This window comes from Myotis nattereri (genome assembly GCF_964212035.1).
Source record: "Myotis nattereri genome assembly, chromosome: 8".
NCBI lineage: Eukaryota > Metazoa > Chordata > Mammalia > Chiroptera > Vespertilionidae > Myotis > Myotis nattereri.
In genome coordinates, this window is record NC_138083.1 from 45620788 (window position 1) to 45909145 (window position 288358).

Genomic DNA, 288358 nt, shown 5'->3' on the forward strand with positions numbered 1-288358 from the left:
ATGAATTGTAATGTAAATATCTGATATGCAGGATGTATTTAGGCAACCCCTGGGAAAGGGTTGTTCAACCCCCAAAAGGGTCGCGACCCACAGGTTGAGAACTGCTGCTCTAGAAGCTGACACTGGTGTTAGCCCAGTGGGACTTATAAAAATTCAACAATAATGATACCCACCTGATAGGGCTTCTGTGATAGGTTAAATAAGACAAGTATACAGCACATAACACAGTGTCAGCCAGGTAAGTGGTAGATGGTTTTATCATGTTTTTTAAAAAATTGCATTATTAGAACCTGGGTTGGATCCCAATTCTGACTTAAAACCCACCCATTACGCTGCACTAAAGCCAACTTGGGGTGGTTGGAAATGGATGCAGCTCTTCCAAAGACACTCTGGTGAAGTATTTTAGAATTATCAGAACCCAAGAAGGTGCTCCAGAGGCCTTTATCTCAGAAAGCTTTGGGGGACCCAAGAAGTCCCGCATTCCAGCTCCTCACAGCTGTATTCTTGGCGGTGTTCACAGGATTGCAGGTGCGCTTAAGGCACGGTCAGATAATGCAGCAGTGAAGGCTGAAAAATGTCAGCAAGCTCTGTGGCTGTGAAGTGGGTGAGAAGGACACAGAGGATGTCATTAACAAATGGCTGGCGGCTGCCAGGCTGTTGCATAACTCTGGTGACTTCACTTGGTAACTTCCTGATCACTCATGTGGATCCCTTCTAGGTTCCTGCCATCCTCACTGGCTCTATTTTGCACCTGAGAAACTGACTATACAAATGGACAAGGGCCAGACCATACCTAAAAATTGAACTCTGAGCTGTAATCCACAGCAACCAGCTCAGGAAACCAACCCATTATCCACAATAACTAGCCCAGGAAATCAGCCTGCTCTCTATAAATCAGACTGTAGGAAGTCAGACCTCTATCTCTAGTAACAATTTAGGAAACCAAACAAGAACCGCTGAAACCAAATCAGCCCAGGATGGCCAGGGTTCGATTAATAACTGACAGCTTCCCTGATCTTTGTCCCCACTTTCAACTTAGGATCAACCAGAAAAATATGCTCCCCAACCCATCACCTAGGATGTTTCATTTCTAGTTGGCCCTCCTATGGCTTCCCCAGTCCAACAGCCCCAAATCGGGGCACACCCAAAGCCTTCCTTTTTTTCTCTGCAAAGCTTTTCCTCTCTTCTGCCTGCCTTTGAGTCTCAGCCAAACATAAGTGATGGTGCTGACTCCTTGCTATAAAAAGCAAGCTCTGAATAAATAGCCTTTGTTTGTTCTCATTTGGTTGGTATTCATTTATTTCCACACACCACACGTGGCCAGAGTGGATTTTAGTGTTAGAACGTGCTCTCTGCACCTGGCCAAGGACAGATTTAGTCATGTGATCAGATCAGAGTGATGATGACTGTGGCCACACGAAGCCCAAGACCTCTCTTGGGTTCTGTCTTTGTGGCATGTACATGGCTTCCCCAGGAGTAGGGGATGAGTGTGATGAAATAGTGACTGAGTTCTGTTCGAACTTGAATTAGTTCTGATACCACTGGGTAGAACATAAAGAAAGTAATTAGTGAAGGCAAATGGGAAAAGCCTCAAATTGGAATTTCGTTTTTAACTAACACTTGGGAGAGGACAATTTAGAAATGAAGACAACATATTTCCCTAATCCCCTGCACATAGATCTCATTTTACAGAAAACAATGAGAAGGTAAGTTTTAAGTGGTGTCACAGGGAATGTTAGAAGCTAACGTAGCTAATCGAAAAGCTATCAGGGCAAGGAAATATCCAGGTGGTTATGGGGTAGAGATATTGCAGGAACTCTCTGTAGGCATCTCAAATTGTTGGTCTTTGAAAATAAGGTCTATGTGCAATGCTCTCTGCAGTGTCATTGTCAAGCTTGCTACTAAGTTTATGACAGGTATTATCAAGATAGATTCTCATGGTATGTACCTGGCTCCAAGGACCACAGTTGATTATTATTCTGGGGGATCATTTCCCTCTCTCTCTCTCTCTCTGTATACAAAAATAAAAAGTCAAGGTTTGGTAATGGTTAAGAAAATTGTTGACATTGTGGTTAATTATAGGAATTTGCTTCTTTAATTCAGTTTTTTAATTTAAATCCTTACTCTGTGTTTGTAGATATTGTGGGTTATTATTTTCCGTGGCTGCACAGCTTTTAATGGTTTGTAACAATAAATAATGTGATTTTGCCCTAGCCGGTTTGGCTCAGTGGATAGAGCATTGGCCTTTGGACTGAAGGGTCCTGGATTTGATTCGGGTCAAAAGCACATACCTCAGTTGCAGGCTCCTCCCCAACCTGGGCCCTGGTTGGGGTGTGTGCAGGAGGCAACCAATCGATGAGTCTCTCTCACATCGATATTTCTCTCTGTCTTTCCCTCTCTCTTCCACTCTCTCTAAAAATCAATGGGAAAATATCCTCAGGTGAGGATTAAAAACAAAAACAAAAAACCCATACACACAAAAATAAATAAATAAATAAATACATACATACATACATACATAAATAAATAAATAAATAAATAAATAAATAAATAAATAAATATTGTGATTCCCCATTTTATATGGCGCTATACCAGCTTGACGCTCACCATTTTGATATCCTCACACCCCTATCCCAGGAGGCTGGTGGGACAGACAGTGTACCCATTTAGCTGGTGAGACACCTAAGCTCATACTTTTAGCAAGCTGGGATTTGAATCCCAATCTTTTCTTAAAATTGAGAAGGAGGGAGGGTAGGAGGAAGGGGGGGAGAGAGGGAGGGAGGAAGGGAGGGAGACATGAATTTGTTGTTCCATTTATTTATAAATTCATTGGTTGCTTCTTGTATGTGCCCGGAGCAGGGATTGAACCAGAAACTTTGGCGTATGGGGACGACACTCTAACCAACTGAGCTACTCAGTCAGGACATGAACCCAGATCTTTTGATATCAAGTATTCAACACCCATCAACAGGGTTCCCAATACTTTCATTGAACACAATACAATTTTGTTGCTCCTTTCAACTGACAGCCAATGTTTCAAAAGTAAGAACTCTTTAGGGAAAGTCTGAAAAAGATGAGTTGAGGGAGAAGGAGGGAAAGATGCTTTGCAGCTGTAGCATGTTAATTAGTGTGTGTGTGGCGGGGAGGGTTGGGGGGGGCATGAAGGCAGGCAGAGGAAGTCATTTATTTTACAGACATATTGTTTGTGTGTGAGCTGTAAAATATCGAGATACAGAGTCTAGAGCTGTGCAACCAACATGGTAGCCACCAGCCACTAGCCACACGTGGCCATTGGGCATTTGAAGTGTGGTTCATTTGAACTGAAATATGCTCCAACTATCAATTCTGCACCAATTTAAAAGACTTCCTATAAAAAAAAGAATGGAAACTACCTCAATAATTTTATATAAATTAAATAAAACATATTATTAAAATGAATTTCATGTATTATTTTTAATTTTTAATAGGTGACTCACATTTGGTGCTCACATTTTATTTCTATTGGACAGGGCTGGTCCAGAGGTTTCCCCTTTGGATGAAACAGTCACTGGGGAGGTGAAGGAAAGTGAGGCCGGGAGGCTATCACTGCCTCAAACAGGACAGAGACTGCTCTCAGAAGGCTGGTCCACCCTGCCCTGGGGAATGGGGCCCTTATTTGCAAGACATTCAAGAAGCAGCAAGAGTCCCATGTGGCCATTTCAATGGAAATATTTTTAAGTTCTGAAGCCTAGTTTCTTTCCTAAACTCCCCCCAGGCAAAGTGGATTATTGCTTCCTGGAAATCGAAGCAGGGGACTTGAAAGTGTTTCATATTAAAAACAGAAAAGCTCAAGGAGGAGGAAAATAATTATGTTTCTAAAAGCTTTTTAGAACAAATGCTTGCTTGTGAGAAATAATTTTCCTATAAATATTTTATTCCTCCTTCTCTTTCTTCTGTCCCCCAGCTGAGGATTTCCACATGGACACAGGAGATGATGTCCCCCTTGGGAGAGAAGATCAAAGCCCCCCGGCCCACTTGCTGCTGAGTTTGACTCACAGCCTTTGCAGTGTCTGCTTCCACCCGCCTGCAGGGCTATGAGATGAAGTGGGCTCAGAACCTTGGAAAAACAGACAAAGAACACAGAGAAAAATTCGGAGCTACGTCGCATCTGAGTCGGTTGTTTCAAACAAAAAGGTTCAAGGGTTGGCTAGAGAGAGAAGTGCTTATGGTTTGTCTGTGGGAACCTGCCCATTCTGGAAAACGTTTAGTAGTGTAAGTGGTCAATTACTCCTGATTGATGCTAAAGATAACTAAGGAAAACAAACAGCCCATTAAATGGTGTTTCCCAACCAAAGTCCGTGTGCCCAATGCTTTGAAAGGCCAAAACTCAAAACGTCAGGGTTTGGAGTAAGGAAAGGTTTACTGATGGAGGAGGCGCCAACAAAGAGGATGAGAGACCTGGTGATGCTTCAGATCCATCTTGCTTGCTGGAACAGGCCAAGGGATTTTAAGGGGCTGGGGGAACAGGTATGCAGAAATGGGGTGAGTTTTAATCGGAGGATCTTGAAACTTGGTCATTTATGTAACGGGGCATCAACACCAGATCTTCCTGGACAAAGAACCTTTGGTTTCTGAAAGGGTTCTGTTGTTGCGGTTCCGGTTATGTCCCGGTTTGGTTCCACATGTGTGTGGAGTGAGGGAGAAAGAGGGTTTGTTTTCGGGTGCAGCTGGAGGTCAAAGTCCTCTCTTCTGCGCATGCGGCGGCTGCATGACTTGCAGTATTGGTTTGTTGTCTCTGAAGAGCAACTCAGTATCTCATTAAACAAGATAGGACCATTTTGAGCTGGTTCTGCAGGTGCAATGGGACTTGAAAAATATTTAAAGAACAGAAAACACGGAAGGCACTAGAACAGTGGTTCTCAACCTTCCTAATGCCACGACCCTTTAATACAGTTCCTCATGTTGTGGTGACCCCCAATCATAAAATTATTTTCGTTGCTACTTCATAACTGTAATTTTGCTACTGTTATGAATCATAATGTAAATATCTGATATGCAGGATGTATTTTCATTGTTACAAATTGAACATAATTAAAGCATAGTGATTAATCACAAAAACAATATGCAATTATATAGATGTTTTCCGATGGTTTTAGGCAACCCCTGTGAAGGGGTCGTTCGACCCCCAAAGGGGTCGCAACCCACAGGTTGGGAACCGCTGCACTAGAATAAGAGTTCCAGAGGCTAAAGACTGGGCCTTGATAATTCCTAACACCTAGAGCCCAGCTCCACACCTGTCCTCAGAGTGAAGCTCTGCAAATGATCAACCTATAAAGAGCTTTGAGTGGGAATGATGTGCCCAAGGTGTTTAACTTGGAAAACTCAGGAAATGGTGGTACGACTGATAGAAAAGGGGAAGCTAGGGAAAGACCTAATGTTGGGAGTAGATCATAACTTCGATTTGGTTGATGTGTTGAAATGTAAATATCCCATTGCCCATGGACAGCAGGTAGCTGAAAAGAGGACTCAAGATTATCTTTGATGATCAGCAGCATCAAGTTAGCTCTTAGCTAAGAAACCGTAATCACATTTGATATAATCCCTTTTTAAGGATGTTGATACATAGGGTGTATACAAATGGAGGAACTAGGATGGTGTAGGGCTGAGAATTGTGGCCAGGACATTCCGCTTCAAGGAGCAAAGCTTACAGGAATATGTTTTTGCTGTCTTTGCATGCAAGGGCCTGACCTGTAGCAGGGGTAGACTTGCTCTGTGCTGGGAGACCATCTTCATGGGTCACTCATGTTTCTGGTCATGTCCTTGGTTCCAGTCTGTCTTTCCAGGCATGATATATAGTGAACAGCTTTGGGAGGCAGAGGTAAGGTCTCCCTCCAGAGTGAAACACAGATTTGCTTACAGCCTTGGAAGGCACACATGGTATCTTCTTTCACGGAAAATGGCAGACGTGCTTACTGCTCATTATCAAAGATTCTAGTGTTCTAAACTCTTGAGCTCAGTCCCTCTCCTATATCACAACCCACTTTGTGGGCAGATGTCAGCAGATACTCTTCACATGGGAACTGGGGCTTGGGGATCTGGCTCCAAAAATGCTGCAATTGCCGTGAGTTGTTGTCTCTGATCCAGGAATCTCATGTTTTCAACCAGCATCCATAAAAATAGTGGCAGACTGACTTGTCTCAGGCCCTTCAAAGGTTTTGAAAGTCACCCTCAGGGATCCTTATTCTGGATCTAAGGAACTGTAGGAGACCCTGAAGGGAGTCTATAATTAAAGCCAAGTCAGGGAGAGTTCTTCTCCAGGGGATGAGAAAAGAGAGAAGAAAAAAACGGGCCTCATTGCTTTTGGGCATGCCTTTCATATGAACGTGGGCTCACATATTTCAGCAGCATATATTAAGGATGATATAGGAGCATGCAACCCAAAACACATAGACAGACAAATGACAAGTAGGATAAGGTGGACAATGGGCTGCAGGGTTTTTTTAATAATACAAAACCAAAAGAAAAAAAAAAGGAATTTTAACATAAATTTTGCAACAAAAATAATACATTTAAAATTTAATAGTCTCTTTTTTATTATTATTTTAATGTTTTATTAAATCCTCACTGTAGGATATTCTCTCCATTGATTTTTTAAAGAGAGTGGAACGGTGGGGAAGAGAGACACATCAATGTGAGAGAGCCATATCAATTGGTTGCCTCCCACATGCACCCCAATGAGGCAGGAACCTGCAACCCAGGTATGTGCCCTTGATCAGAATCAAACCCACTACCTCTTAGTTCGCCGGCCCACATTCTAACCACTGAGCCATGCCAGTCAGTACAATCTCTTGTGTTTTTTTATAACAAAATAAGCTTACGCATTTAAATGAATTTGTGTGGCCCCACGGCTTTACTTATTTACTCTTTTGGTCCTGTAATGAGTAATTATTACAATTATTGTTACCCAATTACCTGCTTTCTTGATGCTGACAGAAAGATTTAGTGCAATACAAAAGTCCTGCTAGGTCCTTGGGGAGACAGTGTATCTTCTGCTCCTCCCATTGCCCCTCACCTCTCCAGCCTTCACCCCCATCCACCTTGGACCTTCCAGTGAAGTCCAGAGGCATGCTGAGAGGGGCATAATGGGGCAGGAGTCTTCTGAAAAGTTGCCCCTAAAGAAAGATTACGTTGACATTTGATGTTTAAAATTTAAATGTAAATAGTTGCAAAGGATTTAATTTCCAATGCACTGTTAGTAGTATGAAAGAAAAAATTGTCCCAAAACTGTCAGTGGCAGGAATTTATTTTTATGATGCAATTTATAGTTCCTTCTATGAAGTAATTATGATTCTTGATAAAATGCCTGAGTAATTTCCGGATACACTTTCAGGGGATTAAGAAATCCTAAGAAGTTAGGGTTTCTCACTCAGCTATCTTAAAACTCATCCATCAATCAAACTTTGGCTATTCTTTGGTTGTGGCACCATTTCTTTTTTTCTAGAGATCTGTTCCAAGAGAGAATTCCTGAATCGCCAGTTTGAAACAGAATTTTTTTTCTTACTAATAGCAACTTTATCTGAGAAAGTACTGTAACAATTGACACTTTAACATAAATTTGTGACATCACTTTTAATTATAGATGATTACCATAATGATTTTATATTCAGCATCACCTATATGAACACTATAGGAATAAAAGTTATTTTTTTGACACTTAAAAGTTTAAATTTTCCTTTTTGCCCATCAAATTCATATTTCTACCCTCCATTTTATCCTAATATAATATTTCTTACAACTGAAAGCTTAAAACTAAACTCTGATAATTTTCTAAAACAAAAGTAAGTCAATAAATTTTTGTGACCATAGGCTTTACTTTTTTTTTCTGGGTTGAGTTGTTACAACTTTTATTATTACTTAATTGATAAAAATGTACAAATATATTATACATTTTGATAAATAATTATTAAATATAAATTTTAAATTTTATTGGAAATCCACCCCTTAATTAAATAAATGGGGCTGGTTTATTCCAACTCTCCAAGAACATGTGTCCATAAATAGAAATGACTAGGGAGAGCTAGGGTTCACCATCAAGTCTATTCTTGTTTTTGGTTTTTAAAATGTAAGCTCTGAGGAGCGTTGTTCACATAAGTCCATGGGAGTGGAAGGAGTTTGTTATAGTAATATTACTCAACTCTTTGGACCTCTGAGTTATATTCTGAAATCACATTTAAAATAACAGATCTGCCAGCTGTCATGACTAGCTACTCTTTCAACTTTGTTGAAAGCAAGGAATGGGAAAAATGGTTTGCAACAGCATTAGTTCCTCCTCCTACGGATTCAAATCAGAACTTTGGGTAACTTGAGGGTTTTAATACTCAAGGGCAATGCCCAGGAATGTGAAGGTAAATTGACTCAGTGGGAGAAAAAAAGGGGAAGGTGGGGGACTTAAAAAAAAAAATCTCTGCCTTACAGGTTTTGTTCATATTCTTAGTGTAAATACTTCTATAACCACAGAACCAGTTTAAACTGGCCTCCTCTTATCTATCTATATCTATAAAAGCCTAATATGCAAATTGTCCCCTCGGGAGTTTGACCAGGAGACCGGGAGTTTGATCGCTCTCTATGACATGCGCTGACTACCAGGGGATGGTGCAAACGAAGGAAGGCCCTGGCCAGCAGCCAACAGCTGGTGAAGGGAGGCCCTGGCTGGCAGCTGGAAGGCCCCAATCGGCCCTGATCACCAGCCAGGCCTAAGGACCCTACCCGTGCACGAATTTCATGCACCGGGCCTCTAGTTTCTAATAAGATACTAAGTTGTTTTTCAGAGATAACAACAGAACAAGGCCAAAAATCTTGAAGTTGGACAGTAGACATGTGCAATAAAGAAAATTCACCCTAGAATAATTTTTCATCATCAAGGGCTCAGAATCCACCAGGGATGCATACTAACCACCCCCAAACTCAAACATATGAAGTATGAAAAGCCATGAAAAGCCTAGTACCTGCTCATTAGGCCCCCAAGCTTGCAATGCATGTGCACTAGGCTCTTGTTGATAGCTCCTTTACACACCTGATTATCCCTTGGAAAGGCTGTGCCTCAAGGCTCCCTGTGCAGCCTTTTGAAGACCACTGATTGCTCTGTGAGCTTCGTTCGCCAGACCTTGGCTCGGATCCTGCCTCCTGTAACTTGTAATGTTTGAGACTGTGGGCATATTGTTTCACTTCTCTACATCTCAGTTTTCTCCTACAAAGTAGGAGAAGCCTATGCCTACCATCCAAGGAAGTAAGTGTGTATACTGTGTTGGCATCCAGCAGATGTTCCACACATGGGTGGTACTGTCAGAGTCCTCTTTTATTTTTCTGTTAATCCTCACCTGAGGATATTTTTTCTTTTTCTTTTTCAAATATATTTTTATTGATTTCAGAGAGGAAGGGAGAGGGAGGGAGAGATAGAAACATCAATGAGAGAGAATCATTGATCGGCTGCCTCCTGCAAGCCCCCGAGTGGGGATCAAGCCCGCAACCTGGGCATGTGCCCTTGACCAGAATCAAACCCAGGACCCTTCAGTCTGCACTCTATCCACTGACAGAGCTGAGGATGTTTTGTTCCATTGATTTTTATAGAAAGTGGAAGGGAGGGAGAGTGGGAGGGGAGAAAAGAGAAAGAAAGAAACATTTATGTGAGAGAAACTCATTAATTGGTTGCCTCTCTCATGAGTTCTGACCAGGGCAAAGATAATCAGCAGCCCAGGTATATGTCCTTGATGGGGAATGGAACCTGAAATCCTTTGGTGTGTGGCCAATGTTCCAACCACTGAGCCACACTGTCCAGGGCCAGAGTTTTAATAGAGTTGAAAGGAAGATACTTGAGGGTTGATGCTTGGGGTATACATTCCAGGGGGAAACACAGGGTTAGTTTTTGTTTTGTTTTTTCTCTCCAAAGCAAATGACTGCTTTGGTTATCTTAAAATGCTCTTTTCAAAACAGAACTTTGAGCTTGTTTCTCTCCCTTTTATACAATCTTTTATTTTATGCACTAGTGGCCTGGTGCATGAAATTTATGCATGGGGGAGGGGGTGTTCCTCAGCCCGGCCTGCACCCACTCCAATCTGGGACCCCTTGAAGGATGTCCTACTGCTGGTTTACAGGGATAGGGCCTTAACCGGCAGTTGGGCATCCCTCTCACAATCTGGGACTGCTGGCTTCTAACTGCTCACCTGCCTGCCTGCCTGCCTGATTGCCCCTAACCACTCTGCCTGCCGGGCTGCTCACCCCCAACTGCCCCCCGCTGCCGGCCTGCTTGTCCTCAAATGCCCCCCCCCACCAGCCTGATCACCCCCAACTGCCCCCCCTGCTGGCCTGCTCACCCCCACCTTACCTCCCAACTGGCCTGCTCACCCCCAACTACCCCCCTGCTGGCCTGCTCACTCCAAACTGCCCCCCCCACTGTCCTTATCACCTCCAACTGACCCCCACTGATGGCCTGCTTACCCCCAACGGCCCTGCCCCCCACAAGCCTGATCACCCACAACTGCCCTCCTCTCTTGGCCTCTAACCGCCTATACCTTGGCCCCACCACCATGGCTTTGTCCAGAAGAACATCCAGAAGGTCTCCTGGAAGGTCTCCCAGTCTAATTAGCATATTACCCTTTTATTAGTATAGATAGAGGCCTGGTGCACAGGTGAGGGCCAACTGGTTTGCCCTGAAGGGTGTCCCTGATCAGGGTGGGGCTTCCCTTGGGGCATAGGGCAGCCTGGGCAAGGGGCCTGTGGTGGTTTGCAGGCTGGCCACACCCCCTTCAAGGTGGGGGTCCCCGTTGGGGGGGCATAGCCAGCCTGGGTGAGGGGTCGATGGCTGTTTGCAGGCTGGCCACACCCTCTTCAGGTGGGAGTCCCCGCTGGGGTGCCTGGCCAGCCTGGGTGAGGGGCTGATGGCTGCTTGCAGGCTGGCCAAGCCCCCTAGCGGGGACCCTCACCCCATGGGGGTGTGGCCATCCTGGGTGAGGGGCTGAGGGCTGTTGGCATGCTGGCCACACCCCCTTCAGTGTGGGGGTCCCTGCTGGGGTGTCTGGCCAGCCTGGGTGAGGGGCTGATGGCTGTTTTCCAGCTGGCCATGGCCCCAGGAAACCCAGACTCCCAGACCCTCCTTGAGCGGAGGCCACAGCGGCTGGAAGCAGGTATCTGGGATTTATTTATCTTCTATAATTGAAGCTTTGTAGCCTTGAGCGGAGCCCACAGCCAGCCAGGGCTGCTTGGCTTCCTCCATCGCCAGGGGCAACCCAAGCCTCCTGTTTGCTCCAGCTCCATGGCTGCTGCCATCTTGGTTGGGTTTATTTGCATACTTGCTCCTGATTGGCTGGTGGGCGTGGCTTGTGGGTGTAGCAAAGGTATGGTCAATTTGCATGTTTCTCTTTTATTATATAAGATTGCAGGTAAAGGCTGGGATCACCACTTGGTGTGGACAAGCACACACAATAACAGCAATGGCTCTCTTTGGGAGTAGAACCCAAGCCTAGTCCATCTTGGATCTAACTAACCTGGAGGTTTAATAACCAGGAAACAGAAGGGCTGCCTTCTTACTGGTTTCACCTGTAAGGCAATCCATAGCCAGGTCCCCTGGGGCTTCGTTAGCATGAGGTTTCTGGTGGTTCTACTGGCTTGTTAAGGGGCTTTTTAAAGTCTTAATGACGATGAATGGCAGAGCAAAGTCTTGTCACCACATTATAAACAATTCTAGGGCACAACCAATATCTCACACTGTACTTTATTTTTCTTCACAATAGTAACTGAAAAGACAAGGAAAGTTTAATAGTAAGGTGGATTTTTCTGATAACACAAAAAAGGCCCTTTCATTAATGCTGATCAACTAGAGACTTTATCTTAACCATCTAAAATATGCTTACCATGTTTGTGTGTGTGCGTGCGTGTGTGTGAAGTGTTACAGGATAGCAGCCACCCCTAAAAAGTATTCATCTTAAAAGCAGTCATGGAAGGTCAAAGTGGAATTTTGATAACAAAAGCTTTCAATACAAAAACACTTTTTATACACTTATTTTATTTCAGACAAAAATAATCTCAAAACAAAAGCAAAGCTTGGTTGAAAACTTAAGAAGACAGTATATTAAACACAACCACTAACACTTCCCCAAGAGAAATTTGATTGGCTATCACTCCTTCAAATGGTGCCCCAGAGGGAAAAACTTAATAAAATGAGCTAGCTTGGAAGGCCCACTGCAGAGTCGCCAAAAGGTTTAGGTATATGGCATTACCAAGTATCTACATCACAGTCACATTTGGTAACAGTCCCAGGATCTTTTGATGAAGGCTTTCTGTCTTGTACAGGTGTTTTTGTTTGCTAGGCTTACATTGGTACCCAAAACAAACTATCATCAACAGGAAATTGGCTTTAAATTATTTTTCTGGGGTAGCATGATGAATTGGTGCAATACCATTCATACTCCATCTGGGTTTCTTTGTGTCCAGTGGGATGCATATTTTGTGGTTGTCCAAGGTCTGTCCTATGAGCACAGACATGGAACAGAATGATTTTTTGGGTTAAAGACAATGGACCTATATTACCACTTGCTCAATTGAGTTTTACATTTTTTTGTTTTTATTTTCTTTCTGTATTGTGCATAATAAATACTTAGAAACAGATGTTCCTACCAACCAGAAGGTTTTTATTAAATATCCTATTGTTTAAAACTGCAAATTTATTGTTTAAGTAGCCATTAGACATACCCAGGCTTGAAATATATGCCATTGCGGGCAAATATTTAAAAGTTTTGGTCCTTATGCACTGCTGTACAGAGCTGGATTTTGAGTTGTTCTGATGTCTCTAGAATCTAACCATTATCACAGAACTTTAAAATGTTTCTTGCTTGTTTTGTAAGTTCCTTCATGGAGATATGACATTGACCTCTAGCAAAAGGTCACACTCATTTCCATTTCATACCCCACAGTCCTGGTTCTTCTTAAACCTCCACGCTCTAATCCAATCTTGGGAATGTTTTGCTCTTTTGAAAATTCCTCCCTCCCACCCCTGCAACAAATGTCCTTTGTCCCATAATAATTAAAAAAAAAATCTCTGGAAGATCCAAATTGAATAACAATAAAGTTCTGGTTGGAACCTTCATAAGCCTGACAATGTAGAATTGTATTTTTTAAAAAGTGTGCAACCGCATTTGTCTGGGAAGCAAAAGACACCACAGAATAAGATCAGAATAGAATTTCAACTGACTCCCTAATTTCCTTAGCATGGCTTGTATTTCAAGCCCTTCCTGTTTCTTTCTGATAGAGCAGGTGTACATTACTAACTATTAGTGATAAGAAAGGATAAAAACAACCACTGCCTTAGAAGTACAATTGAAATGAGAATTTAAGTTCGCATTTGTAGTCATTTTAGCATAAGTTTAATTACATGTTAGATGACTTGCAATTCTGTTCAATTAGTAGAACCTTAATATGAAAGCCAGACATGTGTGGGGACTGCCTTATTTATGTTTCATCCTGATTATTATAACTCCTCTTGATTTATAATCGCTTCCTAATTTCCCACACTGCGCCAGGACTAGATCTTTCAATGATAAGCAACAAATACTTACTAAAGAAATAAAAGTCATATCTGAATATGCAGAGATAAGTGGGCTGGGGCAGAATATGTTTTTGTTTGTTTGTTGGAATATTGAAAGGTGCTTCCTAAATTCGAAATGTGACTTTAACCCAAATCTTAAAACATACAAGATTTTTCAGCCACTGTACAAACTCAGATGAACTGTCTGCTATAGTACATGTTGACTGTTTTGATCTCTCTTTCGGAGTGCTTGTGCACTGGGGCTTGGGAGGACCGCAGAGGTTCTTCAGTGATTTTCTCCTGTGGTTCTGTTTAGAGCCCTTGACCCCCATTGGGAAAGTGCATGTGTTCTAGTTAACCTTGACCCTGGCCAACATATGCACCATGTATTCGAGTGTGAATCTCTTCTCAACAAGAAATAAGTAGGAATGGTCCTCTGGTTGTCTGATCACAAAATAATTGAGACAATAAAAAAAGGAGAAGAAAAAAATGACTAGTTGAAGCTTTTATATACATTCGTTGCTTCTAACATGTTTTTAACAACAAGAAAAATGCAACATAACTACTTTTAGAGTGAGTGCAGCCACAATACTGTACAGTTCTGGGGGCAGGCAGCTGGGCACGTTCACCATCAAAACCAGATAACAAAACCCCACAGCAAAGGAAACCAGCCAGAAGCCAACCCATGGGAGTTTTTTTTTTTTTTAATATATATATACATTTTTTTGAATATTCTGCAAATCCCAGTTTGAACAATAACAAAAACAACAATAAAACACAAACAGACTCTATATTAAAAACGTCCATGTTCTTCATTGTTACTCTAAAGCAGCTTGGAGGCTGTCGCCACTTGGAGTGTACTGCAAACTGACTCCATTAAGATGATCTTGGCAGGATAGCAGCACAGGATTTGATATTCCATATTTATCACTTTTGACAATGTAAACCTTTCATAAAATAATATTTCTCTTAACAATTAGAATCATTCAAAGGTCTGACCGTCCCGTTCCCTGAGGCCCGCCAGGGAGGTCTGGCTTCATACCATGGGGTTTCCTGCTTTCTCGGTGTGGGGCATGGGGCGTAAGTGCCACCGCATGTCAGGAAAAACCTGAAGGACAGCCAGGGAAAGGGCCCTGTGGAAGGAGGGAGCTGGATGAGTCTGTGTGGAAACAGGCCATGGAAAGCAACTCTCGAAAGGTCAAACCATTGGAGCCAGAATTTAATCCCCTGGTCACTTCCCATCTCGATTTTCAACTGAATGAACCTCATGGGTTTAACCAAACATGTATGCAAGCCTAAATAATGTGAGTTGAATTTTGATTTGTCCAGGGACAAATAAACCCTTAAGGAACAAGGGCAAAGGGACAACAGGTATGTCCCTTGCAATAAACAATTATGTGGTCATGGAAATGCACATAACTCCGTGGCCGGCGTGCTCCAGGGTTTCTCCAGTAGCTGAGACCTGGGACTTAGCTCATCTTCTCAGAAATGCTTTTAAACAATTAAGAGACAAGACTCTCAAATGGAAAAATGATCATTTTTGCTAACAAAGAATGTAGAGGCCATAACTAAATACAATTTTTAAAAATGCTGAGATGCATGTATTTTTTTTTAAAAGCAGCTTTCGAAATATTAACCACAGCATTAAACATTGAACATAGTACATTCCAAAGTTAATACAGATAAATGGTATATAATGCAATAATGCCACAGTTATTCCACGTGTGTCTCAGGCTCTCTAAACTTGACATATTTCCTAGTTTATCAGCTGAAGATCACTTCTTTCACTACTTCTCTAGAGCTGTCCACCACTATTTTTTTTTTTCCTTTTAATGCCCAGGAGGTACAGATAAACTCCACATTCCACACCTGGAACTTTCTTTCCCCCTCTGTCAGGTTTTCAAATAAAACCAAACTACAATGACAAGATAATGTTTTACATCGCAACTCCACAGACCTGGGTCAATTAATCCATGACACCTCATGCTTCCTTCAGGATTTATGACCCTCCCCTAAGTCAGGTAAAGCCTCGCTCTAAACTGCTCAGACGGGTGGGTGGCCGCGCAGCCAACTCGCATGCATGCGCAGCGGCCACACTGCACGCGCAGGTGCCTCCTTTCTTTGCTGTTCCATTTCCGTGGGGGCGCTCCAGCCTTCGCCACCTCCCTCTGCTAGGAAGGGCAGAGTGCCTCTGTTTCCTTCCCTGCACAGTGACAAACATCTTAGGAGCGTTGGTTCCCAGGCTCCAGGCTCCACACTCGACATGGAAAAGGGCCTCCCTGGAGGGCCGCGGTGTACCAGGCCCCAGCCTGCTCTTCGTTCCTGACAGTGGGATTCTGACTCCTCAGCTTCCAGATGCCGGGAGACCACAGGCCTCTGTTTGAAATCCATGGAGCAGGCCAGCGAGTGCCCAGGCTCGGTTCCAGGATGAGGCCTCCCAACCAGGATGAAGCGGGACTTCCAACCGCGGCCTCTTGCGGAAAGGCAGGCACTTGTGGCGGCCTGATGCTTCTGTAACTGCAGCCTTCCTGATGCCGAAGGAGTCGCCGAGACGTCCACTTCCTCGCATTCCCAAGGATTCTGTTTCACGCACAGAGCCAGTTTTTGGAGAGGGAGCGTATCCAAAATATAAGAATATACACATCAGGGCTTAAGGTACTGGATGATTTTGTAGAAATTGCTAAAATGCTTCTCGGCACAATTGGTAGCTTAAAAAAATACTTTCCTAAGGTTTAAGGGCATTTTTCCTACCACTGTCCTTCGGTGTGGAAATCTTGGCGGATACCAAGTCCATCTGAAGTTCCCATTTTTTTTTTTTTTTTCTGCCAACCAGGCATGTACCATGTGAGCCATATGCAAAGTGTAGGTTCTTCTGGCGGGAAAAGAATGCACTTCCCTCCAAGCACCTCCCTCTATGAATATCACAGCCCCCGGGGGCAAATCAATGCAAGGAAAATGAACACCTTCTTCCAAACCTCCAGCAGCCAGCAGGCCGGCTTCTGGAACAGTCATGTTCTCCATCAGTTTGCCCTTCAGATGGTGAGTCAGCCCGGCCACTAACATGGAAAGCGAATCCGTTTATAGGCACAGGAGATCCAGGTGGAGCCACACCGGTGGAGCTTGGCAATAACTGGTAGTAGGCTTTCCAAGGACAGGGTGCTCCATGGGACTGTCCTAAATAAATAAATCTTTTTCTCCATAATGTAAAAAATAAATGGTATTTCCCTTTGGCAGTAAATAGCTGATTCGACGTGGAGCCTGAAAGCTGTTTTTGTTGTTTGTTGTTTGCTTGTTTTTAAGAGACCATAGCTCCGTTTCATGGTACATCCCAACAATGCATATATTTCTACTGCTTTCATGAACCTTTTGCATATTTGTTTGGGGCAGGCCTGTTGCCTTCACTTGTGACCCAGATAGGCACCCAGGGTGATGCAAGCTCCCACCAGGGCCAGGCTGAGCAGTGCCTTCAGAGAGAGCCAGGAGAAATCGAACAGAGGCCGCATGTTGGGGCCATACAGTTCCACAAAGGCGTCCTGCAGGGGAGAGAGGAGGGAAGAAAAAGAGAGGGTATTAGAGACGGAGAGCGGACCCATTCTTTTCATTTTCATTCAAGAATTATTTATTGAGATCCTAGAGAAACAGCAGTGAATGACATAGGTTGAAAGTTCCTGCCTCACAAAGCTTTTATCTAGTCGAGTGGGATGGACAATAAACAAAATAAATGTATGATATAAGTATGTTAGAGACTGGTAAGTTCAAAGGGGGAAAATAAAACAGAAAAGGCGGTTACAAATCTGGGAGGCTTTGCAATTTTCATGAGCATGGCCATTCATAGGTATAATAAAACCCCATGACTATGACAACACTCCTTTATTGAATGCTTGCTATATGCCAGGCACTTGTAATGAATGCCTAACATGCATTACTTTATTTATTCTTCATGCCGAAGTTATGGAGTCATTTTGTTTATTTCTGTTCTGTAGGTGGAAAACCCTGAGAATCACAGAGGGTAAAGGATTTGTCTAGTCAACAGTAGGGCCAGTATTTGAACCAGTGCCCTTTATTCTGCTGATGCCCTAACAACAGTTCGGTGAGTTCTTGGTCTGCCCGGGAGGCTGATGTGGTGGACACAGCAGGGCGGCCTCCGCTGGTTGCAGGCCTAGCTTCTGAGGTCAAGGACAGGGTGCTCTCTGGGAAAGAAAGCCATCCTTGAGTTTCTCCCGGGGGAGGGGGGGGAGAGGGTGAGGGAGGGATGGCCAGACTGGATGACCACAACTTTGCATTTAACTCAAGTTGTGAACTTTACAAGTATGTGGTTATTTATGGTCAGATTGTGTCAATGGACACACAGGTCCCTGGGCAAAGATGGCTCCTGGCTTCCCTTCGTACCGCTGCTTAGAAGCCAGGCCTGCAGTGTTTGTAGCAAAGATCTCTGGGTTGTCTTAGCTTGTTCCTTGGATTTGTTGGGGAAGATTAGGTTCCACATTTGGACCCAATTATTATTTGGACAACTCTGTAAATCTATCTAAATATATAACTCAGTAAATGAAATGCTTTTTCACATGGTGTGATTTATTTAGGCATTTCAACAACCTGGAATGGGAGCGCATGATTTCATTATGGGAGACAGTAACACGTGGAAACTTCTGACATTGCTGTGCAGAGGACATTCTGACAACCTTCACAGTGTTTTTGTCTGTTTGGGGCAAATACTGCAGTAAAGGGACCAGGTATCATTGTCTCCCAGTGCTGTGCATGGTCTTGTACATGTAGGTGCTTAATAAATGTTCAATGAATGATTCAAGTTTTCTGAATCCATTCACTGGTTTGAATTCTCTTTAACCTAGTACAAGTATGTCAAACTCAAGGGCTAACATGCACCCAATAAACAAGGCACACGGCCCGCGGGCGGCGAGTTTGACATGCTTGACCTAATACGTTATCCAGATGCTTACTCTGCCTGTTTGAAAGTGTTCCTTCTAAATACAACCACCGCTGGGAATCTTGGAGTAGTCTTGGAGGTGAGACTTTAAGACATTAGGGGAACTTCTCACATTACTAAATAAAGATTTACCCAATTATTTTTCATGACTGCATAGTATTCCATATATTATGCTGTGCTTTCTTGAACCAATTCTTTATTTGGGTTGTTTTAAACGTTTACTAAACAATATTATGCTACATCTCTTACATAAATTTTTATGTACTTGTTCAGATGTGGGGGTTGTGTGTGTATGTGTGTAGTGTGTGTGTATTTAGACAAATTCCTAGCAGGTGAACACACTTGACCAGCCATCAAAATTGCTTACTGAACCGCGCCAGCAGGGAGATCATGAGTCAATTCCTGGTCAGGGCACATGCCAGGTTTTGTGCTCAATCCCTAGGAGGCAGTGGATCAATGATTCTCTCTTATCGTTGATGTTTCTCTATATCCCTTCCCCTTTCTCTCTCTCTAAAACCAATAAAAATATATTTTTTAATTTTCTTATTAAAGTCACAAAAGGTTTCTGTGGAGTCATCCCCACCCTCTCACTGGTTGCCCTGGGACCAGTAACACCTTTTACAAAAGGCAGACAAGGGGTTAGGGCAGCAGTTCTCACTGGTCTTGAGGGTGGTCTTGCCCCACAGGTGACGTTGGGCAATATCTGGAAACATTTTTGGTAGTCATGGTTTGGGGTGAGGTCATCTGTGGGCAGAGGCCAGCGATACTGCTCAACATCCCATGATGCACAGGGTGGCCTGTGAAGAAAGGTTTTAAAGAACCTTTGTGATCATGGACCACAGAAGACCCAACGGTCGATCTAGTGTGTCAACAGCACAAGATCAGTTGGTGAGCCAGCAAGTGGAAGATGGGGACCTCAGATGTACTAGATTAATTTGTACCAGGAGAGGGCGCAAGGGTTTTCTTCTTTTTAAATCTATTGTTAAAATGTTCCAAAATTGAGCCTTCACAGAGCCAGGCTCTAACACAGTGGTGAGGAATGTCCGGCCCGAGGGCCTTATAAGGCCCCAGAAATCATTTGGTCTGGCCCTGCCAAGGCATTAGGTGGGGAGTTCAATAGAAGTTTGACCAAATATAGCAGGCTAATTTTTAAGTTGATAATTTTGTAAGGCCCACGAATGATGTTATAAATATCTAAATGGCCCTTGGCAGAAAAAAAGTTCCCCACCCCTGCTCTAACAGATAATGAAATACAGTGGGGCCTTGACTTACGAGTTTAATTCGTTCCGAGACCGAGCTCATTAAGGAGCTCGTTAACTCAAATTACTCTATCAACTCAATGCAAAAAATCGGCCAAGAGACAGCTGGTATCTCAAAAAACTCGTTAGTCAGGACACTTGTAAGTCAAGGCCCAATGTATGTGCTTAGTGCTCTTGGCACAAAGCTGAGGTAAAAATCATGATTGCTTGTCAAGACACATACCTTCCCTATATATAATCAGGGATAAATGGGGCAGAGAGGGGTCGGGACATATTTACAGGCAGGAGAAACTGCCCCTTGCAAAGTGCAGCTCAGGTCCCACAGACACAGCCGGGAACATCTTGGAGCCCTCCCTGAGGGGTGGGCAAGCTGGAACCCCCAACAGCCCAGCCAAAGGACGCCCTCGGAGCACTGGCAGTAGGAAAGAAGGTCCATGCTGGACTCCACACTTCTTTGGTACCAGTTGGAGTTGTCTGTGGCTGACTATGAAACGGACTAAGACGCTGGCCGTCTGACCTTTCTGGACAAGAAGCCATCCTGGGAAAGTGGAGAAAGCAGGGACACAGGGGCTGGCATTCCCTCCTCATCTGCCTGGTGCACCGTCCCAGGGGCAGAAGAAATGCATGTCTAAATACCCCTTCCTCTCCTGACACTGTGCTCCTAATGGGCCATTGCTGATGTGCATTACAAAGAAAATGCACATCTGGGGGGGATGAGCTAACACAGCATCTCTTGACCCAAAGACCGAGAGCAGAGGCGCTGATGCAGCCCCCAGGGGCCTGGGAACAGCTCTGGACTTGGAGAGAAGGTCTGGGTGAAATCCCAGCCTTGACATTTTATTGCTCATGACCTTGAACAAATTACCCAATCCTGAGCCTCATTTACTTCACCCATAAAATTGGTTATTGTGAAGATTAACGTAGGTGATTCAAAGCCATTTGTCAACGTGGCCCAGAACGTGAACTAGTGGCAACATTAACTTGTTCTCTAGTCTGCTCCCTTGCAAACCTGCTGCAGGCGTCCTGAACCTGCCCCTCCCTCCAGAGGATCCACCGAGGGGAAGGAGGGAAGGGCAGGTTTTCACAGTGCACGTCATAAGCTCCCTCTAAAGATGCCTGGTGATGTCTACAGAAATTGTGAATTAAAATGCACACGTGATGTGTTCCGGTGGAAGACAGGAAGTGAAATTACAATGCCCATCTGTACTTCCTCATCTATTGGTAAATCAGGTTGTGGGCTGAGGCATCATTAACCCCCCCGAGGTTGAATCAGGCCTCTGAGCTTTGCCCATCTGTGTTCCAAAGTGCCAAGCGGACCCTCTGGGCTCAGGACTGAAGGTCCTCAAAGCTCCTTTCCTACAGTCTTCTTGCTTTTCCAAACATCCTGATTAGGGCGATTTCCGAAGTCTGTTTGAACAGTCTGTCATTATTTGTTTAAGTCTGAAAGCTGTATTAAATAAACACATGCTCATTTTATGTATTAGAAGCAACAAAGTGGGAAAAAGAAAACCTGGGCTGTTGTCATGTGACTCAGACCAAACCCCAGTCTATGTATTTGGAGGCACTGCCAGCCTGGCTCATGCCAGGACTGGCAAGGGCTCTGCCCAATTTCAGGAGTGCGAAGAGCAGGTCCCAAGGGGGGTCCTTTCTCCTTTTGCTGACCCTCACATCACAGAGGAGACAGGCAGTGCCCCAGCTCTAGTCACTCTTTTGCAGGCAGCTTCTCCACAAACCTCAAACTCGGAGGTTGCAGATGGTCTGAGTCTGAATTCCATCCTAGGCCGGCATCATCAGGACAGGAAGGCCCCACTCCCACCCCCAAACCCGTGCTGCAGGGCGGAAAGTGAGCCAGGGGGTGTGTGGATAAGAACAGACCAGGCTCAGACTCCTAAGCTGGGGGGTGGGAGTCAACAGCAAAAGTGTCCTTGTCTCTCCTGCAATGGGACCAGGCCTGGGACCACTGTCACCCCCTTCTCTCCCTCTCTAACCCCCTGTCCTCGCCACCCCTACACGCATACCTCCCTGGAGCCAGCCCACCCTCCAATATCTTCCTTTTCCTCTTCAAAAAAGTTTCACTTAAACCTGATTCCAAATAAAATGAGATTTAAAGACAAACGAATCAGATGAGCAACGCTGATTTCTGCTGAAACCAGCAGGGTCGGGGTGAGGGTGGGGGCCAGGTGCTCTTACACAACTTCTCCTCCCTGAGGAAAGATCAACGGAGAGACCTTTACGTATTTGGCAATGAGTATCAAAAACTTTAAAAATACTGTCATTTTGTTAGTAATTCCCCTTCTGGTTATTTATCTTGAAAAAAGTAATTAATAAAAGGCTCTGATTGTTTATAATAGTTAAAACCTGAAAACGACTTAAATGTGTGAAAACATGACTGGGTAAAGAACTTACGGCACATCCATAGGATGGAATACGGTTCAGCCATTGGAAGGTGTGCCCTAGATTCACTGGCAAGGAAAGATGCTCCCAACTTAAGACTGAGTGACACAGGTAACAGCTAAACCAGCGTCTGCAAGTTCAGGGCCCTCGCTCAGTGTGGGTTCACGGCTCTCCTTAGACGGTGGGGAAATTTAATATGGCTCAGTTGGCCATAAACACCTGAGACACTCGGCTTCATCCCACAGCCTCTGAGCTGACTGTGGATACAGGCATTATATGACCATGGAGAGCCCCAGGGGGAGAGAGCCATCTTGACCTAAAGAGCGTACGATGCAGAGAGATGCTGCCTCTATGTGCACCTCTGAACTGACCAAAACGCAGGTGTGCTGCCATTTTGTATCCTGCCCAGAGCACACCTGTCGGTGGTAAGAGGGAAGTAAAAAGAAAATCAGATGGCGCCAACAGGAAATCAAACACTGCTATCAAGTGCCCTGGGCATTTTCCATTTCTCATGGCTTTATCATTTTGTCTCCATGGGAATCACCTCTCTCATAACAATCTGAGAATTAGGGAAAGAAAAAGAAAAGGCAAGGATGTGCCATAGTCACACAAAACTTTGGCTGCAAGGACCCTCCAAGCAAGTTCAGATCTCCCAGATTGGTATAATAATGCCCAAGAAAGATATTAGCTCTTTTTCAACAGGTGAGGCAAATGAAATCTAGACAGGTCAAGTGAGTTACTTACAGTGGGTACTGATAGGCTGATGTGAGGTGGAAGGGAGAGGAGAGGCCTCCTGTGCTTACTAGGTTAGAACATCTACAAGCCGTGGGTTCTTCTCTCTCCCTGGTGCCTCCTCCTTGCTTCCCTCAACGTGCTTCCTCCCATCCTGACCTTCCTTTGTGCTCCAGCCTGGACCCCATCCCATAGCAGCCTCCTCTGGCCTTCAAGTGTTGCTGAAGGAAGTCACCCAACCATGCAGACCAATGTGACTCTGAATTTAGGGCCTCCAAACTCAGTGAGTTCTTGAAACCACTTAACATACCCTTACCCTTGCTCAGATGCTTTCTCTGTTCCTTTTCATGATTATTCCAAACAACCACCACTTTTCTCACATATTCTCCTCACTGTTTAGCAACTGCTGTCACCTCTTTCTTCTCTGAGAAACTCAGGGCCATTGGGTGGGAATTATCGCAGCTTCCTATCCGGGAGCACCCATCAGCTTACATCACTGTCTGCCCTTCCCCGACCCTTTGTACCCTGCACCTACAGCCCATAGTCTCCCATTGCTTCTGGAACCTTCCTCCATCAATTGTTCCTGCTTTCAACAGCAATTTCAACCTCACCCTTCCTTTGGTCTCTTTTTTCCTTGGCATACAAACATTCAGATTTCCTCACTAGAGAACACACGCTTCTGAGTTAATCCTTGAAGGACAAGGGAGTTGGGGGTATTTATCCACTGACGAAAAAAAAGTAAATTCAGATTTCCTCAGAGTGACTGCTGATGCTGTGTTCCATCCTGACGGTTATCTTCTCTCTCTTTGCCGTCTTGGACAAGTTGCTAACCCACCTTCTTGGCTGTCTTCCCACCTTCATTTTAATCCACCCAGTCTGGCTTCTTCCTCAGTTGTGCCTCTGAAACCACCACCCAGAGACCAGACATATCCTCCGCATGGTTATATTCACTGGATGCTCTTCGCGCATATCTCACTGGGTGCTTTACACACTGGATGGACTCCCAGCGCTCTTGGAGAGTTTCCCCTCCATGGGCACCTCCTCCTCTGCCTGCCCTGATAGGTGCTCCATCTCCTGGGCTTGTCTGGACAGCCTTCTCTTCCTTTGGCCAATCTCCTTCACTCTCATGGTCATAGATACCATCCCATGATGGTGTCTCTGACATCTTCATATGCAACCCCACTTGATCCTCTAACTACCAGATTCCAATCCCAGTCACTTTCTAAGAGGTCCCACCGGAATTACCATGCAGCCAGTCCAAAACTGGAGTTACCATCGCCTCCTCCAGTAAGTTGTCTCCCTTCCTATCTTCAAAGTGTCCATGCTGTTAAGTAAACCTATACCCTGAGAGACTTTTAGACATTTTCCTCTTTCTCATCCCTCTCCCACCATTCATTCAATGGGAAATCCCATCATCTTGGGTGAGACTCCTCCCGAAGCAGACCCTTAGACAAAGACTTGAGTGTAATCAGGTTATTTGGGAGATGATCTCAGGAACCACTAGTAGGGAGTCTGGAAGGAACGCAGCCATGAATTACCTTATCTAGCAAGTTGCTGCTGCTGGTAACTGGAACTTAATCCCGCTGAGAAACCTGGGGGCCAGTGCAGAAAATGCACCGTTTGTTATTCCACTAAGGGGCCAGGGAGCTGGGGTATTTACACACCAATCTCTTGCACTCATTGGCTGAGGTTTGCTCCTATGGAGGCATCAATACCCCAGTAGTTATGGCCCGTCATGTGCATAGGCAAAGTGGGCTCTAGAGGCTAGAGAAAGCCATTGGGAAAGAGATGCAGAGGCTGTACCTCCTGTATCTAGAGGTCAGCTAGATAGCACTGAAGTGAAGGGCAAGGGGACTGGACAGTGTATGCACCACTGATTTCTCCATCCCCATTACCTTCTCTCCCCAGCACTTCTGCTATGATTCCCCATCTGATCTCTCTGCCTTCAGTCTGTGGCCTGCCGTTCAATACCCTCTCCATAGAGCAACCAGGGTTATCCAGTCGGAATCAAAGCTGTCACTTCCGTGTGTCAGTCCAAATCCTTTACCATGCCATCCACATCTCCCAGTGCTCTGGCCTAAGCCTAGCTCGCCTGCTCGACTTCTGTCACCTGTAAATTGACTTCTGTTCACTCAGGGATTCAGTGCAATCATTTTACGCAGGCAACTTTCTCCAAGCCCCCAGGTTGAATTAAATAATCCTGGGCTGCTCCCTGCTCACTGTATTATCTGAAGAGCATCTGTTCACAAGTCTGTCCTTTCCCGGTTAGCACCTGGAGGTGCAGGAGCCACATTTTGTTTATCGTCAGATCCCTGGAGCACGTGTCTGTCACATATTAGGCACTCAGCAAATGTCTGTGGACATGAAATAAACTGATATCTTTTACTATAGAACAGGTTTTCCAAACATATCTTACTAGATAATAATTTTTAAAGGGAGGTGTTCAAAGGACAAATAAGTGGTAACAGGCTTAAACAAAATCCAGGGCTTTTTTTGCAGCAGACTCTAGTCTCCCTATGAGGGGCTGATGTTCAGCTAATGCTAATGGTCAGCATCAAACTTGATTAGTCAGTGTCTGTGCCTCATTGGTTGCTACATATGTTGACTAACACCCTAGTTGAATGCCTGTGAGTCGCCAAAGGCATTTTCTAAACTCATTGGGCCATCTCTCCCTCTGTCAGGGAGATTCCTGCTGGGTTTTGAGGACACCCTTGGAAAATGCTGCCTGGAGGTAAAATGCTCATAGGACAGGGAGGTGATGGCGGTCCCGAGCTGCTTCTGGATGTCCTTGGGAACACAGAGACCCCATGTAACTAGTCCTGCATGCTACTCAGGGGTGTGAGGTTCATTCCCAATGCTGTCTGTGCCGGCTCCAGTCCCCAGAGCCTAAGGACAGGCACCTGCCAGGTGAGAGGGGAGAAAGAGAAAGAAGGAAGTGAGGGAAGGAGGGAAGCGAGGCACACACACTTCAGAGGAGAGGAGAGTTCCCCTTGAATCCCAGGAAGCTGCAATTCCCCAGACACTAACATGCCTGGGATTAAAAGGGGAAGCCAGCAGCCCTGCTGCTATGAGTGGTGGCCAGAAGAGCACACGCGAGGAAGTGAGGACTCTTTCTGCCTGAATAAAGCAGCTGGTGAGGAAGTGACTCCATTTCCCGCTTATCACTGGCTGGGCAGGATTTCCTCTGCAGCCGCTTTGTGCTGAATGAGTCCTGAGGAATCCTGCAGATCAGAGCCACTGTGGCAGTGGCAAGCTTCTGTCCCCTGCTCTTCCTCTCACCCCGCCCCCCTGACTCCCAAAATATTGACTCCAGGTTTGGGGGAAAAGGAAAGGAGGAAACAACAACCCTCAAGCATACAACTGAAGGACACCCAGCTGCCCGCCTGCAGCAGTGCGGTGACTGGGCCACCAGGCTCGCAAGGCCACCCGGAAGAAGCCATCTCCAGCGAATGGGGCTGGGTCCTGGACGGTCTTGGCCCAGGCAGTTGGGCTAGTTGAATCACCGGCTAACGACATGAAATGAAACCTAATCTATGTGTCATCTGGATGTAACCAGAAACCTGCTAGAGAAATGGCAGGAGATGAAAAACCCAAACAAAACAAAAAACAAAACTTGCCCGCCTACCGCAGTTAAGTCCAGGGACATTTGGGTGCATTTTGTGATGCAAATTGAGCTGAGGATGCAAATTAGGCAGGGGCCCTCAGGAACTAGGGAGGGCCCCAAATAAGAAGCCTAGTTGGTTCCTTCTTTTCCTGAGCAGGGCACAATCTGAAAATAATTTGCAAAGGAGTCTGATGCTCTGGGGACTCTGAAGCCAAGGAGCTGGGTCAAAGGCTGCTTGCCTTGTCCACCTGCTGGAAGAGAGTTGAGCCCGCTCCCAGGTAGGATCACGGAGAGTCTGTGAGTCTAACTGCCTTCCAGGCCAGGGTAGGAGGTGCTCTCTGGAGGGAAGACCAGAGTCAAATTCCCTTCTCTGCTAGCCACGCACATACTGCAGGGAGAAGGTACTCAGCCACCTGTGGGCTTAGTTCCCTCTTGCCAGGAGGTGCCAACAACCCAGTACTTCAAAGACCATAGGTGGAGCCCTGGCTCAGTTAGTTGGAGTCATGGGTTTGATTCCAGGTCAGGACACATACTCAGGTGGTGGGTTCGATCCCCAGTTGGGGTGGATACAAGAGGCAAACGATCAATGTTTCTCTCCCTCTCCCTTCCTCTCTCTCTAAAATCAATACATCCTATGGTGAGGATTTTAAAAAATAGACCAAAGGTAAAAATGGGTGACACAATGCATCTATAGCAAAAATGTGCTAAAAATATGTTAACACTTGTGCTATTTGATTCATCGTGTTCATATAATAGACCATATCTACACTAAACCTTGAAATCTCATCTTCCAGTCGCTTCTTCATTCAGGAACCAAATACGTTTATAAGGAGCTGAGGAGACCCAGGCCCTGCCCTCTAAGAACTGCTGGGCAATATTCTCCTGCATTCACAGCAGCTTTCTCAATACATTCAAAACACTGTGTGTGGGGAGGGGGCGGGAAGGGGGGGCAAGGGGATGCATTTATCTTGCAGGACTCTGTGGAGGAGAGAAAAGACCCAGGCACTTGACCTCATTTTAAGGGTGCCTTCTGCTGGATCTCACAGGCACAGAGGCCTCAGTAACCTGCCTTGAGCGTTTGGCTTTAAAAGAAAGTTTCTCCATTTTCCTTCCTCCCCTTCTTCATTCCACTACCTTCTTTGGGCTAGAAGCCTCTGAGTGTCCTGCAGTTGCTGGCACTTGGCCTTTCCTTGCTCCGGGCTTACGCTGTTTTCACTGTTTTTGGGAAAATACCACTTTATGATATTGTGTTGGCATGAAAGTATGTGGAGTAAAGAAAGTGTAATTATTACATCTCAATAATAAAATGACCAGTAGCCCAATTAAAATACAGGCAAAGATTTGAATGGACATTTAACCCCCCAAATAAGATACACAAATGGCCAATAAGCTCAAGAAAAGACACTCAACATCATTAGTCATTAGGAAGACACACACCAAAACCACGATGAGATATTACTTCACACCCACTAGCATGGCTGTCATGTAAAAAAGAACAAAAACAAGTGTTGGTGAGGAGCAAGAGAAACCGGAGGCCCCACACTCATCTGGAGGAAACAGAAAATGGTGCAGCCATTGTGGAAGACAGTGGTGGTTTCTCAAAAATTTGAAGTTACCATACAATCCAGCAATTCCACTTCTAGATATACAACCAAGGTAACTGAAATATGTTCACACAAAAACTTGTACACAAGCAAAGTGGAAACTATGTCAGTGTCATCAACTAATGAAGAGATAAACAAAATGTGGTGTATCCATACAATGGAATGTTATTCAGCCATAAAAAGGAATGGGAAAAAAAAGGAATGAAGAACTCATATCACATGGATGAACCTTGAAAACATTATGCTCAGTGAGAGAAGCCATTGTATGATGCCATTATATATAATCTCCAAAATAAGCGAATCCATAAGAACAGAAGTGATTTACTGATTGCCAGGGGTTAGGGAGAGAGGAAAATGAGAGTGATTTTTAAAAAGTTCTGGAAATAGATAATAATGATAATTGCAAAACCTTGTGAAATACTAAAAACTAATCACTTTAAATGGAATTTTATGGTATGTCAGTTATTAAAAAAAAACAATTATATTTCCCACACTACACAAAGAAGGGAGCTAACCTATTTTGACAGCACATGGCATTCTACAGAAGGACTCAGAGGTTCTGTAATTCTTGCTCACCTGTGTGGAGATGGGGCTCCTTTGGTTAGAAAGTTTGTACAATTCTTATCCTCCTTTTAATGGATTTTTTAAAATGTAGGAGGTGGCATGGTGGGTGAACACTGTTCTGGATGAGAAGTTAGGAAGGCTGGGTGCCAATCTGGGCAACCAACTCACTCTATCTCCCAGGCCTTCAAGTTCCTTCATTTGAACGCTTTATGGGTAGCTCAGTCCAAGGATCCTCTCTCCAATCTGCCATCCTGAGCTCCCACAGATAACGACCTATTCTCCATCTTTTCTCCTGCATCTCCTAGGATGTGATTTATGAACTGCAGATGCATGCCAGAGACTGTCACCCCAACTACTGCAAATGACTGACTGGTCTCTGTGGGGTCTGCCTCTGCCTCCTCTGGCCTCTAAGATCCTCCTGTCCCTCAAATCCACACATGGTCTGTGCCTCTTGCTGTGCACTTCATCCGCTAGGTCTCAGAGAGGCTGTCCTCCCTGCAGCAAGGTGGCCATGCCCCCGTGCCTCTGACACACCTGTGTGCTTCCCATCTCTTTGTTTTTAGGACCACAATCCAGGCATTTGTCCCACAGAGTCCTCTTCCCCTCACGCCAGTGATAATCAGAGCTGGTGACGTCAGTGTGGCTCGCACAGCTTCGGGAGCAGGTGGGACGCTCTGCTTCTCCTCAGAATCAGGCAGGACTCTCCACATCTGGAGTGGGCACCGGATTCCATGGGCAGATGCGGGTTTGGATTTTATCCACCGACTGTTCTTTCTTGGTTCTGGAGCCACAGGTGTAGCTTCCCTCCCTGCCCCCTCCCCGCCAGTGTCCGCACCTGCCTTAGTGTACGTGAGTATGACCTTCATCCCTGCGCGCCTCCCTACAGGTCACAGCTGGGGCCAAGCATGCATGCAGCGCTCCACTGTGCCTGCCACGTGGGCTGTGGTGGCACGGCCAAGGTGCTTACCCCTCTCCCTGCCGCTGCAAGAGTTAATTCATGAAGATACGCCAAAAATGGGAAATGAAAGCAGATGCTTGCTAAGTTCTGCGGCTTGGCCTAATCACTGTCATCAGGAGGGGCAGAGGGTCTTTCATTTATTAAACGCGGAGGGCCGGAGTTGGGGGCCAAATGTCTGATTCTCACTTGTTTAAATCAGCAAGTGTTGACTGAGGTGGGTAGTGGTGGTGGGGGGAATACAAAGAACCCACATTTCCTAATATGAACCTGCTGAAAGTGGCCTCAGACCTGGAGTGGGGGACGTCAGAGTGACAAGAGCCAAGCAGAGGGAGTTTGGGATGGCAATACCTCGCGGGCACCACCAGCCTCCAGCCATGCCTGCTCTGACACTTGTGTTAGGACGGGCTGAGAAATCAGCACGGATGTCTTTTCTGGAATCTTGGAATAGCGCTGGCCTCAGGGCCCTTGCCTTGATGACATGCCCAGACATCTGCCACCACCAGATTTGCCCCCTGATGGTGCCGGTCGGGGCATTCTCAGTGTTCAGTAAATAAGCCACAAACACTGTTTAAAACTCCCAGGCTGCTAACACCATGCTCAAAAGCATCCCAAGATATAACGAGTTTTACCCTGTTCCCAGCTCCCCAATTCTGCAGCCCAAAAATCGCTGTGTGCCCGTCAACATGACCGAGGTGATCCCCCAGGCTGCCCCAAACATGGACCGACCCGCCCAAAGAGAAGCGCAAGTGTGCGGGCTGCGCTGCAGGGACCAGGGCTGAGTACTCTGGGGAGCTCGCTCAGTGGGCTCCAGATGGGCGTCCTAAGAAAAATCTGCTTTCACTTTGTAGTTTATGATTTAGCTCAGTTCACCTGGAAAGACTCAACATGAACAGAAACAGATGCATGTCAAGGCGCACCGCTTGGCTCTGTGACAACCCTCTTCCTTCCACAGGAGATGGTCTTCCTGTGTCCAGGAGGAGAGCAGACCTCTCCAGCACAAGGGACATGCAGTCTCTGTCAAGGGCAGCAGCTGTGGGGGCCCAGCAAGGTCAGCACCGTGGCTCTGGATTCAGACTCGTGAACACATGGATGCAGGTGTGAGGTGTGGCCTCTCGTCTGAATGGAGATGTGCTGTGAAGGACTTGTGGCAGTGTGTGCGCTCTGCTGCCAGAACAATGCAGGGCTATGCACACAAACACACACACAGAGATCCTGAAAGCATTCACGGATGAGCCTCAGGGAATGAGGAGACAGACAGTGAGACAGAGAGACATGGAGAGAGACTCATAGAGACACAGAGAAAGGGAGAAAAGGAGAAAGACAGAGAGAGGAAGACAGACAGGGAGACATGGAGAGACTCACAGAGACAGAGAGATACAGAAAGAGCTAGAGAAACAGACACACAGAGAGACAGATGCTGAAAGCATTCATGGATGAGCCTCAAGTGAACGAAGGGCTGAAACATCTTCCAGCAGCACAGCCTCCAGGAGGACAATTGACAGCCGGCTGACCGGGTACAAGGACACTCCCTTACAGTGAAGCGAGCCTGCTCGGGACATCGACCATCAACAAGGTTAGAGAAAGACATGTGTGCTCTGAACAAGGCCTGCCAGAGTTGCCGGCCGTGGGCACTTACAAGGAGAGAAGCTGTGCCCCGGGAGCTCGACTTCCAAGGCGACTGCTCAGACACATTTGCGGAGCCTGTGAGCTCTGCCTGCAGAAAGTCCTCAATTATTTGCCGGCTGGTCCCCAATGGGACCTGAACCACCCTCTGGGGCCTTACTACACTGACTACCCTCATGCAAGGAGCAGGGCCCAAACTTCATAGGTGGACCCAGCAGGTCCACGTCAGTGCCCTCACCTATAGGATTGGTCTTACAGCTCCTGCTATCACTGACACCTTAGAGAGGGTCAGCTCACATTGAATTCATGATGCAAACATGTACTGCACCTGTTCTGTGCACAGCGCTGCACTCAGCACTCAGGGGAAACGCAGGCGACCACGGCATCTGTATGACAGCAAGGTCCTTGGACCCAACCACAGTGCCTCACCCAAATCAAAGACTCAACAAACACTCCTCCAGTGGGACAACTCAGAGATGCACTGTCTCGTGGAAATATCGTTCGCCCCCTAAGGTCATAAGAAGAAACTCCAGTTTGGGCTCGTGAAGCCTTCAGGATGGACTTTGGGTCTAGCAAATTGTTGTTTCCACTGTGGGAACTCCTTGGCCACCTACATGAATCATGGTTCCATGTGCAACATGCTTTTCATAATAAAACTGGTGCAAACTTTGGATGACTGTTGCTAGCACCGCCTTTTATGAGTGTGTCCATGGTTGCTCTTGCTTTGATCCCTCCTTTGGACATGTCTGAATCAAGTCATCCAACCAGTTAAATCACTTGTCAAAGTATTTATTTAGTATCTACTTCTGGTATGAGGAGAGAGAACTAACTGTTGTGTCAGAACCCACATTACACAGAAGAGATGGGGGTCAGAGAGGTTCCATAGCTTGCCCAACATCACACAGCTCATAGGGGCAAAGCCGAGATCTGACTCTAGAGACTGTGAGCTCCTAGGCATGCACTTTTCCAATTATACTTCACTTCTCCCGTTGGAGACAGGTCTAGGTCTTGGAGAGACAAGCGATAAATGAGAGGTTAAAGAGGAAGTCCTGAGAGTGACAGGGAAGGCCCAGTAAATGCATGGAGAGTCTTGAAGATGGACTGGAGGGGACAGAAGGTTAGAAGTGGCTGAGCCTGAGGGCTTTGCATGAGGACAGAAAAGTGGGGATGGCATTTTAGAGCGTGGAATCAAGTGGGGGTTGGGGCCCTTTTGTGATGGGTCCTTATGTACACAGGCAGAGCGAGCAGGATCACAGAGAAAGCACCAGTCACAAGGACCCCCCAGCCTCCCCTCCCACCGCCCCTCCACACACAGACACAGGGCACCTGGGATCCTCAGCCTGTGGTTTGGCCCTGCTGAGCGACACTACACTCGCCACCTCAAGAGTATTTAAAAATGCCACGTAGATAGAGACATGAACAATTCCTTGCACGGGATTCAGGAAAAGCCCTCCTATTTATGGGCTGCTTCCCAGGGAATTCTGGGATGTCAAGAAGAACAAAATTTCCTTTTGTTCACAAAAACAAGCTAACCTGAGATCTCTTCAGAATATTAAAACAGGTGAACAAGAACCTCTCCAGGGGCAATTGGATTTTGATCCCTCCAATGGCTCCACTCAATGGTTCCTGTTGACTCAAAAGCAACTGTGGCCCTGGCTGGAACAGAAGCAGCTTCCCCACCGCGGGGAGAGCCATCCACACTCCCCACCCTGCTCAACAGCCTGCTGCCTGGCCAGCATCCCATGGTCCTCCTCCCGCAGGCACCAGTGGCTCCGTCTCAGGACTAGCGACAGTTTTCTCTGCTGACTTAACTTTGGAAAAATTTCATCACTTAACAAAGCTGGGGGTCTTTCAATTCCTAGGAACCTGCCCACAGAACATTTTACAATAAGCCATCTGCTCGCTGGGTATTTAATCCTTTAATGTTTCATGTTCCTGGAAGGCTGCAAGTGTGTGCGGGCAAGTTCTTACTGCATTATAGGCCAAACAAGTCAGGAACACTCTCCTTAAACAGTTCAGAAATTGCAGCTGAGAGAGAATGGGTTCAGGGCAGTGCCTCCAAAATGCGGCATCAAAGACAAGGGAAGGCAGTCACCCCTTCCATCCTGCCCAGTTGGTTTACAGGGCAGGGGTGCAGGGGGCTGATAGAGAAGGCTGGACCTGAGCCAGTCCTCAGGGACCTCCCTGGTGTCCCGACCCCACTGTAACGCACACAGGATGCCTCTCTTATATCCCAAATCCCTTTCCCCCTGAAATTCTTTTTCTGTCTTTCTCTTTTGTCTTTTTCTTTGCTTTCCTGTTCTCTCCTTGTCTTGCATTTATCAGCTGAAGTTTATTCTCCAGATCTGGTTTTGTTCTTGGTCTCCCTCTGTTTGCCCTGCTCCAGGAGAGTTTTCTGGAAGACGGTGATGCCCGCCCTCTGAGATGGCTCAGTGAACAACTGAGGCCTCCGCAGTCACAGCAAGGCCTTGGCCACAGCTGCATGGGGACCTTCCAGGAAACTCGTCCTGGTGATAGGACCCTGGTCGTGGATGCTGATAGGAGAATCTGGGCTGGTGCTAAAACCTGCAGGAGCGGGTGCGAGGTCAGGAAGCTTGCTATCTGCTTGAGGTCTGCCACGGGCTTGCTCTACAAGCCCTTGCAGGTGAATCACCTCTGACGCAGTGATGGGACAAGTGGACAGCGGTGTGTGTTGGACAAATGAGCAGCTGAAAACGTCTAAACTTCATGTTCCTGAGGTGAGTTTTCACCTCTGCCACGTCCTTGAAATTCTTAAGTCTTACAACTTTATGTACCTTTCATTTCCGCCTAAGCCTGAAACATCATTTACATGTCTTCAGAGGCAATCCTGAACCTCTAAAACAACTCGAAAAACTGCAAAAACAATATTAGGGTTATTCCACATGCACCTGGAGGTTTTTTGAGAGCTATCTGACCCTGGGCATAAGTTCATGGTTGATGGATTACAGATTTGAATAGGTAAGTTTTACTAAATTGGTCCATCAGTCGAAAAGGGTAATTTTATAAAGGATAATTTTAAATTTTAAAATATTATAATGTCATTGCCATCATATCTAAAAGAGCTTTCAATAAGGAAGTAAGAGTTCCGAGTTTTAATGTTTGACGATGGAACAGACCCTCTCCAAGCAGGAGTTGGAGCAGAGCTGTGCCTGGGCTCAGAGCTCATCATGCCATCCCCGACTGACACCTGTGTTCGTCTGTCTGTTCTGCTGCCCTTGTCACATCAGTGGCCAGACTGTGGCATCTAGGTGCCAACTACTCCTGTCTCAAGGGAGTCACCTCTCCAGGTTCCAAGAGCCTCATTTGTAACAAGAGGAGAAGGCCCACATGTCCTCTGAAAGCTCTTTCCGGATCTAAGGTTACCTAACTTGTAGATCCTGGGACTTTGTTTTGTGTTTGTGCATTAGAAGCAGGAAGGATGAAGAGGGTTAAGAAATTGGGAGCCTGGAAGAAACCGGCCACCAGGGCATTTGGGTTTTCACTGAAAGCCCCAGAGTTGTCATTCCTGCTATTCTGGGTGCAAACAGAGATTTGAACACTAGAGCTGGTTTTATAAGAGGGAACCTGGAAGTAACTGCCCTAGTAGGGAAGCCAGGAATGTGGTTGATAGTCTAGACATCAAAAGAAAAGCACCCAAACCTTCAAGGCACTGGAGACGAGAACCCCAGGCAGGCTTCCAAAAGTCCCAACTACCGAATCCACGCAACAGCCAGTTTGGATGGCGGTTCAAAAAGAATAAAAGCATATTTCAATGATTTTATGAAAAATTAAGATGATTTTATGAAAAATTAAGAGGTACCTTCCTTGGATGTGTCCTACTTACCACTCATAATCATCATTAGTGGTAAGTTTCAATGATAAGTTAATACACCAATCAAAGGAATGTTATGGCTTTTAGATAATAGAATCACATGTTACTCAGAATCACCGTGTTATTCCTTTTTGGAGCCTCCAGCACTTCTTGGACCCCCTCAAACTCAAACTTTCCATCCTTAAGTCTTTTCCCAGAGTATTTTCTTATCCCCACCCCCACCCTCTCTGGAAATTACAGAGAAAATCCGTTCAGTCATTTTCAGGTTATCAGACTGTGAAAAATTTGTTTTTCAAGCTTCAGAAGATTGTTGAACTGCCTTTTTCTTTTTCTTTTCTTTTTTTTTTCCATTTCAGATAACTCAAAACTGGTCTGGATCCATGACATCAACCTTGGCATGTACAAAGAATCAGGAATGAGGACTTTGCCTTGTTTGGAACCAAAAGAGAGGAATATCCACTTTATATCTCTCTCTCTCTCTTTCTCTCTTACATTTTTATTAAGACAGTATTTTTTCCTTTTAGCTGGATGATGTATACTTTTAACATTCCAGGAAAAAAGTGTCAGTGATATGCAAGTCATAATAAAAGAAAATCAAAAGAAATGCAATTACAAGGAACAAGGAACTTCATCATTTTTAGTATGAAATGCCCAGAGGAAAATCTAATTTTAAAAATTACCAGCACCATATAAATGAGAGAAGAATATATGAAAAGATTTGTTATTCTAAAAAAAATTAACTTAATCTTTCATCTTTCTGGCTCTTGGGCTTTTATCCTTATTTTTAAAAGCCAAAAAAAGATCATTTGATGCTGGGTAAGGAGTAAACCTCACACTAATGCAGAATAATACTAGGAAGTGGCAATGGACCCTCCTGGTCTCTGGTCTGCTGCCTGGAAAGCGGTAGGACACCAAAAGCGATGCTAAATAAATAGCAAGTTATATTGAGGATGAAACCAGAGTCTTCTCTTTCCCCTGATTATAAAGGTACCTTTGTCAATGAAAGCAAATATTCCCATGGCATACTATAGTTGATACAGAGCTTCCATTTTTATCAACTGGTTTGACCCTCACAACACCAGGTAAGTAATGGCTGCTGTCACCCCCACTTTACAGGTGACCAACAATAGGTAACTATTCCAAGCACAGGTGGTTAATGGATGGCAGAACCAGGATTTAAACCCAGAATTCTGACATCAAATATCTTGCCTTTCCTTACTATCACACGGTTCCCAGCTAAAAGGGATTCACAGAGCCAGGGTGCCCTAAGCTTGAAGATAGCGGTGACTTGCCTATTTCTAACAGCTCTGTCTCTTAGAAGAAGTTTAAACTATGAGGGGGGAAAAAAATAAGCTCATTTATATCATAAATGTTAGGCTGACATTAGGGGGTTTTGACTTGTTTCTGACTGAGTCACTGTTCTAGCCCAGAGAGATTTAACTCCACCACCCTCAGCCCATTTTAAAAGAAACCAGAATCATTCATATGTTTAGAGTCAGAGTCCAAATAATAATGCAATAACACAGCCTCCCTGTAAAAGCCTTTTCTTGATGGAATCTCCTATTTTCCTTTCAAGCGTGAAAAACAACACTGTTATTATTATAGTGGCCTGGCAGTGGGTGAGAGTGAGGAAGAGACGCAATGCCACTAATAATACTGATTTCTAACAGTTTATCTAGTTTTTGTTTGGAATCAGACACAATGCTAAACTATATCCTGCGCTCCACAGAAAAGGTTCTCCTGACCTAAAGCTGACAGATTTGGGGAGAGAGCCTTCCTTTGTCCAGATGTTATTTCCCCCTTCCTTCCCCTACCCCACCCCCGCCACACACACTTTGCTAGTGTCAGCCTGAAAATGAAAGACATGGCGATCTGGTAGAAAGATTGCGGAGATTTCTCTCTTCTTCCTTCAGCATCACCTTTGCAGGAGTGGATTCTGCAGAAGCATTCTGCCCTCACCTTCAGCAACAGTGGTGAGCCCAGTGGGGCCCAAAGAAAACCAGGAAAACCACTTTTCTGTCTATTGGGCATTGAAAAACTTTTTCTTCTTTTATTGCTATGTATACTACTCTCTTTTTTTTCCTTCTCTTACCCCTGTTAATTTGCCATCCCCACTTTGTCTTGGCATTGGTTTTTGTTTCCATAACGCTTCTCTGTACCTCACAGCTGGACACAAACTCTAGAACAAGACTCTGTGCAGCCTTCTATGAGCTGTTTTAGTCTGATACTCCAGGAGTCAGAGGAGGGCAAAGACGAAGATTTAGATGGGGATTCCTCAAAATGCTGATGCTTAGCAAACATACTTTGGAGAACTGGCAGTAGAAGTTCTGGGAATGTTGATTGCAACATAAAACCTGATGCTAAGGAAGGGGTTATCTGGGTTTGGAGTGTAGGGACGGACTTTCCTCCTCCCTAGGCGACTCCTGCCCTATTTCTCTGGTTTGATAGGAACGCTCCTCAGAGGATGAAGCTGAATCTCCACTGACGAGCCAACTGGGGCCTCTTTTCATCCTGGCTCCACAGAGCATCCTTTTAAGCTTCAACAAATGACTTGGTAAGTCATCTTGGTTTCCTCTCCTGTAATGCAATTAGGGGCACTCCCAGCTTCTCTTTCATCTCTCTAATTGCTCAGAGGGAGTTTTCCCCTTCTTGTGCTTTTTCTATAAATTAGCCTTATAGGCTGGTCAGATTAATCTGTGCAGATTTCCCCCCAAAATTCCCTTCCCAGAACTTTCCCCTGTAGCCCATCTCCCTCCCACCATACCATTCTGCCCCCTAACTGAGGTACCCTCCATCTGCATTATTTACTGGGCATCATTTATGTGACGAGCATGACCTCACCTCCAGGGTGGACTCCAGAAAATTGCAATCATTCCTCTGCCTCTAGTTGGTGGCAAGTCTGTGGGAAGCCAGGAGGGGCCAACACAAGAGGGAACAGCCTAAGTGGCAGACTGTGTGACACCGACACATGGGCCACAAGAGTTCTGAGATGGACAAGACAGAACAGGTCAGTTTGTGCAGGAGAGGAGGCCGTAGTGGGTGTGGGTGTGGTGGGGTCGAGGGTGACAGCGCAGGCTGAGGGGTGGAGGAGGAGATGTGTGCATGGGGCATGCCTGTCCGAGTGGGTTTCAAAATAAAAATCTCATGGAAAAGATAATTGAAATGAAAGTCAGAGCTTATTAAATTTCTGTAGACCCAACCCAACTTCTCATCGTTCCCAGTCATGTGGATACATGCTAATTTCCTTGGCAACCTTAGATAAAGCTCTTAATGTGATTTGAGTCCCTTAGAGATTAGCACTATTATAAATATAAATGTTCAAACATAAGCAAGTTGAAACCAAATGCCCCTCAAACACTGGCTTTCTATTATGTGAAAGTTTTCAGTGGTGCATTGAACCCTTGAATAAACGAGCTAGAAAACAGAGTTAAATGGGCCCGTAGGCTAATTCTCAAGGCCAGGCTCCTCCTGGGGAAGTAACAAGCTTAGTAGCTGCTCTCTATGTATATAATCTGCAGCAGCTGGCAGGACAGCTTTGGATGACAATCTGAGAAATACTAAATCAGAACTTCAAGTAGGGGCTTGGGTAGGATGTACTGGGACCCTGATCCAAAGAGACAGCCTTTGCTCAACAGCCAACCTGCAAAACATTCCCCTCATGTTCTAGCTGCTCCATATCGCTCAAGGGAGTCACTAACAAATAGTTATAAATAGACATCAAGGAGTTTGTTTATATAACTAAGAGAAAACAGTGTTCAGAAACATGCATTTGACACCAAACCGATGTAAATGCTTTGGGAACAGAAATGGGGCGCTTGTACTGAGCCTGGGGTTTTGATGTGGTCATTATTCACTAAGCAGAACCACCACTTGGCAACACCTTGTGTACCCAATGCTAGGTACTTGAAATTTTAAAAACATATCTCTTCCAAGAAAATTCTCAAGTAGAAGATTCTTTTCATTAGTTTGTAAACACTTTCCCCCAAAGTTGGTCCAAATGCCTGGGATGTTACCGTCAAGTGAAGGCAGAGGGATTGTGATGACCGAATCTATTCTTCAACCTTCTAACATTCATACACAGGGCTTTTGCAAACTAACCAAGCAAACAATTACAGAGTGCTACTCCTAAATGTTCTCACTACTAAAGAGTAAAGTGCAAAGTATTCCCAGGAGGCTAAGCAACAACAAAAACACCACCATCAACAAAAAAACAAAGAGGATAACTCATGTGCCTATCGTAGGGACCTACTAGAGGTTCCATTCTTACTGACAGATGTAATTACTTGGGTTTGGTGAAATTTGCAGACTATCCACAGGATGGTGGGCTGGTCAGGTGATAATGACTCACATGTCTTCAATCTTAGATGTCCTACCTATTTGACATTGTCTCCTTCAGCAGAGAATACAAGAGCTATCACACCCATGTAACTTCAGCTCAGATTTCAGATGGTATCCAATTCACTTGCAGGAAAATCCATGGCCTGTCTTCTCTCTCTCACCTGAGAAAACACTTCACTCAGCCTCTGACTGTGCACATCCACTTCCCATCCTCCAGGAGCAAGGGCACAGACTTAGGATGAGGCAGAACTGGACTTGAACCTTGATTCTGCAATTTACTAGCTGTGTCAATGAGTTGGGTGAGTTAGTTACCTGTTTTCTTTCTTTACCTGGAATGCTTAAATCCAACTCATGGTAGATGATTTTTTAAACTCAGCCAATTTCTTGATTCATAAAACATGGAAAATAAGACTATTCTTGAGTTGTCATCAGAATAAATGACTTCTGTGTGTAGCACAGGGACTGACATTTAGTAATTGTGGTTCCCTTTCATTCGTCTCTCAACTTTCCATTTAACTGTCAGAGATCTCAATTTCCCTTTCCTGGGACCTTTTTATTACAAGGAGTGATAGGAAATGCACATATGAAAACAGTAGTGTGAAAACTTTTAAGCTGGCGAAGCTCTTTTTGCAGGGTTTGCAGGTTTTAATTTTAGAATCTGATTTCTTAACACCATTAGTCAAGGTAAGTTCTAAAAAAAATAATTCAAACTAGACTTGATACCTTTAAGCTATCAGCTACAAGCCTAGAAGAAGAGTTCTGGAATTAGTAGAAGCCATTTCTTCCAGACCTCAGTGTAGAAAGGCCAGCCTGATCCTCATAACGAAGGGATTTCCAATCCAACAGGAAGAATATCTGAGCCTGTACTAAACCATCAGATCCCCACCTGGAATGCCCTGTGCAGAGATGGCTATTTCAAAAGCCAATGGCAGGTCCAAAGAAAGACAGACAGCTGATAGAGAGGGGAGAGTACCTTCTGTAAGACAATGATATTTAAAACTCAGGTGTAACCCTGGAAAGAAGAAGCCTGAAGGTGGATCCTGGGGATATTCATAAACTCTCAAAGGTACAGAAAGGATAACAATCACGTATTCATCACCTACTTAAACCTTCCAACTCTGAGCCATTCCTATCAACCCCAGGTAGGTAGTTTAGGGTCAAAGATAATACAATACTATTCCACCAAGAGAGACAGATTTCTGGAAATGGCTGTTCCCCAAGCTGTAGAGATCTCACACCCTTCCTTGAGTGCAGCTACAGTCTTGCTAAGGTCCTTTAGGGTGATGCTTCTCAAATATGCCTTCAACCCCAGTTTGGAACCAAGTATACCCATATGTACATCAGGTACCTCAAAGTCCAATATACACCAAAGGGAACTCATTAAACTTTCCTCGCGCCTGCCTCTAAGAGCCCAGTCTCAGGCAGAAACACAGAAAAGTGATCCTCCATGTCTCCCTCCTCCCTCCCCACTGACACACCATCATTGTCATCTCTATCATATGGATGGCTCCTCTTTCCAGACACTAATGCCAGCTTCATAGCCCCACTGCATGGCTCCTGACCTTCCTTCATGGTGCTCCCTCCACATTGCTGCTAGGGGTTCCTCTTCAAACAGAAAGCCATTCTGTCCTTCTATCTGTTCCAATGCCCTGATTGGCTCCCCATCATCCACAGCGGGAACTGACTCCAACTTCACCTCTCTCCATGCCCACCTCATACCTTCAACTCCATGTATCTACTGGCAGCATCAGCCCCAAATCTTATACTTCTAGCTGACCCCTACTTGCCTCTCAAGACTCTGCTCACACATCACTCCTCCCTGAAGCTTTTCTTAACCAATCCCCATCACTTCCCCAGCACGCCCACTTCTTATCCTGCCCCATCCCTGCTCACTACTGAACTCTCTGCTACATGTCTGTCTCCTCCTGGAGGGCAGCACCTGAGTGTTACTCATTTCTGTCTTCCCAGGGTCTCACATTGCCTGGCACCTGGTAAAAGCTGTGTGTTTGCAGAATGAATAAATAAGTGAATAAAATTAAAAGTATTCAAACAGCATAATCCTTAAATATGGTGCTATGCTCAAGGAAGATGGGCTCATTACACATTGGTTGAAGAGTCCCGGGACTGTCGGGACTGGGGCAGCAATAGGGTGTGTAGAAGAGTCTAGAAAGGAGTTAGAGTTTCAAGTTTACTGCTTCATAGCTTTAAGACTTTGGCAGAGACATCTAATGCCTCTGAGTCTTAGTTTACTCGTCTATAAAGATGAGAGAATGATAGCATTGGCTGCAAAGGCTGGGATGAGAATGCCAAGATGGTGCCCCTCGGAGAGGGTGCAGGGGGCAGGCAGCAGATGGTCATGTCCTCTCCATCAATCAGCAGACCTGAGCTAGGCACAGACTCTGAAAGGCACTGCACTGGGCGTGGGGGAAACAGCAGGCCAGAGTATAGCTCGTGCCTCAAGGGATGGACAATATCCTCACTTGAAAGGTTGAGAAACATCCAGCACGTCAATAATATTAGATGAGTCGGGAGGCCAAACTCGACCCATAACCAGGTCAACGTGGAACGTGGGGTGCACTGAGTGGGGAAGGCTCTTTCGGGGGCTGTGAGTGTGGGGAGAGAGACTGGTAGAAGAGGAGGGTCTCTGAGAGTCAGCCTGCTGGGAGGAGAGACAGGGCGCTAGGTGAGGGGGTGGTTCAGAGCTTGGCTGCATTGCTTTTAGACTCGTCTGCTGCTCTCTGCTGCCCCCTGTTGGTGCAGAGAGGGAAGAGCAGATGGTGGCTGGAATAGAAGAGGGAAGGGCCACAGGTGAGGAAGGGACAGAGAAATGAAGCAATGGGGGTAGGTGGCAGAGGTGGGGAACACGGCTTGCCACATTGTCCCCTGAGCATCCATTTCTCTTTGCAGGTCTGAGGTTCATCCTCTGTCTCCTAGGACTCAAGTGTGGACCACTGGTGTGACCAAGGTGAGATGTAAGGCCAGAAATCATTTTAGCTCTGACTAATGCACGGTAATAGTCATAAGGTTTGTTGAGAAGAGAAAAAGGGAGGGGCAAAGAGTGAAGACGTGCAAGAGTTAACACAAAGCTTCGCTCAGCAACAAGTGGCAGTGGATTGCCCCTTGGAAGTGGGGGTGGAGAGATAGCAAATAACTTTTCCCATTCACATCAGCCCAGTGCTTTTCATTTACAAAATGTGACTAGGCTGTAGGACTTTAATCAGTTGATATTTTGGGCCTGATAATTCTTTGTTGGGGGAGGGCATAGAAGGATGTTTAGCAGCATCCCTGGCCTCTATCCACTAGCAGATGTCTCCAGACCTTGCCAGCTGTCCCCTGAGAGGCAAACTCGCCCCTCTCTGAGAAGCCCTGCCTGGGAATATTGGGAGGCCCCACCCAAATGCCCACAGGTGTACTTCCCCATCTCGTCCTTACCTGAGCACTGCAAGAATGCTGCGTCTACCTGCCCGTCCACTTGACATTCACAGGAACGCAAACAGAGGCTTCCTTTGGAGGCCCGGGAATTGCAGGCCCCTCTCAGCTCAGTAACTGAAAACCAGTGTGGGCTCTGTGACCCCCAAGGGGCCTCTACGCCCAGAGTCCCTATTTCCAAAGGGCAGCTCTGAGGTTGGAGGTGTACACCTAGGCGACTCTCTTCTCCCTCTCCTCTCCTCAGTTTCTCCTCCATCCCCCCACCCCCAGCCCCCTGCTGGTGCTCAGCAAGAAAACACCACCGCTACTCATGTGAACAGGAATCTGGGGTCACCCCCCTTTCAAATTTAGACAGCAAGTCCTAGAGCTAAGTAAGAAAGCCTTTGCACAAATAAACAATTAAGGTAATTGTGGGTCTGACAATTTTATTTTTTCCTGAGGAATTAAGTACCCAGATGGGGTTAGGTTCCCAAGCTGAGCGTCTGTTCAGAAAAACCAGAATGCACGAAACTGAAGGAATCCAGGACCAGGCACTCCATGATGCCTTGTTCCAAGCAAAGTTCCCACGGCTACCTTCCACCGAGACAGACTTTAGGAACACGCCCCCGGGAGGGCAGCCCTGGAGGGCATCCATAGAGAGTCACCACGCATGCCTGCACCTCAAGTGATAGCTTATTTCACAGAAACCCTTCGCTTGGAACTGTTTCCTAAAAACCATCCAAGAGGGAACAGGACATAGTCCTCTAAAGGGGCACCTAGCCTGGCTCTGTGGCATTGTTTTCAGTGAAAATGAGTATCAGCTGTTTTCAGCATTAACCTTAAACTCCAGCTGGCTTTACCTTCTCTCACGTATTACAACTGTAATGCTGTACACACTGTAAAGGTCACACCTGTGTTTATGCACCGTGTGCTATCACAATACCGTGAAGAGGACACTATGTGGTCTCTATCAGAAGGTCAAAGAACGATGGGGAGAGGCAGGCTTGACTCCTAGCGGGCCAGGCTGGCGGCAAGGCGACGATCGTGCTTTGCTTCCAGGCCACAGGCACTGTTTATTGACAGAGAAGCAAACAGGCACCTGTCCGGTTTCAGGATGACTAGGGAGTTTCCAACGTGGACATGAAAAAACTTTTACACTGTACCCACTCATTCTTTTTTTTTTTTTTTAAGCCAAAATTAGAAAGAAAACAAACATATTCAGGGCACAATGTGGCAAGAAAAGAAACTCAAAAGTCAAGACATTTCATAAGAAAGGCTCTGACTGGGTCTGAACCCACCTGGCCTAGAATCTGGGGTCCCTTTGTCTGAGGTGGGAAACGGGCCGCACAGCCCAGAGGCCTGGGAGAAAGGCTGTCCCAGGTAGGAGGTCCCTGATGTTTCCCATGCTGCAGGGTGCAGGGGGAGGATGTGGGGGAGTATTTTTCTAGACTAACCGAGTGGTGCCTTGAGGTGCAATTAATAAGTAACAGCCAAGAGCAGCTTGCAGTGAAGGCATTTAGCCACTGCCTCCCTCCGCCATCCACAAAATAACCTGATACCTTTACCTGGCCTCGGAGTGACCTGACCCTAGGAGGGACTTCCCTAATTAGCATAGTCCCCCATCACCCAGCCACTGGACTGGCTGTCACACCCTCTCCCACATTCCAACCACCAGTCTACGCTGGGCCCTCAGAGTCCCCCAGGCAGCCAGCAGCCAGTCCCAAGATCAGCAAAGATCTACCTTCCCCCAGGCAGCCCTTCTGCCTGCTGGAGCCGCACTGCCCTGTCCACCTGGGGCACATCGGACACAATCCTGTCCCAACACCAGCATCCAAGGCCTACGTCCATCTCTCATGAGGCATTCCTGAAGCTGTGTGGGGGAAAAAGCTTTTTGCTTTAAAATAATCCTGCAGTACATCGACTTAAAACAGGTTGGTCGGCTTCAATCTAGCCAGGCTGTAACTGGAACTGATCATGGACTTTAACACGCAAAATGCCAATAAGACATTTATAGAGCTGTCTGTCTACTCACCATTCAGGCAGAGGTGAGTCACTAGGTCATGAGAGAGTCGCCAGTTTATCTTTTATAACTTAATTATTTAAAATCACGTGGATATAGATTTAGGATCCGGTTATCTACTTTTTACAAAAATTGCTATATTGAGCTCTTTTAACCCAGACAGTGTGAATCAAGTCATCCTCCATCCCATCCTCTCTAACCCCACACCCGAAAGAGAGGGGGGCACATGCTTAAGGCCACCAGAGGTGTGTCTGGGCAGAGAGATTTTCACCAAAATCACAAAAACACAACTGAAAAGAACTATTCTTAAGAAGACTCATGTACCATAAAAGGGGAATTTCCAGAAGCCTCTGCTATTAGCAATTCACCCTTCCATTCCCTTCCTCTCTAGTTTCAAGATGAGATGATGAAATAAAAGAGTAACTTGTCACCAAAAAACACGAAACTCTATACAAACATGGAAACTGACACAGTATAATTTGTGGGAATTTCCACACCTGTTCTTCTGATTTGCCACGAGGAGGAGGGGAGGCAGAGAGAGAACAAGCAATGGTACCTTTGCCCGCGTCCACCCACATTCAGACACAATCATGAATTCAGTTTTCTTCCTTTAAAATAATTATCACTACTTATGAAGCACATGTTTTATTTTTCTCCTTGGGCAAAAATCATTTTTTCCAAAGTAAAATTTCTGAAATGAGCTTTTTAGAAGCAAAGCTAGCTGGGAATTTTCTCAGTACTAGTGTAAGTATGGATGTTTCTCTTTTCACTTTCCATTTTTACATATGCCTTGAGGGCCAACATGCACTGGCTAATTTCAATAGAATGTTCCAGACTGAGGGGCAGCACTCCATCTCAGGGGATGAGTGGACATATATTGGGCATTCACTTTTTACAGGCCTAGATATTAGGTTCTGTGGGGGGAGTTGTGTTCAGGAAATAGAAGACAAAATCCAATTGAATAGGGAAATGAGCCACACAAAAATGGACATAAAGATGAAAAGAAAAAAAACACCTACAAAAACACAGACGCGTGCATATAACCAGCTGTCGTTTCTATAAACGGGGCTGAATCTGCCCACCTTGCAAAGATTTCCCCGTGCGGTGGGGACTGCCCACATGTATTTCTTAGTTTCTGCTGGCCAACTCAAAAGTTTCTAAATCCTTTTTAATGGGACCATTTACAGCATGTCTACTCTTTATTTTTGCCAAACTCCAGCCACTTTATTGTTTTAAAAAATTCTCATGAAGGTAACATTTACATACTGCAAAATGAACATGTTTCCTGGGTATAGTTGGATGGATATTCACCAAAGCATATACCCCTGGAGCTCACACCCCCATCAAAATAGGGGGCATTTTCACCCTCCCAGAAAGATCGCTCGAAGCCACTTTGTTTTTAAATTATTGGCATCTGAACGTCTTTGCGTGGAGATTATCAAAGCCAAATGTGTGGGCAAAGAGCCTAATCATCAATCATCCACTACAAACACAGGTAGTGAAGGCTGTGGAGACGGGGCCCGCGCCTGCACAGACGTGTCTGCAGGGATGGGCGCTTTAATTACATGCCAAGGGCCTTTTCAGGGACAGGCACATGGGCCCCTCTCGGCAGCCCTGCTGGCACTTGACTATGGAGCTGAGACCGATAGGTTTCTTTTCTGGTTTTGTGCTTTAGGCATCAGGCAGGGTTTAGAAAGAGGGAAGTTGGTCTGGATAGTCAAATCTACCATATTCTCAAAGGAGCAAATGTTCTCCCATGAGGAGGGTACAACCACAGCTCAGAGCACCGCTTTCCAAATTCTGTTGCAACATCGAAAGAGGAGTTCACATGACCAGGCAAATTAGAAATTTTCTTAACATTTCCTGTTTCCCAAATTTCAGAGGAGACCTTCAGGGAATGTCTGGCCCACAGTCGCACATTACGGTTGAGGGACAATGTCTCCACTTTGGCAAAATGTTGCCCCAGAGGCCTGTCAAAGGCGGGAGGGGCAGAGCTGGGAGGAAGGCCAAGGCCAAATGCACTTCCTTTGGGGCTAGGGGTGGGGACACCCCTGGTCCAGTGAACAGTAATTCTGGCAAAAGGATCAAGACTGGAAGACCAGATGGATCAGGAGCCGGCACCTCTACGCTTTTGGGCGTGAGTTTCTTATGAAAGATTAAGCTACTTCATGGACGTTTGAATTGTGTGTCTTCAAAGCAAAAACAGAATAAAAAGCTAAAGTCCCAAAATATTGTGCAGGAAGTAGTATTTTTTAAAAAAAACATCACTTTTCCAAAATGGTACCCTGAGGTAATCCTTTCTTAAGTCTCCCAGCAATCAAAACAATGTGGTTGCAAAAGTTTACAACTTTAAAACCTTTCAAAGGTCACTTCCCTGCCTCACACCCTCTCAAATTAAGAGCATAACGGATATTTTGAGTCACATGTATTGTTCTTTGTTCATTTGCATTTGGTAAAATCCCTCCTTTGGACCAATTTGGTAAGCAGTGCCTTGGGCTTCCTTGTGATTGTCCTCTTGTCTGTTATATATATGTTTCTTCTGTCAAAATAATTTAGACTCCCAGTGGATAAAATAAAGGTGCAGACTTTGCCATTTATACTTTCTTCTTGTTCAGGTGGTTTCTCCATCTTGCTTGGGATGAAATTCCTTTTCCTTCATGACGAACTATGCCCTTCAAGGCTCAGCTGAAGTTCAGGCTCCATGAGACTCTTAGACCTCTCTCCTTGGTTCCCCCCTACCTGACCTTTGGTTGAACTGGCATACTTCTCCATATTTCAGGCTCATATGGGTTGGTCTGCACCACTACTGTGCCATTGGAGGCCTTAATCAAGAGTTCTAGTGCCGCCCTGACCGGTTTGGCTCAGTGGATAGAGCGACGGCCTGCAGACTGAAGGGTCCCGGGTTCGATTCCAGTCAAGGGCATGCACCTTGGTTGCGGGCACATCCCCAGTGGGGGGTGTGCAGGAGGCAGATGGTTGATGTTTCTCTCTCATCGATGTTTCTAACTCTCTATCCCTCTCCCTTCCTCTCTGTAAAGAATCAATAAAATATATTAAAAAAAAAAAAAAGAGTTCTAGTGCCAAACTGAGACTGTAAGAGAAATTGGTTAGATGGAAAATTTATCCCGAGCACCCAGTGCCCTGGGGCAGGGGTTCCCATTGACAGAGAGTCTCACCTCCAAACACAAAGCACAGCCAAGAACTCGCAGGTCCGGGACCCCTTCTTCCCACCACACACACCCTGCTCGCCAGCTGTCACGGGAGGCCCGGGTGCTTTATGAGGCTGCTGCTCACTCCCCCGGCTCCATGTGTAAGCCAATGGTGCTGGCTTTTAGAGCATATTTCTTTCGCTATGAGTAATTTAAAAGTGACTCATGCTCAGCTTCCCCAGCCGGTACATGTGACCCGCAGTGCTGGCTGAGTGTATCTATAGATGTGTAAACCAAAGCAGTTCTTAGAACACAGATTTCCCCCCTCCCACATGCTGTTTACCCCCTTCACTTCACAGGGACTGAACCATGATACGGATGAGCTGCTGGGGACTGCCTGCTCCTTACTCAACCTGGAGTGGGCTCACTAGAGGCAACAAACATCATCCGACAAGAGAAAATAAGAGAGACCTGAGGAGGAATGAGACAGGCAAATGACCTAATACATTTATTTTGTATTAGTAGATTATCAAGAAGCTCTAAGAAAAAGCCTTAAAAATATAATACAATGAGTATCCATATAAACAAAAATGATTCCAAGTTCTCTTTCTGTCTCAGTAGATATTTAGACCCAAAAAGTAAAGAACACATTCACACATATCACGCAAACCACTATTTCTTCATTTCTAAGACAGAAGAACATTCCTGGGATCTGCTGTGTTTTGACTTGCTAATTGCCATATATGAACATGTGTTTTATTTCTCCAACCGTCTTTATTTCTCCATCACTGGACAATGGACACAGCCAGCAAGGACACCATCAGTGCAGGAAGGACACAGTTGGGTGACAGCTGCCGAGCCTTCTAGATACCGTTTCCTACCTCCTTCTCACTTCCTTTTTTCTATTCAACCAAATCTAAAAACTCGCTTGCCTTTTTAGTGAAGACCTCCATACTCTCACCTGTCTCACTTTATTTCCTAGTATTGTCTATGGTAACTGCGCAATTTATCCTTGGCTACGGCTGGTGTCTTCACTGCCCCTCCAATAAGCTGAGTCATTCCCACCCCGGAGTTTCACCCATTTCTTCCGAATCCCCTCCCCGCTCCACTCTCATCACTCTCCATCTCTTCAACCTCATGGCATCTTCTTGCCTCACCACCTGAGTCTTATCGCAGTTCTCCAACTCAGCTCATGCCACCTGAAGACCTACCATGAGGCCTTCTCTGACCATTCAAGTGGTCTTAACAACCATGTCTCCTAAACTTCTCTTACACTTCATTATGTCTGTTCTCCAGTTTGATTTTGTTATTTGGCATGTGATAGTCAGATTTTGTCAGTTTACTCCTGTATATCCTCACAGTACCTAGCCCCACAGTAATGGGTGAATCGAGCTTGCAAAATGAAAAAAAAAAAATGTTTTTGCCAAAAAGTGTAATATGCAAGGTCTTTCTAACTTTTAGCCCTCTGTTAAATCAGATTGCATGTCAGCTGAAAGATAAATTTTACTATTCATCCTAGTTGGAGGCTATGTGGAGAGGAATAAATGCATTGAATATTCAACAAAATGACAAATGCAGGAATAAATGTATTGAACATTCAACAAAATGACAAACAAAGGCAAGAGCAGGCATTTACATAGCACTGTGTACAAGCATTGATGTAAGCATTTAACAAACATCAATTTATTTGAACTTCATACTGACCCAACGGAGGAGATACTATTATTACCCCCACTTCACACAGGGGGAGACAGCAGAGCAGGTAACTAGTCCAAAGTCACATAGCAAGAGAATGGCCAAGCTGCACTCAAACTCAAGCCAGTGTGGCTCCAGTCTGTGCTCTTAGGTGCTATATTCCTGTCAACAGGTGTGGTTTTAACTATCTTCATTCTACACGGATACCTTGTCAGTTATGTAGAGTTAGAACCATCATCACTCAAGTGCAATGTAAAGAGAACTGATAGATATCATCTTCCAGGGAAATTTTTAAAAGGAGCATGGCTGTGTGGAAGCAAAATAAATAGCGTCTTTTTTGAAGTGTAGGGGATAAAAGCTGCCAGTTCATCCTTAAGAACCTACAAAATGACACTACCCATGCTCCACAGAAATACCAGGTTTGAACCTTGGCGCAACCTTGAGGTTGGATTCCCTTTAGCCCAATGTTACTACACACCCAAATCTTTAATTTCTCAATTTAAAGAAACCAAATAGATCCCAAATCATAGCTGCACTTAGATTTGTTGACTATCTTTTAGATAGGATCTTGCAGGCCCACACACAGCATGCCAGAGAATTCCAGATTAAGTACAAGAAGAAAAACCTCATCCTGGTGGTCAAATCATGGCCGGAAATGATGCCACCAGCAATTATTCATCTATTAGCAGTCACTTAAGTACCATAAGGCTTTTAAGGGAAAAGACTGGGAGGCAGTGGTTGGAAATGAAGTCCCATTATTAATGTAGTCAAGCTATTCAGCTGGATTCAATAAAATAAAAAGCCCTGCCCAGACCAGTGTCTGTAGTAGAAGATGCTAAGAGCTGTTTTTAAAAATCTGGTTTTATTGAATCCAGGCTTTATACGCAGCATTCCTTCTTCCTGAATGGCTGAAAAACCATCCCAAGCCTTTTAAACCAGTGGAGAGGAAATGGACTTAAGCTGTGTCAAGAAAGCACAGTTATATTTAAGGGAGACAACTTCATAATGTTCAAAGTCATCAAAACCTATGTAGCCCTTGAATATATTGTCAAGAAAAGCTTGACAATATATTGGGAAATTATCAATTCAGTTCAGACTCAAGACCATTACTGAGAGCCGAGGCCAGGCCCTGTGCAGGCTCCGCAAGCCCCTGAGCAAACCCAGATGAACAAATTGCAACCCCCACTGGTGAGGAATTTACACCCCTGGGAGGAAGCAGGAGCACGGGGCTGGTGAGCAATGAGAGAAATGTTGTGGTTTGGATGAACAGCATTTGGTTTAACTGTCTGTCTGTGAGTCTGTCCCTCTCTGTTCATGTCTCTGGCTCTATCTGCATTGTTCTGGGACTATTTTGTCCCCAGGCCCCAAGCCTCAAACCTCCCTGACTAGAGAGCCCCAGGCAACTTCTGTGTTTATCCCTCCAGCTACATCCTAAGCAAACTGCTGCTCCTGTCCCACCACCCTGCCCAGCAGCTCAATTCAACTGGTGCAGGAAGCTGGGGGACCGCTCTGCCCCTAATCTCCCTCATACTGCTTGGTTGCACAACCTGAAAAGAAGCCACTGAGGAACTGACACCTTGGGTGACAGCATCAGGCTGAGACCACACGGTAGAATAAGATAGGATTCCTGCCTTATGGAGCTCACTTCAGCCAGGGAGACCAACAGCTAACAAGTTCTAATGCAACATGGTAAGGTGCTATGGTGGAAGTATGTGGAAAATGCTATGGTCATGCAATAAAAGGTGGCATCTGTTTGCAATAGGTTTTAGAGGACTCCTCTGGCAAATGATTCCATAATAAATGTTCCTCATATGTCTCATTGCTAGGGGTTTCGCTGTCTCTCAGTCACCTATTCATATTCTCTCTAACATCTATTTATCTATATCATCTATCTATCATCATCTCATCTGTCTATCTAGAACATTTTAAACCACATAACTTTCTAAGGCAGGTTCCTCTTCTTGCTGCAGGGACAGCCTAGCCACCAAAGATCATTCTGCCAAAGTGAAAGCTGACAAAGGGGGTGTGAGTAACTTCTTTGGAAGTCTTTAAAAACAGTATTATTCTCATTGGCTGGGATGGCTGGGTGTTCCTGCCCGAAAGCAGTGAGGCCGACTAGAGGACTTTTCAAGGGCTCCCATACATCCTTGTTTCACTAATCGCCAAGAATCCATAAGTCCCCTTGGACCATGAGCAACTGCTACCTTTTGAATACTGGGACCGGCTGCCCAGACCAAAAGCTGGAGTGAGGAATGGCAGCCTTGGAGGGCGCATTTCCATAAGCTTAGAGGTCACCGTTGCAGCTGGCTGCAGTTCTAATAGAGACTGCCAACTCTGCACGGAGAGTCACAGCAGGGTTATAATCATCCATAGCTGACATCAAGAGCCAGAAATCCATGCGATGCTTGAAGTTAGCATTTGTTATGTAGCTTGCATTTTCTAATGCTCTAAAGCTTCTGATCTGTTTCCAGATGGAGGGAAGGGCAGACTGCTCTGTTCATTGGTAAATCTGGCCTCTAGCACAAAATTCCAAAGGTCCCCTCATCTTCTATTAGGTATAACGTCCTCCCAAATGTCAGGGCTTTTTAGGTGATCTGTGTGTCCATGAGAAAAGGAAAGGTAAGCTGAGGGTGGTATATAGAAACACTGTTAACTGATGGTTAGTGCCCTTGCTCTACTGGAATCCAAACCAAAGTGCCAGCTATGCTCAACAGCTAAACATCAACACCACTACATCCTACAGACAGAGCCCATGGTCATGAGTCTTTATCTTGGGTCTTAACTGTCTTTGAAAAGAGCTGCTGATTGGTCTAATCACATTGAATCCAGAGCTGATTCTCACTTTCTTGGAGAAGCTCCCGTCCCTGATGCTGCAAGTCTGACAAGGGCTCCACAGGTCTACAGGAGGCCCCCAATATGATCTGCTGCCATTCATTCCATAACTGTTTCCACAGAGGACTTCTTTGGGGCTGTCAGAAGCAACCAGGCTTTGTTTTCTAAATGCATTCTGAGAGGTAGCTACAGTGACCATCAACAAGGCAATTTCAATCCTATTTGGGGATCAGAGGTGATCTGTTCATAATCTTGTACATTTTTCAATGTTTTCTTTGCAATTATAACAACCAAACTAATAAAATCAATAGGCGTATTATGGTTATAATCAGTGATCAGTACTGAAGAGGAAGCCTGACATGATGACTAAAAGCATCCTGGCTCAGCCAATTACCACTGCCTAATCTTGAGCAAGGTGCTAATTGTCTCTGTGCCTCAGTTTCTTCATCTGCAAAGTGGGGGTAATGACAGTACCTATCTCATTAGGTTTAAATGAGTTAGTGTATGGAACATGCTTAAAGCAGTGCCAGACATGCTCTGTTAGCTACTATCATTATTATTAGGAATGAATAAATTGTGGAGCTAATTAACACCAAGCAGAAGAGGCAGCATCTAGGAAGATGGGTTTTCAACAGGATACAATAACACAGCAAAGAGTGTGGTGCATACTATCTACACATAGCACCAGCAATGAATACCTTGGGCACCTGGGCCCCATTTTTATTTGTAACAAATTATATTTGAATTATTTATTTAGATGACCTTAACTTATCCTTGCAGAATTCCACTTTACATTTTGCTTCCTCTCGGCTATCTTTGGTGTTTGGAGATGCAGAGTTGTGCACCCATATATTACCAGTAAGTTGGGCCCCATTGTGGAGTTCTTTCCTCTCCTTCACTGTCCTGAAATCTTCAGATCTTGGAGCCCTCTGTACCTTTTGAAACCTTCATTTCCAATACTTCTATTTTACACATCAGGAAACATAGGTACAATGATAACGAGCTAATCACAGAAGGTCACTGTGCTCCCACGGATGCCTGTCTCACATGTTGCTGTTGGAAGAGAAATATAGCATTCTAGTGCCTTCTTCCAAAAACTTACCATCAGAGAGGACAACCCTTTCATGAGGAATTCTTGGTAGATAGACTTTTGTTGAGAACCTCAGAAAAGGATTAATTTAACCTTGAGATAATGTTGATAAAATTATAATATTATAAACTGAATTTCTGTGAAATTTTCTCACTGTTAAAATTAATGTCTTCTGTTTTGAATTCAAAGTGAACTTTTTTGTATAAATTTTAAAACCATGTTTTGCCTAGGTATTCAGAGCCACATGAGATGTGTGTTGACCACTCTGCCCATGGCTAGAGTTTACTGTATACTTTCTAAGTTTCAGTCCCGTGCCAGCTTAATGGGTTAATAAAAGAGACCACCTTAATTTCAAAGCTCTGGCCTTTTAACCTTTTAGGAAATGAAAGGATTTAAAGAGCCTGCTGATAGATTGCACAGTGTCTACTATGCATTTCTACAAGCAGGGTGTGAATGAGCCTGATTCACTACCAGGGTTAGGAAGGTCAAGAGATCCTGATAAATTCAGATCAAGTGTAATGAAAATGCTTAGCAACTGGGGGCCCAGCAGGGTTCAGAAGGCTTGCAAGAGAAAAGCACTTATAATCATGAGATGAGAAGGGATGTTAATGACAACAACCAACAGACTGATAACGTCATTTATTCTTGTACCAGTCTAGTTAAGTGCATTCAGAAAAGAGCTAGGCATCGCAATGGGTAAGATGAGACTGGAAAACCTTTTGAAAGAAAGTGAGTCCAATATACATGCTTCAACTTATAGGAGATCAACAAAATAAATACAATGAATAGAATAGAGATTTTAACTGTAACCTATAGTTGAGATAACACATATAGGCACTGACCCCCATAAGGCAGAGCACTGGGCCCATTCATGTCTATGTAGTTACAGCTCAATGAATGAATGAACAATTTCTAAAGATAGATGAGGCACCTCCCTAAGTAATTACTTTATTCGTCCTTTCATTCATTTACTCACACAGTGAATTCTGTTTATCACTCATGAATATTAACCCACGTTCATCTGGTAGTTGAATAGGAGCAATGCAGACATTAAAGATGGTGAGATGAATCTTGCATTTTTTTACAAAATTATTGAGTTATTTTTAGAGAGAGTGAGGAAAAAAGAGAGAGAGAGAGAAATTTGTTGCTCTACTTATTTATGCATTCATTGGTTGTTTCTTGTATGTGCCCTAAGCGAGGATTAAACCAGCAACCTTGGTGTATAAGTATGATGCTCTAACCTACTGAGCTAACTGGCCATGGCTTGCCTTTTAATAAAAAATATAATTATTTTCTCACGCTGGATGTTTGAGGTGTCAAGGATCATGCTCTAAGAGTAGGATCAAATGGGAAGCGATGAGTTTTAAACCATCAATTGCATCTAAAAATTAAAAAACCCTCCTATGAGGTTATGAAGGCAGAAAGGTCTAGTTTTATAGTACATGAATGACTTTTTTTTTTGAGAGTCACCTCTTTATGGTGACTTGAGATAATGGAAACGAAGCATTCATTCCTCTTCTAGCTCATCTTTTTCTTCATTTGCACTATTACCTGCATTTCTACTGGCTCTGCATAGGATGTCTATAAGTAGTAATTAAAAACTGGGGGGGTGGGGGTGGTTCAAACTGCTCCTCAAAAGAAAAGTTTAATTCCAATATAAAAGTTGTGATCAGTTGTTCTCTGTTTTATTACTGAAAGAAATTGGCACATGAAGAAAAAATTCTGTTTCAGTGTATATCTTCCTGGCTCACTGTTAAAATACGCAAACACAAAAAATATCGACTCTACCTCAACAGTTTGGGTGTTATTTGTTTAAACATGTTTGTTTTCTTAGTTAAGTTAAAAATATTTTCCTCTGGTGTTTCGAAAGGGACATATAAAAATAAAAATAAATGACATGTTCAAAAAGTTATATTCATCAGACCTGGACCAGAGCACAGAAAACGAATAGAGGAAGTGGATTTCAGGACCTGTGTAGTACTTTTCCTATTTCAGTTGCTCTAAATAAATGTGGAAAAACAAATTGAAATAATAAAGTACATCACCACCCAGTACAAGTGAGAAATGAAAAAGTAGTCTTTGTATCAAGTTAAGCTTAGAAATGAATTAATATATGCCCATGTAATAATTTTTCCTGTTATTATACAGCAAACCCTGTTACTATGAACTATAATAACCCCTTCTAAAGATGTTTATGGTCTGCCATTTCACCTGAGACGTCATGCTGAGCCACAAATCAAAGTTAAGGGGGATCTTGACATTCGATATAAGTCTACCATACTTTGTCAAAAGGCAACTTCCTCAAATTATAATCTTCATTTCAAAGGTCGACATGAGTCACCTTGTAAGGTTCAGATACAGTTCATTCCCTGGATCCTGGGGGAGCCAAACTAATACCACTCATGAAAAAGTACTGGATAGAAATGTTTGAACCTAAATGTTGCAGTAACTCTCCTGTCTTGAGCCTCAAAAGATATAGGCTCCATGTGGGAGGCAACCAATCAGTGTGTCTCTCTCACACCGATGTTTCTCTCTGTCTCTCCCCCTCCCTTTCACTTTTTCTAAAACTCAATGGAAAAATATCCTCAGGTGAGGATTACCAAAAACACACACAAAACGAACAAAAAAGATTTAGGCTCCAATTTGAAGATTGTTAATGTGTTAACTAATAAGAAAAATGTATGTAAGGAATATATTGTTAGCTAGACGTGGAAGTGGCAACCTATAGTCGAACTGCATAAGGGTATTTTGTACTGTCTAAAAACTCTTTTAAATAAATTATCTCCAGGAGCCATACTCAAAATATTGAACAAGCAGCCTGGTGTGTACAAGCAGCCTTGTGTGTACAATCAGAACAGACTGCAGCCAGCTCTAAACACTGGCAGAGCTGCGCGGGGCATCCAGGTGAACTCCAGCCCTGGTTAGTTCATCTGAGGTCCCTGTTGGTGCTAAACCTGTTTTACCAATGGGTTTAAGAAGAAACTTAAAGATGAAGAAACCCAAGTTCAGAGAAGTTAAGAAGTGGCTGGTCCATGGTAGAGATGAGATTCAAATTCAGGTCTGAGCCCTGCTCCAGCCTCCTGCCACTACACAAGTGACCAAAAATGTTCTCCGGGAGCCTACGATGCCTGGAGCCCCATGCCACATGGTACAGTGAAGCCACTGGGACCACTCAGGAGGCAATCTGTTCAGACACATTTTTAGAGCCTGCGGGACAGGTGACCTCCACTCTCGAGCTTTCTGTGGGACTTGCACCTCTCAGATGGATGTTCAGTCAGAAGCACCAGCTCCACTGGAATCCCCGAAGCTTGAGACAGGGAGGTACTCCCACCAGAGATCTGACTTGGGATAACTCGGAGGAAGTTGACTTGGGGAGACGGGCAAGTGGGTGAAAGTTGTGGATGGCATTTTCAAACAAAGGTAAACCTAAAAGTGATCTCAGCTCCACCTACTGCCTCCGTCACTCGGTTCTGTCCTTTCCCACATGAGTGTTTCAGTTTGCTCTGGTCAGCAGTCTGCATGGCCTACGGACAGGATAGTACTTTATCATGCCAGAGGTGGGACTGGAAATGAGTATTTTTAAGAACTTGTGACAAAATCACCTGCAGACTAATCAGTATTCTTCATAATGTTGAAACCCGGCCTGAAAACCATCTGTGTCTCGTCCTCTCTCCACATGTTTCTGACACTGGAGACCCAGTGGGCATGAAGAGGGAGGCCCAGGAGGCCAGTGTGGGTGGTAGGGCACGGACAGGACCAGGGTTCTAAAACCTTCCTGCTGTTGGCTCATGATAGGATGTTTGTCTGTCTAGTGGCACCCAGAGCAAAAGTCCTTGCTTGGGAAATGTTTGTTGACCAAATGAGTGAGTGAATGAGGGGAATAATGAATGAATGAGTTAGAGAATGACTGAGTGAGAATGTGGGCACTCAGATTTTAGTCCATTCGGAACCCCTCGGGAAGAATGTACCAAGCACGCCTTTCCTAAGGGCAGGGCCAAACATCCAGCCAGACCTTGGTATCTCTCATCCAATTCACTGGACTGAGATGCTTCTCCACAAAATGAAGACCTGGGCAGAGAACACTTACAAACAAAATCTGACCCAGGGCCTCTGATTGCAGGTACAGTCCCCTCCATGATAATATGTCAGAGGGTCCCCCTGCATTTCTCTGAATGCCCACCCTCGGCCTCCCATCCTCATGCTGTCGGCTCAGCCTGAGGGCCCTTTCTCCCCTGTCACTGCTTTCTAGAAAGCCCATCCCAGGAGGCTGGAAAACTTCGCATCGCCCAAGAGGCCCTCCTCCCCACACTCATCCTCCTCCACCTCTCCTGGAGTCAGTTGGCTGCCTTGGACTGGACTCTCTGCTCATGCTTTAAATTGGATCACCACTCCTCCAGTCGGATATTTGATGATAAATAATTAAGACGTTACAAAAAGTTAGATTTTTCCCTTCAAGTATTTCAGCTTTTACATTTTCAGGGACCTGCAGGAAACAGAGCCCGGAACCCTTGGGTAAGAAGTGAGAGTGGGCTCTCAGAGAGGCCGAAGGAGCAAGGTCACAGGACGGGTCTGGGAAGTCGAGCTTCCACACCGACCTGCCTGCAGACTGATGATTCACCAGGAAAGGGCTGGGTGTGGGTTCCCCCAGTACAGTCTCTACCTCCAGTACATTCAATCCTCCAAAGAAAGCGCCACGAAGCCAGCCTGCACAGGTGCGTAGCATCTGCACACCTCTCAGTAATTTTGGCCTCCAGTCACTTCCCTAAGCTTACAGTCCTGATGTGCTGTAGGTGCAAGGATAGAATTGGGGCCTCTGTAGAGCTTCTGGGGGGTCTCTGAGGTTCTATTCTGAGCAAAGGGTCTCATGATAAACCAACACAAGATGAGGGCCACGAGAGAGCTTGGTGGCATTAACTCCCACAGGTCACAGTCTATGCTACTTGGCTTAAAAATGGCACTGAGTAGCGGACTCAGCCAATGCTCATTCTCAGGAGAACACCCACCACCTGGACATGGCCAGCCGCTCAGTAGGAAAAAACGTTCCAAGAGACGAAAAGGCTGAGACTGTTGTTTAGAAATGTAAATGGGCCCGAAACTATAAGCCGAGGTGGAAATGCATGGGGAGGGAGGGAGGGAAGGACACTCTGTAATCGGGCCTCTGGGTTGTTGGCCTCTCCGACACATGAGGCGAATACGAACGGTTTATAGATGTGGGCGAAGGTTCTCAGAGCGAGAATGTCCATTCCATCAGAGATTAACATGCAATTTGGGAACACAATTACCTGCCTGGGACCCTGGGAAAGTAAAACTTCCTGGTGTGTCTGCCAGGAAGAGTGACTGTAAAACAAGGGCTGAGAATCTCACAAACAAGATTTTAGAATTTTATCCAAACAGCTGCAGTTCACCTTCAAGGAGCCCGGACTCACTTGGGTCGGATGGATGTTGCAACACCAAGTTAGAGGTCTCCCCAAGCTGGTGCCAAGAGCTGGCCCCACGGGACAAAGAGAGAACAGTTGCTCTCTTAATGGGAGCAGAAAACAAAACTCCCTCCCCCCAACCAACCTCCCTGCTTTATTGTGAAATTGTCACTGTGCCTTTGAGGAGAGATTAAAATCCGAGCCATGTCCAATTTAAAGGGCAGGTTCCCAGGCACAGAAGGGAGAGGGGTTCGAGGAGGGGGAAAAGTCAGAGGCAGCACATTTATGGTGGATTTGAGGATCACAAAAAGTCATGGGACTTGACTCAATTAAAAGTAATGGAAATCACAAGCCCACAATTTTAAAAATCATAGTAAAATAAAGCGGCGAGGACAGTCTTGCTTGCTCTCTGCTCCCATGCTCAAGCCTGCCTGGGAACCTGGGAACAGTTTCCTGAGCACAGCATGGGTGCCGAGCGAGCAGCTGTTTTTACGCACTTTCCTGCCCTGATACACAAAGATTCTGCAGTGGAGAGCGAGAATGAATAGTCCACCCGCCGCTGAACACTTCCTGAGAGCTGGAGGTGCTCAGCAAAGTGGCTGGAATGGGGGGACAGAAAAAGTATAGCATTCTCAAGGTATGGGCAGAAAAGGCGAGAGAGCCGGGAGGAGGCTGTAAGAAAGCTGCCTGATTGGCAGCTTTGCCCGATTCTCAGACATAGAAGACCCCCCCCCCCCTCCATCCCCTGGCTTTCCAGAAGGATCTCCAAGGCCTCCAGGTCTCTCATCTGGTTCCAAATCTTTGGAGGTGACCACGCCTGCTCTACACAGGAACCCTTCACGTGTTCTCTCCCGGGGTCACTTGTAAAGATAAGGGAAGATGGGTGATACCAAAGCAGTTCTAATCCCGTGGGTTTGTGTCCCAGAGAGCCACATGCGGGGAGGGCCCAACTTGACTTTAGAGGGGGAGCACATCCTAGCAAGGGGAATGATCGTTACCCGGTCTGGATAGTACCATTCTCTGGATGACACTGACATTGAAGGAATACTCCTTACTTGCTCAAGTCAAGAGATTTTTCAAGTCGGCTCATCCTCCTAAGACAAACAGAATACCTGTAACTCACAGGTTAGGGTCCCTGTGAAGATGAAACAAGTAGACATACACAGTGCTTCAAGCAGAACCTGGCACCTAGTAGATGCTCAATAGCCTCTGAGGCCAGTGTTTTCTGTTCATTCATTTGGCTTTCTGTTTCCTCAGTGAAATTTCTGTATTTTGACACACGTCAACAAGGTACTTTGATAGATGTTGCATAACCCCCTTCATTCCTGAAGGAACTCCAGGGTCCCTAGCTAAATGAGCCTGTGGCAATCTATGCTAGTCATTTATCAGTTAAGCACAATTTTTCGCATGATTGAAAAAAAAACTTGTATTTCTGCAACATTCCTTCCTTCCTTTCCCCTTTGCCCTTCTTCTCCTTTCCAAATCTTCTAAAGACTCCTGGCAGATATTTCATTAACCACTGACAGGTTATGGAAAATGAGTTTCAGTAAAATGAAGTTAGATGTCATGTATAAAGTTGCTTTTCTGAATCAAACACCAGCACCCTGGCCAAACTGTGCAGAGCAAAGGAGAAGAAAAGAAAGAAAGAAAGAAAGAAAGAAAGAAAGAAAGAAAGAAAGAAAGAAAGAAAGAAAGAAAGAGAGAGAGAGAGAGGGGGGGGGAGGGAGGGAGGAAGGAAGGAAGGAAGGAAGGAAGGAAGGAAGGAAGGAAGGAAGGAAGGAAGAAAGAAAGAAAGAGAAAGAGGGGGGAGGGAGGGAGAGAGGGAGGGAGGGAGGAACGGAGGGAGGAAGGAAGGAAGGAAGGAAGGAAGGAAGGAAGGAAGGAAGGAAGGAAGGAAGGAAAAAAGAAAAGCCTGCCATAAAACAGAGCCCTTGGTGTTGCTAGGAATTCTTATCCTTCAGCAAAGCCTGCAGCAGGAATGCCCTCTCCCCTTGGTAATGAGCCACTTGTCGGGTCCCTTGCACTTGGGGCTCCTGAGCAGCATTTACTCCCCTGGAAAGAGAGGGGCGGAGGCGGGCTGTCTGCCCTCCCCGGAGTCCAGGCCGTCTCCATGGTGTTTTCCACTTTCCCAGACCACCCGGACAACGTGAAGGATTTGCTGCCAGCCATTTGAGTGGCTAGGCTAGGGTGAGAACTCTCCCTCCCAAATGCTACATGGGAGAGTAGGTAGGTCACCCACCTATACCTCATAGACCCCCACCCCCACTTCTAGCAACGGGGCTGCAGCACCTCTGAGCTCCTGGGACCTTGGAGTAAGGCCCCTACAGTAGCTGCTCCTGTGGGCAGACACATCCTTTTTCCTATTATAGTTACAACAAAAACAATAAGCAGTAAATCCACCAAGGGTCCCTGTAGGCTCCCACAGACCGACGTTCTCACACTACCCATGGAAACTTGTCAATTCACAGACCCCGTGATACACTGTAGGCCAAGGGGCTTCTCACACTTTACAAATAAATATTAACACTGAGAGGGTGCTTTGTTTCACTTTGACTCCCAGAGCTGATGATCGAAATGAGATGCTCTCAGGGAGATCACGGATAAAAAGGGTGTGAAATAACTCATTTCTGCCACTCCAGTCAGAACCGAAAAAAGTTTTCGCCTTGTTGGCTGGTGGTTACTAATTTGGAGGATGCCAGTTTTAGAGTTGAGCTCAGTTTGACTTGTAAATGAAAGGTGTAACCTCACCAAAATTACCCCTCTGTGAGCCTGCCTACCCCAACACGCCTCACACACCCCTCTCTTCTATGTTGGGGTGGGGTAGAAGTTCAATGAAATCATTAGAAAGCTCAGGAAACCAGGAGGTGAAAGGCAAGCAACTAATCTTGGTGAAAATACAGATGCTGGGCCCTTCTAGGAGCCCGGGCCTCAGTCCTTTTTATTTGCCTTCCTAAGCCAACATTTCAGAACCACTGCCTTTCAGGTGAGCTGAGAGAAAAAGTGGATGGGAAATGTTGGTCAGGTTTGCAGAATGCCTGGCCCAGGTCTAACTTCACCATCATTCCATCAAATCTATATCTCCACCTGCAGATGGGATTGAACCTTCCTTTATCGTGGATGAGGACCCAGCAGCTCAGAGAGGTTCAAGGGAACTCTAGGTGTGGGGGTGCACAGCTGCTAAGCAGTCTGTGTGAGGTAAAGACTAGATGCAAAATACCACAAGTGGATTCAGCTCCCCTGCGATTCCTCACGCTCACATCCCAGGGCTACATGCATGTGCTGGGGGTACCACCATTCTCCACCACACCTGGGCAGCTTGTCCTTTCTTCTCTTCTTCCAATCATTCTCTCTTCCTATCTTGCTTTGCCCTGACCCTCTCTCCTTTCCCATAGACCAGTTACTCTCAGTCTTACCAACATGGTGACTCCCTCAGGGAGTCCTGGGGCCCACCCATAGAGAATCTGATGGAACTTGTTCAGTATGGAACCTGGGCATCTGGATTTTTAAATATTCCTGGGGGGTTCTAACATGTAACTCAGACTGAACCAGCCAGACACACCTGCAGAACCCGGAAACCCACCTGGACCTGCCCTGGTTGAAGAGAAGGCTGACCACTGGGACAGCCTCCGGTGATGCTCCAGCCACATTGGCCGAGAAGAAACCCGAGCACATGGTGTGGAGAATCCAGCATTCAAAAGGGCAAAGGGTGCCTTGGCTGGTCTCCAAAGAGGGACTCTGGGAAAACACATGTTGGTCCCTTGGGACAAGGGGACGTCCAAGGACAGGTAACACAAGAGACTCCCTGCAGAGAAATAGCCTGAAACAAGTAGCTGAGCAAACTCGTCTCCCCATGAGATCAACCCCATAAGGTAAACCATAAACCAGGCTTCGTCAGCCCCTTCCGCAAACCAGCTCCCAGTCTAGCCCTCACACAAACACCCTGTGTAGGACAGAACGTTACACAGCCCTGCTCTGCACAGTCTCCTTAAGGAAGGCAGCAGCACGCCTCACGTTTCAGCCTGTAACACACCTCCTGTTCCGTCCGTGGGCGCTAGCCTGAGGACAAGAACAAGGCATGGCCAAGGATTCCATGTATAAGACAGACTGCAGCCCACGCAGGATGAGCAGACTGGACACAGAAGTCGTGGTACCCCTGCAGAAAGCATGCGTTGTATACGCAGCACGTGGCACAAAGCTGGAGCACACAGGTCAACAATGAATGAGCAAAAGCATGTAATATTGAAAGTGGGGCTTCAACCCACTGCTTGCCACAAGCAGGAAATGCTGGGGAAGGATAACAAACACGACTTTCCTCAAGGAGTCAGATCTGCTAGCAGAGCGAGATACCGCACCTCCCGCGTGCAGGCCCCCAGGGAGGCTGGAAACAGCCCCTCTGGACAGCCCTCTCCTGGGCTGTGGGCCAGGATTGAGGAAGAGAAGAAGAGCAGAGGTGGGGTGTCGGCTCCTTCAGCTCCCAGGTGAGCTGAATGGGGCTGCTATAGAGGCTGGTGTTGTGGGGCACGCCCTATGTCCCAAGAGGCTGCACGTTAGCTGAGCCATAGCCACAAGGGGTGTGGGGCTCAGAGATGGTCAGGGACAGAGGCTTCCCTCGCTTGGCTGGGACAGCTGCTCCTCATGAGAGACAGCTGCAGAGGGGGGCCCCACACTTGGCTGCCAGCTCAGCTGTCTGTGGGGACCTGGGAGAGCTGAAGCAGCTTCTAAATGAGAGGAGTCTCAAAGACATCAAGAATTAAAGCTACCCTGAGAAAGGTGACTGAAGACCAGGGGTGGCATTACAATGGTTACAGGTGTGGCAGGAGTTTAGGAAGGGGACGTCATGACATCGCCCTCTACATGGCTGTGGAGGCCTGAAAAATGTGTCTGAGAACTCTGTATGGACATCCATAATCAGGCAGTTGGAGCAGTAAACATGTGCTTGGAAAGAATCCCTTTGCTCTCTTCTTCCTATCTCTGTGTACATTCAGCCATGTAATTTATTTTAGCAAAAATAACTGCACTCTTTGCCTGTTGCCGGACTTCGAGCTTCTTCTGAAGGCGGCTGCCCTGGAGCCCCAACACTCCACTCCACATTGTACACAGCCTGCAATGTGCCCCTGCCCCACCAGCACGCACTGTCTCCAGGTCCACACACGTGCAGACATGTGGTGGCCAGAGCAGAAAAGAAAGAGGCATCTTAAAGCAACAATGGATCCAATCCTGCAATGTTTAACCACAATCTGAACAGAGACTTGTCAACTGTGGTCAGTGAGCTGGGGAGGTCAACACTGGCATTGCCCACACCAACCGGGCCAACTAACCGAAACAATCGTAGGAGTGAGTGTGTGGCACCATTGTGGTGCCATTACTCGACATCAACCCAGTCTCCTAACTTCCTTTGTTCAGATTCTGTGCTCACCAACCTTCATCTGAAGCCCACCTGGTTTCCCAGAAAAAAATCAGCCCACAGAAAAAGCAAAGGCTAGGGCAGGAAAGCACACATGTCTAGTTGCAAATGAATACCCTGGCATTCTGGTTTGAACACCTGTCTAGTGGACTGTCAATGAGAGTCAGCCCCTACGAAATGGATCTGTCCTTGGGGGTGGACAAAGCAGGTCTATAAGGTTCAGTGATGAGGTCAAGAACCTGGATCGGGGTGAAGTCAGAAAGTCCCTTGGGGGTCATGCTTAGTCCTTCCCTAGTGGCAGCCCAACTGAAAAGTCTTCCAGGGCCACTTACTGCATATCTACACTTCTTGAGTGAACTCTATAGGTTCAGAAATGGGCTGAGTTTGACAGGGCCTGGGGGCTGTGCATGACTGTCATGGTGTTAGGAACAGGGGGCACCTCGTTCACTTCTTAGCTACAGGGCGAGCTTCACTGTTGATATGAAATTTTGTTTTGGGGGGTGTTTTTTGTTGTTTTTGTAGCTGTTATTGTTAATCCCTCACTGGAGGATATTTTTTCTATTGATTTTAGAGAGCATGTAAGGTAGGAGGGGAAGAGAGATAAAGAAGCAGTCATGTGAGAGAGACATATCAATTGGTTGTCTACTATATGCTCCCCAATCAGGGCGGGAAACCTGCAACTCAGGAACATGTTCTTCAGTTCATGGGCTGACACTCTAATAACTGAGCCACGCCAGCCAGGGTGGGTTGTTGACATCAATTTAGATCTACTGAATCCTTCAGCCATGCCTGATTCTGATGTAATCAGACTGAAAGCCAGTCAAAGGTTGACCAGAAGTTGTAAGACACCTGCTCTCAAAGGACAAAGGACTTGAAATAATCGGATATATTCAACATCACAAATAAAAATATATCCCAGATTCATAAAGGAATGAGCCAGAATTGGGTGGAGTACATCTGGAAAGGCCTTCTGAAAGATTTTCTCAGGAAAAGCAGCTTAGTGTCATGATAAAAGGATGGGTCTTGAAGTCAAAGAGACTTGGGTTCCAAGGCTTGACTGAAACCTCACAAGGTGCAGGCAAGACTAGGCAGGGTGGGAACAAAGTACCTACCTAAGGAAGGGTCACAAGGAAGTATTCACGCAGAAGGGAAAAGGATGAGCTAAGGTGTGAAGAGACTTTATACTCTCTGCATCAGGCACTACCTAAAAGCTTTATTAACTCATTTTGCTTTCACAACAACTCTGTGAAGTAGGTATTATTACTTTCCCCACTGACTGGTAAGTAAAACAAGGCACAGGGAGGTTAAGTAACTTGCCCAAGGACAACACAGAGCTGGGACTTGAATCCAGGCAACCTGCACCCTGAGTTTGGAATGTTAAGCAATTTACTGCCTTTTCCCATTATGTACGCCACACCGTCTTATCTTTGAACCATATTTATGACCAGACAATATTGTCAAAGCAGCCTGGGTTTTTAGGATGAGTATGTAAAATATTATAAATCTTTCGCATGTTGGGGAGCGGTCATTTGGTACAGTTTCTGCTGATCACTCAGTCATCTAGTCAAGACAGTGATGTGTACTGACTATTTTTGTCTCAGTTAACTTACTGCACCATGTAAACAGGGACTCAACTGGAGTGCCCAAACAATAAATTATCACCAGCCAAGTGCAAAATAGCTCTTGATTTCTCTCTGCCCGAGCATGCTATCTATTTATACTTTGCTTACTTCTGTGGAGTTCAAAGTGCTTTACACACATTTCATCATTGCTCTACTTCTGTTGATTTATTGCCTTTATTATACCCATGTGACCAGTGCACCCTACCACCACGCTTGATATTTACTACAGGATCCTCGGTTCTCAACTACCATTTTTTATCTAAGTGATTTACTGACTGCCCTTAATTTATAATTAGTGGAAATTCATTGACATTTAAAGGATAGCATTTTACTGCTTCTTTTAGATAAATTCATTTTGCATCTGATATGACCATTTTTGTCCCTGAATATTAACCATACATAAATTTTTATCCTTTCTTTCCAATGCCATTAATGACTGCCCTTGAGCCAAAATAGATGTCATTTTACTTTATTTTTTCCTTAGCCAATGACCAGTCCAACTTCTTTTTTTTTTTATGTATCTTTATTGTTGAAAGGATTACAGATGTACCCTTTTTTTCCCCATTGACCCCCTCCACTCTGCTCCTGCCGCCTTCCCAGGCCTTCACCTCACTATTGTCTGTGTTTTAAAACTGTAAGTACAATTGTCTTGTTTTACTCAGTTGACTTTCTGAAGTTCATCGTACATATTCTTATTTTTTTCAGGTTGATTCGTGCACTGGTACACATGAATGTCCAAATTTGGTTTTTGCCTTTTCATATTCATCGGCAAAAAACAAACTTAGATGATGAAATAGAGTAAGGAAAGGAACTCCATGGCAAGGCTTCCTTGACTGCCTGGAGGATAGACGACAGTCCAAACTAAGGCACGCACAAGCTGGAGACTAAATTATGCACGTTCAGGAGTTGATAGGGCATACTATTTAGAAGCAAGCCTTCGTGATGCATGCATACAGAGAAAGAAGAAAGAGTTGTTATTTGATATTTCGTCAGTGACAAATAAAAATAGCCCAATGCCTAGCCTCAGGCTGGGTGTTCTGTTTTCTTTTGTCCTCCCCTCACTTGAATATCCATCTTCGTTATTGAAAACAGAAACCTCATCCTTCCCCAGCCTTAAGCACTTCCCTGTTTTTGCAAAAAAAGATACTAGACCAACAGTCCCTTTACAGAAACCAGCAGTTATCATGTCATTCTACGAGTCCTTAAAGTTTCCCCTTGCCCAGGTGTGTCATTGGCCAGTGTGAATGCAGGAAGATGGGACAGGTATGGCCAGATACGGGAGATTAGAGAGTCATAAATACCCACCGTATCAGTCATGGTGTTGGAGGAGTGTCTAAAACAAAGTCACTTATTCAAGGAATGTTTTTGTGCCCTAGTCATGCTGATGTGATGAAGGTCAAGGACTAATCTGTAGTAAAATATCCTCATTCAAGAGAGAGGGTCAGAGACGAGGAGTCTCAGAGCTGTGCAGATGCCCGGAGTTTTCTTTTACCCCTGGGCTTCTGCATATTCGATTCTCTCTTCCTAAGTAACTGGGCGCCTCTATTACTTGCCTTCAGGACTCAGTTTACTAGTAGTTACCATTTCCTCCAAAAAGCCTTTCCTCGTGCTGGGTGGGATGCCTATTTTGTGGCCATTGCTCCATAGGCCCACCCTACGCATCTTACTGGGCTGAAAATACAGGATCGCCTTCAGATAAAGACCGGGTCGCAGGAAAGAATTGAATGAAGACTGGGTGAAGGATGGCAGGAGAGCCAGATGGGATCTGGGCGTGGAAGGGCCTTCCTATGACTGTCACTGTTACTTCTCCCTGGCCACCCAGGGTGCCTCCTCCGGAACTGTGGTAACCTCTTAAATCGAAACTAGGCCAAGCCTAAAATGAGTTCAATTAATAAAAATTCAAAAGCAGATTTTGCCCTTTTACTTTTCTTTGTTCTTTATTTCAAGAACATAAACAATGCTATAGCGTTCTCATCTGAAATCAGGCCCAACCCTGAAGGCTGGAGCAGTTTTTGGGTGGCATACGCCACTTGGCCCTGCTAACACAGGGCTGGTGTTCACACTGTAGAAATATCAGCAGAACCAAATGGGCTTGGGAAGTTTCCATTCGCTGCATAAATCTATGTTCAAAGTTCAGACAGATGTGAAGCACAGGACAAAAAATAACATTGGTGAGTGGAATGTGCTAGAAAGCAGGAATAATAGCAAACAATTAAAGCATGTTTTCTGTTATAACTCTTTTCAAAATTCTCTGTTGCAACAGCAGAACAGACTCTGAGAATTCATTCCACCAGCACCGTATCTTAGGCAAGGACATATGGAAACAGCACGATCTTTGGAGTTAGACCAGTTTGGGTGCTGGCTCCCAAACCTCCTGGCTCTATGACTTTGGCAAGTTACTTAGGTTGGAAGAGCCTCCATTTCCTCATCATCTTTTTAGGATTTGTGAGGTTTAGAGAAAATACAAGTGCTTAGCACATAGTGGGGGTTCAATAAGTCATGGCTAGTGTGGTCACCATCATCTTCAACACTGTTGGAGAAATGGTAAAAGCATCAATTTGGAAACTATGAATACCCCTAAGTTGGACAGAAGTGTAATTGCATATGTCAGCGTTGGGGATCATCTGGCCCAAGGGCCATATAAGGTCCTCAAAATCATTTAGGCTGGCCCTGCCAAGGCAATGCAGGCCGGACTCGAAATTCAATAAATATAGGAGCGCTTTTTTTTTCATAGCAACATAAATTTATATTAAGTGAATTATATTAAGTGAATGATGTTATAAATATCCAAATGACCCTTGGCAGAAAAAAGGTTCTTCACCCCTGGTACAGGTGATGTGCATACAGGTCTGAATAAGCAAATTAGATTGCAACTAGAAAATACTTAACAAACATAAAAAGAGAAGACTTTTAAGTAATTTTTATAATACCCATTTTACTATAAAAATATGTTTATGTCAACTAATCTTATTTTGTCACAATTATTAATTTTAATTTATAGTACTTATAATTATGAAATTATATTAACAAAACAGTATATTGTATATCCTTCCAGAAAATGCTATGCGTATACATGCATACATATGTGTGTGTATCTAATTTTTTTTTTTCATCTATGAGACTTCAACTATTTGACTATAGTAATCTCAGGTGTCTTCCTAAGTGAGTCCATATATATGTCGTGTTCTTTATCAAATGCGTTTTATTTCATAATGTCAATTTACCATTATTTAGCCTGACCCCTACACAGCTATTTCTCCCTCCCCCAGGTTGTTTGTTGTGTGGTTTGTTTGTTTTTTTGCTTTTACTGCAAAAATAAAATAAATAATGCTACAATGGATGTCCTTACATATATGTAGGGAACCACCCCTCTCCCCCCCCCAAAAAAAAAGAAACTGCCATGTCAAAGGGTATGTAATTTTCAAAATTAAGGTCAAATTATCTTCCAAAATGTTTATTAGAATATATCCTCCTTTTTTACACACTTGCTTCTCCTAATTCTCTTTCTAGACTTGTCCCAGAGAAGAAGGTATAATAGTAACTGATTTAAATATTTATCCTTAATTCATGATCATTTCTCATAGTTCTCATCTGCAGATGCTTCTCATAAAAATATAAACAATGTTGGGGGTAAGAAAGTTCCTTCCTGTCCTCACATCGGTATACAGAGTTCCTCCAGTCAAAAAGGAGACGAAGGAAGAGCTCCCCGACACCCCCCACCACCACCACCACCAAAGGAAAAAGCAACAATAAGCCACACCAATCAGAGATAAACTCATTGAACTGACTTTGCATGTACTCAAGATTTCTCTCTGTTAGGCTCAGCACTAGATACTTTACAGACCTTATCTCACTTCAGGGTCTGTGTATTTGTGAGTATTTATAAGCCCAATAAAAGCCTCACAGATTGCTTGATGAGACCTGGGAAAATAAGAACTGGCCTTCACCTTTGATGAACAGTGGAGATGATATCAACCCCTCCCCCTCCCCCATCTTCTCTGCCCGTCCTCCCCCCTCCCCTGCAACCCCCCCCCCCCCCCGCCCAGGAAATCAAGTGCAGCTTTCAACCAGCAGTTACAGGCCAGCCTTCTATCCGCCCCCAATCCCTACTAACGGCCACTTCCGAGATAACTGATGTTCTTCTTTTTTTTTTTTTAATATATTTTTATTGATTTTTTTACAGAGAGAAAGGGAGAGGAATAGAGAATTAGAAACATCAATGAGAGAGAAACACCGATCAGCTGCCTTCTGCACATCTCCTACTGGGGATGTGCCTGCAACCCAGGTACATGCCCTTGACCGGAATCGAACCTGGGACCTTTCAGTCCGCAGGCCGACGCTCTATCCACTGAGCCAAACCGGTTTCGGCGTGATGTTCTTCTTAATGACACTGAGGCTTGGTAAGGTTCTTGAATATCTTTTGAGTCATTAAAAGAGACATACACGTGTCTGGTATAGATTTGGTGTTCGGTATGTTTTGTTGTACTTGAATTCTATGGAAATAGGTACGAGAGAGCAGTCTGTTGGTACTCTAGACCTCTAGGTTAAACAGAATGTTGAATTAACGGGAACCCCTCCCTTTTCTTCTAGCTAACTGAAGAATTTACTATACTTAAGATAAAGTGGCATTTACCATATTACTCACCACTGATTTCACCATCAGAAGTTCTTACTCTGTACTTCCCTCCTGTGAAACTGAGCAAAAGAACAGATGCCCCCTCCCCAAAAAGCACACACACAGAAAAAACAACCAAAAAACCCCAAACAGCTATTTCCCATCATCCCCCCCTTGTCAGAATTCAACGTAACTGTTAAACCCACCCTTAGTAAAGATGCCCAGTTAACAGCTACATCACTGAATTAGAAGTAACTGGCCTGGACTACAAACCTTGGCCAATGGCTTTATGCCACAGTATAGTCCCTGTGATTTGCTGATATAGAGGTAGCCCCTAATTTATATTTTACATTTTTTCTAAAACTTTTTCAACTTGATCTACATTTCCTCCCCACATTAATAAGGTTACACCCCCAAGTACAAAGCCATGTTTCCTAAAGTATCAGAAGCCAGACACCAACAGTGCTGTGGGGCTTAAGCCTCCACCCACCGGAGTCCATGCCTCACCTGGAGACGGCAGAGCCACAACCATCGCCTGGCCCCTGCAAGGGAGGAAGGCCCCCTCGCAGCTCTCTCTCCCCCCATCACCTCTAAAGGCCGAGCACTGGAAGCCAGGGGCTGCCCCAGCAAATGAAGCCACTTCTAGAATCTTTACTTTAGTCTCTACACGGTAAATCCCCTTGCTCTGTCTATGGCAGGCCTATCTTGACTGAATTCCACTTCTTAGCCAGAAAAATTTTCGTGAAGTTCCAGTGTATTCAGGAACAGGTCATCTCTGTTCTATAGTGTCAATAACCTACTCAAATGAAAAAGTGCATTTTGTGTGTGTGTGAAACACATCAGAACTTGAAATGCCAGAGGCGGGGTTCTGTGGAATTACTCACTGTGAGTCTCTGTGCAGACGAGCTGCTCAGTGAAGAAGTGAAACTGACCTTGCAGTTCAGGATACGCCCTGATGGTTTCTGAGGCACCAAGAGGGGATTCCGAAGTCGATGTCAGAGAGTAGGAAGGCTTTAGCACACTGATACTCTCTGGAATATGGCTTTGTACTACGGGGTGGAACCTTATTAATTTGGGTAGAAAATATACACTGAGTTTCAAAAAGTATGAATCTTTTGCAAAACTTTTAGAAAACATTTTAAAGTATAAATTGGACTCAAGTCTAAATTAGAGAATCACAGAGAACATACTGTGGCATGAAACCATTTAGTGAAGCTTTACATTTGTGTTTGCAAAGCTTAAAAGAGCAGTGCATTTGGGTCCCCTTAGGACAGGCTGTGGTATGTGATGAATTAATCACTGACCAATCAGAGACTTAAAAGGCAAAAAGGAGTGGCCCTGGGATAATTAGGAGGAGTACAATCCAAGCGGAGGTCACAGGTAGCACAAGGCCCCAGGAGGGGACAAGCTTGCTTTGTTGGAGGGTCAGGAATTCAGCCCACGTGGCCTGTGAGCAATGGGCAAGTGGTACGAGAGGAGGCTTGAACTGTGAGAGGATCAGGCGGTGGAAGACTACATCAGACGGAGGGGTTTGGACATTATCTGAAGAGCGACAGGAAGTATTGGGGGTGATGAGGCAAACTGAACACAAACCCTCTGCAAAGAGCCCAAACTAGAGAGATGACCAAAGTGAGGGGGGAGAAGAGACAGCTGAAGTGTACTCATCTCCCGATGCCCTTCACTGTATCAGTGGGGCTCTGGGAAGTGCAGATGGCATGGGTTCCTGGAATAACATCAGGTGTGACACCACTGCATCACACATGTCATTACATCAGCAAGACCAAAGTCAGTAAAAGACCTTCTCCCTTGACCCTGCCCCAGCCCCCAGACTTAATCCAGCATCTTGCTCTTCCCCAGAAATACTGCCCCAGTCTACTCTCTGTGCTTAGATGTGGGCTTGGGCCCCCAAGCCCTGGCAGATTCCATACTTCTCCTGTCAACCACTTTTGGGGACAAGAATACAAGGAACTATCTCTGAATTCTTAATGCATTTCCTCAAGGAAACAGGGTTAGTCAATTCTGCAGCCATATGTGGGCATGTTTCATGATATGAAGAGGAAAACTCTTGAATATCAGCACCCGAGGCAAATTTGATACTCAACCATTAAAGACCTATTTTTAGAAAGTCAACTACTAAGGGCCGAGCCCCCACATGAAAGGTCATGTGTTATCTGAGAAGCACGTGTTATTGTGGTCATCAAACAGCTAATCTGAGTGAAAGTTCCATGGAAGATGCTTGTTATGAAAGTAGAGCGTCCTATAGTGATTACTTCTTTTCAGAAAGTTAAATAAATTGGCATAAATAGCAGAGGGACCATGGACTGAATAGCTACATTTTAAATGGCATTTCAAAGAGTCCAATGAAATGACATTACCTGATATTTATTATTAACATTGGCAAAAATGTGCCCTAAGGTTTCTCAGCTTATTTTTCCATGGTGGTGATGACCACACATCAAATACATGGTACATCAAGTACACGGCTCAACAGGAACTGATAGCATCTAGCGCGGTATTGAAAAAAACCTACGTAGACTTCTTTCCTTACTAGCATGACCTTGAGCAAGATACATTCTTTTTTTAAAAATGAATCTATTGGAGTGACATTGGCTAATAAAATTAGACAGGTTTCAGGTGTACAATTCTAAAATATATCATTTGATTATTGTATTGTGTGTTTACTACCCCAAGTCAAGTCTCCTTCTATCACCATTTATCCCCCCTTATATCATCTTCTACCTTCTCCCATCCCCCTTTCCCTCCGATAACCATCATGCTGTTGTCTGTGTCTATGAATTTGCTTGTTTTTTGCTTTAATACCTTCATCTTTTTCACCCAGCCCACAAACCACCTCCCTTCGGGCAGCTGTCAGTCTGCTCTCTATCCATAAGTCTGTTTCTATTTTACTTGTTAGTTTATTTTGTTCATTAGATTATACATACGAGTGATATCATATGGTACTTGTCTTTCTCTGACTGACTTATTTCACTTAACATAATGCTCTCCAGGTCCATCCATGCTGTCTCAAAGGATAAGATTTCCTCTTTTTTTTTTTTTCCAGCTGAGTAGTACTCCATTGTGTAAGAACAAGATACATTCCTAAACCTTGTTTCCTCGTCTGTAAAAGATAAAGATCATCATATTCATCTTTCATAGGGTTGTTGTGATAATTAAATAAGATAATACACTCAACACAGCACATGGCAAAGTTGCATCAATAAACATCAATTCACTTTCCTTTAGCTTTCTATTTCTTACAGTATCCAATATTTTTAGCAAACTAAGAGTTTTCATTTTTTTTGGTACATTTATTAACACCATCCAATGACATATAAGCAAAACAGCTGGAATTTTTATCTGTTCACAACTGTATCTTCAGCACCTAGAAAAGTAGCTGATTATAGCAGGTGCTCAATAAATAGTCACTGAATGGATGAATGGGACGTTATAGTGACATAAGGGTGAATCTGAAGGTGAATTATCTCAAGAGCTGAACTGTCTGATATGTTTTTGATGGAAGAGGTATATTCTGAGAGTGCATTCAGATAATCAACTTGCAACTGCAGCCAACTTACAAAATAAATTATCAAAATCATAAGTACAATGGTTCAACTATATATATGATACTTCCACCTCAAATAAAGCATTAATGAGAAAATTCTGGTCCCAAAGGTTCTAGGACCAGCAGGAAATCAATGATCCCCATGATAGTAGGAACCAGCATATATAAGACATGCCTTTAACTCAACTTCAGGCTAGCTGAGGGTCAGCCTAAACGGGCACCTCTCCAGTCCTCACCTCTCCAGGGCTAGGGCTGCCTCAATATCTGAGCAGTTGGGAATTAATCAGAGAGACCCCAGCACAGAAGAAAATATGCTAGGACAAAAAAACCCATCTCAGTCAGAAAACAGGATCAGGAAATGGCTCTGCCACCAATAAGCTGTATAGTTTTGGGCAAGTCATTTAATGTATGGTCAAGTAGGCCTTGGTTTCATCGTGCTCAAATGTCGAACAAGAGCCTAGTTTATCTCTACAAGTTGAAAAATCCTATGCGTGGACCATGGTGGCCCCATGGCCTTGCTGCTGTGACATGACATGTATAGAAACCGCAGATGATAACAGGGGGAGTAAATAAGGAAAAAAAAGTCACTCCATCCTTTTTTTTTTTTTTCAAGAACTACTGCTCATGATAGTTCACATCTGGCATGCCCCAATGGTAATCATTTGCAAGGTTCAAAAACCTTGAACCTTGGAAGTGGAATAAGGAGCTTTATCTTCAAAAGGAAAATTAAAGGCCTGGAGCAGACCACTTGGGACCTTTTTATTACACCTGGATAATGGCAGGTATTATTACTCTATCCAGCAGTATGTTTTTATGAATAAGCTAACACATACCCTCAGGCTATAAAATCATGCGTTAGGATATAACATGTTGATTCAGAAACAAAATAAAATACTGTTTGCATGGTAGGTTTTTAATGAAAAGTCTAAAAATGCATCTATTTAACAAACCTCTTATTTTTATAGAGCCGGCCTTAAAAAAAAAAAAAATCCTGCTTTTAAAAAGAAAAAGAAAATCTAACTATGGGTGGTCTCATACCTAGAAGTGGTACAAGAATCCTTTGTCAGCCCATGTGTCTTAATTTTGGGTATGGAAAATGTGGTCACTGTAATTATAAGCCAGAGAAAGTTAGAAGTTTTAAAAATTCTGTGCAGGAGGGGAGTAATAATTCGTTAGCATTCAATAAAACTGTAATTTAACCAGCTTTTAGGTATGTAATAATCAACATTAAAATTATAGCACTTGACAATTTTCTGTTTTACCTTATGGCTATTTTTTGAAGTATCTTAGTTTCTCAATAAGACGTAGGCTCCTTGAGAACAAACACAGTGTTTCCCATGTCCCCATACCTTCTACTCAACCCGGTATATAGTTTGTTTTTTGTATTCAATGAACCACAAAGAATGTTTCAGGAAAATTAGGCGAGAAATAATTCAGGGTAAGAGGAAATCAATGTGTAACTTGTTTCAAAGCTATTCTCTGAGGCTTAAAGGTATTTCAAATACATACTTTCAAAGGTTCAGTTATGGAAAAAGTTCATTGGTGAGGGTTCTGAAATGGGATTGAGCCCCAAAAAGAGTCAATACTAATTAACTATTGATAAAGGAAGTGGGGGGATGTATCATTGGAACTTCGTCATTTAGTTTCGAAAACCGGTCTCCTGATGGAAAGGCATAGGGAGGGTCTACACCGTGATCCGGCTCTCTCTATAGGGTTTTGGGGGCCTTGAAATGAAAAGATCAAAGCCCAATGTGGAAAATTAATGAGAGCTGAGCACTGCTTGCAGTTAATATGCTTAGTTAACTCGGGCAGCAAGAAAGAACTAAGGGGCCTTATCACACAGGATAAGATACCAACGCAGTTCCAGAAGCATTATAGCAATGGATTCCTCTGGGCTAGCATTTACTCCGTTTCTTGGATTTCTTGAATTGCACATTGCAACCTTCTTTTCCTCTTAACCATTAACATTATACATGTAATTATTCATATAAATCCCAATATTTTAGATATAAACTCCATCTCTCAGCCTGCACCTCACAATCAGAAGTGGCAAAAAAAAAAAACCCCAAAAAAACACAATTATTTTATCTTTCGATTTCTTGGAACAGAAAATAGGATGATTATAAATACAGATGAGAAAAAGTTTCCTGAAATGGGTCAGGTAATTATGGCTTAGTGGCACGTGGCTGCCAACGCCTTTGGTTGAAATTGATTTTACAGTGTCTTGGGTTCGAAGAGCTGGGCTTCTTCTAGGGAGGCTGCAGTGGCCAAGGGCATGGCAGGTGACTCCAACCTGGGCTCAAGCCCCGCCCCCTGTCCCTTCAGCGCTGTGCCACTGTTAACCTATCATTCACTCTCTCTGAGCTTCGGCTTCCTGCCCTGGGGATGAGGAAAGGGTTCCTACCTGCCAGTGGTTTCCAGGACCGAGACAGTGAGTGCAAGGCAAGCACTTAGCCTGTTGTCTGCCATGTGGTGAGGGCTCTCTACCTAGTGGCTATTTCTGTCACCATGGTCTGCTGCTGTCTGTCCTGCTGGGCCGGTACAGGATGCAATGGCCTGCCCACCTGTGCCTGCATTTTCTGTGACATTTCTGGGGGAGGGGGCTGCCTGAGAGGAACAGTGACTGGGAGGTGAGGGGCAGCTGCCGGGAGAAGGGAGAAGGAAAGGGGAGAAGGGAGGAGAGCTTTCATAAGATAATGTCATATTCAACCTCTCATTCCCATCCTCCTCCAATCATCACCAAATACTTTAATTTCAAATAAAAACCGTAATCAGCAGATACGGAGAGGTGAAATGTGTAGTTGGAGAGAGGCATTCTCCTGTTGGCCAGTGGGGGCAGGGGGTAGAAACGAAGTACAAACAGGCAAAAGACTCCAATTAAATTTGCCTGTCTTCTTCGGTCTGCTGTGGGATTTTCTCCGCAGAAAATTCCTATGTTTTTTAATATTGGGTCAAAAGTGGATTTTATTTGAGCTCTTCTGGTTATTCGGTCTTTATTTGGTAAGAAAGCAGTTATGTTTGCTTTAACAACAAAGCAAAGTAGTTTCGGGTTAAGGAAAGGAGAGCTGAGATGCTGAAGGAAGAAGGCTCAACTTGGCAATGATGTGTACCTGCACCACGCCAACCCACGCACAAACACAGACACTGACGATACGCCCATACACACACACAAAGACACACACTGATAGGCAGAGACACACACAGATACATGTACCGATACACACAGGTAGATACACACACAGTTGCAGATGCACACACACAGATAGACACACTCAGGCACACATGCACATACACATAGACACAGGCATACATGGATAGACCCATACACACATAGGCACACACAGATAGACACATACACACATACAGGTACACACACGTAGACACAGACACACATGTATACACACACACATCCCTCTCCAGGTTCGGCCCACCTATCCTATGATGTGGGTGGCAGAGTCTTACCTTCCCTCACTTTTTCATCCAGAAAATTCAGATATTTCCAACCACACATGGGGTAAATATGGTAGTAGAACCAAAACCAAAACACTAACAACAACACCAAAAAGACGCGAAGCATCTTTTCAAGCAAATAGGTCTCCAATGACATTTTCAAGGACCAATTCAAAACCTCCACTACTCGAGAGGCACACACCTCACTATCTCAGCCATGCTCCCAGGTTGTTTGTTTGGGTTTATTTTTGCCTTCGCCCTGCAGGGCCTCGCAGATGTGACATGGTGATTTAATTCTGCACAGACTTCGCCTCCCGCTCAGTTCTTAGAATGTAGGTAGATACCACTACCGGTATTCTTAGAGCTACACAGCCTCCCACACCCGATATAGTGAAGAGAACCCACATTTCATTGGAATCCCTACTTTTAGTTATTTGCAGGTTTTTCTTTACAACACAGGAAACCAAATATGAGGCACTGTTGTAGATACTGATAAATGGGCTCCTAAAATGTTCTCTGTGGCTGGCCACACAAAAACTGACTTATATCCAAAAAGGGACATCATGGCTTCCCCCGTACACCTTGCGAGGAGAGTAAGAGTCTAGACAATGTTGTCAGGTGTCAAAACTTACATAGGACAACAGATGTGGTTAAAGACCTGTGAAAGGACTTGCAAGTTTCTTCCTACCATCCCAGGTGGCAAGATAGTCAAGAACCAAAGAGGAGAAAGACCTGACAGTGGGCCACGTGATGGATGGAAAATTAAGCTGTGAAGGGAGGGGTGGCATTCACACCAAGGGGCTGGACCTGCTGAGTCCTGAGCCCCCTCAGCAGGGTGTTCAGAATAAGTCAGGCTCCTGTCACGTGCAGTGGACGGTGAGCAGGCAGTGCTTTGGAGCAGCGAGAGAAAGCTGCAGACCCCCTCCTCAGTGTGCTCTGATACCCAAGTCACAGAGGGAAGGGAAGCCTCTAGGACTCGGGCTGACTTTCCCAACCAGGCTATCTGCACCTTGACCTTGAATGTATACAAATAAGAAAAGTCCTTTTTTTTTTTTTTCATCCAAGGCTGACACTTAAGACTTTCCACAAGATGGCCAAAGTGTCTTGAAGCCCAGATTCCTGAAAGTCTTTCAAAAGATACTAATCATAATTCATCTTTATAAATCCCGCTTTCCCCTCCACCCCAACACAGGGTAGCTGGGTGATCTCCTGAGATTTATAGCAAAGAAAGTGGGTGATTCTGTGTGACTTCTCTAAATGAGTGGTTTTTTGAAATAAGCTTCTTTCAAAAGGAAGTTCATTATTCATTCATTCACTTAATGTTGGCAGCACAATTCTATGGCGATGAACTTTACTAAGATTTCAAAGACCTGATTGTGTCGCTAACCAGGAAAACAACCTGAGGCCACTTCCCCAACTTCCCTAACCTTCCTGTGTCTCAGTTTACTGATCTCTAAAATGGTCAGGTCTGGATAAGATGGTTTCTCAGGTTTCAGCCTTAGCACTTTGGGTCAACAAGTTTATGTGGATTTTACTCTATGAAAGACACGCCACTTGATGCCACGAAGGAGCAAAACATGCAAAGATATGGTTGCGACCTCATCCTCTTTATAGTGTCATTGCTTGACCATGTTTCCAAATGTCCATCATAGGTTATGTTGACTAGGCATCAAATTTCTGTCTTTCTTTAAACATATGCCTCTCTTTGATGTTGACAGATTTTCAAATGGGCCCACTCTGATCTGCACAGGCGGGGCCCAGCATCCCCACATTCACCTGGCTCCCCATTTCCTCCACAGCCTGGATTTCATGGCACCAACACCATCAGGAGCTCTCTCTCCAAGGGCTACATGGGCCTGCGCTGCCAGATTGGGGGATTCTAGAAGGCGGGGTGATTCCTGATCCTTGCTCCCCAAAGTGGATCCTCCCTCCTCCCTCAAGAACAAGCGTCCTGGCCAGCAGCCTGCAGCCCGGGGATGAGAAACTTGTTTTAAAATCTGTGCATGTCAGCCCTGTCACCATGCGGGCTCAGGCAAACACGTTGCCCTTGGGCAGAACAGTTTTGCTAATCAATCATGCTTCAGGGAAGCGGGTGGTGTGTCCGCGGGCCCACTTTGCCGTGACCAAGCCCGTATGACAATGTCTGAGTGTGAATGAAAAAACAACAGTCTGCCTTCCATGTCCACTGCAGGGGGACCAAGACATGGTTTTATTTAAAAATAACTCCTCTTTCCCAAGCACTGGAAGCAAGCCTAGAGCATCAAGAGAATCCCTCTTTCAAGATTTATTAGTGACTGAGATCAGGAAACAGAGCTCTCAACTTGAACAGCGATGTCACACAAAGAACAAGATAAAACTTGAGGGACGTGCCGCAAGTATTTAGAAATAAATGAACTATTCCTAATGGTTAAAAAAGAGCCTCCTGAGAAGATATCACATGGGATTGTGCTGTCTGAATGTGGCAAGTAGCAAGCAGAGCAAATTAATGTCATTTGAAGCTAAGATGTAAGACACAGTCCCTACTAATGAAATGTAGTTATGGAAAGAGGTCAAGTTTGTTGTCACAGACTGGGTGCACATCTGGCTCTAACCTTCTAGTTGGGAAAAGTTATGAAACTTCTCTAAGTCTTAAAAAATGCACACACACACACACACACACACACACTTTACATATATAAATAAAGTGGGGCCAATATACCTTCAATGTATAAAACTGTTGTGAGAATTAAGTGACACACTATACATAAACTGTTTCTATGCTATAAACACAATAGAAATGTAAGGATTTCTATAATAGACATATTTATTCAAAATGATGCATGTCACTTTATTCAAAATTATTTGATTTCTAGTATTTTGTCTTTTGGTTATTTTAGGGATAAGTTTCTAATGAATTCAGTTTAGATGCATTTCTTATCTAAACTACCTACACATTTTCAAAGCTCCTACACAAGTGACAGAAGAACACAAGCTTAAAATAACCAGAGAAGTGGCACCACAGAAATAGACGAGATAGATCATTTGAAAAGCATTTACCCTTTGCCCCAGCAGCACACTTCCGGTCATTTATCCTGCTCACAAGTGAACTGACTACTGAACAAGGTTGTCCATTGAGACATTGTCTGTAATAGCAAAAGATTGGAAATAACCAGGTGGCCATCAACAGGGTAGTTAATGTGTAGAAGATAGTTATGTAGAGACCTCTGATGAATGGCTCACTCCCTCGTGGAGGTGCTTCCCACACTGACTCCTTGTGACCCAATTTAGTTATGAAACATTAGCCAACGTGATGCAAGCAGAGGTCCATTGCCCTTCAGGATCGGGGCATAATCCCTGTCTGCTTTTGGAATCCAGTCACCATGTGAGGAAGCTTGGGCTAGTCTCCTGGAGATACAAATTCCAGCTAGCAGCCAGAATCTACAACTGATAAGTGAATGACGCCATGGTGGGTCACCTGGCCGCAGCCAAGCTATCAAGTGGCATCATTCATGAGTAAATCCATGCAAAACGACTCAGCTGACCCCATCCAAAGAGCTCAACCCAGGCGTGTGAATAAATAAAATCACTGTTGTTTAAGCCCCTAACATATGAAGCAGTTTGTTGTGCAGCAATAGATAAACATAGTATCCTACCTCTGAAGAAAGAAAAAGGATGCACTCTATGGACTCCCATGCTAAGGTCTCCAAGACAAAAGCGTCAAATTAATAAGCCAAGTGAAGAGCAAGACCAGTAGTATACTGCCTTTTGTTTAATATATATATATATATATATATATATATATATATATATATATTATGAAGAGACACTGGATATATACTCAAGAAATTAACATACATAGTCACTTGTTTCGATGGATAATGGGGTAGTGAATTGGATAGATGGGGACACAGGTGGAAGTGAGAATTATCAATATATATCTTTCTAAATTGTTTCAGTATATAAACCATGTGAATATATTACCTATTCAGAAATAATAATTTATTTAAAAAGTGAAAAACCAGGCTAAGCCAAGATAGAAATGACAAAGTTTAAATAAGAATTTCACATTGATTATTATCATCCTACCATGATGCCATCCTTCCTAATTGTCTTCCTTTGAACACAAATAATCCTTCCTTTGCAATGTGTATGGTTATTTGCACACACCTTTTACTTCCCCTGATAGATTGTAAGTGCTCTGCAAGCAGAGACCACATCTCATGCATTTTTTTGTGCCTTCTGCAACTGATAAGCATAGTGCAGGTACAGTAAGTACTCAATGAAGAAATGGTTGTTGAGTCAAAGAAATAAATAACATTCTGACACCACTAAATGTCTCCATTGTTAATGCTGGTGAGTTATATGAAATCTTCAACAGCCTAACTTCTTCCATCTGTTCACACACTCTGCACACCATCTTGGAGGGAAATGGTAAGCAGTTAGTATGAGGTAGGCCTTGCGTCTCTCACATATATACTTAGATCTGCTGGGCACAGCACATACAAAAGCTAAATTTGAATGCCACGAAAGGGGAAAAAAGCTAAGCAAACCCCCATTTAGAAAGACAACAACAACACCCATTTGACTAGAGGAAGTCTAGAAAAAGAAAGATCTTTTATTATTTCTCATAAGTAACAAATTTCACTTCTGTAGTTGAGTAACCAACAGCCTGTAGCAAAGTAACTCTGCAAAGTAGGCTGGGGATCCAGATAAGCAGGGCTGTGGGAATGGAGAGCTGGATGCTCCCTGTCCGACCCTCAGGGCCCCGAAGAACTCGGCACTCAGGCCATGGTGTACTTTTTCTGTTGTGACTTCAGCATTTCTACGAAAGAGGAGACCACAGCTTTCTCTGTAACCCATTTCGGGGTTTGACAATTCTCGCTGGAAATCCTCACTTACTTTGAACCTGTACCCTTCTCACTGTGCCCCACCCGCTTCCCCTTCTATTATAGTTCACTGTCTCCAGGTCTGATCCCTGGGGAAGTGTAATCTCTTCGAGGAAGAAGTCTGGGTCACCTCCATAACTGTGTCCTCATCCCTCCCTCCAGGACAGTGGTTCTCAACCTTCCTAATGCTGCGACCCTTTAATACAGTTCCTCATGTTGTGGTGACCCCCAACCATAAAACTATTTTCGTTGCTACTTCATAACTGTAATTTTGCTACTGTTATGAATCATAATGTAAATATCTGATATGCAGGATGTATTTTCATTGTTACAAATTGAATATAATTAAAGCATAGTGATTAATCACAAAAACAATATGTATTTATATATGTGTTTTCCGACGGTCTTAGGCGACCCCTGTGAAAGGGTCGTTCAACCCCCAAAGGGGTCGCAACCCACAGGTTGAGAACCACTGCTCCAGGATGTGCTGGGCCAGTGTTCAGAGCCATCCCAACCCTTGCGCGTCCTGTACTGAGCCACTGGGCAGCATCACAGTCTTGGCACTCTGTCGGGGCTCCATGAACACAACACCATGGGTGATGACGAGGTAGGAGGTAAAGTACTTATTATTAAAGGACATGTATGAGTAAGGGTTGAAACTAAGGGTGTGGACACAATTGTCTCAACAGAGGCAGGGCATCTCCCCCCTATAAGCTCCCACCATCTCAGTCTCTCCCATATCAAATCATTCCTATTCCTTACCTTCCCCCAGATTTCATTTCACAGGTTTTTTTATCTGCTGCACTGTTCTCTGCAATGCTGCTCTCCTACCCCCCAATAGCTATGGCAGTGGAGCCTCTGTCACTGCCGAGGCCAACATTGGGAGGTTCTGCAAGGGAAAGAAAGGTAGGAGGAAAGCTGAGGTTGACAATGTAAAATCTAGGCATGCTTTTGCCACAACAGATCAACAAGCATTGGCTATGTGCCTTCTATGTGCAGAGCTGGGTTAGATGCTGTCTAACTCAGAGAGATAAAAGAATAAGACATCACCTGTGCCGCTGAGCAAGGGGGACATCCATAAGATGGGATTTAAAGAAGAGAATATTGGCTGGGATCTGCAGAGCTCACTGAAGGGCAAGGCAGGCATGCAGCCATCAGGACCAGGTAGAATGGAGACAGTGTGAATGGTGGAGGAGGGAATCCGTGAGCAGGTGGAGGAAGCCTGAATGCTGATTCCTGGACACAGAGAAGAAAGGGGAAGATGACCCAGGAGGAAAGGAAAATGGCACCACTCCTGTCAGAGGCAGAGTGCGCTCACTGGGAGCTGGTTGGCTCACTCTCAGGACATGTTGAATTTTGGAGAAAACAAGAAGAAATTGAGTACTAAACAGATAAGAAAATAGGACTTGGGATATAGTTTTATCATTGAAGCCATGAAGAAAAATAGCCTTTTTGAAGAAGCAAGGGCATAGAGGAGAGGACAAATGAATGGCTCAGGGACCTCCTCTCGGATGGCCATCCCAGCTCTGAGGGCTCAGCACGACGGTGGAGGAGGGAGAGGCGTGGAGAGGCGATGATGTCAGCATGGGGGGAGGCAGGGTCGCTACAGGGCAGGGCCTGTCCCATTCATCTTTGTGTAGATCCATGCAACTGAGCACCCAGTAGGTGCTACATAAATGCTTTCTGATTGTTTGTAGGGGACATGGAAATGCAGTCCTCAGAGAAGTGGGGAGAAAACAGTGGCAGAACCACACCACACACATCAAAGGAGAATTCAGATGGTGAGGGGCTAATGCTGTGGGAGAATGACAAGATCTGAAAGCCAAGGGTCACAGTGAGGGCTCCCGCCTGCGGGGTCACCAGAGAGCTGGGCGGGTGACCAGTCACAGGAGCTCTGCCTGGACATAGCGTCTGCACACACCACCAGGGTGATGTTGCCCTATTTAGTGTGAAATAAATGGGATTTATCACATTTTCAATTTAAGTTCGACTGTGAGATCTGGAAACTTTGAATACCAGTCTGAAAGGAAACTTGGAATATTCAAACTTGCACAAACTTCCTTGATACTGTCGGGTTATTCTAACCTCAACTGTGGAAAAAGGAGAAACTGACATGGGCATTACCTTAAAAAAAAAAGATATTCGTAGACACTGGCAGTTTATTTCACACGAAGCGAAGGTACTTGATTAGAGGGATTCTCTACAAGGAGAACTGAAGATCTAAGTCAATATCCCCACCTGCTCCTCGTCCCGCCACTGGGCCATTATGCCTTCTGCTCTGCCATCGGGCATCCGCCAGGCAATTCTGCCTTATTTGTGCAAGTTGAGAGGCCACCTGTCGTGGAATAGACTCACCCGTTAAACAAAGTGAGCAGTTCTTGTTTCTCTGCTCCCCATATGATTTTTTTTTAACACAAAGCACTCACTTTCACCTTGGGCAGGTTTACAAAATGCTGACTCGGAAGAACCGGTGCAAACAAGGCTATCTTTTGTTTATGAAGACTGTTAACAGCCCACTCCTCGAAGGACCCCTCTTTTCCCCCAAGACTGGTGAATTAATCCACCCACGCTTTTCTGCTCATTTCCCTGGCTGTTCAGAGCTGAAGTGGAGAAATATGGTTTTACAAGGGGACAATGTATATTTGTGCTAAAAACGGGCACCATGCAACTCCAGAGAAGGGAGCCAAAAACAAATACCAGGCGCAGGAAACAGCGTGAGTAAAGGCAAAGTCGAGGAGAAGGAAAGCATGCCATTTCGGGGGACTCTGTCTCGGGGTGAGGAGGGTACAGGATAGAGAACTGGGTTGAAGACTTGCAGCCAAGGAGGCTGGGGAGCGGGGAGGGTCTTTGTGGAGCATTTGAATGAACGGACTTGGGCAGGCCAGCCTCTTCCTGAGAACGGGGACCAGGGAATACAAAGGTCACAGAGGGAGGACAGGAGCTCGCAGGAGGCCCCAGCAGCAGGTCACGGCCAGCCCCATCGGCTTGCACAGAGTGTCGAGGGAGTGGACCCACAGTGGAGCTAACCCTCCAGATAACCTCCATCAGTCCCTGCTCTGCCTGGGGGCTCACAGTGACGTTTGGTCTCGGAATTAGTGTCAGTTCAGTCCAGTAATCCCTGAGAGGTCTGTTTCCTCTCCCCCAGTGTCCATCACCCTGGTGAAAGGCTGGGAGAAAGATTAATAGCATAAATGTCAACAGTGTAGCAGGGTCCTCTCTCAAGGGGACCCGGTCTTCCCCTCATTCAATGTGTTCTGGGTCTGTAAATTGACTCAGGTCTGGGAATTGATTGAGGGTCCATGACTCTCTGTCTTTAGGATCCAAGTTAAGCTTATGTTCACTTGGTTTAGAATTCTTCTGACTACACAGATCAAGTAAGAATTTAGTAGACTGACCATCTATTTCATCTATTGCATCAGGAGCACAGAATTTCAGTGGTAGAAAATGAGGTATTTGTGTTTGGATATAGAAAAAAGTAAGCCCTGGGTGGGTAGCTCAGTTGGTTAGAGCATTGTCCCCATATGCCAAGGTTGCAGGTTCAATCCCTAGTCAGAGCACATACAAGAATCAACCAATGAGAGCATAAATAAGTGAAACAACAAATCTCTCTCTCTCTCTCTCTCTCTCTCTCTCTCTCAAATCAATTTAAAAAGCTATTTTAAAAAAGAAAAAAAGAGAGAAGATGGAACCGAACGTGACTGAGATATGGGAACCAGGATGAGGTGTCCACATTACCAGATTCTAGGAGGGCTTGGTTTGGGGGAGGAAGAGGCAGAGCCAAGTTCAACCTGGTGGTGGATTATCACATGGATGTGACCAGCAGGGAGTTGGGAATATGCGATGCAAATAAGAGAGCTCTCAGGTACGGAGTTGAGGGCTTTGGAACAACCTGCATACAAGTAAAAAAGGTTTAGAGGAAGTCAATGAGATCCTCAGGAGAGAGAAAAGAGATAGATGAGTATGAGGCTTGCGTGGGGACAGACGTCTGGACTGACCCCAGTGGGAGCACAAAGAAAAGCTGGTGAGTTGGACAGAGCTGGGCTGGTTGGCAAGATCAGAGGCAGAATCAGGCTTGTGTAATAGAAGCGAGAAGGCCTAGTGTTTAAAGAGAGACGTTGCCCCGGGTTCCAACTGCTACAGAAGAGGAAAACAGCATGGCTCTGGAGGTCCTCGGAAATTGGTGTGTAATCCCCTATAAAACAGCTGTTTTATTAGACGACAGAAACAGAAGGCCCCTGGCGGGGTAGGGGAGGGAGGGGCGTGAAGAAGCGGGTTAGAGAGAGATCACCAGCTTTTAAGAAGCTTAAAAACATGGGGAGGAGACGTGAAGGCCGTCCAAAGGAGCAGCAGAATTAAAGTCAATTTCCCCCCAGGATTTCAGAGACTTATGTACACTTGTGGGCAGTGAAGGTTCTAGAACTAGAAGGCTGGGGATCCCTGGAAGGGCCTGGATTACTCCAACGAGACAAGAGGGAGAGGTGGTTTGTGGAGGCCTTAGCAGGGGAAGGCTTCAGGCCCAAGGAAGAATAATCTTTTATTCCTTACAAAATAGTCACTGTAAGATTAGCACCGAGTCTTTATTATCTGATTGCTGGCTTAAAATTTCATTCCCAAGTCATGCATTCCAAGTATGTCTACTTAAAACTTCCTTAATTTATAACATCCTCATCAGCAATTAGTTTCCAGCCACAATTCTATGAGCAAATATATCCATTTAAATGCCTATTGCTCTTTTGTGAATGAATTACAAAGAAACCGAACTCCTAAAGAAAGACACGGGATTACAAGATAATTATTTTATCTGGGTTTCAGTTCAGTCATATGTCTCCGAATGAGCTTATCTTGCCCATAAGGCTTCTATTTTCCTTTCAGTTCATCCCCCCCTCCCTCCCCGCCACACACACACACCATGCCATTCATACAGCGGGTCAAGTTTTTTATTTTCTTGCCATTCACTTCTGCAGGACTCCACTAAAGAAATCCGTGGCTTCCCACAAATCTTTGAAGATTTGGCCCCTCCTGTCACTGCTCAGAGCCCACAGGCTCCGTCTCACCCGTGATCTCATTGTTTCTGACCCAGTTCCCAATCTCTAACCCTCTCTTGACTTCATTCACCTGGCCCCAAATATCAAGTTTTATGCTCAAACGTTGCTCTGTTCTCCCTGTGTCCCTTCGTCATTTTGTGACCCCTTTCTTCGAGTCTTTCCAAAGCTTTCAGAAAACTGCCTCTCGAGAGTGACTGCTCTTGTTTTCTTTTGACTCAAACCTGCATCTTGACTCATGCCCACAGGAATCTCTGTGTGGCATCCTTTATTTCCAGTTTTAAGCCATCTCTGTTTTTTAAGTGGTCACTGTTAACCTTTAACTTAAATTCCCTTTGATGGAGCACTTTCTATGTTGTATTTTAGAGTGTCGGGCCTTACTTGAGTCCCTCAGACATGTACGGTGAAATAGGCACTTCACAGCGTGGCTTCTGGCCTTGTTCTCACTTGTTTGTCATCTCTGTCTTTACACAGCTAATGGCCCACTCAACAGAGCCCGCTATGCCAAGACCCCTCTGACAGCGGCACCGGGGGAAGCTCTCTGATCATGAAAATCAGGGGGTGCACCTCCTGTGACTATCCTGTCCTCCCACAAGTTTTATCCCAATGCAGTCAAGTTTTATCAGAAATGTAATCTGTTTGCTTTGGGCGGGGGGGGGGGGGGAATTTTAATGAATACACTGGTAGAATATGGCATTTCTAGTTGCTCTCTATTGTTAGGGACAACTCCTAAGTGGCCCTAAAAATAGTGCACTTAATAGTTTTGAAAATTCTGAGTTATTCCAAAAGAAAGGAAGGAAGGACAGTGAGATGCTTGGAATGGCCACGTGAAGGAGGGTGTGCCGTTTCGGGGATTAGAAAAGCCAGGCCAGACAAATGACTCTCCTGGTAATAAGTGGCCATGAGCCACACCTGGGACCCAGGTACGGATCTGGATTCCAAAGTTTATCAAATATATGCCATTACCTTATATCAGGGGTCCTCAAACTTTTTAAACAGGGGGCCAGTTCACTGTCCCTCAGACCGTTGGAGGGCCGGACTATAGTTTAAAAAAAAAAAACTATGAGCAAATTCCTATGCACACTGCACATATCTTATTTTGAAGTAAAAAAACAAAACGGGAACAAATACAATATTTGTATTTGCATGTGGCCCGCGGGCCGTAGTTTGAGGACCCCCGCCTTATATGGATGAAAAAGTATGGAAAGGAATTGCAGGAAGGGGCTGTGAGAGAGAAACAACATATGGGAATTTCAGACCTGTTAAGATCCACGTCCCCTCATTTGTACATTGCTCTTGAGTAGGACTAAGCGGCCTGAATTCTTACAGGCAGTGAAAAGAAAAAGCAGGTAAACAGATCCATGCTGACTGTATATGTTACACTCCCTCCCCAAACTGTAAAGGTTGGTTTCAGATTCTTAAATAAAAATATGTCAAAACAGTAAAACAGGCCAATCTCTCACTCTTACAGCGAGTCACAGCGGCTGGGGTGCTTTCCTTGGCAAATATTCAAATATCACACGCCAGCGTCACATGGTTAATACTATTTTAGTCAATATGACTTGTGTTAAAGTCACCTGAATCGGGCGATTGTTTGATGTTATTATCACCAACAGGTCCTCACACAACACCCCTCACTGCCGATGAACTCACGAGAAAGGCTTTAGTTTAGGAAACTAGTGTTTTCTTAGAAAAGGGAAAAAAAATAAAAGCAGTTCTCAGTAAAAGGTAAACCACAGAGCTACTGCGTTCAGACAAGTTGTACATATTAAACCACACACGAACTGTATCAAACAATGTTTAGGCTCTGCCTGATCCACAAATGTGAGTCAGTTCAGAATTCAAGGAGTTAAGGCCAGGATCCTACCCATGACTTTCCCTGACATTGAGGATATATTGAAAAATGATGAAACTATATTCCAGATGACCTCACTTGCTCTCCATACAGCTCTGACAACCCATAATAACCAAGAGGTTCTTTCCTTGGTGGACAGCACAGCCAGCATTTCTTAGGAGAGCAGGCCGTCAGAGCTCTCAGAGATGCAATCCATTTCCATTTCCAAGTACAGGGAAGCCTCAGGCTCTCGGGGACTCAAGGTCCCACCATGATGTCAGATAAAAAAAATTAGAGTGGGTCCCGGGAGAAGCATGTCTGTCCAGTGGAGAGCCTATCAACAGGAAAATTAGGGATGAAAATAGCTAAGCCGGTCCAGCCGGCATGGCTCAGTGGTTGAGCATTGACCTAGGTCACGGTTCAATTCCCAGTCAGGGCACATGCCCAGGTTGTGGGCTCAATCCCCAGTGTGGGGCATGCAGGAGGCAGCCAATCGATGATTCTCTCTCATCATTTATGTTTCTATCTTTCTCTGCCTTTCCCTTCTTCTCTGAAATCAATAAAAAAAAAATTGTTTAAAAATAGCTAAGATAGGCCAACGACCTTGAGATTGCACACATTATAGCACCGGAGATGGGCTTGCTGGCCCCACAATGCAATCTCAATGGCTCCAAAGGCAAGCAAGCCTCTTTGTGGAAAGCTGAGTAATATGGAGAAATGAAAGGGAGGGGCAGAAGGGATAAAGAAGAGAGAAAGCGAGAAGGACAACAAGCGGTGGCAGATATTGGCAGCCAGGATGCAGGCAGAAAGCCCCAGAGGGTCTGAGACTTAGGGAACGGGACTGTGCTGCCATCTCAGAGGAGAGGGGGTGAGACAAACACCCCTGCATCAGGAGATGGTGTGCAAGATCCAATCCTTCCACATGTTCCTGAACTTTGAACTCCATATCAACAGGTATTTTAAAAGCATCTAAAGCATAAACCATGCTCATGGAAACTCTCAGTCAGATCTCATCTTGACATCCATCCATTTGCGTAGTTTCAAGGTTGACTCACATGTTCAGAGGTTGTGTGTGATGTGTTTTACTGAGTTCTGACAAAAACTGTAAAGAAGCAAATTAAAGCCAAAAGGGAAATTTCTGGCTGCCATGCTAACCAAATAATGTCAGGTAAAAAAAAAAAATCATCCTAAAAATAAAGTAACACTTCAGGCTAAGGGTTCATTTCTATAAATACTACTTCCCCAGAACCAACTCTAGCAAAGCATGATCTCCTCTTAATGAATTATCATATATACTATATACTAGTATGTGTGTGTGTGTTATATATAACCATGATGGTCTAATTATGGCCCCATATCTCTCTCTTGAAGTTTGGGGTTTTCAAAAGGACCTGCTCCCATGCTCCCCTATAATTTAGAACCACTGGTCCTTGGCTATGACAATGCCACAGCCACAAAGCAGGACACCAAGAAAGGTTCTTTTATACACTGCTGGTGAGTACAGAAATTGCTGTCCCCACAATCTTGTAATATCTATTCAAATTTAAAAGTACCACCATTGATCAAGCCATCTCATGCCCACACAAGCAGAGGGATATTCACTATTGTTTATAGTAAAATCATGTAATAAGCTATGCTAATCACGCAAGAAATAATACACAGGCATGAAAAGGAAAATGCAGGAATTTCAACAATGAATCACCAAGTGAGAAAAAAGCAAGATGCAGACAGGGACCTATGGTCTAATTGTTTATAAAACAATGACAAAACACATCTATGTGAATAGCTGTATCTATATCTATGTATCTAAATGTTTGATACAATTATTTGAATGTGTATTAAGCATGGAAAGGTATACAAGGTTGATAACACTGGCATCATGGGGAGAGGGATTAGGGTGGAGGGAAAGAAGGGAGCAGGAGGAAAGAAATAAGTGAAAATGAAAGAACATGTCAACCATAAAAACCACATGGACACTATGATCTCACTTATCGGAAATCATGTGTGTTTACTTAGGCACATGTATATAAACAGATGATGACAGGATGGTCTACAAAATGTCAATGGTTTTTATTTCAGGGTGTTGAGATGTTTTTAAACATAATTTTCACTTTATTCCTGCTATGTATTTTTAAAATATTTACAACCACATGTATTATTTCTATAATTAGAAAAAAATTCACTGAGGGGGAAAGATGAAAAGCCCTATGCAAGGCATTCCAGGTCCCAGAGAGAAAGCAAGCAGAGAGACTGGACTTGTAAAGCCAGGCTGGGACCAGAGTGGGGAGGTTCTCAGTACCCGGCAGGGACGGGCAGGGACGGGCAGGGACAGGCAGGGACGGGCAGACGACTTGCAGGCTATATACCAACTCATTAACAGCAGGCTGGGCTTTTCTTTCTGGTGGTGAATTATGAATGATTTCTTCTTCTTTCTTTTTTTTTTTTTTTGGTGCCTTTTCATTGAATTTATGGGGGTTAATAAAATTATACAGGTTTCTGGTGTACAATTCTACTAGACATCATCTGTACACTGCATTGTGTGTTCACCACCCTAAGTCAAGTCTTCGTCCATCACCATTTATCCTCCCCCAACCCTCCTCCACTTCCCACTACCCCCCTCTTCTATTTTATTTTCTCTATTTTCCAGATGTTATGCAAAAAAAAAAAAAACACACCTTGTTTTTGTAATCAGAACAAAAGTATTATTTTAAAAACTATGCCATGAGGGCTCCTCAGTGGGAAGGGGTAGTCATCAAGGTGGCATTTTAGGAGATTAAAAACCATTTATGAAGCAATGGTGTCAATGGGAGTTGATAATGGCCCCAAACAAGGAGGACCTGGTAGAAATGGAAGGAATGGGTGGACCGCAGATGTTCGCTAACTAAAGGAATGAGTGAGTGAAACATTGCTGAAGAAGAGTTGTTAACTCTCAGTGGCCCTTGTAAGGTTTATAAATGTCAAAGTCAGTTGATTTGACACCAAGATTACAGAGAGCTGTAATTGTTTTAGAAACTGGCCCGTTTTCACTATCAAGCCTCCAAATGCAGCCACCTCTTGGAAGCCATGTTCGGGAAAGCTGCAGCACTCAAGGAGAAAGACAAAAGCAGTGGAAACCACTGAAGATGAAGAGAAATTATGTGATAAATGAGGTAAAAAAAACTTTCCTCCACACAAAAAGGACATACATCCTTGACAAGCATTGAATCACACACACACACACACACACACACACACACACACACTGGGATTTTGCAGATCAAAGAAAAACATTCCCAGGTAACTTCTGGCTTGCATTCATTTTCTACTGCAGTCAACAGAGCAAGCTTATGATCAATGTTAGGAGAAATGAAATGTTTCTATTTAATTGTGGTTTGCCTTTTCCTGAAAGCTGTCGCATTCTGAGAACTCCCCTTCATTAGAAGTATTCAGGAAGAGGATGGGTGGCTCTGTGCTGACAGAGGGGGGCACAGACGCTTCCAAAGACCTTCCCAGCTTCAAGAGTCTGGTTCAAGATGGGATGGGATGCCAACTGCCAGATTTTACACCTCCCCCCTCTCAGAGGCTCCAACGGAGGTAGTTTACTAAATAAGCTGTGTTTATGTGTTCTGGCATTCCTGGAGCAGATGTAATGCAACTGAAGGCAAACAATTTTAGTAATGCAATTCATGCATTGCCATCTAAACACCACGTAATCACGAAACTGAGATGTTTACCCAATAATCAAAGACTTAGGCAAAGCAAGCAAAAGGCATTTTGTAAGACAAAGTACTGGCCAGTACCTCCAACAAAAGGATTTATTGAGTGTTTTCCTGAAATGGCTTCTCAGAAAGAGTCATCATGACTTGGTTTCTTAATCACACAAAGGTCAGAAAAACTTCAGGAGGAACTGGGTTGGAAGCAGGGTTCTCCTGATAGAGTTTCAGGATATGATTGTCAGAAAGTAAGCAACACCCTCCTCCAGATGCCCCCCTTCGCCTCTCATGACATTTCTCCACAGGCAAATCTATGTCCAAGGTCGTCGGCGTCCCTCTTGTTCCCTATATGCTGGCTCCTGCCCTCTTTCCTTCTCCACAGCTAGGCCCCCTGACTCAGTATGGCCTCTTCATCACCCCAGTTCTGTCTTCCTCCAAACTTGGCTCAAAACTCTCCTCTGTCTGACAACAACAAATTCTGGCCTTTCATTCTTTCTGGGTCCTCTCCTGACTTGTGCATGTGATTAACATGAAATAATTAGCAAGTTTGTTGGCAGAAATAGCCCCAGTGAATGACTTCCACCTGATCCCCTAAAACCCTAACAATCTCCCCCTGTCATGGCACAGTGTGGTCAGAGCAAAAGCTGCTCACTCCCTTTCTTTTCTTCCTTCTCTCAATTTAGTGTTTATTGAACACCTACTTTAGGCAAAGCACTGTTCAAGGTATTTCCCCCTCAAATTTTTCACTCAATAGCTTCACACACCTCCCTAGATATCAAGAGTGGCCCTTGTGATAAGATAAGGTAAAAAAAACTTTCCTGCCCATTGAATTCTGCTCTTCTCCTGCTTTCTTTTCGCGGTGTCACCATTTACTCAGCTTCTTGGTGTCGTGTTTGGTTCTTCCTTCCTCCTCAACTCTTCCTCCAAGCAACTGCCAATCCTGCATCTCATGTCTGGCTCCTCCTTTTTATCCCTCTGTCTTCATATCCTCTTCACAGTTGGCCTCCTGCTGTGTGAGTATCTTCTAACACGTGAGTCGATTGATATCACTGTACACACCCAAAACTTCATGTGATCCCTGTTGTCTACACAATATAACTCGAGTTCCCTAGTTTGACATTAAAAGACTTCCTCCTTTCCCATCCATCACCTATTGAAGCTTATCTTCCAAACACACAGGACTTCTGGTTCCCCAAACACACCAAGCATTTGTTAGAGGGTTTTTTGAGCAGGTTCCCACTGTGTACAGAAACCTCCTCCCACCTCTGTCCTAGAATGAAATCCTACTTTTCGAAGCTTGCTCAAATGCCAGCAAACTACCCCCCTTCCCTGTCAAAACTGATTGTTTTTTCTTCTGCATTTGTCAGATTTTATTGTTTACAGCTCTGACGCTGCCTCTAGATCATAAAATCCTGGAGGGTAGAGATCCTATCTGCTCCTCTTTGCATTCCAACATCATGCCCCAACCACTGTAGCACTCCCTAAGCATAAGCTGAACTGAAGTTTACTAGCACTGGTAAGTGAATTTACTAGCAACCATCGTCTTCCAACAAACATTTATATGTCTAATAGGTACAGACAACTCTGCTAGGAGCTGCAGAAGGAAGCCAGCTCGTGAGCGTGTGCTTAGAATGCATCCTTTTAAAGACCTACCTCACCTGATTATGCTAAGCCACCAAACACAGCATTATATGAAGGCGTCCAGTCTCGTGGATCAGCAATCATTCCCAGATCTTCCCTTCGTCACTGGACATCCTAGCAGCAAGATCCCTGTTTCAGAAAGCACCAAGAAAAGAAGGCCCAGGCTCTGGAAATCAGGGCTGTGCCGTCCCTCCAGGTTAATGTGGAAAATAAAGGCGTTCGCCTCTTAGCAGTACTAACTCCCAACCTCATAATTTACTTTAACTTCAGTTATCATGAGCATTTAAAACCATGGGAATAGCCAAGAAAACTCAAATGTCTGGGAAAACTAAACTTTTAATTGCTGGTGGATGAAAACTTTTGGAAGAGATGATAACTTTTTTTGTTTAAAGGTTGGTATTTGGATAACAGCTGTGCAAATTTTTCTGAAGAGCTCAAGGTGATGTATGACATAAGGTGACCACATGTCCTGGCTTGTCAGGGAGAGTCCCGGTTTACACCTGTTGTCCCTGCCACATTATTAATAGTGCCCTCTTCACTCTCATAACTGCCCCGGTTTGAGTGATAAATTACATGACCAGTCTATCCAGGGGTAGTGTCCGACTCCACGGCCCATCCATGCAAGGGAAGACCCTGTGCTCAAATCCACCAGGGAGCAGAGGCTGAGAAACGTGGCAGAATCCAGGCTTCCTGACACCAAGCCCAGGCTCTATCTCAGAGAACATATTTCCTCTAAGTTGTTTCCTCATCAATTAATCAAGAAAAACACTTTGGGAAATGGTCTAGATGGCATCAGCACGGCTTCTGCAAACTGGCACTGACAGGGTAGCCGGGGAGCCAAACCACTTACACGTTCAATCATTAAACAGGGTCAGCTACCTTCATAACACGGGGCCAGCGTCGTGGTTAAGGGACCATTTCAAAAGGAGTCAAAGAAGGAGAAAAGCCTCTATGGGCTCGGGCTTCGGGGAAGCTTTCTGGAAAATGATGGAGCCTCAACTGAGCCTTAAAGGAAGGAAAAGAAAGAAAGAAGAGGGAAAGGTATTTTTCTTTGAAAAAATGAAAATAGAAAACAAAGAACACTGAGCTAGGAATAAACACCACTTAACTGATTCTACAAGCTTTATTGCTTTATATTCCAGAAGATAAAAACAAGACAAAACAAACACAAATGGTCTGTGTGGCTTTCCCCAAATCTCGCAGGGACTGAAGGCACAACAGTCACCAGGTCGAGGTGTCTTACAACCAGACAGGTGCTAGCTGCCAGGTGACAGCACTCAACCCTGTGACATGGTGAGAAAAAAGGGGGCCATATTTTGAGCTCTAAACCCAGATTTTCACTAATGGGCCACGTGTCTGTAGGCAAGTGGCTTCATCAGTGTTGAGCCGCAGTTTCCTTATATTCAATGCTGGGTGAAGCGATCTCTGAGAACCTTTCATCTCTGCCAATCCCCAACCCTTTACAGTCACATCCAGGTCTGGTTTAGCATGTTCTTGGCTTAGCTCAGCAGTGGATCTAAGTGTTCATCTCCAGCAAAATGGCAAACATGGGGCTGATCCTATGAGTCTCATCACTACAAAGATGTAAAATGCTTAAGACAACATCACAGAGCTAAGCTAGGAAGGGAAGGAGAGAGGCATGGGCCTCAGGAGGAAAGAGCTTTGACCAAATTTTGATTCCATAGTACCCGAGGGAGTTCAGACCTAAAAAATGCCCCTGGGGATGTGAGGGTGGTGATTACATTCTAATGCCCTGATCAGATATGCATGAGGGGTGTGGGGAGAGGGCGGAACTGAACCCCTTTCATAAATCTCAAAGCCTTAAAAAGTCACCCTACCCTTGAAAAGAGGACTAAAAATACTCTGCCCGCTGGCTCAGAGATGAAGAGCAGCACATTGCCTTATATGCAAAGCTCAGGATACAAAATCTAAACAAGAGCCACATTCAGCTGTAGGATCAGAATTTACACTAATTGTGTATTTGGGTGTGGGTGTTCCATGACAAGAAGTGAACAAAAACACAATTCTAGGATCATTGAAACTCCTTAGATCCCCAGATACAACAAATATGTGGCCACTATGTAGAAATAATTTCAACAAGTCAGGACTCACAAGATTCCCATAGAAAATAAATCTGTGAAGATGAACTTGCCAAAACACACACTGTGTGCAAGCACATGCACATGCACATGCACATGCACATGCACATACACACAGGGGAATAAAGTACCAAGAGGGACAGTCACAAAGGAACATTTTTAAAAATTACAATCCTAAGAACTAAAAAGATAAAAAATAAACGTAGATTTGAACAAGAACAAAATAAAACTCCTGAAATTAGCACAGTGGAAAAGTGAGACAACAGAGTAACACAAAGACATAACTGGAAAAACAGATTTGAGGAAATCAACCAAAATGTAACATAAGAGTTCCAAGTAAAAATGGAACTCTTATGTTACATTCTGGTTGATTTCTTCAAATCAAGAACCAGTTATATCCCTAGACCCCATGTCTCCTCCATAACGTCACTGCACTGGGCAGCAGCTTCTATCCCAACTGGCAAAACCAGAGGTTTGGACTCGAGATAGGGTTCTTCGATTGAGAGATGTCATACACCAAACAAAATAGAATATTGCATACTGAATGCTGACCCCTCCAGTCTATTCCTCACCTCAGCTCTCAGCACTGGGACACAGACCTTCACCCTCCAGGGGAGAGTTTGGATGAGTGTTCTCTGGAGAATCTCCAGGTTCCCCAGTGGGAGGCTTTAGGAGTTGACATGAAGAGTTCCCCAACAAATGGCATGAACATATTATTCTACAGCAATGCTCGAAGTCGGCAAGCCCCTCACACATGCTCAGTGCCTTCAATAAGCTTATTAGTTCTTCACTCTTAAGTATGAGAAGACAGCCAAGGATTAGCAGACATGCAAGGAAGGTCTCTACAGAAAAGACAGGGCTCAAAACAAAGAAAAAGGCAGCATGAGGAAACAGATCACGAAGGGAGAAGAAAATTTCAAGAGAATAACATTTATTTTTCAGAAAGCGAAGAAAATGTCACACACATGAAAACAGAACAGAATGCTTTGTAAAACAAAACAAAACTATTTATAGATGAAAATTAAGATGATAACAAATGAAAACTCAATAAACAGGTTGGAAATTAAAGTTGAAGATTTCTTCAATTGCCTGAAAAGACAGCAAAAGAATAAAGAGGTGGGAAACAGGAGAGAAAAATATAAGGAAATTAGAGGACTGGTCTAGAAATTACAACACCCAGACAATAGGAGTTCTGGATAGAAAAACTGACACTAACAGAGAAAAGCAAATATCGGCTGACTGAAGGAACATAACGATTGCTCAGTACTATAGATGAAAACAGACACACGAAAAAAGTTGCCATGAAATTTAGAATCCTGGCGGGGAAAAAAAGATTCTACAAGTTCCAGGGAGAAAGAAAGAAAAAAGAAGGTCAGATACAAAATATCAAGAAGAATTTTTAGCCTGCTAACAGCAATGCTGGAAGATAGCATAAAATAGAGCAATGTCTTCAAACTTCTGAAGAAAATTGTTTTTGACCTAGATTTTCTTCGTGCAACACATCAAGTGAGAAGAGAGGATAAAGACCTCTATGGATACTCAGTGTGCATGCATTTCTCATGGATCCATTTTTCCTAGGCTACTGGAAGCTGAGAGCCACAAAAGTGAGTGAGTGACAAAAAGAGGGAATTGTATGTGATCCTACACAGGACTAGAGCAGAGGGATGATGTGGTGAAGTGAATTGACAACCGGACCCCAGGCACACAGACCAGTCCTTCCGGAAGGGACAAGCCTGGCTGGTGTGGCTCAATAGCTGAGCGTCTACCTATGAACCAGGAGATCACGGTTAGATTCCCGATCAGGGCACATGCCCGGGTTGCAAGCTCAATCCTCAATGGGGGTGTGCAGGAGGCAGCCAATCAATGATTCTTTCTCATCATTGATGTTTCTATCTCTCTCCCTCTCCCTTCCACTCTGAACTCAATAAAAAAATTTTTTTTTAAATAGAGAAGGACATAGTGAAGGCCACCACTGCCTCAGGCTTTCACTCTGATAGACTGTTGGAGACTGTGCTCCCTCAAACAGTGGAGTAAGTCAAGAAAGGAGATCCACCTCAGAAGAAAGGCAAAGGAAAGTTCTAGAAATCCCAACATGACAGGTGTGCACCAGGCCTAGAGAAAAGTCCAGATGAAAAGAAAACGGAAGTCTCGAAGGGATATCGCCAAGAAAAGAGTGGTCGAACGAACAGGTTACAGATGCCATCAGCCTTGTGGAAAGAGCACAGCGAGCCTATAAAAGATACAGGGGAAATCTGTGGGAAGTCCACAGAACACTAAGGAGATGAGAAATAAGGCTGATATTAACTTCATAAAAATAAAAAGTTCAGCTGTTCATACAATTTACATAGGCAAAATAGGGAAAATACTAACAACTGATGTAACCAAAAATTGCAATAAAATTATATTGGGCAAAAGGGGGAGTGGAAGCAGTGGATATAGTTATGTAAGAAAACTAAATCTTTATCTATTTTAATAGGAAGTTAAGACATCATGAATAAAATTGATGAAACAAAAGATAACAGCATGCACATTATTTAGAAATGTAGAGATGTATATATGCCAAAGGAAAAAGCTAAACTATAAAAAGTTATTTCTTTGGGAAGTGGGACAGAGGAGGTAGGGTGGGTAGGATTTGTTCCCACAGAAATTAAGAAACCAGCACACAAGTAAATATGTACAAGGATGTTTTTGTCTGCAGTGTTTGTAGAGACCCAAAACTGAAAATTACCTAAATGTTCACCAATATGGCTGAATAAATTATAGGACAGCCATACCATGGAATTTACTTAGCTATTTTTTTAAAAAATAAGTTAAATTGACATCTACTTATCTTGAAGGATATCCTTAATGTACTATTAAAAGAGAAAGACAAGTTATAAAGTAATACATATGGTATGTTTGATTTTTTTTTTGCAAATAAGACACTGTTGTTTAATTACTATGAATATACATGTACATGTATTTATATGAAGAACTTGGAGAAACACTTTGCATATGATCACCTTAGAGGGTTATGAATGAAAAGGTTAAGAGAAATCAAGAAAAAAAATAGACCACAGAAAAATAGAGACATGGGTGATATGAAGGTGAAGAGATAGGAAGGAGAGAATCACAAGATCTACTATACATACAACAGAGGACTGAGGAAGACAAAATAAAGAGGTCCAGGGAGAGACAATGCTCAGAGACTACAACTGAGAATGTTCCAGAATTGATGAATACTGGGAATCCTTAGATGCAAGAGGCATACTGAATCCCAAACAAGACGGTGGTGAAACTACAGATCATCAAAGACAAAAACAAAGAAAAAATATTTGAAGTAATTAGAGAGAAAAATCATATATATCTCTAAATGAATGACAGACTGACACTAACAATACCTCAGAATAGGCATCAAAAGGCAATGAAATAATACTTTCAAATGCCCACAAAAAAAATATCTAGGTAAAATTCTATACCTAGAAAATGATTACTCAACACTGAGGGTGAATTAAAGATATTTTCAGATGGAGACAGAGAGAAATCATTTAAGACTCCCAAATCCTTGATGAAATAACTACTCAAGGATGCACTTCTGTAAGAAGGAATCTGAACTAAGAAGGGAGGAGCAGAACCCAAGAAGCCACATCATAACATTGATTGGGGGCTTACCCTGTACTTGACTGCACCACAGCACCATTCTAAGTGATTTACAACTAAAACGGGATTCAAAGGTAGCCAGTTTGGTTCCTGATTTCATACTCTCAACCACAATGCAAATAAAATGACATCTATTTTGAAACATTTAAAAAAGTAGATTTGTAAAAAAAAAAAAAATTGTATGGGAACAAAAAAGAAACAAAATGATAGATGATAAAATATTCAATAGTGTCATCTCAAGAGAGAAAAGCTAGGGTAAAGTGTTTTAAGGAGTCTGCATTATTTTATTCGGGTAGCAAACAGAGAACAGATAAACTTAATTTTGGACTTTGTTATTCAAATATAATTTTTAAGAATTAAGGGTAACAGCTACAATAACAGAACAAAACATACGTTGCAAAGCAAGTAGAAAACAGTAATAGATTTTTAAACAGTATGACTATATTTGTTGTGCCTGGGAGGTAAGGTGAGGGAGAAACCTTAGCAGGAAGAAGGTGGAGGAAAGTCTGGAGTCCCTGGGAAGAGGCAAGAAGGTCCTGTGGAACCCATCACTGAATGAGAGACAGTTCTCAATATATCATTCCTTTTGTTTCTCCCCTGGGATTCTTGAGCTTCTCAGGGTTCTTCAGGATGATGTCATACACCACAGCACAAGTGTTGCAGATATACATGGCCATCGGCCAAGGTCCTGGAACCTCTGCCTCATCCAGCTTGCACACCAGCTTTTGATAATTGCGCACATGGGGTCGCTTGGCCACATGGCCCCGCTCAGGGGAATCCTTGCAGATTTGAGTGTGGAAGCCTTCCAGCTTGGTGTGAAGGCTGGTCATCAGCTCAAACATTCACCTGGAGAATCCCTCCAATATTGTTCCCATCCTCAATACGAGGTAACTGGAGCTGCAGCCATGTGGTGACTAGGGTGACTGCTCAATGATATCGCTGGTCCTAGCTGCAGGTGCTGCCAGAGGACCATGATCTCCTTGCCATTCAGTGGGCCACCTGGAGGACCTGTGCCTTCATCTTTCCCTTTTGTCTTTTCATCCTCGTCTTCCTTTTTCTGTTTCTTCCGCTCCTCCTTCTCTTTCTCCTGGGGTGGGTCAGGCACCAGGACTTCAAGTTGCTCAGGTTGGCTTCATTGAGATCTAGCTCCTTTAAAAGCATCCAACTCAGAAAACTTCTTGGGGAAATAGCTCCCCACCAGGTTCTCTGTCTTTTACACAGCTCTTCACCGAAGACATTCACCTGGGCTTTTGGGCTTCAGGTTGTACCCTGAGTGTGGCCATGGCCAGGGGGCCTGGTACCACAGAAGCAAAGAGTAGGCACAAGGAAGGAAAAGCGAAATCAGCAGGAAAACTCAAGTAATCTAACAGAACACAGAATAAGAAGAAAAATGTAAGTACAGAGAAAGGATGGCATATGTAAAACATTTGGATTCCTAATGAATTCCAAACATATGACTAATCATAATAAATGTAAATGGCTTTAACTAATCTGTTAAAAGAAGTCCTCAGATTGAATTTTGTATAATTCCTGGTGCTTAAAGAAAGAAGCCTAAAACATGTCACAGCAAGGATAAACATAAAATAATGTATTCAAATAATGTGTCCCTATAAGTAATAAATGTTCAATAAACATTTGTTTTAACTGAATGAATGAGTCTAATAAAATAGACTTTATAGCCAAAAGTATTGGGGGGATAAAAAGGATCATTGCTTAATGAGAAAAAGATACTTTCACCAAGAATCATTCTGTATTTCTACCAATAAAGTGTCAAATATATATATGTGTGTGTGTATACATATATATATTTAATTATATGAAAGTAACAAATTCAAAAACTATAGTGAAAGATTTTAATACACAGCTCTAAGAAATCAATGGAGCAAGCTAAAATAATATGACAAAAAATAGATTTAAATAATGCATATTATAAACTTCATCTAATTGATATGAAAAGAGAATCCTCTACCCAATAAATAAAGAATACACATGAAATGTTTATAGAAATTGATCAGTTTCTAAGCCACAGAGCAAGTCTCAACAATTTCCAAAGAACTACTAACATTTAGACCACATTCATCGACCAAAAGACAATATAAGTTGAAATCTATAACAAAGCTACAAACCTGTTATATTTTGAAATTTCAAAAGCACACTAAGATGTTAATATGAAATCAAATGAAAGTAACAAAGCATTTAGAACTGAACAATAATTAAAACCCTAGATTTCAGTAGAAGAAATGTTTAGCATTAAATACAATATCAGAAAACAAGAAAAATGTTAAATTAAGAACATAAAGAGCAATAAAGTAAACTCAAAGACAACAGAAAATATCTTTTCCCACAAATAGATAATAAAGTTAACAACAAATCAGTAAGATAAAAACAAAGAAACGATATAGAGTAGGAACAAAATAAAGGTTGAATCTTTCAAAAAACTAAAAAATTAAGTAGATATTCAACAAGAATGAAAAGGAGAAATAAAAGAAAGCACAAATAAACACCATTAGGCATGAAAAAGGGCCATAACTATGAATATAGTAAAGGGTTTTGTTTGGTTTTTAAGTATGAGTATTCTATTCTCTAAAGCAATAAATCTAAAAACAGATGCTATGAAAAATCTCCTAGAAAAATGTTACCAAATTGACACACAAAAATAGAAAAAGATACAAAAACTCCTGAATGTATTTTCATAAATTCAGTCTAAAGCTAGATTCTAGCAATATGTTCATGCACTGCACAATGATGTTTCGGTCAATGGCAGACCACATAGTATAATGGAGCTGAAAAATTCCTATTGCCTAGTGACATCGTAACCATAGCAATGTCATAGCACAACACATTATTCACGTGTTTGTAGTGATGTAAGTATAAACAAACCTACTGCCCTGCTAGTTGTGTAAAGGTACAGCACACACAATTATGAAGAGTACATAACACTTGATGATATTAATAAATGACTATGTTATTTGTTTATGTATTTACGACACTATATATTTAATCAATATTTTAGAGTGTATTCTTCCTACTTATATAAAAAAAAAAAACTTTGCTGGAAAACAGTATGCCGTGTGACACCAGCAGGAGCCTCATACTTCTCATGTTTACCTCATCTCTTCATTACATCATTTTCTCTAGCACTTGATTTATCTCATGTTGGTTTTATGTTTGTTTGTTAATTCTCACCCAAGGATATTTTTTCAATTTTTTAGAGAGAGTGGAAGGGAGCCAGGGGAAGAGAGAGAGAGTAGAAACATCAATTGGTTGCTTCCTGCATGCACCCGGACTGGGGCGGGGATCGAACTTGCAATCCAGGTGCGTGCCCTTGACCGGGAATCAAACCCATGACTTTGGTGTGCTGGCTGATGCTCTAATCACTGAGCAACATTGACCAGGGCTCTCATTTTTTTTTGTACAGTGACATGCTAATAGGTTTGTAGCACAGAAACAATAGGCTAGACTAGTGGTTGGCAAACCGCGGCTCGCGAGCCACATGCGGCTCTTTGGCCCCTTGAGTGTGGTTCTTCCACAAAATACCACGTGCAGGCGCGCACATACAGTGCGATTGAAACCTCGTGGCCCATGCGCAGAAGTCGGTATTTTGTGGAAGAGCCACACTCAAGGGGCCAAAGAGCCGCATGTGGCTCGCGAGCCGCAGTTTGCCGACCACTAGGCTAGACCATAGAGCCTAGGTGAGTAGTAGGCCACATGTGTGCAAAGAACGTGTGCATGTTGTAGCATTGTCCGTATTGTCAAAAAGTTAGAAGACAACTTCACTGTCTTTTACTTGATAGAATACGACATAGCACGGAACATGGATGAACCAGTGTACAGATATATCTTACATATAAAATGTAGAACACAAACCCAATGACATTATGAAGATGATGTTTTAAAACATTTTCAAATATAGCACATATTATCGATGGATACTATGAAATCCATGCATGGTAAGAACAAGCATCAAATTTAAACTGATGCTGTGAAGCTTGGAGAAGGGGCAATGGACCTGGGGTGCAAAGATCTGAAGCAAACATGGCATAAAGACGTGACAAGATGCTACCTTATTCCTTATATTTCCTTGAACTATTTCATGATTAAAAAGTCACTGCATTTTGCACATTTTAAAGATGTCAGTGGATACCACCATTTGTTTTTCGGAGCCCCCAAGGCAGGTAGGGCAAGAGGTATTACTATCACTTGACAAGATGGAGGTGAGGGAGGTGCAGGCACTTGGGCACATGGTTTATTGTCCGAGGGCTTACAGCCTCATCATGGGATTGTGATGCTCGCCCCTCTCATTCAGTAATTTTTGTAACAGGAAATGGGAACTTGATGCAACTTAGGGGAGGCGGGGGTGGAGGGGTGGAGACAACCTCTTCCCTTCTGGTGCAAACCACAGCTGAGGAAGAGCAATGACATAACTGGATAAAAAGGGAAGAAGCCAGGCTGCCCGGGTCATCTGACCGCTTCTCAATGAAGCTGTCACTTACTCGCGGAGGAGTTGACTATTCACTGTGCACCTGCAGAGGAGGAAGAAGTGGCCGGAGGAAGTGAGAAAAGTGACCTCGCTTCCAGCATCACTTCGCCTGCAGAACACAGCCTTCTATGAAGGAGGAACAGGCTGCTGGGGGGGGGGTGGGGGGGTGGGCATGGGACCTGTGATCCAGCCTGGGGTCGGTCCCTCACACACTCTGGCGTTTAGATCTTTTTATTGAAATCTGAGGAGGTGGATGATGATCTCAAGGCCACTGAAAATTCTAGGATCTATTTCCTTTCTGTTTTTTTCAGGTTTCTTTTCTCTTTTAAAACCCAAGAGGCGCATCGGCATTTTATATCGACATGTGGTTTGAGGTTCAGCTCCTGGACGCGTCACAGCTATATTCTTTCCCCCTGGTGACATACACAAAATGCTTAGTCCTCGCACCTGGTACCTGGACATTGAAATAAATGCTACTCCTCTGCCCCACTCCCCAGCACCGTTCCCACTTTTGGGGTCCTCTGACTGTTAGGCACCAAGGTCAAAGTGATTGTAGATTTAACTAAACAAGCACCATGCTCCATCCCACCCTGGGAGTAATACACAGTGCGGGAAGCTGGGGCAGTCCTGATCGATAACGTATTCCCCAAAAACAGCACTCCATGCATAGTGTAGGCTGCGAATAAGAACTTCCTGCCAGTCGGAATTGCCGAATAATAGGGTGGGTAACCAAGGAGGTTCTGGAATCTGCTCTGGAGATCTTTAAAAGCCCTACACAAGCTCTCATATCTGAGATGATTTTTTGCAATCCCGAGCACAGACAGACGGACCTGGTGCCTATCCTCCAGGCATCGGTCCTGCCTCTAGCGTTCTTCTGCTCTTCTCCATATTATGCTGCATGCCTCCTGCACATTTCCTTCCCCTTACTGAGGCCCCACCAGCTTGTTTTCACCCGATTCATGCCTCCTCACACCTTTCCTTGTTGTTCTATGAAAAGCTGGTCAAGGTCAGAGTTGCCCAATTACCCACACATAGTTTGCTGGTAGCATCAGATACCCAGGCAAAACACGCCCCTGTTCCTATTCCAGCCTCAACTCCAAAGCTGGTTGGAAACGCAGAAAATTAGCTGTTGCTAACAATCCGTTGTAAATGAAAATATGATCCCAGTAATTGATTTTAAATTGATTTTTAAAAGAATCCTTGGCCGCATTTCATCAAGAATACAGAGTTTCAAAAGCGTTCGTTCCAGGGATGGATTCCTTCCTACGCCGCCTACCCCCCCCCCCCCCCCCCCCCCGCCATTCTTCTGGCTTAAACCCCAAATGGCCAGGATCCGAGTCTGAATAAACAGTGTGGGTGGTGACTGTTCCGTGAGGCCCAGCAGAGGATGCAATCACTTTCTTCCCCGGTTCAGCATTAAATCATGTGAAACTCGCCTGATTACTCCACGTACGTTTTCTCCGGTCACGGAGGGCAACAGAACATGTACTCTCTCTCCGCTTCTCAGGGAGGAACAAAATGAATTCTCCTAACTGCGAATGTTTAATTATGTATAAAGTTCATTGACCTCACAGGCGGCTGTCAGATGATCCAGTGGAGGCCTGTGAAAGGCATCCCAGGAATGCAGTGATGTGGGCAGAAACGGAGTGGATTCCTGCCACTGAACACTTCCAAGAGGACTGAACCGCAGGGTCCAGAGCCTCCAGTGCAAACACACAGCACAGTTGCTCACTTCATCGCACCTAAGGGTTCCTGGGCCTTCCAAAGGGATCCTAGTAAATGAGAAACTCGGGAAAAATCCTGTGGGGATGGGGCCTGGCGGCAGGGCACAGTGTGGAATTCTGTCTGCTGGTGACGGCCCGGCTGCTGCAAATGGACACATTCGCAATGTCCTTACCCCATGTTAGGGGCGATGCTCTCTCACTTCCCTGCTACTGGCATGAACAGACAAGGATGAAGCAATCTCATTCATAAATACACGTGGGGCTGGAAGGAGACAGCGGAGGTTGTGTTTACGGAGACAGTTTTGATGGAATACAGCACACACGTGTATGCAGGGACTCCACCTATTTGTCAGTAAAAAGTGCATTTTTCATGCACAAGGGCTGGGTTTTCCTCTTCGGGCAGAGGGAGGGAAGGGGACGAGAAAGGTGAGCTTCCAGGACACGTCTCCCTCATGGAGTCTCCCTCTGGGGCAGCCCCAGACGATTGTGAAAGCACAGCAGTGAGGAAGCATTTGAAAACAGGCTGGTTTGGGCTTCTTCCTAACAGGAGGCTGGAGCCCCGGGGCACACACAGTCGGTAGCTCACTTCCAGGCCTCTCCTACCCAGAGGGCAAAACTGTGAAATATTTGGGCTTTGTGCTTCCTAAGATATGAAAATGACCTGTGGGGGAGGGTCCAATCTTATTTTCTTTTGATAGCTTTCTCGCCAAACACGGGCACTTTATCAGTCAAAATATTACACTTTCAGTGGGTAAAACATCACAAGGCCATTTTCTAAAACCAAACTAAGCTGCATTGGCTCTGGCATGTTATCATTAGGAAGATAGAGAAGGGACGGCTGGAATTTGGCCAACACTTTTGATCCTCTGATGGGAGGAGAATGAAAAGAGTCTCACTTGTTTCATTTTTAGACAAACCTGAAAATCTGAGGGGTCTTTACCAAAACTAGCCACCTAGACTTTCAATGCACAGTATCCACCCGCATTCAATCCTTGTTACTTCAAGGGATATTTAGAAAACACAAATAATGAAGAAGGCGCTATGGGCGATACAGAAATCCAAAGGGCATGAGCCCTGCCCTCCAGCAGGTCATGAGCAACTAGGTGGACATGAAACCCAACTGGAGGATTCCAGAAGGCTTCCTGCATGGACTCGCCCCAGGGGGAGGTGACATTTGACCTGAACCTTTACTAAAAGCTCCATGCACACTTGTACACTGCAGCATTCTGGAAAGGAAAGAGCTAGAACTGTCACTGAGCCGTGCTTCTTCATGTCTGGGGTGCTATAATTTTACCTTGTTTTTAATCCAGCTGATATTTGAGGGGTTTCCTGTCCAGATTCCTTTTTTGAGACCTCGACCATTGTCGACATAAGAAACATCCAACCCTGTGTAAGAGTTTATTTGAGCCAAACTGACGACATATGCCGAGGAGCAAGATCTCAAATGCTCCTGAGAATAACAATTTGGCAGTTTCTTTTATGCATTTGAAATTAAGGAGGGAATGTAAGAAGACTACATGAAGGTGGCAGAGGAAAACAAAGCAGGAATTAGATTACAGGATAGTTGGCAAGATTATGTGTTCTTTTGAGGGTGGTCACGCTCTAGAACAGCGATTCTCAACCTGTGGGTCGCGACCCCTTTGGTGTCGAACGACCCTTTCACAGGGGTGTCACCTAAGACCGTCGGAAAACACATATATAATTACATATTGTTTTTGTGATTAATCACTATGCTTTAATTATGTTCAATTTGTAACAATGAAATTGGGGGTCACCACAACATGAGGAACTGTATTAAAGGGTCGCGGCATTAAGAAGGTTGAGAACCACTGCTCTAGAAGGAGGGGTCTGAAAAAGAGGCATTTCAAGTGCGTGAACATGCACAGAAACAATGGCCAGAACTTGCTTGAGGCAAAGATATACCTTTTACTAAAGAAGTTACACTATGACCTGCCCAATTCGGAATTTATGATCTGATCATCCTGTGAGGTTACTTTCCTTCAAACACTTTTTTTCCCATCCACAATATTTAATATCACTCTGTTCAGTGAACAGTCTATAAAAAGAAAAGGAATTCCCTGTCTTTCCCACCCTGAAGTAGGAAACCTTCCTTCAAACCTTTTAAATTTTTCTAGAAATATGATTATCCCTATAGTTACAGGGGAAATAAGCTTCCAGATAAAGAAATTTGGATGCTAAGTAATATCCTCAATCACTTCCACCCTTTGGGTACTACAATTTATAAAATTCCATGAAGGAAATGACTCTCATTTCTCATGAAGTTCCCACGGGGAAATCACCGTGAGCCACAGTTATGAAAGTGATATCCTTTTGCTTAACCCAAATCCTCCCCTTTTTCAAGGGCCTTTGCCATCTCTGCACAGCAAGTCAGTTCTTTCTCATCTGGAATATGTGTTGCAGGCCAGGTGGCAATGTGAGCACATGACTTGTCTCTGTTATGTTCTAAGTTCTTGGACACTAGGAACTGCTTTATTCAACTTGATATTCCCCAGAGTGCTATTAAAAGAATAAATAAATGAGTGAGTAAATAAATATTATGGAGACATCTAGGACAGGGGTCGGAAACTTCTGAGTAAAGATCTGGATAGTAAATATTTTAAGGTATACAGTCTTTATCATAACTCCTCAACTCTGCTGTTGTAATCGGAAAACAGCCATAGATAATCCATAAACAAATGAGCATGGCTGTGTTGCAATAAAACTTTACTTACAAATATAAGTGACAAGGCAGATTTGGTCCACAGGCCATAGTTCTCTGACCCTTGATCTATGGTGTTTATTTTTGCCATAAGCCTCAGTATATTCTCTAAATTTTCATATGGCACCTGTGCTTTTCAATAATTAGATAAAGTGCAGAGTATGTAAATATTCAAGAGGGTTTTTTTTGAACTCCACATGAATGAATTCACTAACACACACACTCACAACAGAAAAACACATACAGAAATTAGCGATTACTCTAAGTGTATGTCACAGTCACTTATTTTGTACATCATATTCCTTTAAAAGGAACAATTCTTATCCTCAAAAATGAGGATAGTCGTTTTGCCATTTACATCATCATTATTAAATACACTTGATACAAGATCTCAGAGCTATTGGGGGAAGAAAGGTTTTTGGGCTGGGGCCCTTTCCTGGAAAGAGGGAATGAACGCCCCACTCCCACCTCACAATGCTGTCTACCAGATCATTTGGTCTCTGACTTTAAGTTCTTTCCAAAGGTTATTCATGCAGAGTGGGGTACTCCTCTCTCTTGATGACCCTTTGGAAAACATCCAGCTACAGAAAGCACAACAGAATCTCAAAAGCCCAGCAAACACACAGAGAAGTAAAGGGCAGCTACGAGAATTTGATGAAAACAAGATGTCCCAGCCTGTCACCCTGAGCTGATTAAAGAGTGCCCCGCCCATCATTACTGGTCCCCTCACTATCAGGCTACCTTTTGTTTAAACTACAGTTTTTTAAAAAGGGGTTAGATTTGAATTGTGGTGAAAACACAAAGGATGCAAAGTCCTAAGGTTAATTGATTGGTTTGGGAAAATTTAACTTGTCCTTTCAGGTATGAGGAAATGCACAGCAAACGATATACAGATGAGCTAATCTTAGGTGGAGATCTTCAAACTGCGTCAGTCGTCCCCAGGGAGTCATGCAAGAGTTCTAGAGATTTCTTGTAAAAAAGGTAAAAAATGAACTTTGAGCATTTCCAATTTGGCAACTTCTCCTCAGCACTGTGACGAGGTACAAAAAAGCAAGAAGGCTTCTGTGCCTTAAGAAAACAAGAAACCATTGAAGGTACCATTGGGTAATCAAAAGGCAAGAGTTCAGATCTACCACATTCAATCTATAGGACTTGAGGCAAATCATCAGACTTCAATGTAACCTGTCCTCATTTTTAACACAGGGCTAGCATACATGCATTGTGGAGAAATCTGGAAATCAGAGTACATACTGTCTGTGGCCCAATTTATCTCCACAAATGTGGAGGTGAAACAGCCCATCATGTGTCAGCGCTGGACAGTGGGACATGGAGATGCCACAGATTCTGAGCACTAAGAGCAGGTGATCACTCTAGTGCCCAACCATCCTCAGTCCCTCTTTTCTGTTTATTGAATTTCCTCCCCTTTGCCTTGTCACAATCCCTTATCATCAGTCACTCCTCATTGCAGCATTCCCTCCTCCTCATTGTTCAGAACAGCCCTAGCAAACAGGCACCGTGTACATGAAGCGATATGATTGACACCAATTTCATTCATATTTGGTAAACTTCCAAGTGGCTTAAAACAAGTGGCAATAGAGCATAAGAATCTTATTGAAATCTTGGGTTGGGGTAAGCCATATAAAAATAAAGACAGGAGTTAAAAAGAAGAATAGACAATGAAAGAAAAGTATAAAGCTAGAGAGTAAAATTTCCAGAAAGGCTGTCTACAATCATTTAGGACCACTTCCTCCACCTCAGTCTTCAGGGAGCATGGATTGGATCATTTATGCGCTTCAAGGGAAAAATCACTAACTGTGAAGTACACATGTGTCAGCATCCCCCTGAGAAGTCTAGGTGAGGAGGTATCAAGAAACAGCATATCCACAGAGAATACCTGATCTCCATTTTCTTTAGCCTTGTACCTACAGGATACAAACCTGAAAAATGACTCACGAGAAAAAATAATGCACAAATCAAGAGACTTATTCAACACATTTTAAGTTGAACCGATCTCAACAAAGATGCCTACATCACTTCTGAGACTTCATGAGACCATTATCTGCTCCTTCCTTCTGGTTTCCAGCTTCTTTAATACCAAAAACTGCTACTCAAAATACATAATCTTTGAAGAGTCCGCCTCAAGATTTCCAGAGGTTTCGTGGAGCAAAGTTAATGGGCTCATCTGAACCCATGTGTCTGGAACAATACCAACAAAATGCCTTTTAAATCAGCCATTCTAAAGTTAGCGTCTACGGAATGCTACTTCAGCATCAAGGAACAGGACCCTCTGCGTTTATTTCATCAGTCCCTGGCAGCATTCTGGGCACAACGAACAGAAAATCGCGAGGAAAGAAAACTTTCAGAGCCTGCTTTGGGCCCCTTCGCATTCCTTTTTTAAGCATTACAAGACCGATCCTGGGCCCCAGATGCAGCTTTTGGATGTCAGATGCCGCAGGCAGATGTTTTTCCTTAAACCCGCTGTCTCTCTCAATCTGTTTATAGCTGTTTCCCTTTTACTTGCACCTCAAGTTCTTCCTGCTCACTGCACGTCCTAAAGGTTTCTTCCCTCCACACACACAGGGGCATTTTTCTATCATTTGTTCTCCTTTCTATAAGGTATGCATGCACCCACTCATCGCGTAACCTGTCCACCTATCACCGAGGTGTTTTCTTCCTCGGCCATCTTCAAGAAGTATTGTAATAAAAGTCCCATGTAGATTAAGTCCCCAGCCCTAGCCAGTTTGGCTCAGTGGACAGAGCGTCAACCTGTGGACTGAAGGGTCCCAGGTTCGATTCAGATCAAGGCACGTGCCCGGGTTGCGGGCTTGATCCCCAGTAGGGGGCATGCAGGAGGCTGCCAATCAATGATTCTCTCTCATCACTGATGTTTCTATCTCTCTCTCCCTCTCTCTTTCTCTCTGAAATCAACAAAAATATATTTTTAGATTAAGTCCCCGAAGGTAGTGGCAACAGTGTTTGGTTTTCCTAAGAAGGAAATACTGAGGTCACATGACTGGTATTATTAGCCTCTTAAATCAACTGGGTATCAACTGCTGGGTTCCCATGATGAGGTCAGAGCTCTTTATTCACACCTGCATGTCTTTGTTCTGGGCTTGGAGATGTTCCTCAAACAAGTCAGACTAAGGATCTTCATTGTAAGTCAATTACACACTCCATGGCAGCCAAACCAAGCAGTAGATTTAAGACACGTATCCAACTGCACTATCAAACAGAATATGATCTAGATGAGAAGCAGGATGACAGGTGTGGCTATTTCTCATCCACGAAGGTACTAGGGGACCGGGGAGTTTCCTGATGGTGATGAAGTAGTTCTGTATCCTGGTGGCAGATTTTGCTCACCAACAATCATCCCCAAAATCACCTCTCATGGCTTCTCCTCATCTTATAAATCTGGGAGCAAAGCAACATCTCCTATGACACTCCTGTTGCAATTCCTATGCCTCCTCCCCAGTTAGCAGACATCACCTTACTTCCTGGCTTACTTATTTATCATCTGTGCCTCTGCATTCATATATGAGCTCCATGAGCAGCTCGTCCCTGCTGAACAGTATGTCCCCAACACTGAGGACAGTGCAGTGTTTGTTGACTGAATGACTGAAGAGATGAGTGAAATATGTCCAAAGCAATGGCCTGTTATCAGACTAGGCAATTCTCAAACACATAGATCACCATGAAATGATGCAGATCATTACGAGATGACAAGTGTGTCAAGATCGTTTTATGTTTGGCTAAGGCAACACACACGATAAAAATTTGAGTGGTGTCTTTAATGCTAGCAAGAGTTATGAGAATCCCAATGCAAAGGCCTAATTCTTATGGAATTTTCTGAGGTAGAAAGACCAGCAGGTAAGTAGATAGCTGGGAAGATAGGAACAAACGTTGACATCCAAATACACATGCCCATTTCCTCATCTCCAAAGACGTAATGGGATCTTGGTAGTATTTCCAAGTCATCCTGCAATGAATGGGAGTCCTCTATGAGCACAGAGGCAGAAAAGCACCTGGGAGACAGGTATGGCAGACACAGGTAAGCAGAGAGAAGAAAGAGCCCCTGTGTGGCGCTAACAGGGAGTGGAATGATGTCATCACCTTCACCTTGTGGTTTCACAAGGGCTCTGAGAGGTCAGAGTGGGGGCTGCCCTTTCCACCAAGTCACCAGGCTAGACCTCGCCTCCAGGCTGCTGAGACCTAACAGTCTACTGACCTATTCTTGAACCCATTGCTTCATGGTACCATGGACTCCCAGAAGGTCAGGTCTGGAGGTGTTCTTAGAAATAATCCTACAGTAAAGGTCAGCCCTGAAATGGGGTCTGTCTTCCCCGAAACAAGTCACATCACCGTTCAAAACAGGCGAGGCTTCGGACAACCCACCAGACATCAGAAGGAAATTCTTAGCGGGCTATGCTTTTAGATGTGGTGAAATGTTTTAAATAAAATGCTAACCTTACATGTATCTGCTTTAGGGAGGGGGGAAAAAACTCCCCCAAAAGACCTCTTAAAATCCCAGAATAAGAACAAGGACGCCAGTGACCCCCTGACTCTGAAAGTATACTCGGAGCCAAGCAGCCTGAAGTGAGTCTTCTGATACCAAAGTCAGCCGTGCTCCCTGACTCCCCTACATTTCACGCTTCTCTTAAAAGAAAACAGGCCGGACTGTTTCAGTAAATAACAAAAGGTCAGAGAAATGCTACTCACAACATGAGCAAAATAACGGCACAACCTGCCAAAACGTTTCCTAAGGCCTCACAGGCGGAAAAAGCCAGCGGTGCAACAGCGCACAGATCTGACCGATGAGGAGAAAGGTTCGGCCCCATCGTATCTGCCCTAAGCAAAACCTGCTCATATTTCATCAATAAGAAATTCAAATACAGATTCCGCCAGCAGGTTCAACCAGCACTTCACTATCATGCCCCTCATAAAGAAGCGGGGTGCCTACGTGTGTGGTTTGTTGTTTTAGGCTCCTCTCCTTAGGTTATATTTTGACTGTAGAGCTGAGTGTCAGTGGGGTGGGGAAACGGTGTCCTCAGAGCTCAAGCTCAGTCAATTTTGTAAAATCTCCTCCTGGATGAAAGGTCTAGCTGGTTTCACTCCAACCACCTGATGGTGGGCCCTGCGTGTGTGTATCACCTTCAGAATGTCTCTGAGGTGAACAGGATGCAAATAGCATGATAAGAGCTTGAGAGAGAGAAGAAGAAAAAAACAACCAAAAACAACAAAAAAACATCCAGGGCAGAAACCAGCTCTCTTCACCACAGGATACTGCCCCAGCTGATGCTGCCGGATGTCATCTCCCTGGGCATCCCTGTTCTTAGTCGCACAGACAACGCCCCACACGAAGCCTCGTGGGCAGACTTGTTGCAATGACTGCTCTTATTCATCTCTGGCTTTACAGGGCCTTACAAGTAGTCGGCGCCCAGCACCTTCAGTGGGTTGACTCAATGGCGTCCATATTGTACCACATTCCTGGTTTAAAACTACAGGGCAGCATATTTGCAAAATAACTCCCAGGAAATACTATCCCGGCAAGATGTTACTTGGGTGCAACATAATTCTGATTCCATGATGAAACACACTCGGGGAATGCTTCATACAATTAGGTCCCCCCCACTCCGGAATCGTAATGCATATGAGCGTAGGAGAGATTCTGAGAAGGCCTGAAGGAAAGAAACCTGTTGAAGTTAGCATTTCCCAAGTGATTTCAGAAATTTTTTATCAATGAATACCTGTCAGCATCCTAAGGAACCAGTGTTTGGTAGAGGACATAGTCAGGAAAGCTACCTTAGAGTAATTTCTGATACATGGCTAATCATATGTACTCTGTCCTTTTAAGTCCAATTCATTCTTTCTTCATGCTATGTAATTGTGGTCAGTACTGCCCACATAACACCCTATTATTAGTTTCTTATTCTTTAACTTATTGCTTCATAATATCACAGACTCTCAGAATATCAGATCTGGAAGTGCTCTTAGAGATAATGACAAGGTAAAGATCAACCCTGAATTTAACAGAATTGTTAACCAAAGCCCCCTCATTGAAGGGACTGGCCTAGGATGTCACAATACAGTACATTTGGCTCCCTAATGGCAAGGGTGTTTTCAAGTTCCTATGCTGTGTCTCCCCACCCACACTGTAGACAGGGGTTATAGCAGTGGGTCCCCAGTGGGCAAGAGAAGGGACAGGATGAGAAGAGAAGCCACTTGAACGCCCACTGACGGCCATGCACTTGCACCCCCATCCTCTCACTTAATTCTTACACAACTCCGTGGGTTGGTATTTGAAAGATGAGGAAGCTCAAGGCCACACAGTAAGCAAGTAGCTGAGCCAGGATTTGAGCCAAGAATAGTTTGACTCCAAAACACATACTCCTGCTAGTATATGAAACTCCTTCCACAAAGTGGCCCTCAATAAAAGCACGTTGAATTACATATTAAACCAGGAATTTGCATATCTGAAATTAGAGGCAGAGACTCCTGCAGCTAAGGCAAGCCTTTGTTTTCTATCAAAATCTTCTATCATCTGTGAATATAAAGAAGATAAGGCATTCTTTAATTCACTGGTAATGAAGTGAAAGTTTTTAATTAATGAAAGTTGAATCAAGTTAATCAAGTAATGAGAACAAAATTCTGGTTTTATTGAATATCACAAATAATATGATCATTTAATGTTAGAATTTATTGGCTTCTTTCAAGTGTCGATTCACTTGGTTATGGTTCACAAAATCTGTGATGGGCACAAGTCCAGTTAATATGATGATGATGGTGGTGAGTGGTATATTTCCATTTTATATACAAAAAAAACATTATACTATCTAAAATTGCTGTAGTGCTAATAGAAAAAGGAAATTTTCTCTAGATTTAATCAACTGATGAACTCTGAGAGTGTTCTTTTTCATATTCATCTCATATTTATTTAAATCCAAATTTAAAAATTCAAACCCCTTTATTTTAATTTTTGAGGTATTTTGAACATTAGTTAAGTGATTTAATCAACTTACTGGTAGATTAACTGTCTTTTGAAGAATTTCTGAAGCAACATGTGGTCCACACATCCAAGCAAAATATTAAAATATTAAAAATGACAACAATAAACCAACAACAAGTAATAGTAGTCACAACTCCATGAGTAATCAATTTAAAAACAAACAAACCTGGTTTGGGAAGATTTATAGTGCTCTTTAAAATAATTAATGTGCAATCCAGCTTGGATACCATAGACTTTCAATATTGGCAGAAGGGGATATTTTTAACGTTAGTATTTAAAAGTCAACCATGATTGTGTAGCCTTAAGAGAAAGAATGACCAAGGATGCCATTCTATATTTAAATGTCATTTTATATTTGAACATCATTTTTTAGTTAGTGTTAGGTAGTCAATTTTAGCATTAGGGTTACCATCTGGAAATTAAAAACAAAAACAAGTTATAAGGGTGAATTTATGTCTACCAACTTTTTTTTCTAAAATCGGAGTAATGCCAATTTTCCCAATACTTCAAAAAAATCAATAACATCTTTGTCCACTAAGATTATTAGATACAATGACATGAAAGTTCACAAGGCAACCTTGATGAGCAAGTAACTTATTGCTTCATAATATCACATGATCACCTTGATCATCAAGGTTATGGTTTATCAACAGAAAATTTACTTTCAAGTGAACTGACAACTGCTACTTGACAGGCTCACTTGCTTCATGAACATCCCAAACCCCCTTTATTTGCTCCCTTTCCGCATACGTCCTCATGTCTTAGTGGAGGAGTTCCTATAAGAAATAGCATTTGCCGTGTGGCTCAGTGGTTAAGCATCGACCTATGAACCAGGAGATCATTGTTTGATTCCTGGTCGGGGCATATGCCCGGGTTGCAGGCTTGATCCCCAGTGTGGGGCATGCAGGAGGCAGCCAGTCTGTGATTCTCTCTCATCATTGATGTTTCTATCTCTCTGTCCATCTCTCTCCCTTTCTCTCCAAAATAAAAAAAGTATATATTTTTTTAAAAATTTTTAAAAGAAATAGTCTTTCAATTCCTCCCATATACAAGTAAACTGACAAGGTCAGCTCTGCACAGGTTCTACAGAGAAAAAGCCATCAAATCTATACCTGGAACAGAATAAGTAGCAGCAGAAATTAAGAAGGAAGCAGAAAAGGCAAATAGTTAGCTTCCTAGCACCTGCTATTCCAGATCTGATTTTTTTAAAGTGAATGTACAGACAACAGATACCACCTCCATAAACAAAAACCCATTTTAACGGTGAATGGAATGATTCCTGCAATGAACAGTCTGAATTTCCTCCTCGTTTTCCAAAATAATAGCGGCTGCTTACAGAGTCTGTAGTGCATGCCAGGTACTGTTCTAAGAACTTGGTTCATGTTAACTCGCGACAACACTTATAAGGAAGGTGCTTTGTAATATGCACTTTGCAGATGAGCAAAAGGAAGCATTGAGAACCAAGGAGGAAAGGGCAGAGATAAAGTCCGAATCCAGAAGCCTGCTTTGGGTCCATGCTGCTAAGACCTGACACTCTGCTGACCGATTAGGAAGTTCACTGGGTTTACTATTCTGACACGTTTGGATAAGAGGATGGTCAAGGCAGTTAATAGCAGGTTCCCATATAAGAAAATATTTCAACACTCAGAAAAGGGTTAAAATAGTCTGTGATTCTGCCACTGGAGCGCAGAACCAGAGAGACCTCCCCAAGAGCTGTCTGTGGGCTATTTCAAAACATCAGTGGCCAGGGTGAACCCCTCCTTCAGCACATGATCCATTTATATAGTGTCAATTGGGGAAGAAAACTATCTGAGGTGGACATTAGAGAGCTCTAGGATTCTTTCTTTCACATTCCAGATACGAATAATTTAATTGCTTGGAGTTAAAGACTTGTCTGTTTTTTAGGAAAATGAGATTTTTATTTGGGATTCCCCAGTATATTAGAAAGATGATTCTTAGTATAATTGTGGGCAAGAAGGAAATAATATACATATTTGTGGCTATGAGCAGCTAACCAGAAAAAAAAAAAGGGAAAGAAACTGTCTGGACTTGCACAGCTCCAAAAACGGTTGGATGTTTGCTTTTTTTCCACACGAGTAAGCACTTCTTTCTTATCTGGGAGGATTCGTTTCCCACCTGTGTCTTTGACGTTCATGAAATGCATATAAAGTGACTGTTTATTTTCCACCCACGGAAAGCTGAAGTTATTCTTTCTCTGGGCTTTACTTTTCGGACTCACAATTTGTTTGGCAAGCTTTGGCGTGAGAGAAAGCTTCCTTTTATGTACAGCAGACTCCCGACTACTTAGAATGTTTGTTAGGGAGTTAAAGGGATGCCTGGTGTTTTTCTGTTTTATAACAATTACCATGTACAACATGACCGGACAAAAACCAAAATGTGCTCCAACTGAATTCCATCTTCCTTGTGAGTACTCCTCCCATGGGCACCATGATTATCGACGCCAGATTTTTTTAAAGTTCAACGTGATTGCTTATATTATCAATTAATGCATATATCCCAAATATGGGTCTTGGAACACATGCAGTCTGTGGCAGTCTGACCTTTGAGTTGTGCTGTCCTTACACTTCACACTGAGCGTTAGATTTCAACTCGAGTGAAGATTGGATCTTCGAGAGGGCTGCCACCGGCACCATCCTGATGGCACAGGAGGGGCACACCCTGTATCAGAGCAAAAACCACTGGATGGGAACAAAAAGACAGCAAGGCAAGAGGTCTTCCGCAGGTCAAGGGGAACCAGGACAGAGATGAGTGGAGAAGGGGCGGGATGCCAAGCTAGAGAACACGGGCCCTGCCTGGACCTGGATCTGGTCCAAGGTAGGGACCCGCGCTGTGAAGTGCATAGACCTAAGGAGCCTAGGGTTGCAAGTCCGATTCCTTGGAAGAGCACCTAGAAGAATCAAGCACTGGGGAGGTCTGGTCTGATCCCCTGCATTTGACAGTCAAGATCATTTCCCCCGTTTTACTGATAACACAGCTGAGGTCCAACAGAGCTAAACGATGCAAAGCTAGAGCAGTATAAAGCCAGCGCCTTTTCCAGCTCCAGAAATGAGAGCCGGAACTTTTCTGGGTCTCATGTTATGCGTCACCAACGAAACGGGGTGGCACTGTGGACAGCTCCATCCAGAGCATGACTTCTAATAAACAGAGCAAACTCCGCAGTGCTGCGGGTTCCGAGCCCCTTCCTCCTCCACCGAAACTGGACTGTGCCCAGGAGCACGACAGCCATCTACCTCCACGGCTTGGAGCACAGAGACCTCGAGGGACACAACTCTCTGTGCTTCTAATAGGAAAGCCAGGTTTGACTCATTGCACCATTCAGTTCTTCAAAACCTGACGTGGCCTAGTGTGAATCCTGAAAGTCGAGAATGTGGATCCAGAGAGACGCCACTTACTAGCCAGGATAGGTGACGTGGCTCTAAGAAACTGACTTCCTTTTCTCACTTTGCAACTCACTTGCTGAGTAAACTTGGGCTACCCGCTTCTTAGCCTTGGATTCCCCCAGCATAAAAAGAGCGGGAAAACAAAGTCTAACGACCTCTCAGGGGTAGTATGAAGAGGGCCCAATTGATGTTTTAAACCACATGGTCCTAGGACAGTGTGTGTGCTCTACGTGATCATCCATTAAAACCGTCTGTGGTTGGTTATGGACACACACACCGATATTTCTTACAAAAAAAAAAAAAAAAGGGCAAGGAATTAATTCTGTTTTTGTTTGGGGGTAATTTCACAAAATGTCATATTAAAACATTAACATTCTGAAGCCTAAATTCCATTGAATGTAGCAAAGGAACATAATAAAACCTGGTAACGGCAATATCCCAATCTGCAAGTTCCTTAAGGAGATGAATAAATTAACCAGATGGTTAATTAATCAAGTATATTTGATGGGACAAATACAGTCACTCATCTCATTCTGTTTTAAATTTAGTTTGAGAATTCTGTAAAAAAAAAAAAAAAATGCTGCCATCCTGCATCTGTTGAATGCTAAGTTTGCCAGTTTTCCCCGTACCTCAGGTACAGAATATATATATGGCAGAATATAATGGGCAGGTACTGTTTTGTGACCACATTATTTAACTTTAAGATATTAGCTGCCGAAACCGGTTTGGCTCAGTGGATAGAGCGTCTGAAAGGTCCCAGGTTCGATTCTGGTCAAGGGCATGTACCTTGGTTGCGGACACATCCCCAGTGGGGAGTGTGCAGGAGGCAGCTGGTCGATGTTTCTCTCTCATCGATGTTTTAACTATCTCTCTCCTTTCCTCTCTGTAAAAACTCAATAAAAAAGATATTTAAAAAAAAAGATATTAGCACAGGGTTAAGCGGTGACTTAATCAGGGGCTACATATGCAAAGATGATGAATCTTAAATTTCTCTCCTGCCCAATACCCTGAATTTGTGAACTGGCTAGTTAGCCTGGAGTAGGGGTACATAGTTGGGGGATGGGGTCTATTATAGCTAGGGGCCACAAAAAAGGCTACTAAACCTTTCCACTCCACACAGGGCCTGCCCCTGGTCTTGAGCATCTTCCATCCCAGGCTCTAATGAATCCACTTAATCAGCCACAATATAAGTGGCATAATTAACCGTTGTGCTCAACATCCATTAAAACCAAATACATGTCCACTGGACAGGGCTGACCCAGGACAACCTTCCTCCGGACTGTTTTCACCAGTCTACCCAAAAGGGGAAAAGTGAGAGAAGATAGTGAAGTTCTTTTAAGATGAAATTCATCCAATTTTAAAACATATAGTGTAATTTATTCTGAGGTTATGTCCTTCCTAGTTTTTGATGTTCTTTTTCAAAATATATTTTTTATTGTTGATAGTATTACAGATATCTCCCATTTCCCCCTATTCACCCCTCTCCTCCTCAATGTTCTTTATTTCACCAGTGAGAGTAAATAGTAGGTAATTTCTAATATCTCAATGTGGCAAAGTAAGAAGTTAGCATCTCTATGTTGACCCTTAAATTAAAAGAAAAAACACATAAGTTTGATGAGCACTGCCTTAGAATGAGTCACCTGCTGTTAACTACTCATAAAGAACAGAGACCCACGCGGGTATTTTTTCATGTGATCAAATAGTTAATCCTAGTAAGACACAAAGCTCCATTTCAATATGTAATGCAGAAGGATTTCAAAGGCTGTACTAATAAAAGGGATTTCCAAACTGAGCTAGAAAAGTGTGCTGCCATCTGAAGTCAAACACAAAATGTACTATACAAACATACATTGCATTGTCCTTCTTCATATGGTACAAAGCATTTTAATTAAAACCCACAGGGCATACAAAGGCAATATAATCCAGCAGACATCATCATCATAATAAAGAATGAAAACACTGTTGACGGGTTTGCCACCTGTAGATGCCCTCTATGGAAGCTGTAGACAAATATCGGTTCTACATCTGAGGACAGATGGCAGAGGATTTAACCATGCAACCAACCCAAAGGAACCCAGGTGTTATCAACCTTGGCACTGGTTGACAGACACTAGGAGGTGGCAGGGGGAGGGAGTCAGAAGAGCTCATGTTTTCATGTTTTCAATAAGTAATTAAGTGATGCTCTCTATGGTTAATAGAATAAGAAATGAAGCTGCAAAAATCTGTTTGAAAAGTAAGCAATGCCCTTTAAGGGGAGGGGCTAGGAAAGGTGACACATACCATGGAGAGCAGCAGCTCAGGGGAGAGATGGGGCTGAATAATGGAGGGAAACCTCATCTATCCTAAAAGGAACTCAACAAAGCCAAATGCGTACGAACTGGGAAAGAGTGGGGTGATGGGTTGAGTTGCATCCCCCGAAAGATATATCCATATCCCACCCTGGTACCTGTGAATTTGACCTTTATGGATAAACAGGGTCATTGGGGTGGCCTCTCATCCAATGAATGGTGCCCTCATAAGAGGAGGAAGCACCATGTGACAACAGACACAGAGAACGGTTTGTGGCGACAGAGACAGACTGGAGAGCCACAATTGTGAGCTAAGGGCCAAGGATGGATGGCCACCACCAGAAGTGGAAGAGACCAGGCAGGGTCCTTCCCCAGAGCCTTCACAGGCAGCATGGCCCTGCCCATACCTGGATTTGGGACTTCTAGGCTCCAGGGCTGTGGGAGAGAATACATTCTACTGCTTTAATCCCCCCAGTTTGCAGACACTAATATGAATGGTATACATATATCATTTAAAGATAGGAAGGCAATCACCAAAAGAACTTTAAAAAAGGGTGGGAGAGTGCAAAGGATATTGCCTGTGGGAAGTGGGTCTGAGGGAGGAGAGGAGAATACGGAGGCCATTATATTTTATTAATAAATGCCTTCCGGACTCTGATTTTTAAACCACACTGGTGTTCCTTTGATCTTAAAAATGTATAGATAAAATATCACTGGGATGTCCCGGTCAGATTTCTCCATGTCCCCCTGGCCTGGTCCCCACCCTCCAGTGGACACTCCCTGGACACGGTTCCCAGCTGTCTTCAGGGAGGGCTGGAGCCGAGCAGGGAGGGAGGGAGCCAGGACGCGGTGTCTGAATGTGCTCACACGCCTGCTGTGCACATCTCGAAATCAAACACACAGTATTTTGGGACTTTCTGTGAGTTTGTATCATCGATGATGGTAATTTTCCCTATTGACTAGGGTGATGAAGAATCAACTCTAACAAAAACAGAGAGAACATCAGAGAGCTTGCCACTAGCTTCCTTTGTAGATTATCATGCAAAACAATGCCTGACAAAGATTTCAGTGATGAGGTTATGCACTATCAGGAAAACCTCACAAGAGGCCTTCGTCACAAATGTTTGCTCATCAAATTGTATTTAACCCACAAAAGCAATGTTCAGTGCGCCCCTGTGGCCTGGATCAAGGATCTTCGATCTGTGCTGTGGGTTGTGCGTGTCCTGGCCCTAAGAAGTCCCATGCCCTTTGCTCACTCTAAGAAGAAAGCTCACATTGAACCCAGCAGCCTGTACGGCTGTGACAAGCTGTGTTGTCACCTCCCCCATGAACAGGCCTATTGATGACTGTGGGACCTAGAGCGAGAGCACCAGCCCCCTTAGTGGAAAGAGCAGGAGGCGTGTCAGTGTTCCTAGCATGTCCTGCGAGAGAGGAAGAGGACGCAGAGGACAAACATGCTGTGTGGGCCCGGGGCCTCTGCACAGGCCTATCGGCACGCAGCTACCTAGGGCAGCTGGGGAGCACTTTGCCATTTGTTGGCTGGAAACAATGAGACGTCTTACAGCTATCACATGGATGAACACGCAGGAGGAGGAACAAAGGGGCGGTGTTTTATCAGGAGCAACATCCTAATTGCAGTTAATACACTGTCCAAAGGGAAGCAGTTTGTTTTTACCATCAGCCCAGCCTTTGGTTTCCATGAGTAACATCTCCCAGCCACCCAGGGGGGTACTTTCCCTACCCACTAGGCTATCGTACATCCACACTCAGCAAGTCTTCCCTTCTGGGTTGCAGATGCCAAGATGAGCCAGGATGGGCTTCCCATGAGAAAACAAGTCACAACCCACAGAGCCACTGCATGTGGCATCTATATTGGACACAATGCATAGAATGGCTCCGTTTTCATGACGTGAGCTCTCATAGAGCTCTCCCTCCAGCCCCGCAGAGGGCAGGGGCTATGCATGCACCTAGCACTGATACCTTCAAGTGCACACATCTGCTTTCCACTTGTTTCAGATACTGTTCTCCATAGTTGGTCTCTTCTCCTTTCTTGCTTTAAAGCATCACCTCTCAACACACCATGATGAAGATCAAACCCTTAGACTCAGATGTTCCAAAAACCTGATCTATTAGATGTGCTTTGATCACATCTGGCTACTTCTCATCTGCTTAGTTCTTAGTCATATTAATGCTGCTGTAAACACATTCTATCATTCGGGTTATGCTGTAAGCCTAACCTGTCTTTGCTAGTACATAACAATGGACTATCTCACTTTCCTCATTCCGCACATACACACACATGCACGCACACGCACACACACAGCCATGTATCATCTGAGGACACAGGGTGAGTTCCCTAGCAATGTCACTGAAAGCAGGCCAATACCCTGTCGATTTCCAAGTCCTGGGTTTATGATGTAAATTAAGAGGAACATGATGACAGCTTCACAAACCCATTTTACCAAGAAGAGATTTTAGTAGCTACTATTCTGTAGAACTTTCTGACATGACAGGGCATGTCTGTATGAAGCAGACCCATTCCTGAGCCGGGCTCACCTTGGCCAGCAGGAGTAGACCCCAAAGGGACATCCAGATGACAGTCGCTCAATCCCTAAGAATGAACATGACCCAGCTCCTTAGGGGTCAGATTTAGAACTAATGAGGTTCCATCCACATTATATAACAAACTCGCTAGGGAAAAGGTGGCTATTTCTAATTGATTTTAAAGGGAGGGGGGGAAAGCCTGGGCCAAGTGTCCCCATCTCCTCCCATTCTCCTGGCAGACGAAGATGGGGATGGACCAAATAGGAAGAATATGAGGAACAATAACTGTATAAACAAGAAGAAATAAAATGAAAAAGAAAAATAAACATGAGCTGGATCGGGGGGGAAAAAAAGGCAAAACAAGCAGAAATGATCTTTTGATAAGAATGGTATTACATAATACGGCGCCTACAACATGTAAAGTCACTTTGCCCGACAAATCACTTTTCTACGAAGAATTAAGAGAGCAGAATGAACACAAAAATCAATTAAGGTCCAGAGAAGGGCTCCAGCCCCCTTGAGGGGCTTCTTATCCAAACATTAACTTCCTAATGCAGGTACTGTCAGGCTGTCTACTGGAGGGTATTTTTTATTATCACTTGAGCTTGTCTGTTTGGAGAGTCCGTTTCCCATTTTAGTGCGCAAGAAAAGGTTAAGTAGGAGAAGCAGAATGCTCATCCACTTAGGAAATGATCCAACGCACCCCAGCGCCAGAGGCTCTCGGGCCTCCTGTGGCGCATCGGCTTCCAAGGAGATCTCCTGGCTGTACCCAGCACCCAACAGTGCCCCTCCCTCCAAGGGAGACCACAGCACCCCCATTCCAGCCGTTCCCATGAGGGACAAGGCAGACACAGAGCAAACCAGCACAGAGCTTGGCCCACAGGAAGCACGAAATACATTTTCACTGAAGAAACAAGGAGAAAGAAATGGATGTCTGACCCAAAGGAATTGTTGAACACCAGAGCCCACATGCTCCTGGTATGAGCCACGCAGGGCAGCCCGGCCTCACGCAAGACAACTCAACGTGCATTTGTCCAATGACTGAGACAAAGGGAGAGCTTTGAAACTTACGCAGACACATAAACATACTTGAGGAGGAAATCATATTTTTATTATGCTGTTTATGCCCTTTGAGAAATGTGGTGATACATTATCTGAAAAATAAATTAGAATGTCCCACTTTGCCATACAAAACGGAATTTTTGTAATATGGGGTTTGCCTAAAGATGAGAGCATATACACTCATTTTGAAAAAGTACACATACTCTGTACAAGCACAACATACAGGAGGAGGATCCGAGGAGCCTGAAGGTGAAGGGTGTCTTACCAATTAGGATGTGCAACTGGGGTGGGTGGTGAAAATAAAACACTGGAGGTAGGGAACTCACGCCAGGGTCACAGCTCAGTGTCCTGTTCATAGTAAGTGCGGGGTTTTTTTGACCAAATTTGGCCTTCTTAGACCTCCAGGGCAGCCCTTCTGCATTTCCAGGAAGGAGGTGGATAAGAGGCTATTTTGGTCTGTCTGCCCATCTGGTCTCTTTGTAGCTGGTTAGCTCAAGCACTCAGCTCACCGTCAGGCCAGCCCATTACGTGCCTTTGCTGACCACTTGGCCATCCCACCATGACATGGGACACTCACTGGAGACAGGAGATACCCAACAAGAAAGTCCCAGGGGGTAGGTACCTGCTCCTCCCCCTTCACAGTGCAATTCCAGGCTGTGGGTCAGCAGCATCCTTGACCCTGAGGAAGGGAAAGCATATCAGAACCTGACCGTATTGTCCCCAAATAAAGAACTCACATCAACAGGGAGTATAAAAATGTTATTTAGAACTTCTGTTCTCAGATGTGTAATACAAAGGAGAGCTTGTTGTGCCAGGGAACAAAGTGATCCAATATTCACAAAGAAGGAATTCTCCCTCTGCACATTTTGTTTCCAAAACACTTAGGAATACAGCAAGATTTCAAGTTGGGGTAAAGAAGCTCCTTTTGGAAGCAAGAGAGGAGATAAGTGAAATCTTTCACAGACAGGATAAAATTCTTCCAAGAAAGCTGTGCGCCTGCTGTGAATGTCAGCATTTCGGGGCACCCCAGTGTAAATGGTGAGAGGCTCTGGCCCCGGACACATGGCATGGGTATGGGTGAGGGGGGAAAGAGGGCTGAGAGTTTTAAAGCTACAGAATATTCTGCCAACATATCATGGGAATGCAGGAACCTCAAGCATTTTTTAAATTAACCTCTTAGGCCTAGGGTTCCAGGCAGATCAGGTAGTTTTGCTTCCCCTGGGATTGCTGCCAGAAAGGAACAAGCAGTGCTTCTTTATTACATATTTTAGAAACCTGTTTTGTTACCTGCAGGCGAGTCAGGTGGTAAGGAGACTTCTTTTATCAAGGTGGGGGCTGGGGGAGCAGGCCGGCTGGGGAGCGACCTTTCTCTCTTGAACGTTCACTGCACGATAACTCAGAACAAAAACCCCGACCAGAAGAAAACTCAAGGGGAATCCATATGTTCCTCTTACTTTGATGTCATTAGAGTTACTTTCCCATGGCAAACAGTCACCCTCTCCCCTTGGCTGGAGTTAGTTCCTGGAAGGTGATGCAATTTGGCCAAGGAGCCTGGGCTTTGAAACCAGGTTCACCAACTTGACCCCAGCTCCTCGATCACTATGGGACCGACGTCATATTGCTCAACTTCTCTTCAACTCAACTCCCTTATGCATAAAACTGGAATAAAGATGCCCCTCTGATGGGATTGCTGCAAATATCAAATGTAAAAATGGAAGTCAGGTGCTCAGCACGCAGTGGGCCCTGCCTCTGAGTGCAGGGACTGTGACTGACTCATCTTTGTGTCCCCTATACCACATGTCCCTCAGTAGGGCTCCTGTCAAATTGAACAAAATAGTTAGATGTATTATTTTCCCTGTTCTTTTTCTCTCATAATCTGTCCTTTGCCCTTGCCCTTAAACTCACTGACTGCACATGCTTCAGACCAGCTGTGATTGACATTTGATCCACTCTACTGTAAAGACACTTGTGCTCCAAGCATTATTTTATTGATGGCAAGGTTAGTGGCAAAATTGAATAGGAGAAGATCTGACTGCTTCGATGCATTTCCTACCACTGGAATGTCAAGGGGCCACTGCTAACATTGAAGATACAAAGGAAATACTTAAAGAGGCAAAGGAGGATTAAAGGGAGTGAGAGATGAAAGTCAGGAAATTCAGGCCAAACTCCCAAATCTGACACCAAACTACTGGTACCTTTGAACAGCCTGCATATTATTAAACATTCTTAAGAAGTTAACATCTATGACAAGTAAAATTGAGTCAATGTTAACAAGCTGACATCATGGAAATTTTCAAGGTGATTATCTACTGAAAATTGTATTATCCTCCTTTGTATGTGGTCGATGGGAATGGAGATCTTACAGCTCTTACCATCAATACCTACACCCCATGCCCCTCACTTCTCCCACTCATCTGGCCACAGTATTTACAACATTTGCTGCGTGGACTACACTACTCTGTTTCAAGTCCCGTTGGATGTGAATGAGAACCAGGAAAGGCGTCAGCCCACAGAGATTCAACAACAAGAGATGAGGTGACAGAGGAAGAATGTCCATAGAGTGGATGGCATGGAGGCAAGGGGATCCTACGGGGCAGGGGGCTGCGCAGCAGTCAAAAGGAAGAATACAAACTCTCACTGATGACCCAGGGAAAGAAACAAAACTTCAAGGTCCTGCAAAGTACCAGGGTCCTTGAGGAGCTGGAGGAATGGATGTGTGGCAGATAAGGATTCTGGAGAAGCATGTGGCCCTCCAGGTGTCTCCAGCCAAAACTCCAGGCATCTCCCTCTCAAATCCACATTATCAGTGAAGCAATCAAAGTGACCGCTCATGTGCTTTCAGAAGAGCCTCTGCTAAGGTGGGAGGAGGCTGGGAGGGGTGGAGCATGATGGCAAGAGGAATGCAAATGAAAGAGAAGAATGGGCTTCTGTCCTCATGCAACTATTATTGCATATGTAGAGGAATAATAAAACAATAAAGGCAGCCATAGGTAATTAAACACAAGACACTTCCCTATGGTGTCCCATTTGATCTTCCTAGTAACCCTACGATAAAGATACTAATAATTCATTTAAACACTTCATCCAAGATTACAGAACTCGGATAGAGATGAAGCCAGGGCTAAAAGTGAGGTCGGTCTGACTCCAGAATCTGTTTTCCAAGCTCTTCCACTCTACAGATTCTCTCTGAAACAACTTCACACCCACACACATGCACATGGAGGAGGATTTTATAATCTAGGCATAACGGCAGGCCCATCGCATTATGACTCAAACCCCACAGGCTGTAAAGGAATAAAACTGATAAATGTGATTACATGAAAATAAAAATATTCTGCTTGGGGGGGAAAACCATAAACAAAGATAAATGACAAAGTAGGGAACTATTTGGAACATAAATCATAGACAAAAGACTCATTTCATTAATACATAAGGAATGCCTATAAATCAATAAGATCCAACAAAGCCAAGTGGACTGGTCAGCTAATATAAAAGAAAAATCAGAATAGTTCACAAACACATTAAAAGATACTAAACTTGACTCACATAAGAGTCAGACTAAACGTATTAGGATTGGTGAACATCAAAACGTTTTCTTGTAACGCACTGGTGAGGGTATGAGAACAGAGGCGCTCTCATAAATTACTAATGAGAAAATAAATGGATACATCCGCTCTGAAGACAATCTGGCACTATCCATCAAAATTATAAATGTACTTAGCCTCTGACCCCAAATTCCAATTCCAGAATTTTATCCTGCAGATAAAACTCTTATGTGTGCAAAATGATGATTGTAGGAAGCCAATCTTTGTAGCAATGTTTGTACTAGCAAAAGTTGGAAAACAATTTAAATACCCAACAAAAGGAGACCGATTTAAATAAATTATGGCATCTCCCTGGAATGGCCTATTATTTAGCCACAAAAGGGAAGAGGAAGCTCTTCATGTATTGATATGGAACAAGCCCCAAGGAATACTTCTAAGCAAACAAAGCAAATTAAAAATGGCAAGCAGAATATATTACCACAAATGTAAGAACTAATGGTACCGTGTTTACTTATATATTTATATGTAGCCCCTGGGAAGATATACAAGAGACTGGCAGCACAAGTAGCTTCCAGAGAAAAATGGGGGAGATGCAAGGTTGGGAGAAAAACTGCCTAACCTGGGTCTTTTGAATCTAAATAATATATCCTTATATTACCTACTCAAAAAATAAATTATATACATTTATATATGTGTACTTATACATATATATGTATATGAGTATATATAATTTATTTTTAATAGATTACATATACACACATAGAAAACGTATGCATAGATATATGCCACATACAAATTATATATTCCACATATACACATTCAAATTGCATATATACACACACATACTAGTAGTATATGTATAGATATAAGCCCCAGACAACAAGATGCCAAACAGTGGCCAAAGCTTCTCTGGTTCAGCCTTGCAGCCAGCGGGTCAGCAAGAGAAGCTACAAAAGAGCATCCAGGCGCCCCCTCCTCCACGAAACCAGCCCAGCTGAGGGGTTAGCTAGAACATAGATTCCAGAGGGGTCTCCCCTACTCACAGCAGTGTGACCTTGGGCAAGGTACCGCACCACTCAAACAAGGTCTCAGTTTCCTCAGCCCTAAAATGGGGATAACCCTTCCCTCCTGCTGAAGTTTTGGGGAGCAATGAATGAATACATGCAAAGCCCTTAGCCTAGCGCCTGGCACTCTGTAAAAGTATGCATGTATTTGTTAAACTAAGTTTACTTGGTTGGTCGGGGATGATGTTTCTGAAAAGTACCATCGAAACTGTGATCAGAAAAATCAGCAAGGAAAAGGGAAGCAGAATGGGGTGCTTAGAAGGAATAATAGCACACGCAAAGGTCAGGGGTGGGAAAAGCACTGAAGCCCCCAAGGAAACAGGTGTAGCTTATGAGGATGGGCCTGCAAGAGACATGGCTAAAGGAGCAAGCATGGGCCAGTCGGGACAGCTTCTCTGTGGGAGGATGGCTGCAAATGGAGCATTTCAGGCAGGGGGATCCCATGGTTAAACAGGCTTTCCTAGAAAGAGTCATTTGGCTACTGTTTGGAAGACAGTTGGAGAGAGGCAAAAACTGGGTGGCAGAGAGGCCACTTGGGGATTGTTACAGCAGCTCAAGAAGAAATGATGAGGCTGTGAACTAAGAAGCGGCAATAAGTACAAGGGGAGGGAATCGATTGACAACACGGAGGTGGAATGTGTGGGGCTTGTTGACCGGGAAGGGGTGGGGTGAGGGGGGAAATGGAACCAGGGATAATTGCCATAGTTATGACTTGGCCAATTTTGAGGACTGTGATGCAACTCAATGAAATAAGGAGTTCAGAAAAGGAACTGGCTGGGGAGGAGGTAAGATGGCAGGTTAAGTCCTATATCTGTTGAGGTTCGAGTGTGTCATAGACAATCCTCAGCTAGCTATAGGTGTCGGAACTTCAGATGAAGGACTGGCTTTGGGAATACAGCTTTGGGAGGTACCAGACACATTTTTAACACTTCAGAGCTCTGGACTATGGCTAAGGCAGCTGCCACAAAATGGCAATGGTCCCTTTGGTCCAAGTAAGAGACTTCCGAGAAGGTACATTACCTGTGACACAGATAAGACCCACGCTCCCTTTCTCCTTCTCTTTCTCCCCTCTTACTTCTGCTTCTCTCTCTTTTTCTTTCTTCCCCCTGTATTTCTTTCTTCCTAAACACACAATAATAGTCCTCATAAGAGGTTTCCTTAAATGCTTCACATAAAGCAATCCATTTATGAACAGTACCGGCTTATTAGTGGTGATGACTTTACTTTTTTCCCCTATATTCCTGCTGTGAACCCTGAGGGCTAACTGGGCTCAAATGAAAAAAAAAAAAAAAAAAAAAAAACACAAGCAAACAGCCAAACAGAATACAAAAAACAAAACAAAACAGAGCTTAGCAGCCATTTCTGCACAGGGACCTCTCACACAACTGCACTTCCGCAGAGATGCGCTAACCTGCTGGCCTCCTCACTGTTTCTGCCATCTGAGCCTGTCCTTATGAAGGAGTTCTGGAGTCCTATTTCAACCAATAGGACTGAGGCTTTCCCCATCCTAGTGGAGCTGTGCAGCTTCGGCTAATCAGAGTGGCTCTATTCTGACGAATTCAGAGACCAGGGGCAGGGACTTCTGTCTACATAAGCTAGATCCTCTCAGGCTTTGGGTGCATCTCCCACAAGAACTGAGCTACCCATTGAGCTGTTTTCCCCGTACTCCAAATTGGAGATTTGAACTGGTGCAAATGACCAGCGGTTGAGATTGCTCTCCTTTGGCTTGCCTCTTCACACATAGCAGAAGTCACAGAAAGTTGTCCCTGCCCGGTAGATGCATGCCCACAACACAGGGAGAATCCCTGAAGACCTTATTTTCCCTGTACCTGTCTTAACATGTGCACTCTCTAGGCTTTTCTTAGAAAGGGCAGCCTGTGGTTCTCTCCAGCCATGGGCGTTCAGCAAAATCATCCTCCCCCCTAACAGTCCACCTACTGAGGGTTTTGCCAAGCGACCTTAGAGCTGACTTCTCAAAGAGCATGCATTTTTCTAGTAAAAACAACAAAAACACAACACATCATGTTTAAGCAAGATTTCTGGAACAATTCAGCCAGGTGAATGAAGTCTGGGGCCTGGATTCAAGAGTGTCAGTTCTGTTACTCACAGAGATGATCCTAAACTCTCACTTTTGGCTTCCTTACCTGTAAAACTTGGATTTGCTGCTGGGTCACCTCCAATCTCCTCCTGGCTCTAAAGTTTTATGAGTCCAGATTTGAGGGATGACTGAAATTGGTTTCATGACAGGAATATTTCAACAATTCAAAACTGCCATTAAACATTCAAGGTAACTTGAATTTTTTAAAAAATCCTCACCCAAGGATTTCTTTTTTAGAGAGAGTGAATGGGAGGTAGGAGGAGGAGGAGAGAGAGAGAGAGAGAGAGAGAGAGAGAGAGAGAGAGAGAGAGAGAGAGAGAGAGAGAGAAGAGATAAAGCGATTGGTTGCCTCCTGCAAGTACCCTGGTTGGGGGCCGGGGATTGAGCCTGCAACCAAGATACATGACCTTGACCAGGAATCGAACCCGAGACCCTTCAGTCCATGGACCAACACTCTAACCACTGAGAAAAACTGGCCAGAGTGAGGCAACTTCATTTCTGAAGACTGCTTGACTTCCTAACTGGGCAATAGAAATATTCCCATTTATTATTCACAAAGTTTGTGCAAGGGCCAGTATATTTATCCCAAAGGGAAACCCCTACTATGATAACACAGCAGGTGCTCAGTTTTGAAATGTCCTACTTGCCAAAGAAGCCACCTCTTTTCATGGCCTGGAGAATCCATGGCTGGGACCCGTAGGGGGGTAAATGGTTTTCACACCATGGAATTATTATTCAGTCTGTAAACAATTGGCTTACCTTTTAAAAATAGAAAATAGAAAGTTCAGCCTACCAAGAAATAGACAATGTCTTTTCCTATTTGTAGAGATTTATGTGACTTGTGAGACAACAAGGGAGAAGCCTGGACCAGCAGACCTTACGCTAATAACACTCCTGACTTCCCTCTCTCAGAGGTCACGGGAGCGGCAAGCTGAATTCAGTTATGATAGCAAAGCAACTGCCATCACAGTCGGGGGGGTTTTCACCCCAAGCTCAGCACAAAGGAAAATATCAAGGAGGAGATAGCCATTTTTTATCTTTTAAAAAAAGCATTTTTTTCATCATGTCTTTCAAAATGTGATTTCCCTAGAATCTGGGTACTTTTAGTAAAAAGCAACATATGTCAGAGCTTAATTGACTTAAAATATTGTATCTTAAAAGATATCGTGTAATGTACCCTCACAAACCAAAGCCGAATTAGATTAGTTTGAAATACATTATTCTTAAAATTTTCCGTTGAAATTTGATTTCAGCAATATGCTTTTGGTAATTACATAAAGAAGAATATTAGGTATCTTCCAACAGTTATAGCATATGTACTGTTAATAACACAGCAATATGGAAATTAGATATCTAATTTACTAGACACCAGATATCATTTACTGGTGTTTTGAGGGGGAAGTGGAGAAATAGGCTTCTACATTTGAAATATATATGTCGCCTGACCGTGGTGGCTAAGAAATTTCACTTTAAATTGTTCACTATACCCAACACCACTCAAAATAAGAGAAAGGACAAATTAAACCAGAAACCGAGATAGCTTTTTCAGCTGTTATTTTCACAAATGAAAAAAAAAAAAAATAGGCTGCTGACTATTCACGCTGCTGGGAGGCTGTAACTTCTAAAGGGCAGTTTGACAGAGTCAGTCACAATGACAGGCACGCTCACTCTGGGTGGCAGCAATTCCGTTTCTAGGATTTCTTTGCTGTAGATGCACAAAATAATGTAATACAAAGCTATTCCCTGCATCACTGTCTGTCCCAGAAAAATGAGAAACAGCCTAAATATCTATTAATAAGGGTCTAGTTAATCAGTCATAGTACTTTGATCCAATGTAGCCTTAACAAAGAAAGAGAAAGCTGGCTCCTAACATTGACATGCACTGAATTCCAAAATGTATTTAAGTGAGAAGCACATGTGCAGAACATGTTTACCTCCCTCTGTATAAAAAGACAGAAATGAATATACACACATATATAGCTAGAGTTTTGAGTCCTGTGAACATGTTACCTATTCAGAAATAAATTAACAAGTGTAAATAATAATGAATTGTTCACTGCAAAGCAATAAATACACACTCATATGTATTGCTGCTTAACAAGAACGGAAGGAGCACATATTTTAAGCACCGAAACATTGAGGCCAAGACTGATTTTTTAAAAGAGCTATATGATTAAAGCTATAAAGAATAAAAATGAGGTGCTCTTTCTCTTTCCATTCCTATAAAATAATAAATGACATATAACAGTTTGGAGGAAAACCAATTAAAGGGACATAAATCATCATTAACCCCTTCCCCAGATGAATGACAGAGAGACACATGTTCTAATTAACACTGAGTAACATTGTGTTAAGAGCAGTTTGCAATGGAAATGAACAGATGGCAAACAAGCATATGCGGTATTGGGGTGTCAGAAAGAAAACTTGATCTGACACTGAAAACTGCAAGCCCCGAAAGAAATCCTACCTGAATGAAAAGTGCTCTAAAAATAGGGATGCGATCCCCTATCCCACTTTCTCTAGTTTTGAGGCCCATTGGGTTTTGCTGCTTGCTCGGTCCCCACAAGGCAAATGATATTCCACTCCCACATACTGACCAACCAGCCACCTTTTTACAACAGAAAGATTTCCTATCCCCAGGCCATGAATGGCTCAGTTATTTCAAACCAATCTAGCATTGCAGTTCAACAAAAGGTTTTGGACATCATCGTGGTGTTTGATGTAATGAGATCTGACCTGGAGGTTTATGCTTTAACAACCTTCTCTTTTCTTCCCTTTGAAACAGATTTATGACAGGAGGCAGAGAAAGGGACAAAGATCTCAGAGTTGAAGAAACCCTCCTGGGACCCACAGAGCAGGGACCCAGTGGGTGGTGCTTCTGACTTCTTGTTGCTCAAGTGCAGAGGAAAGCATCATCTCCTCTTGACTTCAAGTTCAACCCATTTTTATCAACTTTTCTCTAGGAAACAAGGTTGCCAGGAGCTGTGGCAGTTTCATTAGCTGAACACTCAGCAAAGAACCAGTGGCTGCCCCCACACGTGGGAGACTTCAGCACAGCTAACAGGTACTATTTCTCTCCATCCCCACTGACTCAGGCTGGGAGACAGCACATTTCAGACAGGATGCCATCCCAAAGGGGTGATGCAACCCTGCAAAAAAAATCAGTTCATGATCTGGTGTCCGCCAACTCAGAAGGACAGCGACCAGTGGCTAAAACACTGTCACTACAGAAGGTACACTGAACTTACACATAGTTAACATCAACCAACACTTCATAGTCTTGTGTCTTTGGTTGTTTTATACATGTATTGTGTTTTAAATGTACATTCTGCAGTGAACAACAGCTGGATTTAAAAAAACATACATGCTGGAGAAAACCTCAGATACAGTTCTTGTCTCCTTGCAAAGAGCAGAAATGTTTTTGGTTTGATTGATTTTGGAACTGCAAATAACAACTCAAAGGGGGCGGGGGGGTGGGGGGGGGAAAGGCAGATAGTGGGCTAATCAGATTATCCTTAGCTATATCAATGACATTTAAGACTAAGACTTATAAATACAAACAATTTGTGCACTCTAAATTTTTGGACTTAAACTGACACTTTAATTCAAGTGTTTGAGAGGAATATACATATTATGTATTTATACCGGTACACAACAGATTTATATATACATTTTATACAAAGCAGACAGTTTCCACCGAACTAATATTTGAAGTACTGGGATCCAAACTCAATTCCATTCTCTGAGACAACAGACTCCTCTGGTTTGAGGATATTTTTAATATAAAAACTAATTACTCCATCTCACTGCCTATAAATTCAATTTCTATTTCTGAGGCTGCTTCTGTTATACATCTCTTGGTAGCTCCTTTGCCTGATGGCTTGTTTACAACCTAGTCTCAAATCACAGGGAAGACTGAGATCAAATAAAAATAAGCTTCCTAACCTTTCAGCAGGGTTTGGTAATGCAGCAACATTTCCATAATGCTATATAGTATAGAGAGAAAAATCAAGTCCATTTTCCATAAAAGGAGGATAGTCCTTTTTACCTGGAAAATTTTATAGACAAAAAGCAGAGTATAAATTGGATGCATGAGGAGTAAGGCTGATGCCAGTGCCAGAATGGTTTTCCACAAAACCAAACAACCAATGCACATGGAGGATGCATCATGCAATCTTTGCAGACCGGAGCCCCGGTTTTGCATCGAGTTAACCTACTAAGAACTTCCAAGGCCATTCTCATTGACCACAGAGTACAGGTACAATGTGCAACAAACACTCTCCCCTCTAAACCCTACCAATTCCTTAAAAAGACAGTCCTTCACAAAGAGGTCAAGGAAAGCAAATGAACAACTACAGTTTATGCCTACGAGCAGCGGTGGTGAAGGTCAAAAGCAAACCAAAGTAAATTGACATTGATACAGAATTAAAACAGCCTTTGGTTATAAAAATTAAAAAATCCTTCAGGTCTTTTCTGTTCTCTCAGTATCAGGTATGTGAGCCTATCTGAAAAAATCCAGACAGTCCCTCCGTAAAACTCTGCTCTTAGATTCTTAGCTCAGCCACCAAGTAGCTGTTCAACCTCTGGAAGTCTCTGTCTCTCTCTCTCTTTCTCTCTCTCTCTCTCTCTCTCTCTCTCTCTCTCTCTCTCTCTCTCGACCTTATTTTTCTTATCTATGAAATGAGGGAGTTGAACAAGGTGACTCTGAGCTTCCTTTCAGCTCTAACTGTCCATGGTTTATGATCAAAGGCTGTGGCCACCCTCTCTAACTGACTCCCCCAAAGCTCTGCCTGACTCATCTCTCTTAAGCTCTGTCTACATTGTGTTTTCTGGACCCAGCAGGAGATGGTATTGAACAAAGATGAGCTCTTTTATAGACCTTCCTGGTAAGATGCTTTCTGTTTCTCAGTTTTATAAGCATCTCACATCAAATGAATAGTAAGAAGATAAAAGGATGAACTAAGATTATTGAGGTGATAATCAAAAATCCCTTTACTCAAAAAGAAAGAAAATTTGTCAGGAAGAAAAAGCCTCCTCACAAATTTGGAGACTCTCTGGACTTCTTTTTTTTTTTTCAAGAAGGGATCTAGAGAAAGCCATTTGCATACTTTACTCCCTCAGTCCCCATTCCTGAAGTTCTGATTCTTATTTTCTCATCTCCCTCAAGATCAGGTAAGATGAAAAGGTATGTCCTCTGCCTTCTGATTTGGCCAAATTTGGATCATTCCTTCATGCCTAGAATTCCATACCCTGGTTTCTGAGATCCTGATCTACCTTGATCAAGGCCCATCTACCATGGGAGCTGAACTTTTGTAAGGGTACTTGAAATAACACTTCCCCACACTGGATATCCACAAAGGTCAATATTTGAATTCCTCCCACCCTTATTTTTGAAGCAATAAAGTTTTCTTCAACCTGCCGCACAGCAGCAAAGGCACCGTGGGAGGAGCCTGCCACAAGCCCCACCTTCCTCCAAAAGAAGAGCCTTTCAGGCACTTGACTGAATCCAGGTATTTGTCAACCTGTTTAATAAATCTAAATAAAAGCTTAATTTTTCAAACAGAAAATTGTAAGTCCGGCTATGCCCTAGAGGTACGTAAAGAATACAGTCCTGCTCTTTTTACATTCTAGGATGCAAACCTTAGTTCAACACACTTAAGAACAGATAGATTCTGCCTTCATAATTCCATGTGTGGTCCCTGGGGAAGCATGTATTTGGCTACTATAGTATACACATTCAATACTTCACTCCAACATCCTTTTATATCCAGAAATCTGGAAACAGTTTTTGATGGCCGAAGTTTGGGTGAACTGTAGACCACTGAGTTATTGAGACTACGCTAAATAATGTTAGATGCCATTAAAACACACACAACATTGCCCAGCTGGTGTGGCTCAGTGATTGAGCATCAACCCATGAACCAAGAGGTCACTGGTTTGATTCCCAGTCAGAGCACATGCTCAGGTTGAGGGCTCCATCCCCAGTCGTCAGAGGCATTCAATTGATGAGTTTCTCTCTCATCAATGTTTCTATCTCTCTATTCCTCTCCTTTCCTCCCTCTCTAAAAATCAATTTTAAAATATTTTTTTTAAAAAAACACAAAAACAAGAAAAACACACACACATCAATAATACCTTTCACTCCTGCCACTCATGCTCCCAGGAACAACAGGTTACAAGTGACACCGCCCATACTGCCCCCTCCTGGACAACCTTGAACCCCTCGGGGGCCACGGGATGGCAGAGAACTTGGGCCTGTCTTTCCGTTCTGGTGCAAAGCGTGATCTAGCCCCAGTCCTTCTCTTAAGCAAACTCTGAGAGAGGCAGGAGTTCCACCACTAAAGTAGTTTCGTTGTTGTTGGAAAATAAAGGACTTGCTTAAGTAGTTTCAAGTGTAAACAGCCCAGCTCCAGTAGTGTGCCCACTCCATTATGTGGCGTTTTTCTTCTTTATTGTTTGCAGTTTCCAGTTTAGGCTTTATCCAATTATCTATCTATTGTCTGGCAGGCCTTCGCGGGCATTGGAGTTACAGAAAATGTTCCTGTGATCGCGGGCCCAAAGCAAACCCCAGAGCAGATGGCGCCATACCCACGAGGGGTGGGCGTGCGCCAGAGGCTGGCTCCGAGGGAGAGGCTGCCTAGCAAAACAACCCGGTGTGAAGTTCAACTACAAAGCTACTTCTGACCACTTTGCTTGGATCTGTTATTTACTGTAGGAAGGGAAGTAAGAACAGATTAGGGGTGAGTACAGGGTGGGGGAGTGACGCTGCTGAAACCTGTTTGGGTGACAGCCTGCACCTGCTCTTGGAAACGGTTTGGGGTGCAAAGGGCACCATAGGGGTGTCACGCTGCAGTGGACAGCATGGTTCTGCTGAGATGCTCACAGAGGCCCTTCGAGGGGTGACTGGACAGCTCTGGGGCAGACAGACTACTTGGCGGGCAGGACTGTCAGCTCAGCACCTCTGCAGTTCTCTCTGGGGAACAGTCCTGGCTGAGAGACACAAAAACCTCGGTCCCATTTCATTCCAATCATCACTGTCCACTGGCTTCCCATCGCACACAAAACAAAATCCAGTCTCTCTGCTGGAGTCCTCGGAGGCCCACTGACGTTCTCGATGGGAACAGGACTGCCCCGGGGCACTGGGGGAAAACTCAGGGACCATTTGGGTAATCACGAGATAACTGGGGGGTCATTAGTGGCATTTAGAGGGTGGACAACCTGAAATGCATGGGATGGTCCAGCATAATTGAGAAATGTCCCAGGTCCCCCATGACTATCCAAAGCCCACTGGCATTCCTTCAGGTGAAAAATTTTACACCATTTATAGGTCAACACAAAGCATTTCCTCTGCGATTGTCATAAACACCAAATTCCTAGGAACTCAGTAGGGAATGATGAATTTTGCTTGGTGTAAACACTGCTAAGTAGTCACCCCTTCAGAACTGTCACATCACTAAAGGTGCGACTGACTGTCATCAAGTCGCCAATATAACACATCCACAGCCATCTGCCTTCTTCATGGCCATGTCCCCAGCGATCGTACCTGGGGGTGCAAAACATGACCATATCGCTGACTGCCAGGACCAACACTGGTATGTTCATATACTCACTCTATTATAACTGGCTCTCCTTTTGCAGTATTTTTCTTTACAGGACAGTTAAGGCATTATAGCGATGATTTGTAATGATGTGGGTAGATAGGTTGTATTTTCTACAGATTTTGTTGCAGGAGAGTAAAAGGAATGTTTCCCCTCCCTCTCTGCTAGCCTGTGAAACAGCCCAGCTCCTGCTCCTGTCTCTAAGACTCCACACGGCACCTCTTCCTTCCCTTTCACTGTCCCCTTTCCCTCTTTTATCTTTCTATGGAATTTGCCATCCCAACATTACATTTTTAAATTAATTTTATTAAATGTATTGGAGTGACATTGGTTAATAAGATTATATCAGTTTCAATTGTATAATTTCATCTGTATATTGCATTGTGTGCCCACAATCCAAAGTCAGGTCCCTTTCCGTCAACATATATTTGACACCCTCCCCCCGCTTAACCCATTTCTACCTCCCCCTACCTCCCTTCCCGTCTGGTAGCGACCACTGTCTTCCCCAGAGTTGTCTAGCATGTTTATAAGTTTTTTGTTTGTTTTCTCAACATTAAATTTTATATTTAATTGTTTATTGACTTTCTCTGCTGCTAGAGTTAAGCTCTATGAGACCAAGGAATTGTCGGTCTTGTTCCCTAGCACCAGGAAGTATGCCCAACACATAAAAGGCACTATTAACATTTGCTGACAAACAGAGCAGCAAACAGACAACTTGAAGTTTGATCCTAAAGGACTCAGCTTCCCTGGGAACCAGCAAGTCCTCCCATAACCGCTGCTGGAAAGTGTGCCCTTTCTCCCACCCATCGTATTTCTCACGCTGCCCCCTTGCCTGGTGAGAGAGCAGTAACAGGGAAAGGAGCCATTGGAGAGGAGGATGGTGACTGGTTTTACTACATACCCATTTTTTCAGGACAAGGTATTTTTGTGGAACTTGATCAACTGACCCAAAAGGGAAGCCCAAAAGGCCAACTATAGCCAGGATACACCTCAAGAAAAGAAAGTGAGGCAAAGAACTTATTCCACTGGATGTCAAGACCTCTACAGCTATAAAAAGTAAAACCAAGTGTCACAGGCACAGGTGTAGGCAAACAGACCAAGGGGACAGAATAGAGAGCCCATAATCAGACCCCTCATATTCAGAACCTACTTCTTGAAAATTCTAACTGCAGGATATTAGGAAAAAGATGTGTTCCCCCAGTAAATTGGGCCAAGTTGATTGGACATCCACATGAGAAAAAATAAAACTTAACATTCATGTAAGTCAATTCCAGGTGCAATATATAAATGCCAATGTGAATGGCAAAACAGTAAGACTCTCAGAAGTTAATATTCGAGAAAATCTTCATGACTTTGGGATAGGAGAGATTTTTTAAGCAGGACACGATAAGCACTAACCATAAATGAAGAGTGATAAATAAGGCAACATTAAAATTAAGAACCTCTTGCCATTAAGAGAGTGAAAAGGCAAGTCACAGAGGAGGTGGAGATATCTGCAACAGATATGATGAGTGAAGATTTCAGTCTGGGAGATATGAATTCCTACAACTCCAAAAGGAAAAGATAGGCAATACAGTTGAAAAATGGGCAAGAAACTTGAATGGGCACGTCACAAAAGAGGAAGTTCATTAAATATATAAAAAGCAATAGTAATCAGTGATTGGTAATGAGAGAAGTGCAAATAAAAACAAAACCCTCAATGTGATAGCATTATGAACACATCGGAATGGCTAAAATAAAAAGACTAAAAAGCCTAAGTTTGGAGTTTATGCAAAATACCAGAACTCTCATGCACACCTGGTGGGAGTGTAAATTCATCCAACCATTTTGGAAAACCAATTGGCATTACATCTACAACAACTCCACTGTTCGGAATGAACCCAAACAGTATATCCATGCAATGGCACATTCGTCAGCTTTACAAAGGGAATTTGGGCACTATAACATGGACCAACCTTGAAGGCATTATGCTGAGTGAATAAGCCAGCCACAAGTAGGATTCCACTTAAAAGAGGTCCCTGGAGTAGTCAAATTCACAGAGACAGGAAGTGGAATGGCAGTTGCCAGGGGCTGGGGAGGGAAGCCTGGCGACTTCGTGTCTGATAGGTACAGAGTGTCTGTTTGGGAAAATGAAAAAGGTGCTGGAGATAGAGGATTATGATGACTGCACAACAATGTGAATATACTTAATGTGATTAAACTGCACATTTAAAAATGGTTAAAATAGTAAAATATATATATATGTAAATATATATCACATAATTTTTAAAACTACCACAATTTTTAAAACTATCTTCAAATAAAAGTAAATAAATGACAGCAATTGTTACTGTAAGGCACACCCACAAACCAGAGAGGTTCATATTAACACTCAGAAGAGCGAAGACAGTACATCCACCATAGGTCAGTATTGTTTATCTGGCTGTTGGGAGTTGTAATTTTTTTTTATCACCCTATGCAACAGTCAGTTAACAATTTCCCTAAGCTATTTCATTTTTCAACATAAATACCAACAAGAATGTCTAATGGCAAAGAGTGAACTCAAATTAGTCCATAGCAGTAATTAATAGTATCAGATTTCCTATCAATATTAACTAAGTATGTTATTTGTCGTTTGATGTAGTCCACAGCCCTCATTAGGTAAGATGAGCTTAATGCTGAGCAGGTAAATTAAAGATTAGAGTTGATTAAAAGTGCATTAATAGTACCTGACAATTCATTTCACATAGGACTGTTCTCCCAAGTTCTTGACATGTATAATTAAGTAAGTTAAGCTACGGGTCACTCTTTGATGAAGTTTAAGGTGAAATTCTGATTATCTTTAAGCTGAAATTCCAATCTATGAACTGCAACTAGTAGTTATTTGCCTCATTTGCCAAAGGATCAAAAGTTTATCAAAATTGCTTCCAATCTCAGAAACCCAGATAGGCATGCAACAGCCTACTGTGACCTTGGAAATGATAGTCCCAAACACCCACGTTAGCCCATGATTTAAGGAATAAGAAACTTGACTTCCTTCATTAACTTTTCCTTTTCCCTCACGAATGGAGGTCCAATTTGTAAAGCATGTGAATGGAATGGAATCTTATTTTCAAGGTCAGCTTCAGCATATATCTAAATAACATTTCAAATGTCACTAAAGAAACACCGAGTCGGCATTATGTCCCTTCCATAATCTACTAATGACTCCCACGAAAGGCACTGAATCTTTGTAATCATCAAAAGTAAGATCATGAATGTCAAAACACAGGCCCTGGCTCACAGAAAAATGCTTAATAAATGGCAGTAAAACATACAATAACAGCAAGAGTTGAACGTGCATGGTGCATGTAATCTAAATGTATTATGCCATTTTAGCTGAGCAGATTTTAGAACAGTCAATGATTCCATTCCGTTTTGTAAATTACCGAGCTGCACCAATTCAAAAATTCTTCTGAAACTCAATTCCCAGGCATTTGGCTTTTGTTCCTGGGATTTCCACTGCTTTAGAGGATCCAGCTTTAATGGGCTCTTTCTGAGAAATCCTCCATCGGTTCTGAGAAGTACTTTTATTGAACGCTCTATTTAATTTCATTTTGCAATTAATGAAACTTTCAAGACATATTTCCCCTCCCCATTTTTTTTTTAATTCCAGTTCTTTTTTTTCTTGCCTTTGGGTAATTAGGAGCAGAAAACTACTCCCACTAAGAACTAAAGGCAATAAATATGACAACAAAAACACCAAATGCCAAAACAAATGTAATTTGCAGAGTTCTGAAAAGCCCATCTCTCCGAATTAAAAACATTCCATGTCACTGCTAGAGGTCTTTGGTCCGCTAGCTATCAAACTGATCTCTTTCTGATTTCAGTGACACTCAACCAACAGTAGAGCTTTTCGAGTCTTTAGTCTTCCTTGACCAGAATGCTTAACCTTTTCCAGTCTGGGAGTTAGACTCCTGCCTGTGCAACGCGACCTGTTTCGTAATAAAACAAACCACCAACTTCGTTGTTTATTTTCTTAGCCTAAAAATGTTTGCGTGGCTAACTGGGTACAAATGTACTGACCTGCTCTTCTTCTTTTTAAGTTTTAAACAAATAATCCCTGGATAGGACCAGCCAGGAATAATCTCCTGCTGGTAAGATGCGCATCCCAACCCAGAAACACCACAGGCAAGGGTGCCATTTACCAAAACTTGTGGTCTCCCCATCACTTTTCACTGCGTGGTGAGGGGGGGAAAGGTGTTTCAATCACTGTCCCAGTCACCCAATGCACAGCCCCAGATTTTCCCGTTCAATCCTATTCCTAGGAAGTCTCAGGGCCCCTTTGGTAATGGGTCAAACCATAAGGCCTGGTTCCGAGGAAGCAAAGACGCATTCAAATGTGAGAATAAACTGCTCCCACGGGAGTCTTTACACTTCCTAGTTCTAGGTAGATCAAGAGCTTCTAAAATAAACTTGGCCTTTGTTTCCTACTCCAATGGAAAATCTGACTCCAGGCTCTGCAGTGAGAGAAAAGAAGCCCTACTTTTCTGGGCAACCAGAATCCAGCTTTTGTCCCCGTCACCGCAGCAGGACAACAAAAGGGGTACCGATGTGCCGCTGAATGCTCGGAAATGCGATGTTGGCGGCCTTGGCCGGGGAGCACCTGGGGAGCTTTAATTCCGAGTTCCACCCTCCACTCCCATATGTTCTGATTAAATTGGTCTGAGATGTGGCCTGGGCACTGGGACTTTTAAATGTTCCTTGGGTGATTTCAATGTTCGGCCGGAGTCGAGAACCCCTGTGTTATAGTCTGCTCGGCTGCTGGGACAGAATCTCAAAGGCTGGGTGGCTTATAAACAACAGCACTTTGTCACAGCTCTGAGGCTGGGGAGTCCAAGGTCAGGGAGCCACAGGGTTGATATCTGGGTTCCCAGACAGCCATTCTCGTTGTCTTCACCCCTGGAGCTCTGTTTTAAAGGTACTAACCCCACTCATGAGGGCTCCACCTTCATGACCTAATCACTTCCCAAAGGCCCCACCTCCTGATACCATCACATGGCTGGGATGAGGGGAGGGTGGTGGTGGTGGTTAGGATTTAACATATGAATTGTGTGGAGACAGAAACAGTCTATAGCAACCAAAAAGTTGATTAAGATGCCCCTATTCCTGCCGAAGCCGGTTTGGCTCAGTGGATAGAGCGTCGGCCTGCGGACTGAAAGGTCTCGGGTTCTATTCCGGTCAAGGGCATGTACCTGGGTTGCGGGCACATCCCCAGTGGGGAGTGTGCAGGAGGCAGCTGATCGATGTTTCTCTCATCAATGTTTCTGACTCTCTATCTCTCTCCCTTCCTCTCTGTAAAAAATCAATAAAATATATTTAAAAAAAAAAAAGATGCCCCTATTCCTTTTTAAGGTAAGGGCCTTGGGGGCTGCCTGTGGGCGTGGTGCTCACTGAGGCTGTGAGGGAGGTGAATGAGGTCAGGGCTGAGTTGAGGGTACCGGTGCTCCTAGAAAGGGAAGGAGCCTGACCATCAGCCATGGGCCCCTCCCTACTGGGAAGCCTAAGAATCCCCCAAACAAAGAATCCTGCAGGGACCCAAATGTCACACTGACCACAGTCTCCCCTATTTGGGGACCCCAGAAGTAAATATGCCCAGGATCTGAGTTGTCCCGAAGGTGCCCAGACTCTTCACAAGGGTCATGCTCAACAGGGGGCTTTTGCCAGGAGGCCCAGGGCCAGCTGCTCCAGTGGGAGGACCAGGGGCCTGGCCACAGGCAGGTTCTGCAGTGGTTACATGCCAGGCTCCCAACACTCAATGGAGACTTTGAACGAGTTCATTATTTTGAAAGTTTAAGTCCAAGAAAGGTACCTTCACATCCTTGACTCAAGAGCACAAAATTTCAGAGCAGAGATCTCTGCTACCCTAGTAGGTGGGGTATCTTATTGTCAAGCAGCCTGGGGACATCTTGACGAAATTTTTGGTTGCAGTGAATTCTGGGATGAGGATGGGAGAAATGTGGGGTTTTACCCAAAACCATCCTCTCCTGGCCCCAAGTCAGGCATAGGCAGCTCTAGCTCCAGACTATGAGACTCGGGAAGGCCACAAGGCTGGCTCCTACCTGGCTCCACTCCAGTGAGTGTAGACACCGGGAAAGGGGGGAAAGGTATTGCGGCAACTGGCTGCAGAGGAGCAGGGGTCGCACAGGCCAGGCTCCCACCTCGCTCTCTCAGTGCTGACCAGCCTGCTCGCCTGCAGCGACACCACCAACGGGGCCCAGGAGGGCACATGGGCAGCAGCTGGAGGGCAGAGGCCAGACTGAGGATTCTTTACAAATGGAAAAACCAGTACCACTAAGGGAACCTTTCACTCCTCCAGGAGCTGTGTGTACTCTGCTCGCCTGGCAAGGAGTGAGGGTTGTAGCTCGCTGCTGAAGACCACTGCCCTGGAGATGGGCTGGTGGGAAGAGAAACGTCGGTGGGGCCCTGTCCGTGCTATGTTCTCTCTCCAGCTGACCTCTGGAACCGAGCCCCGGGGTGGCAGGGCCCTTGAGAGTCTCCTGACATGGCCCCTAGGATGCACAGCTTTATGTGGAGCTGTAGCTGGGCAGGGAGGTAGCACCCTCGCCACAATCTGGGGGAGGGGGTACACATGCAAATACAAGACGGGGGATTGATGGTGAGGTGCTGGACTGAAGTATTCTTTTTTAACATATTTTTTATTGAGTTCAGAGAGGGAGAGAGAGATAGAAACATCAATGATGAGAAAGAATCATTGAATGGTTGCCTCCCACACACTCCACATTGGGGATTGAGCTCACAACCCAGGCATGTGCCCTGACCGAGAATTTAAATTGTGACCTCCTAGCTCATAGGTAGATGCTCAACCACTGAGCCACGCCAGCGGGCAAGAAGTATTCTTGAGACTTATGTGGGCCACAGACTGAACCCACACCAGCCATGTGCTGTGGCTCTTACACAGGGACAGAGTTCTGAGCTTGGATCTAGAAACAGACTCATCGTGCAGGGCAGGGATCGGGATGTGAAGGTGGTGAGGGTTCATGGGGAAGGCAAATCTGGGGGCAGGGGAGGCTGCATCTCAGCCTAGGTTTGGGGGAAGATACTGGAAGTGAACTCACTGAGCTTTATTGAGCAAGTACATCCTTATGGTCCCTGTCTTCTCTGGCAATGTAAATCTGACAGCACGCGAAGTATTTGACGGGTATGTGGGGTGGCGCAGGGGCAGTGGGGAGCCTGGCTTTGTTGGGGAAGGGATGCCCATCTACTCTGGGTACATCTGGACTGTGTCCTAAAAGGGTCACCTGAGAAGCTCGATCCATATGACAGCTGTTTGAGAACAGGAACCTGGAAGAGGAAAACCCGCCCCATAGCAGGCAGGCTACCTGATATAAAAGTAAGAGCACAATGTAGAAGACCATGCCTTCTGTCATTACTGAGGAATTAATTTCATTTAACCAGATACAAATTGAGAACCTTTTACACAGCTCCCAGGGGATGCCAGAGACACAGATGAATAATTATGGTACAAACCTATTGTGCTTTATATAAACAGAAAGCGAATGTAAACAACGGAGAGGTTGATTCTGATGGAAGGGGAAACAGGATTCAACAGAGCAAAGTTGAACACAGCTGGAGCCCAAGATGGGGGCAGAGGGAGCAGAGAGGGGTCAGGAAGTGGAGAGGACAGAGAGAGGTGAGCTTGGTGTCAGCCCAGCAGTCCCTGCATACCAAGTTAAAGAGTAAGGATTTGGCTGACATCAGGCCCAGATGCACTGATCAACTCCCCCCACCCTAGCACTGACCACAGCCCTCACTGGGCTCCAACTCCTCAAGTCACCATGATTATGATTCTTCCCCTTTAGAACCCATCCCCTGGAAGCCACTGGGGAGCAGGTCTTCCAGCATTAGCTCACCTGTCTCCAGGCATGGGCCACTTCCTAAAACTAAACCCTTTCTTTGCTAGGGGAAAAAGATTAGGATTTGAGGCAATTTGGGAGTAAGGGGTGGAATGTGAAAGGAGAGGTTGGAGATGGCACAGAACCACAGGAAGAAGGTAACCATGTCTCAAACTCTGCCAGCACAGCGTGCCTCGTGAAACCTTCATGATAACACCATTGAGTAGAGGTTATTGTTCCCACTGTGGATCTGGGTCTCCTGACCCCTTTTCAATGTGCAGACCCATTCAAAAATAACCCTCTCCAGCTCTAAGGGGGGGGTGAAGGAATGCAAGTCTCTAATGCAGGGTTCCTGAGGGTACCTTCCACAGCTATTCTCCTCCTAAGCCTCCTCTGCAAACACCTCTTCCCCCAATTCTTTCTTCTTAGTGGTGGCTGTTCTCCTCTCTCCTTCTCTTCTTTCTCTCCTACCCCAACAGTTCCAGGGCACCATTTCTCACTCACTGCAACTTACTGCTTCCCTGGTTTCCCCATCAATCATTCAAATTAGCAAGACAAAGGGTCCTCTTCAGGAACCGCCCTTCTTAGAAAGTATTAGAATTCTTTAGGCTAATAATTTCGTAGTCTTGCCCAGCCATATACTAACAAGGAAATGGAAGCTCAGAGAAAGTAAGGGATTAGAACAGGTAGATATTATGGCACTGACAAAGAGAATGGAAGGGTAGGGAACCGGTGCTCAAAGAGAAGGAGACCAATTATAAGACATCTCTTCACCATGGATGGAGAGGAGTCAGAGGTTGCCAGGAACTAGAAACTGTTTTTGTGTCCTGATTACAGTGGTGGTTATGTGCCGGGACTGACCGGCAGACCCTGAGCAACCAATGAATGGAGTACTCTGATACATGTTTCTGTGAAAGAGAGGACTAAGGGACTGCTTCACTATAGCAACCAAACAGCCCCCCTCCTTAGGCTTTTATTGTAACAACAGCTTGAACTAAAATCAAGTATTAGATACTATCAGCAGGGTAAGCATCCTTGAGAAGACACATGCTTCTACAAGGTCGGGTTTAAAGACTAAACATAGAGATTCCAGTAAAGCGCCCAGGGGCTCAGACTTGTTTGGAAAAGTTAAAGCAGGGGCTGCTGCCTTTGGCAAAATCCCCCTAGAGCAGTGGTTCTCAACCTTCTGGCCCTTTAAATACAGTTCCTCATGTTGTGACCCAACCATAAAATTATTTTCGTTGCTACTTCATAACTGTAATGTTGCTACTGTTATGAATCGTAATGTAAAGATCTGATTTTCAGGATGGTCTTAGGCGACCCCTGTGAAAGGGTCGTTCGACTGCCAAAGGGGTCGCGACCCACAGGTTGAGAACCGCTGCCCTAGAGGCTTTTGGCCTTTTGGAGATTCCGCCTTACAGACTTTCCAACCAAGTCCCCTGTTTCCCCACAGTTATGTTTCTAAACATTTGTCAAAACTCACCAAACGGTAAACAGTAAGTGACTTTTACTGTATGTCAATTCAAAAATAAATTTCAAAAAAATGACAGGGAGACTGGCTGAGAGATTATAGAATAGTCAAGAAGTAAGGAGAAGTTGAGTTACAGCAGTAGTAAGATTGAAAAAAAAAAAGAAGGGGACCTAGGTGAGAGAAATTTCAGAGATGAGATTCAGATGTGTGGGGAATATGTGTGAAGAAGGAATCACAGAAGGTAGACTATGGATTTTTAGAGTTGGAAAGGCTCTTAAGCGATCATCCAGAAAAGTTCTGTCTCACAGATGAGAAAACTGAGTTCAAAATGATTTCAGGGTTTGGGCTCTGTCTGGGTGGATGGTGATATCATTAACCAGACAGAACAGGCACGGAACAGCCGGCTCAGGGAGGAAGTTGATGAGTTCACTTTTGGATATTTTGAATTTGGAACATTTATGTCACCAAGATTTCTTTTTTTAGATTTCAGGAATTTGAAAACAAAATGGTTAGGTTTTGGCATGGAAAGCAGTATCTTTTCCCAAATACTGTTTCATTGCAGCTACAATAAAAAAGAACGCGTGGCTGTGGAGTCCTACATGAAGATGGCACGGGAGAACATTCTGAGTTTGTGTGCGTGTGACCAACAGTCATTGAAAATCACAAGTAAAGAAGCCTACTGATCCAGTAAAGATTTCAGGCACATGCTTCATTAATGTGCTTGCCATTAACATGACCATATGTTCATGGATCAATACAACCAAGTTTGCTCTTCCTTATCCATAACATACAGACCAAACGCTGAAAACCAGCTGTTTTCCATTCTTACTGATGCCAGGATGTAATTTACTGCTGGTCTGTTTGTGCTTTTGTTTTATCTCAGGTAGCAACTAACCAAAGGAAGAGGAGCATAGACTTACTACTAGTCGACCGACAGCAGCCTAGAAAAGGTGTCAGTGCTGCAGACAGGAATCAAGGAGACTTTTGTCACTATTTCAGAGCAATTTGCAAAATGATTTGATGTAACAGTCAGGCAGGGGAAAGAAGTACTCAACACCCTCACAGCCCCTGGGATATGTAACCAATGTTAAAAACCAGATTCTCAAAGTTACAAGCCAACTAGAAGGCATAGTGCTTTTGGCTGTAACGTTTAGTCACAGAATAACAAAATATAAAGTTAAGGACATTTAAAATAACTGCTTCCTGTTTTTTCAAGAGCTGAGTAGGGTGAAGGCAAAGTTGTGAGTCTTAGGTAGAAGCTAGAATATAAGTGCCTTAAAGAAAAGATCTTTGCTTTGTTCAATGATGTGTCCAATGCTTAGCACTGTAGCAGGCTTTCCATGTGTAATTGTTGAATGAATGAATGAATGAATGAATGAATGAATGAATGAATGAAGCTAGGAGAGACATGAACAAGTCAAAGTGAGAGGTGGCAAAGCCACTATACTTCATTCATTCATTCATTCAGCAAATATCATTGAGCACTTAACTAATGCCAGACCATTTTCAGGCATGGTGGTGGATATACAAATGCAGAAGACATGGTTCTGGGCCTCAACACATTTATAACTTAGGAAAGGAAGGAAAAAAGGGTAGCAAACATGTATATACCAACCAACACAATATCAGAGAGCATGCCAGGAAGCTTGGAAGGGAGGCACATAGAAGGTAGAAAGGGTGGTATAGATTTAGAGGTCAGTGGGGGCACCCAACAGGGACACCTTCATCCAGGAGGTCTGAGCCTTAAGGGATGAAGAATTTTGCAAACCTTGGACAGAAGCAGAGCATTCTGATGCAAAAATAGCAGGGGGGGGGGCGGGGGAGGGGGGGGGCGGGGGAGGCGGGATATCCCAGAGCAGAGGAGACAAGATGGGTTTAAGGAATAATAAATCTTGCTAAGGAGTAGCAGGGACCACTGGACACTGAAAAGTCTCATCCAGAGAGGAACTTGAGCATCAGGCACTTTGTCTTACAAGGGAGGATAAGCCTTTTTTTTTTTTTTCTTTTTAACCACGGAAGAATTTTAATCAAATCTGTTACAAAGCATAGGTAAACTGGAGCAAGGAGAAACTGGAGTTAGTTACTGAAATCATCTAGGCAAGAATTAGCAAGGGTGGTGGCAGCAAGATTAGGAAAGAATGGAGAAATGACAGGGCTCTTGTCTCCCTGCATAGGGAGTGAGCAGAAACAGTAAAAATGCATCCTGAGTTTTGAGCCAGGGTGATCAGGAGAATGGTGGGGATGTGAAGAGACACTGTTGAGTCCAAGGAAAGTTTTGGAGGGATAATGAGTTTAGTCCTGAATTAAATATTTTGATTGTATGTTACATTTGAGCTGCCAGCAGGAAATCCAGGTGGAAAGATGGGATAGTATAGAAGCAGGACAGGAGTTTGTAGAAATACCCATTTGAGAATCAGCTGCATATAGGTGATATTGAGGCTGTGAGGATGGAGAAGGAGACAGAGTAAACAGTAAGTATTAAAGGGCCCTCCAAACCATTTACTCAACATATTCCCCCAGAACATGTTTTTCAAAGCAAAAGAGAATGCCTAAAGCTGGTTTTTAACTTGAAGTAAAGAAAACACCTCATTCATAAGAAGGGGAGCTCAACTTGTTGGAATTCCACTGGAGAGAGAGAGAGAGAGAGAGAGAGAGAGAGAGAGAGAGAGAGCGCGCACAGGCAAGAAGAGGGAATACACCTATTGTTTCAGGCAGTTCTCCTCTCCCAGGCTTAACTCAAGTTTCACTCAGTGGGAATAAAATAATGGAGGACTCATATAAATACTTCTATTTGGTAGAAGGCAATGGAAACGAATAACCTAGCTCATTTAACCTTCAGTCACCACAGCTACAAAAACAAGAAGAGATATGAGCACCGTGTAGGATGAATGTTTCTTTCTTACTCACACCCTCATCCCGCCCGTCTCTCCTTCCCAGGTCTTTATCAACACATTTCAAACGCCTCGGAGATGTTGATAAGGCAGCACCACAGCTGCGAACTCCTCCACAGAAGAGAGACAGTGTCTCAAGAACAAACCTTCCCACCTTTGCGTGGAACCAAAGCCTGACTTCTACCCTCGGCACCCACAGCTGTTTTCCACAAAAAGAAAGAACCCTGCCCACTCCACTGCCTCTTTGATGGCCGCTGTCCTTTTCCTGTGGCCTAATTTAGCTGCAGATTTAAAAGTGCCACAAAAGCAACAATTGGATACGGTTTTCAAGAGTTCCTTCATAAGATGAAGCTGATTTTCTTCCAGTATCACATTCTTGGTTTCCATTCTTCTTTATTTGTTGAAAGACTCTCTAAATAATCCCCAATATGCATAATTATTACTTGGACGGGAAGTTCATGGTGGTAAAAAAAAAAAATCATTCTACATTTTTCAAAAAAGTCATCACTCTTCTTATCAAAGACTCGTAAGACGGTGTTGATGGGAACGTGGACAGCTATTGTCACCTACAGCCAGAGGCTCTTCAACAGATCATTGCTCACGTGGAAACCAAGACTCACTAGGTGTCCACAGCCCTGCCCGGGCATCACTTACAGACAGTAAAACAGACAGAGCTCCCGCCCTCTTTGGCGTTTGCAGTTGAAACCAAAGAAGCCTATTCCAACCGGTGACAGCCCTGGAAAGAGCACAGTCTGCAGCACAGAGGTGAGCAAAGAACCTCAGTTCATTTGAAACCCTTCAGTCACGCTATCAAACAAGGTAGTCATGGGTATTTTTTTTCAACAATTTTTTTTAAATGCTGAAAGGGCATTTAGATGCATTTCTTTCTCATGTAGGAAAGATAGAAGGCAACCTTACTAAGACAGACGCAGAATCTAGCTAATATCTCTTCATCCTACTCTTAGACTCCTAAACAAAAAATTGAATTTCTAAAAGAGAAGAATCCCATGGGAAGGAAGTTTGGTTAGAGTCCAGAAGGCTGGAAGACATTTTAAATCAGTGCAGAGCTCACGGAGAGCAGTGCAGTGAGAAAGTGCAATGTGGGTGCATCGTGAGGGTGGAAACGCAGGGTCTGGCTAAGACCTAAGGAAAGACTAGACAGGGCGATTAGAGTGGTTCCAGGGCATGTGTTTGGAGAGTGGTTTATAACGACACAGGCACCTACAAAAAGCTTATTTGGTTTTTCACAAAAATGCGAGGACCCAGTACGAAACCAAAAATTAATCATGATCATGCCCAATCCCCCAAAAGATAAGAAAGATCTGTCCAGATTACTACCATAGGGGCCAGCTTGCCTGGGACCATCTTGTTTACCCTGCTGGCCCTGTGGAATAATTAGGAACACCACTTTTCACTCTCACAAGTCTCCCAGCCCGGATGATAAATTTTATGGTCATCCTAGATACAAAAGAACGGCAAGCTAATACACTACGGTGAACACTGAAACAAGATACAACATTTTAGAAAGGCTTTCCTTCTGAATTGTGCAATATACTTAATAACGAACCCAGACTTTCTGTGTTGCACTCACACTCACACTCCAAGGTTGGGAGTTGCCTTCCGACACTAAAGCGTGGGGCTCACACTGACGGGAGGGTTACTGTGTGGCCCCAGGCAGTTGCCCTGTAAACCAGCAGCAGATGAACGGTCTTTGAGAGAAGGCCACGAAAGACGATTTTCACCAAGCGACATCTTAACTGAATGGTTCTTCAGCCACAAGATAGGACACTGAGGAAAGGCTCACAGTTCTCTTTGATTCTGTGGGTGCAACAGGTGTGTGTGTGTAGGTGGGAGGAGGGACCATCAGCAAAGGCTTCTGCTGCAGGAGGTTTCAGAGTGAGCGAAGCGCTCTCTAACCACACGCAAGGAGAGCAAAGTGAACTCTGCTGCGTGCCGTGGGAAACCAGGCCTAAGGACAGATTTTCATGATCTGCGCATCTTTCTCCTGTTGCAGGCGACAGGTAAGATCAGTGATAGTTCTTGTACCACAACCTGGTGGCTGCTGGAGCCTCACCTGGGTTGGAGGTGTGCTCTGACGGGGAAAGCCCAGAAGGTCACGCTGGGCTCTAAAACACGTGTGAACAGGACATGTGCATCGGATGACCCCAGGTCCTGGTGGACCCAGCCCTCCTTCCTGCAGGGACAAGCCAGGCTCTCAGCAGCTGCTCCCCCAACCACGCACCCCATATGAGGGAATGGGGACAGGAGGTTTTATCACATGAAATCAAAACACTTCTCCAGGGGCACTGCCCGGAATGAAATGCTCTCTGATCCACTGAGCATTCTAAACCAAAACATACTCAAACCCTGAACACGAGCCATGTTTGTACTTCTCTTTTTTGGGGGCTGTGAAGGGAGGGTGAGGTGCTACACCGAATAACAATGTTCAGCCCAGGAAAACCCCCAACACATAGGCAAACACCTGCTTCAGGCACAATCCGCCCAACCTAGTGAAGTCATTACAAACAGTTCTTGATGACATGTCCTCCCCAGGTTCAGAGATGAGAGTGACCAGGAAGAAAATGTGCATGTGTTAGGGTGGTGTGTGTGAGGGTGGGTTGTGAAGGGAGTGTATTCCCGGGGAAGGAACAATAGGTTCAAAGGAAAGACTGCATGGGACAGTCGGACAACAGGGGATAGCATGGCTGCATGGCATGTCTGGAGGACCCTGGATATGTGGAATAGTCATGAGTGTGTGTTTGTTCACAGCCAAGGGGAGAATAAGTACATACAGAAATTACCGCCTTTTCTCTAGTCCACACACCAAGGAAAATGGGATCACACTATAGCCGGCAACTTGAAAAGTCCCATTCCAAAATTTAAAGTACTATTTCAAAATGAAAAATGCTTTGACAGAACATGCACATTTATGGATACACTTCCTCACCTGCTCCTGGTCATCTACAGGTACCAATGATGAAACAGCTCGTCCTTAGATCTTCGTTAAGAACAAGCTGCCTACCAGACATCTTCACTTCTCACTTCTACACTTTTTTTTTTTTCAGATCTAGCATCTCCTTTCCATGTGATGCCACGATGCTATGAGTTGGCAGAGCAAAAGCCTGTCATTCTTAAAACATGAAGAAAATAACTTGGCACCTTTTTCCTGATCTCAGAGAATGCAATTAATGCTCCGGCTGCCTTGGTATGTAGACCAAACCTTCTGCCACAGTGTTTTACAGTACTATTGTCTAGGGCAGCTCTGCCAATCTTTTCATTCCAACAGAAACGATGCCAGGTTTCTCAGAGCTCAGCAAGGTATAATGAGGCTGAAGAGGTGGCTGCATCCCTTCGTGGGGGAATGAATGTGTTCCTGGGTATTTCTCTACAAAACACAAAGCTATCTCAAGATCTGAGGACTTCTGTCTCTCCCACACCCACTCAAAGCAATAAAAATACAGACTTTACAAAGGAAAAGTAGTTAAAATTGTATATCACTCATCTATGGCTTTTTAATTTTTAGGAAGAACAAGGCAGAGAAAATAATCGGGGACAGCAGTGATTTACGAAAGCATATGATCAATGTGGGGGAATTACTGCCTGCATAACATTAGTCTCTCAAAATATAAAACAAGACATAATTATAACAAAGAAGTATAGGGATAGGGAGAGCAGAGAGAGCCAAGAAAGACCAAGTCTAAATGTGTTTAGATATTATACTACAATACCTGTGTATTGGCTCAGCTGTAAGGTAATCCTAGACCCAGCTCCTGTCTCAACCAGGGCCGACTGAACGGTCCAGACCAATGATGGTATTTACCATGAATCTCACTGCCCCCAAGTATATTAGAAGAAAGGACAGCAGTAAGAACCAAATCCCTGTGCTGTCACCGATAGCTAGGTAATACTATTCTTGCTAACTCTGTGGTCTTCAAAACTCATAGAATCACAAATTTGTTCTCATGAGAGACTGCCCTAACCCAACTCCTTTGTTTGCGGATGAAGACACTGAGGCTCAGAGGTGTGTGATGTGCACCAAGCAGCAAATTCCTGGGAGAATACAAATTCCTAGAAGGATACAAATCAAGCCCTTGACCTAAGTGCCCGCAATACTATGCTGATCTCACCTGCCATGCCCAGCTCCTATTCTTGACCTTGACAGCTTCTCTCTTCTTCCCTAGAAGAGTAGCTCCCCATCCTCTGTCCGTATTGGGTGTGACATTAGGATATAATAAGACATACATATCTGGTTCTCATCTCTGGTTGTTGGCACAGAGCTCCTAAAACGCTTGTCATTTCCTGAGTGACGGGTGAGAGGAGCATTTTCTGTTATATTTGGTCTTGGTCCCCAGTTTCTAACATAAGATCTTCTAGAACTGTTGGACACTCCAGAGTGATGGGTGTCTTCTGTATGCTAATGAGATGACTGGTGGCCTGCATCCCTAGTTAGCTTCAGGATGGGGGCTGGTCACTAGAAAGACCAAGGCATGATGGGAGGGTTGGAACTTTCGGCCCCACACCCTACCTCCCTACCTCCAGGGAGAGATGAGGGACTGGAGTCTTGATCATCATTGGCCAGTGTCTTGATCAATTGTGCCTACCTTATGAAACCTCCATTAAAACCCCTGAACTACGGGTGAACAGGTCAAGATGATGAGAAGATAATGAGTTCCATACCTTTCTTCCATACCTTGCCCTGTGCACCTCTTCCATTTTGCTATTTCTGAGTTGTATCCTTTATAACAAACCAGTCATAGTAAGTAAAGCATTTTCCTGGGTCCTGTGAACCATTCTAACATGAGGAGGGGGTCATGGAAACCTGAGATTTATAGCGGGTTAGTCAGAAGTATGAGTGGCCCAGACTTCTGACTGGTTTCTAAAGTGGGGGCAGTCTTGAAGGGCTGAGCCCTTCAATTGTGGGGTCTGACGCTAACGCCAGGTAGTTAGTGTCAAAATCGAATTAAATTACAGGACACCCCATTGATAGGCAGAGAGTTGGAGAACTGGCTGTTGGTGTAACACCTCTGGTGTTAGAAGTGTTATAAATAAAACAACTCAGTGCTGACTTCCTGGATCTGATCCCTTGCCTCTTTGGTCCAGGGTACCTGCCTCATCCGTCCACCCAGTGGGGGACTAACCTCAATCTCAGGCCTTTCTGACAGATGAGATCCACCAACCTTGCTTCATGATGCCAAGAATTTTACATGACAATAACTGACTCCCAACAGAAGAAACATCCTTGTCATGGCAACATGCCTACCACCCAAGCCTGACCTTGACCTGATGGTTCTAAAATTTCAACGTGAGTCAAACCTTTTCGTTGAAAATCAGCTACAGTTTTTGGTGAATGTGTCACATTAGCCAGCTGCAGGACATGCTTGTGTCCATTTAATACATAAACACATATAAATATTTACTTCTAAAGGGGACTCTGTCCTATTATCTTTTGGTACAAAAACACAAACAAATATTTCCATGGGTAATTATTAGTATATTTCTAACAGAAGTGGACTAGAAGTCAAAACTCTGAAATTCTACTTCCGGCTCTAACCCATAGAGCAGGTGGGCAAGCTCCCTTCTAATACCTCAGCATACTCACCTGCACATATGTGGCCAGCCCTTCCCTGTCTACCTCACTGGACCAACAACAGCATCAACAAGAACCTGGAAGTGAATGACACGATGCCATGAAGCTGTCTTAACTCTACCCCATCTATGCAAAAAAGGAAGATCTTTCTACCCTCTTATTATATCTAAATATGGGAATAAAAAGGTGACCACAGTGCAAAAAATGGTTAGCAGTCTAAACCAGTGCTGCCCAACAGAAATATCATGTGAGTCACACATGTAAGTTTAAGTTTCCAGGTGGCCGCATTTATTTTATTTAAACCAATATATTGAAAATATCATTTCCACATGCAATTAACAAAAATTACTAATAAAATATTTGCATTCATCTTTTTATACTAAGTCTTTGAAACCTGGTGCGTATTTTACATTCCAATCATAGTCCACTGGACTAGCCATATATCATGTGCCCCATAGCCACACGGGCTAGTGGCTACCATACTGGACAGTACAGATTTTAGACACAGTGTATGGATGATGCATGAGCCCTTCTTCCGTGCCTAGCACAGAGCCCTATAATGAGTCAATGCCCAATCAATATGTGTGGGATGCTTAGGTGTACGGAGATAGCCTTGTACCATGAAACATCTTTGGGACAAGAGGAGGAACAAAAACCTGAGAAAAACATCAGGTCTCTCTCTCTCTGTTGACCTTTTTTTGTTCTCAAAACATAGAAGTCTTGACTGGCAGGCTGCTGAAAGGCTAGCTGCTGGTCATGATGAAATTCTAAGCATGGCGTCTGCTGATGGAGTGACCATTCCTCACCAAACCATCTTTAACCTGCCTCACTGTGGACTTGTCCTGGCCTCTATAGTGGCCACTGTCGAAAGCCCAGGGAGGCTGCTGGAAACAGATGAGCACTTGTCCCTGGGTCCCCGTACTACTGTGAAATCATCTGCATGCTGTTCAGCGAATTTGCATAAAATTGGAGCCAAAAGATCTTGGCTGGGTTTCCAGGCCCCACTCTTTCTCCTTCCTCGCTGCTATGGCCACCACTATTTATCACCATTTATGAAGGGGTTAGAGCAAGACAGACCCCCAATTAGAATCAGCATAAAAATGGAATCCCTTCCCCACACTGACATGAAAATCAGAGTCCTCAGGGGCAAACTCAGATGTAATCTGGCGGCCACATCCTTTGTTATGACAAGAGTTTATTTTATATGACTCTGACCTGTGACATGAAAACACAGCTTTGGTTGGGCTGTAATGATCCATGACGGCACACACACCTGAACACCTCGGAGCTCAATGCCGGCCCGTGGGCCACCTGGGAAACCAACTCACCACCCTTCATTCCAGAAAGCCACAGGCCTCCACCCCAAAGGCAATGCTCACCCTAAAGGACCCTTCTCCTAGCCAGCCAGGTATGTCGAGGGGCAGACCCAAGGTGAAGTGCATCTGCCTCTGGGTGCACACACATCTCTCTCTTCCTTTGTGACCCAGTGGCCCAATCTACAGATGGCAAGTGCACAGAGTAAAGGACACAACAGAGAAGGTGAGGGTGGAAGAAAAAACAGAGAGAACACGACGTGCTACAGCTCACATTTTGTTAATTTATCTCAACTGCCTATCTCTTTCTAGGACTATTTCCCAGAAAAATTCCATTTTCATTACAAAACAGGTTTCTTATGCCAGGGTAAAGACTGCGGTGCTGTTATTATGGCCATTGTTGTTCCTCCGAGGTCATCTCAGATGGTATGTCTACGTCAGATAAATGGTTTCCTAAACAGGCTTTTCTGCATCCTGCCGCCGCTCATATCTGCCCGAGTCATTGCTTCTGGGGCCTCGACCGAAGCGGCTTCCTGCAAGCTCCAGAAGAAGACAGGCGACAGGGTACTGTGACTAAGTACCCTGCAGACGCCTGGGTTCAAATCCCAGCTCAACCACCGAAGCAGCTATAACCAGTCACGTCTCCAAACCTCATCTGAAAGAGAGTAAAACCGTGCCAACCTCCCGGGACTGCTGTAAGACACAAATGCATCAATGTAGACAGAACGTTTAGACAGTATCTGGCACACAGCGCACACCTATGAACATCTGTATGAACATCTGCTTTACCACCAGGAGAGCCTCAGTGCTCCTCGAATGCTGCCAGCACCACCCATAACTCATGCAGAAGTACAGCAAAATGACTATCCATGCATTCAGTCCATCAGTCAACATTTATTGGGCACCTACTATGTGCTTGCACTGTGCTAAGCACTAAGGACCAAGTCATGATTCCATCATGTCCCTATTCCTCAACTCCAGTGAACAACTTTACTGATTCTACCATGGAAACGCCCTTCCCAGTCATGCCACCCCAGTGGGGCAGGTGCCCAGGTGCAGCTGCTCAGCCCATCCCAAGATGGACACCTGCCCCATCTAGCCTCCTGCTGCCCTCTCAGCCAACAACAAAAATCACTACCCTGCTGGACAGCTTAACTGCTCTCTACTGCAGGAAAGATCAAATCTAAGTTCCTTGAGGAGACACACAGGACCCTGGGGAGTCAGCTTCAGCTAAGACCCCAGCTTCACCTCATTCTTTTCTACACCATCTCCCCTGTATTCTGGTTGCACTGACCTTGGTATCATTCTTGTCAGACCCTTCTATTACACTGTTTATTTGCACATGGCACCCTTTCCCACTCTCCATGGGGGAACCTCCTACTTATCCGTCTCGACTCAGGCCAAGTGGGAAGCCACCCTTCACTTCCTCAGGAAAAACTCACTGGGTTGCAATATTTCTGTGTGTGTGTGTGTGTGTGTGTGTGTGTCCCCACCAGGCTGCCCTCTGCAAAGCCAGAGAACACGTCCAGGAAACCCTGCAGGTACAGGGATTGCTGAAGGAACAGATGAGCACATTTTTCTTGTACCAAAGTTTCGGATTGAAGCCATGAGGCAGATGTTCAGAGTTAGGGGGGCACAGGGCAGCTCCTACGCATCCCACAGCTGGAGAGGCCTGCTATTCTAAATATGCGAACAATGCAGCCCTGCACAGGGAGGGTCATTTAGATGCAGCAATACAGCAAAAACTCCCCCAGAAATAACAACATCCATAGTGACCGAGTCACGTTCCTGTGAATTCTCTACTCAAAAAAGAAGTGAGGGAGGGAAAGAAATAGAACAGGTAAACAGGTGCCATTCCAAGTCATTTAGCCTCTGTTTTATTTCACTTTCTACACTGTGATTGCTTTGCTTCTTCTCTTTCACTATATTCTAGAATGAATCATTTCACATAAGTGGATTTTTCAGATGACTGAAGCCGAACCTTTTTAAAAATTTTAAGCATTTGGAATAGAGATATTTCTGAAACGATAACTCTGCCTCCCTGAACTCTTCAACTCTTCCTATGGAAAGTCACCCCATCTTGAAGACCCAGCAGCATCACTAGGACTAAGGAAGATGGTCCCGTGCCACAAGCCAGGGATGACCTTACGGGCTGGTGACATCTCCATTACTGTCTGCCCCACAGCAGGGAGCCTCCGACAGCTGTGTTTCTTAGTTCTCGAACCAGTTTTAATAGCATTTCTCTCTTCTTCCTTACAATTAGACTCACCCCATAACTTTTCTAATAATTTGCAGGCTTCTGTTACCAACGCAGTACCAGATTATTATATTTAGTGTTTCCACTGACTGGAAAAATATGATAACCAATCTTAAGAGAAACTATATATATATATATATATATATATATATATATATATATATATATTTGGGGGGGGGGGTGGACAATTATTCATCCTTAAAAGAAATGAAATTCTGACACATGCTACAACATGGATAACCCTTGAGGACATTATGCTCAGTGAAATAAGCCAGACACAAAGGATACTGTATGATTCCACTTATATGAGGCACAGAGAGAAGTCATATTCAGAAAGACAAAAAGTAGAATAGTGATTACCAGGGGCTGCGAGAAGGAGGGAAGGGGGAGTTACTGTTTAATGGGCACAGAGCTTCAGTGTGGGGTGATGAAGAAATTCTAGAGGTAGATGGTGGTCATGGTTGCACAACTATGTGAATGTGCTGAATGCCACTGAATGGTGCAATCAAAAATAGCTAACAGGGTAAACTTTATGTTATATGTATTTACATATATATATATATATATATATATATATATATATATATATAGTCTTTTTAAAAAGCAAACCTGTTAAGAATGATGTGCAAGCTCTTATGAGTAATCAGTGTGACCTTTCACATGTGAACTTTCGTGACATCTCTCTGCAGAGCAGGGGCTGAAATTACTTCCTAGTTCCATCACAACTGCTAAACAGAGATCTGCAAGATGTTCATGGACTCTGCAGCCATAAAGGCCTTTTCTTCAGAAATTACAATACAGGTGACAGGCGGGTGCTCTTCGCTTCCACGTGGACATGATAAATACTCTCAGGGAGAAATGGGGCAGAGAAGGCGCGGTGCTTTCTCCTCTTTGCACTGGAAGCCACTGAGCCAGTCCTGGGCACTGAATCCTGGGCACAGAATCCACACCTTCCCTCCTGTCCTGAGATCAGACCCTATAACCAAGGAGTCCCATCTAAAGCCCTTCAAGAACAAAGATCCTAATTATCTGAAGTCATTAGGACTTTAAGGATTTCTAAAAATACATAAAGCAGCCTTTTAAATAGTATACTGTTGAGTTATAGAGTATAAATTAGACATTTCAGATTCTATTGGACCAACATTTTTAAAGCAGTCTGATCCATAAAAGAGAGAGGAAATGGCTGGGGGCGTGTTCTGTTCCACTAACGCAGAGCCCAGAGTTTGGGGAACCTGGTGCTGAACTCTGTCTCGCTTAATGAAAGGTTACTATTGTCCCTCTGCCTGAATAATAATTTCCCTTCCTTTTTTGCTTCCTTACGAAATACCATGAAGTTCTACTCTAAAAATCATAACATCTTGTGCCTGCGAGAAGTGTTTAATTGATTTATTTTTATTTATACATGCTTTATTAAACAAAGCCCTTAAAATAGTTTTTCGTCTGAATTTGAGTTCCTTATTCAACACATGAACTTCAAATTCGTTAAATATTCAATCCATACCTGTGTAATGGCACAGAGAGATACCTAAATTAATGAGGAAGCAGAAAAAGAGAGAGAGAGGTTTCATAAGGAGCCTCGCAAGACTTTCCTATCTTGTCAGAAGTTCATGTTTAAGTTTCTTTAAGAAAGTAGTTTCCTGGCCCATGGTGAAACTCCCCGAGCCCTGCGAATCAACAGAGCAGCATCCTGTGGAAATGTTATTATGGAAACACTGCGCTGTTCTAAGCCAAATGTATCCAAATTAAACCAAGGGGATGGAAATAACTCTCCCCTGGTATGCCCGTGTTGCTGAAGGTGGGTTTGTTTACGAGTAGAATAAAATTTACAGCCAAATATAAAAACAGATACTCATCATCTTGTGAACTTGAGTAACATGTCATTCCACTTCTGGACTCGGGAAAAAAACACGGAGGTCATGCCTAAAATAAGAACGGCCAAGGCTGAGGATCACACCCCAGGTAAAACCGCAGACTTTCCCACCTTCTGATTAAGGCAGGAGGCTTGTTACAATTGGACAGTGAGATCATTTCTCTGGAACCAGGAGCGCCCTGTGGATCTCTTCTTCCAACACACACACACACACACACACACACACACACACACGCACACACACACACACACGCACACGCTGACCCTGGAGAGCTTCTGAACCAGGTGTCTGGTCTTGGTATGAAGCAATTTTTACTTATTTTTCAAAGGTTATTTATGCAGACGCTTGGGAGCCAGAGGAGAGAGACAGAAACAGTGTTTCTCTCTCTTCGTTTAAACTAGGAAAGCTTTTAAAAATCCACCTCCTACTCCCCAAAATAAAGATAGCTAATTGGCTTTCTAAAGAGACACAAAAGAGACCCCAAAGTTATGTGCCTCAAATTGTTATATTTGATAGGTTTCTGTTTTAAATGTTTACAAATTTCTTTAAGTTGCGGAGGACATCAGTTACCACTCTGGTTGCCTAAAAAACTTCCGAGACCAAGTTACTTGACTTTGCAGAACCTCTGTTTCCTCATCTATAATTCCACTTCCTACCTTCAGGAGAGGTTATCAGGGTTAAATAATCTTCTGCCCATAACAGTGTCACACCCAGAGTCTGGCACATATTGGGGTTCAAACATGCTAGTTTCCTTCCTTCCTCCGGACTCTCAGTGACTGTCGCCAATGACCAATGTCGTGATTAATGAAAATTGGGGAAAATGACAGGATCTATAGGGACCAAGGAAAAGTGCCCCAAACATTTTAGCCAAAAATAGTAGGTCTTTAATTCTATACTATGCATGGTAACCCATTTTAAACTAATGTGTAGGCTGCATTATATTAATACATATATGAATTTTAAGGTGGGACACTATGTTTTCAGCTGTTAATTTAAAAAAGCGATTCAACCTACTCACATAGCCACATGACCTTTAGACTCTAGAAATCCTACTGATGGAGGTTCCCCCTTTTCTAAATTCAATAGGCACTTCACTAGCCAAATTTATGTTCGTTACCTAGAGAGAAGCCCAATCTTAAAAGTCAATAAAAGCCCGGCCTCTGTGGCTCAATGGTTGAGCACCGACCCATGCACGAAGAGGTTGCCGGCTTGATCCCCAATCAGGGCACATGCCTTGGTTACAGGTTTGATCCCCCGTGAGGGTGTGCAGGAGGCAGACGATCGATGTTTCCCCTCTCGTCGATGTTTTCCTCCCCATTTCCTATCTATAAAAATCAATTTAAAATCATTGAAAATATGGGTTGCTAATTAGATGCCAACCATCATCTATGTTCTTATAATTCTACCTTTCCCCTGTTGAAAGGGGCTGTTTTCCAGAGCTCCCACATGGAGTTTTAGAGAACGCTCACATCCATCACACTGCTGTCCCCTAAGGAGGCATTACACGGTCAAGTCCACCGCCCACCTCATATGCACACCCATGGGCTCTTGAGTGAATGTGTGGAGATGAAATGACAAGCAGGTGTGGGCCCCTCTACGGTAAACATAAGACACACTTCAAAAGCTAAATCAAAGAAGGAAAACTAACCTGAAAGAAAAGACTACATTTTAATTTTCTGAAAATTTTTAGATAAAACGCAGGGGATGATACATTTTTTAAGATTAGATATACTTGGTAATCTATGGAGTTTCTATGGAGGAATCTGGTGTCCTTGTGATAACACACCCCGACAGGCAGCACAGTGTAAAAAAAATATCTACAGACTCCAGTCTGGGAATGAATACCAGCTCTTCTTGACTACTGGCTCTCGCATAGCTTTGTTAGGCAAAGTTTTCTCTTGGTGGGGGGATTGGGGGGGGGGAGGAGATAAACAAATAACAATAAAGGTGTGAGGAGAGGAAGGCAGAGACAAGTGGGAATATAATAGCTGCCTTGCCTAGGGTTTGTTCTGAAAATCAAATAGGCCAGTAGATATGAAATTTCTTTGGAAACTTTAAAATCCTCCATGAGGGCAAGAAATCATTGTTGTAAAATTTTCACCTGGAGGAAAATTCTATGAACACTGCTTTTCATAATTGAATTTATTCTTCAAATACACTTTTATTAACTGGTTGTTAATGAGGATTTATTAATATGAATTCTAACAAAATAAAGTTTTTCAACCAGGCAGTGTTAATTTAAGAGAATGGGAAATAAGGATAAAACCCCCTCACATATAACCATAATAAGGACCACATTTCAAAAGGATTGTAGAAGAAGATTACTGACATTGAAGAAGAAATGAGCAATGTTTTGAAGCATTCGATCAATCACTAGGTCTTCCCCCAAATCCCTCTACTCTGGTTGTAATCATTGCCCAAAGCTATCGATTTCTTGCTGTCCCCACTCCAATCCTCTAGGTCAGGCCCCAAGTCTTACTGAGCTGACCTCCTATCTGTCAGGAATCTCTCCCCAGTCTCATTAACTGGATGAAGTGGAGCCAGAATGACCTTTCTGGAGCACAGCCCTCCATGGCAGTACATCTCCAGACCATCTTTGTGATCTGGCCTCCTCACTCAGACCAGGCCGGCCCTCAATCCCTGCAGCTCACCACCTGCTCTCTCGCCTCTGGCCTTTGTTCTCACACTCTGGCCACACTCTGGTCCTCCTTCCTACTCCTCTAGACTAATTGCAGCTCATCCTTCAACCCCCTTTCCTGGGAAGACTTCCTTGACTCTAACAAATACCTTACCGTGGTTGCATTTCTTCTCTCCCAGCTCTACCCTTGCTTAACTGTACCTGCTGCTTAATGGTCCTCGTGCCCCAGATTGTAAGCCACATCTAACCCGTTCCCACTTCCCACTGACCCAGGGTCTGGCCTACAGCACACTTTAAAAAACAAGAAAAGTGTGGGATAAATGAATAACTGATCTCCTATTCTGTCTGCTTTAAATGTATGATCAAGTCCACCCAAAACAATTATTCTTCAGAAAACAGAGATGCAAGTGGGTCCTTAAGAAGGAGGAGGACATCCTTTTTAATTTTGTGCTGAGCCAAACAGGTAAAGATGTTTGAAGGCAAAGAAGCATCTCAACTCCTATTAAATTTCCCCAAAGTCTCCACATTTTCAAACCACTAATTTACTCATTGGTCATGCCCTTTTGATAGTTCTTCCAAAAGGTATTTTCAAATTCCATTTGACATGTACTTTCATCAGTTAATTTTTAATTGAGCTAAATATTAAATGCTCACATTAACCAGACAAAGCGTGTTTAGCTCCCAATCTGCAGTGACAGCCTGTGTTATTCTCACACACAGGCCAAGCATGAAATAGAAAACTAATAACCCCTTAAGTGTATTCTCAAAGTATCATTTATGGGAAAGAAAACTACATTCAAAGGAAACTTGTGCAATGGCTGTCATTTTTTTTTTCCCAGAGCCGCAAGCTGTTACAAAGCAGGAAAGCTCATTTTCTCACGGATATGGACAAGCTCAAAAATCCCACTGTCACTGGATGTGTTCATTAAGAAGGAATCTGGCAGCAGCACAGGGGACAGATACTTTGGAAAACGGGCCAATTATCTGGGTGTCCTTTATAATTTGAAGTTTCTGAATTCACTCCTAGATAAGCCACTTGAAGATGGCCTGGCAATGGTAACATATCGCGCAGATGGTCACTGAAGAAATGATGGGGAGGAAGGGAGGATGGGGGAGAAGAGAAAATTTGCTTGTGGTTTCATTCATGGGACAAATCTGTAAGCTGACACATCCCTCTTTTTAAAAAGTCCCTAGAGCGGTACGGTCAAGCTTCATTACAAGTAAACAAATCATACCATCTTTCTCAAACAGATGACAAATGGTGAATAATAATGCTTTGAGTTTGCTTCATGCCAGGGAATGAGGACTCTCAAAATACAAATTCCACCAGTTGGTAAAACCACCAAGAGGCTGTGATGCTCGCATCAATGAGAACAGAGGACTTGGCCTGAAGCTCCCTGGCCAGTGGTTTTATCTGTGATATCCCTGGTGGTCCTCTTGCTGGTCAATGTCTGGGGAAGTGAAATCCTAGGTTCTCTCACCTCTGGGAACACTGGACTGGACTGACTTCCACCTCCAATTGGCTGCGTGTTTTCATAGGAACTGGAGGACCATTTAGCCCCATGATTCTCATGCTGTAGTTCTTTTATATTTGAGCTTCAGGACCAGAGGAAAAGCCCACCTTGTTTGCAGTGGGATATATAGAGCCCTTGGACAAGCCCTGATTTCTTTAATAATAAGGTGATGAATAATCTCAGATGCCAAGACTTTCCCAGTCTGGATAGGGCCTGAGATATGAAACATGAAGATATGAGATATGAAGCCTGAGAGCACTGCTGCACATGTATAAAGATTGTATGTATGTATTCTTTGTGTAAACAAGATATAATGTGACAATGAACAGGCTGGTGTCTAACGTTAGCATTAAGGACTAATAAAAGTTGAATGCTTAATATAAAGCAAAATCTAGATGATTTCTCTTCAGCTATAAATGACATACTTTTTCAATTCAATGATGGAGGGTGAAATCGAAAGAGTTAGTAGGTATTTTTTCTTTTTTCATTTCTATTAAATATTAACACGTCTGTGGGATGGGACATTTGGAACACACACACTATAATAAGGGGAGCGAGAAAATATCATTTGGGTTAGGATGAGTTAAATGCCCCAAATGCCTCTAAAATAATCATTATTAATTCATTAATTCAATAAACAATCAATGTGTGCACCACTACTGATTATGCTAGGTGCCAAGATAAATGTAATAGGAGAAATATTTTATCATATGAGGAAGTCCAGCCCTCCACAAATGGAGGATGCTACTCAACTAAAACTGCTGGCATAGAGCTTTGCACATAGTAGGTTCTCAATAAATGGTTTTTCAGAAAAAAAAGTTAATGTGCATGCTATCTCAGATAATATCTGTACAACTCTTTCCATTTCCATCATTGCCCTGGTGACTAAGACCTCGGGGTTAAGTTTTGCTCATTTTCCTTAATTAAGACTTCTTCAAATTGTTTTCTTCTTATACTGTCATGTTAATATTAATAAGTGGCTCTACCTCATTGGACTTATAATTATATGCTGGCCAGAATTCATCATGGAAATGGCTTGAAGACAGTCCTAAAATTTTAGATTCAGAAGTGCCAACTGGCATCCTTTATGAACTTTCTTTTTTTCCAAAGAGATTTAAAAAAATCGATATCTAAAGCTGATGATATAATTCATAATTAATTTTATTCCTATCCTAATGGTAAGAAGGTAATATATGTCGCAAATAGGCATTGAATGAACAGCACTAAATACTTGTCCCATATTCTCTTGGAACATTCTAATGCAGCTGAGTGGAATGTTTGGCTACAATTCAATTTCATAGTTAATACATAGAAATAACATTCATCATATTATAAAGAAGAAGAAATCTTAGTATTGCTTAAGAAGAGTTGGAAAAAGTCAAGAAAAGTCAATTGGCAACATCGGTCCCTTGTTCGGTGCTCCAAGTACTAACTCTCCATTCTCTTATGAAGCCTAAGAAAAGAGATATATAGAGCCCTGGCCAGGTAGTTCAGCTGGTTAGAGCATCATCCCAATACACCAAGGTTTTGAACAGGTTCAATCCCCGGTCAGGGCACATATAAGAATCAACCAATAAATGCATAAATAAATGCAACAACAAATCAGTATTCTCTCTCTCTCTCTCTCAAATTAATGAATTAAAAAAATAAAGAAATACAGTAATTGGAACTGTCACAATGGGTGTTGGTTTCAATGGTAAAAATCTCTCCTGAAAATTTGAAGCTTCACTGGACACAGTGGGTCTTGGGTTATTTTCAGAAGACAGTGTCAAGAGGAGAATGAAGTCAGTCATAAACGTCTCTGTTATTATGGTAAAGCCCAGAGAGTTGGTGACCTGGATATTAACTACAAATGAAATATGGCTCTATTCCTGACATTCTGAAGGCAAAACCAGAAGCATGGAAATACCATTTTTCCAAATGAAGGGTTTCCCTGTGAAGTGTGTACTCCGTGTGCAGCCTGTCAGAGAGGTAGCTTCTACAGGGAACCTTCTGTAGAATCGTCGGTCACGCAAGCAAGCCACCCAAGTGGCTCTTAGCATATTGCTACAAATGGCCACCCCAGCATGGCAGGGAGAGTCCCTTTCTCACACGCTGAAGAGGGTGTTTGGGGAAGTGTCTTTAATATAGGCTATTTTAGTTGCGTTAGTAAGTCAAAACTTATCTCACATGGCAGAGATCAGAGCAAGGAAAAATTCCACCAGCAGATTCTATCTTTTCCCTGCATAGGGTTGGAATTTATGGCCTCTGGAGGGGACGCATCGTCTCTGTGGACAGAAATTTCCCTTGTCTACTACCTCTAGTAAGATTGGAGTGGGGGTTAATTCTAGCTTTGGTGAGACCCCTTTTTGTGCTGCCTCTTGCTGGTTTCCACGCATAATGCTCTTTCTTCAGGTGAAGAGATGTAACAAGGAACCACACCTAGGAGATCTCTGTGTGGTGGGACAGTCAAGGGAGATGGGGTGAGGTCCCTATGAGAAAGCCCAAATGGCTTTAGAGAGATAGAAATAATCCCTCAACCATCATTCTCACTGAAGGACAGCTGGCTTTATCTTTTGGTGATTAAAGAGCAGAGAAATAATGTTAGCACTAGAGAACTGAGCATAGATCAGAAAAAGAGGCAACCCACAAAAATACTTTTAAAAATGCAAGTGGCTTTGTTGTAATTTCAAAAGTTTTTACAATTTCCATTTAAAAAGAGAGGACCATGCCTGCTGGCCTTAGCTCAGTGGTTGAGCTTCAACCTATGAATGAGGAGGTCACAGACTGATTTTCGGTCAGGGCACATGCCCGGGTTGCAGGCTAGATCCCCAATGTGGGACGTGCAGGAGGCAGCCGGTCAATGATTCTCTCTCATCGTTGATGTTTCTATCTCTCTCTCCCTCTCCCTTCCTCTTTGAAATCAATAAAAATATATTTTTTAAAAAATAAAGAGAGAGGACCATGAGGTCAAGAAGTTAGAATGGTGAACACCTGCTCTTTAGGGGCATGTTACGGAAAACTGGGAATTTCTGCAAATAGCATTTTGAAAGAGGAGCCTCTTGATAAACAGAACAGTACTATCACCTAAAAGCAAAACAAAACAAAAGCTTTTTTCTTTTTTCTTCTTCCAAAGCAAGAAGCCTCTTTCTGGTTCAAAATCAACTCGTATTTTTCTGCATGCAAGAATGGTTTAAAGAAGACAGTTCTTCAAATGAAGCTATTCTAATCATCCTAATCAGAGCCTTGATTGTCTTTTACTTAAAAGAACTAATGAAATGCTTTAAGAATGGCAGACTAGTGTTTATTAAGTCTCCTTAATGTGTAAAAAGAGCGCTTAATGGGTAAATATTTAACAAGGGAACTCCCCCTACCTTTCAGTTCTCTTAAGCTTAGGATTGTGTTATACAGAATTTCAAAATGTATCTAGATTCCTTCTATTTAAATCAGGCATAATGCACACTTGAACAGCCATATAGTTAGAAATTACTCTCTTAGACAAAGATTGATGTGTATCCAAAATAACATATACTTAGTTTTCTTCTTTGCTCTCTAAAGTCTAGGATCATGCCCATCACCTAGCAATAGCCTGTGACATCACCCAGGAAATGGGTAAAGCTTTCCTTCTTGTGCCTACAAGCTAACCAGGGCACTTAGAAGACTTGCGATCATGTCTGGAATAACTGTCTCAGTCCCTGGCTGATTTTCATAGTCAATTCCATTTAGACATCAAATACTAATTTTGTTTGAATCAAACCAAGAGGGATAAAAGAGAAGCTTCACAGTGAAGTGAGTTCACTGAGTGGTCTCTGTACGGAGCTAGGGAAAGAGTGACCAGCTTTCGAGGTTACTACTATACCTGAATAAGGTGATATTAGATTACCTTAAAAAGGTTTAACAGAACCTTTGAACCTCAAATACAATATATCTTGAGGGGGGAGGGGGTGGCTTTCTGCCTATACTCTACAAAGACAGTGTTTTTCCAGCACGAATACACTGCCGCTGAAATCCTGCTTTGTTAAACTATAACGAAGACACCATGAGGGACCTCAGAAATGGGTGTGGGGTGTACTGAGTGGGAAAGACCACTCTTAATAAAACACCCACATTCCTGCTTTGTGAGTGATTAATCTTTCCTCCAAAAAACTGACTAGGACTGGGAGTAGAGAAAAGGAAAAACTGTAAATGTTGGCTTGAAAATATATATCTGTGGCTTTCTGTTTCCTGGTGTGCTGTGCGGCCTAATGACATTGAAGCAATCTGAAATGTACCAGCTTGATCAAGGATTGCTGAAAAGATCAATCAGCTCTCACTAGAAAGCACAGCTAAAAGTAACAGGAGGCGTCGAAGAAAGCCATGTTTTTAACGGACACGAAATAGCAACCAAGGCCCTAAAACAGAAAAGAGAACTGAGTGAACTATCAAATTTTACAAAGGTCCAGAAATATAATTACTCAAGAGCACATGACTGCAAACTCTAGGAGCAATCATGTACTTTTCCCCCCCCTACAAAATGAGTTATTGAAAGGGGTCATGTGGTTCTTAGGAGGCAGAAAGGCGCACTTTCCCAAGGAAAGTTCACCATTAAATATATCACTTAAGACTGGATCATCTTCAGGCTATTTTTAATCTTATCATTTTGCTGCCAAAATTGGCCATTAGCCACTGATACTCAGCCTCTGGAAAACTGATGCTTTTTCATGGATTTTGTACACAGGCAGAGAACAGCATTGCTTTCCAGTTAACCAAATGTTTTTGTAGACATGGAATAGATACAGAAAAGAGAAACTGCTTGTTGGCCAACTAATAAGAAGGAAGCTACCTCTACTGGATGTGGAGAAGTAAGTTTCTGTTTTCCTAAACCACAAAGACCAAAAGGCAATTTTTAAAAAAAGAAGAAAAGAAAAAGCAAGGCGCGCCACCATCTCAGCAACAGAATGAAACCAGTCTCCTGTTAAGCCATCTCATTCTTTCAGTGGTCCACAGCCCACTCTCTGCTAAGACATGGATCTAAATGTCACATTTCTCCGTTTGGAGGGTGCTATGAATTTTCATTCACCATCAACTTTTGTATCTCAACCCTTTGCTTGCAAGAGCCCCTAAACCCATCTACAGAATTTAAACTGTGTTACAAGGGGATACAATAATAACTAATGCAGCTATTAAAAGAGCTAGCTCTCCTGCCTTCCATTGGAGCAGAAAAGCTATCTTACTTTCACGGGCGATGCCAATACAAACTGCATAGCTACCATGGAAAACGTCTTGGAGAAGACCAAGCTTATCATAGTTTATCTCCTATCTCTTTCATTTCAACCTATTTCTCCCAAGGGTTAGATCAGCCTAGTGGACATCTGGGAAATACTCAGTATTCTAGGTAATACTATACACCTGTGAAGCCACTGGACCGGGACACTGGAGGATACAACCAAGGCTGTCAATCTTTGCAAGAGGTGTCCCCAGGAATGGTAGATGATGATAGCCAGCATTCCTAACGTCACTGTGTGCACAAACACCTGTAGATCACGTGAACCCCATATTCTGACTCCGCAGCTCTGGGGTGGGACCTGAGCTGCTGAATCTCTGCAAAGCCCATGCTGCTGGTCTGTGAACCACACTATGACCAGCAGGGTCTTAGACATTCCCTAGAACTGCTGCTGTCGCTCTGCTCCCTCTGTCCTGCCCCTCTCTGGATGCAACACAATGCCTTATTCAGACTTGGGAATAAAGCAATGACCCACTCTGCACCCAACTTCTTCTTTAGTCTTTAATTTGAGGATTCTGGGACCATCTCTCAACCAACTCTCATTCCAAGGCCCTGCTTCCTCCAAGTTATGGAACATGGAATGAGAACAGTTTTCTCGGCCTCAAGAGGTTCTGACTTCGAATCAGCAGCAGCAGCAACAAAAAGCAGTGACTTCGAGTCTGAAGCCCCCATTAGTATATATTCAGTAGACAAGCTGATCCACTGAGTCCTGGATCCAGTGCAAGTCACAGTCGAATGTCAAAAGAATGTGCCAGCTCTCTTCTGAAACTTTATTATCGTTATTAAGAGTACTTTTCTCTGTAAAATGCAACATGTTATTAGAGACGGAACCCTGACAGATGCAAATGTGGAGGAAAATCTGTCTGTAGGCCAGATGCCTAAAACAAAAATTTAGATTAAGAACGCACATTTGAAAGGATGGGTAAATTATCTGCACCACTTTTATTCCAATGTGTCCACTTATGGTTGCATTTCCTGACATATACTTTTTGCCAAATTCCTTTGTTTTCCTATATCCACCTATATGTTCTGAAAACTACACATTTTACCATCAGCCATCTGTGCTTCTCTCTGATTTATTCTTACTATAAGAGGTTTTGTCAAAAAAAAGTTATCATTTTCTATGGTATGTCGTTGTGGTTTGGCATCATAAAATATAGCCTCTACATTTATTAACCTCAGATACCTGTTGACCACAAAGATGGGCTCTACAACAAAAACTCTATTCTAACTGGAGGAAAAGTGAGCCTTCACTTAAAAAGAGCATGAGATTACGACAACTCAACAACAAAGATCAAGGTTCTATCTTAATTTCAATCATAACCATATGTCTCTGTTTCCCATCTTTTTATTAAATTACTCAATAGATGACAGTTACCACCTTGGCTTTCTTTTGACTAGAAAGAACATTTTTAGATATTTTATTGTTCATAAAAAATATGAATTAGAAAAGCTGTTAAGTCAGTTTATCTTCAGCCTCAAAATGATCCTTTTGGACCTGAGAGTCCCTAGCTCCTTGATTATGGTGGTTAAAAATCAAACCACCTACTTAATCAAACAGTTAGCAAAAATATTATTTCCACCCTTTGGTGAATTCTTCCAGAATTACTGAAGATCTAATAATATAGAATCTAAAAAAAAAAACAACAATTTACAAGGAGCATTTAAGCTGTAGAAATTTAAATGCAGGGATCATTTTAGTCGATTTTACTTTTAAACAATAAAAAGTGTCATCAGTATTTTGTCAACTTTGGCCAAGTAGGATCAGATGTTCATGTCAGCCATAGACTTTTCTTGGCCTTTTCTCTTTTTGGCCCCTTAATAGCACACTATGCAAACTGTAGTAAAATACGTAACATGCTTCTTGAAATCAGATCCACTGGTAATCATTTCTAGGATTTTTGCTCCTGTTTGGTCCTATAAAACAATAACATTAGTAATTCTCCCCAGGGACTATAAAAGGAAGCACTGTATTGATTCCTTTTTCAAAGGTAATTCTTCAGATTAAAACAAAAAGTCCGGAAAAAAAAATCAAACAAGAATTATTCCTCCTTTTTGCTTTTTCATAAATTAGTAATTTTAGATGGAAGGTGTAGCTCTCAATTGCAATTCTTCTCCTTCGCCACCCCCCCCCCAAAAAAAAATAAAAAATTACACACACAAAAAGAGCTTTATGGTAAATGATAGCGGCTCTATCTAACACTGTACCAGAAAAAAACAATCATCTCACAGATGTTCTTCAAAACTACAGGCATCGATCACTTGGACTAAAGTCAGAGCATGAGAGAATTCAGAATCAATTCTATGCTTCATGCAAACACTGTAGACTCACGTTTGCTCAGCAGAGAAACCAAGCGATGTGGATTCTAGGTGGTGGGAACTAAAAGATACTCAAATGCCAGCAAACGTTAAAACTGCACACCAGGTATAGAAGTAGAACACAGAGTTCGAAGCCAATGCAAATTCTGTCACTGATGAGACAAAGTAAAGCATCCACAGCTGAACGTTTTTTCAAGTCATTCGGTCACGCCCACTGGCCTTTTGGAAGTTCAGCTTACCTCTTCACAAACACAGCTAAGCTTCCCAGGGATAGGGGGCTGCATTGGTTTTCCTCTTTGGGTAGATTTTACCCAATGAATCAGATAAGTCTTGCCCTTTGGTCCTCTGGTGCAGTCTGTTCTCCTAATTGGGTGGTTCTCAAATTTTAGTACAAAGAGGAAACCCCCAGGGGAGTCTGTATAGGATGCAGTTGCCACAACCCAATCTGGGGTCTCCCATCTCAACCAGCTACGCAGGCCAGGTAATTGTGGTGCTGGGTATCCTTGGACCCCCAGTTTGAGGAACCCTGGAGGGATTCCATTTATCCCAAGATCTTACTGGATAGGAAATGCAGAATCTTTGAACCACAACAGCTGGCCAGTAAGGGAAACACTTTGGGTAGGAAGGGACGATCACAGTAGGCTTGGCACCGCAAGTTTTGTACAGGGGAAGAGGGTGGGAAGCAACAAACGTGGTGTTATTCACTGGCTCGTCGGCCAGTCCTTGGCCCAGGAGCCCACCCACACTCCAACCACCATGTCTCAGACCTGAGACTTCCATCCCAGACACACATTCAACCAGACATGCACCTACCCAGCCTCCGTTATCCTGGATCCAGGTGTGCAGGTGCCGGTTCAGGTACTCTGTCATCCACAGGGCGATGTTGTCCACCAGGGGCGACATCTCCCGGTTGACGCTCTCCACACACATGACTCCACCGAACTCAAAGAAGGCCACAATCCTTCCCCAGTTCACTCCATCCCTGAAGAGCTCCTCCACCACCGTGGCAAAGCGTCCCCTCGCGGTGAAGGGCGTCAGGTGCAGCTGGCTGGACATCTCTGCGAAATCGCGGCGGTAGCGACGGGAGAAGTCATCGCCCGCCTGTCGCAGGGTCAGGTGGACCACAGGTGGCACGGGGCTGAGCGCTGGCCCCCCGGCGGCCGCGGGGGCGGCTGGAGGCGGCGGCGAGGTCCTGGCGGGCGCTGGGGGGCGCTCGGGCTGGGAGGAGAAGATGCCCGAAGCCGGGGTGGCCCCTGGGGGCGCGGCGCCCGCGTCTCCGGCATCCCATTCGTAGCCCCTCTGAGACAGCTTATAGTGGATGTACTTCATCACTATCTCCCGGTTATCATACCCTGTTCTCCCAGCGTGCGCCATCCTTCCCCCGAGGAAAAGCAGAGAAAAGCAGCCGGGTACCAGTAGCACCTCTCGCTCCCGCCCCCGCCCCACGTCCCCGAAAAAAAGAAGAATAGTTATAATCCAGCTATTTTATTGGATGTGCTGTGCATTCTTGGATGAGGGGGTGTCTTCAGTCACGCGGAACATTTGATTCTGGTGTTTCCCTCTTGGCATGAGGTGCAGGAAATTTTTATTTCAATTCCTTTCGGATCTTTATTTCATGAGGCACATTATTATTAATTACTGTCAATATCAGTCTACTTCCTCCGTGATCCTGAAAGGTTAAAAAAAAAAATCCGAAACACTGATAAGTCAAAATCAGGTGCATTTTTCTTACACTAGATAAAAGCAGGGCTATACACACTACAACCACACGGCTAAAAAGAATGTTAATTAAACTGCAAATTAAACTTAGTCGAATACACTTAAAGTTAAAATCTCAAATGTTTCTATTAAAAGTTACATTAAACCAATTTCCTGCGCCAAGAACTTACTTGTATTTTTTAAGGACGGCATGATCTTCTGTCAAGTTTCCTTTTTTGTGAAGACAAAACAAATGCGTAAGGCAAAGACCCCATCGATCTTCAGAACTCCCGGCGATAGCTGCTATGAAACTTGCAAATGAACCTGGAGGTGGGGGAGTGGTGTAAATGAGCAGAATTGGCAGATGGATTCTCAGACTTCTCCTTCACAGAAATGTCAGTCCGTAAGAATCCCAACTGGAGATCTCAAGAGCACGAGAGGGGGGGCGGGGGTGGGGGAAGGCAGCGGCGGCGGCAGATGAATTACAATTTTCAGTCCAGTATTTGCATAAGTCCTGTGATTTCCCCCCTCTCGGCAATATACACGCGCGCACACATGCGCGGGCACAGACATGGACCCCTGTCCGCGGGACCGCTTCAAGCCTCCCCCGGGGAGAGACAGGGATCAGGGGCCGGTGGACGCGCCGGGTACACCCAGGCGCAGGAATCCGCTTCTGATTAAACTCCGAACGGCAAATGCATTTTCCGAAAAGCTGCTGGATAAATGAAGGCAGGACGCGCCCGGCCCGCCGGTGCAGAGCCGAGAAGCCCGCGCTGTGTGTGGTGCGGCGAGGGGTGGGGAGAAGGAGATGGTGGGGGAGGGTTTTATTTTTTCCCTCTTTTCCTAAAAAGGATGACTGCTAAGAAGTTCTCCCCCCTGGACCCCCTCTTCCGCTGCACCCACCGGCGCACCCCGCCTCCGGGCTGCGCACCCTTTCTCCTCCTCCTGCTCCTGCGCGGCGGCGCTGGCGGCGGCCGTCTCCCCGCGCTCCTGCCGCGCGCCCGCTCGGGGTGATGACGGCCGCGCCGGCGGGGAGGGCCCGGCGCCCGGCACCTTCGCTGGCAGAGGCGGCGGCGGCGGATCGGCGGGGAAACCGAGAGCGGCGGGCGGGAGGGCGGGCCGGCGGCGCGGGCGAGAGGGGGAGGGGGCGGGGAAGACGGGGGCGGGCGTGGGGGGGGGGGGGGCTGGCCTCTTACTTCATTCTCCGCTCGAACCGACTGGTTTCCTGTAGTACGTCACGGTTCATTCAAAAAAAGAAGAAAGAAAGAGCCCTCCTCTGAGCGGCCCCGCCGCCCCCTCCGCCCCGCTCCCTTTCCAGGGTTAAAGGAACCGCGGTCGGGCCGGGAGCGGCGCGCTCCTCCGGGGACACACGGCGCGCTGGGCCACTGCCGGGGAGGGCGCGCCTGAGACGGCCCCCGCCCGCCCTCCGGGCCCGCTCCTCCCGCTCCGCCCGGCCGGTGGGTGGCGCGGGCGGCGCAGGCCTCCCGCGCGGCCACGGCGCGGTGGGTGTGCGAGGGCCTCCTCCGGCCTGCGGCGCGCTCTGGGCCCGCGAGGGGCCGGGGCGCCCGGGGAATTGCACGCGGGCCGGCGGCTGGGTGGGTGGGTGCGCCAAGAAAACCGTGCTGGGAAGGCGCGGGGGGATCGCTGCGACCCTCCCCAGCCGTGTAGCGAGCTGTGTACACCCATCTTGTTACCAGCGCTGGTGGCCGATCTGACCTCCAGCACAGGGACCTCAGCGCTGCCCTCCGGTAAAGAGAGGCGTCGCTGCACTTTCATTAGAGTCTTGTTTATTTTCAAGTTGCTTCCTAGGTATACACGCAGAACGCACTCTGGAGACACCATCCATGACCAAGGCCAGACAGTTCTCAGCAGACTGGCGGAGGGGCCAGTGGAGGACATCAGGGGTTTAGAAATGGTTCCCCTCTGCTCCGGACAAATTCAGCCCAGGGTTAGGGCTGGGCTCTGAGAACGTCTAGTGACTTTCAGGCCTACAGTCTCAATCAACACCAGGCTGGGTGGGTTTCTAAAGGCCTCCACGGTCGCCTAGCAGCCAATCCCAGATGGCCACACCTTAAGTTAGCTCCACATGCACATATATGTACACACAAGCACACACATTTTTAAATTCATCAGCATGAATAGCCCCTTGGAGAAAAGCCCAAGACGGCCATCACGTTGCACGTGCTTAACTATTTTTATCTCAAAGAGACTGACAAATTAAGCTCCGAAGGGGGGAAAACGTTTACTAAAAGCACAGCAGCTTACTTATTAGGGCTCAAGTACACGTATGTAGGGACACTGGATTAATGTGATCATAGAAACATGACAAATAAGCGCTGCACTTTGTACGAATTTGTTCAGACACTATCTTTATTTTGTCTTCTTCCTGGTCTAAAATCAAAGCATTTATTCCTAAGCAAAATACAAGCACAGCAAATTATGTTCCTTTCTTTATCATTCCCAATCAGCCAACATGCCGGAAAATGGGTGCCTGCTCCAAATTTCATGTCCAGGCAAGAGGGAAGGAAGATGCTCTGCTGTCTTCTGATGGCAATGAGATGAACACTGGGTATAGGTGGACCCGAGACATACATTCCCACAGAACTAGTAGAAACCCACCTAATGCCACAGCATTTTGGTTTGGGGATCTTCTCAGAACCTTGTTGTAAAGCTCCAGAATTACTTAAGAGGAATTGAAAGCCTTGATGCTTCTGAGACCCAGCATGTGAGTTGAGGAAATGAGAGGACGGAGCTGGAAAAGAGATTGTACTTCTGCAAAGGGGCAGCCAGAACGAAACGTAACCCCATTCCCAGAGAAAGAAAAGTTTCCTTATTCTTCCCTCCTTTGCTGCATAGAGCCTCACTACAGATGTCCCCAACCTGATTCCTTGGGTGGCATACTGACCATAACCAAGCATTCTCAGGACAGGTTTGCATGACAGTCCTCAACTGAGGGTTATATTCCCTGCGACTTTGAATGGAGAGTGAAACCCTTCCTCCATTTGGATGCCAAGTGTTTTAGACTCCACTTTAAAGAGTGAGGTCAAGTATTCCTCAGAAATGTGTGCGTTAACTCTTTGTCTTTGGGCATTGATGAGGTCGCAGAGGGGCCATTGGCCTGACTCAGGAGTCCTGGGTTTGATTCTGAGATCTGTGATGGAGACCTTCCAACAACCTACGGACTTTTCATTTCCCAAGATGTCTTCCACTTTTAAGAGCCAATGGATGAGCCTTTTGCCAGCTTTGCCTGGCTGGGTTCTAGAAGGACGGTAGCACCAGGAAGAGAAAAGAACAAGACACAGGGAGAAGAGACTGTATCCAGAGTCTGAAAGGCCTGTGTTTTCCTTCTTTATTCTGGTCTGCCAAACAAAAAGCTTTTTATTGCCAGTCTTCGCCACCTACTGGTTGATGTTTAACAATATCATTCAGAAAGTTTCTTCATCCATCACCAATATAAATATTTCCAAGGTTTATGAAATTCAAAAAGAACTAGTCTAATTTGGAAATTCTATACTAATATTTAATATAGGTATACATAAAATCTTCCCAACTATTAAACTTTTTACTTAAAATGAGGATAGAAAGACAGCATTAACTGAGAGGAAATTTACAACTAATAGGTAAGATGAAAGAGCTAAAATATAAAGCATAACCCCCAAACCATTCAGGCAAATGGAAATAAAAATAAATCCATACACAAAACAAACTGACTGGAGAGAGTAAAATCAAGTAGTCCACATAGTCTTCACAAAGGAAAAAAAAAAGTGCTTAAAAAATAACATTTCACAGACCTAGATAAACAATCCAAAACACTAATTTCTAATTTCGAGTATCTCCTAAATTATTGTTTCCAGGTTTATTGAAATATAGTTGGCATAGTATTTTATACATTATAAATTCTTATGCTAAATAGTGCAACACTTTCAGATAGTTTGCATGCTTTGCTGGCAAAAATTACGTAACAATGTTACTAATTAATTACTAATATAAATACTAACAGTAATATTCTTCCCAATTCACCTATGCTCCCATGTCTTCTGCTGTAAGAGTGATCATGTCTGAGTTGTCTGCTCCGTGCTCTCAAACCATCCTTGTCATCATCAGGAAACCCTTGCCAAATCTAAACCAATGAGCTCTGGTTTAACCTAGAAACCCACCTGGCTAATTTATAATGGGTCCTAAACCTCAAAATATGTTTACAATAATTAAGCAACAACCTTTGAAACTAGGCAACGAACAGCAGATCAATCATCCTTTGTGCAAGTTTCATAGCAGGCAAATGTTGCTTACTTTTGGTTTACAAAGGAAAGCACCGGAAATTCACTCGTGGTAATTTTTTCCTTTCAACTTAATGACTGCTTTTAAAGTGAAATAAAAGAGGAGAAACGTATACTTTTCAAATGCCTACTGCTCTCATCGGATTGAAACTGCACTAACAGAACCAAACATGAAACACCATGGAAGTGAGGGGGTTAACAAATAATTTACATTCTTAATGTGCAAAAAACAAATGTTATTCTCTTTGCTAGTAGGCACAGAGCACAGTATCTCCCAGATATTAATTCCTGATGAACAAGGGTACTTATTGTGTTTGATTCCTAAGGCTGGCATGACAAAATACCACAAACTGGGGGCTTAAAACAGAAATATATTCTCCCACAGTTCTGGAGGCCTAGAATCCAAAATCAAGGTATGGGCAGGGCCATGTTGCCTCCTAAGCTCCAGGGGAAAGGCCTTCCTTGCCTCTTCCAGCTTCTGGTGGTGGCTGGCAGACCTTGGCTTGTGGCTGCATCACTTGTCTCTGCCTCTGTGGCCACAGGGCATTCTGCCTGTGTGTGTCTCTTTTCCCCTATTGTAAGCTCACCAGTCATTGTGGATTAGGACCCTAATAAACTCATCTTAACCTGGTTATTTCTGTAAAGACCCTATTTCCAAATAAGGCCATATCTGCAGGTACTGGGGGTTAGGACATCAACATGTTTTGAGGGCACACCACTGAACCCACAATATGCATCCAATAGGATACCTTTGAAGGCCCAAGGACTCAGCATACTTTGAATTTCAAGAGGGAACCATGATCTTTCTAAAGCTGAAACCTGGCCATTTCATGTTTCTGCTTAAAGTTGTTCAGAGACTAAAATCTCAGCTCCTTTGCATAATGTGGCCCAAGCCCCCACCTGGGCACCCTTCCACTTTTCTTTCTTCTTGCAGCTATATTACCTTTGTGTACTTTCTGGAATATGCCAAGATCTCTCACGTCTTTTGCCTCTGCACCTCTTCTTGTCTCCCTGAAATACACCTAACCTCATGGCAAATTCATACTCATTCCTCAAGTTTCATCTCCCCTGGAAGATCATCCCTGACTTTCTTGGGGGGCCTGATTTCACTTGTACCACTAGAAGAGATTTTGTACAGAGGATGGGAACTTAGAAGTCAGAAAAAAGGGATTTGAATCCTCACTCTATCTCTTAATAGGTGTGACCTTAAGCGAGTTCCTATGCCCTCATTTATAACACAGGGATATAAATGGTACTGCAGTAGCCCCATGCACCGCATCCTCAGTTTCACTTACACACAGTCAAACGAGGCCAAAAATATTAAATGGAAAATTCCAGAAGTAAGCTATTCCTAAGTTTTAAATTGTGTACTGTTCTGAGTATCATCATGAACTCTCTCGCCATCCTGCTATGTTCCACCTGGGAGGTGGACGCTCCCCACCCATTAGTCACTTAGTAGCCATCTTTTTAAAAATATATATATATATTTCTTATTGATTTTTTTAAATATATATTTTATTGATTTTTTACAGAGAGGAAGGGAGAGGGATAGAGGGTTAGAAACATCGATGAGAGAGAAACATCGATCAGCTGCCTCCTGCACAGCCCCTACTGGGGATGTGCCCACAACCAAGGTACATGCCCTTGACCGGAATCGAACCTGGGACCCTTCAGTCTGCAGGCTGACGCTCTATCCACTGAGCCAAACCGGTCAGAGCAGTAGCCATCTTATCAGATCAGCAGTCCTGGTGTTGCAGTGCTTGTGGTCATCACCCTAATTTTATTCAGTAATGCCACACTCACATAACTTTTATAGCAGCGGATTATTATAATTGTTCTATTATATTACTAGTTATTGTTTTTAATTTCTTACTGTGCCTAATCTATAACTTCAACTCAATCATATGGTATAGGAAAACCATAGTATCTATAGGATGCGGTACTATCTGAGGTCTCAGACATCTCCTTGGGTGTCTTAGAATATATCCCCCTGGAAGAAGGAGGGACTAAGTCAGGGGTGGGCAACCCCTGGCACACGTGCCACATATGGCACGCCAGTAATTTTTGCTGGCATGCGAAACCCTCTCTTATAATCTTCCATTTACAATTGTGAATCTTTGTTCTCAGTGATGAATTTTGTTAAGTCTCGTAATAGGAGTAGCCTGACGGATGAAAGTAGTAGCTTGTGCATATCTCTGAAGGTCACGAAATATAAACCTGATGTAAAATCTCTGTCATCAGTGATGCAGCAGCAAAAGTCCCACTGATAATATCAAACGGAGTAATAAAGTTTTCTGTCGGACTATCAGTGTACATGTATACATTAAAAAATAAATGTATTTTTCAACATCATATACTGTGTTTTTGTTGCTCGAATGAATTTTAGTATTTCTTCAAGGTTCTTCACATACATACACCTTAAGAGATATCAAGTAGGCGTAACATGTCCTCAAAAAATTAGGGTTTTCATGCAGAAGAATTTTGAATCAGAGATTTTGCTGGTTTTGGCATGCACTCACAAAAAGATTGCCCACCCCTGGACAAAGTACTCAGAAAGTTAAAGTATGATTCGAATGAGTTCAACGTCAAGTGCTCACAACAGTGACTGGTACTGGTTATGTTTTCAACATTAGGTATTTACATCTTAATCATAACTAATGTCCAGTCCACAATGTTAATTTCTGGCATATTTTTTCCTCTAGATTATACACCATTTGAGAACAGCAACCCTTTTTCCTTTGAGCATCCCAAGCCTAAAATAGTGCATGGTACTCAGTATTTGTGGCATACATTTCAGAAGCCCCCAGCCAAAGCAAGAACGGGGAGTGGTCCTCTTTCTCCAGGAAGACTTGTAAAAGCCCTCAGAGGGGAGGGAAAGTAGCAAGAAATGTCATCGCAGAGGGAGGGACACATGGTTTGGGCAGAGTTATATCCCCCTGTGCCCGGATACTGAGCTCATTGTAGCCACTCAACAAATATATGTGAATGAGAGAAAATGGAATTTATAAAATCTGAGATTTAGAAGTGGAACAGAAGACATTTTTTTTCTTCTTTTTAAAGGTCCAAAAATAAAAATTATAGACGTGACTAGAGGCCCGGTGCACAAAAATTTGTGCACTCGGGGGGAAGGAGGGGTCCCTCAGCCCGGCCTGTGCCCTCTCGCAGTCTGGGACCCCTCGGGAGATAACGACTTGCTGGCTTAGGCCTGCTCCCGGGTGGCAGAGGGCAGGTCCAATCCCTAGGTGCAGCCCCTGGCCGGGCTCAGAGCAGGGCCGATTGGGAAGTTGGGGCACCGCCCCCTGTCATGCACAGAGCAGGGCGGATCAGGAGGTTGCGATGCCACCCTCAGTCACGCTCAGGGTAGGACTGATTGGGGGGTTGGGGCACCGCCCCGTCACACTCAAGGCAGGGTCGATGGGGAGGTTGCAGCGCCACCCCGTCACGCACAGAGCAGGGCCCATCAGGGGGGTTGGGGCTCCGTACCCTGTCACACACAGAGCAGGGTTGATCAGGGGGTTGGGGAGCTCCCCCATCACGCACAGAGCAGGACTGATCAGGGGGTTGAGGAGCTCCCCCCTGTCACTCACAGAGTAGGGTCGATAGGGGAGTTGGGGCACCACCCCGTCACACACAGAGCAGGGTGGATCAGGGGGTTGGGGCACCGCACCCTGTCACACTCAGGGCAGGGCCGATGGGGAGGTTATGGCTCTACCCCATTACACACAGAGCAGGGCCCATGGGTGGAGAGGGGAGAGTTGGGGCGCCGCACCCTGTCACACACAGAGCAGGGCGGATAGGGAGGTTGTGGCCCCACCCCCTGTCACACACAGAGCCGCAGGGTGATCAGGGGGTTTGGGCACTGCCCCTGTCACGCTGATCCCTGTGCCGGGAGGCCTCGCGGCTCTGCTGATCCCGGTGCTGGGAGGCATATTACCCTTTTACTATATAGGATAGAGGCCTGGTGCACAGGTGGGTGCTGGCTGGTTTGCCCTGAAGGGTGTCCTGGATCAGGGTGGGGGTCCCCACTGGGGTGCCTGGCCAGCCTGGGTGAGGGGATGATGGCTATTTGCAGCTGGTCACACACCCTTCAGGGTGGGGGTCCCCAATGGGGTGCCTGGCCAGTCTGGGTGAGAGGCTTCGGGCTGTTTTCAGGCTGGCGGGTGACTGAAGCTCCCAACCACTCCTTTTTTTCTTTTTCATTCTGGGCCAGCTTTAGCTCTGAGGCTTGGCTCCAGCTCTTAGGCCTCCGCTGCTGAAAGCAGGTATCTGGTTTGTTTGGGATCTATAATCGAAACACTGTTTCAACTCCAACTCTGAGATCCCGGCTGGCTGAAAGCAGGTTTCTGGGGTTTTGTTTAGCTTCTATATTTGTAACAATGTTTCAAACTGCAAGCTCAGAGGCCGGCAGCCGCAGGCGGGGAACGTTGGAGTCCTCCGTCACTGAAGCAAGCAAGCCTCATGTTCGCTTCAAGCTGCCTGGCTGCCGGCCGCCATCTTGGCTGGCAGTTAATTTGCATATTGCCCTGATTAGCCAATGGGAAGGGTAGCGGAGGTATGGCTAATTACCATGTTTCTCTTTTATTAGATAGGATACTGTATGCCATTTATGTATATAAATTACTCAAATTTAAAGAAAGGGAAGTTTGCAAACCAAGATATCCAAGGAATCTCTTCTCATTGTGACCCAAGTTTTTCTATTAAAGGACTGAGAAAATATGAAGGCATGTTCTTTTACATATCAGTATTTTATGCCTCAGAGTCTAGGAGATATTTCATTATTGGAATATGAAGGTTTAAAGTATGGGAAATCAATTTATCTATACTAGTATATATAAAAGCCTAAGTGACTGGATGACCAGATGGTAGCTATGACGTGCACTGACCACCAGGGGACAGACGCTCAATGCAGGAGCTACCCCTGGTGGTCAGTGTGCTCCCACAGCTGAAGCACCACTCAGCTGACAGATGGGTGCCAGACGCTGGGTTCACAGCTGGACACTTCCCCTGCGCGCCCAGTGGGCGAGGACAGTGGGCTGGAGCCCGATGAGCTGGCAGATAAGGCCAGGCCGCAGCAGCATGGAGGTCCACTGATCCCCACAGGCCAGGCCAAGGGACCCCACCAGTGCACGATTCCGTGCACCAGGCCTGTAGTTTGTACGTAACACATAATTACTTAAGAAATTTGACTAAATTCCACATTTCTTACAGTTTTACTCATATATCCTATATCGGAGTTATACAAACACACAACATATTTGAAACAAGAGCTCATTATATCAACTACTTAACTCTGAAAAATCACCTCCTAAAAATGATCAAAATCAAGCTTTGTCAAGTGTTTAAAATGCAAGGTTAGAAAACCTTATGGAAGAGGTTTGTGTTTTGCTTAAGGGTCTCTTCGAAAACACAAATTTCTAGCAAAGTTTTTAAATCTGCAAAGTTAATTCACCATTTATTTTTTGTTGGGATTCAGAAATACAAGGTATGAAAATTAGGTTACAATTCTGGCACAAAAACTTCCAAAGTAGCAAATACAAGATCTTGGATATATCAAAATAGCCCTGTGCATTCTTGAGTCACTAGAGTCCTGGCCGGGTGGTTCAGTTGGAGAAACACCATCCCATACACTAAAATATTGCGGGTTCTATCAGGGTGTGTGTGGGAAGCAACTGGTCAATGTTTCTCTCTCTCTCTCCCCCTAAAATCAATAAAAACATATCCTCAGGTGAGGATTTTATAAATAAAACTAGAGAAATAAAAAACATATTTAGAGTTGTGACAGCAAATTGGCTATTGTAAAATGGCTATTATCTTCCCTACAAAATATCAAATCTTCCATGACTGCACTGAACTAAAAGAGATTTAGTCTAGAAAATGGAAGGTTATAATTAGTAGGTACTTTTTAAAGCTGAGTTAGTAAGCACTAAAATAAATAAGAAAGATACAAAGCATCTTACGTCAAAAAGTATGAATATCTAAGTGTCCTCTAGTGAGTAAGACAAGATTAAAATAGAATATGATGTAATAAAATTAAATCTGTTAATGATATAGTTCAGTAAAAAAAATTACTATAGTTTCACCTTCTTCTAGAATAACAATGACATACAATTCTTTGAATCTTGAATTGAAGCAAAACTGCTACCGAAATGCTTTTGTCATCTGAATATTGGAAGCAGTCTCTCAAAGTTTCACTTTGATATATGGTTTAACAGAACCAAATAAAGATTTATAACTCAGCACGAGTTATCACTGTAAAGAGGCCATCATTAACATTGTTTTCTTCTCTTTTCAGCTATGAAAATTAAATTTAAAAATAGAGAAAAGAACAATTCGCTTGACTTTTGTTTTTGTAAAAAAAAAAAAAAAAAAAAAAAAAAAACGTGCTCTCCCTCCAGGAAGCACGCCCATGCCTTTTCCTTTCTCTCCCCCACCCCTCACCCAGGCACCTTACCATTAGCTTCCTCACTCCCAAGCTCCAAGAGCCCTTCTTTTACCTCTATAACTTGTTTCCTAAGAGAAATTACTTTTTCTACCTCAGTAATTTACCCAATAAGTTTTTTCTTAGTTTGAAAAAAAAGAGTACTTTTTATACCTTTTTCAATTATGAAAGGCCCTTGAATACATTTTTAGAATTTCTATGGCTGAATGATGTTAAACTTTTTAAAATACATATACTCGCAAATATTATAATAAAACTGCAACCAACCTAGCAGAGGCAGGCACTTCAGAACTGAAACTCGCATAATGAGCTGCCGCTGGTCAGAGAGAACAAACATTTCAACAGAATTATAATTAAAGTCCTGCCACAGGTAAGACTTATCCACTTCTAGATACAATAGAAAGCGCTGAGTCAGTGTGATCCCTTTAGAAAAAAAAAAAGGCTGTGTAAAAAAAGTTGTACAAGAATTGAGCCAAAAAGATTAAAAAATAGAATTTGCTTCGTGATATTTTCATGTTTTGGGTGAAGTCAGACCTTTGCTGTGATGCTGCTTACATGTCCACAGTCCTTTCAAATCCCTTCAGGCCATACGTGTTTCAGAATTCACAATTCTTCACATTGTGAACAGGTAAAATAGGGCGTATGCTGGATGTTATGAAACATTTGCACAGAATGGGGCAATCCCTTTAATCAAACCCATGGTCATTCTTTAGGCAAAATTAACAAAATCCATGAAGTGGTATGAATAAAAATTATAACAATCTCAGGTCGGTTCACGTTAGGTTTTACTATCAAATGAATTATGGGACCAAATTGAGAAAGATAAGAAAAGCAACTTCATTTTCAAAGCTTTTTGGGTAAGGACTGTGGACCTGTGACATCTCTGGCATCATGATGTCCACTCATCTGCTCTTGTGCCTGAGCTCCACTGGGTTGGGGACATCATCTCCCACCACAGACAGGGGCTTGCATCAGTCCAGGCAGTGGATCACCTGCGGTCACAGTGCTGTCTATGAGGACACCTTGAGAAATTAATACTGAAATAATGACTATTATTTACTTTTCTTAAATGAGGTACCATCTTGGGCTAGATTTCCACATAGACCAGCAGAAGGTGCCAACATGTGAGGAACATTTATGAGAAAAGAAGAAAATTGAGAAAAATGCAGATTCGAATATAACTGTTTTCTTCACATTAGGAAAATCCAGCTCTTACTCCATTTCAGAGTCTGCACAATATGACTGCAGTTTGCAGACGATGGCTACTTAAGACTGAAAGATTCCCGACCCCACGGGGTCAACCAACCCCCATCAACTGCACTGAAATCATCCCAAGCAACGTATCCATTAAATAGTAATTCCTTTTGTCTTTGATAGTACCCATTAAATAGTAATTCCTTTGCCTTCTCACATCTTGATTAATAAGACCCCATGGATTAGACCATTAAACATGTTACTTTTTAAAAAAATCCTCACCTGAGGACATGTTTGGAAAGAGGAAAGAAATCAAACCCACAACCCAGGCATGTGCCCTGACTGAGAATCGAACCAGCAACTTTTTGGTGCACAGGGCAGGCCAACGCCCAACCAACTGAGCCACTCTGGACAGGCAAACATCTTACTTTTAAAAAATCAAGTCAAGAGGTTCAAAATCTCAAGAGCAAAAAAAAAAAAAAAAGGCTTTGCTATTATTTTTAGGTCTTTAATCTTTTGTAGAGTTTTTGGGTTTTTTTTTAATAATAAAAATGCTTTCCCCATCAAAAGCAGTGGTCTGTTCTCACCCAAGTGAGCTGGAATGTGCTCTGAACACGCATACTGACTGTGCGAGGAGGGGGTGTCACGACACGATGAAGGTGACTGTCCTTCATCACAGGAGCACAATGACAGGATGAAGCAGGTCCCGCTGGCTAAGACTCCTCATAGGCACTTACTGTGGACATCCACTGAATGAACAACACACCTGTGGTCTGGAAACAGCATTCACAGGGCAGGAGTTTCCAGAGCTGAACCGTGCGAGTGGAGACGGCGCTTCCTGAACATGTCCTTCCAAGAGAATGTCCTCAGGGTTGGTGCTGGTCCCAGAAAGAATGGGGTGGACATTTTATTTCAAAAACAAGTATCTTCAAATCAGCTTTGTTGTCCAACTTTTTTTTTTTCTTAATGAGTGAAATTTATCACCAGCCTTTCCTAAAAGCTACATATATACTACAAGACAAATGTCACACGTTGTTTTTCTCTTTGTTTTAATTCATGAATGAATTCAAAAAGTCAAGTCAAAAAATTTTAACAGGTCTTTTTTTTTTTACAAAAATATTAGAGGAGTATAAGCAAAACTGGAAAGGAAGAGATGAGCAGGATAAACTACAATGGAATGAAACTTCACTCATCATGGCTAGAGAAAAAAATTGTAAACGTTTAAGCTTCTAAGATTTTATTTCTCTTCAAAAAACATTTTAGGAAGCTGCCTTTCCCCATGAGTGAAAAATGAGAAGTGCCCGAAGCATCTGAATCTAAAGAAGACAAGAAAGCATTATTTTTCCTACTGGAAAATGCCTACCCCCTTCCCTTCTCTTCCCTTCCCTGCCCTCTCTCATCCCCCTTGGAGTTTTACAGGATCAAAGAGCGAGAGAATCCACGAGGGTCCACCAGCAAGCAGTGCGGTGAGCCGGGGACATGATTATGCATCCAGACTCACCAGCAACGTGTAAAACTCATCTTGAATAAAATACACTAAATTAAAGAGGAAAAAAGAAAAGGCCCTAGAAACCCATGACTTGCCTTTCATGAAGGTTTAAAAAGTCCTCACAGCATCTTACATGCCATGAAGTGCATTCCTGGACTCAATCTCCATGGGAGAGAAAAGAATAACTAGAGAAAATGTAAATGGCCACCTCTGGAATCCTGTTCTCCACCCAGCTCACACCTATTACTTCCCATATGGTCATCACCTCTCCACCCAGGGAACCAGACGTTCTCCAATCCCAGGTCTGCATAGTCCTAATCATATCGCATGGAGCTGAACCTCTACCCCCTCGCTTGCAGTCAGGTTGCCAAAGTCGGCTGATCCCATCTGACATATTCAAAAGCCATACACAAGTGTCCATGGGCCAAACACTGGGTCCCATCCAGCAGCAAGCTGCTCACATTATTTAAAAATATTCTTTTTCCAAGGGTTAGGCAGTTTTGTCTGCAGTTCCATATTTGGCTCTTTCTATCATGCAGCGACGAATTATGTTGTCAAAACTTCCAAGGTAAAACAAAGAGATCATGCGGAAAAGGCCCATGGTGACCACCTGTAAGATAAAGACAGACCCGTGAGCTCAGCCAACAGTACAATACAATAGCTTGCTTCAAGAGATTTTAGGATATGTCTCTAATAAATAGTTTCTGAGCCCCATCTTCTAATCTCCTGCAAGGATAAGAATAATGAACACTTTGTTAAGTGTCGGTAGGCACTGAGGACAGAAGCTGTCTGCTCTGCATCACTGGATACGCAGGGCCTGCCAGGTAAGTAACAACAGACTCTATGTCCAATTAACAAACTCAAATTAAACAAAGAACAAAATAGGTTTTCCCAGTAGTTTTGGGGTTCCAGTAGCTGGGGAAAATTCAGTCTAGCATCTCAGATACCCAAACTGCAATCAAGGCTTTTCAGTTGAAGATGTATGTTCTGATCACAAAGCCAGACCCTGGTCAAGTGCTGAAAACAGACACAGGCCTGCCTCCGGCAGCTTACTCCCCAGTCGGAAAGATGGTCAGTTAGAGAAAGACAATTACTGTTTCAGGGCTAGGATGGTAAATAACCACATCTGCTAACTGTCACTTTTTACTCCAAAAGACTCACTACCACCTCTTCAAAACGGAATTCTTGAAAGGCATAAACCTGCAAAAAGAAACATTTTCAAATACACAAGGTCTCAAACAATTTGCCTCCCACACTCCTTTTTTTTCAGGAAGCTACTAGAAGAAGTAAACAGCCAACATGAGGGGACAACAAAGAAAGGCAAAGTCATGTGATACAAGAGGCGGGACCCCATACAAAAGACAGGCAGAGGGGTTCCTTGGGTGACCGTAAAGGGGGGAAGGGGTCAGTTATGCAGACATGGGGGCAGCCAGTCCTGATGGCAGGTTCCAGAAGGAATTCCTTCCAGAAGGTGAAACCAACAGGGTATCTGATATTTCTGAGCAAAGATAGACTGTCATTATTAAAAACACATAAAAATCATAGATTAAAAAAACCCATAACGGTTTCAGGGAAAACAAAAGGCTGTGCAAGAAAGGGAAATTAATTATATATACATTACATAGCTTGGCTGTGAACAGCATTTAAATAGCCATAAAAATGATGATCCAAATGCAGATGTAACATCACAGTCCAGGGAAAAGAAATGTATCCAGGAGTGGAGTTCAGGACAGACACAAGCTGAAGCTTTGGATCTGACATCACTTGTGTAGACATGGGAGGATGGACAGGACGGCCCACAGAGGACACGCAGAATTCACGTGTGGGCTCCACCCAGGCATTCTCGAATCCCTGTTCCGTGCCAGGCACAGGCTGTGAGGGGGACAACGTCCCAAGACACAAGGGCACGAGCACATCCTCAGAGAGCTTACTTCTAATAGAGTGCCTATGTCTGAGAGGGAATCACAACACCGTGGGTATATTATAGAGAAGAGAAGGATGAGGAAAATCAATAGCTAAGTCACCCAGACTTTTAATCTGGACGTGGTCTACTGCACCTAATTTAGTCCCTTGTTATAAACTATGCATCGTTGTGGGCAGCCCCGGTCCAGGCTGCCTTCCCACCCTCTCCGTGTCCTCCGTCCACCTGCCATCATCCATGGCGCTGTTTTTCCATGCTTGCTTTACACTGTAGTAGCATCACTGTGCCTATTGGGCTCTCCCTCCAGACTGTAAGTTTACACCTGATTCTCCAGCAGCAAATGCAGCACTGAGCACGTCAGGGAGCAGCTGACAGTTTGCATCTTGAATGAACTACAGCATCTGTTCGGGTGGGGACTGTGTTGAATCCTTAACTTGCATCTCCCTAAGCTGCCTATGGCCTGACTCACGTAGAAAAGAAGTTCTAGCCCAGCCGGCATGACTCAGTGGTTGAGTGTTGACCTATGAACCAAGAGGTCGTGGTTCAATTCCCAGTCAGGGCACACGCCCAGGCTTCAGGCTTGATCCACAGTGCGGGGCGTGCAGTAGGCAGCCGATCAATGATCCTCTCATCAGTGATCTTTCTATCTTTCTCTCCCTCTCCCTTCCTCTAGGAAATCAATGAAAATATATTTTAAAAAAAAGAAAAGGAGTTACAGTCTAATATCCCGATACTGTCAGGCAAGACCATTCCTAAACTACTCTAGAGAGAAGAGAATTCCATTTTCCAAACACTTCAGATCAGAGAACCCAGACTGACTCCTCCACAGCAGAGATAGCGTTTTCTCTGTATCTGCAGTGCCCAGCACAGAAGACTTCTTCCCAGTCTAAATTCTCCCAGTTAAATCTTTAACGTATTTCCCAATGACTTATCCCTGGTAAAGGAAGGGAAAAGGTTGATACTTTAAGAAAATTTTTTCACATGCTCAGATCAAGTGAACAAGTCTTCCTTTATTTAGCCTTTACTCATTGAGGTTTAATAAGAGGTGCTGTCTCTCTGTCTGTCTGTCCATCTGTCTGCTGGCTGAGGCACAGCTTACCTGCTGGAGCCCTTCGGTAATAGAAGTGACTGGAGACATTCCACAGGTCAGGGACGAGAGCATGTACCCATCTGAGCCAACGGAACTGTTAAAATTCCCTTGCTGAACAGAAGGAAGAGAAAAGAAAGAGGCAACAGGAGTTACTAATCACCTCAACATGTCAGTACAGGCAAGTGTGTCCATTTACTTTCTGAGGGATGAGAGGGTAACAAACCACGTGTTGCAGCTTAGAAACGAACGTGGTCTTAGCAGGGGGACTGAAAGGCTAGATGGAGGTTCTCAAATGTGGGTTAGTCCCTGGGCCGTGGGTGTCCATGGCGGGGGGGCGGGGGTTGGCAGGGAGGGTCCATGAGGACAAAATGATTGTCATTATAATACCAGAGTGTTAATGGCCTTTTCCACTGAGTGACATTTGCAAAATGCTGCCTCATTAGTAGAAACCATATTAATAGTGGTGTCTCTCCACCACCACACACACTGGCCATAATAAATCCAAAAAGAAAATAGAAATTTTGAAAAATCTTATAAAATGTTGAAATGTCAGTTTTGCTTCAAAATGGCCTTGATAAGGCAGGAAAATGAACTGTCTTATTAAATTTCAACCCTTGAAGAAATGTCTTCTTAATATTCTGTGTAACAAAAAGGGAAGTATGTGCCCAGCTGTGTGCCAAACCTGAGGGGCTACTGCCCTGAAATGTAGGGCTTACGTTGTGAAACTTGCTGCTTTTTTCATGGAATACCATTTTTACATGAAAGAACCATCATAAGACCACCTGTGGTTATTCAAGCTCAGTCTTTGGAAGATATTTTGTGGAAAATTAATGATATGGGTAGTTTTTGTGGCCAGTGCTAAAATCTGAGCTTTCCATTAAACTGTCAGCTTCTCGGTATGTGAACTTTTATAAGATCAGCAGCGACATTAACGGATGTAATTTCTTGGATAACTCAGGGAACTCATATTTTCCAAATGACTAATGCATGACATTCCCAAATCATGAATGGGTACAAAGCATTCAAAGTGCAGAAACCAATGGGTTTTAATGCAACAGAGAACAAAAAGTTCATTAATCGAGTTTCCAATTCCATACTGCAACTAACCTTTAAAGAAACTTCATCCAGTTTGGATTTAATTCTAAAAAAGAATGTCCACCATAATCTGAAAAACCTATAAAATACCCCTCCACTTCTAACTACACATGTGAGTAAGGCCAGATTTTTATATCCTTCATTCAAAACCACATATGACAACAGACTGAATGTAGAAGCAGCTCAGAGCCCAGCTGTCTTCCAGAACACAGACACTGAAGAGACTACCGAGGTATAAAACAAAGTCTCTCATCGCACCAAAGGTTTGTTCTGAGAAATAATTGTGGTTGTAAAGATGTGACATCAAAATGTAATGGGTTTATTACTGGTTATTTTAAATGAATTACTAAATAAATATTTTAAAAATTACAGTTTCCACTTCTAATATGGCAAATATAACCGATGTAAACCAAAATTCTCTGAAGTTGTCAACCAGTTAGAGTGTAAAGGGGTCAAGAGGGGAGGGAGGTTGAACACTGCCAGCCGAAATGAATCCTGCCAAGATACAAAGAGTGTTTGAGATCATTAAAAACATGGAGTGTGTTTGCTCTGACTCAAGATAAGCAGAAAAAACAGAATCCACGGTGCCCTCTTTCTATGCCTCTGAGCACAGCAGGGCAAAGTTCTCCCAACATCTGCAGGTGTTTTAATAGAGTTTGAGATTTCCTGTATTCTGCTCAGGTTGGCCCAGACGTGGTGTCCTGACACATCTCATTCCAGTGGTCCCCAAATTTCCTAAATTCAGTGTGGGTCTCAGGTTTACAGACATCCCTCATAATTGGCTGTTTTTTGGCACTGGGGTCACAGGAACGTTGTGAAAAGCCTGCAGCACATGCATTGTTCTACAAATCAGCCTGTGGATTCACTTTTTTTAAGTTCAAATAAACTCAGTAGCCCAAATGCACATCCGCTGGGTTAACAGGGATGGCCCAGGGGCTGGCTGCACTTTCTTACTAGCGAACATTTGGGAAAAGGATTCTGGGAAGCAGGAAGGTCAAAGAAAAACCCAAGAGTCTGGCAATAAGATACCTAAAATAATCTGGAACTGAAAGTCCTGTGGGAAAGAAGAAGGCAGCATGCCATGTGCAGTGTAGGGAACATGTTGACACATCACAGAAAAGCCTCATTTTCTTGTTAAAGAATCAACACTCCCAGACACCCATCCTGGTCAGTCTGTCCTTAGGTTAAGATACATAATTCATTTCCAGAAGCCTACTTATTAACATGGAATCGATAATGTGGGTCAGGGGAGAAAAGCAGAGACCCATATTAGATGTGATGAATCTGACTGACCCAAAAGACACAATAGTTTATGTTCTGAAATAGGCCTTGGGACAAATATCTTTTCAGAAGCACAGAAGCTATTAATAAAGAAAACCAGGACAACTTACTATGGCATCTTTAACAATCTGTTTGGCCACTTGCTCTGGTGTGCAAATAGACGTGGTCTCCGAAATAAGACGGGTTTCCAAAGGCTAAAGTGGAAAAAATAGACACATCAATACCATTAATTAAAAAAAATCAGTCATTCTTACACAGCCACCTCCCCTGGTTTATAAAATAATTCCAATTTTCTACCTTTGAGTAGATTCCTATTTTGAGAATTAGGTCCATCTGGATCCTAAGTCAGTTTCTACCTGGTCATTGTGTAAAATTGAGCCAGTAGTTGAACCCAGACAAGGAGGCCCTGGCCACACTCTCTGTGCGATGTGGGGGGTCTCGGCTCCAATGGAGACCATCAAAGCTTGAATGAGAACAAATCACTGGTGCAAGACCAGAAACACCCCCTCCTTGAAACCTCGCTGCTGGCCAGACAGCTGACCTGGTATTGGTGCAGAGCCTAGACGGGGTGCCCTGAGTGAGTTCGCTCTTATGACCTGCTTTCTGTTCTCCCAGGCCACTGGAGGGCTGGCACTGGGCAGAGCTGAGGTCCTTAGCAGAGACAGCAGTAGCTCTGTCCGACACCACAGCTGTTTCTCAAAGGACCTGCAGAGGAGGCAAAGAGGAGACTGGAAGATAAAATATTGTGTGCTCGTTACTGGGTGAGGGCATCAGAACCCCAAATCTTAACCTTTTGTTAAAGGTCTATCTCAATTATCACCGAGGTCAAAAAGCCTTTCCTGAACCCTTAAGTGGCAATAATTTCTCTTCCCATGTTTGAACATATCTGCCTTAATATATATTATAGCTACCTGTGTATTTACAATTTACTTCCTAAGTTCTTTGTGGATGGGATCTTCTCCCCCCAACCCCCCCCCCTTTTTTTTTTGGTCTTCTTTATGGCACACACACACTCAAAAATTCTTTAAAGGAGAATTTCATAAGTTTCAAAACTGAAGCCTTAAAATGCATGAAACTGTAAAATTTATTTATCATACAGGCTTAAAAGAATTAAAATTAAAACCAGAATATATATTCTTAAAATAGAAAGGCACCGCACTTCATAAAAGGCCAGCACTGAATTAAGAGAAAGACCCTTTTGAAGGTGTCATCATTCTCATTCATTCTTCCAGACCATCAGGCTGGTAAAACCACATGTGGCTGGATACACATTAGATTTGGAAGCACTATGGCGCCCCCTAAAGGGCTCACAGACCATCCCAGGATTTGATTTTCCACAAGAAGTTGGCCCAACATTTTAGAGGAGGGAAAAAACACACCAACTTAACATCAAAATAAAGTCTTCACAGGGAAACAGGGAAATCACCTGTCAGCGTTGGCTTCACACTAAGAGACTGCTTAGCAAATGCTGCAAATCTGCTTAGCAGACTCCCTGCTTATTCTAAAACAGACATTTGGCTTACATTTACTTCTTTGAAATAAATTCTTTAAAAGAGACAGAGCCGTAGAGAAATGAAAAAAGCTTCTAATCATAAACACCTTTTAGCAAATGTACGGTCTATGGAGCATAAGTGCCCATTTTTATGCCGTGCAGATTCACAGTAAGCATTAATAGAAAAGGGAAGAAAAACAAGCCAGGCCAGTTCAAAGCGATAAGTTCTAATTGATTCCTTTCTTCTCCACTTTGTTCATTTGCTCAGTGACTACTAGGTGTCAAGGCACAGAGGAAGCCCTTTGAACAAAATGCGAAGATCGTATTCAGCTCAGGATACGATCCTATATAAACCGAGAGTCCTATATACACTGCCAAGGCCCAGTGGTGACAAGCACCACGAAGGAATAACAAAGCCAGAGGATGCTGGCAGAGACGCAGAGGGCAGGGAAGTGACCTCTGTACAGGGAAGGGAAGGAATAAGGGAGTCGGCCATTCAAACATGCAGAGGGACAGCAAGAGCGAAGCCAGCAGGTGATGGCAGGCCAGGCAAGCTCACGGAACTGAACGTAAGAGGAGGAGAAAATGCTGTGGCAGCCAGGTGGCCGGGTCCAGACACTGCGGGCCTATATTAGCATCAAGGCCTTCGGAGTCTGTTCCAGGCATGGTGGGAGCCACCGGAGCCGTGCTCTCCAGAACACAGCTACTGCCAACATGCAATGTTTAACGTTAACTTTGAATTAGCTAAAATTAAATAAAATTAAAAATCAATTTCTCAATCCCACTTGCTACATTTTGGATGCTCAAGAGCCATAACGTGACTACCATATTAGAGAGTGAAACATACAACATTTCCATCATTCTAGAGCATTCTATCGGGCTGTGTTACCCAAGAGGTGTTTGGTCTTTTGTTTTTTGTGTGGTGTTTTTTGTTTTTTTTTTTTCACAAGGAAACTTTAAGCAGGAGAGTGACAAGACACAACTTAAGTTTTAAGAAGGTCACTAGCGACTTCATGAAGAACAGATCCCAAGGGAGATGAACATAAGCAGGCAGACCAGTTTGATGGCTAGTAAAGTAGTTCAGGCAAAAATATCAGTGGCTGCCACTGCTAGAATGGTAATGACATGTGCAGTTAAAAGAAAAAAAATCAGGTCAGATTCTGGATATGTTCTGACCGTGGAACCAAGAGGGAGAATCAAGCTGGCATCTCATCTCCACCTGAGCAGCCGGGTGAGCAGTGGGCACCTGGTAATGAAATGAAAATAATGAGGGGGAATGAGGGGGAATCAAAAGATCCGTTTTGGAAATGTTACATCTGAGATGCCCTTTAGAACTCCACAGGGACACAATGGATCAGCAACCAGGTCTTTAAGTTCAACGGAGAGAATATGGTTTTTAAAGGATATCATCTCATTAGTTAAAAATACAGGCTGTCCTTTCCTTCATACAGAAAATACCTTATTAATTCAATAAGGCTTCAAAGATTATTAGCAAAACTCATGGCTTTTGAAAATATGGCTGCATTATCCAAGGTTTGGAATGGAAGTTCCAGAAAATTCAGAGGCCTCTCTAGCTAGCACATAAATTGAAAGGAACTCAATTTTCTGACCGATAAAAATGTGGGCTAAAATGTGAAAAGAACAAATCAGAAGAGGGTTTTCCAGCGTTAAAGACTAGCATACTTACCTTTGTTTTGTTTTCTTCTGCAAACCCAGGTGTGTCTGTGTCAGGCGGGTAGGCGACGGTTACATAGACATTATATGGCTTCACCTGCATTTCAAAAACAACCATTGTTTCTTCAATAAACAAGATGCAATTTCACGCCCACCTCGCCAGCCTGCACTGGGTGCTAGGCATGCATACAAAATAAATACTGCCCTGAGTTTCTCAAAGGCGGCCAAGACCAACAGGTGGTTCTGCAAGAGCAGGAGCACTACCCACTGAGTCGGGAAATGTTTAGAAATAAAGACAAAAAGCTCGTCCTAACATCCACTCCAGAACACAGCTGGTCCCAAGGTATGGCCATTCACCTCCTTCTTCCTCTCTTCCCTCCCACTGCTGTCAGTGACAAACAGACAAAGCTAAAAGGAGACCCCCTTGGTTGTCCTGCCCTCCACATGCCTCGGTCTGCTCCTCCGCCATCAGACTGCAAATCTGTTTTCCTTCATGCTGCTTCTGAAACTCTTGCTGATTTCATCAACCAAATATATTGAGGTCACTCAGATCCCTTCTCTAGCAATACCCAGATGCAGGTCTAGAACTACATGCACCCCCCTTCATCCCCGTCAGCCCAGCCAAGCACCTCCCCTTCAGAAAGCCTCATCCCTCATTTACACATAGAAACCCTTCCAGCTTCTCTTCAGAGCTCCCTCCCCAACCTGGAATTCCACCTGCTCCTGGATGGTGTAGATCAGCGGTTCTCAACCTGTGGGTCGCGACCCTTTCACAGGGATCGCCTAAGATCATCGGAAAACACATATATAATTACATATTGTTTTGTGATTAATCACTATGCTTTAATTATGTTCAATTTGTAACAATGAAATTGGGGGTCACTACAACATGAGGAACTGTATTAAAGGGTGGCAGCATTAGGATGGTTGAGAACCACTGGTGTAGATGAACACACTCTTAGGCTGTTGATCTCACCAACATACCTCCACACTTAAACTTCCCCACTCATTAACATCCCCCCAAGAATTCCAGAAAGTTCTCCTGCTGGTCAGGTGGGATACACCCTTCCCAAAGCCCTGCTCCACCTAATTCTTAATGACTCTAAGGGTGATGGTTCACACCATCAAAATCTCTGCCATGACTTGTTTGCTACTGGCTCAGTGTTTGGTCCCCATGAGTTGGAAGTGGGCAGGCAGCTGGTAGTAAGGTCAGCCACTGTGTGTCTTAAGGATGCTGAATAAACACAACAGGGCTGCCTCATGCAACAACCTCCGAGAGCACCCCAGGGTCCTTCTTTTCATAGAGCCCTTTTCTCCCCAGATCCCGTTGGGAGCACAGTTCTGAAGTCTGTGGGAGGAGCTATAAGGGCCCAGAGAAACCTGCAGACAGAGGGTCCTGGCCAGCCACCCTGGAAAGTGCAACCACAGAGGTGACATCTCTGTTGTTTGGGCTCCAGTGCACCTAAGGCCTGAGAGCTCCTTCACTCCGCGCAGGCAGGGCATGTAGCTTCAAGGCCAAGCTACCTCATAAGGAGCTCTGGATTGGGCCAGGTGATGAGGTTGATGAGCAAGCAAGTTCTCTTCCACTTGTTTTTAAGAGAGTGACTTGAAAAACTGTCTCCCATGGCCTTACCCTCTGTTGTGCACAGACCAGAGAACACATATGTGGGATATAAAACTGAAAGCAACAAGCAAGACAAACAAACAAGCAAACAAAAATGCATAGACACAGACAACAGGATGGTGGTTACCAGAGAGAAGGGGGGTGGGGGGGGAGAGTAGCAAAGGGAAAAAGGGGTCAAATATATGGTGATGGAAGAAGAGTTGACTTTGGGTGGTGAGCACACAACGATATAGATGATGTATCATAAAACTGTACACTTGAAACCTATATAATTTTATTAACCAATGTCACCCCAATAAATTCAATAAAAAAAGAAAAATTTTTAAAAGCCAATATATGGTCATTAGCCCCTATAAAGGCTGATGCTTATGATTCAAATGTGGTCACTTCTGTGCTGACTGTCTCCCCAACAATAAGAATGGTGGCATATAAGCCAATGTAAGAGCATTTCAAAGCAGTGTTTCTCACACTCAAGGTCATGGCTATGCTCCCAAATAATTAAAACAGTGTTTCAAAACAGTGTTTCAAAATGTGGGAAGAGTGGAGTCAGAGGGACTGAGTAGGGTCAGAACAAGAGATGGAAAGGAGAATCCCTAGTTTTCTTTTATTTGGTCTCTGCTTTCCCAAAAAATTAACTTTAAAAAATTTTAAATGATGTATTTGTACCTGAGACTGATTTTTTAAAAAGATAAACAAATGCACAAAGCAATCTTTCAAAAATTACTCATTGTACATAAAACATTTCTAAGGCCTGACTTTAGTTTTGGTGGAGTGGAAAGGAAGACTTAAGAATTAAACTAAAAAGGATTATCCAAAGTACATAGTGTAGCATTTGAGCAATTCTATAAGGTTTGTTTCATTCACAGAAAACACCACCACCTTGACCACACAGATTCAATTATCCAGGTTTCAAAAACACAACACCGGAAGTTTGCAGGGAAATATTTGTTTTGAGGCATATTCTACTATGAATAAACTTCTACATGTGGATTATTGAACTTATTTTCCCCAAAACCTATTCTTCATAGTACAGGTTTACTTCATTTTAGATTCTGTTTACATGAGGACATTTTTAATGGAGTCCAAATAAGGACAGAAGTCAAGCCGACTGGCAGGTGGAGGCCAGCTACTTGCAGCGTGTGAATCCCTCTTGTCACAAAAAGGCTGCAGCAGGGACTCTGCACCTGCTACTGATGTTGTCCCTTTTCTTCATGAACATCTCCGTTCTGCTGGAAGTGAAACCAGGCCGCCCACATTATACACTTTGTCCTAAATTAGTGAAATCTGAGGTGGCTCCACAAGACACCATGTAGGGATGAAAAGCCCTAATGAGCATATCTGTTATTTCCAAAATATCCCTGTCCAGGACTGAGGCCACCAGCCAGATGAATCAGGCCACTTCTGACCTGAATTATAGACGCATCTTCCGCTGCAGGACAGAGGCAAACACGGGCCCCAAAGCATGGTCTTTGTTACTATTTCAGGACAAAGTCACATGTGGCTTTGAGCAACTCCATGAACTTCTTGAAACTCAGATTTCTGATCTATAAGGTAACATCATCTGCCTCACATATTTCACAAAACTGTCATAAGAGTAAAATAGTGATTCACAAAGGGACTTTTCAAAGTAAAAATTGCAAAAGGAATGCCAGTATTCTTGTTTGAAATTTCACAGTCGTATATGTCCTCTTGGCTAATCATATTATAATGACTTATTCTTTTTTTGTTATTATTAATCCTCACCCAAGGATATTTTTTCCATTGATTTTTCAGAGAGAATGAAAGGGAGGGAGAGAGAGAGAAACATCAATGTGAGAGAGACACATTGATTGGCTGCCTCCAGCATGTGCCCCAACTGACTGGGGACCAGGCCTGCAATGGAGGTATATACCCTTGACTAGAATTGAACCTTTGACCCTTCAGTCCATGGGCCAGCACTCTGTCCATTGAGCCAAACCAGCCAGGGCATAATGACCTATTCTTTTCTTTTCTTTAAAGATATTTTTATTGATTTCAGAGAAGAAGGGAGAGGGGGAGAGAGAGAGAAACATCAGTGATGAGAGAAAATCATTGATCAGCTGCCTCCTGCACGCCCCCTGCTAAGGACTGAGCCCACAACCCGAGCATGTGCCCTTGACTGGAATTGAACCCAGACCATTCAGTCCGTAGGCTGATGCTCTATTCATTGAGCCAAACCAGTTAGGGCAACTTGCTTAATACTCTTAATCAGAAATAGGTCAGTATGGCCCTATTAAGAGTATTAAGCAAGTTGATGAAAGTGAAATTTGGGGCTGGTTCCTTTGAGAGGAGAACAGCACAGTCCATGGGTCCCTAAGTGGCACCTCAGGATTGTCACTGACAGGACAACTCATCTACCATAATGCTCATCCAATATCTAGGCAGTGTGGCTCTCTGTCACATGCCATCAAGGGCTCTTGTAGGAATTTTCTAATCGGGGATCAGCAAGCTTGGTCTGATGATCAAATCTGGCCCTTCACCTAGTTTTATAAATAAAGTTTTATTGAAACACAGCCACACCCATTCATTTACGCATTGCATATGGCTGCTTTCCTGCTATCAAAGGAGACTTGAGTAGTTATGACAGATACTGCCTAATTCTCGAAAGCTAGAATATTACTGTCTGGCCCATTACAAAAAAAAAAACAAACTTTCCTTCCCTTGATCTAAGTCATTAAATGGGATTCTCAAATCACAATGTTACTAGGAGCGGGTTGGCCACAATGAATTCTCTTCTGGGTTTTAACATTATGATGTGTTATATTTCTGCATATATGGCAATAGTGAAATTTTACCTTGCCTTTTTCAGTGTGTGACTTAGATAGACATGTGTGCGGGTTTCTAAGCATTCCCAGGTGACAGGAATGCAGAAGTCTACTTCACATGGCTAAGGTGTGAGTCTGTCACTCATGACAAGCACATACTCTGATACTAACCCTAAACTCACCTCATTACACAAAATGTGCCATTAACTGTGAAAATGAAAAGCAATCATTTTCATCAATAGCTCTTTAAGAAATTAAAATATAAGTACTAGGAGAGTCAAGTGATTTTTTTTTTCAGTCCAACCTTCTCATTTTGTAGATAAGTAAACTGAGAGCATGCTAAATGATTTATCTAAAAGCTGAGAGCTGGCCAGCTTGGCTCTCCCCTCAAACACATGCTGATTTTATTATCCAGTTACAAAGAACAGATCTTTTTGTCACAGAAACATCTCTAGAGACTAAAATATTTGGTTAACCCTGTTACACATACTCATACAGTATTAGACCAATAATACAATGAAGACATTAGGAGTATTTTGTGTATTAAATTAAGCAAGCAAATACCTCATGACCATTTTTCTCACCACAACTACAATCATTTTATGCAATGAAAATGTTAACTATTTAACAGTAAAATTCAGGCATTGAGACAATTCTCTTTCACTAATGTCAAATCTACAAATTGTAATTCCATATAACAACATGTGTAAAGAAGCTACAAACAAGGAGAGCATTTGCTGAGCTGCAAGAAATAAATACAAAACCGAATACAGCATTTACCTCCATCTGCAGAGCTTCGGCCAAACCCTTGATGGCGAACTTGGACGAAGAGTAGGCGGTGAAACCGAAGAGTCCCACCTGTCCCGCCTGGGACGCCAGAAAGACGATCCTGCCCACCCGGCGCTCCTTCATGGTGGTGATCACAGCTCGGCTGGGGTACACGCTGCCCAGGTAGTTAATGCTCATCAGTTTCTACAGGGAGCAAAGAGGCCATGAGGAATGAGAACGGTCAAAGACACAAGACTGCTCCCCTGGGAATTCAATCTGCCCCCCACACTGCAGTTCTTCAATGGAGCCCAACTGACTGGGAACTCAGTGGATTTGATGAATGAACGAATGATTAAATGACCCTGTCGATGAACCATGATGCTCAGGATCTACTATTTGAAGTTTGTTTCAACCTGGTCTTGCATTCTCACCACGACCACAGTTACAACTTTGCTGAAAATGGGTTAAAACTAGTTTTCTCCTTGCAGGTAATATTTTTTGAAAAACAGTTTTAGGAGTAAGCTTCCAAATATGTCGAGCCCATTAGTTCCAAGCTAAAGAAAGATCACAAAGAGCCTAGGACAGTGGTTAACAGCATGGATTATGGTTTGAAGACTGGGCTTTACCATTTACTACCTACTTGATGATAAGTAAAAAGTCAAACACTATACTTATTTCTGCAGCTGAAAGCTGGGTTAAAAACAGTATTATCTCATAGCGCTTGCAAGGATTACAAGAGGAAACGTAACTTGGGTGCTAGCACAGCCCCTACTAGAAGAATCACTTGACTCTCCTAGTACTTATATTTTAATTTCTTAAAGAGCTATTGATGAAAATGATTGCTTTTATTGTGCTAGCACAATAACTACTCGGTAAATGTTGGCTCTTATTTGTGATGGGTAAGATCTTACATAAGTATCAACAGTATATTTCCTCTCATTCTGTGTACTCTAAAAAACCTTACATTTAACTTGAAAATCTAAGACTACTTACATTAAAATGTTTTTATGTAAAAAGTCTTGTACAAATATTAGATCTATCGCCATATGAAACCAAACACTTCACTGGGGGAACTTTGAGTCAATCATGAAAAAACTCAATAGAATGTTAGATAACTTTTAGAAATAATGACCAGAAACACCAGGAGGGAGAATATTTATTCTGTAAGTTTAGAAAAAGCCAAGGGCAGACTGCATTTACACTGACTATAACTATCTCAAACAGTAAATGCAAGCACATGTGCACAGATATAAAACCAAGGAAATACACCAAAGAACTTATATGCATATATGTCTAACCCACAGGCAATAGTGTGGCGAAGGCTGGGGGGAGAGCGGGCAGCAATGAGGGGGAGGGGAGTCTTTGGGGGGAAAAGGGACATCTATAATACTTTCAACAATAAAGATAAATTAAAAGCAAACAAAGAAGGAAATACAGAAAATTATATGTGATTGTGTTAGGATGCTCAGATTTCCATTTCCCCCAAATGCCTTTTTATATCATTATATTGTTTTAATAATAAATATTCTATGAAACAGTATTTGAAAATAGATGGCACACTGAATCCAGAATCCAGGTGTTAACTTCAGCTTCCTTCGAAGACCCCACTAAAATTTCAGTAAAAAAAAATATTTTTTTTAAAGGCAAGAACCCACAAGAGCAAAGAAAATAATAAAAATAATAGTTTGGAAGTTAAAGAACAGAATGACAAGTGATAACTAGCTGAGCAGAAAGCAAAGAAACTAAAAAGAGGAATTGTAACACAGAACCCCCAAAGGCTCAAGTATCTCTGGGAGCAGGAAGGGCGGGCATGGGACTGAAAAACAGGAGTATCAACTAAGAGTCTGCTTAAAAAGAAACAGTCAGATAGGCATATTCACAATTATAATCAGAGATTTCAACACCCCTTTTTCAATAGAACAAGTAAACACAAAAATCAGTAAGGATACAGATTTGAACAATGTTATCAGCCAACTGGACCTAATCGACATTAGTAAAACATTCCACCCAAAACAGCAGAAAACACATTCTTTTCAAGTGCACACAGAATGGCTATAGGATAGACTATATTCTGGGCATGAGACAAGTCTCAATAAATGTGAAAAGAGTCAAGTCATACAAAGTGTGTTTGCTGACCACAATGGAATTAAATAGGAAATCAAGAAGAGACAGATTTCTGAAAAACACTCAAATGTTTGGAAACTAAATAGCGCACTTCTAAATAACCCAAGGGGCAAGGCAGAAATGAAAAGGGAAAGTATAAAATATTTTAAACTGAATGAAAGTGAAAACACACACAATCAAAATTGGTGGGATGCAGCCCTCACCAATTTGGCTCAATGGATAGAGCATCAACCCATGGACTGAAGGGTCCCAGGTTCAATTCCGATCAAGGGCAAGTACCTCAGTTGCAGGCTTGATCCCCGGCCCAGTCGGGTGCGTGTGGGAGGCAACCAATTGATATGTCTCTCTCACATCAATGTTTCTCTCTCTCCCTTCCCCTCTCTTCCACTTTGTCTGATAATCAATGGAAAAAAAATCCTCGGGTGAGGATTAACAGAGAATAATAAAAAAAAACACATTGGTGTGATGCTGCTAAGCAGGACCTGGGTGGAAATGCACAGTACTTAAAATCTGTATCAGAAAAGGAAAAAGGCCTCAAATACACCTTGAGCCTTGAATCTTTTGGGGGTTCTGTGGTACAATTCTGCATTTTAGTTTCTTTGCTCCTTGGTTAGACCTCAGCTTCTACCTAAGGAAACTATAAAAAGAAGAGCAAATTAAAACAAAAGAAAATAATAAAAATAATGGAGGAGGTAAGTGAAATAGAAAACAGAAAAACAATTTTTTAAAAAAAATCAATAAAACCAAAAGCTGGTTATTAAGAAAAATCAATAAAATGGATAAATTTCTAGTCATCCTGGTCAGGAAAGAGAGAGGACACAAATGATTACTATCAAGAATGAGAGAGGTAACTTACTATAAACTCTATGGATATTAAAAAGATAATAATGGAATATGATGAATAACTGTCAATAAATTCAACAACACAGATGAAAGGGACAAAGCCATTCAAAAAGAATATACATATATATCCATATATATATATTAAAGTAATAAACCTTCCCACAAAGAAAACCTCAGGCTTCACTGGTTCACAAACACTTAAGGAAGAATGATATCAACTTTATACAAATTCTTCCAGAAAACTGAAGAAAACACTCCCTACTCAAAGGCCAACATTACCCTTATTCCAAAACTAGAAAATAACATTACAAGAAAAGAAAAATATTCAAGAACTTAGAAATGATAAGACATCATAACCAAGAGGGATTTATCCCAGGAATGCCAGGTTGGTTTAACATGTGAAAATTAATCAATGTAATTCACCATATTAACAAAATGAAAAAGAAGAACTCTATGATCATCCCAATAGATCCAGAAAAAGCATTCGACATCCAGTCCTTATAAAAACTATGGGGGGGTGGGGGGAGATGGGGGTTAATTGGGGGGATAAGGACACATTTGTAATACCTTAACTAATAAAGAATTAAAACAAACAAACAAGCAAAAAACACTCTTGACAAACTAGGAATAGAAGAAAATGTCCTCAACTTGGTAAAGGGCATCTACCAAAAACACAAAAACAAAACTACAGCTAACATCATACTTAAATGGTCAAGACTGAATGTCTTCTCCTAAGACTGAGGACAAGACAAGAATGTCTGCTCTCACCACTGTGCTACAAGTTCCAACCAGTGCAATAAGGGTGTCCAGAAGGCAATGTTAGAAGTAAAACTGTTGCAGATGATATGATCTTTGATGTAGAAAACCCAATGAGTACTAGAAGTCCTAACTGAGTTCAGCAAGATTGTAAGATCAATATCCAAAAAAATCAACTGTCTTTTTCTACATTAGCAATGAACACTCAGAAACTGAAATTTTAAAAAATAGTATTTATACTACATCAAAAAATATGAAATACTGAAAAGTGATGTGTGAGACCCAAACACTGAAAACTACAAAACCTTGCTGAAAGAAATTAAAGAAAACCTATAGACCATGTCCATGGGTTAAAGACAATATTATTAAGATGTCAATTCTCCCCAAGTGGACCTATAGGGTCAATGTAATCCTAATCAGAACTGTGAAATAACTCTCATTAATACCCACAGGTAGAGAAAACAAGACAGAGCTCCAAAAACCACAAAGAGAGGCATTAAAAGGTAAAATGAAGAGAAGCTGGAGGTCCCCAGGTCCACCTTCAGTTTTATGAATCACCAGACCTTGCGTGACTCTGCACAGAGTTGTGCTCGTAACTAAGATTTATTACAGTGACAGGCACAAAGCAAAATCAGCAAGGGCAAAAGGCACCCGGGGCAGAGTTCAGAGGACACCAGGGGCAGGTCTTCAGGCGGCTGCTGCCTGCAATCATAAAGGGTGTGCGCACTCTCCCTGGCAATGAGCTGTGACGGCACATGCAGTAGTGTGCACAGGCATCGTATGTGTGTGTGAATATCAGTAAAATTAAACTAACAAGAAGCCAAACAAAAGAAGTAACTGAGATAGAATTTATTTTGAATAAAAATGAACTCTTAGCTTCAGAAAATGCATCAAAAGTGGTGGTGTGTGTTCTCACCAGGCTCATTGATGGTAAGCCCCTACTTTGATCAGAACAAGGCAAGTCACTGAGCCCCCGATGGGAGGGGCAGAGTAGCCTTGGAAGGTGACAGTCCCCTGCTGCCTCCATTCAGGGCAGGCAGGGGAGGAAGGGACTTTTTGTAGGGAGACTAAGGACAGAGAGGGCCTCCTGGTGTGAGGCCCAATCACTGGAATACAGGCCCCAGTTGTGGGTTGACAGTCCTTCCTTTTTAGAAGGCCAGTTCTCACATCCAACATCCCCTAACAGCCGCTTGAATCTTTGTGCTGAATTGTTGCCGCCTCCTGCTAGCCCACACTCCGTGGTTGCCCAGTACTCTACCTCCATCCACTTCCCAACATCACTATTTCTTCACTTAGTGACCCCAAAAGCTCCTAACAGTTGCCCTGTACAACGGGGGATCCTTTAAAAATGCAGATCCCACCACTGCTTAGCCTAACTTAAAACTCTTGAGACATCTGAGACTAAAACCCTCAAGGCCCCAGCAGACCTGGCCCATGCCCCACTCTGCCCATCTCTGGGGATGCTCCAGCCACACAGGCCTGCCAGTCCATCCTTGGGTTTGCCAAGCTCCTCCCACCTGGGGCCCTGGCAGCTACTGGCTCTTTCCTGGTCCCTCTGTCCCCGTTCCCTAGGTCTCCGACCCCAGCCCCCAGGCTGGGTCTCCATCCACACCACCTCACAGAGCCCCTCAGCCCGTTCCTTTCCCCACTGCACATACCCCAGTCTGAAAACACACTGCTATCTGCTTGCTCCTGTGGGGTCTTGCTACCTCACCCAGACTTTATCTTCTTGCTCAGCACGCATCCCCAGGACCCAGAACAATGCTGGGTGCACGAGAGGCTTTCTCTCGAGTATTTGTGGGTTGAATGAATGAATACCTGGGAAAGGACATTAGTATGTGTAAGCAGCCACCATGGGCTAAGCGCCACGCACAGATTAGGTTACTCAGCCCTCACAGCTCTGGGAGCGGTCCACCCACGTCATGGAGATGGGAGCTGTGACTGGAAGAGAAAGACTGATCTGCCTGAGATCACACAGCTGGCAAATGGTCAGGCTAGAAACCATCAGACCCAATACCTCAGACTGGTTCAGCCTGATGCCAAAGTCCACCTTTCTCTCTGCTATGCCTGCTGCGGAACAAAGAGCAACAAAGTCATGCGGTGGCCGCCAGCGTGGAAAGATGCTGCAGGTGTGGCAAAGCAACAAACTGTGATTGGGTTGTTTTTTAAACAAGAGAGAGGGGTGAGCCCTAACTGGTTTGGCTCAGTGGATAGAGCGTCGGCCTGCGGACTGAAGGGTCCTGGGTTCGATTCCAGTCAAGGGCATGTACCTTGGTTGTGGGCACATCCCCAGTAGGGAGTGTGCAGGAGGCAGCTGATTGATGTTTCTCTCATTGATGTTTCTGACTCTCTATCCCTCTCCCTTTCTCTCTGTAAAAAAAATCAATAAAATATATTTTTTAAAAAAATAAAAAATAAAAAAAATAAAATAAAAAAGAGAGAGGGGTGAGAGGAAGAAGGAAGGAAGGAAGGAAGGAAGGAAGGAAGGAAGGAAGGAAGGGAGGGAAGGAGGGAGGGGGGAAGGAAGGGAGGGAAAACAGTATGAATGGGAGACTGAAGGTTGAGAGCAAAGTGAATTTTTTAAAAAGATTAGAATTGTACATTTTTTTATGTTTCACAAGCTTCATATTACGGAATTGTTATTTTCCTTCTCTCTTCATCTCACCTGCTTCATTGTCTGCTTACTATGGATACCCAGTACAGGCCTTCCCCTGGTAGTGCACATAGTTTCTTTTCCTCTTGCTCAGTTACATACCCCACAATACATTCACTCAGTTATCTTCCTTCTTCCCTCAGACACACAAGCGTAAACCATCCTGACTCCCCCTGTCCCCAAGCAGGCACACCCGCTTCCTGAGGTCCCAGCTTTACAACAGTGCCTTCATTTATTATAACCCTGCAACCTATTCTACCTCAGTCCTCTGTACCCTCTACACCAGCCGTGGGCAAACTACGGCCCGCGGGCCGGATTTGGCCCGTTCGGCTGTTCTATCCGGCCCGCGGAGCCGAAAGAGCGGAGGGTTCTCTTGCTCTCCCCTCCACTCCTTCACCAGCAGCAGTGTTAACATGTATTAGTTCACACAAACACTCCATCCATGCTTTTGTTCCGGCCCTCCGGTCCAGTTTAAGAACCCTTTGTGGCCCTCGAGTCAAAAAGTTTGCCCACCCCTGCTCTACACTGTCAAGGGGAGTCCACTAACTGTCCCTCCATCTCATCTTACACACACACACACACACACCCTATTCCTCTTGTGCTGGCCACCTCTCAACTCCCTCATCATTTCAAGCCAAGATCACTATTACAACTATTTCCCCCAATTGATTCTTCACACTGCTATTGAAATAATCTTTAAAACCCCCCTTTGATTACCCACAGATAAAGGTATACTGGTCAACTATCATTACCTAGTTGATAAAAGAGCCTTAAGACTGTCCAGGCCCAGGTAAGGCACCAGTCTGCAAATATTACATCTGGACTCTCCCAACTTGACTTTAAATCAGAGTGCATGGTGCTTTCCCACAGTCCCCTGGGAGCAAGATATCTAAACTGCTGCTCCAACAGTCTCCTTTCCTACAGCAGATGCGATTTCACTTCACAGACAAAGGCATTCAAAACCCATGACTTTGACGAAGTTAGATAGAATATTAAGAAAAGATGGCAGATGCAATGTCAACTAAAAAACTGTTTCCCACTTAAAGATTTCAGATCTGATGTCCATTTCTTTAGGGCTGAAATAAATGACAAGGAGAGGCTGCATGTCAAACCCGTTTTAAAAATGCAATCATAAATATGACACATTATCTCTTTATTCTGATTTGAAAACTCTTTTAAAGAGTTTGCTCCTCAACTCTTTGTTTTTTCTATGTTAAAAATACAAACACTTGACATGAAAATCCAGAATCTCCCGGTTTATAAGGGGTTCTCTATCACCTCAGGGACACATCACAGTGATGTGTTGGAATGGAGGGTCCATTCCTGTTTTGTAACTAAGGAAACCAAGGTTGAGAGACTTGACTGAATCCTTAAGGCTAGACAGTCGTGGCACTGGGACCAAAAGCTTGTGCTGCCTCCCTCTAGTCTCCCAAGGCTTCCAGGAAATCTGAACACACTTCATCTATTTCATTTGTAAAGCCTTGCTCTGCTTTAAATATATATATTTTATTGATTTTTCACAGCGAGGAAGGGAGAGGGATAGAGAGCTAGAAACATCGATGAGAGAGAAGCATCGATCAACTGCCTCCTGCACACCCTCCACTGGGGATGTGCCTGCAACCAAGGTACATGCCCTTGACTGGAATTGAACCTAGGACCCTTCGGTCCCCAGGCCGACGCTCTATCCAGTGAGCCAAACCAGCCAGGGCAGACTTGCTCTGCTTTTAGTGTATGGCCTATCTCCATGATCAAAAAACAAATTTTTACTTACTTCGAAAGTACTAACTTCAAGGTCTTCAAATTTTCCTGAAATTGACATTCCTGCACAGTTTACAAGCATGTCCACTGGGCCCAGTTTCTCCTGTGCCTGGAAAAATGCATCAGAGGAGACATTAAGGAAGACAAAAGAAGAGTCACTCAATGCCAATAAGTAAAATCTATAAAACTATTAGACCTCTTAGGAAGGTTTACCAATTCCAAACCACCCAGCAAAATGGTAAGAACCAAACAAAAGGCATATGAATTAATTCCAATTAGCTCAGCCCCTTACTTGTTTTATGACATTCTCCACTTGGCTATAGTCTTGGGACACGTCAACTGATATACAAAGCACCACCTGTCAGAAAGAGAAAGTAATGACTAAAGCTATGCAGGTATCTGAAACTATTTTTAAAAGTTTTGGAGGCGGTTTTTTAGTTTTTTGTTTTTTTTTTAATTAAAGGCAATTCTTTCCACAAGATAAGGAGTCCAATTTTGGATGTACCAATTGCACTGTTTGAAATCTGTTGGCAATGCAATTAGCAGAGTCTAATTTTCTTGGCAGTTTTTATAGAAAATTGTTTCGAGCAAACCCAAAATCTGTTGACAATGCAATCAGCAGAGTCTAATTTTCTTAGCAGTTTTTGTAGACAACTGTTTTAAACAAATGCAAATGTTGGTCAAAGGGTACAAACTTTCAGCTATAAAATGAGTAAGTTCTGTGGATCTAACGTAGAACGTAAAGGCTGTCATTAATACTGACCTACTGTATACTTGACATTTGCTAAAAAAATAGATCTTAAATGTTCTCACCACACACACAAAATAACTATGTGAAATCTGGATGTGTTAATTGATCGTGGTAATCATTTCACAATGTAAACGTATGTTAAATCATCATGTTGTACACTTTAAATACATACAATTTTTATTTGTCAATTATACCTCAATGTGGCTGGAAATAGAAAAAAAAATGCTCCTCTTGACATGCCACTACTCATCTACAACAACAGAAACAGGTCACTGACCACCTGCAGTCAGGAGGGGAGGCAGGGGCGAGGGCCAACTCTGGGGGGTGCTGGAAATGTTCTGTCTCTGCATCTCGGTGGTGGTTTCACAGGTGTGCACACCTTTAAAAGGGTGTGGTTTATTGCACATAAATTCTACCTCAAGTTGTTATTAAAAAGACTACATACATTAAAGAATACATAAATCACATCTCAGGTTCTTAATCTCTTAAGTTGCTAAAAAGAATAACAATAAATCTAACAAATAGGTTTAAAGAATGACTTCCCTTGGAGCAATATCAGAGCTGTGACTGCCCTGTTGGGATTGAATACCAGCCGGTGGAATACAGAGATAAGTAAACGATATCTACTAGCAGAAGCCACCTCAGCCTGGGCTCCTGCTCGGAGGCCGAGCCACAGGACATTATCGTGGAGACCAAGGGTCAGTCTGGGCCTGCAGGAGCTGAGCAGGGAGCCAAGTCACATCTGGTTCCTTCTGAGATTTGCTTGAGATCCCTGCCTCTGGGATGACTGGCCACTCAACGGATTCTCTCAGCAGGGGGCCACTGAGCCCAGCCCTGGAGCCCACCAGGTATAAACAGCCATGCCTGGGGGTGCGCAGCCCAGAGGATGGCGGGAAGCCTCAGCCTGGGCTTTACTTTGGAAAACAAGTCCATTTAGTCTTTGAAAAGGAACAGAGTGAGGGAGAAAAGGGGGAGAAGGCATATATTCCGTGCTTACTTTAATAGAAATTTATGAGACAGAAATGAAGAACACTAACAGGGACAAACAATGAGCTTTTGTTTAATTTTCCTTTGTGGGTAATGTTTCCAAAGCAGAGCTTAGGTCACTGACATAGGAACTTCGATGTTCCCAGGGAGGCAGCAGAGAGAAGTAGGAAGGTGTCCTTGGTTTCTCAGTCTTTCCATGAATTCTCCCATGTTGACACTGGCCATCATGCTGAGATGAACAAAAAGAGACCAATGGCTGTAGGGTTTTCAGCCATTGTGTGTGGGTGGGCATGTAAATACATCAATGATATGCACCCACGTGTAGTGTGGGTACGAGGTGGTAGAAAGAACGTGCATGCACTGGGGAAGGCTGAGTTCCAATCCTGTCCCTTTATCAACTTCCGAGCAGAACCTGGGAAGGCTGCAGTGACCTCACCTGTGTAATAAGGGTATCAGACACGCGATGACCAAGATCCCTCCCAGCTCTAAGAAACCATGTGTGAGAAATGAAGCTGTGACATGGGAAGTCAAAGAGATGAATAAAAAGAGACCAATGGCTGTAGGGTTTTCAGGCAGAAAGTTTTACTTAATGCAAAGAACCCCATCCAAATGATATAAATTCCTAAGGAAAGGAAACCCCCCCTCGAAAATGTGCCCTGGCATATTCCAGACTCAAAGGATTGCCCTGGACTTTATCCCTGTACCTTCACACAGAAAACAACTGTTTAAAAAGGGAGTAAGAATCATGGAATTAATTTTTAAACATGCTTTTTTTATGCAGGATTGGATCATTTACTATACTAGTAAATAAAACCTATGCCACAGACAAGTGACTTTTTTTTAAATGTTAATAAAAGTTATACATACTAATAAATACATATATATGTGTGTGTATATATATATATACTCCATTTTATCTATCAAACAATTCGATAACCCAAAAATATTTTTAAATGCCCCCTTCCCCTTAAGTTTTGGTATCAAGTTGATTTAAATAAATAATTGAAATAAAATCATTTTCCAGCAAAGAAGCATTTTGTTATTTTGATGGTTTGCATGTGTATATATGTGTTAGAGTCTATATATTTTTGTCAAAATCAGGAATTCCAGACAATTCAAGCAGTTTCACCTTTTTCACAACAGTCTAGTATGTATTTTAATTAGAAAACTCTCACATCTTCCAGTAAACTATTCAGAACTGAAGAATCCCTTTTTTCCCTTTATGCACCCGTGTTGATTCGTACAGGAAAGGCATCAGGCAGACAGTGGTTTTACCTGTTTGTCATTAATACAGTGCTTCTCAATTTCTTTCTTTGCCTGCAGCAGCCTCTCCTGAAAGCAAAAAACAACTATTAGTTCTGGCGACTGTCTACTCATCTGCTTGTTTGTTTAAAAGGAGAGAAAAAGTAATTATCTGTGTAAGTACTCATTAAAGTCTAGAAAACACACAGACAGCACCTATGTTGCACAGGGATGGGCCACCATCGACGAAAAAAAGACGCTGCAGCATACGCTAAGCTATGGCTAAGCAACAGCACGTTTTTAAATTCATTGTACAGAACGATAATAGAAAAATAAATGAACTTCAAAAATCCCAATAGACAGTATTAATTGTTGATGGGCACCCTATCAGTTCTCATCAATGTTTTGATCTGACAGTTGATATAAACAAGAATAACCATGTGGATACGCAATTAGGGTACATGTGATTCCATGTCGAGAGATCACCCAACATTTCCCTCCTCTGCTATAAAAGCAAATATAGAAAAATCCCTCTTTAGATGGACCAGGTAAATCCATGCCTGGCTACTCTCACAATTACTCTTTAGACCAGCAAAGCTGTCCATGGAACAGTAATTCTTCCAATAACTCATTTTGCTTGTTTCACTCATTTTCAAGAAGACAAATACTGGTCTACAGTGTCTTCCTTTGCTCTAAAAGATGCAATTTAACCCTTTGAGTGCCAACCAATATCCTAGGAACTAGGATTGCTAAAATTGTCAAGGCATTTTTGCTGATTTTACAGCAGTTTAGGAAAAAAATTATGAATCGCAAGTAAATGAAGTTACATATTCAAAAACTTAAGGAAACCTTTACTACATTGACATATTTAGCAATATCATCATCACTAATAAAAGCAGACTTAGAACTGGATGCCATTTCAAAGCTTTGATAGCGCTTCTGGCACTTTTGGCGAAAGACAGGAGGAGAGTGATCGCGCTCCCTGGCACTCTAGGGGTTAAATACGTCGTGACAGCAGAAAAGCACAAGAGGGAAGGCAATCCTTTGGAAAGACACACCTGTTTTCTAAACATGAATGTGTCTATAATAAAATAATACTGTTCTGTGAATCAATATATGCACAACTCAACTTTGTGAAAATCGGAATAAAATATTTCATCAGAAAATAAAGGACTTCTGGAGGCCAGAAAGCCCGTCCGCTCCTCTCACCTCCAGGCACACAAGGACCACACAATGAGCTTCTGAGAACCCAAAATGCGGGCCTCCCTGCCCGCCTTTCCATCTGCCTCGAGTCAAATACAGGCAATGTTTAAACCTCACAAAATGCCTTTTTATTAAAGTCGTGTTTCCATTCCTGTAAGGTGCATCAATGCCAAAGCAAATTCACTGTTAGAGAAGTCAGCAGTATACCTTTTAAGTATATCCTGCCTTTCTTGATTTTAAAAAGAAACAGTGGATGTCCAAGCCGAATTCTGTATCACTGTTTAAATGTTTCCTCCAGAGGCCCCTATGGCCGGCCACTCCCACTGAGGCCTGCTCACCTGTGCACCCCCTATCTGAGCATCACGGTACTCCTGCTCTCCCTTTGCATAGGGGCATCCCAGTGCCCAGGCACCGATGCCACGCTGACATTCCCATCCCCTCTATCATCCCCTTCCCGTCTTCACTCAACAACGATGTCTGAGCACCCGCTGTGAGCCAACTATGCCGGGCACAGAACAGTGGCAGTGGACAATACAACCCTGGTCACTTCCCTCACCCCACGGAGAAAGGGGGACTCCCCCACTGTTTGTGTGAACACAGTGGCACTGCTTCACAGGGCATGGAAGCAACTTTGGCAGGAACAACAGACCTTGTATCAACTGAACACAGAAAAACAGGTGTTTTGCTCAATTGCTGGGGAGGAGTGAGATTCCTCAGTGCGGTCTGGTTTCACTAGAGATGTATATCACGTCATAAGCAAATGAGAAACATCTACATATCCTATCAGTGTCACCAATGCTCCTGCCGGCACCCCCAGTGGGCAGAGGGCCCTCCAAGCTTCCTGTGGCCAGGTGTACTGCCTAACTTCCTCTTGGCCTCCCCCACCCCAAAATCAGCAGCGTCCATGGTGTTGCCTGATCGTTGATGGCACTAAATATATATTTGTGGAGCTGGTCTGGCTTTGACCAAGAAACTGCCCTGAATATGAGAAATAACCGTGGTTCAGGAAGCGTACCTCAAACTGGAGATTTTCCAGCGCAAGTGTCGACACCAGGACGTTTGGTACAACCTCTTTGATTAATTTAAAGTTGAATGAGTTACTAATAACGTGCCTAGAAGACTTACCTCATTTCGTGCAACCAGAGTTATGAATGCGCCTTGTTTGTAGCACTCGATAGCAATGCACTTTCCAATGCCACTGGAGCCTCCTGTGACCTAAAAGTAAAAAAAGTCTTCTTAGCACCTGGCATTTCCCTTCTGTTGAAAGTTCACCTAAAATAATTATGATGGGCTCTAAAAACCAACAGAAGAACTAAATTTTTAGCTACTGTTGCTTCTTCATCCCAGACTTTATGAGTGCAAACATGGAAGATTATACCATCAGCAGGGCCTGCTATCATTGTCCCCAGCACTGAACTATATATACACTGCACACCTACACCTATACCCTTTCCTGAGTTCACTGGAGGGAAAGTGTCCTATAAATCTAGCTAATAAATAATACATTAGCCCTAAGTGCCCATCAATAGATGAGTGGATAAAGATGTGGTACATGTATACAATGGAATATTACTCAGCCATAAAAAAGAATGACATCTTCCCATTTGTGACAGCATGGATGGTCGCTAAGTGAAATAAGTTAGACAGAGAAAGACAAATACCATGTGAAAGAGCATTATATAAAAATAAAATAATATAAATGAACAAAACAGAAACACACTGGAAGATGTAGAGAACAAACTCATGGTTGTCAGCTGGGAGGAGGGTTGGGAACTGGGTGAAAAGAGTTTAGGAATTGCGAAGTACAGATTGGTAGTTACAGAACAGTCACGGGAATGTAAAGTACAGAATAGGGAACACAGTCAATAATGTTGCAATAACTATGTGTGGTGCTAGTGGGTACTAGAATTATCGGGGCATCACTTGGTAAATTATATAAATATCTAACCACTATGCTATCACTTGGTAAATTATATAAATATCTAACCACTATGCTATATAGCTGAAACTAATCTACATATATAAAAGGCTAAGTGACCAACGGTATGTCCCTCCGACCGTACGTCCCTCTGACCGAATGTCTCTCAGACCGACTAGCCGGTATACATGACGTGCAGTAGCAATTTAAAAATAAACGTTGACTCGCGCATGTGCAATACATATGAAGCTCTCACTGGCACCAATCTAGACAGAGTAGGAATATTCCTACCTGAACCCGTTTTCAGACATGGTCAGTTATATGTGCTTTCTCTCAAGTTTGAAGAGCATGTGACGTTAAAGTTGTAAATACTTCATCACAAGGGAAATTAGTCATGCACTCTGAAAGTGTTTTTACTCTTAATGTGGTATACAGGGAGATATTAGAATACGTTTAATCCTGCCTACCCTGCAGGGGCCAGCTCCAATTTCACTTCCTCCAATCAGCTCTTCCTGTCACTCAGTCCCATCCTTTACCCGTCACTTGTATCTTGTGCACAGTTACTTACGTACATGTCTTAGTCCCCCTGCCAGACTGTAAGTCCCTTGAGGACCAGTACCCACTCCAATTTACCTCCCTCATTCCTAGCACAGTGCAAAGCATAAGCAGTTTCAAAATAAACACTTGCCTACATTCATTTGCAGAATGGTGTATTGTGCTATTCCTATGAAAGATACAATGACAAGAACACTTTTAAGTAAGATTTCCTATTTGTTATTCAATGAATGAACGGAAGTTATGGAGAAAATGTACATGCTGTAAAGTGCCAGGTTGATATTAGCTGTTGTTATTATTGCTGTCTTTTTCTAGACTGTAATAAGTAAGCTAGCTGTCTGAAATTACCGCACAGCAAAGAACTGTTCAACCTGATCACTTCTAAGATTTTTCCATAAGCACAAGAGTAAGACTTCAACTTTTGGGTCATGCTTCATGGGAAACTAAACCCCCAACCAAGCCAGCTAATTCTTAGACGGTAGCTAAGGATAAGCTATTTCTAGGCTATAATATTCTGAAAGTTATAAGCAAATATGAGAGATCTTCAAGATGGCTGAGAAAAATGGTAACTGTGTACTGAGTGGCCTGACAATTGGTAAACAGAGCCCAGATGTGGGACACTAAAGATAAGTTTAATCTCCTTCCTTTATCATTCCCTCTTACTATTCATTGGAAATTCTATTTAAATATTACTAACTTTAGTCACACCCCACCCCTCTTATTGAAGGCAAGAGGGGGGAGGGTGTTACAAGGAAAGTTGCTCCCAGCCATCTCGAAAAAAAGGAAAACTTGATTTTCCAGTACACAAGTCAATTAAACAGCTTTTTAAAAACCAGCTGATGTACAAGAGCACGTACCCTGTAAGATGTCTGCAATTAGGGAGATAACACTAGTATGTAAGAATTGTTCTAAAAAAAGAAACAATAAATAATTATGACCTAGTCTGTTCATGCTTCCACATAAACAACCATGCCAAACGCCAGCTCCCTCTCCTAACACCACCTGGTCTAGTCCAAACAAATCTCAAGAAAAATAATTATGTTTTCGCTCTCCTTATAATATTAAAAAGGAGGACAGATGGTGACAGATGTGAATTATTCATGTCACCCTCACATCACTTATAAGGGCGTTTTAAAACTAGACAGTGAAAGTAAGAAACTCCTCTTGGTCTCTCCCAGACTTATCTGTCGCCTTACCCACCAGCGGCCTGTAGCATCATGGGGCGGAAGGAGCAGAGTCAAGGTTAAGGGAAACTCTCTTAGAGACACTGACTCAAATTTTTCATCAATGCATTTGGCTTTCCCTTTTTCCAAGTTATGCTCTGCAAACATAAGTTCTGAAAGAATCCAACCTTTAAAGCCATGCGATGGTGGCAGAAGTTATCACCGGGATGGATGTGACACCTTCAGGATTTGGCATGACTGTAAAGTTTTGCTCCTCTCTCTTTCTTGCTCTCTCTCAAAGAATTTACACTCATCTATCTTCCACATAGGGAAGCGCAGGAGTTGGAAATTCACGAATTGCTTTACAAAAGAGAACTTAAAACACCTTTTCTCATTCACGAAGCTGGTCCAGATTTAAAGCCCACGACAAGAAATGACCATCCTGTCCTATGGCACACAGCTCAGTGGGGAGGCTCGAGTACGTAACCTCGGGCACCAGGAGGATCTGTGCCACCAGCTTAGTCCCCACCCATAACCTCCGCCTCATGTGCACCCGGGGTGGGGAAATTCAAAGCCGCCGCAAAAAGCGAGGTGCTGGGCGCAGGGAAGGTGGCATTCTCAGTTTAAAAGAAGTGCTACACCTGCAGAAAGGGAATCTTGGAAGGCACGAGCTTCCGGTAAGAAAGAAACCAAACCCATCCACAGCACTTTCACTCCTAGAACGCCGCCAGGTGGATCGGACTCCGATGCTGGCACCGGGTCGCCCAGGAACCGCCATCAGCCGACCCCAGGCTGAGCTGCCAGAGAAACCAGCAGTGTAGCCGGGGCAGAAGCGTCCCGGCACCTCCCTGCGGCCAGGGCTGCCGGCCCACTGGGCTCGGCCAGTTTCCCCCAAGTGAGTCACCCCCTGGATGCCTTCGGCAACCGCTCGGTCCGCCTCTCGCACAGGCCAGCTCCCAGCTCCCAGCGCCTCTGCCCCTCCAGGCGGCAGGGACTCCCTTCCCCGCCTCTCCCCCCACCCCGCCCCCGAACACGGCGTCCTAGACAAAGTTGCTCAGCCTCTCCGTTGACGGACTCGTCGGGAAAACTGAGAACAAAAACAGCCCCATCCCGGGGATGCGCCGGGGTCACCGAGCGGCTCCGGCCCCCGGAGCACCGGGAGGAGCCAGCTGCGGCGAGGCCGGTCCCCGAGGGCCTCCGCGCGGCCGGCGCCAGGTGCACGGCCAGGGGCACGGCGGCAGGGGACCCGCGGAGGGGAGAAGGGGCGGGCCAGGCCGGCCGCGCGGGCCGGGAGGTGGCGGCGCAGCCCGGGAGGCCACTCACCACCACATGCGCGCCGGGCAGGGCGAGGGGCTTGGGGCTGATGAGCGGGGACAGCATGTAGAGCAGCAGCACGAACGCCACGAGGCAGGTGCCCACCAGCAGCAGCATCATCGCTCGGCCGGCGGGTCGGGGGCGGGCGGCGCCGGGATCACGCGCGGCCGCGCTGCAGGCGCCTGTGTTTGGGTCCCGGGCGGGCGGCGGCCGAGGGGAAGAGGCGGAGCCGGCAGAGGGCGCGACCGCGGCGGGGCGGCGCCAGCAGCGGAGACGCGGGACCGGGTGCGCGGCGCCCGTGGCGTAGGCCGGCCCGCAGCCTCCCCTGGTCCCCGCGGCGCCCCCTGAGCGCCTCTGCGCGGGCGCGGTGAGCGCGCTGTTTGGGTGGCGGGCGCCTCTTGGGACCGCGGGGAGCTGGTGCCCCACCTTCCCGGTGTCGCGCCGGGCGCTGGGCCGCTCTAGGCGTGGGTTCCGCCACGTCGCCGAGTGTCGCCCGGCCCCGCGGCCCGCCTGGCAGGAGCCACCCGGGCTCGGGCTGTGGGGTCCGACCCTGCCGGCGCCTGGAAGCCCGGCATCAAGCTCTGAAATCCCGGCCTCCATTTAGCAGGCCCTAGAAAATGGTCACAGCCCATTGTCCCTGTTCAGAGGAACGGGAAGGTCTGAATATGGCATTTACGAAGTCACTCCGATGGTTCCATTTCGTTGAGCTGAGTTCATCTTTTTTTACCAAAGCAAGGTTTAAATTAAAAATACATACATACATACATACATACATACATACATACATAAAAAGGTTGTGATCTAATTCACATCTCGATTTAAAGTGTAAAATAAATGTATTTACTGTACCCAGAGCTATACAACCTCTCCACAATTTTAGGACATTTCATTACACCTCCCTCACCCCCAAAATATCCTGTGCCCATCAGCAGTCAATGCCCGTTAGGCAATCACCAGTTTTTGTCTCTATAGGACTGCTTATTCCAGATAAACAAATGGAATCATACACGAGGTAGCCTGTTGTGTCCAGCTTCTTTCACTTGGCATGTTTTCAAGGTCCATCCATGTTGTATCATGTATCAGTATTTTATTGTCTTTTATCAACAAATTGTATTCCATTGTGTGGACAGACCACATTTCATTTATCCAGTCATTAATTGATGGGCATTCAGGTTGCTTCTACTTTAGGGTTTTGTTGTTTTTGTTGTTGTTTTTTTTTTGGGGGGGGGGGGTTGTTGTTTTTAAATATATATTTTTATTGATTTTTAGGGAGAGAGGAAGGGAAAAGGATAGAGAGATGGAAACATCCATGAGAGAAAGAGAAACATCATCAATAGGCCGCCTCCTCCACGCTTCCCACAGGGGGGTGAGCCTGCATCAGGGCATGTGCCCTGACCTGGAATCCAACCTGTGACCTCTTGGTTCCATGCTCAACTGCTAAGCTACACTTTGGGGCTTTTGTGAATAATGCTGCTGTGAACTTTAACAACCAAGTTTTTGTGAGGGCACATGTTTTCCTTTATCTGGGGTATAGACCTAGAAGTGTAATTGCTGGCTCTTGTGAACGGAAAAGGGGTTCTACATAAAGTAACCTCACAGGGTGATCTGGTCATAAATCCCAAAGTGGGCAGGTCATGGTGGGTAGTCACTCCCAAGAACTTTAGTAAAAGTCTTACCTTTGCCTTAAGCAAGCCCTGTCTGTGCACCTAGGTTTACACACCTTTGAAATGATATTTTTAGACCCTCCTTCTAAAGCATGACCTCAAGAGAACACATAAGCTCCTTAACTATGCTGTAACCCAATCCCCCACCTTGCTTTCTCCCACCTTCAGGTAATCTTGCTTACTTCTTTCTTTAATTCTAAATGCACAGAAGCTGCAGACTGTCATTTTTTGGAAGCATTTATCTCAGTCAGTGTGTTGCGATCTGGCTTCCAGGCTTGTCCTCTGTTTGGCTCAAATGAATTTTTATAAAAACTGTCTACACGTTTGACCATTTTCACATCAACAATCTTATAACTGTTTCACCAGAACTGCCAGACTGCCAAAGCAGCTGAACCATTTTACTTTCCCACCAACAGTGTATGAGGATTCCAATTTCCCTATATCCTCAGCAACACTTACCATCTTTTTAATTATAGCCTTCCTAGTGGGTGTGAAGTGACATTTCATTGTGATTTTGACTTGCATAAGGCACTCATTTTTGTTTGATTGCTTGCCTTTCCTTTTTGTTGTTATTTTTAGGAATACTGAGGAGCTCAGGAGCAAAGGATCTGAGTTTTTCTCCTTTATTCACTTATTGCCCTGGATTAGCCAAATTACAGGGATTGAGGGCATAGGCCCAATGACTTCTGACACCAACTGCAAGTTTGGGCAATTCCTAAACCACCTTCTGTTTAGATAAGTCCCTAGAAGGGTTCACAGAACTCACTGAGAACTGTTATGTTCATGGTGATCAACTGTTTACGACAAAGTCAGCTAAGGAAAAATGTGCATGGGGCAAAGTATGGAGGGCTCTAACTGCACAGCTTTTGTTGTCCTCTCCCACGGAGTCAGGACGTGTGACCCTCTCAACACTCGTGTGTGACAATATGCATCAAACTCCTCTGGTGTCGAGAGATTTTTATTGAGGCTTCCTTATGTAGGAGTGATTGATTGCCCATATGGCTAAACTCAGTCTCCAGGTCAAATGATATTGCATGATACAAAGCTTATGACACGGTCGATCTTTCTGGCATGGCCAGCCCCCACCTTAAAATCCAGTTTGGCTAGCCCTCATCTAAACAAAGACACTTCTAGCAGGTAGGACATACATCACTTCCCAGAAGCCAAAGACAAAGGCCAGACCTTCTCTTTGGGCAAGGCCAATTCTTTACCACAGGCCACCACCTGGTCTTTGTTCAAAGCTCTCCTACAAATAAACACATGCCTAATATCTGGAGGAGGCAGTGTGGTGTAGGAGGCTCTTAACTCAATTTCCCTAAGGATTTGACCATGAGTAACAGCACTGTAATCTAAGACAATGACAGCGTTACACTGTAACGCTGTACCAGGTAGAAAAAAAGGAAAGTTGAGGTGATAGGAGAAAAAAGTGTAGTCACAAGAACTACACAGTCATGCTAGCATCCGCCCCTACTCCTTCTCCTCCAGCTCCCCACAAAAAGTGGAGGAATCTAGTGGGGACCCTCCTGTTGAGTGTGAGTGCACGTTCAGCAAGACCTGTAAGTCAGCCCTATGACCTTTATCTTCCCTTCCTCGGTTCAACTGCCTGTTTCAATTCTCTATTAGACCTTTACTCTGAGGATGATGTGCAACATATGTCCATTACATGTGCTTGCTACCTCTTTGACCACTGTCGGACTCTATGGGCTATAAAATGTGCTTCTAGGTCCGAAGAAACATAATTCAGTGGGAATCGGTACAATATCTTCTGGTTCAGGCCTTTTATAGCATTTTGAGCATTGCATCTACCTCTGGGCATGCAAAACCCAGTCCAATCTGTCTACTCAGGTCAAGATCTACTTGTAACCTTCCAGGGCTAAAAGCATCTGTCTGCCGCCAACTCTGTGTCACACCTTCCCTCTGGGGAATCTTCCCCATAGTCATCGGCAGCCTCTGTCATTTGAAAATAATATTTTTATTGATTTGGGAGAGGGAGGGAGAGAAACATCAATGATGAGAGAGAATCATTGACTGGTTGCCTATTGCAGGCCCCACACTGGGGATCAAGCCCGCAATCCAGGCATGTGCCCTGACCAGGAATCGAACCATGACCTTCTGGTTCATAGGTTGACACTCAGCCTCTGAGCCATTTTTGTTGGCACAGGAAAGTTACTGATATTTGGTGACCCAGAGGGAACAAGAGGACTATGTCTAGACTCATCCCATCTCTGAATTGCCGTAGCCCCACATCCGTTCATTTCATGACCCAGGTGGCCACCTCAAGTGAGCACACCAGACTATCCACTTGCTGGTTCCGATCGCCTTCCAGTCTTTACGAGGTTCTGATGACCAGCAACAGGCCCTACTTTAATGTACCCCTTGAGTTTCCATAGTGATTTCCATACAGCCACGTCCCCTACAGGCATCCGTTTCTCATCGCCCTTATACCTAACCATATGGCCAGGCCATTAGCTTGTGCCCAGTTGTTTCAACACCCAAACATAGGGACTAACAGTATGTAATCCAGCCAACTGAGCTGGTTTGTTTTTACCTTCTTCAGAGTGGCAGCCTTCCAAATTGGGTGCTGTCCACTCAATTCACCTTGAATCTGACATCCATAAACCACACAGCTCTTCTTTTGTTTGATAGAGCTATGCATAGGACACAGCCCAAGTGGCCAAAGTGGCTACAGGCCCAGCAATTCCTCAGGAGGCTCCAAAGTCAGCCCTGGAGTCTATCTACTATGAACACAGTTCACCTCCTTCCATTTCCTGGTAGCACGTTCCTGCAAAACCGGTTCCATTTTATTATGAAACTCTTTTGGGCACTGCCTTCCCCATTAGAGTGTTTCTCTAACATCACCAAAGACGATGTATCTCCAACTGGTTCTGTCTCTCTGGGGAACTCTGCCTAATAGAGGAGGGATCCTGGGCTTAAATGCAAAACTATGAAACCTTTAAAAAACACATTGGATTTTAAAAGAATGAAGACTTTGGCCAGTCCGGGGGACAAAATAAAAACCAGGTCACTTATTTACAAAAAGCTAGTTTCAGATTTCTCCACAGTAACATTCAACGTGAGAGAACAATAATACATCTATAAGAGTCTCAAGGAAAGAATGGTGAGCCAAGCAGGTTTTATATCCAGCTGATCTGTATTTCACCCATTGAACATGGAATAATTAAGGAAATGTTTTTCCCATGAGCGCTTCTTGAGGGAAGTATTGAGGCTATTGTCTTAGTCCATTTGGGCTGCTGTAACAGAACACCATAGACGGGGTGGCTTATAAACAATAGAAATTTCTCAGTTTTGGAGGCTGGAAAGTCCAAAATCAAGATACTGGCAGATGTGGAGATGTAGCAAGAAGGAAGTTTCTGAAAGCCAGAAACAGAGCTCTCAGCAGAAACTGAATCTGCTGGCACCTGGATCTTGGACTTCTAGCCTCCAGAACTGTAAGAAAATGTCTGTTGTGTAAGCCACCCAGTCTATGGTGTTTTGTCACAGTGGCCCTAGCTAAGATCATGCCATTAAATAATTTCAAATTTGTCATAAACGTTACAGAATCCACACACATTACTACTTCACTAAACCTATTTTTCATAGCAAGGAGGAAGCAATGCATTGATTGACAGTCGGGCACAAACTCCCTATCAAGGTAACTACTCGTATTTCAAATAAAATGAGTACAAATATTTTGGTGTTCATTTTTTCATAATCACTCCATCATCATCCTTAGGTACCATTTGCCACATTCAGGATAGTGTTTTGAGTTACACAAAAAAGTTCAGTTGAATTAGTATTATCTCATAAGATTAAAAATCTCCCTGGCTGATGTGGCTCGGTTGAGCACCATCCCATACACCAAGGGGTCACTGGTTCAATTCCTAGTGTGGGAACATACCCAGGTTGTGGGTTTGATCCCTGTTGGGGTGCGTAAGGGAGGCAATCAATTGATGTTTCTCTCATATCAATGTTTCTCCATCTTTCTCTGTCTCTCACACACATATTAATGAAAAACAGTTTAAAAAGATTAAAAATAATAATGCAGACTTTACTTCCACAGTTTAGCTTATAATGTAAAACTCAGTTAAAAAAAAAAAAACACAAACGAAACGAAACAGGCTTGCAACTGGGAAAGGGCAACTCTTACTTAGAGAATTTAAATTAATAAATGTAACATTTATTAATATAAGGAATGAGAGAAACTGAAAATCACCATAGAACACCAAATAATAATTGCTGCTATAGGCAAGAACGACAGTGAGTGGGTAAAAAATTATGGAGAAACAGAATAATGCATACTCTCAATGGATCTTCCCCCAAATAGTTACCAAATACTGTGTAATTTTAACATATACCCACAATTCTTCATTTCCCTCCCTCCAGGAGGGAAGCTTAATTTCCTTTTCCTTCCTCGAAGGCAAGACTTGGCAACTAGCTTCTGAAGGACAGTGTGTGGAAAGGAAAAATAGTAATTTTCTGTGGAAAGCCGGCCCCCCGCGACACCTTATTAATCACAAGCGAAGGTAATTAACATCACTGAGAATAAGATGTTATCATGTCCCCCTGAATTTGATACGCTAGTAGGGCACATCACTTATATGGTGTTATTCTCCCAAATTCCCAACCTTAGTCTAATTAGAGAAGACATCAAACAAACCCAAATTGAGGGGCATTCTTCAAAATATCTGGCAAAAACTTTTCCAGTGTCTCACGTTCAAAAATAAATAATAAAAATAAATAAAACACTAAAAAAGTGTCTCAAGTTCCTGAGAGGGAAGACTGAGGCAACATCACTGAGTAAAGGAGACCAGGAGATATGACTACATGCCATCCTGGGTTGGATCCTGAGACAGAAAAAGGACATTAGTGGAAAAATTGGTAAAATCAAAATAAAGCAGTAGTGTGGTTGATGGGATTGTGCTAACGTTAATTTCTTGGTTTGATTACACCATGGTTATGTAAGATGTTAACATTAGGGAAAGCTTGTAAAAATTACACAGGAACGCTCTACATTAACTTCCTCTTCTGCCCAGTTGTTCCCGCCCCTTTCTGTTCACAGGTGTTGATCTGTAGTAAACATCCTGACCCCAGACTCCACCTTTGTTGGCTCCTGGAGAATCCAACTTGTAACAACACATATCGCCCAACACACTCCTGACAATTTCCCTTCTTAGGTATTATAAAATCCAGATGTAGTTTGTACTTTCCTCAAATTCTTCGCATTTTATTTACATAAAAGGTAAAATAAACCTGGTTAGATTTTAGGCCCAACTACAAAAAAGCTGACTTTCGGCATAAGTCAAGAATCATTTAGGATACCCCTGATGATGACTGTTGCTACTTGTGCTAACCAGCCCTGCCCTGCCCATCAGCAGGAGCTCTTTGCTCAAAGGCTGGAGAATAAAATAACGTGTGGTGACTAATTTGATAGGCTTAGAAAAAGAGAGCCCTAGCTAAGTAAATGGGACCTTATTTCTTGTAACTCCAACTGTGCTTTCATCTATAAATACTGCAGGATGAGACGAGGGTGAAGGGATTGAGCACTTACTCAGGCACAAAGTTTAAGGAGAGGCCAAACAATTCAATAATTAAGATAAACAATATTTTCAAAAAATTAAAATTAATGCAAAAAAAAAATCCATGAGAAAAACATCAAAATTGTAAAAGGCTTTCTTAATATGACTGAATGAATAGCAGAAGTTGGTAATGGGGTTACATCCCTACTGCTATTACCCTCATTGTTGGTCTACATAAATTGTGATTACATTTTTTCCTAATTTAAAAAATGACAAATATACATCACACCCATTAAGGTGGCTAATATAAAAAACAAACAAAATGAAACAAAAATAAGCAATAACAAGAGTTGGTGGGTATGTGGGGAAATTAGAACCCTTGTGTTTCCTGGTAGGGATGTAAATTGGTGCTGTCACTATGGAAAACAATTTGGTGGATCCTCAAAAAGTTCAACACAGAATTACCACATGATCCAGCAGTTCTCCTAGGTGTAGACTCAAAAGAATGGAAAGCAGAGACTCAAACAGATGTAGTCATTTTAAATTATGTTTTGTATCTAATCATTGTGGATAATATTTCTTCCTATACAGAAGACCCCAAAATAAAGAAGCATACACAGAATACAGACAATACTAGGTTATATCAATTTACTTCATGTAAGAACATGTTTCAGGCCTATGATTTCCATTTAATGTCAACATAAACAATCTGTACAGAAAATCCTAAGGCAACCATTTAGCATAATATGTAAATGTGCAAATATACTTTAAGACACAAGTCATTCTATAGTATTTGCAAGGTAGAGCTTTATAGTAATAAAGGTATCTACCTCATTTTAGCTAACTTAATAATCCTTTGCATGTATAGCCAATGCAAATGTACAAGGCACAACTTAGTGTTGATGCTAAAGTGTGCAATACACACCCTCAGATTTTTTATTTGAAAATATTAAAATAACATAGTATCACATTTGTATTTTATTATTGAATGAGACATCAACTCATTTCTAAAGCTTCACGAAGCATCACACACTGACAACATATGTGGGACCAGGACACACTGTTCCCTGAACTTAAAAAAATGTAAAAGAACCGTGCTACTCTATATTAAAAATTATATATATATGTATATACAGACACACCAACATCACACACAAGACACTTCCCATAATCCAAATGAAGGCAATTCCTTTTAGCACTGGTTCCCATAACAGTATTTTATGGCAGAATTATTTAAAAAGGATATATTTATTTACTACTGGTTTGGGTCAATCTTGCTACAAAAAGACACAATTGAAATAGACAATTTTCTCCTTCAAGATAAAGACAATGCCTAATTTAGAAAGTCTTTCTCTTGAGATTGCACAGTGAAAGGTATTATTTAGTTAAATATAAAAGTTTGCTTGCCCTGCCAGTGTGGTGCAGTGGTTAAGCATTGACCCATGAACCTGGAGGTCATGGTTTGATTCCTAGTCAGGGCACATGCCTGAGTTGCGGGCTCAATCCCCAGTAGGCAGTGTGCTGGAGGCAGCCAATAGATGATTCTCATCATTGATATTCCTCTCTCTCTCACGCTCTCCCTTCCTCTCTCTGAAATCAATAAAAACATATATATATTTTAAAAAGCTTCCAGATTTAAAAGAAATTATTTAAATCTACACAAAGAAAAATGCCAACCTATCAAAAAAAACTAATGAGCCTTGGCTAGAACACAATTCAAAATCTTTCAAGACAAATCAGTCTCTTTGCTGTTTTATTACCCATCCCTGAGAGTAAAGATTCTATCATTTTTAATAAGGTAAATAAATTTACAATGTGAAAAAGATGTTTAAGAATTTTTTAAAAATATGATATAAGCCCTATTTCATTTTAGTAAAAAAGAAAGATAAATGTTTTTTTACAAAGACCACCATTCATAACAATTTTAAAAATTTGTATCTCAAGCAATTGTAATTCTCTTTTTACTGGGTAATTTCTATTATTTTGCCATTCATGTAGCACTCATTTCTTCAAAGCCCATCATTTTATAATTTTTGTTAATAAGAGCATTTAATTGGTAACAGAGCAAAAATACATATAAAGCGTAGAGGAACGCAAAGTGAGATCTATGTTTCCCTGTGGTAAAAGTGTTTTACTGGAAATAACCTGAATGCCATCCAAGAAAGGCAAAAATCCCTCCACAGAAAGAACACACATGGTAAACATCTTCCTCATGTCTTTGGTTTAGCCTTCTTGGCCAAAATCTTCAGAAAACTTCTTTAATTTCAGCAAGTCATGTTCATTGACTGTAGGCTTTGTGCTAGACAGTGATCGTAACATATCACCCTGTCAGGGAAAGGAGAGGGGAGTATGAGTAATAGATTTAATCAATGCTTTATCATCACAATTACTGACTTTCAACTAAGGTCAAACCTGAATACCATAAACTACTGACAATAAACTCTTATTCTTTTAAAGGACAGCTTTGACCATGTTATTCCTTTGCATAGAAACTTTCAATTGCTTGCCTTATCCTAATCACAACCTTCAATAGATCTTCATTACCCATCAGAAGTAGTCAATCCTCTGAGCCTGAGGATCAGGACCCTCCAAAACATGCCCCCATCTCTCTTCCAGCCTTAACTGTTTTCTTTTCCTCCCTTTAACAAGAGGGGGGTTTTCCAAGTGCAACTTCAAAAAAGCAGTCTCAGTCATTTACACTTATGTAAAACAGAATACTATGTGATCAAAATCAATAAATCAGAATTAACTATTACTTAAAATTAAAATGGTAAAAAAATAGGCTAATATTAGGGATTTGTTAAAAAATTAAGTTCTAGGCTATCACTTTGGGTCTTGTAAAATAGTATGAAAATGATGAAAAGAACCAGGACTAATAAATAAATCCAGGACTGAAACAATAAAAGGGTTTCTGAATAACTTCTCAGATAAACATTATGATTAACACAAATATGTGTATGTGTGTGTGTGTGTGTGTGTGTGTGTGTGTGTGTGTGTGTGTATATATATATATATATATATATATATATATATATTCACATATATCTTTATATTTATGTCTGCATATCATGTAAAAGTTTTTCTCCTGGAAGTTACTGTTCATTCTACCATAAAGCTCTTTGAATATCTGTGACGGAAGCAGAAGATTTAAAAAAAATTGAGCGTTTATTAAGAAAAAAACATACAAATGAACCTTTTCAATCATAGTAAGTTCCCTAAGAAATGATATGCCTTACAAAATCAAGCTTTATGAATTATTTTAACTCCTTCAATATAAATAGAAATGTAATTTTTTAAATAAAATTATTTCAGAATTCTTTTTAGCACTGCATTATTTAAACTATAAAACCTTGAGAAATGAAATAGAAAAACACTACTATGAATATTATGATACCTACATTACGGTTGCTGGATATTTTACCAAATGTGAGATTCAGGGGGGAAATTTTTCACCAGCCCTACTTTTCAGTTAAGGCTTAACAATAATTTACACAATATATATGAGCATTTGGGTAATAATATCCCAACTCTAAGACCTGTAAGGTCAGAAGCCTGTGTTTTTAAAAAAATAACTCATTCATTGATAATTAAGGTTTTTCTCAAAGCCTAAGAAAACATTTTAAAGATGATTATTTCTTCTTTTAAGTTACTTTTTACAACTTTTTAAGTGAGTAGATTGTATCAAATAAACATACCTGATTATGCTAACATTTTCTAGCTAATCTTACATAACTGAAAATTTTTATAGCTGACAAATTACAAAGTATAATGTTTATGATTTTGCCAAAAATGAAACAAAATGTCAAACCATGGAAACAATCGGCTCCAAAAGTTTATCCCCAGGGACGTCCACCCACGTCATCTCAATGGCACCAGGGTCCCCAGGAGAACAGGGCATTAAGAGATCATCCACTATTGTATCAGGATCAGCTCGGGAAGGTCCTCGAACCTGGAATAAAGAGTAATTGAGAATATTTATTTGGATAAATTAAATAAATATTAGATTTAGGCCATTATCAGAAAATTTGAAAATATACTATTATTTCATGTTTCATTAAACATGAAATAGAATAATATACAACAAAAATTGATTATCACTGGGTGATGGGATAAATCTTGCTTGATTTTATGTTTTTCTTGATGCTTTTCTGTATTTTGAAATTTCTTACAATGATCACAGGGAGGAAATAGGTTAAGATAAAAAAAATGCACATGTACACACACAAGCGCGCGCACACACACAATTAAAACCATATGAAGGACAGATAAAAATTCCTTACCTTTTTAAAATGAGTGGCCGACTGTACTTTTCTAATAGGCTGCATAAGTGCGTCCCGCACAATGACACTTATGTCTGCCCCTGAGTAACCGTAGGTTTTCTTCCCGAGATCTCGGAAGTCTGTTTCTGTTAGACTGTTCTGAGTGGTCCCCAAGTGCAGTTTAAACATTGCAGCTCGGGCATGGGCCTCAGGCAGAGGAATATAAATTCGTTTCTCAAATCTTAAAATGAAAAACATTACATGAAGGATATTACTATATATATTTTCATTTCAATTGAAAATTAAGATATTTTCAAGAAATAAGGTATTTAGATATTCTCATTTGTACAAAGTTAAGCTGAATAAGTTAAATGGGCCCATATGTGTTAGAGTTAAACATGTATTTAAGTTAAACGAAGGTAAAATGCCTGCAACACAAAACAAATAAAACCAGAATAGCCAGGGAACCAACTGGAATTGGTTAGTCTTTCTCACACGATTTTTGGGTTATCTTGCCATAGTGTTTATATGCCTGGAATTCATGACATGACATGTCCTCCAAGATTACAGTTTCCCATAGAATTATACTCTGAGCTGATCAAAAGATTAATATAATTAACAACATGAAACAAGAGATGACAAAATAATTCTCTAAATTCAAAATTGGAAACGTACTCAAAATATTTTAGAATAGACCTATTTATTATACAAAATGTCCACTTTATTATAATGGGTATCCAGAACAAATAATTCTACTGTATCATAATTAAGCACCAGGTTTTAGTAACAATAATTTTGCTTGCCTTCTTAGAATTTCAGTATTTGGAGATGGGAAGAAAGCAATGGGGAAAGATTTAAGTGGTCTGTGAAGATGTTTTTTTCTTTTCTTTAGATAATGTTCTGTGGCAATGAAAAGAATCTAAAAAGTTGTCATTATTTCCAGAGATGGGCCCAGAATTAAGCCATCTTAAAAAATAACAAGTTGGCTCAGTGGATAGAGTGTTGGCCTACAGACCAAAGGGTTACACCCCCCCACATTTCTCTCTCTCTCTCTCTCTCTCTCTCTCTCTCTCTCTCTCTCCCCCCCCCCCTCACCCCCCTTCCCCCCCGACCCGCCCTCCTTGGCCTGGGCCCTGGTCGGGGCTCATGCAGGAGGCAACCAGTTGATGTGTTTCTCTCACAATGATGTTTCAGGTCATGAATTCCTTTTCCTCTCTCTCCCACTTTCCCTAAAAGTTAATGGAAAAATATCCTCGGATGAGGATTAACAACAACAACAACAAAAGATATTTAAAAAAAATAACCAGCACGTTTCCTTTCTTGGTATAGGGTGGTAATCTAGCATCCTGGGAAACCATCAAGTGGATGGAATAAGAGTGGCAAAAACTAAAATGATAATTTTTACCATATAAAAGTAAATGAATGAAACAAGGAATTGTGAAGCAGTAAAATATTGTCAGAGTGGATATCTTACCTGCAGCTCAAGTTTCATATGCAATTTAAAAGTTACAGACATATTTTTTAACTGAAAATATATCTCAGTTATAATTCTTCAACTTGTATTATTGTCATTTTGCTAAAGTTTTACATGACGGTTCTTCACTAGAATATCAAACTATATTTATAAATTTTTGAAGCATCAGGGCCTTAATCAAAACTAAAGGTAAATATTAGGTATTATCTTTCCCAATGTGAAAGATTCCAGTGTGTGAAAATCTCGTATCTTCAATATAGCAAACAAATAAAGCAAACAAACAGATGCCTGTCTCCCTTCCCCAAGGCAACAGGGTTAGAGAACATTAAAAAACATTCTGCAAACCTATCAGAATGACTCCTCACTGGACAGAATGGGAATTCTTACTCACTTGTTACATCTTTAGTTAGATATAAGATATTTATTGTCACATCATACCTTCGCCTAATGGCAGAATCCAGAACCCAGGGTATATTTGTAGCTCCCAGAACCAAAATTCCCTCATTGTCCACACCAACACCTGCATCAAAATAGGCAATATTTTTAATAATTTGTTGTTTTAGTGTTCGTTAAACCTTGTCTCTGTCCAGTTAACAATGTGATGCATTAACATCAAAGTACCTCACTCTGAGAGTCTCTCTCTGAAAAAAACTATATTGAATCAAATATCAAATTACTAAAATATGATGCAAATATCCCCAAGACTCAAATCTCCTAGACTTTGGACAAATACTATTAATATTCTTTTCAAAATATTTCTTGAGAGATTTCATTTGAAGCCTACTTTTTATTCCTTTTACTGATACTGCTTCTGGTATAAAGGGAATATATAGATCTTTTTATTATTTATACCAGCAAGTCCCGCCAGATGACTACAACTGGATGGAAGACACAATGAAACATGGCATAATGAAACAGTCTGTTAGAATGAACAAATTCTGCTTGAGTTTTACATTGCTGTTTTAATAATGATTGTAGAATAAATAGAAACTATTTTAGAAATCAGTGACACCACCTTGCATTTGAACTAGGAACTCCGTCTTAATTCTACGTGCAGCCTCGCTTTCATTTTCACTTCTTGAACCACACAGAGAATCGATTTCATCAATGAAGATAATGGAAGGTTTATTCTCTCTGGCAAGTTGGAATAAGTTCTTAACTAGCCTAAAAATAAATAAAAGCTTTCAGTTTCTGGAAAATAGTATACAACACATGGCTTAATGAAAAGAGGAAAACAAAATAATATACAATATTATAGGAACTCTATAAATGAAAAAGCTTAATCATGTTTTGGTCCAGAAAATAAGAATGCTACATTTGGATAATCCACTTTACAATTTACTAAACTATACATATACGTTATCTTTCACCTGTGAAATAAATTCCAAAGTAGGGGCTGGTTTGACAGAGAAAAGAATACCTATATGATGTCAATTCTCTGAATGTCTATTAATGATGTAAGAATTTATTATTTTATAGAGTGAAATAGTGACTAGTAGGTAAAGAAGGAATTTTTAAAAATCAATTTATTACTTACTTTTCACTTTCACCTAACCACTTGGAAACAAGGTGGGAGGAATGTACTGAAAAGAATGTTGAGTTGTTTGCTTCTGTGGCTACGGCTTTGGCTAGATAGGACTTTCCTGTTCCAGGTGGCCCAAATAAGAGGATTCCCCTCCAAGGTGTTCTCTTGCCTAAAATTTGTGTAAGAAATATAACATGAGAATTTCAAGACTGTTGATTTCAGTTACCAGAGACATCCATCCATGCTGTGAGGAAGTTTTCACTCTAAAGCTATCAGTAGAATAAAATTTAAAAAAAAATAAATCAGATAAATCTTAAATATATTTTATTTGCTCTTTTTAGAGACCACTTTGCCAAAAGTGAGTTTACATGAATATGATCCTTCTAATAGGAAGTTCATTTCCTTGCTCACTCATTCATTCAACCACTATGTATAGAAACCACAATGTGCAGATAGAGAACTACAAATGCAAAAGGATCTTTGCCCTCCACGGGCTCACAGTCTAGTGTGGAAAAAGAGCTAAGTTAAAAGGCATTTCTGACAAATACTGTGTGCACTGCTTGATATCAGAATATTGTCAGAGAGCCCTGGCCAAGTAGTTCACTTGGTTAGAACACTGTCCCCACACGCCAAGGCTGTGAGTTTGATTCCAGGTCAGGGGACATACAAGAATCAATCAATGAATGCATAAATAAGTGGACAACAAATTAATGTCTCTTTCTCTCTCAAATCAATTAAATAAAATAAAATATTGTTGGAGAAACTATATCCACAGGGGAAAAGTAGCTGGAAATATTTTCTTTTAAACAGGAATGAAACTAACACATTTGGTTGACCCCTTGTGAAATTTTGCCCAATCCCTGATCCCACCAGGAAGCACAGGTTATTATTACAGGTTACATATCCTTGTTCAAATAATTGGGCAATGATAAGGGACACTACCTTAAACCCTAGTTTTCCTAAAATAAAACGTGAACAAATCAATTCTTTGTATCTCAATTTTGCTAATGAGAAATTATAATGATGCTTCAAATAAATCAGGCTAGATTACACCTGGAAATAAAATATCAAATATACATTATAAAACTGCTAAGAGCAAATTGTGGATGGGTACATAGTGTCTGCAAAAGATATACAGATGACCACTGCCAAAACTAAATAGTTATGTTTATTGTTTTCAAAAGCCTCAACTGTTACTTAAATTCTATTTTCCTATTTTAAATGTCTGCAATTATAAGTCAGTGTTCCTTAAGTGTGGCACACATACCACTGGTAGCATTTAAAATGATTTTAGGTGATATATAAATACTTTTTATTTAAATGATTATCTTAAAAATTTTTTTTAATGTTTTTATTATTTTAGAGAGGGAGGAAGGGAGAAGGATAGAGAGATAGAAACATCAATGAGAGAGGAATATCAATCAGTTGCCTCCTGCATGCCCTCTGCTGGGGATCGAGCCTGCAACCCGGGCATGTGCCCTATCTGGGAATCGAACCAGTGACCTCTTGGTTCATGGGTGAACACTCAACCACTGAGCCACATTGGCCAGGCTAAATGATTATCTTTTTAATGTGTATTAGACAAACACTAATTTTTCCATTTGTAGTTAACACAAAGCAGTCTTTTAAAATAAAGTTACTAAGTAAAATAAGTGAGATGATTTAAAAGTTCAAAAATGGGCAAAACAATCTATGGTGTTCAGAGTTGAGAGTGATTATCAATGGGGAGGAAAGAGGCAGAGGGACTTCCAGGTTACCGGTGGTACTTTTTGATCCAGTTGATGATTATGCAGGCGTATTTACTCTGTGATAAATTTATGAAGCTGAACACTTATGGGTTTCTGCATGTCTCCGTATATTTATGCTTTGTTTAAATAAAGATCTGCTCTAAAAGTGAGCGATTTAAAGAAAAATATTTTTTACCTAATGACACACGTGCATGAAAAAATTCATGAAGATGACCCCATAAATGACTCATGTTTGAGAAACACTGGTGTAAGTAATATAAAATGATGTCAATTCAACTGTACTTGTACCTTTATAGGATTACGATGCCAACTTTTATACTGTTAGTTTCATATTCCTGAAGTTAGGTTGTAAGTCATACCTCGAGCTAGGTGGACAACAGGTGGACAGGTGTTCTTTGCTCTTCATCACTGCTCTATACGACATCACTGTCCAGACCTATTCAGTTTGAGGCCAACACCACAGATTTGCTCTCTACATAAACCAGCTTGTTTTTAAAAGAAAAAAAAAAAAACCTCTGTGTCACTGTCAGACGATGGGTATAGCCAAATCACAAACATAGGCTAGCAGTCATGAAAAGGAGAAGGAATGGTCTGGCACAGACAAATCAATCACTGCTGGAGCTCTAACTTCAACTTTACCCAGGTGGCGGGTGAGCAACATTCTCCTCTGCCACTAGGGGATACACACTTCATCTGAAAATGGTAAGTAATTCTTACTTCTCTTTTTAAAAAATGGAAATATTCCTATAAAACTAGTATATGTCCATTACAATTTCAGATGAAAGTAAAAAAAAGCAAAAAACAGTAAAAATCATCCATCTTATTATATCACTCCGTCTATACCTACTTCTTAGCACATGCATTTATTTAACAAACATGGAATCATCCTACACATATTTTATAACTTGCTTTTTGATCTTTTTAATATGCGTGGACATCTTCCCACATTCATTAGATATTGATGTTCACTCTATTTGATGAGTGTGCAGCATTCCACTGCGTGCTGGCGCCTTACACTGTGCCCTACTGGCTGGCATTCCGATTATTTTTGCAGTATGTATGTTAAACATATGTGTATGTATGTGAAATAAATATCTTTGTATAAAAGCATAACACCGCCTTAGAATTTATTTAAGGTAACAAATCATAACATGGTGACAATAATTCACTATGCTCTACTTCAATCATCAATGTGGTTTTGAAAAATCATCCGAAAAAATTATTGAAAAGCCATCTCACCCGTAAAAAGATGAGGAAATTTAATAGGCAATATCACAGCCTCCTTAAGTGCTTCTTTGGCTCCTTCAAGACCAGCAACATCGCTCCATTTCACATTAGGTCGCTCCATAATAATGGCACCTACAAAAAATTATGTCATCTTTAAATTAAGGTGGACTATTTCATCAAATATAGATGACAACATAAAATAATGATGTTAAATAAATGTATTATAAAATTGTCTGGAAAAAACTGATGTATTAAAAACCTTTTGGAAAGAGTGTGATGAGGAAGCAGTTGGGAGTAGGGAGCAGTCAGTAACCTGGGATAATTCACTTTCCTATGACTGCTTCCTCATTGTGAAGTAAAAATACTACATCCGCCCAAGGTACTCGGACATGTTAGTGTTAGAGTCAAATGACATAATAAATATTAGAGTACTTGGAAAAGCACCAAACATTACATTACAGCACAAATTCAGGAGTATTGAAAGTGCTCATTCAATGGGAGTTGATTTACTATTTCTCCTCTTAACCAAACACCCCCCAAAAATGATGATCTAATACTCTCCTTTAACCACAGAAAGAAAATACACTTAACAAATTTAACTGAAGACAGACAGATAGATGGACAGATGGATAGAAGGGATGGGAAGGGTATAATGGAGGCAAGAGAGAAAATGTATTCTTGTAGATTTGCAATAGTATCCCGAGATTTGCTAAATAAAAGCCAAACAATTAAAAAACCATATATTCAAAAGAATCTTTTAATATAACTATTGGCAAAACTTTCTAGTTTATCTTTCATCAAAAGCTTTTCCAATTTTCCAGTATATAGAAATTGCTCAACTATAAACCACTAAGCAGTTTGTTCCAAGGTGATGTGTAATTGTATGATAGAACACTACCACTTACATAATGTACTGCTACCTATGAAATTAGTTTTATGGGTTATTTCTTCTCATTAGAAAATATCACCTATTATTCTAAGAGTAGTTTTTCTCTGAAACTTTCCTAAATTATGAAAATCATTAGATATAGATTAAAATTAAATAAAACCATAAACACGCTTTGCACTCTAAAAGTTGAGACTAAATATGAATTGAGAAAACCAATTCACTTTTTCATTTCTATGTTCCATTCAGTTTAGTAACTCTACATAAGGAAATAATTTACATCATCAGATAGGATTTATGTTAGTTAACAAAAGTAAATTTACTTTGTAAGCAAGCAAAATTAGTCAACTAAAGTTTTTTGCTATGAATTTTCTAAATATGCTGTACTCAATCTTCTCATCTAACTAATACATTTTTTCTTAAAGTTTAAAGGGGACTTTGGAATGTTTAGTGATAAAAGATTACTTAAATAAAAGTAATATTAATTATTAGACACTGCTTAATGGTTTGTAAAATTAAAAAGGGGAAAGGATTATTAGAAAATAAAGGTCAGCCATACCCAGTTTGGCTCAGTGGATAGAGTGTCGGCCTATAGACCAAAGGGTCCTGGGTTTGATTCTAGTCAAGGGCAAGTACCTTGGTTGCAGGCTCCTCCCCGACTTAGGCCCTGGTCGGGGCTTGTGCAGGAGGCAACCAATTGATGTGTTTCTCTCATCAATATTTCTCTCCATCTTTCCCTCTCTCTTCCATTCTCTCTAAAAATCAATGGAAAAATATCCTCAGGTGAGGATTAAAATAAAGGTCAAATAATTTGACTGTTTCCAATAATATAAATTTACCCAGTTTTTCATTGTACTACTTATTATACAATTAGTAGTTTGATTTTTACTGCACGGAACAGACAGAAGAAAGCTTTTTGCCTTACAACTGAAATAAGGCCACCTGGCACAGGACCACTGGGTTGCTCAACCAAACTTACTGAGTACGAAGTGTGTGTCCCCCGTTGCCCTGGGCAGCGGAAACTTAGTTCTATCCTTGGACTATATCCACCACTGAAGTTTTAGGCATATAAAATATCCTTGCTAACTGTAGTGTTTTTAAGGTACTGCCCTTATAGTATCCTCCTATACATCCCAGTGGAGTTGGCAAGACGAGACAGATATAATATTACAAAATGAAGAGACTATTCATCATTCACGAACCAAACTGAGCCTATATAATGGAAATCTGTCCCAGTTATGCATTCTATTTGGCAAGATTCAAATGAACAAAATACATAAAATTCAACCTGAAAAAGCATCACTAACATATTAAAAAACAATCCAATCTCAGTAACTAAAGAAGCCAGCAATTAAATAGATGACTATACACAGAGCTAGCTACCACTTACTGAGTTCGTAGAATTTGTTAACTATAATATTAGGCAGTTTTTACATTGTCAGAAATCTTTTACTAGCCCTGAAACAAAAATATTAATTTCTATTTTAGAGCTGGGGCTCAGACTCTGAGATGTTAGGGAACTTGCTCTAGATTTAAGTGGCTGACCTGGGATGGAATTCAAATCTGAATTGAGCCAAAATCTATGCTCCCTCCATCATGCCACTATAGTTGAGGAGAATGAAAGGGTTTTCTTCTGTGTGGAAGGTTAAAAGTAGACAGAAAGAAATATAAAGGGCAGTGCTGAAATAGAATAAAAAAGGCAGATGAGGAAGAGCAGGTAGGAAACATGAAATAAATCATCAATAAATAAGCTACAGCAATAACAATAAAAGCCAAGTGTAAGTACTAATTCATTCTGTTCCTGACAGGATATTTTGATACCCTCCGATTTGGTAGTCTGTGATTAGTCTAAATGCTACCTTCTCTAACAGGGGAAAAACAAGACAAAATAAAAAATCTGACAGGCTTTTTAAGGCAGGCAAAAAAAAACCCAAACAATATTTTTACTTCACGGAAAAAACACCAACCCATTAGAGACCTTAAGGAGAAAATCCTATGAAAACCAGGAGGTGACCACTAGAAACCAAAGCCAATTCTTGAATCTATTTAAATACAAGGTGGGGGTGGTGGGGTGGGGAAGCAATTCAAATAGACAATTCACTATTGAGTTTTTAAAAAATAACACAGTAAATTTAAAAATGAAATCTAAAGCAACCTTGAAGTTGATTCTGTAGTTTCTTTGCTTCAGGATCATCTGATTCTCCTTCCCCATCACTGTCATTCCTAATAAAAAGAATTTAATATATTCAAATGATCACTCCTTGCTATCAAAATAAGGCAAAAATGAAGATTAACTTGAAATATTATAAATGGCAAAATGAGACATTCACATGAAAAGTTATGCTTACTTTATTACTTTTAAGAATATATTAAGTAAATTATTAAGGGGCATATTATCCATCAATATGGAATCATGAACAGGAAAGGGGCAAAAAGACCAGAATGAAATCAGGAACTAGCTCCAAATTCCCATGACACACCTATGTATGTGCTAATTCATAAATGCATACCCCACACGTCATCCCACAAAAGATTTAAGATGAATTACAGAAGAGCTGTAAACAACAATAAAAACCCAGAACCAGGCAAACTATATATTAGAACAAGAAGCCATAACTAGCAGGAAATAAAACCATTATTCATTATTTAAGGCACAAAGGTCTATAATCCTTAATCTAGGGCTTCCAAAGGATAAATGAAGCTTCTGGTGAAAATGAACTGAGCCCAAAGAATAAGCAGATCAACCCAGATATTTCACAACTAAGAATTTATTCTGAGGAAATAACTTAAGATGAGTTAAAGGATTTGACTACAAGGCTAATCATGCCCACACTGTTCACAACAGGGAAAACAGAATAATGTCTGTTCAATTAGTTACAGGGATTAGCATATTATAGAATACATTGCAATCCTGATAAAAATGTAGAAATGGTTTACTGAAAGGTTGAATGAAAAATAAAGCAAAATATAGAATATTACATCATTTTTCAAATATAAGATATAAAGGCAGATAAAACACCTGACAGGTTTTATTCCAAAATAGGAATGCCTTGGTTTTCCCAGGATGGTGGGTCTATGACAGGGGTGGGCAAACTTTTTGACTCAAGGGCCACAATGGGTTCTTAAACTGGACTGGAGGGCCGGAACAAAAGCATGGATGGAGTGTTTGTGTGAACTAATGTAAATTCAAAGTAAACATCATTACATAAAAGGGTACGGTCTTTTTTTTTTTAGTTTTATTCATTTCAAACGGGCCGGATCCGGCCCGCGGGCTGTAGTTTGCCCACGGCTGGTCTATGAGCAAGGTAGAGACTGCAAAGTGATTCACTTGACACTCAGGCCAACCTCCTTCTACCATGCATTCTTGGTACAATAAAGGCTACACTGATAGCACTGCCCTTCCTAGGCTCCCTTGCAGCTAGGGCTCCACATAAGACCAGTTTCTCCAAGAAGCAAGCAAGCAACTGAGATGGGGTCTGCATGCAAGGGCACGCCTGTGGGTGAAAGCACTGGCTTTGCTGAGGGAGCTACACGCCACTGCCTGGCATTGTAAGTGCTTGACAGGGGAGTTGGCAGCAGTGGGCCTCTGTCAGAATGAACCTGGTGGAGTTGGGCATTTCTTCTAGCAGTATGGAACCCAAGCTGGATTCTCTGGCCCCCAGGCTCTGTAAGGTAATACACTATAATAAATCCCCTTCACTTAAATTAGCCAAAGTAGGTCCTGCAGTTCAATTCAGAACTGGCATCCCTTTGCTAGGTAGCCATCTCAGCAGAGCACATTACAGCATCTTCAAGTAAGACCAGAAGAGCTTCAACTCTCAGGGAGGAAAGGGCATTTCTGCTGGCAAGGGAGTTTCAAGAAGAGTTGGGGGTCCAGGCTCTCAAAGTTAACTGAATTCTTCACAATAGTTTCACTTCAAGTTTGGAGACTCAGTCTTCCAATAAATGTCCCACTTTTACATAAGAAACCTGGTGAAGTTGAATGTCTGTTGGCATTCAATAATCCACAAGATCAGTTGGGGTCTGATTTTTTATGTCAATGCTATTAGCTGCAGAAGGTAAAATATTCTTCGGTGTCACAAAAAATCCCTGGTTCCCTGACCATGTCTTGAACAGAAAATATAACACCTTTGAGCTTATAATTTTGTCCAAGCTCTCCCATGTAGTTTGAAGCAGCTAGTTAACTATAGTTCTCATATTGCTCATGTCCTTCAAACTGGCCTACGGTAGTAGCCCCAATCTCCTAAAACACTGCCTTCAAGGCTCTCCATTCCTGGTGACCACAGGGGATTGGCTAAGTAGCTTGTGCCACTGCATACTATGAACCACGAGTATTATATCCTCTAAAGCTAACCAGAACCTCTGCCTTCAAACGCAAATAACCCCTCCCCAGAATCTCATCTTCTTAAGAGTGTGTTGTCATCTAGAACCACTTCTGGTACCAATTAACAGAATGGTCAGAGGATCTGCGTAGAGTATGTTCCCACTGCTCAGCACCGAACTTGGCCCAAACATACTGAAAAATGAACTTTACATCCGTTAGTGATACATCTCCCATCTGGGAAGACATTCCAAAATTGAGTTTAGATAAGTGGTTCCCAACCATTTTTTGGCCAAGCCCCACCTAAGCATCTCTAAAATCCTGATGCCTACTCTGTGACAGATAATTCTTATTCAAAAAGTGAATTCCTATTCACGTGGAGGAAGCCTAAAAGGCCATTAACTTGTCTAAACAAGCTTCCAAAGAACATGGCATCCATGAAAGAGAAACATAAAAGAACAAAAGAACAGTTGAAGTACTGAGGAAAGAATTATTAAATAATATGAAGTGATATGAAAAAATAGCAAATAAAGTTTCAAAACTTTAATAGAAAACTAAAATGCATAAATATGTCACAATATATATTTATATACTGTATATGAGGCCCTAGAACCATAAAAAAAATGCAAAAAATTCATTGTTAGTAACTCATTCTTGAAATGTCTCCCTTAAAAATCAAATTGCCCCTCTGTGGGGCGTGTGCCACTGGTTTAGATGTTTATAAATAATGCTGTGTTGATTTCTTCACAATGACAAAATAAAAGCAAATATAAAGCAAATTCATATAAAAAAAACTTTACATAAGATATCCAAAAAATTATTCACATTATTGGAGTCATTTTTTTTTTGTCCATGTGGTTAGTACAGACTAAGAGTCAATACTATTAATCAAAAATTTAATTCACATATCATTCCTATAATTTCAAACTTCAATGTTATATAATGGCCAGAGGGTAAAGAACTGAGTACCATTCCTACAAATGTTTTTTCCTACTACTTACTACCAAGTGGTCATGGAGGGTCAGTTGAGGTATCTTGTCCCTAAGCTTGGTAAAGTAGGGGTTGGGAAACTTCCTCTATAAAGGACCAGACAGTAAATATTTTAGGTTTTGTATGGTCAGAAAGTTTCTGTTGCAATTATTCAACCTTGTTGGTACAGCACAAAAACAGCCATAGCCAATAGGTAAATGAATGGATAAGGCTCTGTTCCAATAAATCTTTATTTATAAAAACAGGCTGCAGGTCAGACTTGGCCCATGAGCCATTGTTTGCCATACCTAGTTTAAATGAAAGAAATTTATTTCACAAATACAATTTAATTTTATCTTGTTAATTGACAGAATAAAATCTAACACTCTAGAATACACACCCCTTCTCAAAACAGATATACAAGTCCAGGAAGTGCAGAGAGTCCCAAACAAGATGAACTCAAAGAGGCCCACACTAATACACATTGTAATTAAAATGCAAAAGGTTAAAGACAGAGAATCTTAAAAGCAACAAGAGAAAACCAATTAGTTACCTACATCGGAGATCCCATAAGACTGTCAGTAGATTTCTCAACAGAAATTTTGCAGGCCAGAAGGAAGTTGCAAGAAATATTCAAAACAGTAAAAAGCAATGACCTCCAACCAAGATAACTCTACCCCACAAAGCTATCATTTAAAATAGAAAGATAGAGAGCTTTCTAGACAAGAAAAAGCTAGCCCTAACCAGTTTGGCTCAGTGGATAGAGCATCAGCCTGCGGACTGAAAGGTCCCAGGTTCGATTCTGGCCAAGGGCATGTACCTTGGTTGTGGGCACATCCCCAGTAGGAGGTGTGCAAGAGGCAGCTGATCAATGTTTCTCTCCCATTGATGTTTCTAACTCTCTATCCCTCTCCCTTCCTCTCTGTAAAAAATCAATAAACTATATTAAAAAAAAAAAAAAAAAAAAAGCTAAAGGAGTTCATCACTACCAAACCAGTATTATGTAAATTGTTAAAGGGTCTTATTTAAGAAGAAAAGAAGATAAAAAATATAAACAATAAAATGGCAAAAAGTAGATATCTATCAACAATTGAATCTACAAACAAAATGAACAAGCAGAACAGAAAACACATAGATACAGAGAACTTTTTGTTGGTTGCCAGATGGGAGGTGGGTTAGTTGAAAAAAGGTGAAGGGCTTAAGAAGTACAAATTGGTTGTTACAGAATAGTCATGGGGATGTAAAGTACAGTATAGGGAATATAGTCAGTAATTTGTAATAACTAGGCATGGTGCTGGATGGGTGCAGGATTTATTGGGATGATCACATATTAAGTTAGGTAATGTCTGGTCACTGGGGTGTACAAAAAATAATAAAAGAAAATGAAAAAAAAAATGCATACCCCTTCTCATCAGCTGGACTCGGTTGTCCTTCTTTCACTGGCTTCTGTGGTTTTTTCTCTTTCTTTTTCAGGTATTCCTTTAGTTTTTCTGCTCTATCAAGATATTCTGTACACTTTGCCCTGATACTTTGCTTGGCTTTATCACCCTGTGCTTCATCTATTAAAGGGAAATGAGAGAGATTTTTCCATTAGTGTTCCATCCAGATATTTTTAAGCTCTTAGATATACTTTTTTTATGTTGGTTAATCCTCACCCGAGGATATTTTTTCCACTGAATTTTTCAAGGGAGATGCCACACAAGAGAGTGGAAGAAAGAGGAGGGAGTGGGAGGGAGAGAGGGAAGAAGAGACAAACATCGAGGTGAGATACATTGAGTGGTTGCCTCCCACACGTGCCCCGAACCTGCAACCCAGTTACATGCCCGTGACTGGGAATAAAATCTGAGACTCTTTGGTCCATGGGCAATGCTCTAACCACTGCAACACTTTTCAAGGCCTTAGATATACTTTTAAACAACGAAAATCCATTTTGGGGGAGGAAAATTATATTTTGCTCATCCTAACCAAGGATTGTCAATCTTTATTATTCCTTCTCAGCAAGTTCAGAGGCCAACAGTGGGTTTGAGTCAGAAATATATCTGAGCAAGACTCTAGAATATTTTAAGTTAATATTGGATAGTAAGAAATTATTTAATATTCTATTCTCTTCCCTTACATTTTATATAGATAGTTGAAAGCTGCTTATCTATACTAATAAGAGTAATATGCTAATTAGATCGGACATCTTCTGGACAAAGCCACGGTGGCGGGGGCAGGGAAGAGCAGTTAGGGGCAAACAGGCTGTCAGGGGCGATCAGGCTGGCAGGGGAGGGCAGTTAAGGGGCGATCATGCTGGCATGCAGAGTGGTTAGGGGCGATCAGGGAGGCAGGCAGGTGAGTGGGTTAGGAGCCAGCAGTCCCAGATGGGAGAGGATGCAGGCTGGGCTGAGGGACCCCCGCCCTGCCATGCAGGAATTTCGTGCACTGGGCCTCTAGTCTCATATAAAACCAGTAACACAAACAGAAATAAAGCAACATTAACAATTTCCATTAATGTCTACATAAGCTTTATTTCAGAGTATAAACAGTGATAGAAATCCCATATATTATGTGTACCAACAACATAGTAATTTACTACATATGGGCAGGCCTCTGTGAGAGCTACCTGAAAAGTAGACTTCAGCAATATACGCAGTGCATGGGATTGGCCCCACATTTTGCATGTCATAATTCATTCTTAGTTTCACTTTAATTTGACAGAAAAATCTCAAAACTTAAATAGGAAACTCAAAAGAAAATGCTGAATTATCCAATTGCTAAAATTTTTTATTTAGAAATAACTTGAATTTTACCAGAAAGATGTCTTTTCTAACATCTTATTTCACCTTTGTTCAGCATTAGACTTAAGATACATGAAGGCAGGAGATTTTCCCCATTTTTCCATTACTGCTGGATCCCCATCCCTGGAACAGTGCCTGACACATACGGAATGTCCAATATTCAAAAAATACATGGAAAAGAAAAAAGGTTCCCAACCTTTTTAAAAACAGTATTTTCAAAGAGATGCTTAGAAGATGAGAAAGTTCAGATTATACAAATTGGGTATAATAAAATAAAAACATTTCTACTGACTATATGACATGTTCAGGTATGCAAAGTAACAACTATAATAGTTGTGCAGATTTATTAGCTGAGTAACCAAAACCTGTCTAGATGCTAGAAAACTAGTAGGATTTATTTATATTTGCAAACTAATATTATATTTTATATATTTCATATATACTTATAAATATATAATATTGTATTTATAGTATATATATTTGCAAATTGATAGTTTAGAATTTTCTGGCATTGTATTGCAATGTTCATAAATGAAATAGATTAAATTTTCTTTTGGTGTTTTTAAATAAAGAAACAAACTATGACCTTACATTTAACTACGTGGAGAAAATACTGGACAGCATGTTGATAGAGTTGAAGGGCTTCCTCATAGTTCCCAGCCTTGTCTTCCTGGGCTGCTTTGCTAGCAAGATCTATTGCTTTCTGTTTGAGGAGAAGCAAAATCATACCATCAAAATCACACCACTGAAATCAAACCATCAAAATCAAAGCATGAGTGTAAGTTTGAAGTAAATAATCATATGGAAAGTTGTTTTAAAAAAATACCTTAAAACAAATCCATCATTTTTCTAAATCACAGTAACATCCTATATAATAAAACCCTAATATACAAATTGACCAAACAGCAGAATGACTGGCAGAACGATAAGTCGCTATGACAAGCATTGACCACCAGGGGGCAGACGGTCAACAGAGGAGCTGCCCTCTGGTGGTCAGTGTGTTCCCACAGGGGGAGCACCACTCAGCCAGAAGCCAGGCTCATGGTGAGCACAGAGAAGGTGGCAGGAGCCTCTCCTGCCTCCACTGCAGGTGGGTGGTAAGGAGCGAGGGGTCCTGGACTGTGAGAGCCCTGGAATGCGAGAGGGATGTCTCACTGCCGGCTTAGGCCTGAAACATTAGGAACATGAAATATATTTATAATTAAAGTTTTTGGAAAGAAACAATTTTTACATGTAGCACAAGTTCAACTGTTTGAAACAACAGGGGAAAAAAGCACAGGAAAAGATGGGGAGGAAATTTAACTGAACTTATCTTTGATAAGACTTTAATTTTTTCATTTTCTACTTCCGCATCTTCTAAAAATGTCCATAATGCACATAGACTACTTTTGAAGTATTTTTTGTTAAAAAAAATTCCCCGAAATAAATTCATACAAATACATCCAACTGAATGACAATGCAAAAGCAAGTAAATGGCAGTAAAATAGAATTTTCAATAAATGGTATAAGAGCAACTGAATATCCATAAGCAAAAAGAGAGAGAACTTAAACTTCAACCTAAACCCCACACTTTATATACAAATTAACTCAAAATGGATTATGGACTTAAATATAAAATATAAAACTATAAAATCTTAGTTCTTAGACTTGACACCAAAAGCACAATATATAAAAGAAAAACAAATTTTTTTCATCAAATTTAAAACCTTTTAGTCTGTAAAAGATTGTTAAAAGGACAAGCTACAGACTGGGAGAGATATTTGCAAACCACATGCCCAGCAAAAGAGTAGTATTTGGGCCCAACCACCGTGGCTCAGTGGTTGAGCATCGACCTATGAAACAGGAGGTGGAATATATAAAGAACTCGCAAAACTCAACAGTTATAAAAAGAATCTAAGGAGAAAATGGGCTCAAGACCTGAAGAGACATTTCACCAAAGAGGATATACAAATATAAGCACAAGAAAAGATGTTCAACATCATTAGCCATTAGGGAAATGCAAATTAAAACCACAATGAGATGTCGCTACACATCTATCCGAATGGCTAAAATAAAAACCAGTGATATCATCAAATAGTGGCGGGGATACAGAAAAATTGACCGCTCATATACTACAGGTAGGATGTAAAATGATACAACCACTCTGGGAAACTGGTTTGTTCAAACAAATCTAAACTTGCAACTACCATATGAACCAGCAACTGGGCATTTATTCCATAGAAGCGAAGACCTATGCTCATGCACAAACTTGTACATGAATGTATCAGATATCCGTCAATGATTGCATGGTAAACTGTGGAACATCCCTACCACGGAGTATTACTCAGTGCCAAAAAGGAACTACTGATACAGAGATGGTAGGGAAAGGGGGGGCATGGGGGGGGGGCGGTTTACAGGGGACATTAGGTGACTGTGGTTATAAAAGGTCAGGAGGGATCCCTATACATAGAACTATTCTATATCATGATGGTAGTGATGGATACCTGAACCTACACCTGACAGAACTCTACACACACTCAAATACACACTAGTACAAGTGAAAATGGGGAAATTTGAACACGATTGGTGGAATGGCTTGGTGTGCCCATCTGGTTCTGATACTGTACTACAATTTTACAAGATGCTACCATGTGAGGCAACGGGATAGGGAGTACACAGGATCTCTGAGTTATTTCTTCACAACTGAGTGTGAATCTATAATTATATCAAAGTAAAATTTTCATTAAAAAACTATCTTTAATTTTTAAAAATATACATACACGTAAAAAACAAGCATGGTTTATTTAAATATTCCAACTGGATTAATTTAGGTCGTAAAACTGTATGCAACAGAAATAAGAGCCTGTAAGGGGAAAAAATGGTCATTATTCTACTATATTAAAAGTAAGCATATAACTCAGATAAGAAAAAATTATTCAAACAACCCCCAAACCAATAACATGTTAGAATATTATATTTTGAAGCAGACTGCAGAGAAAGAATGAAAGCTGTAAATGGGAGAAGAGGCCGTCATTGGGGCACACGCACCCTGTTTTGTAGCAGCAAGGAAGAACAGATGTCATATGCTTTCAAATTGACAAAAGTAGAAGTTACCTGTTTCACAGCTCAATTAGCCTGAACTTAAAGCTAAATTTTCAAAAGTTTGGTAAACTAGGCAAAATATAAAGGTCTCAGAGTTGTAGCATGTGGTCAGCTGGTAGGTTATGTGCCTGGTCATATAAAAACGTATCAGGAAGGCTCAGTGGCTAAGCCATGTGCAGAAATAAGTTCTTTCTTATTCTGGCTGTAATTTTCTGCCGGGAGCCGGTCCATCCTTGCTGTTTCAAGGGACCTGGCATATATGGCATACTGTTCTTAATATGTTTGCTCACCTTCTTGGCACTATGTGTTTTAACCAAGGTCACCTCTCTGAGAAAGGTTGTTTCCCCAGGTAGGGATTTTCCCCTGAAGTTAGGGAGGGAATAAAACCCCTTAACTAAGTGCCAGGCGGGTAATTAATCACTTTAACTACAAACAATCATGCTTAAGCTACATAATCTTTACTCCCTAGAATGGAGATAAGAAACGCCCTAACCTTTGGAATAGAGATTGATAGGATTGGAATCAACTGGTATAAATACAGATGTAACAAGACAACAGGACACAGAACCAAGACACAGAACCTAGAAACAACCTAGACACAGAACCTACACAGAACCTAGAGACAGAATAACTTAGCTGGAGAGAACATGGCAAAAGATCCTGGACAGAAACTGGCCACACAACCTAGCGAGAGAACATGGCAAAAGATATTGGACAGAACCCGGGTACAGAACCTGGCGACCGAACCTGGCTGGAGAACCTTGCAAGAGAACATGGCTACAGAACCTGGCTGGAGAACCTGGCTGGAGAACCTAGAACATGGACACAGAACCTGGCTGGAGAACCGAACCAGAGAACATGGCAAAAGATCCTGGACAGAAACTGGCCACAGAACCTAGAGACAGAACCTAGCGAGAGAACATGGCAAAAGATCCTGGACAGACACTGGCCACAGAACCTAGAGACAGAACCTAGAGACAGAACCTGGCTGAAGAACCTAGAGACAGAACCTGGCTAGAACATGGCAAGAGAACTGACTAGAACCTGGTGACTGAACCTGGCTGGAGAACCTAGCGAGGGAACATGGCTACAGAACCTGGCTGGAGAACCGAACCAGAACTTGGCTGGAGATCCTAACCAGAACTTGGCTGGAGATCCTGGCTAGGCTGTTGATCAACTGAACGTTGCCTCCGTGTCATTCCTTCTTCGCCGACTCCGTCTACACCTTTGGGAACCCCTGGACCTGCTGGGGTTGGACCCCAGCAATTTTCTTCTCCTGTTATTTTTACTCACTGTGCCACTCACCACGGGCGCAGTCTCCTAATTCGAGGTCAGCCCTCTTTTAGGCACTACACTGACCTTGGTTAAAGTAAAATGCTTACAACCAGTATTTACTAATCTATCTCCAAATACAGTACCCTGACTTTAAACCAACCCTTCTCACATGGACAGGCATCTACACCGTCCAATACAGGAACCACAAGAAGCCACGACGTCTTCGCACTTGTGATTAGTGTGACTGAGGAGTGAGTTTTAAATTTCCTTTAAGCAAAATTTAAACAGCCACATGTTGCTACTGTACTGACAACACATGTTAAGCCTTTAATCAAGAATGATGATTTTCCCTGCTGAATGCCCCACTTCACCCTTGTGTCTGTTAGCATTTTTAATTTGGAATGAAGTTAACAGTGTCTTGCGTGGTTTGGGAGTGCTAGTAATTCTTTTAGGATACAATCTGACCACCTTCCTAGCTCCGGCCCTGGTTAAATCCACGATCACATTTGTCAGTACTAGTGCCGTCTCCTCGGTGGTCAGCCTGCTTCCACACCTGCCACCCCGCAGCAGCCAGCGCGGGGCACCCATCGATTCCTACCGCAAGCCCAAGTCACATTCCGAAGCCCCAGATCCATTCTGAGGATGGGAGACACTTCCAGAAAGTTCTCAATGTCCGCTCCACAGAGGCCTAACGATGAAGTCTAACCTTGTAGGGCTCCTTGATGGGTGCACAAAATACCATGCTCACTGCGGTGGGGCGGGGAGGTGGAGCCACAAGGTAATTCAAAACCATCCCCTGATCTTACACACTACGCTCTGGGAGCCACAGAGGGGTGCACACAAACGCATATTCTCAATGAGCCCCCGGATTCTTCCGAGCCCAAGTCTGTTCCCCCGTCTCCATTCACTTGACAGCTCGAAGGGAAGAGCTCTGCTGTACCAGCCCGAGGAACGAAGCGCCAACTAGGACCGCCCCCCTCTCCACTGGTCCAGCGCAGAGCTTTGCACACATTCCGTGCTTCCCCCTCTCTCGGACACAGACTGAAGCGTCTGCTCAATGCGCTACCCAGTTCGCTTCAAAGGCGGCTGGTTAAGGGAAAAGGAAAGTCTCAGCATCCGTCAGGAGTCTCCGAAAGCCAGAGGGAGACCCCGGAAGCGAGCGGAAAGCGCCGGCCGCCCCGACCTGCGGCTGGGCGCCGCCCTCCTCCTCCCTCTTCCCCGCCCTCCGCCCCCCGCCCCGCGCCTCCAGCCCTCCAGGGCGGGTGGGAAAACAGTCCTACCTGGAGGTTGGTCGAGGTGGACGCCATGGCGGAGACCCGAGGCGGTTCCCTGGGGAGGAACGAGGGCACGGGACCAAGAGTGGCGACGTCGAGTGGCGCCTGGAGTAGCCCCAAACGAGCACAGGTTGGGGACTCTCGGACCCCCTAGCAGCGGCCTCCCTTCCGGAATTTGTTCCGAAACCACACGGAGCCCCGAGAGCCCCTTACCCTCCTCACAAAACTTCCGCAATCCCGGGCCCCTCCGGGCTCTTGTCCGGCCTCTGGCCCCAGCACTTCCGTTTTCGTCATCAGCTCGCGCACTGCCCAGTTCTCAGTCACCCAGGTCTCGCCTTAGCCTGGGGCATCGCGAGACTACCAGAGGCATCCGGGAACCCGCCGAGGTTTGGCGGAAGTCAAGCTAGGGGCGGGCGCACTGCCGCCCCGGCGCAGGGACCTGGCAGGAACAATTAATTACCTTTTCTTCTTTTCCGGAAGTCTTGTAGTTTAAGATGGGTTACTGGCTCTGGCTCCTTTCACGCCACGTCACAGAGCATGCTCTGCCTCTCTGCAGCTTTTGAGTTGGGAAATGCCCTCCTGCCCCGAGACCCACCGGTTGTGGACTTTGGGCCCCTTACCTGCCTCACTTAGTCTGTCGCCTCCTGGGTAAATGGGCTGATTGTAGTGCTCCCCTCGGGGTTGTGAAGGATGCTATCGCGGTCGGTACGGCGCAGAGCACAGTGCCTGGCGAGCATTCAGATCCGAGTGCGTGTTATTTATTGCTCACACTTCACATCGTCCAGCAGGCATTTTTCAGATGGTTAGTGCCATGGCTCCAGAGCCCTGGAGGTAGTAGTGTAGGTATGGCCACTGCCCTCAGGAGCCTGCATTAAGCTCAGGTGTGTTTACGTACCAAGTTTAATAGCTTGGGAGGTTAAGTGCTTTGTATGCGATCACGTAAGTGAGGGGCTATTGTTGGCAGTCCTAATCCTCTTTTTCTTCTCTCTTTCATAGTTAAGTGTGGGGGTTCAGAACAAGCCACCCCAAGCTGTGTCTCTGTGGTGTGAAGATTGAGCTAAAGGCAACTTTAGTCGCAGGCTCAAGAAAAACCTGTGTCTTTCCCTTAACTATCTGGAAGAAGCTGAATTAGGGGCCTGGCCCATAATAAGCAACTTTAGGAATAACACCTTTTGACCTACCTATAAGGCAGGGAAAACTTTACTAAATATCTGCTGTTCTTACCCATTGAAGCGCCTCATCCCTAGCTCTGAATGTCACGTATATCCATGTTCCCTTTCTATCTCTGAACCTGGGGGGGGGGGGGGGGGGGGGTGTTGTCTCTGATTCTCTCATTTATGCAGGGTTCCCATATATATGAATGTATTAAATTTGGTTATTTTCTCTTGCTAATAGGCCTCATATCTATTTGGTTATTAGACCAGTCAGAAGAACCTTGAGGGCAGAGGAAATTTTCTTCCTCCCCAACATAAGCTCAAAGGAAAGGAAATAGATGTCTAATTCATTTTATTTCCCACTCCCCAATTCTTTCCAATCATCTGCCATCTCCTAAGTAATTAAAGCACTTCCTCCCCCTTAATATTTGATGTCAACTACCCAATTTAGAAATCTCACTTGTATAATGTTCTATATTCCTTTTCTATCTCCTTCACTACCTGCAGAATTTCCTCAAGTCTGATGTGTCTTCTCCCTTACTACTGTATCTCTGCTACCTTATCCTCTTCCTGGGCTTTAAGTATCAACAGCATAGAAATGGCTTCAAAACTTGATCTCTGTGCCCATCCTGCCCTATGCCCGGCCTTTACTACTAACTCCAACAATCTCCAAAAAACCATGGGGTTTCCCCCAAAATTTCAAGCAAATTAAATTTCCTTCCACCCCAAAACTTTTTTCTCTGGTTTCTCATCAGAATGATTTCACTAAATTTCCATCACAGCTCAAAGTCCTCTCTTTGTTTCTATCCACCAGTGCTCCTTTTCACCCCTTAGTCCCCTTTCAATAACAGATAAAATACCGACTCCAGCCTTTAGAACAGTGGTTCTCAACCTTCTTAATGCCGCGAACCTTTAATACAGTTCCTCATGTTGTGGTGACCCCCAATTTCATTGTTACAAATTGAACATAATTAAAGCATAGTGATTAATCACAAAAACAATATGTAATTATGTTTCCGATGGTCTTAGGCAACCCCTATGAAAGGGTCGTTCAACCCCCAACGGGGTTGGGACCCACAGGTTGAGAACTGCTGCTTTAGAGCATTAATGTATGATAGACACTTAATAAATATTAAACCATTTAACTGAGCTGCTTAAAATAAGTTTTTCTTTTCTCACTGACTATGAAATAAACTTGATTTTGCCTGGAGTTGCAGACTCCAATTTACTTTTCTTTTTCTTGTCTTTTTTTGTTAATCCTCATCTGAATATTTTTTTCATTGTTTTTTCTTTTTTCTTTTTTAGAGAGTGGAAGGGAGGTAGGAAGAGAGACAGAAATAGAGAGAGAGAGAGAGGGAGAGAGAGAGAAACATTGATGTGAGAGAGATACATTGATTGGTTGCCTCTCACACATGCCCCAACTGGGGCTGGGAGTCTAACCTGCAACCCAGGGACATGCTCTTGATTAAGAATTGAACCAGACCCTTTGGCCCGTGGGTGATGCTCTAATCTCTGAGCCAAACCAGCCATGGTTCCAATTTATCTTTCAATTCAACCCCTAAACATTCACAGAATACCCTCTAGACCAGGGGTGGGCAAACTTATTGACTCAAGGGCCACAATGGGTTCTTAAACTGGACCGGAGGGCCGGAACAAAAGCGTGGATGGAGTGTTTGTGTGAACTAATATAAATTCAAAGTAAACATCATTACATAAAAGGGTACGGTCTTTTTTTTTTTTTTTAGTTTTATTCATTTCAAATGGGCCGGATCCGGCCCGCTGGCCGTAGTTTGCCCATGGCTGCTCTAGACACAAGTCTACTAGGCATTATTAAAACTATGAAAATGGCCCTGACCAATTTGGCTCAGTCATTAGAGTGTTGGCTTGTGAACTGTAGGGTCTTGATTCGATCCCCAGTCCAGGCGTGTGTGGGAGGCAACCAGTCGATGTGTCTCTCTCACATCAGTATTTCTCTCTGTCTCTCCTCCCTTCCATTCTCTTTAAAAAATCAATGGAAAAAAATGTCCTTGGGTAAGGGTTATCAAAAAACAAAACAAAAAAACTATGACGATAATTGATATGCTATTTATGAGTTTACAATTTAGTGAAAGACACTGACACATACTAGTAAATAGAGAGTTCATTGAGATATTGAATGCCTCCACGTGCCAGGCTGTTGTAAATGCCGAAAATGAACAAAACAATAAAAAAACTCATTTTTTATCAGCAATAATAAGTCATACTGATATCATGCACCCCCTAACAGATAATGAAAAGAATCAGTAGGCTGATAGGTGCATTCGTGGGTTTAGTTTGCAACAGGGTCTCTTATCCAGCCCCTCTAGGACCAAATCCATCTCACTCAGACCATCTTGAAGGAAATGCATAATATGAAAGCCCTCAAAGCATGCCCGCCACTTGTGGAATCACTAGCTCTGACCTGGAACACAACCATGAGGAAGGCGACACTCTGACAGTGCTGGTCATGTGAAGGACATGACTCAGGCTGTTCTCAGCAGGAAACCTGTTCTTCATATGAGGTAGCATACCTTTCTGAACATGCTCAGCAATCCTGGAGGCCAACCCTTTCTCCCTGATTGCTATTTGTTTTAGTCCTTTGAAGCTACTGAGAGCTTCTGGACTGATAAGGGGGTTTGAGAGTTGACCTATCAGCCAGCCATGTGATGGAAGGTGTGTTGACCGAAGTAGCCATCCTGTTTCTGTTGTTGACCTCCAGGCAAATGTGACATACATCATTAGCATGGAAGAAAAAGATGAGCACTCTGCCCTCAGCCTAACCCCATGGTCCCCCAGACTATGGATACCAGAAACATGATAATGCACTTACAAAAGTCAATTTTAAACACCTTTCCCCACTCCTGCTCAAACCAAGTATTTTCCTTTTAGGTGCATAGACTTACATCTGCAAACATTTTCAAAAAGGTATTGTGTCAGAAAAAAAAAAGTTGGTTGTAGTTTTGTGTAGTACGCATCATTTAATTACTAGCTACATGTCTAATGAATGGCACAATAGCACATTTCTGAGTAACAAATGAGGCTAAGAATCTGGGAGAGAGGGTTGTGGGGACAGGACCTGGGAGCCTGAGTAAAAGGTCAACCTGTCCACCTTAAGATTGGATATCAGCTGGCAACTTTCTTCTTTTGACTTATCAGTTTCCCTATTTGGTATTTAAAAACAGAATTGAAAATGATATATTTTGATGGTGAAATGAAAAACCAAAAATTGCTGAACCTAAAAAATGTTTCATGGGAATCTGCTGTTTCAATGCCACTGAAGGTCAATCTTTTAACTAGAAAAGACATTTAATACTCCCAGTCCTACTCTATTTGTTGGACTTTGTAATCAAGGCACGTGGAATGGAATTTTGTTTTTATTGTCTAAAGTTTTACATATGTCTCCTTTTTCCCCAATTGACCCCTCCCCCCCCCCCAGCCATTCCTACTCTCGGCAAGCCCCCACCACCCAGTGTCTGTGTCCATTGGTTATACTAATATGCATGCATGCAAGTCCTTTGGTTGCTCTCTAACCACCACCCCCCCTCCCCGAACCTCCCCTGCCATTTGTCTCTGGATCTATTTTTGTTCATCAGTTTATGTTGATCATTATATCCCACATATGAGTGAGATCATGTGATATTTATCTTTCTCTGATTGGCTTATTTCACTTAGCATAATGCCCTCCAGTTCCATCCATGCTGTTGCAAATGGTAAAAGTTCCTTATTTTTAATAGTGGCGTAGTATTCACTGTGTAGATGTACCACAGTTTTTTTTTCTTTCTTTTTTTTTTTTTTATTGATTAAGATATTACATATGTGTACCCTCTACCCCCCCCCCCCCCGCTCATCCCCTCACCCCCCCGTTGTCCGTGTCCATTGGTTAGGCCTATATGGTTGCATATAAGTCCTTTGGTTGATCCTTCCCCCTTGCCCCCACCCTCCCCTACCTTCCCTCCAAGGCCCGACAGTCCAATCAAAGCCTCTCCGTCTCTGGATCAGTCCTTGTTCATCAGTTTATGTTGTTCATTATATTCCACAAATAAGTGAGATCTTGTGGTATTTATCCGCTCTCCAGTTCCATCGATGCTGTGGCAAATGGTAAGAGTTCCTTTTTCTTCTTCCTCTTCTTAAAGAATACCTTTCAGCATTTCATATAATGCTGGTTTGGTGGTGATGAACTCCTTTAGCTTTTTCTTATCCGTGAAGCTCTTTATCTGACCTTCCATTCTGAATGGTAGCTTTGCTGGATAAAGTAATCTTGGTTGCAGGTTCTTGCTATTCATCTCTTTGAATATTTCTTGCCACTCTCTTCTGGCCTGCATGGTTTCTGTTGAGAAATCAGCTGACAGTCGGATGGGTACTCCCTTGTAGGTAACTGACTGTCTTTCTCTTGCTGCTTTTAAGATTCTCTCTTTATCTTTTGCTCTTGGCATTTTAATTATGATGTGTCTTGGTGTGGTCCTCTTTGGATTCCTTTTGTTTGGGGTTCTCTGCGCTTCCTGGACTTGTAAGTCCATTTCTTTCACCAGGTGGGGGAAGTTTTCTGTCATTATTTCTTCAAAAAGGTTTTCAATATCTTGCCCTCTCTCTCCTTCTGGTACCCCTATAATTCTGATGTTGGTACGCTTGAAGTTGTCCCAGAGGTTCCTTACACTATCTTCATATTTTTTGAATCTCTTTTCTTTTTTCTTTTTCGGTTGGGTATTTTTTGTTTCTTTGTATTTCAAATCTTTGACTTGATTCTTGGGATCCTCTTGCCTGCTGTTGGATCTCTGTAAATTATTCTTTATTTCAGTCAGTGTATGCTTAATTTCTAGTTGGTCCTTTTTCATGTCCTCCATGGTCTCATTATACTCCTTGAGGGATTCATTAAATTTATCGACGGTTTCCATAAAATTCTTGACAAACCTTATAAACGTGGCCTTGAACTCTATATCCAGTCATCTGCCCTCCTCCGTTTCTGCCAATTGTGACCTGTTTCTTTGTCTCCGCATTTTGGCTGCTTCCCTGTGTTGATAGAGTGGCCCTGCGCGCCAGGTGTCCTGTAGGGCCCAGTGGCTCAGCCTCCCCAGTTACCTGGGGTGGACACTCTTGGTGCACTCTTGGTGCCTTGGTTGTTGTAGGATCACTGGGAGGAATTGACCTCCAGGCCAATTGGCTGTGGGAAGCAGCTGTGTCTGAAGTGGGAGAATGGTCCCCCTCTGACCACTGGGTACAGTGGCTCCTGGATCTAAGGAGGTGCTAATTCAGCCCCTGCCTGAGGCCACACAGCCGGAGCCACGAAGAGGCTCAGCTGTGAAGCAATGCAAGCCGCTGCGGGGCCTTGGGCCTTCTCTTGGAAGTTCCGGGTCTGCTTGGCTGGGCTGTAGTTAGGTACATTCACATGCAAAAGCCTCTGCTGCAGCCTGGGTGGGGCGGGGTCTCAGGGAGTCAAAAGGGCGGAGAAAGAAGCTATGGCTGATTCTCCGCGCCTGGAGTCGCGCGTCTCAGTGTCCCGGTAATGGCTGCAAGCACCTCTGAGGGAAATCCACCCTCAAGTTCGCCCGCTGCCGCCTGACAGAGCAGCCTCTCCCCGTATGAGTCCTGGGTCCCCAGAGACTTCCCGGAACCGGAGTTCAGAGCAGTCGGGAGCTTGTGATTCAAAAAGACAGCCGCGTCCTCAGGTGCCACCCCCTTTCCGCGCGCGCGCGCGAGCCGCCGCCGTACCTCTGCACTCAGCCTCCGCAGCTCCTCTGGCTCTCAGCGTGCTTTTCTTTTCTTCTAGTTGTAGAAATTACACTCAGCCAGCCTTCCTGTTGGTCTGGACGATGTTTGCTCCGTCCTTTGCGGTATTTTTCAATTGTTGTGGGAGGTGACTATTTCCCGGTGTTTATCTATGCCGCCATCTTAGTTTTTCTCCTGTACCACAGTTTTTTAATCCACTCCTCTGCTGATGGGCACTTAGATTGTTTCCAAATCTTAGCTATTGTAAATTGTGCTCCTACGAACATAGGGGTGCATATATCTTTTCTGATGGGTGTTTCTGGTTTCTTGGGATTACTGGGTCAAATGGGGATTACTGGGTCAAATGGGAGTTCCATTTTTCACTTTTTGAGGAAACGCCATACAAATGGGACTACATCAAAATGAAAAGCTTCTGCACAGCAAAAGAAACCATCAACAAAACAACAAGAAAACTCACTGCATGAGAGAACATATTTGCCAGTGCTATTTCAGATAAGGGTTTAATCTCCAAAATTGACAGAGAACTCATACAACTTAACAAAAGGAAGATAAACAACCCAATCAAAAAACGGGCAAAGGACCTAAGTAGACACTTTTCAAAAGAGGACATTCAGAAGGCCAAGAGACATATGAAGACATGCTCAAAGTCACTAATCATCCGAGAGATGCAACTCAAAACAACAAGGAGATACCATTTCACACCTGTCAGGATGGCTATCATCAACAAACCAACAAATGACAAGTGCTGGTAAGGATGTGGAGAAAAAGGAACCCTCCTGCACTGCTGGTAGGAATGCAGACTGGTGCAGCCACTGTGAAATGGAATTTTTATTTATATGTGTAAATAGATGTAAACTCTGGGACTCCAAGAAGACACAATAGAATTGATGACACACTTATACTTGAACTAACCAATACAAGCATACCTTGTTTTTATTTTTTTTGTTTTTTAAATATATTTTTATTGATTTCAGAGAGGAAAGGAAAGGGAGAGATAGAAACATCAATGATGAAAGAGACTCATTGATTGGCTGCCTCCTGCATGCCCTCTACTGGGGATCGAGCCCACAACCTGGGCATGTGCCCTTGGCAGGAATCGAACCTGGGACCTTCCAGTCTGCAGGGCGATGCTCTAACCACTGAGCAATCGGCCAGGGTGGCATACCTCATTTTATTGTATTTCACGGTTGTCTTTTTTACAAACTGAAAACAAGACCTTCCACCTGCAAAAAAAGATTACGTCTTGCGTTATTGCAACACTCCATTGCAGTGATCTAGAACTGAACCTGCAATATCTCTGAAGCTTGCCTGTTATGCTTTTCCATCCTGTAATCAACTGGTGCTGATTGAGCTCCTGTGAGGTAGGTAGCCCCTGACTCTGAAGTTTATATGTAGCCAAATGAGAAATCAAACACATTCTCTCCAAGAACTTCTAATATAGTTGGAAAAATCAAGCAGTTACAAACAGAAAGCAGTTTTCACTGTAAACATGAATGATAAATCTACTGTATGCCTTTTGGGTTAAAAACAGTTGGTATGAAGTGTTGGCTATGTGGAAAAGGTTAGGGCTGCTTTGTATCTAGAGAGGAAACTTCAGATACAGCGGAGGAACTTGTGTGTTCATGTAAAGACACTCTGTGCTACTTTGTGCATATTATTCAAATTATAATTACAAAATGGAAGTCTTGAAAGCTCAAGCGTGTATTCATAATCTTGGCCCAAAGTGCACCTTTGAAGACGAAGGATAGGCTAAAAACCGCAGCCAATTCAGTGATTTAATTTCACTGTATTAAAGCTCAAGGTTGCCAAATGATCTCATCACCAAGTTGTATCCTAAGGTCATGCTGGGAAAAGAGGATATTCTATGCCAGGCCAACTACTCTCAAGGGAAAATTCTGGCCAATTATATTTTTGAAGTTGCAAAATAGCTGCATTTTTCATTGGAAAATTCCATCCTCCAACCCTGACAGTCTTGGAGAGATCCCTGGCTTACCTAACCTAGTGCAACAAAGCATTGGCCCAAACATTTATCATGTAAAAAGATGCCTGGTAACGTGTGAATGACAACTAGCAGCCGTCTCAAAAGCAATCTTGTAATAAATTTTATCAAGAGGCAACCTGAGTCTATCAAAGTCACATGGAGAAGGCAGCAAATTGTGGTGTTAAGGACACCACCTATCATTATGATCAGGTGTTCACAGGTTGTGAAAACACTATAACAAGAGCTGTCATCATGCTTGGGGAAATTATAAATAAAGACATGAAAAGACTGAAATGCTCAGCTTTCATTCTTCATATTTTAGGGCCTATTTTTAAAATGGTAGAACTTTGTAGAAGTAAAAGATTCAAGTTCCCTGTTAAAAAAAAGAAAGAAAGAAAGAAAGTATACTAACCCCATCAAGGCAAGGAATACCCCCAAAGAAAGTGGTTTTATTGTGCGAGTGAGAAATTCCAGGAAAGGGATATTATAAAAGCCCCTCAGGGTAGATTTAGGTCAAGGGAAATATATACCTTGGAGAGAGAGATGGAGACATTAACTTATTTAGAAGTTGGCTCTCTTCAAAGACCCCAGACTGTAAAGTATCGTGTAATTGATCCAAGTGGACAATGTGTCAATTAACAAATCTAAATTGAGTTGACTATTATGTGAAAGACATCTAACCTTCCAAGCTCCTTCTAAATTTCCCTGAATGAAAAAGGCCAGCATTGTGCATTCACTGTCTAACTAAAGGGCATTACAACACAAATATATTTTAGAAGTTCCAACAGGGATGTTGTAATCTTACTCTCTGTGTCTGCACGTTGTGATGCGGTGGGAAGAGCTCTCTCTGGGCTTGGAGTCTAGACGTCCCAGGTTCTAATCCTGACTCTCCCACTCAACAGTTTCATGGCCCTTCTTATAGAGTTCGGAGAAGAGTTTAGATAAAATGCTGTGTGACTTAATCAGAAGACCCCAGTTCTAGCCTCCAGCTATGCAGCTGCCTTGCTTTTGGACCTTAGGAAGGTCATTAGCTGCTTTTATCTTTAGTTTGCTTATCTGGGCAGGGGATGAGCTAAGGCACCTCTGAAATCTCTTGCTGCTTTAAACCAATGCCTTGCAGAAAAGCATAATTACATTACTTGAATTTACTGTGGATGCTTAAGTACCAAATGCAGTAGATATGTATATTTCAATTTCTGTTTTTATGCCAGATTGTCGAGGCACTACTGTAGAGCAGAAAGCATTAGAGATGTAGAAATGAGACCCAAGAACAGGCACTTACCTGCTCTGAAACACTTTTATCTTTAAAACTGGATGAATAATTCCTGCTTTACAAGGTTACTGTAAAGATGAGAGATAGTGAACTACGGTGTCTGGCCCATAGTGGACATTCAATAAATGGTGGAGCTTTTTATTTTTACCCCTATGAACCACTTGATGCCAAGGTGTAGCATTATTCCTCAGGGAAAATAAAAGAGGCTTCATAACAATCTACAGTTTCTAAGGCATCGCTGTGGCAGACACAGCATAATGCCATCTTTTGTAATGCAGATGGTGATCAGGTCTGAAATTTTAGGAAAACTTACTAATGGACTCTCTGAAGGTATTGGGTGTTACCTTTGCAATGCCTTGTACTCCGATCTTACAGTTAACTCTGACACTTAATGCCTATGGTTTGCGAAGGTGGTCAGGGCAGCTCTGCAGACCCCATGTCAACTGGAGGGGCAGAAATATGGACTGGATGAAGCCGCTTTTCAGCGTGGCATTGTCCTCACCCGTTCTTTTGAGGCTCCATTCTTATTTTCCAATCAGTTCATAAGTTGGTCTCTGCTGTGGACATCCTTCAGAGCCTTACATAGGGAAGAAAAGCGGGTGTCTTGTACTGGATGCATGAACTTGGCTAGATCACATGTCCACAATTACTTCCAGTTACCGTCTTTTCAGCACCATCCCTGGCATGTGGCATCCCCACTGCCCCCCACTTCTGCATTTTTGCCACATCTGGATACTCTTGGGTGGTTCCTCTTTTTCTCAGGCAAACCCAGACCAGCATGCAGGTTTCTGCCAGCCTCGGCCACTTCCTTCCCTTCATCGTTTGCACCAACAGGGACCACCATAAGGGGCAAAGTTAGAAACCCTTTAAATGATACACTGTAATGCTTGATTCTGGACTCAACTTCGAATTAACCAGTTTATCCCATTCACTGTTCTTGGACCTGAGACTTCCTGTTGGTGTCCACAAGTGAGCATAGATCTGCAGTGTCCAGCTTTGTGGTCCTTCTTAGAGAGTTAAGAGAGGGGCTCAGATGAAATGCTGTGTGATTTAATCAGAATGCCCCAGTTCTACACTGGCCATGCAGTTGGTTTCCTTGTTTTTTTGACCCTACGAAGGTCATTAGCTGCTCTTGTCTTTTGTTCTCTTGTCCAGGGAAGGGGATGAGGTAGGTCATCTCCAAAATTTCTTGCTGCTTTAAGCCAAAAAATGCTTTGTCGGTTTGGCTGGTAGCTGCCTGAGTAAGGCACGAGCCCTGATCTCAAAGAGTGTATAATCCATTCCGATGCCTAGAGAGGAGCAGAGAGGAGCAGTGGCTGTCCTGGGAGACAGTGTGAGCTGAGTGTGCCGCAGGAAAAAGACATTGCTGTGGGCTGGGCCGGGCTGGCTACTAAGAGGAAGGACTGCTGAGGCGGCAGGAGAGAGGCGAGGGCAGGCGAGGGGCAGGACGCTGCCCACCTTGTGCTTTGTGCAGATTCTTCTGTGGAGAAGTTTCACGGACCATTCTTATTTCCCAGTCAGTTCATAAGCTTATCTCTGCTGTGGACATCTTTCATAGCCTTACATAGGGAAGAAAAGGGGGTGTCTTGAACTGAATGCATGAACTTGGCTAGACCACATTAATTTCAAGGGTTACTGTGACAATGGGAACCCATGTTATTAGGAGGGAGCAGCCCCTTGAGAAATGTGCAATACCACCTCTCCATCTGTTCTGTATATATGCAGGGTGTCCCCCCAAAATGTATATACACTTTGAATAATTATTAATTCCAATGGGTTAAATCTGAAAAGAAAGAAATATCAATTGAGCTATCAGCTGTTAAAGTGTATATATGATAGGTGGGATGGGATCATATTTATCTTTACAGTTTATTGATTTTATATAAGAATTTATTCACAAATTAATTCACACACTTTGGTGATTAAGACCAAATGTCGTAGAGATGTATATTTCCTAATTCTTTGTTATTTCTGAAGTATTTCCATGATGGATTTAAAGACTGGAAAAAGATAGTTTTAAATAAATCTTGTCAAATGTATCAACACAAATAGCACAAGATTGTGCCTGGGGTGTCTGGTGGTCTAGCTCCCAAACCGCCCTTTCTTGTTTAGGGGACCAGGTGTTCCTGTTTCCTGCGGCTGCTGTGAAAGCCTCACAAACTTGTCAAGCCCCAAAGTCTGGAGGCTGGATGTGCCCAGTTGGTGCTGGCAGGCCCACGCTCCCTCTGAAGGCTCTAAGGCAGTGGTTCTCAACCTTCCTAATGCCGCGACCCTTTAATAGAGTTCCTCATGTTGTGGTGACCCCCAACCATGAAATTATTTTCGTTGCTACCTCATAACTGTAATGTTGCTACTGTTATGAATTGTAATGTAAATATCTGATATGCAGGATGTATTTTCATTGTTACAAATTGAACATAATTAAAGCATAGTGATTAATCACAAAAACAATATGTAGTTATATATGTGTTTTCCAATGGCCTTAGGCGACCTCTGTGAAAGGGTCATTCGACCCTCAAAGGGGTCGCGACCCACAGGTTGAGAACCGCTGCTCTAGGGGGATCCTTTCTCGCCTCTCCTCACTTCTGCTGGTTGCTGTAATCCTGGCATTCCTGGGTTTGTAGATAGATGTCTCCAGTTTCCATCTCTGTTGTCACATTGTGTTCTTGTGTCTGAGTCTCTGGGCACAATTTTCCCTGTTCTTATATGGATACCAGCCATCTTGGCTTCAGGGCCCACCCAAATCCAGTAGAATTTCATCTTAATTTTATTTTCTTCGAGATATAATTGACACATAACATGATATTAGCTTCAGGTGTGCAACACAATAATTCGCTCTGTGTATATGCTGTGGAATGATCACCACAGTAAGAATAATTAGCATACATCACCACACACGGTTACAATTTTTTTTTCTTGTAGACCTCATCTTGATTCAGTTACATTTGCAAAGACCCTATTTCCAAATAAGGTCCCATTCACGGGCACTGGCAGTTAGGACTTGAACATGTCTATTTTGGGAGGGCACGCTTCAACCACAGCACCCAGATTGCCCAAGTACAGGAGGGAGGCAGGACCCTCCGTGTGGAGGCTGGGGTGGGCAGGCGTCTCCTGAGCACAGAGCATGCACTCACAGCCTCAGCTCGGATCTTTTGGATCCTCAGCAAGTGGCCCAAAGTTTTAGGGAGAGCCTGGTTGGACCCCATAACCTGGCCCTATGAGTGGCAGGGACATGTGGGTGGCTGAGTGAGGGAGATTTCTGCCCTCCTTTGGTTCCTGCTTGATTCCTGAACTTGATTCTCTGGCCTTCCCTTCAGTTCTATTGTTGTCCTAATATCTTTTCAATTAAGTCCCTCTCCTTGGTTTAAATTAGACAAAGTCAGGTTTTCCTGTTTGCAAGCAAAAACTCCGAATAATGCCAATATAAAATTAAACTAATTTGTTATACACATATTACCAGAAGTTTCCAAAGAGCAGCAGAACCTGGGACCATTAGCTTCAGAAGAGTAATTGCCATTAAGGACATTAATTATGACAGAACACCAAATATTGACTATCAAGTCACTCTTTTGTTGTAAATATCTTATTTTATTTATTTTTAATATATTTTTATTGATTTCAGAGAGGAAGGGAGAGGAAAAGAGAGATAGAAACATCAATGTGAGAGAGAATCATTGATGGGCTGCCTCCTGCACACCTCCTACTGGGGATCAAGCCCACAACCCTGGCATGTGCCCTTGACTGGAATGGAACCCAGGACCCTTTAGTCCACAGGCCGACGCTCCATCCACAGAGCCAAACCAGGTAGGGCTGTTATAAATATTTTAAATATCAAAAGATAAGGCTCCTTTATAAATAAAGTAGTTAGTTACATCAAGAAATGTTTGAAATTTTATTCTTTAGTGTCTAATGGTACAAAAGGGGAATTCAAATTATTTTTTTAAATTTTAATTAAAAGAGTTATAGGGAAAAAATTTAAAAGAGGACTTCAAATATTTCCCCTTTTAAATATTTTTTTGGCTAGTAAAGCAGGTCCACCTGCTAATTTTAAGGAAATTATTCCACTCAATATGAAGTAATTAATTTTCTCAGTTCATTCAATCTACCAGTTAATCAATTAATGTTACAAAGAACCTATATTCCACAGTATGAAGTATTTTTCAGTCCTAAGTGTGGTAAGGGCACCCTCTACTGGCTAATCATAGAAACTATAGTTCTTTACCAATGCAGCTGCCTCCCTGGGATTGGAAAACAAGCAGTTAATCTTTGGTCCTTCCCCCTCCCCCTTGAAAATTGTCAGAGGCAGTAATAACCTCAGGGCAGGAGCAAGACGAGACACAGATTAGGAAACCAGCTGTGAAGTAAATATTGGCCTACAGCTTTCTAGAATAAAGCTCTTCATAGAAAAATGATTCTCTATAGAATAATCTTCTACACTAATAAAAGAGAAAAACGGTAATTGGCGTACGGCGATACCGTTTTCATTGGCTAATCAGGGCTATATGCAAATTAACTGCCGACTAAGATTGGCAGTTAACTGCCAACAAGATGGAGGCTAATTTGCATATGTAGGCACAATGCAGGGAGGTGAAAGGGAAAGCAGGAAGAAGCCCCCTGCCACTGACAGTGATTGGAAACCCAGGGGGGAGCTAAGAGCTGGGGGGCAGAGCAAAGGCAGCCCTGGGGCCGCCTTTGCCCTGCCCCCCAGCCATGATCAGAGAATCAGGCGCCTTTGCCGCCCTGGCCAGTGATAGCAGGAAGTAGGGGTGGAGCCAGCGATGGGAGCTGGGCACGGTCGAAGCTGGCAGTCCCAGGAGCTAGGGGTCCCTTGCCTGGGCCTAAAGCGAATCCCACAATCGCGGTGCCCCCCGCTGCCACTGCGGGTCCCTGCTGCCCGGGCTGGACGCCTAGGCCAGAGGCGTTAGGCCTGGGCAGGGGCGGAGCCTGTAACCGCGGGGAGCTGGGGGTCCCCTGCCCAGGCCTGACACCTCTGCCGGAGGCCTCAGGCCTGGTCAAGGGGCCGATCCGGTGATTGGTGATCGGAGGGTGATGAGGGTCAACTCCTCTGGCCGAGGCATCAGGCCTGGGCGGGGGCGGAGCCGGGAATTGGGGGGATATGATGGTCCCCTTGCCCCGGCCTGAAGCCTGGGTCAGAGGCGTCAGGCTTGGGCGGATGGTGGAGCAAGCGATCAGAGAGAAATTGGGGTCCCCTGCCCAGGCATGATTCCTGGGCCAGAGGCCTCAGGCCTGGGCGGGGGCCAAAGCCAGTGATCGGGGGGAGATGGGGGTCCCCTGTCCAAGCCTGACACCTCTGGCGGAGGCGTGAGGCCTGGGCAAGGGGCCGATCAGGCGATCGGAGGGTGATGGGGGTCAACGCCTGAGGGCTCCCAGTATGTGAGAGGGGGCAGGCTGGGCTGAGGGACACTCCCCCCCCCCCCACACCCAGTGCACGAATTTCGTGCACCGGGCCCCTAGTGTAATAATAATAATAATAATAATAATATGCCCTGGCTGAATGGCTCAGTTCGTTGGAGCATCATCCCATACATCAAAAGGTTGTGGGTTCAATCCTGATCCATGTTTCTTTCTCTTTCTCTCTTTAAACTTAATAATAATAATAAAAAATAATGCAAGGCACAAGTTTGAGCCACAGATGTAATTTCAAATTCCCCAGTGGCCACATTAAAACAAATTAAACAAAACAAGCAAAATTATTTTAAGTATGTATTTTTAACTCAATATATCCAACATATCACTTCAACATTAAATCACAATAAAAACATTAGTGAGCTATTTTACATTCTTTTCTTGCACGAAGCCTTTGAAATCCAGGGTGTACTTTCTACTTGTAGCACCTCCCAATTCAACCAGTCACATTTCAGGTGCTCAATGACCTCTCGGTGCAAGTGGGTGTTAATTAAAAAGAGTGGGACTAGAGAAACTCCAACAGCGAGGACAGGAACACAAGGGACATGTCATTAGTTGTTTCGTAATTTACAATTCATACCATCTCACAATGGCATACAATCCATTTGGAAAAGGACCATTAAACATGAATAAGCTGGCTTGCAGGAACCTAGAGGTTCATGTTTTTTTTGAATCATTGTTCATGGAGCATAACTTTGTACGGGCTTTTGGAAAATGGTTTGATGTTCGGTACCCAGAGCTTTCAAACCTCAGACCTTCTGGACCAGAGTTACACTTATGGGAATGGTAGCAGGAAAATCTAAGCACAAGTCTGGCTTGGATGCCAAGCTCACATTGGACAGTTGATAATGGCCTTTTGTCTCTCCACCCAGTTCTGGCAAGTCTCTGTCTGCTCTTAGAATGGCTGCAGCCCTCAGCTGAGGAGCCAAACCCAAGGCCCATGGCTCTGGCCAGAGGTTATGGGTGGCTGCTTTGTCCTGGGCCCAGGAATAGCTGACACACCTTGACGCTGGTGGTCATATACTTGGCTGGCTTTCCTTCCCCTTCTTGTGGGGTCTGAGGCCAGGGTTGGCTGGTTAAACAAAAGGCACACATATAAAATTAAACTAATGAATGAACATGTATAATTTAACTAAATAAAATAAGTATAAAATTAAACGAATTACATTTATTATTGATTTTGAAGGTCTTTGTCGTCCAGGGCGTTTTAGTTGGGTCTCATTAGAAGGAGTCATGGATTATGATGGAAGGGAATGGCCCTTCTAACAGAGTCCACTGGCTTCTGCCCCAGAATGGAAACCTACCCTCAAGAGATGCAGACCGAGATCCATGGATGGAGCTGCTCAATGTGGCTATTTTATTTGGGAAAAATAGAAATAACTTAAACATTCAACAATAGGAAATTGCGTAGCAATATGACATCTCCGTAGGATGGCTATCACGCAGATATTCTTTTTTTTATCACGCAACTTTTGAGGTAAGGTCTCAATGAATATTTCTCCTTTTTATTTTCAGTTTTTGGTTTTGTCAAAGAAACCCAAGAGTTTTACATGGTTTGTTATGGGAAGCATCATCCCCCCTTTCCTTCCATTTTTCCTCTTCCCAGAGTCCCCCCTCTTTTTAACCAGTCATTTTAGAATTGACTTCCAAATTCTCCAAAGAGCACGGATGTATTTCTACTTTTGAGTTTCTTAGCTTTAGTCATTATCTACTGTCTTTTCACTCTGAAAGGTGAGGTCTTAGCGCTTTTCTTTCCCATCCACCCTAAGGCCCACCCTTCCCTTCCCAGCCCTTCTTCCACTTGGAGAATGTCCTGTGCTCCTCGGACCAGGCCATTGGTCTCAGTTTACCCCAAGCACTGCTCCACCTGTGATTGGTCCCCCTTTGGATTGTAATCATTCACTTACTGGTACTTGTTTCATCACTTAACCAGGAATCCAAAGGATATGGTTATGCCTTTCTACTCTGTGGCTTGGGTGTATGATACATTCCAAACAATGTTTGAGAAAGATATAATTAAACCTGTCAAGTGGCAGTCCATAGGCTGCTGCTTTAAGAAGGGTATGGAACACCAGTGGCAATTAAAGCCACCCCGCAAGGAATTCATTAAGCAAGAGATTTCCATTTCTTCATACCTGTTACCATACCTTAACCAGCATCCCACCCACCCTCCCAAGACTTCGCTTCCATCTTGATGAAACTCTTAATTTCTCCCTCCCTATATTGGTCAACTTTGTGTCCAAGTCTGGCCAGGATGGGGAAAACTAAAATAAAAATTTCAAGTTCTCATGGAACTAGCCCAAGTGGAACTGAGTTTTATTTTTGTTTGTTTGTTTGTTTGTTTGTTTTGTTAATCCTCACCTGAGAATATTTTTCCATTGATCTTTTAGAGAGAGTGGGAGAGAGAGGGAAAGACAGAAACATTGATGTGAGAGAAACACATTGATTGGTTGCCTCTTGCACATGCCCCTAACAGGGCCTGGGCCGGGGAGGAGCCTGCAACCAAGTTACGTGCCCTTGACTGGAATTGAACCTGGGACCCTTTGGTCCACAGGCCGATGCACTATCCACTGACCCAAACCGGCTAAGGCTGGAACTGAGTTTTTTTTTATGAATAAGATATAAAATTTTGCAAGTTTTAAATTGGACTTTGAAGGTCAGGCAAGACACCAACAGATGGAGATGGGGCTTCTTTGCAGGAGCATGTCCCACCCAAGTGGAAGCCTTGTGAGACAGAGTGGAATGGGCCACCCATGTACTTCAGCTATAAATAACTATATTCGCAATGAAGATTAGATCATGATATTGTTAGTGATTAGATTTGATTCAGCCTTGCCTTCCAGAGAAGCTCGTATATATCTGTGAAGTTTGTGAGGTGCAAGTTTGCCTGTAGAGTATCTACAGATTCTATTGAATGCCTACTATAGGACAGGCACCTGAGGATGGATGCAGTAAAAGGATGGATCTCCCTGGCCGGTGTGGCTCAGTTGATTGGATGTCTTCCCATGCACTGAAAGGTTACTGGTTTGATTCCTAGTCGGGTTGTGGACTCAGTCTCTGGTGGGGGGTGTGCAAGAGGCAGCTGATTGATGTCTTGCTCTCACATCAGTTTCTTTCTCTGCATTCCTCTCTCTCTCTCAAAGTCAATTAAAAATAAAAAGAGAGAGATGGATTGTATAGTCCAGTTGGTGAGATAATCACAATATTGAATAATAATAGTAAGTAAATAGTAAAATAGATAATTATAAGCAATTTTAAGTACAATAAGTAGTCTGAGGGAATGTTTGGGACAGGAATGGGGTGGTCCTAGCAGTCTTCCATGAGGGAGAACTGACTGAACTCACCTTCCACTGGAGAAGATTGGAAGGCGTGTGGTGTCACTGGGGGAAAAAAGATCAAATGAAATGTATGGAGATTGAACAGGCATACAAGGAAATGTTGGACGATATAGGGCAAATCAGGCATGCCATGTGACAAACTTTCAAAATTGGGCATACAAAATGTGTCTCTTTTGTTAACTGAGTTTAGTATTAATATGGAGAAAGCAAACAGTCTGGTTATTTCTAAGTCAACTCGGCCATGTTCAGTAATCTGGAGAGGGTGTAACTAATTTAAAACTTAGTCACACTCCGAACAAACTCAGTCATGTTCAGGGTTATTGTTCTGGGCACTATTCCTTTCCCAGGAGAGATGTTAGGAGGTGATGGTTTTGCATCCCTGCCACATGAGTCCCCTGGGAGGAGGTGGTGGCAGCACATTCTGACACCCTCCTCTCCCCTGTCCCAGTGCCTACATATTCTCAGATTGCTATTCCCCCTGTAGGGTTGCCCCAACCTGGTAACCCTGGGGAGAACCTGTGTGTGGGCCTTGCTGTCTTCCTGAGTCTCCTCCAAACGTGAGGCTCAGGCCCTGACTGATTTTGAATTTGGAAACTTATAAGGTGGCTTTATCATGTGCTCTTACTTCTCATTTCACCTCCTCCCAGATGTGCCAAGGGACAGGCAGATTGTGTGGCTCCCACTTCCTTTCCATCCCAAAGGAGTGGGTCTGTTATTTTACTGGAGTGGGAGTGGGGTCTAGGGGAGCCAGGTCTGCGCGAACACTCCTCCTTTCTCAGTCTTTCTGCTTTACTCTTCAACATATTTGTTCACTAATTCTGGTCATGCTGGGGCTGGTAGGAAGTGTTAATGAGGGAAATATATGGAGGGTGGGAGTCACCTGCAACATCTCATAGGACACCCTCTATGTTCCCAAGAGAACAGGGTCTAAAGTGGCCAGGTGTGGATGATGGTGGATGAGGGTGATGTGGGAATCAGGGGCACATAACCTCATCAGGGCAGAGAAGTGGGCCTGGAAGGAAGTAGGATCACAGGTTTGCACCAGGAATGAGTGAAGGTGGGTATTGGAATTGAGTCAGGGGAGTGTCATGGTAGCAGAGGGGAGGAATTCAGAGGAGACAGACCTTAACCTACATTCATACCATGGTTATAAAATAACCTCATATTATCTTTTTAATTTATTTGTTTTGATTGGAAACAAGATTGCTTATTTTATTTCTTAGGCATTAAAACATATTTTTTGACCTTGAGTAAATGCCTAGACATTTGAAAATGCAATAAATTAAAAGCATGTGATAGCTTATATAAATATTACTCTCCTCCCTCCTCCCAACACACCCAGGGTGTCTGAGTGGGCCAAGTTGAGTGTCTTTTCAAAATGTGCTGTCTGAGCCCTAACTGGTTTGGCTCAGAGGATAGAGCATCCGCCTGTGGACTGAAGGGTCCCAGGTTCGATTCCAGTCAAGGACATGTACCTTGGTTGCGGGCACATTCCCAGTAGGGGATGTGCAGGAGGCAGCTGATCGATGTTTCTTTCTCATCGATGTTTCTAACTCTCTATCCCTCTCCCTTCCTCTCTGTAAAAAATCAATAAAATATTTTTAACAAATGTGCTGTCTGAGTGAGGAAGTGACGATGGCACTCTTTGGCAGTAAACTCCAGAGGGATGACAGGAAGTTAGAACAGGTCCCCATGGAAGCAGTTTGCTCTGTTTCTGGTTTCTTCAGATACATAGGTGTGTGATTTCCTATCACACAAAAAAATCCACCCCTAAGGCTGAGGGAATGTGATGGGTTGATGTACTCAGCATTCATTTCTCAAAATTTCAGTTCAGGAGCCCATTCCTGGTTACTGAGAGCCTAAAATGTGATTTTTTTTAACTGTTCCCCAAAATTCCTTCCCTGACCTTCCTCAAAGTGAGTTCACTGTGTTGAGCCAAGATTGGTAAAGACAGGGCTTGCCCCACACCCTGATGAAGCGTTCTTTTCGAGTGTGTAACAGAAATACATTCATTTCTAGAAACTGGAATCTGGTGACTGTCTTGTAGGGGCCTGTTCGGGCGTTCCTCTGCTGGAACAAACCCCCTGGAACTGTGCCCAGATCTTGGGCAGAGAACCTACCCAATCACATTCACATCCTAAAGCCACATATCTTTTCTTCTGAGGAAATGAGATCTGCTAGACGTTTTATGGGAGCAGTAGAGGGGTAGGTTTAACAGAGGTGAGAGGAAGGAAGGCATGGACAAGAGAAGAGTAGACCCTGGATATTTGAGAATGGTTTAATATTAGGAAAAATTTGAATTTGTATAGGAAAAATTTTGAATTATGGAATACTTGAAACATAATATATTATTTTTAAAATATCTATAATAATAAAAGTGTAATATGCAAATCGACCAAATGGCCGAACAGCAGAATGACCATTCAGACGACCTTCTGGATGACCTTTTGGATGAAGCTGGGGCTGCAAGGGCCGAGGCAGCTGGGGCTGTGAGGGCCTAGCCCCTTGCATGAATTTCATGCATCGGACCTCTAGTTATATATAATAAACTAAAATGCTTATAGTTATTAGTCAATTATTTGAAAGGTATGATTTTTAGTCCTATATTATATATTAACTAGAGGCCCAATGCAAGTAATTCATACAAGAGTAGGCCTTTGCAGCCCTGGCTTTGCCCAGAAGGTTGTGCTGCTGTTCAGCCGTTCGGTCGATTTGCATATTATGCTTTTATTATTGTAGATATATATAAAAACTGTTATTTTGAACTTTTAAGCAAATACAAATCACAGTACTATGTATGCATGAGAATGCATTTCAAATTAATGAAGTCAAAATCAATGAATCCCTGGCTGGCAAGCTCAATGGTTAGAGCATTAGTTCCCCACTGAAGGATTGAGGGTTTGATTACCAATCAAGGGCATGTATCTGGCTTGCAGGTTTGATCCCTGGCCCTGGAGGAGAGGAGGGTAGGGTCAACCAATCAATGTAAAGATTGGTTCTCTCTTCTCTCTCTCTCTCTCTCTCTCTCTCTCTCTCTCTCTCTCTCTCCGCCGTCTCTTCCTCTCTTCCTTCCACTCTCACTGAAAAACAATGGGAAAAATATCCCTGGTGAGGATTAATTAAAAAAAAATCATTGGAGATATTGGACTTATTACTGATATTAAAGTAATTATTGCTTAATCATTAAAATGAGAACTGCTCTAAGGTCTCTAAGAGGTCATTTGAAGGGTGTTCCCCTTTGCAATGAACTACTTGGATTCAAAGATCTGTCAGGATATATTCTGTTGATATCAGACTGAGTTTGGTCTGGAGATGAACTTGTGCCCTGGGCCAGGACAACCAGGACACTTCCCTAGGGGTTTCCTGAGTGGAGTTGGCAGGAAAGAGCCTGTGTTCTCTGGTGATGACATATTAGTACATGTGTCTGAAACGGCTGGGGCCTGTGTCCCCTCTGCCTGGAGAAAGCCCACCTGCAGCAGGTTGTGAAGCCAACGGGCAGTGAGAGCAGAGATGAGCTGCATGAGTAAAAGTTCTGAAGGGCTTAAATCCTAGTCTATTCCAGCCCAGCCCACCACTTTGTTAAATGGGCTTATACTGCCCCGTTTTTCATTTAGTTTTAGGCAAATTTGCTTTTCTGTCACTTGCTACCAAAAGAACTTGCCTGATCTAATAATACTTATTGGCATTACCTCACTGGTGAAGAGAGGGGAAATGAAATATTCCAAGTGAGCTGCCCCGGGGGCGGGGAATGGAGTGGGTTGGGGGGAGGGACCGAGAGGTGCTCAATGCACCTAATGGTGACTGGTTGTTTGGCCATCCTGGATCACTGGCTTTTTATATATATATATAGATATAATTTTAATGGCTATATTAATGAACGTATTATTCTTGCATAAATATAACATATTTCGGTCTTTTCTCTCCTTGAGCTAGAGATTGGAAGAAGTTCAAAAAAGATGAGGAAAGGTGGGGAATCCCAACATATTACTAACTCACATTCCTTCCTAATTGAATAGGTATCTGTGACTCCTACATAATCTTTCATGTTGAAATGTGATAGTTAAATTGGTTGAGGAATGTCATCCTAAATACAAATTTTGGATCATCTATCATACATTTACATCTGAATGATAGACTTGGTGGAAGTCTAGATGAGTGAGCTGCAAACTTCAGACTCTCAAAGAAATATAAAAAAAGATAATCTTTTCTGGAGGTGGGGCTCAGATAACTGTCTTTTCAACCAGATTCAGGAAGCATTAGTTACACCCCCCTCTCTTGGTCTTGACTTTTAGTATAGATTCTAATTATCTGGGAAAGGTGTTAAAAAATGGAGATTTTGGGACTCCTCCCAGAAATTCTGGCCCAATAGGAATAGGGTGAGGCCCTGCTCTAGAATTCTCATTTTACAATCAACATTGGTGATTCTGTTGAAACTGATTCCTAGATCACAATTGGAGAACACACCTACGCAGTGATTCTCAACCCTGCTTGCTATGTAGAATTGCCCTGGAGCATTTAAAAAATACTGATGCCTGGGCCCCACCCCAGATCCATTACAATTGAATTTCTGAGGGTAGAGCTTGGGAACTGTCTTTGTTAACTGCTCCCAGGCAACTGTGACATGTAGCTTGAGCGAGGAGAATCCTTAGTAGACAATTGACTGTCTAGGGCGAAGTTGGCATTTGGTTGCACACATGGGCAGTGGGGTTTACTTACAATTTAAGGTGTTCATTTAAGTCTCACACCAGTTCTATGAGTTTGGTATAATTATCCCCATTTTATAGATTAAGAAACTGAGGCTCAGAAAATTTGTACAATTAATCTGAGGACATATGTTTTATGAATGTTGGAACCAGCATTAGATTCTGGGGCCAAAAACCTAATATATCTTGCTGTCTCCTTCCACAGATAATTGCTATGGAAAAAATAAAAACAACTTGGATTCAATTTTGGAATTCAAATGAACTGATGATTAGAATGTTTTTATATAAGGCATTTATAATATTTTATAAGCTTAGATAGGTCATATGCAGGTAATGGGATGAAGGATGAGCCAATCGAACATAACCTTGTCAGTTTCTGACTTACAGGAGTCTTGGTCATGAGAAAAAGAATGAAGTCTCATTTACCTCATATATACCAGTGATTCCACTTACTATGACTGTAGACCCCTTCCACAAAAGTTGATTAGTTCCTCCCAAACAGGGCTGTCTCTTGTTCCTCTCAGTTTAATAGTTGTTTTGAATCTGAGTGGACCATTAATTCACATATAAAAATGGAAAGAGAATACTTAATCTCTCATTCCTTCATTTGCAATGTTTCACGTCTGATCTGACACAATAAATAAATAAATATCTCTAAAACAGATTTGGTGAGATTTGGGATATGATTCATCCTGAGACAAAATGTGGTCGATGGAGGGGCGTGGCCACAGCAGTGATCTGTCTTCTCTACCTCCCTGTGAGGTCACAGGCTGCCAGACTAATGGACGTGGCCTAGACTTTGGCAGATTCTTGCTAACTCACCAAGAGAGCTCCCAGTAGCCTGGGGCTATTTGAACACTGCCATTAGCTGCTCCACCCATTTCTCTATTAGCTCTCTTCAACTAAATATAGGAATCCCATAGATTTTCTGCATCCATAAGGTTTGATTAGGTGCATTTTTCTCAACACAAAAACTTTGATTTTGAAGGTAGACTTTGAGTCTAAAAGAGGGACCAATATTCTAGGTTTTAGATTTTTTAGGAGTACTCAGGAATGATAACTAGAATGCTACTGAGAAGTCTTACTTATGTATAATGTGTAATTGCAAAACAAATCATCCCCCAAGGTGTTTACACGGACCCCTTTAGTACGTCCAGTAACACAATTTTAGACACTTTCATTACCCCTAAAATAAACCCTGTACCTATTAACTGTCACTCCCCATAAACTCCCTTCTCCCCTTCCCAGGAAACCACTAATCTGTGTTCTGCCTCTACAGATTTGCTTTTTTTGGGCATTCATATACATAGAATAATACAATATGTGATCCTTTGTGCCTGGCTTCTTTCACTGAGCATAATGTTTTCAAGGTTCATCCATTTTGTGGCATGTATCAGTACTGTATTTCTTTTTATGGACCAATAATATCCATTGTATGACTATACTGCATTTTTTTTTTAATATATTTTATTGATTTTTTACAGAGAGGAAGGGAGAGAGATAGAGAGTTAGAAACATCGATGAGAGAGAAACATCGATCAGCTGCCTCCTGCACATCTCCTACGGGGGACGTGCCCGCAACCCAGGCACATGCCCTTGACCGGAATCGAACCTGGGATCCCTCAGTCCGCAGGCCGACGCTCTATCCAGTGAGCCAAACCGGTTTCGGCACTATACTGCATTTTTATTCATCTATTCATCAACTAATAGACATTTGAGTTGTTTTCATTTTTTGCTATTATGAATAATGCTGCAATGGACATTTAGGTACACATATGTTTTCATTTTGGAGGACATATGCTGAGGGGTAAAATTACTGGGTCATGTGTTTATCATTTTGAAGAACTGCCAGACTGTTTTCCAAAGCAGCTGTAGCATTTTACATTCCAACCAGAAATGCACAAGGGTTCTGATTTCTCTACATCTTCAACACTTGTTATTGTCTGTCTTTTTAAATTACTTCCATCTTAGTGGGTGTGAAGTAGGATCTGGTGGTTTTTATTTGCATTTCCCTAATAATGTTGAGCATTTTTCCATATGTTTATTGACTGTTAGTATACCTTCCTTGGAAAGACATCTATTCAAATCCTTAACCTATTTAAAATGGATCATTTGATTTTTATTGTTGAGAGAGAAGAATTCTTTATATATTTTGGATCCAAGTCCTTTTTTTGATTCACAAATGTTTACTCTCATTCTGTGGAGTAAATATACATATTTTTGTTTTTTCACTTTCTTGTCTTTTGCATCATAAAAGTTTTAATTGTGATTAAGTCTAATTTATCTATTTTTTTATTGTTGTTGTTGCTTGTGCTTTGACTTCATTTCTTTTTTTTTCTTTTTTAAATAATTTTTATTTCTTGAAGTATTACAAAGAGTATTACATATGTCTCCTTTTTCCCCCCCTTGACATTCCCCCGGCCTCCCCTACCCCCTAGTGTCTTGTGTTCATTGGTTATTCTTATATGCATTCATATAAGTCCTTCGGTTGATCTCTTAACCCCCCCTCTCCCCCAAACCCTCCCCAGGCTTCCCACTGTAGTTTGACAGTCTGTTCAATGCTGCTCTGCCTCTGCATCGACCCCTGTTCATCAGTCTATACTGGTCCCCATTATCTGTCCCAACCTCACTGAGCCTTCCTAATCTCACCGGGGCCGTTTCATTCTCACCAGGGCCGTCTTGACCTCACCAGGGCCGTCCCGACCTCAGTGGGGTCATCCCTACCTCACCGGGGCTATCCCTACCTCACTGGGGCCATTTCAACCTCACTGGGGCTGTCCCAACCTCACTGGGGCCATTTCATCCTCACCAGGGCCATTTCAGCCTCACCAGGGCTGTCTCGACCTCACTGGGGCCCTTTCAGTGTCACCGGGGCCGTTTTGGCTTCACTGGGGCCGTTTCAACCTCACCGGGCAGTCTCGACCTTACCAGGGCCGTTTTAACTTCATTTCTAAGAAACCATTGCTTAATCCAAGGTCACAAAGACTTACTCCTATGTTTCCTCCTAAGAGTTTAATACTCTAATATATAGGTCAATGAGTCATCTTGAGTTAATTTTTGTATATGGTGTGAGGTAGGGGTTCAAGTTTATTCTTTTGCATGTGGATATTTAGCTTTCCAAACACTATTTTTTTTTCTTCCACTGAATTGTCTTAGTACCTGTATTAGTTGGCTTGGGCTGCTATAACAAATTATTATAGAGTGGGTGGTTTAAGCAATAGAAATGTGTTTCTCACAGTTCTGGAGGCTGGAAAATCTAAGATAAGGTGGTAATCAATTTGGTTCCTGGTAAACGTTCTCTTCCTGGCTTTTAGGCAGATGCCTTTTTGCTGTGTCAGAAAAAGAGAGAGAGAGAAAAGAGAGAGAGAGAGCTTCCACATATGAATTTGGGGGAATCACAAACATTTAGTCCATGTTATTCTTCTCCTAGTCCCTCAAAATTCATGTTATTCATGCATGCAAATTACATTCATTCCATCCCCATAGCTCCCAAAATCTTAACTTGTTCTAGCCTCAACTCTAAAGTCCAAAGTTCCATCTAAATATTATCTAAAACAGCCCAACAGAGGTGACTCAGTGGTTGAGCATCAACCTATGAACCAGGAGGTCATGGTTGGATTCCCAGTCAGGGCATATGCCTGGGTTGCAGGCTTGATCCCCAGTCTTGCAGGAGGCAGCCATTCAATGGTTCTCTCTCATAAATGATGTTTCTATCTCTCTCTCCCTCTTCCTTTCTCTCTGAAATCAATAAACATATATTTAAAAATAAAAAAAATATATTTTAAAATAAATAGATAAATAAATAAATAAATAAATAATCTTCTAAAGCAGATATGCTGAGATTTAAGGTATGATTCATCCTGAGATAAAATTTATCTCCAGCTGTGTCTGTGAAATAAGATGAGTTATGTGCTTTCCAAAATATAATGAATAAGCATAGGATAGACATTCTCATTCCAAAAGGAAGAAAAAGGAAAGAAGAAAAGGTGATGGGTTCCAAACAAGTTCAATATCTAGTAAAGTGAATTTCATCAGATTTTAAGGCTTATAAATAACAAAAAGTTAATTTTCACTGTTCTGGAGTCTGGAAGTTCAAGATCAAGGCACCTGCAGATTCAGTGTCTGGTGAGGGCCTGCTTTCTGGTTTATAAATGACTGTCTTGTCACTGTGTCTTCACATGGTGGAAGGGGCTAGGGAGTTCTGTGGGATCTCTTTTATAAAGCAGTCATTCTATTCATGAGGGCTCCACACTCATGACCTAAGCACCTCCCAAAGTCCCCACCTCCTAATAGCATCCCATTGGGCAACATACACATTGGGGAAGGGGGACATTTATATTCAGTCCATAGCAACTGGTTAACTCAAAGTTTTCCGTGTGTGACATTCTGAAATGTACAATGTTCTTCATCATTCTAGGATTTTCTTTCACACTTGAATATTTTCTAGCGCTAAAAATTGCTGTACATTTTGGCTATAGTTAAGATTATCCAAAGGCACCACACCCCTTAGGTTAAAATCACAGCTTACACAAAGGAGATTTTTGGGTGTTGCCAAACATGTTCTAGATCAGAAGAGATATTGAGAATCTTCGAGTAATCACCTACAGCTGCCTACTCTTCTCTTACATGTTCTTAAAATTGATTTATGACATCATTGTTTCACATCTGTTTGACATTCTAACCGTAGCACTGTAAAAGATCAGAGATAGATTTTGTTTCACGTTTGCGTCTAATTCAATATAGAATCATTTGTATTTGTCTCAGAGAATTCTGAAAAAACTTATTTCCCCCTGCATAAATGATTACTGTAGGCCTGTGTTCTAGCTTTACATGATTTAAAAAATTTTCATAACACATTTAGATATTATTTTTATCAAAATCATAATTAATTATTATAACACAGAAGTTTTTATCTAGAATAGCTCTTGAAAGGCAAAAGTATTGGTTTCCCTTCTTGTCACTTGTACAATGGGGTCTTAAAAATTATAAAACTATATATGTTAATTGAAGTACATTTGGAAATATAAGAAAATGAAGAGAAAACAGAAATAGTCTATAAAGAGTGTATATCTTGACCTGCCTAAAATTACAATGCTTTGGTTACTGTCATCTGTATAATCACAGCCAGGCTTCAGAGCTTCCCTTCGACATTTCTGTGGGGTAAGAAGAGCAGAGATGGGAGGTTGGAGAAGGAAGCTGGAAATGACCAACCTCTGAGTTTGCCACGCCTCACTTTTGTTCATTGAAGTTCTTCAGACTCTGATCACTAGACCTTCCTGGTTTTTTCTTGCCTAGGTGGAACCCCTTAATTCTTTCTAGAAATTATGGAGTTCTGCTTATTTGACTATTCTATATTTAAATTTTATATTATCAGGTTTGGATATTCTATATTCTCGGGTTTAACACATTTGATTTAATGTTCCCAATACAACTGCATCACTGGTCACAACTAAAGTTTTAAAATTCTACCTACTCTAAAGTTGCTCAAGTTGGTTGTTTTTTCTTAACTTTTCAGACTTACAGAAAAATTATAATAATAAGACAAATAATTCCATTGTATTCTTTACCCAAATTCTCCAAATGTTACCATTTTATCTGATTGCTCTCTCTCTTTCTCTCTACCACTTCAGAATAATTACAGACATGCTGCCTCATTATCTCTCAATATTTCAACATGCATTTTCTCAAAACAAGGGCATTTTCTTACATATTCATAGTACAAATATAAAAATTATGGAATTACCACTGTTATAATACTGTTATTGAATCCACAGACCTCTTTTCAATTTTTTACAGTTGTCCCAATGACTTAATAATGTCTGATAGAGCTAAAGAAGAAAATTGTTTTCCTTCCTTCCTTTCTTCCTTCCCTTCCTTCCTTCCTTCCTTCCTTCCTTCCTTCCTTCCTTCCTTCCTTCACCCCCTCTTTTTTTCTGGTTCAGGATCAATACAGAATCATACATCCATTGAGTTAGCTGATTGAATTTTTATAAATTCACTTAATTGAAGTATAATCCTGTATAATAAAAGGGAAATATGCAAATTGACTGAATGGAGGAATGACCAGTAGCTATGACACGAACTTACCACTGGGGGCAGACGCTTAATGCAGGAGCTTCCCCCTGGTGGTCAGTGTGCTCCCACAGGGGGAGTGCTGTTCAGCCAGAAGCTGGGAGTGTTAAGGATGTCCGGCTGTGGCTCACCAGGAGCGGGACTAAGCCATCAGTTGGACATTTCCTGAGGGCTCCCGGACTGCTAATGGGCACAGGCTGGGCTGAAGGATCCCCCCTCCTAAGTGCACGAATGTCATGCATCAGGCCTCTAGTGTACATATAATAAAATTTACTCTAAGTGAAGTTTTAAGCTTTAATTGTATAAGTTTTGACAAATGCACACTCTCATGTATTCAATAAATATATGGAATATTTCCATCACCCCAAAAGGCTCCCTTTGCTTCTCCCTAGTCAATCCCCAACTCTTGGTTCCAGGCAACCCTTGATCTCTGTCATTATAGATTTGATTTATCTTTTGTGTAGTTTTGTGCAAATGAAACACTGCAATATGTACACCTTTGTATCTAGCTCAGTATGTTTTGAGTTTCACCCATGTTGCTGCACATTTTCATTGTCCACTAAAAAGTTGCTTAACATCTGTAATACGTTCAATAATAAAGATAAATAATAATAAAACAATAAATTGCTAGTAGTATTCCTTTGCATGGATATTCTAAAATTTGTTTACTTATCTATTGATGGACATTTGGGTTGTTTCCTTTTGGTTTTTGCTATTATAAACAAAGCTGTTATGAAGATTTTTGTACAAGCCTTTGTGTGGATGTATGTTTTCATTTCTCTTGGGTACAATTTCTGGATCACATGCTGACTGTATATTTTTCTTTATAAGAAATGGCCAAATTGCTTTCCAAAGTAACTATTCCATTTTACCTCCCATGAGCAATGTCTGAGAGGGTCAGTTCCTCTACATTCTGGTCAACATTAATGTGCCCAGTTGTTTTAAGTTTAGAAATCCTATAGATTTATATTTGATAATCAATGATGTTGAACATCAACTGATTTGCTTTTTTTTTTTTTAAATCCTCACCTGAGGATATTTTTTCTATTGATCTTTAGAGAGAGTGGAAGGAAGGGAGGAGTGGTGGGAGGGAATGAGAGAGAGAGAGAGAGAGATGTGAGAGAGACACATTGATTGGTTGCCTCCTGCATGATCCCTCAGTGGGGCCAAGGATCAAACCTGCAGCCTAGGAACATGCCCTTGACTGGGAATTGAACCTGGGAGCCTTCAGTTAGAAGGCCAATACTCTAACCACTGAGCAACTGGCCAGGGATGATTTGCTTTTGAAACCTGTAAATAATGATGACAACTTTCATCATGCATATACAATATGATAAGCTAAGTTTGAGCACTTTACTTGTATTAATTCATTTCATTTTTGCAACAGTCCTGAGATAGGTACTACTATCATTCCTATCTTACAGATGAGAAAACCGAGGCATTGAGAGGCTAAGCAATTGGCCCAAGCTCACATATCTAAGAAGTGTGAAGCTAGTCTTTAAACCCAAGCTGGACAATATGATAATTACCAGAGGGGAAGCGGGGGGTGGGTGGAGGGAGATAGAAAAAGGTATAGAGGGTCAAATACTGTATATGGTCTGTCTTCAAAATTAATTCATTATATCTAGCAGCCTCCCTGACTTCTTGTATCAAAAGATTATATACTTCCTCCTCTTTAAAATTTTTAAGTTATCTCTCTTTTTAAACTTTTATATATTTCCAGTATACTCAGAAGTAGAGGAAATATAATAAACACTCATTTTATCTGTAAAAATATTAGTAGATATCTCTGATTGAGGAGGATTTAAAAAATTGTAACCCTGATATTAAAATCACACCTGAAAAAATTACATTAGTTTCTTAATATCATCAAAATTTAGTGTTCAAATCTCCTTGATTTTGTCATCATTATTTTTATTTATAATGTGTGTGAAGCATGATCCCTATAATTGGAATCATTTGATATCTCATAAATGTCATTGAATTTATAGATTCTCCCTGGAACTCTTTTGGTTTCTGCAGGTTAATTGCTGAAGAAAATAGGTCATATGCCTGTAGAGGTTTCTGTATTCCAGAGATTTTGCTGATCAAATCTCTATGGTATAATTTAAAGTTCTCTTATTCCTTATACTTCCTGAAATTTGTAATTAAATCTCCAAGCTTTATTATATTCAGGTCTGATTTTTTTTTTTTTTTTTTGGTTAGACTACATCAAAGGTGACGCTGTAAAACTTCCATCAAAAAAGTACACAATGCCCGATTGTGTCTCTTTTTGTGATGGTATCAGCCATTGATGATCAGAGCCCAGATGAGTTCATTTATTAGGGGTTGTAAAATGGTGTTCTAGTCCCATCATTTCTTCTTTGCTTATTAGCCAGAATACATCTATACAGAGAAAACTGTTATGAACTATTTGGTTATCTGAGATTTTCATAGGAAAGAGTATAATTAATGTTGGCTTCTTTCCCCTTGACGTTCATTTTCAAAACAGTAACTTGGTTATGAGAGGAGAAGATTGCAACTATAGACTATGTTGGCTCATTTGCTAAGAATTAACCATACAAACTCTCTTAGTACAGTTTCATCTTTGGTTTTCCTGAAGAACATGTGAAGGCAAATGGGAAATTTGGCATCTTTTGCCAGACAATGAAAATAAAAAGTAATGGGGCATTTTCATCTTCAAAGCATTTCAGGGGTAATTATTTCACCCATCTCCCCAAGAAGTAGGTGGTATTAACCTCATTTCAAAGATAAGAAAATGGAGACTAGAAGCAGCTATGAGAGCAACTTGCCCCAAGCTAAGAGGGTGTCACCATGTAAGATGAGGATATAATTTATGTATGGCTCAATATTAAATTTCATGCTGAGGAAGAGAGATACAGGGAGAGCCAGGGAAAAATAGGGTTCAAGTCCACTGACTCAACTCTGACACCACCGGTTGTGCAGTGTGCTGAATTAGAGGATGCTCTGTGCCTCTGGAGGTTATCAATGAAGTATTTGATATTGTAACGCCTGACACATGGTAAGTGTGAGCACATGCTTGTTGGCTGGCCTAAAACAAGTGCCACATTTTGCTACTACAGACATCCCTACAGGGTGAAAAGGACAGACAACTTTCCACTAGATTCAGACTTTTCATTTATTGAAAACAGTTGGAAAATGATGGCCGTTTTTTCTCTAAGTTAGAACTACAGTGTGTGCAGATTACTTCCTGTATAAAGTAGAGGTAGTATTTGTGTTCAAGTTGGAACATGTTTAGTTCCTGCTGACAAATCACATGCAGTTGAGAGCCTGATTCAAACAGGAGATGATATGGTTCTTGGGACTCAGTCTTCTCAACATCTGGGTTGGCGCTCACGTTTTCCATTGGAGAGATGTTGAAGTTAAAATAATCCCAACACTTGGGAGCTGGAATTTACGATGTTTAGGTTCTCCACCAGACTAACTGCCCCAACAGCCTCTAATTGCTTGGACGTTTCAGAAGCTCGCCTGAGCACAAACACTGCTGCTGTCAGGGTGCGAGAGGGAGGGGAGAAGCAAGTTAGCATAGGTGATTTTCAACAGGAGGAAACCCAGAAGCCTTTTTTTTTGTTTTTTTAAAGGTTAGATTTGTCTGATTGTTCACCTAACAACACTCCCAATCTTAACCCCATCTGGTGAGCCTCACGATGACTTGGTAATTTAGCTCCTCCTTGAAAAGAACTGTGGATACCTTCCATGTACTGTAGACTTTTAATTCAGAAATTAAAGGCTACATGTTTTATTTTTTGGTGAGAAATTGTTTAATTTGTACCCCATGTTTCTTCTTTCTATTAAATTCTCAACTCATGTGCCAATAAACCTATTTATTGACTTTTTCTTTTTCTTTTAGAAACTGCATACCTTTTTAGCTTTTCTCCTTCCTGACTTAGAGCTAGCTTTGTTGTTCTGGGTGTCAGCTATTTAAAGGCATGCTGTAATCTCTTGGATGGGCGAAGAGAAAGGAGGAGGGATGTTGCTGTTCTCACACATCCTCCTCCTACTCAAAGCTACTTAAAGACTTGCTCCCCTTTCCTCCGGCTCCTCCTTCTCTGGCTAATGATATCTCCCTGTGAAGTCATGACTGGTATCCATAGGTAAACACTAGTTTGCTTATCAAATACTGAAACACAAAGACCTTGGAAAAGTAGGTTGAAGATTGATATCAAAGAGGACTAATTTTTTTTTTTCGTAATGCCTTTTTATTACAATATCCAAAAAACCAAGTATACAAGTTTAGGAGGCCTCAAGACCCCTTCTTCGACTATAGAAATATGCCATCTCAAGATAGTATATTTAAACTATAAAGAAGTTCAAATGTGGAGAAAAAAGAAAATATAAACATTCTGTGTGTCTTTTACTACCAATTACATATTCTTTTGTACACTCCAAAAAACTTCCCTGTAAATTATAATACATAAAGCAAATTATAATACATATATTCTATATATACACACACATATATAAAATACATATGTGTATATTGTGTGTGTGTGTATAAAGTGTTGGTAGCTCCCCTTCCCCAAAGATCAGCTGTTTTCCTTAATCATCTGTATTTGTGCCAACAAATGGCTACAGATACCTATTACTTTGAAAATTTAATATATTATTGTGAATTTAAACAAGCCAAAGGGCAGAGGAAAAAACACTATGTGGATGACACATCTGGGGGTAAATGACCAAAACATTAAAGAGGCCTAATTTCATGCAAGAAGGATGACTACCTCATCTTTGTAATACTAACAAATGTTGGAGCTGACAATATAATTTGGTTTAGGGTTGTGCAAAAATCATGGGTCCATAGCAGAAGGACTAGGGGGGCGGGGCGCCATCACAGAGAGCAGCCAAGACTGCCAACTGCCAGCTGCTCAGGGGGTGGGGCGAAGCTTGTCTCTAACCAAGTGAGTCAGGATAGTGATTCTGCTTTGCGGGGAGCGGGGCGGGGCAGGGGGTGGGGGAGGGTCTTGCAGCTTTCCCCTCCAAATCTCCCTTGATCAGAAAACTGATCATTAATGTCAAGGGAATTATGTTTGATTTATTTGTTTTCTTTCATTCTTGAGCTATATTTAGGACTCCATATTTATTTGTTAACTTTAAAATTTTGTATTTCATTTATTTGTTAAGCAGTGGAAAGTGGGATGCTGTTTGTACAGGCTCAGAGTTTGGAGTCTGAGTTCTGGGCATGAGCTTGACTCCATATCTTTTTAGCAATTCCTTACATTTCTAATGTCACTTTCCTCATTTGTGAAATTAGAATCACAATACATAACTGACTTGAAAGAGATAATCTATATATATATAAAAGGCTAAGTGACTGACTGTATGTCCATCCGACCGTCCTACCAACCAGTAAACATTGACTCGCCCATTCACGATACATATAAAGCTCTCGCTGGTGCCAATTGCACTCGTGTGTTTTGATCTGTCATTGTCGATCGTGAATTTGGTTGTTTTTGTTGACATTCTGAAGCTGAAAGAAAGCGGTAGAATATGTAGGTGCAATCATCATGCTACTGAGAAATCTTAATAGTAAATGGGGTCTTTGTAACAGTACTAGATTTGTTATCAAAAGATT

General features: G+C 43.0%; 3 protein-coding genes and 1 pseudogene across 6 annotated transcripts; all 4 read right to left on the reverse strand.

Moving 5' to 3' along the window:
* Positions 1 to 14282: 14282 nt before the first annotated feature.
* Positions 14283 to 178134, reverse strand: BCL2 (BCL2 apoptosis regulator). Of its 2 annotated transcripts, XM_081097118.1 has the most exons (4): positions 177879 to 178134; positions 176874 to 177006; positions 175798 to 176653; positions 14283 to 17088 (listed from the first exon to the last, which is right to left on the reverse strand). In XM_081097118.1, the coding sequence occupies exons 3-4, from the start codon at positions 176356 to 176358 to the stop codon at positions 16954 to 16956; spliced, it is 696 nt and encodes a 231-aa protein (XP_080953244.1). In that variant the 5' UTR covers positions 176359 to 176653; positions 176874 to 177006; positions 177879 to 178134; the 3' UTR covers positions 14283 to 16953. The 2 variants fall into 2 exon arrangements, with proteins under 2 accessions (XP_080953244.1, XP_080953245.1); XM_081097119.1 differs by lacking the exons at positions 14283 to 17088; positions 177879 to 178134 and adding an exon at positions 159409 to 159798 and having other exon boundaries at positions 176874 to 177221.
* LOC308523790 (proteasome activator complex subunit 1-like) lies at positions 100984 to 101764 on the reverse strand (annotated as a pseudogene). The gene has a single exon. The product of its transcript is annotated as a proteasome activator complex subunit 1-like (transcript).
* A 10436-nt stretch (positions 178135 to 188570) lies between the features above and the next one.
* On the reverse strand, positions 188571 to 221266 carry KDSR (3-ketodihydrosphingosine reductase). Its single transcript, XM_081097120.1, has 11 exons — positions 221086 to 221266; positions 217252 to 217341; positions 214957 to 215013; positions 212236 to 212301; positions 211957 to 212052; positions 203822 to 204013; positions 198648 to 198731; positions 195579 to 195662; positions 193102 to 193203; positions 190543 to 190691; positions 188571 to 189908 (listed from the first exon to the last, which is right to left on the reverse strand). Exons 1-10 carry the CDS (start codon positions 221194 to 221196, stop codon positions 190572 to 190574), a joined length of 1002 nt encoding a protein of 333 aa, XP_080953246.1. The 5' UTR covers positions 221197 to 221266; the 3' UTR covers positions 188571 to 189908; positions 190543 to 190571.
* An 8225-nt stretch (positions 221267 to 229491) lies between these two features.
* VPS4B (vacuolar protein sorting 4 homolog B) lies at positions 229492 to 253364 on the reverse strand. 2 transcript variants are annotated; one of them, XM_081097658.1, is made up of 11 exons: positions 253082 to 253364; positions 248037 to 248148; positions 246068 to 246224; positions 241531 to 241598; positions 238502 to 238621; positions 235527 to 235683; positions 235005 to 235153; positions 234428 to 234509; positions 232537 to 232756; positions 232065 to 232205; positions 229492 to 230581 (listed from the first exon to the last, which is right to left on the reverse strand). In XM_081097658.1, the coding sequence occupies exons 1-11, from the start codon at positions 253106 to 253108 to the stop codon at positions 230480 to 230482; spliced, it is 1335 nt and encodes a 444-aa protein (XP_080953784.1). In that variant the 5' UTR covers positions 253109 to 253364; the 3' UTR covers positions 229492 to 230479. The 2 variants fall into 2 exon arrangements, with proteins under 2 accessions (XP_080953784.1, XP_080953785.1); XM_081097659.1 differs by lacking the exon at positions 238502 to 238621.
* Between the last annotated feature and the right edge of the window lie 34994 nt (positions 253365 to 288358).

Excerpts from the sequence above, each read along its gene's own strand:
- KDSR (XM_081097120.1), bottom strand. The coding sequence starts at position 221,196 with ATGATGCTGCTGCTGGTGGGCACCTGCCTCGTGGCGTTCGTGCTGCTG. Across the intron at positions 204,014-211,956 it reads TTGAAGTTAGTACTTTCGAA|AAACTGATGAGCATTAACTA; the intron begins GTAAGTAAAAAT and ends TGCTCCCTGTAG. Across the intron at positions 193,204-195,578 it reads AGATTGTTAAAGATGCCATA|CAAGGGAATTTTAACAGTTC; the intron begins GTAAGTTGTCCT and ends CCTTCTGTTCAG.
- VPS4B (XM_081097658.1), bottom strand. The coding sequence starts at position 253,108 with ATGGCGTCCACCTCGACCAACCTCCAG. Across the intron at positions 248,149-253,081 it reads CCACCTCGACCAACCTCCAG|AAAGCAATAGATCTTGCTAG; the intron begins GTAGGACTGTTT and ends CTCCTCAAACAG. Across the intron at positions 232,757-234,427 it reads GATTCTGCCATTAGGCGAAG|ATTTGAGAAACGAATTTATA; the intron begins GTATGATGTGAC and ends TTTCATTTTAAG.
- BCL2 (XM_081097118.1), bottom strand. The coding sequence starts at position 176,358 with ATGGCGCACGCTGGGAGAACAGGGTATGATAACCGGGAGATAGTGATG. Across the intron at positions 17,089-175,797 it reads TCCAGGATAACGGAGGCTGG|GACGCCTTTGTGGAACTGTA; the intron begins GTAGGTGCATGT and ends TCTCCCCTGCAG.